The sequence below is a fragment of the Calypte anna genome, chromosome 10 (genome assembly GCF_003957555.1).
Source record: "Calypte anna isolate BGI_N300 chromosome 10, bCalAnn1_v1.p, whole genome shotgun sequence".
Lineage (NCBI taxonomy): Eukaryota > Metazoa > Chordata > Aves > Apodiformes > Trochilidae > Calypte > Calypte anna.
In genome coordinates, this window is record NC_044256.1 from 4,263,909 (window position 1) to 4,499,033 (window position 235,125).

At 38.4% G+C, this 235,125-nt stretch overlaps 2 protein-coding genes across 12 annotated transcripts; both read left to right on the forward strand.

Moving 5' to 3' along the window:
• Nucleotides 1–28,552: 28,552 nt before the first annotated feature.
• Nucleotides 28,553–33,239, forward strand: LOC115598879. The gene is made up of 3 exons (XM_030457296.1): nt 28,553–28,926; nt 32,191–32,290; nt 32,873–33,239. The coding sequence occupies exons 1-3, from the start codon at nt 28,553–28,555 to the stop codon at nt 33,050–33,052; spliced, it is 654 nt and encodes a 217-aa protein (XP_030313156.1). The 3' UTR covers nt 33,053–33,239.
• Nucleotides 33,240–33,619: 380 nt separating this feature from the next.
• TCF12 (transcription factor 12) lies at nt 33,620–202,492 on the forward strand. 11 transcript variants are annotated; one of them, XM_030457257.1, is made up of 22 exons: nt 33,620–33,790; nt 34,984–35,080; nt 35,853–35,925; nt 80,784–80,857; nt 84,289–84,357; nt 95,328–95,430; nt 129,017–129,081; nt 146,691–146,826; nt 149,962–150,014; nt 171,399–171,504; nt 172,637–172,776; nt 173,098–173,242; nt 174,777–174,841; nt 178,725–178,803; nt 183,491–183,564; nt 184,484–184,555; nt 185,505–185,711; nt 192,552–192,666; nt 193,484–193,655; nt 194,941–195,173; nt 197,868–198,021; nt 200,189–202,492. In XM_030457257.1, exons 2-21 carry the CDS (start codon nt 35,006–35,008, stop codon nt 198,008–198,010), a joined length of 2,199 nt encoding a protein of 732 aa, XP_030313117.1. In that variant the 5' UTR covers nt 33,620–33,790; nt 34,984–35,005; the 3' UTR covers nt 198,011–198,021; nt 200,189–202,492. The 11 variants fall into 11 exon arrangements, with proteins under 11 accessions (XP_030313117.1, XP_030313116.1, XP_030313115.1 ...); XM_030457256.1 differs by having other exon boundaries at nt 33,643–33,790; nt 194,944–195,173; XM_030457255.1 differs by having other exon boundaries at nt 33,646–33,790; nt 185,508–185,711.
• The last annotated feature ends 32,633 nt before the right edge of the window (nt 202,493–235,125 follow it).

The window sequence follows — 235,125 nt, forward strand, 5'->3', positions numbered from 1 at the left end:
TCAGAGATCATCTAGTCCAACCCTTGACCCACCGGAGCAGTTGCTAGACCATGGCACTGAGTGCCACATCCAGTCTTTTTTTAAATGTCTCCAGGGACGGAGAATCTACCACCTCACCGGGCAGTCCATTCCATAGCCTAATCACCCTCTCCGTGAAGAAATTCTTTCTAATATCTAACCTAAACCTCCCCTGGCACAACTTAAGACTGTGTCCTCTTGTCTTGTTGAAGGTTGTCTGTGAAAAGAGTCCAGTTCCCACCTCGCTACAGCCTCCTTTCAGGTAGTTGTAGGCAGCAATGAGGTCTCCCCTGAGCCTCCTCTTCTTCAGGCTGAACAGCCCCAGCTCTCTCAGCCTCTCCTCATAGGGCCTGTGCTCAAGTCCCTTCACCAGCCTGGTTGCCCTCCTTTGGACCTGTTCCAGGACCTCTACATCCTTCTTAAACTGAGGGGCCCAGAACTGGACACAGTACTCGAGGTGTGGCCTAACCAGCGCTGAGTACAGGGGCAGAATCACTTCCTTGGACCTGCTGGTGACGCTGTTTCTGATACAGGCCAGGATGCCATTGGCCTTCTTGGCCACCTGGGCACACTGCTGGCTCATGTTCAGTTTCTTGTCGATTCATCTCCAGATTCTTCATAATTTGGTCCTTGACTAAAATAATCAGTCTGTTGTTCCCTCACAAAATTACAAAGCTGAACACATGCTTCCTACCTCAAGTGTCTGTTAGCTTGCATATGTTTGTACATGAAAATGCAAAGTCCACCTGAATACCATGGTGATACATACTTCATTGCTGCTAATATTGACTTAGCTCAGCAGCAGACAAGGCAATCGTTTGCTTTGCAACATCTCAAGTGCTCTAAACAGCTGGACTGAAAATAATGTTTTTGTTGTGGAAATGTGGAGTAGAGATCAAAAATTTATATTGAGAATAAAGTTTCTAGCATATTCCTGCGTGTTTGAGTAGTAGTATTAACATGACATTAAAATTGGTAGGAACATCTCTTTAAGTTACAGATTAAAAAAAAAAAAAAAGTAATTTCTTAAAGATTAAGCTATCACTTGGCTTCTTGAAGTATTTAGCTTATTTACTAAGGAAAGGAGATTTGTGCAGTCACAGCACATACGTGCCCTGCTAATAGGTTTTGAGCACCTAGGCTGAATTGAGACAAGTTTGATAAGAGGGTAGATACACCTGCAAAGTAATCCAGAGCTTTTTTTTCTTTTTGTAAAAATATCTTCTGGGTAAGAGTAGCCATACTGAAAGTTCCAATGACAACATGTACATTCTAGCCAGGAGAGAGATCTGAGAATGCCACAGCTGTGGCTTCCATCAGTTTGCAAGCAAGAGCCAGGATTCACGTGTTGTGATTAAAAAAAGGGAAAGCATCACTATTACTGCAGTAACTCCTCAGCTCTGAGGGCAAGGCTGGCACTTGAGCAGCTGGAGTCTGAGTTGACTGCCGAAAGCACAACTAAGAGTCCAAGTAATAGTCTGGGTCACCTTGTCACCTCTTAACATCTATTAGCTGTTTATCACAAACAGAACGATTCTGCTCTGCTTTTCTGCATCCTACAAGTGTTCTTAAAATTGTAATAGTCTTACTGAAGTGTCAAACTACAACTTGGCTTTTTTTCCTTCGCATTACACAGTACATGGAAGAGGGAGAAAAAAATTTCTATGCTAACCTCACTTAAACTGATTATCTTTGTTCTCTTTTTATCAACACCCCATAGTTCTCCATTTCCTCTCAATATTATACCCTATTATTGTCCCAATTTCCAGTGTTGCTTAAGTGCATAAAACCTGTGAAAATATACTTTAATTTCTTTCAAAATTCTGTGTCTGGCAATATTACTTTTCATGCCAGCAACAGTAAATATGATCATTCTGTGTTGCAGAACCATGTAATAGGCTGGTGTCAAGGGAGCCCAACGTAGAATCAGATCCTCTAGCAATGCAGGACTGTAGAGCTAAACCTTAAACAACAGGGACAGTTATAGGAGAGGGAATCATAGAATCATAGAATTAGCCGGGTTGGAAGGGACCTCAGAGATCATCTAGTCCAACCCTTGACCCACCGGAGCAGTTGCTAGACCATGGCACTGAGTGCCACATCCATTTTGATAGGTGCTTGTTTGATCTTCGAGTGATTATTTACAGGGAGAAATTGGAACTTTCATGACATTGCAATATATAAATTACTGTATCAGTGCTAGCTGAAAATTCTTGTGGCCTAGGACAAGAAAATGCCATTCTGGTGCCACAACAGCTAAGACCTAACTTTTAATTATATGAACAAGATGTATTAAATTACAAGTAACAATGCTATGGCAAAAAAAAAATCTATCCTAACAATACAAGTAAGTAGAGGCTGCACAGAATCCTTAAATCTTGATCATAACATTCTGCAGCCCACAGATTTCTCTGGAAGTTTTTTATGTGCCAGCAGCAGATATTTGCAGGTTGATTTCCTAAATTGTGCTAGCATACTAGAACAAATCTATGTACAATAAAGAATTTTTCTAGACCCTAGATGTCTAGCAAAGCACTGAATCCCTAAACAATTTGTGGTTGGCAGTTGATTTCAGTGCCATAAAAGATGTCAGAATAGTTCTCTCTAGTGTCCCACTTCTATTATATAGTTTCACTGGGCACCATTACAATGAATCAGTCACAACTGCTCTGCTTTTATTTAGACAGGTGAAGTACAGATATTAAGCTTCTACAATAAAGAGATGCCTACCTGAGTTTGACAGAATATTTTTAAATGGCATTTTTTCATGTTTTCTTAGCTCATGTGAACACTCTGCATATCCTTTACTACAAGCTAGGATTACTCACTAGATCTGCCAATCCCCAAAATTAGTTTTTAAAAAGTTCATGTACAAGTCAGTAAAAACCAGCTCATCCCTTTGAAGGCTGGAGACAGGCTAATATTTTACTTTTCAGGAAAGATAAGGATGAAATATCAGGAAGCAGTGCTATGTATGGAGCAGTGATACTTGAATGCAGCCTTCTGGTGTGAATTATTATTATAGAGGGGACTTCCTCATAGTGCTGCCACGTAGGTTACCAGCATTAACAAAAAGTTAATTTTAAAATAAAATAATCTTCTGGAAATTACCCAACTGAAACTGACTTAGAAATTTAACAGCACACCTTGCTTCTATCAGCATATGCTGTGTGGACTAAAATGACAGATTTCAGTTTGACAAAATCTGAGTTAGCAATAAAATGCCAGTACTCTGACAAAATATGTTACAAATGCACCTGTGAAAAATTAGGCATTAATCATAATCAAATAATTAATTATGAACAGCCTCCAGCAGCTTATGCTACAGGACTGCACTTTTGGTTCAGCAGGAAAGCACTGACTTGGAAAACCTGTGGTATAATTCAGAGCAGTTTCTTTGATGAGTTCTCTGTTTTAAAAGCTAATTGAAAAAAATTTGCAAAAGCAGCCATATTCATTCACACTGTTAACCATTAATGATCTATAATAGGGGAAGAGATCCTGCCCCCAAGGAATCATATAATCAGCAAATTAATTGAAAATATTTTCAGTTTGATATTATTTTGGAGAGGAATAAAGGATATTCACCTCATAAACATATAAATAAATTATTTTAAATGTCAAAAATATTTAAAGCAATGTATTTCCAGAGTCCAAACCAGGTGTTTGTGTATCCATTAACATAACAAAGCTTCCTCACCAATAAGCCCAATATTGTGCTAATTTGATTTGAAAAACATTTACTTTTACAAATCCCTACAGTAGCATAGCAAAATAAAGTGTATTTAAGTTGGAAAGGTTTTTGCAGTGTCTTTTTCCCAGATATTTACACTTTTGGTTGCATTTCTACTCAAGAATTTTACTTCAGAAGTGGAAGCATGGAGTAGCTGGCTGACATTCTTGTAAAACCTTAATCTGGATCTGGTTGGCAGCTGCTCCAAGGGTAACCCCTCTGTGCGAGGCTTCTCCTTACCATACAAACCCTGACCCGAAGGTTGTCCGGGCAGAGAGAGAGAGACTTTTTGGCTAGGTCTCATTTCCTAATGATGAGTTAAGGAAATTACATTATGTTTCATGTCTGATTACTCTTGCTGTACTTTTTAAAAAAGGGTTTCTTGAAAAAGCATTGCTTAGGAGAATTTTCAGGAATGCTCTTTGAAATAAGTTTTTGTTTGTTTGTTTAGCGGGAGGCTTAAGATGCTGTCCTGGCTCTAAGGCTGGCAGGCAGACACAATCCCAAAATGAGGCTGCAGAAGGGCCTCAGTTAAATGAGGAAAAATGCTTTAAAAATGTCCTTGATGTGCTTTATATCTGCAGTGGTGAAGATACAGAAGAGATGGCTGAATGGAAGCTAGGGCACAACAAATAGCTGGGCTGTGACAGAGCCTAACAGAGGTGAGAGAAGATACCTATAAGACGAAGAGCAGCTTCTGCAGCAGCAGGTCTCAAATTGACCTTCATGATTTACAGAGCAAGCAAGGCACTTCACTGACCTAATTTTTGTCTCTAGTGGAGCAGAGAACAACTGGCATCAAAAAAGAAGGTGAGTAGTTTATAGCAATAGCAGTGCTATTGCTTTTCCTACATGAGATGAACCATAGACAACTCTCAAATAACTTCATGTTATTTTTGACCACTATATAACAAATTTCACTTATTCTTAATGCAGCTTACCTCTGTGGTTGCTGCTGATTTATTTCTGTGTCATGAGTCACTTTGTTGGTGTCACCAGTTGTTCCATATAGAAAATCTGACTTTGTCATCATCTTCCCCTTCCCACAGGTAGTTTAGCTTTTGTTGCGGGCTTTGCTACATCTGCCTATAAGCAGTGAATGTTTGAAGCCTCTGTTCTATTTTTTATATCTTGCTTTTATCTGCTAGGTTTTTGAAGTGGCCAATAAAATTTTAATTTCAAAAATAAAATATATTGACAGTCTAGAATTAGCTCTTTCAATGGGAAAAGCTTACCTTAGGAGCAACTGAAGTACTTGTTCTTTTCCTTCCATCAACTTGTAAACAGAAATCTGTTTTGCTTACATGGATTTCTCTTTTCAAAATCACCAGTGCCAAGTGAATAATCTAGAAGGCTTTCCACCCCTGTGCTCTTGCACTGACTACCATATACTGTCATCATTCAGTGGTTTAACACATTAACAGTAATTCTTTTTACATTATTCTCAAAGTGTTAAACAATTACATTTTGTAGTCTTCAGTTTCGAATGACAGTATTTCTCTGACTTTGGGAGAGACTGACATTTCTCTAAGAATATTAGAAAATAGTTTAAAATGGTGAGCTAAGAACCCAGAACACTTGGAGAGGTGATATAATCTGCAAGAAAGATATTCCATACAGAAAATCATTAAATCATAAACTTACTTGCAGTTGATGGACACCAACCTAAATGGTATTTTCAGTTTTAGGTTGTAATCACACTGGTAATTTTGTACCAGTACATCATTGAACAATACATCCACTTAATGTATTGAAGACAGAGTTTTTTCACTGGTGTCAGTGTATTAAGACTGTATTGAGGTCTTGAAAATAAGTCACACATCTGTGACTGCTTTAGGAATTAAATTCCATCTGTGTGTTCTTCTAAGGTCTCTGCTACAGGTACATTATATACATTATGATACTAAAGAGGATAACAACTCAGGGTGCAACAAGGACATAATAATCCCATTCCTGTAATAATAATCCCATTCCCATTAAATATTTAGAATTCTGTTATATTTTGTAATTGGAACACAAGTAACAAATTAGAACAACTCCATACTCATGAAAATGACTAATTAAGTATTAAAACTACGAGAGGAAGGCACTGCTTGATACCAAAATCCTCAAAAGGGGAAAAAATGCAGTTGCAATAATTTCTAAATGTTTTTGCCATTGATTTTTTTTTTCCTGTTGCAGTATTATGACAAGAGTAGGAATTCCAGAATGCTGGACTGTAATATAGAAATAAGTTGACCTCTCTGACATTCTCTCATCTCTATAAAATGGAAATAATACTGCTTCAACAGGCTCAGGGCAGTTCTCATGAGGAGTGGTAAACCTTAGTACTACTGCTTAGTTTACAGGATGGCCCTTAGGTTTTGCACTGAGTCAGAAATAAGAGCAGCTCTAATGCAGGAGGGCTCTGCAGAGGGACCTGGACAGATTAGAGAACTGGGCCGATTCCAACGGGATGAGGTTCAACAAGGCCAAGTGCCGGGTCCTGCACTTTGGCCACAACAACCCCATGCAGCGCTACAGGCTGGGGACAGAGTGGCTGGAGAGCAGCCAGGCAGAAAGGGACCTGGGAGTCTGGATTGACAGGAAGCTGAACATGAGCCAGCAGTGTGCCCAGGTGGCCAAGAAGGCCAATGGCATCCTGGCCTGTATCAAAAACAGTGTCACCAGCAGGTCCAGGGAGGTGATTCTTTCCCTGTACTCAGCCCTGGTGAGGCCACACCTCGAGTACTGTGTCCAGTTCTGGGCCCCTCAGTTTAAGAAGGATGTAGAGGTCCTGGAACAGGTCCAAAGGAGGGCAACCAGGCTGGTGAAGGGACTCGAGCACAGGCCCTATGAGGAGAGGCTGAGAGAGCTGGGGCTGTTCAGCCTGAAGAAGAGGAGGCTCAGGGGAGACCTCATTGCTGTCTACAACTACCTGAAAGGAGGCTGTAGCGAGGTGGGAACTGGACTCTTTTCACAGACGACCTTCAACAAGACAAGAGGACACAGTCTTAGTTGTGCCAGGGGAGGTTTAGGTTAGATATTAGAAAGAATTTCTTCACGGAGAGGGTGATCAGGCTATGGAATGGACTGCCCGGTGAGGTGGTAGATTCTCCATCCCTGGAGACATTTAAAAAAAGACTGGATGTGGCACTCAGTGCCATGGTCTAGCAACTGCTCCGGTGGGTCAAGGGTTGGACTAGATGATCTCTGAGGTCCCTTCCAACCCGGCTAATTCTATGATTCTATGATTCTATGATTCTATTCTGGTTGAAGCAGTGGGTACAAATTCCTGGCTCTTTTACCACATCTTGGCATTGGAATTCTTCCTAACAAATTGGGTAATACTAACAGTGAGAGCTACATGCTGCAACAAAAAATGTATTCAAGCTTCCCTCCACTCTCAGACAGTTTTTAAAGGTTTAGCCAGAAATCTTGACAAGGAACTCGGAGCCACAAAGCAATGTCCACTGTTCGGCAGCACCTACATGGGAGAAGGAGGAGCAGGATCTGAAAGACATGCAGGAATGCCAGTGAAATCTCCACTGCTTAATCCACCCAGATTTCTGTTCCCTCAGAGCAGTCAGATCAGAGGAAAGCAGACAGGCTAAGGCTAAGCTTCACAAATGCTGAATAATAACACTTAACAACTTTACATGGCACAACACTGTCCATTTTCCTTTTTTTTAAGGAAACATACAGAAGCATTACCAATTCCAAGTTATAATACTGTCTTGGGCATCTTTCTACTAGGAGATCAATTATCAGTAATAAAATTTTAACTGTTTCATTACAAATCCGTTGCATCAAAAATCTGTCACAACATAGATACCATTGTAGGATCTACAAAGTAGATAAAAGTAAAATACCCTCAAATATAGTATATTAGTAGATTTTAAATTTTGTAACAGAAAATGCCTAAGTATTTCCAAAATAACACAATTGTTATTATCAATGGATTTTATGGAGAAGTTGTGGACAGCTGACAATTATTCTATACTTTACCTCTTTTGCCTTCAAACTTTAGCTTTCTTCAGTCTGGAATACCAGTATTTTCAGAGCAGTATTTTTACCTGAACTGCAGCTAAAACAGTCAAGATCCTTTATATCAAATCAGAAATGATGCCCAGTGGTCATTTGATACAGTGCAGCACAGAGATGTCCACAAGTGACTGATTCAGTACTATCCATTTCTATTTAGAGTAGAAATGCAGTAGTTACATGGTTACTTGCTTTGCTTAATCTGAGGAACTACTTTCAAATTTAAGAGTTAGTCTTTAAATCTTCTATAGTATCAACCAAAAAAAGCCTATAGTCTTAGACACTTACAGCATGTTAAACAGCTATTAGATAATGGTCCCCAGGGACACTCTATGACAGCATCTCTTTAGCAATATGTTCTGTCCCATGTGCTTTTTGAGTTGTGTAAGAATTTCAAACACTCTCAGCATTTCATCTACTGGCTGGTCTGGTTATGCCTGTGAATATAGCTCAAATATAATGATGGATGATTTATAAATGCTTGTGTAACTTAACAAAAACATGCCCTAAAAAAACCCAGCATAAATCTCCAGGCCAGCATAGGCAAAACTCCAGTTATATGACCAACTGCCAGATAGTTGTAGTGACTCATCAGCTGTATGCTATTAGTTGTAGGTGCTAAAAACTGAATTCTTGCAAGAAAAATCTAGATGAGAAATAATAATGCAGCATAGACTCGTATTTTCAAACTATCTTGTGTGTTCCTTCATCACCTGCTCAATGCAAGAAAGAAACAGAGCGTTTCATGCTGCGTTTTATAATCTCTGGGGACTGTACTGAGGTATCAAAGATGAAGTCAGCTACCATCTGCTCCATTTTATGCAAAATAGATGTGGCCCTTGAACTTCTGGCAGTTTTCCAATTCAATCCTCCATGCAGATTTCTAACAGATTTCTAACACTCCTGCTTCACAGGATATTCTATTATTCAGCTCAGATATTAGATTTTACTATTCATGCTCAACTATTTGTTGACCATGTGGACTGTGTTAGAGTGGTAGGGCAGAAAAGTGTGTACTTTTCTTGGCTTATTGGCTTTTCTAAACCTTAAAAAAATGTTTTGCAACAGTGTATGTACTTTATATGTGCTTTCCATTGTAATGAAATCAATTCATTCTTTACCACTACATTTCTGCAAGTGATACAGAAGTGCTTAACTACTAGCTTTTATTCTTATACCTTGGATTTAATTTTTCTTTATATGCACAAATCCTGTTGCACTGTTAACTTCAAATCAAAGACTAAAGGCTTAAAAACATGTTTAATGTACAATTCAAGCAGGAAACCTAATGCAAACAAACATTTTAGTAGACACTGTCATATCATTGCAGTGAACTAATTTGATTTTATAGAGAACTTGCAGATTTTGAGCTCTTTTTGAAGATATTCAAGTTCATTCATGTAAAATTTTTTTGAATTGTCAGTACTTGGTCAAAATCTTAGGCAGTTATATTTTTCCATTTTTCTTCATGTTGGCATTTTATTTACTGAGGTTGAAGTAAGACTTTGTAGTTGCTGTTACAAAGAATCTTGTCACATATGTATAATCTCTTCAGAGATTCCACATGTGGTAGAATGCTGTGGCTCTCTTTCCAGAATGTACTGCAAATTAAAATTTTGTTTGCTACCTTTGAATTATGTGAAAAATGCTACTGACATTTGATTGCATATAAAAAATATGCTTGTGTTTGGTTTTGCATGTCTTAAAATGAGAAATAACTTATGTTTTCAAAAGTCATACCCAGGTCTGTCTGTAAAAACTTTTCTTTTTTTCAAATGTTGGAGCAGAACATGGAGTGTAACTCTAAAAAGCTATAAATTTTAAATTGTTTTCTAAATTTTACTGCTTATTATCAGGGGAGATAGGAATCAAGAATAGCAAGCAAAAAAAGGTGAAAGTAATTCACCTTTTGAACTCTCCAACATGCACGTATTTAGGATTTGATCCTCGTAGTCCTAAATAGTTTATCAAATCCAGGGACCCATTCGTATTTAGATAAAGTCTGTGATAGCAGAGGTTTCTTATCTTCAAAGAAGGAGAGAATTCAGAATCTCAACACAAAGAAAAATCCCATACTTCTGATAAGAGCTGTAAATCTTTCCTTTGAAGACTGACACTACGAAGGATTCCTGCTCAGAGAAGCCAGAGCAATATTTTTAAGTAGCTGTGTCTGGGCTTGGGTGTCATACCCTACAAAATGCAAATATTTTGATGAGAGAATATGCTGGAAGTGAAACTTAGGGAAAGTAAAGTGGTTACTATAGCAGACTAGACTGGAGCAGTAGCAATGCTGAAAGTGGCAGTCTAAACAGAACTCCCGTGGCTACTGACTTTTTCAGTTTGTTGTCATTTCACTCTCTCATCTTAGAGACCTTTATGTCACAGTGACTACTGATAAAGGAGCCCACAGCACTCCTGCAGTGGTGGCTCCTGGTTTGAAGGATGGATGGCTTTTCAAGACATTCACAGTTTAGCTCCTTGTGATGGATTTCAGCATGATGCCAAGATTTTAATTTTGCAGTGCATTAAATGAAAAAAACCAACCAAATAAAGAGAGCAAAGAATTAGCTATACTAAAGATAATACCCCTCTTCTCTATGCATTTCTTTTTGTAGAATTTTTACTTTTCACACTATTATCCTGACTAACAGCAGAAGTTCTAAGGCACAAGTAGGTCCAGGTCCATATTGACTATCATGTCTCTCAAATCTTGTCCCTTTGTTAAATGGTAGGTCAAGAAATCTGTAAATGCTTTGAGGAATAGAATGTGTGAAATTTGTCTGCAGGACAGGAGACTATGTGCTTCCTTTTCTACAGACTTGTTAGATCCTGGAACTGAAAGGGGTGCAACAGAAAGCATTTGGGAAGATTCCAAGGAAGCTGTATTTTTCCTTCTAATTTTATCCTCCTGCTATTCCATTCACTTCAAAATTTTTCAGGTTTTGTCCTTCAATTTTTTCCCCCAACCTCCTTCCAAGAAATGTTTGAGCCCACAGGAAAATTTTGAAAATGTTTATCTTCAAAAGCTACCAACTGAATTTACTTTAAAGGGAAACATGGCTGGCAAACACAACAGAGAAATTATTTTTCCCTTGTGATTTAGTCTTTGATGCATAGACAGATGGTCATGATCTCCTCCTCCTCCACCCATGGATTTTTCTAAAATGACACCCAAGTTTTTCTTGGCAGCAGATAGAAAGTCTGGCAAACAGCTCACTTCTGTTCCAATTATATTGACCACATTAATGCAAAAGATAAGCAAATGAAATGTTCCATATTCATTTGGAAGAGGTGAATTAAAATTTGCAATGAAATAAGATAAATACAAATTAGAAACAAATGCTAGCTACTTACATCCACCCTTATATCTAAGGATTTACTGTGGCCCATTTTTTTATTCACTGAGAACAAGTGTTTCTTGAAGGCATGGGAGGATGTTAACTCTCATAGTACTTAAGGCACTAGCACTCAAAAGAACTGGATTTGTGAGAATGTCTTTATAGGTAAAATAGTACCCATTTCCTTTGAGTGTTTTAATGAATACTAGAGAATAACTTGTTCTCTCCATGCTCCAGGGACACTATCTCTTTAGATTAACATTATCTCTGGATTTATTATCAAAGCTTTTCACACTTGTCTGTGCTTGCCACAAACTCACCTGGGCACAGGAAAAGCAACCAGCAATGTGACTACTTCCCTATTCAAGGGCTTCTAGATGAATACTTTTTTCCAGGGAAGTACCTACCATCCAATAGAAATTTCTTTTACAAAGCAAAAGTGAGGAAATCTTGCTGGCAAATATTTTTCCATGCATTTGCAGGCTAATTTTTGGTGGTACTGTGCAATGTGGCAACTTCATGCTGGCTTGTGTTTGCTAGTAGTGAGCTACTTAATCCTTCTCTACCAGTGTATGAGCCATTGCAAATGGCTTTACCTGTGGCACTAAACAGTGTCCTCTAGGGAAAGGTGTATGTTTAGACAGTGGTATTCAAATTATTTATTCACCATCTCTATAGAAGTGAGAGTAAGTAGAATGTGTTTAACATCTGCTGTGTATATATTTAAGTAAATATAAAAAAGTCCCATTTAAAAAATAATTTAAAAAAAAAGTTTAGATACCAACAACTTGGTATAGCATAAATACCAAGTCACATCACTGAAGATGTTCTATGCAAACCATTTTTCATTCTGAGTCTGATTCATTGCCATGAATAATACAAAATTAATTGTGCCCAAAGTGTTCACAGTTCTGAGCAATCCACAAGAGATTCCTAATTCTGAGATACTAAGCTAGCAAACTGAAGACTTCTGATTATTCTGCTTGGCAGAAAAATTCTGTTGTTGTATAACTATGTTTAGAGCAATGGGACTGGGCACCTTTATAGTATTGACTAACATTTGTGTTTATGCACACTACAACAAAGTTATAAATCAAATCTCTTATTTTAGATCTCTAAATTTTTTAAGGAAATGTTCAGCATTGAATCAGGCAACAGGGCTTGAAATGAGTTCTTAAACCTAAAGCATGTCCAGTCCTACCTTTTCATCAACTCCAATCTTTGTCATAAATAGCAGAACCTCATACAAAGGATATATTCATTACACAGCTGCAGCTTTTCCTCTAAGCTAGTGAACACAGCTGTAGGTCTAGAGTGCACACCAGACCACTGCTCAGAACCACATTTCCATTGTCTGCAAAACACAAATATTGCCAATAATCTCTGCTTCTGGGCCCGCACCTTGAGTGTTTTAACTAACACAACCATTCTTTCCTCAGAAACTAGCCTCTGTCACACATTCAACACAATTAATACTTTTTAAAGGACATTTTTTACTGTTCCATTAGCATCCTCAACTCATTTTTTCCTCTTTTTTCGTGGTAATAAATTTTACTTCTAGAATATAGTCTTTTTCACCTATTTTAGCCATAGTGTGCAAAGGAGTTCTGCTTTCATTAACTCCTAAAAAGCTGACTATTTTAGCAAAAGAGCAAAATAGAAAACAAAGCTTGTATTTTTACTCCATAGAATCATAGAATCATAGAATTAGCCGGGTTGGAAGGGACCTCAGAGATCATCTAGTCCAACCCTTGACCCCCGGAGCAGTTGCTAGACCATGGCACTGAGTGCCACATCCAGTCTTTTTTTAAATGTCTCCAGGGATGGAGAATCTACCACCTCACCGGGCAGTCCATTCCATACCCTGATCACCCTCTCCGTGAAGAAGTTCTTTCTAATATCTAACCTAAACCTCCCCTGGCACAACTTAAGACTGTGTCCTCTTGTCTTGTTGAAGGTCGTCTGTGAAAAGAGTCCAGTTCCCACCTCGCTACAGCCTCCTTTCAGGGAGTTGTAGACAGCAATGAGGTCTCCCCTGAGCCTCCTCTTCTTTAGGCTGAACAGCCCCAGCTCTCTCAGCCTCTCCTCATAGGGCCTGTGCTCGAGTCCCTTCACCAGCCTGGTTGCCCTCCTTTGGACCTGTTCCAGGACCAGTTCCAGTCTTTACAAAGGCATTTTTTCCACAATAGCTTATGTATAATGAAATGATACACATATTAGGATAAAATTCAGAAATTAGGAGTTCCAGATAGTAGTACAGTATGAAACAAGCCTGGCAGCTACTTTACAGTAGTCAGTGGAAATGTGGCCATTGATTCAGCTGTCAAGATTCATGAAAGGGAATAATGGCAACAGCAGGCTGTAAAAGAAATGGATAAAAGAGCTTGCTATACTGAAAAGGTAACAAAGAGGAACATGTTTCAGGTGGTTAAAGGAAGGAGGGTCTTGGTGTATTAATGCCTCATGTTACTTTATATTGAGAGGGATGGCTAAATACATGCTCTGATTTTATTAAGGCTCTAATGTTTGAAATAGGTAACATCTACTACTAGGAATAACATTAAAAATTACAGATCAGTTATTTGCTTAAGAATTGTGTGTTGGGTTTGTGTTCTTTTTGTTGGTTTTGTTTGTTTGTTTGTTTGCTTTTTTAAACTGCTATCCACTGAAAGGAATTTGAAAAGCATATTTAAGTTAAAATAGCCACATTCTGCTTACATTTGGAAGCAAACAAAAACTCTAGTTCTCTGCATCTAGCTTTGTAAGTTACCTCTTTTGTTTTCCAATTCTTTTAAGAGCACTTCTCCAAGGCAGTACAGCTGAGGCCCCAGCTGTACTGTTTAACTCCATGATCTGTGCAAATTTTATTGGTAATAATCTAATCACATTTTTATGGATCCAACCAGTCATACTGTAAACCTGACTTTCATCCCCTCTCTGCCGTACATTTTGTTCCATTTGTTCCATTTTCCAAGGTATAAACTGAGTCCCCTGGTCATTTTAAAGTATCAATTACTTTAAAGTGCAGCTGTTGCTAACTTCTACACTCAGTAGTTCTTTTTATACTGTTTAGATTGAAGACAAAACATTTCTGCATGGGTAGCTTTTGGAAAAGGGGGGAATATTCTAATACATCTTAATATTATTGATCTCTAACACTTAAAGGGAGAAAGAGTCTAAGGAAGCTGAATTCTAAACTTTTTTTTTTTTTTTGAATGTACAAATGCAAAGAATGTTTTCAACCAGAATTCTTGTGATATTTCTCATTCATTAAAACCACCATTTCATAAACCAGTAATGCCTGCAAATACTGTGCAGCAAGCAAAAGATAATCCTCAGAAAAACTGAAAGAATAAAACCACCATGCTAATTCCAGAAAGAGTGTTCTCAGCAACATTTCTCCCATTTGAAACTCCTGCATCTTTATAGACTATCTTTGAATTAAGACCATCTGCCTCTTCAAAACCACAGAGGAAGATGTGCCAGTGGGTAGATGCTGGTACCCAATTCTGCTTGTGGCAAGGCAGCTAGCTCAGTCATCTCTGCTGCTGACAGTGCAGAACAGAAAGGGAGAGATGTGGTCTTTCTTTCTGGGCAATTTCAGGGTGGTAACAACTCTTCCAGATTCCTTCTCAAACACACCAATTGAGGATAGATATTTATGATGATTTGTTTTATTTTAGATGTCTCATTTTCTGTAGTGGAACAGTGACCAGGTGCCTCTGATCATCAAGAAGTGGGTGTGAGCCGCTATCAACCCCACCTGTGCCCAGTCAGGGCAGGGCCCCTATGGAGCATGTGCAAGACCATGGGGCCAATAAATAGTGAGGCTCACACCCACCGAGGCAGCTCATTCTAGAGCTACCTGAGAGAGTGGCTGGTTGCTTCCATAGCAGCAGACCATCTCTGCTAGTTCCACACTGTGGGCAATAGACTCAGATCACATCCTATGAGTCTATATCAACGTGTCGATCCCGGACAAGAGACTCCTTTCCGGCTACATCTGGCTCTCTTCAGTGAGGATGGAGAAGCCCACAGCTCGAGGAGCCCCAGGAGCAGGCAAGAAGGGGTAGATCCCGAGGCCTCAGGATCAGCCCTAGGACATCGTCCAGGAATGGGCTAAACCCCGAGGCCTCAGGAGCAGCCCTAGGAGCAAGAAGGGCTCCTCCCGCTACAATTTTCACCACTAGGCTATGAATCTAACAGCTTCATACTCTCAGTGGTCATGAGGCTTTGCCCTGTTGAATTGCTTACAGTTATGCTTACAGGCATAAATCATGGGCTGGCTGTATAACAGAAGGTGTCTAATCACAAAATAGTTAAGTTTGGAAGACATTTCAGTTTTACACAGTCCAGTGCTCCTGCTCAAGCAGGGTCAGCTAGAGCAGGTTGCCTAGGGTCATGTCTCATATGTTCCTGATGCTTTTGGAATGGACTTAATAGCACCTGGAAATACAGTCTACCCCCAGAATGACATAAACATGGATAAGAAATTATGAGTCAACCTTCAGTTATGATTACAGGAAGAATCTTCATGCTGACCATTCTGAGTACAGCTCAGCAATGCCTATAATAAATCAACAACTGTTACAGAACAGCATCAAAGCCAGCATTCACCTCATACAGTAACCTTCCTTGTAGCCAGGACAAAGTGCTTAGTGCAAGAACTGCAAGAAATCTTGTTAAAATGGGTACATTATTCTTTTCTGTAGCAAATCTCTGCCACGTAAGGAGACAAGAAGAATTGAAAGAGCACTAGAAATTATTTGCTGTTGTAGTTATGCTTTGGCTATAACAGATGTCAGCAACCTGGGCAGTGCTCTAATCCTTCCTACTTTGCAGGGACCCAGAGAACTGGGGTCATCCTTACTGCCCTACCCTAGGGTGCTGTACTCACTTTCCCCATAAAGATTGGCAGCTATGGGTGGTGAGCTGATGCATCCTGTTTCACTCATTTTATGCTTGCTGTCAGCCCTGCTTCTGCTCTATCCTTACTGGCTGAGGAGCCCAAAGAACTCAGAAGCATAGAAAACACATATCTTTGAAATGGTTACCCATACTCATGAAATGCTATGAAGAGCTGTGTAATGCAGATAAGGTGGTATCTAGTGATCTTGCTCTGACTAGTCTCATTGAAAATGTCATTTTTTATTTCAAGAAGGTTTTATTATGCAACAAAGGTAAACTAAAACAGCTGCCAGGTGCTGTTAAATGGTGCAGAACTTAGACACCTGATGCCACCCATATTCCTGATACTGAAATTACAGCCATTTTAAAAAGGGACAGATTTTGCAACCAAAAATCTACTGGTCAAAACAGTTAAAAAAGACCTACAGTCTTACACTATCTCTTGTTTGCACCCATTTGACATAACTGTATGTTTCTGTCAGAAAGCCCAGCTATTTTTTTTTTAATGTGAAAAGGCCTGATTAGAACTGATTTTCTTTATAATTGATTTAAAAAATTGCTAGATACTAGCTTCATTGAAATAAAGATTGCCAACACTTGCTTAAATCAAACAGACTTCAGAAGATACTCTGGAAGAATGAGCCTCTCCTTCCATAGTGTTTTTATGACACAGCTAGGATCAGGTCCTCAGGTCCTATTTTCTAGAAAGCAGAACTTAGATTGATTCTCATGAGTCACAGCTGGGGAGGGCTGCAGAAGGGTGCATGAAAAAATGGTAGTTTGTTTTCAGTTGTCTGTTCTGATCTTTCAATATGATCTGGGCAGTGTGTAATTCCAAATTAAACCTGGAAAGTAATTTTTTATCACCATTTTTACAGACACTGCATACTTCAGAGCACGAAGGTCAAAACTAAGTATTATAACCACTTACATAAATTAGAGGCTACTTGTGTTCTTGTACTGCTTATTTAGGCTTTTTTCTAGATGAAAGAGTTTGAATTATACAGTGGGATCTTAATGATATACACAGCCTCATAGAGCCTTCTGAACAAAGTAACTGAAACCCAACATAGGTTATATCCATATTTTCATGTCCATGTTAGCTGCTGTGATTTTTTCCCAGTAACACTTCAATAAGTGACTAAGTCTGTGCCATGTAGCTGTGAGATGTAGCAGTCACTTGCCTAATGCAAAACCTATGTACCTGGAATAGGCTACACATTCAGGCAGGCAGCTAAACCTTTTAGCCTGTAGAAGAGAATGCAGATGTTTTAATGTACAGTAAATGACAAGACTGAGACTGTGTCCACTGGAGAAGGGCCAACAGTGTAGCAGCAGTGTCAAAGAAACTCCACAGTTGCTCAAGGCATAGTTGCAAACCAGCCTGCTAATACTTGTAGCATAGTTGAATGCTGTCACCATTGCTGCTCATAGCAGAGAATTGAGGTGGGGAAAGGATTCTTTTCTCCTGTTAACTGCATTAGAGAAGCTCATTTAATTTGGAGTTCAAGCTATATGAGATGCAGCAAACAATGATTTGAACAAAATGCCTTTGGCAAAGTTAATAACAAACCTTAGTAGGAATATGTTTGACATGTTCTTGCATTTGATACACTATAGAAAAATGGCACGTCATAAAATTATGGCTCGTTCCTGACACTTCACTGATAACTGACTCTGTGAAACTGACTTTCTATGGATGCAATAATTTAGTACTTCACTCTTTAAAATCTGTTTTAGTAGTTGAAATTGAGTAATGGATGGACAAGGTAAGCCTTCATCCCACTTAAAATCTCTGAAAAGTTGTACGGAGTGCATCATCTTTTACAAAAACACATTTGTCCCATTCTCTCACAATAAAATGGAAACATAATGGTCAAGACCTGGTTAATGACCAAGACAGGCATCATTCAACACATTTCTTGCAGTAATTGTTTTCCAGTGATTGTGCCAGTGCGTATATTCCAATACACTATAAAAGACATGTTTTTATTATAGCAGTTCTCAATTTATATACCTCATTGTTTATTACAAGAGTAACTACTTCTCATACTATCTCATACTATGTACTTTTGCACTGATCTGTGAAGACTCCAAAGTTATCAAAGTTCCTGATGAACTGGGTACAAACTGCAAGCCTAGAAAGGGCCCAACAGTCCAACTGCAGTGTAACCTTCCCATTGTAAGATGAGCAAAGGTTTCATTCAGTTACAGAACTGTAAAGCTTTCCACATTTCCAACACTACAGGAATTATTTTCACATCTCTCATAAGCACAGTGCCAGGGAACAGTAAGAGCAGGTTGTTCCCTAAGGGAAGTCGAGCTGGTAGCTGAGGAGTGGCCTTAGTAGTGGCCAGGCAAGGACTCACCATCAGGTCCCACAGCACCAGAGGCAGGAAAAGAGAGCAGGATGTCAACAGCAACAGGTTCTATCAGTGATCCAGTAACCATCAGGCAAGACAGGGTCCAAGACCCATTAAGGGATGCACTACAGCACTTGAGGAACAGGGTGAGTAGTAGGCCCACCTAAGACACAACCTAAGAGAGGTTAAGTGGCCCAACCTGAGTTTAAATGGAGTCCCTGGTCAAGAGTGTGAGAAGGCTGCAGGTGAGGCTGGTCAGAGCAATTGCCAAGACCTTAATACTGCACTTAGGGCCCTGACACAGAACATGCAGTGTCTCTGGTATGATTTTAAGCCAATGTCTTTTTATCATTAGCAACGTAAAGAGAACACACATGTAGGGAAAACAGGAAACTATTTGCACATGCTTTCCATTTCCCAGATAACTTGTTACTCTGCATCAGCCTTTGGACATAAATTACCATTCCCTAAGATACCCAGCATCATTCTTCTTCTCCCATAACATTTGGCAAGTTGTTTATGAACTCAAATTTCCTTTCTGATATGTGGTGTCCCAAATACTCCAAGTGCTTTTGAAGTCCCTTCATGAATGATAAATTGCATTGTAACTACTTCCAGAATGCAACTGAATCAGTTTTCCTGATTTCTCTTGCTTTTGTGTCTATGGGTGTTTTTAGGAAGCACATTTAACTACAACTATATCTATATTAAACATGCTTTATATTTAAATAAGTACTTGGAACATCTGCTAAAAACTGGTTTTATTTAATAATGATTTTTAACAGTTATTTTATAAGGTGATTTTTCAAACACCTTGTGCTGTAGTTAGCATGTATGCATATAAATATGTATGTAGAGATATATGTATATAAGTAATACACAAATGCAGTTACATTCTCATGCATTAGTGGTTTGCCATAAAAATTTGCATTTAATGATGAGGGCAAAACATTGCTAAAACCTGAGAATCTACCTTAAACACAACACACTACGAGACAGGAAATAAATAAAAAAAGGAATATAGAAGTATGAAAAGATGACAACAGTTATCTACGTACACACAAAAATAAATCAACCAATAATCCTCAAAATTAATGGCAGATTTTTTTTTTTTTTTTTCATTTGGAAGTAGATATTTGCTTTATGTATAAAGTAGAAGCATGGATTACTTTAATGTCTTCTATATTGCCTGGTTGTATCTGAAAAAGAGAGCACAGTTCAGAGTTGAGCTCTTCATCATGCATCTCAGCCATAGTCAACAGCCAAGTCTAGTCCTAGAGGATTTTAGCAAAAGAGAATTCTGACAGTCTTCCTGCACCTAGTGATTATTTTCCTGGACAGGAATGATTAAAAGTAGAAGGAGTCCTGCCTGCATCAGCCACTTGGTAAGAATACAGGTACTCGGGTGGAAACTTCATTACTACAGTCAGAACCAGGAAGGTAATCAGTGCAGGCTCTGGATGCCATTCATTTGATGCTTTCTGATGCTGAAAAAAATAGGCTGTGCACTTCTTGAAGCCTCTGTACTGCAGAAAAATACTCTGTTCTATTGTGATTATTACAGAAACTTCTGTAGTTAGTTGTCCTGTATCAAGTGTAGTGGGATCTTCAATGTGGATTATTACAGAGACACAAAACCCACTGTGAAGAATGTTTTTAAGATAATCATAGTCCTGCTCAATGTGGTTTGAAATTACAGATTCTTCTGAAACTGGTGCCTCTACAGGCAGACTTGACAGATTGGTAACTCTTAAAAAAAAACAAGTGGGCAACAGCAGGAACCTCTTTGAGAGTTCTTGGAGGGCTAGCAGATACAATTAAGAAAATTAAATCCTACAATATAGAAAATATATTCCTGACATTGCTTCAGAATTGGAAAATACTTTTGGTTATTGTCTCATTTCTTTAATTTCTAACTTTACTGGCTTTTAAAAATATATTTGGCCTTGTGAACTGCTCTATGATGGAATTTGTGTACAGTATTCATTATATAGGTCTGTTTTCAGTGATTGAAAACTTTTCTTTTATAAAATGAAACTATAACATTATGGTGATTCTTAATCTACTGTCTCTAAAGAAACAACTCCTTTTAATCTTCACAGAATACATACATAATGCCCATGGGAATAATTCATAAAAATAAATCACATTGAGACATTCCATGATATCCTGTAAGGCCCTGCAGGGTCGCAGTGGCAGCAGCCACTTTTATTTACCATGTGTCTGTTCCCCCAAAAGCTTTCTGTCCCAGTTTTAATTTGGCTTTGTATCATGCTAAACAAATCATTGCTAACCTTTCTGAAGGCTAACTCTAAGTCAGAGGCATCATCATTCTGTCCTCTGTGAGAAAGCTCTGGTTTTCATGTGCAATATTTTTGCTGCTATGAGGGCTCAAAAGAAATGTTTAACTAATACAAAGAATCGTAGGATCACAAGATCATAGGATAATTCACCATGGAAGGTAGATGAATCAAATTATGTCTGGGTATGGCCAGCTATCCCAGGTAGAACAGAACTAAATCAGGCCAAAAAGGTGTCACTGAGCCTGTCACAAGGCCAGTGTCATGAATATAATGATTTAAAGGTAACAGCTCTGTATTCTCATGTGTCATGTTAGTTAGGGTGGCTGCACACCAAAGTAGTTTATCATGACTGGTAATCTGGACAGCAATCTTACAGAAATATAGACTTCTTAAAACTGTTTTCATATCACACAAAATAAGGCCTCTCCTATGGAAAATAGAAGCTAGAGAGCCCTTTGTCAAAATTAAGCTTTAGCTATTCTATTCCAGTCTTTACAAAAATACCCAACCTCCCCCCAGCAATCAGCTCTCTCTTACCAGGTATTCTTAATAGATCCTCTTCCTTTACTTGATTTAGGGAGAGTTTGTAGCAGGAGGAGCCATTCTTGCTCCTGAAGCTCGACGAGCTGCTGGTCTCTTCCAGGACTCCAGCCACCACACAGCGCTTCCAGGGTAGAAGCGTAGCAGGAAGAGCCTCTCTTGCTCCAGAGGCTCGACGAGCTGCTGGCCTCTCCATGCCTCACACCAGAGTGAGCTGAGGTTCCCTCTGTGGGTGTGTGTCCCACCTTTATTGGCCCCCTGGCCTTGCTCATGCCAAATAGGGGCCTGTCCTAACCAGGCACAGGTGGACTCACACCCACTCACTGGCAATTCAAGGCACCTGGTTTATCTCGTTTCTCTACATTTCCCCCCCCCCTTTTTTTTTCTTAAAGCTTTCCCAGTTTGCCCTAGCTTACAGGATTTTTACACACACACATTTTTACAACACTGATTACAGGATTTTTACAAACATTTGAACATTTTACACTTATAGGTTACGGGATTTAACCCTAGCTTATAAGACTGACACAACACTGAACATTACACTTAAACATACAAACATACACCTCACAATGCTGCAGCCTAGGCAAACCGTTCAATGTCAGCCCAGGCACTTAGTTGTTCTTCTCCCTCCTGTATCTGCTCTTCTCTTGGCTTCCCTCTGCTCAGGGGCTTCCAAAGAGAGAATCCTTATCTTGGCTTCCCTTCACTCAGGGGTTTCCAAAGAGATCTCTGGTTCCTCATGGGTTTCTGGTTGCTCCGTGGGATTCCATACCATGGGATTCCATACCATGGGATTCCATCCTCCTGGCTTCCTTCCCTCTGCTCAGGGGTTTCCAAAGAGAGAATCCTTATCTTGGCTTCCCTCTGCTCAGGGGTTTCCAGTCCAAAGAGCTTGCTGGTGATACCTTTCAGGGAGAGTGTTAGCCCAGGCACTTTTTCAAATCAGGGAGAATGTTCCTGTTGCCAGCTCCTAGACGTCTGTATGGTGCCCGCATTCTCCACCAAATGTAGCGGGAGGAGCCATTCTTGCTCCAGAGGCTCGACGAGCTGCTGACCTCTCCATGCCTCGCACCCAAGTGAACTCCCCTCTGTGGGTGTGTGTCCCACCTTTATTGGCCCCCTGATCTTGCTCATGCCCAATAGGGGCCTGTCCTAACCAGGCACAGGTGGACTCACACCCACTCACTGGCAATTCGAGGCACCTGGTTTATCTCATTTCTCTACAAGAGTTTAAAGGTGATACTGAGTTACAACATATGTTTTACAGTGTTTTTATAATACCGGGTAGAAGATGTAGTCATAGAAACTGATTCCTATTGACATTAATACATATTTTAAAACATTAAAGAAATGGAGAAATTGAGTAAGTGGAATTTTACATAGAAAGTTAAATTGATGGTCTCTGCATACAAAAAAAAAAAAAATAATTAAAAATCTTTACTTGCATAGCTAATAGAACCTTAAGGTATTTTTAGGTATTCTACAGCTGTTAGAAAATGCAGGTCACATATACATTCCAGCAATACTTCTACAGGCAGTAATTTTAAAATATATTTCTCATGAAGTTTGAAATGATATTTAAAGGAGTTTAAGGACAGTGTCTTTTTAAATCTTTTGATATGAAACAGCAATAAAGTTTTTAGATGAACATTATTAGCTTTTTAAAATGAAAATAGTATATCTCTAGTGATAACTTGTATTAATCAGCTGCAGTTTTTTTCTATGTACATTTATCCTGTAATCCAAAATTTAAATACAGACATATAGGTATGCAGAATATTACCTACTTCTAGATTTAAATGTTAAATTGCCTAAGACTTTTGTTAAGTTTTAATTCCATATAGTTTCATTTCTCTTCACAACCTTTTAAAAGAGGTTATTGTCTTCTTTCTTTTTACATGTGAGACAATGGAGATAAAGAAAATTCAAACGAACTAAACAAAGTTACATGATTATTGGCAGAGTTGAAAGCCCAGAGAGAAAGTCGTAATTCCACTGAAGAGTAACCTAAAACTTTGAGGTGGTTCAGGAGGGCAAGATTCAGCTGCAAGTTTTCTATTTGTGCCACTAGAACGTTTTCCTTAATACTGAAAATAAGAACAGGGATTGTAATACTTAAAGCTATGAAGAGGAAGGCAGTATTCAAACATACTGATGCAACAGTAGCCTTTCAAAAACCTTAAACTGAGTCTGACACTGAAAAAAATTGCAAACTGTACTATAATTCTTGCCTCCCAGAGATAAAAGTATGTTCTGAACTTCAGCTTGGGCTCAGCAACCCCTTAATTTTCAGTTCTGAGCCAGGACCCTGATGGCAATGCAGCTGCTCAGGTCTCTAATAACCATCACTTCAATCACCATCAACAATGAATGTAAACTTTGGAAATGCCTTGAGCTACACAACTGATTTGAATTTTTTTGCAGTTTGAAAAACAGAAGATTAATACAAAATTACTTTAGAAAGAAAAATCTCTCAACTTTGAAATAACAACTTTTCTTACAGTACTTAATCAAAAATTTCCACATGTAATATGAATTATTTTGACAGGCTGTGATGTTTGTTCTGGAGTATTACTGAAGGGACATGAGACAGACTGTGCTTTGGTACTCCTTTGAAGCCAATACCTCCATGTCCACCAGCTTCACTCAGAAGAACATTATGGCAAGTACCTTTTATAACTGCTTTTATTCTGTTATTTCTTTATGGAAGATATGTTTGTGCAGTTATACTATCAGTTCATCTGTGTGTCTGTCTTTCCAATCACTTTTAATTCTATTTTCCAATTTTAATTAAATTTAACAGAGGGTACTTGACTCAACAATACTAAATCTTACAAGTTTTGTGAAAATTAAGAATCTAGGTGGAAGAACCTGAGCCCTACTAAAGAAAATGCAGAGAGAGAGTGACCTTTAACCATTCTGCTCAGTCTGCCCAGCAACCAGGAGGCAATAGCTTGCATATAGTAGCAAACTAACCATGAAGTCTTGGGCTAGTCACAGTATGTTCCATTTTGTTAAACCTTAATTTTACAACTAGAGATAAAGTGATGTAGGGAATATGACTTTCTAAGATCTCATTTATCAACAATCAAACTGGCCCTTCGACCTTTCAGTGGCAATATATTTATGCTGTATTCAATGGAGTCAAATAATGAAGTCTTCCTCCTCAAGAAGGAGGAATCTTTTTATTTACAGACTTTGAAAGAGTTACCCTCATGGAATATGTTTGCCCTATTGACAGTATTAAAAAATTTCATTATTAGCTGGCTTGTTTTTTATGATCTCTATAGGTACAATTGCTGAGTAGTTAAAACAGTTCATTATGAATCAAAGAAATTAATAAACTATAGGCCTTAAACAGCTTCTAAGAACAATAATCAAATGCAACTTCTTGTGTCAGAAATAGTTAAATTCCTTATTGGCAGAGGGAGGAATATGCCAGATATAGGATGACTCTGCTCATGTTTGGTTCTTACATACTCCCTTAAGTGTCTGTACTGATTACTGATTGTTCTTTCTCATTACTCTGCAAAAAATGCACTACCAGGAATGGGCACATCTTCACTCTCCAGAATTCTGCTGAATTGTCACTACTTTGAGAACATATGAGAGATTAAACTGAAAAGAATAGACACTGTACTGGGTTGTTATTTTGGAGATAGGTTACTGAACTAGGTGGAACATTGGTTTGAGCTGCACAGACAGTATTATATTCTCTGTTCTTACAAACTGTTGAAGCTTGATTAAAGGTCATATTTCATTCAGAAGCCTCTCTTTGACACATGCCAGCTCTCCAGACCGGCAGCAGTGGTAGGATTACCTGTGATTTATGATGGCTCTGGAAGTTATAACTAGTGCTGAATAAGCCCAGAAGAACTGTGCTTAATAAATATGCTGTTTAGAAAGAAAACATGTTCTCCCCCCCCCCAAAAAAAGGTAAATCTAAACCTAAAAGATTTACTTTTATTGAAGTTTATTTTAGCTGTGGACTCGAGACCTGTGTAGCACTACCTACTACGTGGTGTAACATGCATAATTTTCTGCAACATGTTATTTTCTAGTTTGAGTGCAAACTCATAAGATTACTGTTGGACACATTTTTTAATAGGCTGCTGTACTGTTCTATAGCATCTGGAAACTGTATATTTCCAGTAAGTATCTGCCTGTAACAATGTTAAAATCGTGTGAATGCATAAGATGTCTTCATCTGCATATGATAAAAGAGGGGATCAGATGCAAACTACTTCATTGAAAGGAAAGCATGGGTACAGTTGCTAGACCATGGCACTGAGTGCCACATCCAGTCTTTTTTTAAATGTCTCCAGGGATGGAGAATCTACCACCTCACCGGGCAGTCCATTCCATAGCCTGATCACCCTCTCCGTGAAGAAATTCTTTCTAATATCTAACCTAAACCTCCCCTGGCACAACTTAAGACTGTGTCCTCTTGTCTTGTTGAAGGTCGTCTGTGAAAAGAGTCCAGTTCCCACCTCGCTACAGCCTCCTTTCAGGTAGTTGTAGACAGCAATGAGGTCTCCCCTGAGCCTCCTCTTCTTCAGGCTGAACAGCCCCAGCTCTCTCAGCCTCTCCTCATAGGGCCTGTGCTCGAGTCCCTTCACCAGCCTGGTTGCCCTCCTTTGGACCTGTTCCAGGACCTCTACATCCTTCTTAAACTGAGGGGCCCAGAACTGGACACAGTACTCGAGGTGTGGCCTAACCAGCGCTGAGTACAGGGGCAGAATCACCTCCCTGGACCTGCTGGTGACGCTGTTTCTGATACAGGCCAGGATGCCATTGGCCTTCTTGGCCACCTGGGCACACTGCTGGCTCATGTTCAGTTTCTTGTCAATGCAGATTCCCAGCTCCCTTTCTGCCTGGCTGCTCTCCAGCCACTCTGTCCCCAGCCTGTAGCGCTGCATGGGGTTGTTGTGGCCAAATTCTATGATTCTATGATTCTATGAAGTCATCTGGCCCTGAGTGTATGTATGTCTGTCATGGAAATACTTTATAGTCAAAATAAAGATATGCTATGCAGAGGGATCCTATCACATTATTATTTCTGAAACTGGTTTTATTCCACTCTGAGACAGATACTCAGGATTTTCTGGATCTTAGATAATCAGGCCTCTTCAACATTTGTGTAAACTCCTCGAGATTCACTGATTTAAGCACTTTTTTCACTGTAATTCAAAGGGCAGTTCCATGTGCTAGGTATAAAGAGTTCTTAGTGTTCTTCAAAGCTGTGATTTTCCTCTGAATTTGGTCTTAGTCATCCCTTAGCTTCCCAGGATGGATAATGTGACAGTCCATTGGTTGTGTGAGGCAGAGAACCTGTTCCTTTCCTTGATGAGTAGGGAATTAGTGTTCAAGTGGGAATCCTGTGCATGTGAGGCCCATCTAGGCCTGGCTGTTGAATGGCTGTAGTCAGGCTGGTTCTTTCAAGCAGTTTTAGAGTAGAAAACATTACCTGTGGATTATGTGGCTTTTGATTATATTAAAGCAAATATTTCTTGGCCCCTGTGGAATTTTGGAGATAGGGAAATGTTCAAAAAGGTCTGTGTAAAACAGATTGCTGGTTTTAGCTCCTGGTGGCAGGCAGAATACCAGAAATTGTTCTGCCAGAAGGTAAATTACCTAATATCACCTTACACAGGCTCTACATCCTGTATTTGGGTTCTTTGGTTGCTGACAAGGGTCGACTTCAGCTTGTGTTTTCTTCAGTATGTGCATCAATGCAGCATCCTTTTTTTTTTGGTGTTAATGCCTCGCTTTCCTTGAAATTAGCAAGTAAGTTCTGCTTTATTAAGGTAACACATCCATCCTCATTAATACACTGCAGTTGCCACAAGTGATTTTCTCAGGAAACCAGGCTGAAAATTATATTTATGTTTTGTCTTCTCTGCAAATGAACTCCTGTCTGACTAGACAACATCTTTTCAGTGGGAGAGACCTTTTTGCTGACAGATGCTTTCCCCCAATAGTGTTCATCCTAGTGAGATATTAAAATGTCTCACATTGAACTATGTGATGCAATTGATCATAAAAATTTCTAGTGAAGGGCATATAGCTTACATAGGAAGTATACAATTTTGTATTAATTTCCTCACTGAAAAGATCTTAATTTTATAATCTCAGTTACATGGTTCTTTGTTTTAATCTCCAACAGCCCTTCATTGCTGTGGTGTTACCTCATACAAAGAATTGGTATGGCTGTGCTGACAGCTCCTGAACGAAAAGGTTGATACAACAAAGAGAGAAACTTTTTTCTCCAGGGATATAAATCTACTTTTGGTTTAATGAATACTTTGTTTAGGAATATTTTAAGGTGTTGTTTTAAACCAAGCTTTAGATCATACTGATTGTTTTTGTCACCTTTGAAGGCGGTGTAATTTTAGATTTTTATTAGGCTACTGTGTATCTCCTGTGACTACTTACTGAAGTAGCAAGGTCTGTAAAGGCAAGAAAACATGTTGCTTTTAGCTTTAAGTTGTTAGTTTTAGTTAATTTTAAAAAGGTTGGCTTAAACGAAGTAAGTACCCCAACACTTCCTGTGTGGATTTAACATCACTTTTTAAATTTTAACTGTTTCCCTTGCCACTGATGATGTTCAGTTTCACTTCTTGAACTACAAGCGGCAAAGTCAGAAGTTCTGCAGGGTGCATGCGGCCTGCGAGCTCCGCTCCGATGGAGGACGGAAGGACTGACGGACGGACTGACTGACTGACTGACTGACTGATGTCTGTGCGTGAGGCCGGAGCGGAGCCCGAGGGTAGCTGAGGGGGGATCAGGGCTCGCTTCTCCCGGCAGCGGCAGAAGGGCAGCAGGCAGTGGTGAGACTCCTTTCCTTCCCCCCGCACAGGGAGCAGCCGTTCCGCCTGCAGCCGCCCTGCCAGCCCCTCAGCGGGGGCCCGGCCGCCGCACTGCTCTGTCCCGCAAGGGCCCTCGGAGCGCCCCAGGACGGGGCGGTACAATCATTCCAGGCCTCGTCGGAGCCGGGTCCCCTCGGCTTTCATAAGCAGCCCCGCGGATGGGTCAGCCGCCCCGCCCCGGCAGCCTAAGGCGAGCAGCGGCCCCCGGCCCCTCCCGCCCGCTCGGCGCGGGCCCCACCACCCCCTCCGCAGCCGCTCCCCTCCCCCTGCCGGAACAGCCGGCCGGCGGAAGGACAAATAGTCCTCCCGCATTGTTCGGTTTTGCACAACTTTCAGCCGCAGCGGCGGGAAGCGGGACTGCTCTCCGTCTCTCGGTGGACGGTGCCGGTCCGTCATCGGCCCCGCCGAAGAGCGGTGGGGCCATGAAGCCGGACGGGGAAGGGGCCTAGCGGGTATGGGCAACTTCGTTGCCCCCGCTTTGCTCTCCCCGCGGCGTCCGGTCCCGGAGAAGGGAGGCTCGGCGCGGCCGGGGCGGTGCGGGGGGCGGGTCGTGTTCAGCGCGCCTCGAAGCGGGTGCCGCGTTGGACCCAGAGCTCCGCCGCGGGGCTGTGCGGCGCCGGGGCGGCTCCCCCGGAGGGACCGGCCAGCGGGGCGGGGGCGACCGCGATTTTCCACCCCGCTCGGTGGCCCTTGTCCCGCTGCCCGCGCTGAGCTGCCCGGCGGGCGGCTGCCCCGGGGCCCACTGAGCGGTGTTGCCACCTCCCCCGGTCTCTGGCTGCGGTCACGGACAGCGGGAGGCCCCGCTGTGCAGCGCCAGGCCCCGCTACGGTGAGCGGGGACGGGAGAAGCAGCCTCCCGTGGCGCCCTCCCGCCGCGATTTCTCCTTACTATAGCTTTTTTTCTCCCCCTTTTCCCCCCAGCCAACTTTCTGCTTTTGTAAGAATTCCTCCTGTGGAGATTGACCCTTACGGCGAGCTAAAGCTTTCACCTATCTGTTGCTTAGCCAGAAGTACTTGTCAGTGAGCATTTTGTCAGCAGCAGTAACAAATGAAGTGTAGCTGTCAAGTGATCCCACAGAGTAAGATTGTGACTTTACAGTAGCCAACCGGCGTGCATTCCCCAGTCTCCCTCTCAGTAAAACTGTTCGGTGACTGGTTTCACCATGATATTCTCCTGCAAATGTTCTAATCTTTCCTGTTGTAGAATATGTTACATAATATATATATGTTATATAATTTTAATTACGGCGAGGTAAATATAGCAGGCGGGGAGTGAGGCAGCAAATTCGGTTATCTATAAGATGGGCTGCAGTGATAACAGCAAGCATTGCGCAAGCATGACGCTTGGTCCTGGGAATATGGCTCTAAGCTCGTTTGCAGGATACTCTTTCAAAGTCTGCTTTGGAAGAAAGAGCTGCAGGAAGAACACAGTGCTTCCCCAAGAGCTTAATCCAAAAGTTTCATGCATGAGAAACTGGAATTGCTTTGTCCACGTTAGCTGCAAAGGGAACAGGGTCGTGTTCTCTGTATTGTTGACTCTAAGTGAGCATTGCTGTCTGTACTGGGGAGCCTATTAGAAGCAGTGGAAAGGGTTTGGTGGTTTAGGTGAGGGTGGGAATTTGTTGTTAAAAGAAACAAACTGGAGCGGGAGGGGAGGTTTGCTGACTTCTCTCCAGGGCTATGAATTTGCTGAGCAATAGCATTTATCATGGATAAAGTGCTGGCTGTGGATGCAGGCTGAGCACATACGTGTTGATTTAAAGGAGCCATTCCTCTGAAAATTTCATCCTGAGTCAAATGATCTGTTGGGGGACATCCTAGGAGCTCGTACAGTTTGGGTGGTGGCAGCAAATTAGTTCAGTATGGGTAAATTTACAAATAAATAAACCAAACGGAGGCATGCAACCTTAATGATTTTATTCACACGGGCATGATACATTCAATAGTAATACAGAATACATTTTCTCCCATCCCTGAATGCACAACAGCTGTCTGCTGTATCAAATATTTTTCCTCTAAGGAGTGGGTGGAAAGCGGTTCCTGCAGGCTGTGGAAACAGTGCATGAGGGTGATTATTTTCAGGAGTTTGTGCTCAAGTGATTTGGTTTTTATATTCCTCTTAATTTTTTAATATCCTGTATGTAATTTTTCATTTTCATGGTCATGTCAAAGCATGCAGAAGAGCATTGCCATCACCATCTGGCAGCTAGCAATTCCCTGATTGCTCTGGTTGGTAGTTGACCATATTGACGTTGGTAGATCAGCTGTCAGGGCTGTTACCATAAAGATTTGCAGTTGTGTGGGATGCTCTATCAGACTCTGGAGTTCGTGATGACTTTGTATGCATGGGTTTACTTGCCTGTTACTTGCAGAACTCTCTGTGACATACCCGAGACTTCTCTAAGGAAAGAATATTTATCCACAAGACTAATTTACCTTGATAGAAAATTCACCGACGATAATGTGATTGGGAAAGCATCTTCAGGAATTCAGCCCTGACTGCTGGAGTCCTTGCTCATGAAATCACTAACAAAATGGTTGGTGTTTATCATTGCTCTCATATTTCTGTGCTATCCTTCTGATCCATTGCTCCCTAGGTACTGAAGACCTATTTTTTTTTAAATCAGTGAAAGAAAAAAAGGGTGTAACGGTTGCAGCAGACAGCCTTCTATGTAATGTACCAAGAATGTGACACAGAAAAGCTGGAAGGTTTTAATTTCTAGATGGTTTGTGTAGTATGTTTGCCCCATTTGCACATTTGTAAGGAAAAAACGGTAATTAGGGATTGAACCAGGAATTAAACTGGAGGTATTTTCTTTGTTGCAAGTAGAAAACGTGTAGTTGTCTGAAACAGGTTTATTTCTTAAGATGTTTAAAAATCTTTTGAAGCCTTACTTGGGGAGTTTGTTTATCTCTCTATATAGAGAGAGATAAAAGAATACTCAGTAGCAGCTTGAGAAAAGGGTTGGAGATTCTGAGAATAGGTGAAAGACAATGATGCATGGACATAGAGTGATTCACCTCGAGGTTTAGAGTGTACATGTTAATTCTTACCAGTGTTGTGTGAGGAGGGCTTAAAACCCAAGCAGGCTAAGGATTCCAAGTCTCACCAATGTGGCAGATGATTTTAATTACCTGGGAAACATTAGGTAAATTTCTTTTTAGAGTTTTGCATGAGTTTCTTTTGAAATTTCTGAATTGGCCAATTCATTATGACTTTAGCTGGTAGAGCAATTTCACAGAAGCACAGAATGTTAGGGGTTGGAAGGGATCTCAAAAGATCATTGAGACCTTTAGGTTAGACCTACAGTATATTTTCTGCCAAAGCATACTTTCCCTTGCTGTGTTGTTGGGTATAATTTATGTTCTAGTCACTTTTCCACGGGTGCCTGGAAATGAAGTTTTTCCAAGAGGAAGGTCAAACCAGAGATGTAATGCAGAGGAATCACTGCTATGGTGTGACTTTAGGTAATGAGTGTGCTTACTGCCTGAATGAGAAAGTGACATCTCATTGTGGACCAGTTGCAATATCTTGTAGTATTTTGTTTCTCTTTAAATGCTGTGTCATGGATTATGGGGATGTATCATCTTCCAGTCAGCATTTCTAGCTGCAAATAAAAACCTGTCATTTTATACCCTAAAATCTTAGGTCAGAAAGCAAATAAAAGTATTTTAAATGAAGTTTTCATTTTAATACAATTACATGTCAGTACAAATAGTTGTAAGCATTATTGCCATCACTTATTTCAGATTTAGTCAGTTTTCTAATGAATGTTTAGCACTGTTGAAGCTTACTAACTGGTACTGACTACCGATACTGTTTAAAAAGCAGTGCTTCAAGAGAAACAATATTTTCAGTGTATATAAATAGGGGATCTTCCTTGTAACTAAAAGAAAAAATGTTAAAGGCCATAAAAGCACCTCTCTGTCACTGGGTGCTTTCCTCTGAAGTGGAGTATTATTTATACATGAAAGGGAAAAAAGGTATGTATTTATGTATCTCAGGGGCACAAAGAACAGAGGTCATTGTGTTGATATTTTAATACAAATTGCTTCCTGCATTTCTAAGTGACAAATACATGAATATTCATAGTATCATAAGGCCAGATGATCATCCAGTATGCTGCAATTACGGGAGAAAAATGGAGGAGAACATTTTAAAGCTCCAGAATCTCCAGTTTGTCGTTGGGGTGGTAAGTTTGGTATCACCCTCCTCTTCCTGCGGAAGATGTCGGAGTCAGGATCTGGGGGTGGGAAGCGCTGAGTTGGAAGGGACGGGCATGGGGCTGGAGATCCTTCTGCACAGCCTGTTGCTTTCCAAACCTGGGGGTCTGCCAAGCAGCAGCCTGTGAGGGATGAACATTCCCCTGCAGTGTGCCTTGCCTCGCTGCTCTTATTCTTTATCTCCCTGGAGCTTTTTAGGTTCTCCGGAATTTTAAATATCCTTTTGCATTGCCCTTGTGTTTTGCAAGCCCCCTCTTTCCAAAAGGTGAATACGCCAGTAGCTGCAGAGACTATTATTTTTTATTTCTCACTTTCAGAGGGGTGGGTTGGCAGCCCTCGGCAGCGAGGCTCGAGCCTCAGGTGGTGACAAGTCAGTGCCACCTGGGGGCTCTGCAGGCTCGGGAGACTGGCGGCGGGGTGGGGGGCGGCGTGGCCGGTCCCGGTGGGCTGCTTCCCGGCCCCGCGCCCCTCGGTCACGCCGCGGTCCTGGCTTAAGCTGTTGGGCGGGTGTATCCGAGCAGCTTAAACACATGAAATAAACTTCCCATCAGGACAGGCTGTGGTGCTGTTCACCAGGAGGAGATGCAGCACAGAAGTGGTTTGTCTGTAGCAGTGGCAGGACCCAAAGGAGGGCGCAGGTTCTTCGCACGCTGATTGCCACTCCCGCACGAAAACCCTCGGGCGGATTCGCCTTCAGCATCTCCCGTGTCGGAGAGGTGCAGTTTGTTTGAACGCGTGCTCTTGCATTAACATACCCAGCTTGATGCTTTGACTTGTTATGGTTTTAATTGTATGTATTTAAGAGGAAGCTGGTAATGGATGTTTAATGCTTGATGTAATTCATATGCAATTTTATTTTGCAAATTAAGAGTGTGTATTGCTGTATTAAAAGTACGTAAGGCATATTTTAGGCTATGTGGACTCTGTGATAAGGTATTTTGAGGCACGTGCGTAGCTACCAGCGCTGCACCCCGTGGCTTTTTGCAGGCGGCTTGGAGATGAGTTGGGGAGAGCTCCGAGCCCCAGCGGAACGTGTTGGTGGGCGCCCATTGCGGTACGTCCCGAGTGGGCCGGCGGCCGACGGGTCCCGCTACTCCCCGCGTCACAACACACACACCCTCCCCCCCGGCCAGCGGTGCGGGCGGCTCCCCGGGCCCCGCCGCTCTTCTCCGCTGCTGGGGCGTCCCGGGGGCGAGGCGGCTGCCCGCGGAGGCGTCTGCCGTCCGACAGCGGCGCGGCGCGTCAGGGGTTAAGGCCGCGGCGGCGCTCGGCGCGGAGGGATACGGACTCGGAGCCGTGAACGTGGTGCTGAGGCTCTGTAAGCAAAAAAATGTCTGCCTGAGGGAAACCCACAAGTTCCTTCCAGCGGGGGGGGGGAAGCGCTCGGCTCGTCACCTCCCACCCAGCTCCGCGGCCCGCCCGCCGCCGCCGGCCCGGCCCTCACCACCGGAGCGTACGGGGGGCAGCAGGTAAGTGCGGGAGGCGAGGAGCCGGGAGAAGTTGGAAGAGAGCGGGGAGGGGGTGTGTGTGTGTGTGTGTGTGTGTGGAGGGAAGCGGCGGCCGGGCGCTCGCAGAGGCGAGGGGCAGGGGGCCGCGGCCGGGCGGGAGCGGGGCTGCCCGGGGGACGCCGCGGGGGCGGCGGGAAGGCCGCGGAGGAGGTGGAGGCGCCGCCGGGCAGCCTGACGGGCGGCAGCCGGGGTCAGCCGCCAGGCTGGTGGCGCGGCGTGCTAGGGTCTTCGCCGGCGGCGGGGCGGGCCGCGGATCCCGAGCGGGTTACAGCGCCCGGCCCCGGGCAGGAGCGAGTCTCCGCGGGCGGCGTTCGGGGTGCGCGTTATCCGCCGCGCCGCTCCCAGTGCTCATAAAGGACCCGCGGCGGCTGCAGCCCCGGCCCCTGCTTGCCGGGTGGCTCCGAAACTTGGAGGGGAGCGGGGTTGCGGCCGCGCCCCCGCTGCTCCCCCGCGGCGCCCGCCGGGCACAAGGGAAGGCGCGGACCCGCCGCCCCTCCTGCACACCCCTCAGCCCCCACCCCCCCCTGCCGCGCGCGCGCATTCCACCCCACGGCTCCCCCCGCCCGGCGGCGCGCGCCCGGCCCCGCGCCGCGTGTGCGCGTGCGGTGCGCGGGTCCCGCCCCGCCGCGGTCCCGAGTGCGGAGCGAGGATCGCGGCCCGCGGGCTGAGGTGGAGAGGGGGGTGGGGGAAGGTGGGCGGCAATGCCGGGGCAGGGATGGCTCCGCTGAGGCACATCCAGCCCCGCTCGTCAGCCCCATTGTTGCGGAGACAGTGAGTCACTTAATCTCTCGCTAATTCTCCGGACTTCGGCGGGCCGCGGCTGTTTATTTGCTTTCGCTTTGCCTGAGGGGGGGGGGGGGGGGCGGGACGTAATTCCTGGCGGCGGCCCCGCTGCGGCGCGGCTGTGTCGCTGGAACTGGGGGAGAAGTGGAATGAGGGAGAAGAGGGAGCTTGAGGAAACTTGAGGAGAGTTGGTTAGTTGGGGGAAGCTGCTGCTGGTTCCGCCAGCCCGCCCGGTGAAGGGGGTGCCTGGGATCCCCCCCCGCCCCACCTCAGGGGGCCGGACACCCCCGGCCGTCTGCGCCAGGGGCCGGGGAAAGGCAGCAGCCCCGCGGTCAAGTCCTCTCCGTGCCTCTCTCCCTGTGCCCGCGAAGGTGATCGGAGGAGCGGAGGAAGATGAACTCCCAGCAGCAGAGGATGGCGGCGATAGGAACCGACAAGGAGCTGAGCGACTTGCTGGACTTCAGCGCGGTAGGGACATTCTGCTGGGGCTTCTCGCTGCTCTCTGTGGTAAAGCCAACTGAGGAGTAGGGGCAGCCCCCTGCAGGGCTCGGCTGGGTCCCTCTCAGCCAAGTTGGACACCTGAACTTTGATGTAATGTCTAGACTTCCAGATTTAATACTGTAATACCAGCTGGGTCAATTGGTTTAACTGGTTAAAATCAGGCTGACCCAGTGATGGCATAATCTAATAATTAACGTTTGTTAAGCTGGAGTGTGGCACTGGTACTTTGCCTTGTTTATTCTTCTCATTTTTTTAAACAACCAAAAGAAAATTTTATGTCCATTGTGACAGAGGTTAGACCCTGGTTGTTTCTGTAGTATTTTTGGCTAAGAAAATTACAGGTATTTTCAATGTGATACTCTTAACAGAATTCAAAGAGGTGCTTGATTAATGAATGTAATAGGAAACTACTCATTCTCAAAAGCTGCCTTTACACAATGGCTTTGAACTCTCAGATCACTAAGAAATAGTAGCAGTATTTAACATATATAGCTCTTTTAAAATTGGCATTGTAGCAGTAGGTCTAATTTTTTTTTAAGTTGTTCATGTGGGAAAGAGATTTTAGTGGTATAAATTTCAAGGAGTACTTAATGATTTATGGATCTAAACATGCGTCTTGCATTCTGTTTTCTAGCAGTTTCCTCTGTTTCCTCTTAGTTTTTTTAAGTTTTCATTACTAATTTAGCACTGAGTTTCAAAGACAATTTATAGACATTTTTTTCTTTTTCTTGTTTTACAGATGTTTTCCCCACCTGTTAATAGTGGGAAAACCAGACCAACTACACTAGGAAGCAGCCAGTTCAGTGGATCAGGTAGGATGCATCCGAGATATATAAAGTTCATGTAGCTAGGTCTTGGTGTAGATATTAGTCTTCATGTGCTCAAAATATGGTAATTTTGTTTGGACATATTCTCATTAGGCATGCAGATTAATTAGAGATGTGCTGTTTTGATCTGACTTAGAACACATTTTGTTAACTTTAACCACAGTTTTCCTCTTTATGTGCCTTAGGCTACCTATCTCAGTGCAGTTACGTGTTGAGTATCTCCAGTTGTACTTACATGCAAGTCATCTGTTTATCTGTTATGTTAAAACTGAATGGCTTCTTTGGTTTTGTTTGTTTAATGAAATCAAATTTGTCCATTCAATTGAAGCATTTCCCAGCCTATATATGAAAGGGGAAGACACTTCAGTAAAATGCCAAATAATGAAATACTGCTGACTCAAGGATAGCTTTTAAAATTCAGTTCTTAAAGAAAATGTAAGACTAGTACAATTTTCTAGTACTGTGCCCTTCTGGAAGTCTTGAGGAATACAATTCTGCTGTGTTGAAACATTTCCAGTTCATCTGGTAAACAAGTAACTGTCTTTACATGCTGCATTTATTTTGTCTTCAGCGTGTTTTACTTAAACTCCACCTAAGAGCTGTTCTCAGAGGCTGGTGAACTGAGCCTGTAATGTGGAATTTTTTAACAGATTCTTTGTTTCAATGTAAGAACAGTATATTTTATACTACTTACAAAAGAGAAACTAAAGTAACTTCTTGATGATGCATTTCCTTCTTTTTTATGTATGCTTATTTTTAGTGAACACAGTAAAGTGATATTTTTGATTTTATGAATAAACCAGGGATGTTTATATTTGAGATAATGTTAATGAAAATAAATTTTTAGAATGCCAGTAGAAGAGGGAAGTTGTTGCTTGAAGTTGTGCAGTACCATTGCCTGTTTGCTGCCTATGTTGTTAATTTGACAGCCTGAATGAAACCTTGGATTTTAGTGAGACTTTAGAATTTTTCTTTTTAAAAGCAGCATAAGAATCATTTAATTTTATAAACTCTTTGGAGACTACCTCCACATTTAATTACATCAAGTTATATAGCAAATTTTGTAAATGTAATATACCTGAAGCATTTTATGTTTTCTCTTGGTTTTGCCTGTTCTTTGAAAGCACATCAAGTATAAGGTAATGGCAATAGTAAGACAGCAAGTCCATATACAATATAGTTACATTTTTTATTTTTTAATACAGGTATTCATGACAGTTGTTGACATTCAGGCAGACACAACTTATTGTGGGGAGCATAACCTATGTATCTCATTGCTCTTTTCCCTCACTTTTTTGAAGGGGTAGAATATTAAAACTTTTATTTTTAGTTTAGCTCTTCCATCAGTCTTAGGTAATGTGGCTTTCCCTATTCCTGTGTAATGCTTCCCCTTCTTCCCTTGGATGGCTGAGAAAAAGGGAGAATTCTAAAATACTTAACTTTAAGTAATTACTTAATACTGGTAGAAACAGTATTACTGACTTTGTGGATTTCTTTGCCAATGTATCATCACATAAATACCAATCATGAGCAATCACTGCAGCTGTCAAACAAGCTACAACCTTAGCTGAATTCCTCTTGGAAAATATAATGGTAAATGCTTGTATGTTTTAATTCAAAATATTTGTAGTTGTAGAGACTTACTGGTTAGTGGGATTATATGCCTTAATTCTTGTAGTGCTGTGACCTAAGCCTTGACCTAGGGGGATTACTCTGCAGGAGTGAGAGGTGACAAACTTCTCTATGTTAACTGTGAGTCAGTGTTAAATGTTGTAGAAAGACTGTGTTAAAACAATAGACAAAATATAGACATCTAATGTCTAGCATTGTGATTTAGTTGTGATCTTGCTTTACTTTCAAGTGTTCTGTAACTTCTAGGACTAGCAGTGTGTGAAAACATTTTTTAATGCTAGAGAAACATGAAAGGAGGAGATATTTATTGCTTTGGGTTATCTAGCATGAAAAAGCACAGATTCCTAAAAATTACTTAAATCTATTCTTTGAATACTGATTGATGCTAAGTCTTGCAGAGACTTCCTGTGTTTTGGTGGCAATCAGAAAAGTGAAGCTTGCTTTGGTATCTTTCCCATTAAACTTAGTTGTTTTATGTTTCTGATGTCTTTATAAGCGTATTAAAGGAAAATGTTTCTCTTTTCCTGGTTGGAGTAAGAAGGCATTTTTTTGCTTGTTGTTATTCCACCCCCTTTTTATCATTTAAACTTAACATAAACAAATCTGAAAATGCCTTTCCTGTCCCCCCCCACACTTAGCAGTGGCTGGAGATGCAGCCTAATGACCCCTGATAAGTAGGTGAAAATCAGTTGCTTGACTTCTCATGGCTCTTAAAACTATATTTCTGCGAAATAGGAAGAAGGAATGCTCATCATGCATTTTCCTTGTCACCCTCCTAGGCTCCTAGTTTAAAAGAACAAATTAGTTGCTGTTCAAGGATGGTTAAATTCTATTTGTTTTTCAGGTGTGGCTTTGGGAAGTGTTGGAAATACTAGGATGTTTGTTATTACTTCTGATGTAACAAGCTTACTCTGGAATATTTCTCTTGATTATGCTGTAAAACTATGTGTAACTGGGTTGCACAAATCAAAGACCGAATATCTTTAATTTTCAAGAAAATACTGTCTTGGATTAGCAAATTAAGATTATCTTTTAATTAAAAGATATATAAAGTCTGATAGGTAGGTTTGCTTTCTATAGGTCAATCAGCTATGAATGAAAGCTACAAATGAAGGAAGTGAACTAATCTGATATAGTATCTTATGACAGTAAGTCATGTAAGCTGCTGATAAAGTCAAATAGCTTGGTCAGACTACTGGTGAAAATAAACATATGTGAAAAGTAACCTGATAGGTAAGTAGGTGACTTAAGCTACAAAATACTCCTTGTTATACCTGTTGTAATTACGTCTTCCTTAAAACAGAACTCCCCATTCTTTTCTCCTCCAAAACTGACTTGTGAAGATAAAGCCATTTCTGTCTTTGAAATTGCAGAAGGAGAAGGCAGAAGTTAGGTTCTATTGGGCTTTCGAGTGAGGATTTTCTTTAGACTTTAAAAAAGATTCTGTGTTGCTGCTATGGTGCAGAACAGTTCATGATTTACAGTTAAATTTTGCTTTTTACATCTGTCAAAACCAGAAAATGCATGAAGTACAAACCTGTGTAGTTACCCATTTTGTCTGATGACCTTTATTTATTATAGCAAATCCATGAAAACACAGGCACAACATACAGGTGTCTGCTACAGGTAATAATAGTGCAATTTTCCTGTGGTTTCCAGCAGCTTTTATCTCAATTTCAATTTTTCCTGTGATTGAAACTTTTAAATCTCAGATGTGGCACTCTAAAATAAGCTCCTTTCTTTTTCTTTTGCAAATAAGTTCTTAGATGTTAAAGAATGCTGTCTCTGAGACAGCAGTTTTCTACGTGTCCTACTGCCTTCAGTTTTTGTAGCCTACTCATTGGACCAATAGCATTATTTTGGCATGTGGCTGTGCACATGCATTTGAGAGATACCAAGTCAAAACCAGAAAATGGTGTGGTGTTTAAAGAAAGAGGTACAGTTCCAGAGCCAAGTCATGCAAATAGGGCACTTATTTTACCTGTAGGATTCTTCTGAAGCTCATGAAAAACGAGTACATGTTTCTCTGCTGACAGCACTGGGCACAAATCTTGTTTGTACCCAGGCATCCCTCAGAGCAGACCTGCATGCAAAAAGCTCCAAACCCTCTGAATGTATCTGTTCAGACAGGTTAGATATGTTTGTATCAGGTTGGTACCTCTTCATGCAAATTCAAGAGGCTGCCCTATCCACTTTTGTCTTCTAATTTGGGGTTTGTAAGGACTGCATTGGGATAGACCACTAATTAGTAGGTTGATGCAAAGACCATGTAAGTTGATAGGGTGCCATTAACCTGAGTGTCCCTAAATTAGGACTGTGTGTCTTGAGACTGAACACAATGGCATTTCTTTAGTAGGTCTATTAAGCTACCTAACAGTGTTCCCAGTATGCGCAAAACCTGACTTGTATTTTAGTCCTTATTTGTAATTTCCTTTTTAGTTTTGCATTAGCAATTCCTTGTAAAAGAAATGCAATAAGCCAACATTGAGACCATTACCTGGATGGGCAAGGTTTTACATGCAGTGTTCATTAATCTACAGTAAGTGTAAGAGAAGAGGCACCCTTAATTCCAGTCTTGGAGAAAGCGGTAGAAAGTTGAGACTTTTTAATGTATGCAAATTAGTGCTCCTAACCTTTAAAAATACATTATTTTTTTTCTTCTTTTTATCAGAACTATTATTCCTAGGAATAATCAATTCTCTGATACCATTCTGTGTGGTTATGGTACAGTCTCCTACTAAGGTATTTTACTTGTTTATATAATCCCTAGTTCCTGCTCTTTCTCCCTGACTTAGGGAATTGATTGGTCTCATGCAGTCACAAAGTCTTGTCCTACAATGCATCAAGATTTGACAGACTATTTTTACTTAAAAAAAAAAAAAAAAAAGTGGAAGGCCTATAGTTTAGGAATCTGACTGTATTTGTTTTCTCATCCAAAATACATTACTAGCCTGTGTGTTTTTGTTTATTTTACAAAAGAAGATAAGCTTATTGTGTGTTAAATGCCAAAAATCTAGGGTGGCCTGTTAAAATAAACATTAGGTCATGCAGCTGTGTGGCTTTTTATTATTTTTAATATCTAGTTTGTACTCTAGTTCTATTAAAAGTGAACCAGCACACCTGGTAACCTGGTATTTGATCTGGGATCTGAGGGGTGCTAAATTCTGTGTTCTTCTGAAGAACCTGGGAAGAGCTGTAGTAACCTCATGCTTGGAAGCAGAAAGGTGTCTGTAGCTTCTTTCTCCTCTAGTTGTTTGTAGAGGATTATCTTTCAGATGGACCAAACAGAAGTGAAATGAAGATTTCAGTCTGGATTCCTCACCTATTGCGTTTACAAACCAGAAGGGTGAAACAGGGTTTGTAAATATGTGATTGCATCTTGCCTGTTGGCAACATTTTTCTCACTATTGCTGTGTCTTTTCCTCCTCTCCTTCACTTCCTCCATGAACAGTCTTAAGATGTACAGCATATAAAGAAAGGGCTAAGTAACTGCTTCCATATTGCTGCTTAAGAAAGAGGAGGAGAAAAAACATTGGACAAATGAAGGGAACCAATAACTCAACTGTAAAACAGACAGTCTCTTGCAACTTGTGGTCATGTGTAATGAGGTTTTTTGGAAAAAAGGAAAAGGAAGAAAAAAGGAAAAATTACTGGAGCAGCTAAGTGTTCCGAATCTAGCTTGGGCAGCAGACAAGTAGGTGTTCACCCATCATTTACTGCCATTTGTTATGGTTTTGAAATGTCTGTAAGGTGGTGGTATGAACCTTATGTCAGTTGATCAGAAATTTCTTGCTGTCTCCCAAACAGCTAACTAGAATTTTTAGTAGCATTTGGCCTGTCTTCTGTTTAGAGTTACACCTGACACTGTTAATAAGGGAAACCAACTTTTGCTGTATTGATATGTAGAGAGCATTCGTTCAAGAGGTTAGTCTTGTATTTCTAACAGTTGGTATTATCAGGGTGAGAGCAGCACTGTGTTTACAAGCACAGCCTCTAAGCTGCAGTCCCTGTTATAAACATTCCTGCTTCACAATGCAAGGAAGATCTTTGCAGTGTTATTTCTGGGAGGCTTCAGGTCACAATAGTGCCTTGTCCTTTCCTGGTGTGCATGGGGCACCTCCCACTATCACCCTCCACCCCAGCCAGTAGCTCTTTGATCTGCTGAATTTTTCTCCTTTATTGTAAGTGATGAGTTGCTTTGGAGGTGCTTTGGAGAGTGTTCTTAATGGCATATGGGAAGGAATATTATTTGAAATTGCCTGTTGCTGTACTCTTGGTTTTAATCAGAGAGCAGTGTTGATATAAATGCAAACATGAGGCCTAAAGGTTTGGGTACAGTAGAGGAAGGATTCTGCAAAGATACTGGGGGTATATATGTTGCTTGATGGGTTCCTTTGCTTTCAAGAGAAGTATAAATTAGGTTCTTACGTATTTGTGTGTCCTTTAAGGGCAGTTAAACTTGTACTCAGTCCCTTAATTACTGTAGAACTTTTATTATGGTTGTAGCTCTTTTGTTAAGGTTTTAGGCTTTTTGGTTATATTTGTTGTCTTGTTTTTGGCAAGGGAAATGTATGTTAAAAGCTTGTTATTTGTATATACCTACCAAAGTTCCCCTTCCCCCCACTTTTTTCCCAGCTGTCACACAAAGAGGACTGAACCTCTTAGTAATTTTGTATACCAAGCTGGTATGACAGCTGTTTGTCTCAGATAATTCTGTTTTATCCATAGTTGAGCCTATAGATACTTTTATATAGAGTTCTGTTAATCTACTATATGCTATCAACTTGCTAAACTGTATTTTCTTTAAGTTGCTAGAGGTGCAGTATAATCTTTCATGGTTGAAAATTATGTGTATTAATAATAGAAGGATGTTTAAGGCACTAATACAGTACCACACCACTTAGTAAAACTGGAGTTTGTGGAGACTTTTAAAAATTGAAACGTGCATAAACCTGAGTCATTTACTAGACCTCCTGAGCTGACTTTTCTTGCTTGCAGAGATGCAGTTCTTGTTTTTGGAACTCTGCTGTTGAAGGATTATGTTTTTGAGCAATGCCATTGAGCATTTTTAGAAGCATTATAAAATTTCAGAAATCTATAGATACAGATGTGATCTATGTACTACAGTAAATGTCTCTTATCTTGAATTTCCTTCCAAAATATTAGTTTACCACACTGTCAAATTCAGATTCAGTGAATAGCTTCACCAAACAAAGTATGCTCTCTAAAAAATGTTATTTAGAGATGTTGTCTAATGTAATGTGTTAGCACTTACTTCTTCAGAAGTATATAGCAAAGCTTGATTACTTCTGTGTGTCTTCCTGTGAGGAAGTCACTAGATTTAAATATAGAAATAAAAAAAGCACTATTTTCTTCTGCATGTGGGTTGTTTGATAGAGACTACTTTGAACACATAACTAGCTTTAAATTGTGTATACATAAATCATAAAAATAAGGCATTGTAAGAAAAGGGGGAAGAGTTGTTGCAATGGATAGTTATCAGTCTAAGGACAGGAAATGTGTTTTTAATCTCTGATTCTTTCTGTCTGAAGTAGTAAAGGGCACTCTTTCAATTTTCAAAAAAGTTTTTTATTAGTATGAAAGTCTACAACACTCCTAGTCTAGAACAGTTCTATTGTATACTTCAGCCTGATGATTTGGAAGTGCTTGTGGACTTCTTAAATACCACAAGCTGTTATTTACTAGTGGTTGTAGGGGCAAATTTGTGGGTTTTTGTGTGGGTTTTTCCTTTTTTCTTTTCCTTTTTTTTTTTTTTTTCTATTATGAGGCTAAGATGAGATAATGATAATTTTTTTTAATGTCTTGAATGAATGCCTTGTTTTTTTTTCATTTGTAAAACAAAGCTCTGTTTGTAAACACAACATCCAAAAACATAAAGGACATACTTTTTGGTGAAGATGTTAACTGAATACCAAGAATGATCAGAAAGAGCAGCTTTTGTTATATTTAATAATATCTCACTGTCTTCAGAGGATAGGACTTTAGGACTTTGTTAGATTCTTCTTGTATGCTAGGAGTGTAGTGTTTGTGGTTTTTTTCTGAAGAAGGAGCTGAAATTGCTTTAAATAAATAAACTATGTTCTTATGGATGTAATATAGAAAAATCTCACTTCATACAAAAATAATTGTTGCTGATGTTTCGAAATAGTACTTAAAATGGGGTGTGGAAGAGGAAGAAACTTGATAAAAGGATGTACTTTGCAGCCCTGTTTGTAGAATAATGATCCTTAGCATAAAAGTAAGTGAGGTTTGTCTTAGGGAAGTTGCACACTTCCATCTTAGTGCTATGAAAACTTCAGAAGCTGCTTGTACCATAGAACTGCATTTGTAAAAGGAGGTAAAAAGTGTTCACTTCTGGTACTACACACAATTTTGTTTTGTTGGTAAATGGAAAATAGGTAGATAATGTTTTACCTGCAGCTGACAGTTTTGAATTATTAGATTCTTTTTCTGAAGTTAGTCTTGTTTATGTCAGGGGACCTGATTTCTTGCTGCTGAAGTTCTGCAGAGATTGCCTATATTGTTTTTTGTAAGCACATGAGATTTATGTCAGGGTTTCCAAGTCTGCTTTTTTCTCAATATTGCAGACTAGTTTTTTCTGTACCGTTTGTAGCTGCAAGGATGGTGGTATCTCTGTGTCTTTATCAGGTTCTTAGTTACGTGGAGTTTTAGTAAGAAATGCAACCACCTGTTTTGCTGGTTTACTTTCCTTTGCATGAACAAAACTTAAGGAAGTATTTTGTGTGTTGGCTCTGGAAGAGTTCTTTGCTGACGAAGATGAAGCGGTGGGAAACTCAAGTTAGTCTGGCTTGGGTTTCTATATAGAAGCCTGTTCTGAGACTTGAGTTGTGGAAACTACATTTTAGATGATGTATTTTTCCCTTTTTAAAATGCAAAGGTGAGTGGGCAGAACTAATAGCTAGAAAACCATACCTAGTAAAAGAAAATCCAAATTTGGTCTTTTCTAGTTGTGTACATTTTTCAGGTAAAATACCAATGAATATCAGACCATGAATGTTCTGTGTGTTAAATGAAATAGAGTTCAAACCAAAGTTTACCTTTAATTCAATATAAACAAGAACTTTGTCTGTAGCATTATTTGATGTCTCTGTTCTTTTTAGAGTATGAGCAAAAGATTTTGCTAATTTTAATATGTATAAATTCATCTTTGAGTGTGAACTGATTCATAGTCCTCCCATCTTCTTACACATTCAGATTTTACACACAAAATCTTCAGTGTATTGAATGGTTCTAAGTCTTACCTAAAATAAAACCTGACTGTACATTGGTGGTTTCTGTATGTATTCTTTGCATTTTTAACATCTGTCTTAAAGTCCAAAATAAACAGTTTTTTGTTTTTGGGTTTTTTTTTTTTTCCTTGAATGAGGCAATAAGGAGGGAACCAGACAGAAGATGGGTGTATAATATTGGCATATAATGTATAGTGTGAGAAAAAAAATGTAAGGAGTTTACTTTGAAATAACATTGCTTGCAAACAGAATTAGAGACACTGTCTTTAAAGCCTAAAAGATGTAGATGAATCCATTACAAAGTAATTGATTTTCATATTTTGCATGCTGTAGGGGTGTCTTGTAACTAAATACCTCTTGAATTTTCTGCTGTGTTGCATTAGTGTTAGGATGCTGTTGGAGATAAATATACTTCTGAAAATCCTAGAGTATTTTTAGTCTTCTGTAGGAGAACGGAATTACCTGTTTGTATTTCTGGTTTTTGTTTCTTTGAGGGCAAGATACTATGGTCTTGGTGTTATCCCAAGAGCTATTATGGCTACTCTGTAAAGTGATTAAACAAGGCAGCTTTGATTGTGGGACAAACTTTTGTTATTTTGTGGTGTTTTTTGATGCGACACCTATCCTGTTCCAGTTTCTTTATGCAGCAACTTCATGAGTCATAATCCTTGCAAAAGATCACAGCTTAAAATAATCACTGATTGTTTCCTTGCAATTCTATTCACTGCCCACTGCAAATAAACAAGAGCAGAAATGACAATATCGTTTAATCCTTTAATGTTTGCTTTTGACGTGCAAAACATTCACTTGTAATAGAGAAGTAATCCATGAGGAGGGTAGCTGCTCTTTCATCTTCCTGAATGCTAAATGAAGCCAAGGCTTTTAGAAGGGATGGTGATTTAATGAAGATGACCGAGTTTTGGAGTAATGAAATGCTTTTGTGTATTTCTAAAAATGTTGCATAGTGCTTACTACTGCAGAGTTCAAATGGTTGTTCTGTAGTATGTCTCTGCAAGATAACTGCTTCTGATGCCTTGGTGCAAGGGGATTGCATCGTATGGTAAATCAGAAATTTTTCCCTTCATTTAATTTTATAAAAGAAATACACATCTCTGCCACTTTGTGTATCAATGCATGTAATGTCTGACATGTGTTCTCTGCTCTGTGTAATGCTTTTATTTTGGTAACCTTGAAAATATCTCTGATATCGTATTCCCTTGCCAGAGGACAGTAATAAGCCCACAAAAAAACAGAGCATAAATTTTGTCGATATTACTTATGACAGCAACATCTGAATTAGATAGTTTTCTTGCAAGTACTCATAAGATGCTGAATTGAAAAAGCTCCTCGGCAAAAAAAGAAAACTCTAAAACAAAAAAACCTACAACATACTGAAATACCCAACCAAACAAAAGCCTCCCCAGCCCCCAATAACAACTCAAACAAAAAAGCCCATCTTTGTTCCCTTTCAGTTTTTCATTTCATTAGTTTATTTAGAATATTAAAAAAAAAAGTATCTCTAATACTACTGCTTCCAAAGCAAGCTTATACTGTGCCTGATACAAAAGAATGGAGAAACTTTAAAGGATGGGAGACCATATCTCCTGAGCGTGCTTTCCCAGCATCTTTCAGACCTTCATGAATCAATGAAAAGACCTTTTATTTTTCACCTCAGTCCCTTGCAAGTGGGAAGTAATCAACTTCTGTCAAAGTTAATTTAATGGGGGTTTTTTTCCATTTATAATTTAAAGAACTTTGTGATTCTTTTTGCAAAAAGTCTGTTTGTTAGTCTTCAGTGTGAGTCCTGTAAAATACAACCAGAAGTCATCCTAAAGGTTGCTAAACTATTTTAGGGTTGCCAGGAACGTAAGGAATGTGACCGTGTTGTACTTTTCTCACTGGCTTACAGGGAAGTTATATCTGACCATCCAGGGTGAATGAACTTAGGTGAGCAACAGCAGGCTGGGTTTTGACTACTTTTTGAAAATTCTTATAATGGAAGTGCAGAAATGAATACATAACTTGAATTTCCTTATACTTTTTAATGGCTTGAGTTATTGGCTACTCCTTATGTAGTAGTATATGTGTCAGATTTTGTTACAAAATTGATCTTGTGAGTGATATATTTGGCATGGATGCTTAATAACTGTATGTTTGGTGAATAAATTTCAAGATATGACAAGGCTGTCTGTGTATACATGTCTGAATAGAAGGTGAAGCATTATAAGATAATATATTTTTTAGAGTGATGTTGTAAAACTAGAGCTTATACTTGTGTGTGTCCATTATATACATTAAATCTTCTTTATTTTCAAGGTACTTGTTGAGTACTGAATAATGGCTTCAGTCATCTGCTTATTTACTATGTACCAACACTTTCTGTTTTCCCCATCCTGTTAGGGGATATTGGGATCACAGAAAAGGTAAATGCCTGTGTATGGGAGATGCTGTGTAATGCAATGTATGTTCTGTGCTAATGGTTATAGTCCTTCTGGCCCTTGAGTAGTCTATATTTGTTTTAGAAAGTGAATGCCATTTCTTTCCCCAAATGCAACTGTTTATATGTAGGTAACCTGAGTGCCCTGGCAACCATCATCCGAAAAAATGTTTTGTACTTTATATTTCTGCAAGTGAAAGCTGGTGTGTACATGGCAATGTGACTTGTGCTTCAGAGAGGAATCAGTCAGAGTTTGGCCATCTCTCATGTGTGTGTCATAGGTTGCCTCCAAACTGGGTACTGAAGAACATGCTGTTGCCATAGCAATGAAAGTCCTTTTGAAGGCAGGATTCTTGGCAGAGCTGTTGCATCTCCTAAAGTGCTTGGTGCATTGATCTGAAAGTACCTTGTCAGTATTAGCACATAGCTGTAGTGAGAACAGCAGGAAGTATAGCTTTCTCTAAAATACATGATTTTATTTTTATCAAAACTGTTGGTTGAACTCCCTGTTTATTTAAAAATCTTACACTGTGAACAATTCTTATATTTAACTTTCTTAACAACTATATAGGTTGGGCTGTTTGTAACAGCTACCGAGTGTTTATTGCAAAAGTATCACTGTATTGCTGTCAGTTTCCTGCAGTAGTTGTCCCTTATAGGACTTTGAAATTATACTTCTGGAGTTTCCTGTCAGCGTAAAACCACGCTGCTTTATTTGTAATGCTTTTCAGCTTGGAGGTTTCCTTTTTTCTTAGTCAATGGTTGCCTTGTTCCCATATAATTTATTTTCCAGAACCGTAAATGTGACACTTGAAGGGGAGAATCACTTGTGGAGATGCATAGTTCTGTATTTATTTGGGAAGGATAGCTCATGTACAGTCCCTTTTTCAGGAAACCTGGATAGGTCTCTGTGTATAAATATATCCTCCTCAGAGTTCGATTTTGCTATCAAATTGAGAAAAAGCTGTGAATTGCTTGCATTCCATCAGCTCTACAATTTTTTGTGTTTATAACAGAAGTTTTCTTCCTCAAGATGAAGTGTCGGAGTGCAGAGGCAACTTGTATAGTGCAGATACTCTATAGACAGCATTAATATCCATTTCTACAAGTGCTGGGAGGATAGAGTTGGTAATGTTGTTTTCCTTATTTAAAAAGCTAGATCAATTTTTAAACAGGAATCTAAAGAAAAAGTGAACACTTTTCCAAGTCTCCAGGTGGCAACTAATGTGATTAATACTCTTCAGCATGTTCTTTCATCTGGACTGGGATTTCCATGCTTAAAGGTTCCTTTATTATTGAAGGAGCCTCTAGGAGAGAATTTTGAAGTTACCCATGTAGTTTGCTCCATCCTTTGCAGCTTTTTATGTGACACAGTCTTTAGCTTTTTCACTTTCTCTGAAATAGTAGCTATAGATGAGAATTAAGCACTTCATTCTTTCTCCTTCCAAGTGAAGGTAAGGAAGAATAAGTAACTAATACTTTATTTGTGTGTGATAATAACTTTCAGCCTGTTGTAGCAGATGTGTGCATGTGCCATGCCAGTGATCTTTAGCTCTTGTTTTTTAATTCCTGTGTTCTCAAAGTAGGAAAGAAGCATAGCTTCAGGTTGGCTTGGCCTTGGGAAGCATTTCAGAGCTGCTGCTCTCAGCAGTTCAGGCAGGACATGCTATGTAGTTCCTACACATTGGTCTAACCTGGAGAGACAAGTTGTGGTGTAAGTGACCTTGGCATGGTAACCAGATCCTGTGCCAAGGAGAGGGCAGCACTGATCACACAGAAAGTGTGAACCAAGTGTTTGGACTCAGCAAGGTATCTGCTTGTTGTTGTTTTTCCTTTTTAAGCAAATTTAATGCTGTGTCAGCAGATGTGTACTGAAGCTCTCACACTATCATTGGGAAAGAACACCACATTAATAACCCAAGTTTCCTCTAAATGTTTTTCCAGTTGGTCTCAAGTCACATTTTGGGGGAGGGGTGGGAGAAACAAGATCTTTCACAGCTCCAACAAAAGTTCTGTTTGTGTGTTCTTGTAGCCTTTGAGGCAATTAATACTGATTGAGTAGACACTGTTTTGGGGATTGTGACAAAGTTCACTGAAATATATTGAGATAAGCTCATTGTGTTCTGAATATGCAAATATGTATTAATACTGTCCTGATTTTGTCAGGCTTAGCAAAGATAACATTTGGCATTAGTTTAGTATGACAAGTTAGGTATTTATCTTTTAAAATTCTATTTCTGAAAGAATTTTTTACTTGGATGACTGATTCTAAAATAAAATTAATAGCTCGTGTAATTAATGTAACAAGCTTCTGCCCTGAGATATTCAATATTTTTCAGTATCCTCTCATTTTCTTTCCATCTATGCCACTGTTGTACAAGATGGATTAATTTCTGAGGTTATGGTATACTGAATTATCAGTAAAATACAAGTCTCAAAATGTGGTATTTTCCTTTGTCTTAATGAGTTTTTTCATAAAAATTCCTATTGAGAAATTCACTAGAAATAGTAAAAACCTAGGACATATTATTACTCACTTGATAGTAGTTCTGTTAATTTTGTAATTTAAATAAGCTAAACCAGACATGAATATCTCCCATCAAAAATTTCTGGTAAGATTTTCCTAAAAGGAAAGGTCTGTTCATATCTTGCTGCATGGTTCTAATGTCCCTTTGAGGAGCTGTTAGGGTTTTTTCTTTTTTCTTTTCCTTTTCTATTTCCCTCTTTCCTCAGCTCTAAAATGAGGGGCCGGTGTTCACACTGTAGAACAGACAGTGAGTGGTTTTTAACTTGCTTGGTTCAGGAAAATGGTGAACTTCAAATGGGTTAATAGGAATAACTTTGAGTGATCTAATAACCATTAATGTATTTACAGTGTTAATATCTCTTCCTTCCTCTTGTATGTAATTCCTATGTCTCTGCTTGTTTAATTCAATCTTTTAATGATGGTGATGAGGCTTTAGGTTTGGTTTTTTTGTTTTGTTTTCCCCCAGTTTGGTTCTCACTGGGTCTGCTATAGCAGCTCTGTTATTTAAAAATGTGGAAATGCAAATTTAAGTCTAGGACTCATAGCAGTGTTCTAGAAACTGTTTCAGCACACCTTCACAGATTACATACACTTCTCATTTCTGTAAATTTTATTTGAATGTAATCCAAAAAGAAAGCGTAGATAAATATATTTGCCTGCATTTCTTTGAGGAAGAAAATTACTAGTCTAAAAAATGTATTTCCTGATACATAAACAGAAAACAGCCCTGTCCATAGCTGTTCTTTGTATTTAATGGATTAAATTCATTTTGACAGCTGGATATATGTACCAGTGTCTAGCCTATGGCCATGATCTAATAATAATGGGTATGGTAACAAGTCGTCTAAAAAGATTCAGTAATCAAGTGTTTTTCTTGACAAAACCTACTCTGACTGAGGGAAGAAATAAGGCTGTCTTAAGTGTGACTGCATGTGCTATCGTGCCTGTATTCTGAATACTAAATAAATACCCTTCAGGATGTCTTCAAACCTGTGCTTTAACAGAGATGGAAAAGCTAATTGTGCTACAACAGCATGTGTTCTGAAGTTTTGAAACAAATTTGATCAAACCTAACGATCATGAAGAACTTAGTTTCAAAACATTAATTTCTTCTTCGCCTGAAGTGCTTTTTAACTTGTTTGTTTTTTCTGTCATAAAGAATAGTTGTATACCATTAAAAAAGCCTTTTGGGAAATGTATGATTCTTGTATCATAATTCTGGGATGCAAGGGCAAGATATAGAAGTACTGATGAGTAAATACATGTCAAAGAGAACTTGAAGCACTACAGGTATTTTGGAAAGAAATACTTTATTTCATGCTAAAGTGTGCTTTGCTCTCAGTTAGGTTTGACTAGGAAAACCTACATTGTATGTACATGTCCTTTAAGAGAAAAAGAATGCCTTGGTCCTCAAATAGTCCTTTGTCATACAAAATTAAACTTGTGTGTTTTGCCAAACTAGCTGTTAGACAATGTTTTGCATTGGATGCCATCTTTTTTTTTGGGGGGGGAAAAAACTGCTTTACATTTTATAAACATACATTAAAATCAACCAGGTTAGGATAAAATCAACAAGTGTTCCAAAAACTGTAATCTCTTTTGTTTTCTTTTAAATAGGATTTCCAGTATAGCAGACAGGAGCAATGTTTTAGAAATCACGGAAGGGGGAGAGACTGTGAACCAATTTAAGCAGTTAAACTTTCCTTTAGAAAGGGGAGTTACCTGTTTACCACAGTTTATAGGCTATATTGCAGCAAATTCTCAGCTGATACTTGTTGTGAGGCTTTTTAATTAATTTTTTTTTTAAATCATGTCTACTTTCTTATCTTTTGTAGCTGAAGTGAATTAAGGTGCTTTTCTTGAAACTTCACAGCTGCCTTCATGAGAAGTAGGACATTTGCACTGAGGCTTGTGTTTGGGGAGATGCAGAAAGCTGGGGAAATGAGGAGGTAGGAGGGGGCCAGGAGATTGATCCAGTTCAAACTGCTATCGTGGGAAGGTTATTTGCTTTTCCAAGGTACCAGATGTGCAAGAAACATTAGGGACTCTTACCACATTGTTAATGTGCAATGTATACATTGGATGCTTCACTGTTTTATTACTGTAGTTAGATGTCTTAGCTGAATTTACTTACTGAACTTAGTGAAGAATATTTGTCTGAGTTAAGTGGTAATGACACAGAATACAACTTCATGTTATTTGGGCAGGATTGTGTTTTCCAAAAACCTGGAACAGAGCTTAAGAGCATCAACATTTTTAAAGAATAGTTTTCAACTTTGAAGCTGAGAAATAAAGAACTGTTCTGCCCTGCCCATGGTGTTCTTTGTGTAGGTGGCATGGTTGTCTATTCCCATGTGCTTACTACTGTCCACTACCAAGTTTTTGTTACCTGTTTTGGTAGTTGTGGGTGTCTTTGTTCTGGCCTGTATGTGGAGTTCTCCTCAATTTTTGAATTAATTCTTCTCAATATGAATTTAGTTCTAAATTTCAAGGAAAAACAAAGATGAGTTTTTCAAGTATTATTTCCTTATTTAGTTTGTTAGTGGTGCTCTTTTTAGTATTAAAGTATTAATGTCATAATTATAACTTTCTTCATATAATGGGGTAGCAAGAAAAATAGTAAAGGTAACTTCTTTGTCATGGGGTAGGTTTGAATTTGGCTGTATGTTCAGCTGATGTATAATAGTTTTTAAATTTTATTTGGTCATTTGCATTGTCCTAGACTTGCTTTCATCCATGTCATTAGTACAGTTAACCACTTCTAGGAGCATGTGATTCCTCCTGGCATTTGTACAACATGAAGAAATGCATGGCAAGTCCTGAACACTGTTTTCTGTGTTGTGTTTTTCACCTTCAGTTAATCTTTCTAACATGTCTTGATAGACAAAATGCCTAAGGACAATTCAGTAACTCTCTTTCATTGCTGTTCTTAGTGCTGTAATTTTTTTTTTTCCTGTCTTGCAGAAGTGATATTTTTTGTATGTGTGTACAAGAATACGTGATACGTGGAATGGTGTGGATATAAATATTAAGAGTAACAACTGTGTTCTGAAATAGATTGTTCCAGAATGCCTCAAATGAAGATTTTCATAGTTACCTTTTAGCAATGTCAAGTATTCTTCCTTTTAAAAATCACGTAAAGTTTCTTCTCACATGCATATTTCTGGAAATGTACAACTGCAAATGTAATTGGGAAGCACAGCAGAGTCTGCAGTTGCCCCTGAACCACTGACAGGTTTGGTGCTTTGAGACTTGGCATCCTGGTGAGGCTAGAACTAGGCTTTTAAATGTTTTTGTAATGCTTATTCCTCTGAATTCTCCTCACTGATTGACTTGAAAAGCAGACAGATTTAAGAAAAAGATACTTCTTTGTTTCTAGCTGTTTCAGAAATCAGTTTTTAAATATACCCATTATAAAGAAATGATTTGCATGCATTCACAATGCTACTATAAGGATGATCTTATTTCTTCTTTGGAAGTTTGTTGAACTTCTTAATATAACATTTAACGAAATAGAGAATGAAGTAATTTCTCAGGAGTCTGATACCTTTCTTTGAAAGTCATGGGCACCTTTAAGGTGAAATGCAAATTAAATATCTGTATCTGTTAGGTTGGGACTGTGCCTTCTTTTTGTTTCCTTTAAAAAATAAAGTGGTTTGACGCAGGTTGCTGAATCTTTAATTCGGGTATAATCTCATTTCTCAGGAAAATTAATCTCTCCATTTCCTTCATCCAATATGTTTTTAGTCTTCATTTTAATTGTTATCTCTAAACACATCTAGTATGCAGTATTTGCTAATTCAGTGAAATTTGTTAACTTTTGTCAAGTTTGTCACTTTCCACTTATTTAATTTTTTGAGCTTTTGTATCTTTAAGTTCTGCCAGGTAATCTAGTATTAGTATCTCTGTTTCTACATGAATTTATTCCAATTTATCACAAGTTCTTAGAATAACTTCTTCTACTTAATCATTTTAGGAGCTTGCCTTTTTCTTGCTGGTCATTTTTATTTTTGTAGGCTTCCAGTATTCTTAAGTACTTGTAAAATTCTTTATTCTAGATTGATTTTTTTCTTCTTCTTTTTGCTGACCTTAAATGTATTGATAAAGTATGTTGAGTTAGTGTTTTCTTTGTTTGTTTTTCCAGGCTTTAGATCATTTTACATTTATCTCAGTTCAGTAGAAAGTGTAGCTTTTAGACCAGTGAGCTTGTCAGTGATATTATCTGAATGGGTAAAAGTCAAGCACTTATTTATATATCTGGAATAGCTGGAAAATATTCAATTTGAATTGTAAATAGACTGCAAAGGAAGTATTGATATTGTGAAGTTCCTATAAGACTAAAAATTATATACCTAATATAATACACTGAAAGTGATGACATTACATTTTTAAATTTTTATATTATATTTTTACATTTATTACTGTTGGAGTTTGTTTTAGATGCTGGATGAACAACCTCACGCTGTGTCTGTATTGAAGCCGTTTGCATGCTGGCAGTTTTTACACCTTACATACTTGTATCTAAACTCACATGGCCTCAGCCATTTTGTGACTATTGCTGTGTATTCCAAGTAATTATCTCTGTGCTGTAACTGCTTCCGTGGAGGGAAGGTAAGATGTGGATTTCTGTAAAGGGTGTCCGTGAACAGAAGTTATTGGCATAATGGCTCCAATTGTGCAAATAAACCTTCTGTTGCTGTCCCACAGTGAAGGAGCCTTTTCTGGAGTGCCTGTCTGCTTTTCTTCCTGCCTGGGACTGACAGGACCCGAGCTGGCCCAAAGCCATTTGCCTGCACAGCTAGCAGTGCACACACGATGGAGCTCGGTTCTGGTTTACTTTCTGCAGGAAACAAATTCATTCTGCTCTTACTGCCAGCCTGATTTAGATAGCAAAAAGAGGCTGTTAGGGTTCGGCTGTTGGAGGCGAAGGAGCTCCAATAGGATGCTGAGGTTTTCTGGGGTGTGGAAATGTAGGTTCGGAAACTTTGTCATCTGCTTGTCCATAAATCATTCTGCTGGCTTGGGACAGTGCCATTTATCTGGAAGTGGTTGCCCCTGACCTTTTTGTGTTTGTTCAGTACTCATACCCTCTCTTACAAGTTATTTGTAGGAAAACAGAGGTCCAAGGGAGGTGTTCTCATAGCCTGTAAACTGTTCTCTATTGCTTTTTGGGCATGCGTATGTCCTGATATTGGCAGTGCCTTGTAGATGCCTGTGTGTGAGCAGAGAGATGGCTCTGTTACTGAAGTACATTCTTCCCAGTATGATTTTAATGTACATCTTCAGGATGGAGCTCTGTTTTGTTGTGACTATTCAAATGTTCTTGTGCTGGATATAACACAGTTTGGACTTTCTCTTTTGTCTTTCTGTTTGGGAATCTTGATGACTTCCCTCTAGTGCTCCTTAGCGTTAGAATTAGTGAAACTAGTTCTAGGAAGGCTTTTGTGCTCATTTGTTTCAAATAAAATGTAATAATATTGCATGTCCATAAAAACATATTGCCTGTAAAACAGTGGCTGGAGCTGGGAATGGAAAACTTGAGAAGTCAGTGTCATGGTATCATGGGGTGCACTGCAGTGAGGGAAGTGTCTTGGTAAGTGTATATATTGTGAAGTAGGAGCTGGCTGAATGTGCCTAACTTCGTGTGAACGTGTGACCTCCTTTTGTGTTGCCAGGGATGACTGCGAGGGTACTTACATGCATTAAGTTGCCACATATTTAAAAACCAATGACAAAGTCTTTTTCCTGGTGCAGCTTCTGATAGAGCTGTGTATATATATATGCATGAATGTCTGTAGTTATATCTGGGCTTTTTGGGAGTGATAACTTGATTAAGAAGTTTGCCCTTTGGTTTAATATTGTGACCTGCAACAAGTTGCTATTGCTTAAGAAAAAAAAAATCCTTTCTCAGAAGGGGGCTATACTTAAAACTCTGCTTTTATTATGAGAATTATAAGAAATGGACACCTGGCTGTAGGATTATAATACTGACTGGCTTGCATGTGTTTTTTGGTTTGTTTTTTTTTTAGATTCAAGTTTTCGTTTCAATTGAACAAAGAGAAAAAAATTTACAAGTACTTCAGTTTATAGAAAGAATTTTTTAAAAAACATCTTTAGTAGATAGCAGCAATAATAGGTGACTGGCTTGTGTGCATGTCCTTATTGTAGTTGTAATACTCCTCAGCATGGTCCTGTAAATAAAATGGATTTTATCTGTATATCTATGCTTTGAGTTGTCATTTAGAGAAATGAAGACCTCAATTGGTTTTTACTTAAATGGTGTTTTGATTGGATGGCTGATGCTGGCTTTTATATTTTTTTACTTTTAATTCTTTTTCCCTAAGCTTGGAGATAAATCATGCTGAGATATTAAGGGATGCAGTGTTTATTGTATGCTGAAGTACAGCTCTGGAGTTATTTTAATGTGAATTTAAATACTGAATCTAGCTAAGAGTAATAACTAGGATGTTGGTAGAACAGTCTATATGATGTTTCTCCTTGCTACTTTCAAATCTGTTTTGGAAAATTAGTGTCATTATTAGTCTAGTTTATCTTCTGTAAGATGGTTTTCTTTTCTGGAGGGATCCAGATGATGATATAAGAATAGCTGTAAGTTTGTGGGGTTAAACATGCTCAAAATTGCAAAAGTTAGGAAACAAAACCAATACTCACTGCTGTGTGCTGGTAGACGGCATGTGAGATTGGAATGCTGAGGTGTTGGGTCTGAGTTTCCCCCCTGTTTTTCTGACATTTCTTAATTAATGAATACATAAATAAATAGATTTATTTAGTCAGCCAGTTTTCTTTTTCTGTAGAAGATCATTATGTCCCTTTTTCATTGGATTAGGGAAAAATTAACTCTTCTGTACTGAGTTTGTTGCATGTATTTTTACTGATTTCTTAAAGGGTACTTGACATGTGGCTTAAATTTTCCAGCCATATGCAATTGCACTATAAAAATGCTCTCATTTTGAGAAGTGAGATTTGCAGGAAGGAGATGATTATTTACGAGATAATCTCAGTACTAACTGCCTGTACCTATTCCATGGGTCATAGGAACTAGAACACTGCTACCTTAAAACTGGTTACTTGATCATGGATATTTTATAATGCGTGTACATCTTTTAGCTACATCAAAAATACACCATTCTATTGGTGTTGTAGGTACTAAGCTTTGTCACAATACCTTCATTATGAGCTTAGGTTGGTCTTCCGGATCATACGTAGTCATCAGGCTTTACATTTCATTTATAGAAAATGCTTATGAGCACCTTTTAATGTGCTGTAATCTTATTAAGCCAAGTTGCTGGTGTTTTGCTTTAGGTTTGTTCTTTGTATCCTTTCATGCTGAAGGATATAGTTGATCATAAGCTTAGTCTTGACTGTTCTTGATTTAAAAAAAAAAAAAAAAAAAATGTAAAGCAGCTTTACAAGCACCTTGAATGTATGCTGATATAGTTGTTTGTTTACAAAAAGTACTGCTCTGCTCCATGTTTACACTTCCTCAGCATCTGACTCTCAAGGTGTATTCATTTCTGAACTAATTATTTTGAGGAATGTTTCATTTCCATCAATAAAATGTTAAACATCAATGTCTGACTTCAAAGGTACAAATCAAGTAGTTTGATTTTCATTAGAATATTCTTCACTTACATCCTTGAGACTTTTCTGTACGTCCTTTTTTAACAGTTCCTGACATTGCTACCTCAAGGCGTTGAGCCAGCATGTGCAGTCTCAAGAGAGCAGATCCCAGTTTGAATCCCAGACTTCTTGCTCAAGGAGGCATTTTGCTCAAATCCTTAGGGGAATGTTGACCTTGTCTGTCTCTAAAAAAACTGGACACCTGCTGGCTAAGCAGGAGGGGCTCTAAGGGAATTTGGAAGAGGTTACTTTGTTCTTGGTAGACTGTGATATGAAACTCAAGATTGTGAGGGATGAAAGACTGGATGGCTAGAAAATGAGCAGGAATTAGGATCCCTGGGGGAGAAGCACTGCTCTGATCCATACCTGATGCTCTTGATTTAGGTCTTGGCACTCACAGTGTGGTTTTTCCATGGTGTTCCCTGTTTCTCATTTCTTCGGATTGTGCTGCAGAACGTTTGGACTACTTGTGTGCAGAAGTAGTGTCTCAAATAGATGATGTTAATTAAAACAAAACAATGTTAACTGGTTTATTTTGAAGTATATAATTAATTTCTTGCAAAGCAGACTAATGCAGAGGGATTACAGCAATTCTCGAAGTTGTTAATTTTCAGTTTGGTAGAATGAAAACAGACCAAGGAAATAACTCTGATTTCTATTTGCAGGGTCAGTCTATGAAATGCTATTTGCAGCTTTTTATCTCATTTTGTAGTTTTATGGTCTGTGTATCTAATGAAAAATAATGTATTTGGTAGGGAGCAATGAGATTTCATGCTGTTATTTCCAGAAGATTGCTAATGTGATACAAAACCAATGTTTGCCTTTTTTGTTAGATTTACATAGACTTAATCACAGCTATTGTGCAGTTTTGAGCCAAAAGTTAAAATGCACAGGATTGTGTTCAAGGACAAGAACAACCTTTCTCTTCATCCCTTCACTTAATAAAAAAAAAATTTTATTTTGAAAAAAACAAGCTTCAGATGCAGGAGAGGAGGTTGTATAGGAGGGACAAGAAACAAAATTTGAAATTTGTCTTTTATACAGACCCAAATCAGCATTTTTTAGAAATAAGCTATTGAGTTATTGAGTGTTAAATTCTAGACTGCATTTAGGAGGGTAAATTGCTTATAATTCTAGAAGCACTGATCCTGATAGGAAAGGGTGATAATTAGTTTCTAATATGGACAGAATTGCTGTTATTAGCTGTGCTCCACATGTTTGCTTCCCCTGTGGCATTCCTTGGGCTGCAGCAGATGGATGAACAAGGGGCAGAGGTAATGTGTGCCATGATCGGCTGCTGCTTTCCCCCAGGGAAACATCTAGAATGCTGATCTTTTTTCTTTCCCCCCCCCCCCTTATTCCTTTTTTCTTTCTCTTCTCCTTTTTAAGCAACTTTGCTGAAATGTATCAGAATTAATTTATGGTGTTGTTCCTTTGTAATCCATTAATCCAGCCATTTAATATCAATATGTTAATACCTTAATATCAATATATTTATATCTGGGCTGTTTCATGAGTGCTGGTATCTTAAAGATTTCCAAATGAATATTATGCTTAAATACATTTCTTGAGACTGTGGCATTAACAGTCTGATATTGCCTGTTACTGTTACCTGATCTTTCACAACATGGTTGAGTCCTTTTAAGTTGGAAAATGGATATTTTTGTGGCACCTATAGGACAGAATGAAGCTCACTGTTGAAAAAAATTGTTCTTTTTATTTAAATCTATCCAATTAATATCTGCCAAATCTGTCCAAGATAGCAACATAGACTACCTTTTTTGTTTGCCATCCCAAAAATGGTCTTGCTGAGGTTAGAACAAGAGGAGGCTGATGTTCCTGTATTGCAGCAAGGAGGAGGCACAGCACTGCTGCAGCAGCCGTGACTGGTGGCACAGCTGAAGGCTTGGAGCCAGCAGGGAGCCCTGGAGGCTGGGAGGTGTTCATGGGCCACCCAACTATGTGCTCCAAGGCAGGGGTGTTCAGCTGAGAGGTTTCCATGAAGTCCTTTCTGAAGTATCAGGAGGAGGAGGAAAGGGCAGAGACCTGTGTGTGCATGTGTGAGAAACTACAGGCCCATCAGCCTGACCTCAGTGCCTGGCAGGGTCATGGAACAGATCATCCTCAGTGCAATCACACAGCACCTGCAGGATGGGCAAGGGATCAGACCCAGCCAGCACGGGTTTAGGAAGGGCAGGTCCTGTCTGACCAACCTGATCTCCTTTTATGATCAGGTGACCTGACTGGTGGATGAGGGGAAGGCTGTGGATGTGGTCTACCTGGACTTCAGCAAAGCCTTTGACACCGTCTCCCACAGCATCCTCCTGAAAAAGCTGTCAGCCCACAGCTTGGACAGGAGCATCCTGTGCTGGGTTAGGAACTGGCTGGAGGGCCAGGCCCAGAGAGTGGTGCTGAATGGGGCTGCATCCAGTTGGCAGCCGGTCACTAGTGGTGTCCCCCAAGGATCAGTGTTGGGCCCGGTTCTGTTCAGTATCTTCATTGATGATCTAGATGAGGGGATTGAGTCCATCATCAGCAAATTTGTAGATGACACTAAGCTGGGGGAAATGTCGATCAACTGGAAGGCAGGAGGGCTCTGCAGAGGGACCTGGACAGACTGGAGAGTTGGGCTGATTCCAACGGGATGAGGTTTAACACGGCCAAGTGCCGGGTCCTGCACTTAGGCCACAACAACCCCAAGCAGCGCTACAGGCTGGGGACAGAGTGGCTGGAGAGCAGCCAGGCAGAAAGGGACCTGGGAGTCTGGATGGACAGGAAGCTGAACATGAGCCAGCAGTGGCCAAGAAGGCCAGTGGCATCCTGGCCTGTATCCGGAACAGCGTGGCCAGCAGGTCCAAGGAAGTGATTCTGCTCCTGTACTCAGCCCTGGTGAGGCCACACCTCGAGTACTGTGTCCAGTTCTGGGCCCCCTAGTTCAGGAAGGATATCGCGGTCCTGTAGCAGGTCCAAAGGAGGGCAACCAGGCTGGTGAAGGGACTCGAGCACAGACCCTATGAGGAGAGGCTGAGGGAGCTGGGGCTGTTCAGCCTGGAGAAGAGGAAGCTCAGGGGAGACCTCATCGCTGTCTACAACTACCTGAAAGGAGGCTGTAACCGGGTGGACGTTGGTCTCTTTTGCCAGACGACTTTCAACAAGACAAGAGGGCATGGTCTTAAGTTGTGCCAGGGGAAATTTAGGTTAGATATTAGAAAGAATTTCTTTCTGGAGAGGGTGATCAGACATTGGAATGGGCTGCCCTGGGAAGTAGTGGATTCTCCATCCCTGGAGATACTTAAAAAGAGACTGGATGTGGCACTCAGTGCCATGGTCTAGCAACCACAACGGTGGTAAAAGGGTTGGACTCGATGATCTCTGAGGTCCCTTCCAGCCCAGCCAATTCTATGATTCTTATGATTCTATGCTGATTATTAGTAAATATTTTCTTTGGTGCTTTTGAGATGTTTTCACAATGTTTATACCTGTCTGTTATTTTTCCTTGTGCTGTACTTTTTTTACCCTCCCTCTTAGCCCATCTTACTCCCTGATTCCCTGGAACTCTTCTTGCTTGTTTTGCTCCATCTCTTTTTTTTGCTTCTGCCCCTTTTTATTCTGATGTTTTCTGTGGCCAAACCTAGTTTGGACCTTTTTTATAAGAAAAATAAGTATCTGGTGAAGTAATTCTTTCTTTTTCCCATATTTGCTTCCAAAGACAGATCTATGAGATAGAAAAGAGAACCATGAACTTAAAATATCAATCAAAAATGTGTTCTGTGCAAATGCTGCATGCAGTATTTAAGGTTGTGCTACAGCAAGACTGATATAGCACAGATACTTCCTAGTTTCTGGGGACACTTATATCCAGTGAGATAGTCAAGACTGATTTTTACCAACTTGTTTATTTTATCAACTGTGTATATTTTTTTTTTTTTTCCTTAACCTGGATAAACTTGAATTTTATTGTGATTGCCAGACACCAAGTAATTTATAGTGCTGATCAGGAGAGAAGAGATTAATGGCAATGAAACACTGAATTGACACACTCCAATGCTGAGTGCATCATTAAGCTGAGAGAGGGAAAAAACAAACAAAACTCTGACCCAGAACTCCATCATGAATGGTGGCAGTAAATCCTTTCCAAGAGGCTGTTTCCAGACAAAGTATAGGTTTTCGTATCCATTTGATTTGAACTTTTTTTTTTTTCTAAATTTTCCTTTCTGATGTAGACAGTAACTGACTGAAGGCACTTAGCTGTGATAATGAAGTGTAGTGTTCAGCATGGAGAAGCAATCAGTTTGGATCTTCGTCTGGATCCTAGGTAGTACCAATGTTTTACATTGAAAAGTTTCTGCAATACATTTCAAATTCCTTGGTGTATGTGTCATCATAGGCACAAATAGGTCAAACTTGAAGGAAAAATGAATTTGCACTTTCCCTATGGCTCCTTTTAAAGATCTGAATGTTGATGCCAGGTATCTAATGTTGATTGAATGCCTCTCTTCTGGTTTACTTCCTTTATTTTTACATCTTTTTGACATTCTACCGTAGTATTTTGTGTACATATATTGTAATGATTTGTTTAGTAGAATATGCAGTATTGTGCTTAATTAAACCCTAATATACTGCTGTAGCAGGTAATGAAAATTTACAATTCTCTTTTGTAGTCATAAAATATGGATAGCTGTATTTATCTGGACAATCATTTTATGAACACTTATTTTTCTGATTCCAGTGCCTACATGCTAACATGGAGAGAATAATTTGAGGAGACATTGCAATGTCTGCCTCTCAAATCACTTACTGAAAAAGAACAGTCATGCTCCAGTGTTTGTTCTTACTTTCTTTTTACTTTAAGGTGTCTCTCCTTGTTTAACAAGTTTGCTAAAATCTCCTGACAGACAGAGCTAGTTTCTGACTTCTGCTGTGGTTAAATTGCTTCTGAAACTTTTTATGAAGAAGTCAGAAAAATTGCTCTTTGCAGTGATGCAACTATTGATCTCTCTGGTGAGTTGTTTTTTTTTTTTTTACCAGTATGGCAGATAATAATGTCCAAGTAAAAAATTTTACAGACACTTTGAGGTATGGGTATTTTTAAATATGTCTGGTTTTTTTTTTTTTTTTTTAGGTTCAGCTTTGGTCTGTATCTTAGGAAACTGCTTAAATGCTGAGATGCAGTCTTATAAGAAAGAGGAATGATACTTTTGTATTATAGTTCAGCCATTTGAAACTATTTCAAAGATTCTGTGACCTCTGTGATTAGTGGGCTTTTTAGAGCTGTAGATCATGTTGGTTTTAGTTTTAACTCCCTTCAGGTGTTATTTTTGTTTTGCTACAGCGGAGTCAGAAAAGCTTTTGCTCAGTTCTTCATATGCATTTGGGAACTTGAAAGAAAAGAGCATAATAGAAAATTTTACTATATTGGGAAGAGAGTTAAGTTTTCTAGAGGTTTTTCCAGAAAAGGGCACACCACATTTTTGAGAGATTTCTGCAAAATTTATCTTTTTTTTTTTCACTATATATCTGCTTAGCTTCTGTAAAGAAGCTGCTTGGTCAGGTTCACTCCTTTTGGGTGCTGAGACAGATTCAGCATTGAAGTTTCCTGTTTGCACTTGGTTGGAATCCACAGTTTGGATTCTGAGAAATTCTTAGAAATTAGTGAGTTCAAAATAGGATTAATCTCCATGGTTAACTTTGTGAGTTTGTCACTAGGGACATCAAATCTGCTGAAACTCTCCCTAGCTCGTATTTTTTGTACTTCTGATGTGTTATTCCAGTAGAAAAATATAAATATAGAGCTAAAATACAGTTTTAAAATGACTAGTCACTTTGAGAGGTTTTTTTCTTTATTATTTTAACCTGGTTTCTTGAACTGTAATGACTAAAGGAAGCAGATTCATTTAGATGACATTTAAAAATATATTTCTTATAAAAGAAAATAAAGTCTGTGTATTTTCTGTCTTGTGGAACCATTTCAGACTTTCATAGTTTCTTCCATAGGTATTTCTTGACTATTTTGGCTACCTACCATGTATTACAGCTGTAGGTTTGCAGTGGAAATCTGTTGACAAGGAAACTGAGCATTCTGTCAGAGGTTTGGAGTGTTTCAAGCACAGTGTCTGCAAGTATTTTTCAGTTGAGGACTTAGAGAAGACATCTTTTATGAAACAGAATTTCAAGTTAGGTTTGTGTTGGGTTTTTTTGTCGGTTTTGTTGTTTGTTTGTTTGTTTTCAAGAAATGCTATTCCATGTATGACTCTCACAAATGGCAGAACACTTAAGTGCCTCCTAAAATTAGGTGATAGTGAAGTTGGAGTGGGACAGCCTCTCTCACCACATACTTCTGGCTGTGATCCAAAAGGTCATGTTCATGTTTCCAGCTGTAACTGTTTTTTCCAAGTTATGATTGGCTCTTCAGAATAGGGTGTAGCTTGGCACAAAACTGGGGATGCTGCAGTAGTACCAATACCTGCAACAACAGGTTGTGCTCTAGAGCACAGGTTTGTGCTCTAAAGCAGTTACTGTGTTATTTGATAGCTTCACTGTTAATCTGGACAGTGTGAGATATTTAATATTCTGATCACACACTCAAGTAATTCCTTTGCACTCTGGTTGCTTAAACATCCTGAAGAGTGCAGAGCTCCTTGATGCTGGGAGCTCTGCTGGTCGGATTTCTCAAAGGTCATGTTATTCAAAGAACTTTTTGCTTGCTTTGTGTGCATAGTTGGATAACATGAGTATGCTGGATCTGCAGATGGATTCCTTGTTTTTAGTAGAAAAAAATTTGAAACAGCCAGGACTGATTTTGCACAAGCAGGTTCCTAGACAAATGCTTGGTCAGATCACCCCATTGCTGCTGAGCCTCAGCCTTGGAAGTGATTGTCTGGAGACTGAAGGTACCTGACAGCCAGATCCAAATGCAGGAGCTGGACATGTATTGGAGAGGATGGAAACTTGGAGAACTTTGGAGAAAATAATTTACCAAAGGGAAAGATTGGCGATCAGGAAATAAGTAATCATCTGTAGCAAGTCCTAAGGCCAAATACAATGGTAAATAAACATAAGAGAACTAGGTTAAAGTAGTTAAAACACAGCAAGTTAGTGCTCTAGGGTAAACCACAATTCTGTTTAAATCTAATCTGTTCTATTAACCCATTTCAGAGCAAAAATATGGTTTTTGTAGGTGTTTTAGGCATTTGTCCTGTTGGCTTGTCGGCTTTTTTTTTGTTTTTCTGGGTGGTGTTTTTTTTTTTTTTTTTTTTTTTTTTTTTTTCCTTTTTTTTTTTTTGCTTTTTTAATTTGCAACTAAGTGTTGTGGGGTTTCTTTGTTTGTTTTTGTGGGTAAGTCTGTACCTCTGAGCCTTCACAATTTGGTAATTTAAAATCAAGCTGCCCTTCTTCTGTCTCATGAAGGGGCAACTGTAGCTGAAATGCCTGGATTAGCAGAGAAAAATTGTAACTATGTAGGCAAAAGAAACAAATAAGAAATTTTATGTAGCAGTTGTTTTCTGTGCTAGTTTGCTGCTGAAATCAATAGGAAATTTTGATTTACCTGGTATTTCGCCTGGTGTGTGTCTCATATACTTTGAGAGAAAAGGGTTGAAATACTCATGATACTTTTAATTTATAGCATATTAATTATACATGCATCCTTTTGTATCTAACTTGGGCTTTATGGTCTAGTATAAGATACTTTAACTGTGCAGTGTTTCTCAGTCTTTCAGAAGGGCCTTTTACATTTTGTGATGTGAATTGAGCAAAGTTCTGTGGTCTAGGAAGGAATCTCACAATTTGTCTTAATATGGAAGACTTCAAATAAATTTCAAAGTAGACTGTGCCATCTATGTTCTCGTTTTCCTAAGCAAGTCTCTATAGAAGTTCTTGACATCTAAGTCATTAAACAGTTAATCACAGTGGTAGCTCTTTTCTGTCATGGGAAACTGGTTCTATTTAAGGATTACTCCTGTGATGAGCTAGTCCAGGAATTTTTTGTTTTCATCTGCCTCCACATTTTATTAATCAGAGCAAATTTTTTCCTGTGCTGTTTTTCAAAGGGACAGAGAAGAATAGATGCATGTGTATAGATGCATTAGATTATCATTGTTCAGCACACATATTATAATGTTCTCCTAAATAGGCAATTTGACATATTTTGTTTCAGTTTTGCTGATATGATTTTAGAATACTGACCTCTACAGGTCATTCATTCTTCCTCTTTAGATTCCTTGTGGCCTTGGATTATTTCTATTGCATTTGAAGAGTAAACAGAGATTTTCCCTTTCCAATGAAGCTGACAACAGCATAAAGGAATACAGTGAAAGACAGTAAAACCCCACCTATATAGCAGCTAGTTCTTATTTCCCCCTGTCTCTCATAAACTGCAGATTGCCTTCTGCCCCCCATAACTTTTTGTGTGCTATAACTATATTTGCAACTACTAAATTCAGAACAGTCACCTTAAGAGTATTCCATAATTAAACAGCATTCATGAAGTTGATTTCTAAGGTTGTTCTTAAATATTTCTTTTGTTGTTGAAATACATGCTGTCTGTGGAAATGTTGCATATTGTAGAGTTTTAGTTAACTCAGAAACCTCTAAGTTATCCATCCTTTTTTAATTTAAATAACCGTGATGCTTTGAAGATAAAGTACTTTTGCCTGTGCTTTGAGTTGCTTGATGTGATTTAGATTCAGTTTGGAGCTCTCAGCTGCTGTTAACAAGGTGCTGTGATTGAGCTAATCAGCCCGGCTGTGAACTGGCTGTGGTTTGGAAGCTTAACAGCCTTAAGATTGCTGCAGTTATAGACTTCTAATTTTGGAGCTGTTTTAAAAATGGCTTAGAGTGGATTTTCTTGTGTAAAAGGTGGCATGCACATAATAATGACACTGTGGTAATTGTAATCAGTTATTTTCTTAGGCCAAATGTTGAGGATGACAGATTTGTTTCAAACACAGATGTTCCCTTCTATAATTTTTAAATTTTCTGATCAGAGTGTTTTTTATTATCATTTAAGAAAATCCTGTAAATCTTGTGTTAGAATGAGGGATGTGGGTGTGAAGGAGATGTAATTGACTCTCAATGGAGAAGTGTTAAGTACAACACTAGATCAATACAGGTGCCACATCAGATTCTTCCATTACTTGCCTGTAACTAGAACTATAGATGGCATTACTCTGGATGTAACCAAGTGCAGCAGGTAAGGAATTTTGACTTCAAACATGCCTCAGTCTTAATGGAAAATAAGATGGAGCAGACTCATCTGTGTTTTTACAATCTTCTGTACAGTACTAAGCTTTGGTTTTGCAAGGACAGTGTAAAGAACATATATGAAATTGAAACGCTGTACAAATAGGGTGTATTAGGTTTTTAAGATGTCTTAAGACCCTAATTAGTCCTTTGGTAATTTGGAGGTTTCACAGATCTCAAGAGGTCACACTATATGTGAAGTTTTTGTTCCCTTTGAACCTTTCTTTGATAAGAGCAGCTACAGGTTGTTTCTCCAGGCTGTTTTTTGTCTGTTAGTCTGTCTTCTTTTTAGTGTAATATTTCATAGTTGGTTTTGGGGTTTTTTTAGAGCTGTTTTGGTTTGTTTTTAAAGTTTTCTTTGTTCCTCCCATAATAGATTCAGCAGTAAGGTAATGATAGACTCAGAGTCTTTAGAAAAATAAAAACTAGGCTAAAGAGATTTTAGGGGCTGAAGCATATACAGAGTTAGGTTTCTTGATAGTTGGTTAAGAATATATATCTAACTCAAGGCAAGTTATACCCCTTTATTTAACAGTGAACTTGAAAATGTAAAAGGATGGTGGCTTCAGATTTATTTCTTGCTTTTTTAAAAAGAAAAGCCAAGTAAGAAATAAAATCCTAACAACAATCCGTGTTGTCTAATGTGAAGTTTATCAGTGATGATTGCAGAAGTTCAAATAGCTTATATATACACCCAAGTGATCTACACATTTACTTCCTTTGTGAGACCTTTTAAATATAAGCTTAAAATCTTAAATTATGTGCAGGGAAGTAGAACAGAATTGTTTCTGGAACTCTTTGTACTTGAATTTTTACATTTAAGTGACGTATTGCCAGGTCCTTTAGTATGTAAGTGTTTAACTTGCTGGGCTTTCTTGTCACTTGTGAAAATTTCAGTAGTTTGTGTTGTATGGCTACAGTATGTGTGTTGGTTTGGCAGGCAGGGGAGCCACACATACACCTGTGGAATAGGCATAAAAGTTACCTAGTATTGCCCTTCAGTTATGTGAGAGTATTTGATTGTGAATTCATAGAATCATAGAATTAGCCGGGTTGGAAGGGACCTCAGAGATCATCTAGTCCAACCCTTGACCCCCGGAGCAGTTGCTAGACCATGGCACTGAGTGCCACATCCAGTCTTTTTTTAAATGTCTCCAGGGAGAATCTACCACCTCACCGGGCAGTCCATTCCATAGCCTAATCACCCTCTCCGTGAAGAAGTTCTTTCTAATATCTAACCTAAACCTCCCCTGGCACAACTTAAGACTGTGTCCTCTTGTCTTGTTGAAGGTCGTCTGTGAAAAGAGTCCAGTTCCCACCTCGCTACAGCCTCCTTTCAGGTAGTTGTAGACAGCGATGAGGTCTCCCCTGAGCCTCCTCTTCTTCAGGCTGAACAGCCCCAGCTCTCTCAGCCTCTCCTCATAGGGCCTGTGCTCGAGTCCCTTCACCAGCCTGGTTGCCCTCCTTTGGACCTGTTCCAGGACCTCTACATCCTTCTTAAACTGAGGGGCCCAGAACTGGACACAGTACTCGAGGTGTGGCCTAACCAGTGCTGAGTACAGGGGCAGAATCACCTCCCTGGACCTGCTGGTGACGCTGTTTCTGATACAGGCCAGGATGCCATTGGCCTTCTTGGCCACCTGGGCACACTGCTGGCTCATGTTCAGTTTCTTGTCAGTGCAGACTCCCAGGTCCCTTTCTGCCTGGCTGCTCTCAGCCACTCTGTCCCCAGCCTGTAGCGCTGCATGGGGTTGTTGTGGCCAAAGTGCAGGACCCGGCACTTGGCCTTGTTGAACCTCATCCCGTTGGAATCGGCCCAGCTCTCTAATTGACTCTGAACTCTCTGAATTGACTTCAATTTATGATTTAAAAAAAATTTTCTTAAAAGTATTTGGGCCAGCCTTTTTTAATGGAATACTCTCTGCATTTTCAGTCATTATGAACATGTGTGTGGAGCTGTATGTGATGTTTAGTCAGCATTGCTCTATTACTTGTGTGTCTTCAGAATGCTGTCTTACATCTGGGAGAGGAAGCCCATGTTTTTCTTCTGAACCAGTGTCAGTAATCCTTCACCTATATATTGGGGTGTGAAGAGACATTTGATGCCTTATTATCCTTTCACAAAGTGTGATCTGCAAAGCACCCAAGTGGTAATACATTGTAGGGTAATATTCTTTGTTGTTGGAATAAGAAATTCTTTGTCAAATACTAAGTCTTCAGAAAAGCAGAAGGGTCTGTCTTCTGTTAAAATTTGATAATCCATATAAACAGTAACATTCTCTTTTTGGTGGCTGAGCAAAGCTGGACACTTAAACAGAATTCACTGTTTTGGAGTGTTGGTGTATAAAAAAACTAAAGCACAAATTGAAACAAAGCCTGAAACCTGTTGTCAGAGCTAGAAACAGTAACACAAAAAGAACCAAATACAGGATCTGATGACAACAAAATTTAAATTTGAAGTCACCACCTTGAGTAGCTAAGTGCTGAAATTGGCTTCTTTTGGCAGTTCATAAATTGTAATGCAACAGAGAAAGTGGACTCTAGTAATTTATAGAAGCAACTTCTTTGGCACATGAAATTCAAGATTTGTGTTGGCTAAAATTCAAAATGTACTTACATTTTAAAATCAAGATTCTTATTTTTTTGTCTGTTTAGTTACAGAAGAAACAGAGGGAAGGGAAATCTGTTTTTTTTAAAATTTTATTTCATTTTTTTCCTTTTTTTGTTTTTTGCCATTTACTATTCCTCAAAATTTTGGCTAAAATTCTAGCAAGTTAATGGTAACGTTTGTGTGTATGTGTGTGTTCTGGTAATGTTGAACACCCTGGTAACCTCTTTCTACCCTAATACTGATCAGATTCAGTATTTTAAGGATTTTATGAAGCTTATTGGTGTCCAGTGTACTTCAGACATGCAGTAATTCAGTTATTTTTGTCCCCTGTGTTATAGTATCAGTGGTCCAGTTAAGCCAGTAAGTCCCAAAGTAGGCTGCAGGGTTTTCTGTATCACTACATTGTGGTTTCTTTCTCCCCTCTACCCCTGCCCCCCTCAAAAGGAATCGTGGTGTTTCTAACAAAGAGCCAATCTCAGAGCTGCTGAATGCTTGAAAAGAGCTGGGCTGCCTTTCCTGGCCCTTGTGCAACCCTGCCTTTGGCCTTCTCTGGTTCTTGTGTTTTTCTGGTCTGGCAATGGAGTACTTCTGTGAACTAATCTGGCTAGAAAACAACAAGGATTTTTTAAGCTTCTGTTTTCTCCTAGTTTGTTCCTGAACTCATTTAATGTAGGACCCTGCAAAACACAGGAGCTAGCTTGAGGGAGAAAATGGGGATGGGGAGGTGTTGAGGGGAGCAGGGTGACCTCCCCTGGGTGGCAGCCAGCCCTTGGGTGTTAGGCTCGTGTTTGCACACCTAAAATCTGACTCAGAAGCTGTTGTCTGGTAATGGTTCCTGCATCAAAAGCCTTTGTAAGGAGTTGGTAAATGTTCCTTGCCTGCTGGAATGCTTACTTTGCAGGAAGAGATCTTGGACAGCTAGTGCTGGATGTTGTGTTGTTTGACCAGCACTCTGCAGTGATAGGGAACTGAAGGCTTTTAGTATCCTACTTATTCTTACTCATCCAATTAAACTTTAATTATTTGTCCTGATTTTAATGTAAAATCATTACCTTCTTTGTTCTAATCAAGTATTCTAAAAATCTGTCCTTAATTTTAAGTTTTATAGGAAGGAAGTTGAGAGATGGTTTGATGCTCCTGAGGAGAGAGTTTTAAAACATCCTATTTTGTCAATGCAAGAATTTTTAAGAAGTAATCATTAGTTGTTGATTACTACTTGCTTTTTGTCTATAGACTATTCAAGTTAATGTTTGGAAGTGTTTAATACTGTATTATTATTGTAGGAAGGTTAATTATCCATTAAGGGTACTGTTCACCACAGAAAGACTCTCTACCACATTTTATTGGCTTTCAGCATTTTCTAGTTATAACTCACAGCACTGCTGTAACAGCATAATTTGAGAAGCAGCAGCATTTCTTTGTTTGTTTATTCTAAGTGCAACTTGTCCTCATTTTAAAAAAGGAAAAAAAAAAGGCATGACTGCACTTTGTTAACAGCAGCAGGTATGTCAGTTCCAGCTGTAATGTTGTTAGAGAATGAAGACAATTTAAGATGGGTTTAATAGAACATAAATTCCTGTTCTAACTTTTCCATTAATGTTCTGCTTCTGAAGTGTATATGGTTTCTAAGTGTGTTTTAGTAAGAGTGTTTTAGCTCACATAACACTTGTTACAAGAAAAGCATTGAAAATTCACATTTCTATAAAAAGTGTGATATTTAGGATTTAAGCCAAGGAGGAATGTTCTGCAGTCCAACCAGACTATGAAGTAGTAAATTAAAATCTTGCAGAAGAAATAAAAGGAAGAGCACAGGAGTCTTTGAACTGAAAGTATGTCTTCCTTTTGGTTAAGATTTAAAGTTGGAGAAATCCAACTATCTTTGATAGCAAATGTAGTTATTTCTGGACTCATATGCACTAGACCCAGATCTTGCCAGATTTAGTAATTATTTTCTGGAATAGAAAAATAAGTTATATTTTTACTTAATGTTGTACTGCTTTAAGTTCTTCTCAGAACAGTTGGATATTTCTGCTAAGTTAGCAATGTTATGCTGTTTGTATAATTTTTCAGCATTTAAATAACACAGTGCTGAGCAGGAAGTTCTGACTGCTCTAGAGTTGTTGCTTCTGTTATTGATCCTTTAAAGGCTTAATTTTGTTGTTGGAAGGTAATCTTTCCAGACATGTAACCTGTAACATCAGGGATAATACTAGCAGAAGAATGTTAAAATGCAGATGATCCTGAAGTGGCAGAGAAATTGGTGAGTCAGCTAGTACCTTTTAGTCATGAAGCAAGAAACCAGTGAATAAAAGTGTCAGGCAACTTATTCTAAAGTGAAGTGTGGTGAGAGATTTGGGTTCGAGAGGAGGAACAGCCTTTTTTTTTTGAATTAGGGGAAAGAGTAGAAACACCTAATGAGTAGAAACATTTCTTTTTGGGGATTGCAGGTAAGCTAGGCTCCCCCAGTCAGCTCAGTTGCTGCAGTAGTGCCACATGTTTGTGCAGAGCCTGTTACCATCAGGCAGCAATCTTCCTTCCGCCTCGTTTGTTGATGGTAGGAGACTGAACTGTATCATATCAGTTTTCCAGCATTGTGGGCACACCATCATTTACTGCCACTCACGCTAAGGGAGCTGTCAACACAAAGCCTGCCTGTCTGACTCAGCAGGCAGCTAACAGCCCAGGCAGCAAGGAGTTCCATTCAGCAAATGCTTGGGCAGATACAATGATATCTGGAAAATTTACAGACAGATTTCTCTCCTTTGACAGAGAATGTCACATTTTCTTACTTTGAGAAGGAGGCTCAAAAAATACCAATAAAATCTCTGCCAAAGTAGCGGTTAGAAGAAATGTCCTGGTGTAAATGAAAGCAGGGTTTCTAGGATTTCTTGTTTGATTGGGTTTGTTGGGTTATTTTAAGGTGTTTCAGAGTCCTACTGGCAGCACCGGCTGTGCCAGATCTCCATCATTTGTTCAGACTGGATTCTGGCTATGACATTTGGAAGTAATGGAATTATTGAGAACTGTTGGTCTTGGAGCACTGCAAAAGGAGAACATCTGTCAGGAACTTTACAGCATTCCAGCTAGCTTATGGAGAGGGAAGCACTAGTTTGTATAAAATGCATACTGGAAAAAGTGATCCTTGATACTGCAGCCTAATGCTACCTTCCATCAGCTCAATTGCATAAATGCAGGTTGAAACCTTGAAAAGTAATTTTAAACCTTTTTTTCTTCCTCCATGCCTGAAATAATAGAAGAAAACATGTTTTGCTCTAGGCAGCTTTTATACTGAGGGAAATGGATGTTATCTTTCCCTGGGACAAAGCAACAGGGCCTTGCTGTACTGCAGGGCTTCTTGCTTGGATGAAAATGAAGTATGGAGGGTTTATTCTTGATTTTTGGCGAAAGAGGAGAGAGATAAGTGAGCCAGGTTGTAAAAATTACCTAAGTCATCATTTGCTATATTTAGTCACCATTTGCCATATTTATTCTACTGGGTTTTTTTGCATGTAACTTAGAGCTAGCCTGCCACGTCTCTGGCTTAGATGAACAGATGTGCAATGCTTGCATTTATCCATTAGTCATTCTGCCCTGTTTAAATACTGACCAGATAAACCTTGTTTTAAGAGTTAAAATATGATGCTTAATGCTGACATGTTCATATAATAGACCCTTTTCTGAAGCTGAATCCTAATCCAGGATTCTTTTATGAAGAACCTAGGTTCATACAACCCCTGATGTGTAACTTCTGTTTTGTTCTGTAATGAGAATTTGAATCCTGTGGGTGAGTCTGTTAAATGTGCTCTTTAGAATGAGTAATAGTAGGAAATCTTTAGAGATATGCCTGTGTAGAGGTAAAAACCTTTAAACCTTCCAAACTTCTTTGTATGCTACATGCTTTTTTTATGTGAAAAATGCAAGAAGTATATTGTTTTAATTTGAGATGCCATGCTTCTGTTAATAGGTAGGCTTAGGATTTCATTAGTGTAGGGCAGCCAAATATCTGCTTCAGACATACTATGTACCTTAGCAAAGTGTAGACTTTCTTTTACTTGCTCCTAGGAAATGGCTTGATCTAGATCTTCTGAAGATCAGACTTAGACTTCTGTAATCTTGACCCACGATATCTGTAAATATCTTTTTTTTTCCAATCATGGAAGTGTAAACATGGGATTGGCATGGGCATTTTCTTGGCTATACAGTATGCCATACTTGCCTTTTTACGTAAAGCTCAAAATTCTGGCTCACTAAGATTCAGGGGTTTATTTGATACTTTGTTTCTCCCTTGGTTCACCTTCATGAATTCAAAAATTCAGAATATGTGCTGTTTCTCACAATTTTTTTTTCTTTCTTTTTTGCTTTTGAGCTACTTGGTATCTCAGAGGGTCTCTTTTTCCTTAAAAGATTTGAGTGTTAATTAATGCATCAATCATCATATCTAAATATCAGGCAGTATTTTTTACTTTAGTACAATTGGATCATTTTAATTGTATGTTTATGAAGATGAATGACAATCACCAATACCACGAAAGGAAACTGGCCTCAGGTTGATCTTAGAGTTTGTTTTCAAGAGTGTCAAAGTTTGTTGGACACCATGTGGTATAATAATTGAGTATGTGCTTTTTCTTAACATTTCTGGACACATTGTTAGAAAAGCTGTCACACTTGCAGTGTTTTCTTGGCTCATAAGGGCTGCTTGTAGTGTGTTCTAGTGCTTGAATTGTCAGTTTTCTGTACTGTTGTAATACAGCTGGTAACAGTAGCTGTTGACTGTGAAGCTAAATTTGAGTATTTTTGGCCTGGTGTGTACAGTCTTGTGACATTGACCTTGATTTGGTGTAAGTAGATATATATATATATATATAATATAAGCACATGGTTATATGAAGCAGTTGAGTCATAACTGAAGTAACCACAGAAAAATTTGCCAGTAGAGTGGATTATTATGGTAGTTAATATTGTAGGCCTGAGACTTGCTTGTCAGTGCTGTTCAATATGATACTTCATGGTTCAATACAGAGAGGAGAATAAGCAGCATGATGAAATTTAATAGCAGTTTAACTGTGTGTGTGTTTGCACGTGAATAAAAGCTCTGGGTTTTAACCCTGCTAAAGGCTTGATCTCCAAGTGGGATGGCTTAATTCACATTTCTAGCCAGGGAGGTTAGAAATATGCTTTGTGTGCACACATGTAAATATTATTTATCTACAGGATGTAGAAGATTATACATTAAGATTAGCATTTTAATTTTTCTTTCAGAATTTTAACTTCTAAGTGGATGGAAGAATAATGTTCATGCTTGTATTAATAAAGGGAAATATTACTTTCAGAGTCAAAGACTGGCTTTGCTCTGTAGTGCTCTGAGCACCTCTGTGGATTTGTAAGGAAATTAAGCATTGTTTATTTTTAAACTAGTTTAAATGTGAATTTTTATAGTTTTGTCATTATCTTGCACCTGAGCTGCCTGAATTAACATGCACAAATATCAAATGTCTTGTTTGCAGCATATTACATGTGGCATTGTAAATATTCTTTCCTCTTTGATCTCTGCCTCGTGCTTTTTCTGCAAGATGGGTGTAGCAATGAGCAGTTTTCTGGTGTAGTACAGTTTGTGTGGGAAGTGCTGTTTTCAATTATATTTTGAGCAGGTTGTGTTGTATTTAGAGTGTCCAGGTCATGCCAGGTCACTTGGTGTGTTCAGTAACATGATTTGGAATCAAGGAGCAGAGAATATGAGGAAAGAGAAGCAGGTAGCTTCTGACGTTGCTGTTAGAGCTCTGCTCTCACTGGAATTGAAAACCCAATACTGCTGTTTTTAGGGAACTTGTGGGCCTTATTACAAGAAATTAATAAGATTGCTTCTGAAATTAAGTTAAAAGAAGTAATTGCTTTTTTTTTTTTTAATAGCAAATTTTATTTAGGTAATGAGTGGAAGCCAATCTAAAATATATTGGATAGCTATACAGGAACTGTACTGCTGGTGCTGATGCTTGATGTTAGTAGATGCTGTTAAAACAAATCAAAGCTTTTCATCAGTTCTCCTGAACCAACATGATTTTTCCATTTTCTTCTGACTTTATACAATGTGTAACTATTTTTTGTTGTATTAGAAAAAGGTCTTCAAGTGTATACCCTAAAGTTGTATTGTGACCCAGGAAACACCTATCAATGATAATTTGGGGTTTTTTTTTGGTTATTGCCCTGGAAAGTTGTGTACTTGCTGTATGTTCTTTCCATTTGAATAATTTTGCTCTACTGAAGTTTTAATTGTGGATGCTTATTCTGGGAATAGAAATGAACTTTGTAGAGCATATCTTATTGCCTATTCTTAAAATAATTTCCACAGTAACTGGCATAGCTTATGTTTATTCTTTCCCAAGTCAGATAATCATGCCGTGGGTTTCGACAAGATAATGTTTCCAAAATGAAAATTAATTTATTCTCTGCTATTAATATTCACTGTTAATATTTCAAACGAAGTTTACAAACTGGTCTTTGTAAACAAAAACATTCAAATGGAAGCTGGGGTTTTCCGGGTAGGAACTGAGATAACCAACACCTCCTCAGGGCAGCTTTGAAGGTCTGTCATTATAGGCTGGTAGTTAACAACCTCAGCTCTGGGATTATAAACCTGAGTGGGCAGGTGGGGAAGGCTGCTGAAACTAACAGTTCAGCCCAGGAGAAATCCTGCTTTTAGACCCCACAACAGATGAAACATTCAGTCTGTGTGGGAGTGAGCAGCACTGTGCTCTTCAATAAGGTTTCCCACAGGAACTGTGGAGTCAAGAGCTTGTATCAGGTATCTCTGACTCAAGATGGTGTCTCTGTGACACAACCAGAGCACTTACATTAATCTTCTCTGGAGCAAATGTTAAAACCAGTAACTTTTAAAGTAACCCACTGGTGCCTCCAAAAAGCACTTTTGTGACTGGGCAGGAACTTTCCTTTATGATCCAGAGCCATGGGGTATCCATGTATTGGAAGGCAATTGGTGCATTTTCTAAGAAACAGTATGGACTGAGAGACTAAGATTTGAAAAGTTTCGTGTTGGTTGATTTTTATTGTTTTGGGGTTTTCTTTTTGGGGTTTTTTTTTTGTTTGTTTGTTTGTTTGGGGGTTTTTTTTGTGTGTTTTTTTTTTGTTGTTTGTTGGTTTGGTTTGGTTTTCCACACTGGAAGGACTTCCCATTGCCGTTCCTTTGGGGTCAGGTGGCTGGAGGAGAAGGCCATGTATTTTATATAGTTTGAAATGAAAGCAGCTTGTCTTTTACCTAATGATAACAATGTTTCTGAATTTATCCCAATGGCACTTCAGTGGTTAGACTGTTGATGGGCTGCCTGGGTTTCATTTCTCTTCACAATTTGATTAATGCCCTTAGCTTTGTGTATTTTAAGCCCACCACATGACATCTATTGTCAAAGTGGCTTTTGGTTTTGCATGTTCCTGCCTGCCCTGCCCCCCTGGTAATAAACGTGTGGAACTATAGCTTGTCTTTACTTGTTTATCTGAATTGCAAATTTCAGGTACTTTGTTAGAACATAAATGTTTTTATTACGTTATTAAAAATATGAAGTCTACTATAAAATGAGAAAAATTTTCTATTTGGAATCAATAAGAGGAGGCGAAGAACTAGTCTTAACTTACTGTTACTTAAGTTTTAATTGAGATATTATTTGTCTATCAAATAATATTTCTCTTTGCACTCTTTTACTAGGAAGCCTAGGCCCAAAATATGATTTTAGGTAATAATTTGTATCGTACTTCACAATAGACCTTTGCAGTATGGGCTCTAATGGTAGATTGATTTTTAATTTTTTTTGTGTGTCTAAGATGCAAAATACAATCAGCACTGCTATGGTTTGTGCTCTCTTTTTTTTGTTTGTTTGTTTGTTTGTTTTCAATTGATTTAAGTTGTTGAATCTTATCTGTAGGATCATTACTCTGAAACAAAATTGGATAAAGAAGCTATAAAAGATAAACTCATACCTTGAGTACCTAGTGTAACAATCTACAATGTGATTTTTTTTTTGTCAAATCATTTATTTGATCAACAATGTAACAGATGGTAACCCTATAAAGTATATTATCTTGTTTACACCAACATTAGAGCCTGTGTCTCTTGAAATAAGTTTTAAACATGGTCTTTGTCTTATACCAGCAAGAAAAACAACTTTCATTTCAGTTTTATTGTAAGATCCAATTTTTTTTTATTAGATGAATTCTTGGACCTGTTTCTTCAGAATGAATACATATGTTGAAGTAATGAGGCAACAGGTTTCTTCAGCTTTTCTTCTAGAAGAGCCTGAAATGTTCACAGCACTGTCTTGAAAGTGACATTAAAGCCAAGCTTTTTCAGATGTCATTGCATGAAGCCAGAGAGCATCCTCGTGACTGTTTGGCCCCATCTTCCTGAGGTGAGCATGGAGAGCTCTGCCTTTCCTGCAGCCTGGCCGGGGTCCTGGATTTGGGCTGTGCCCTGTCTGCACAGCTGGCCAAGAGCAATGTCCTGCCCATCCTCCCTGGGACAGTGGTGGTGCATTGCCTGAGCAGATTGAGGTTTTACAGCCTTGCCTTTTGCAGCAGTTTTTTTTCAGTGTTGTTCTGTCACAGCTTTCCTGTGCCCTTTAACATCCGTGGTGAATTAGTGGATACTGGAATTGGACACCCTGTTTCCTTGTGGAAGGGGTTATGTCAAGGTGGTGATCCCTGAGTTCCTCCACTCTGTTTTCTGTTTCCCAGGAAAATGCTTGAACCCTTTTGAAGACACTTTTGCTTTGAGAATCTATTGAATTTATTACCATAGATGATTTCTCTGTTCTTTCTCACCATGTGTTCCCTGCTGCAGGATCTCTTCCCATCTGCAAGAGGTGCTCCTGGCCCATTCTTGTAGAGCTGCCTTTGGCTGTATTAAAGTACAAGTTATTTGATTGTGCCCAGCCTGCCAGGGTTTGTCTGGATCTTTGGCAGCCTTTGGATGTGTTTTGGCTGGAACATTGGTGGAAAAATATTAGTGTACAAAAACCAATCCAGATTCCTTGAGCACCATCATAGACACATATCTGATTTCCCAGCCAAGCACTGTTGGCCACCTGGTTCTCTGCTCCTTTGGTGTGGGCCGTATTGATGGGGGCCCATGGTAGCAGGGGTGCTGCTCCAAGTCAAATCCCCATGTCAGGTGTCAGTAAGTCAGAGTGTCAGTCTGCTGTATGCATTGTGCAAAAGTTTTCTTGTAGCCTTCAAGGAGCTTCTCGAGTGTGAGTGCATCTTCCTCGTGTGTAAATTCTGATGTTCTAGATGCAAGCCTGTGTTGGGCCTTTAAGAACAGAAAAAATGCTGTATCAAAAGGAGGAAAAGGACACCTGGTAGAAAAAAGGAAGTGTGTTGGCACTCCTGACTATTCTAGCTAACCATAGTGGGCTTTTTTAGAAGAATGAGTTCTGGAAACTATTTAAAATTATCTTTCCATCTGAAGTTGTATTTTGTTTGAGTGGTTTCTTTAAACAATTTATTTGTGTAATTCAAATGGTAGGATTAAAATACAAAAATTTTTAGCTTTACATCTGCTGATGTAGCAGAATCTAACACAAGTCTTTATGTCCCATTGGCTCAAAGTGTTAAATGAGTAACACGTTTTCCTGATTAGGCATTATCTATGGACATGTTTCCTAAATGGGTTTATATCGTATACTGTGTCTCGGACTTTCTCAAAGAATTTGTCTTGCAGTAAGATATTTTGCCTTTTTCCCCCTCCTCCTCTTATATGTCTTTTGAAATTAAAGCAGTGAAGGACTTGTTATGATAATCACTGGATTACTTGGGCTGTTGTTTCTGGTAGAAAAGAGTCAGTTGTGCCAAAAGATTACTTTTGCTTTTGTCAGTGCCAGCCACGACTTCTTACTCAGCTCCTGGATCAGATACAATGAAATAACAACAATGCTGTCAGCTGCAAAATACAAGAGACTTCTCCAAACTGCTGGCTGAATATAGTGGTGGTTTTACATTTTCAAAGAAGGCTCTCCATCCTTGGGGATCTTTCCTGTAGTATATAAAAGGTGTCTATAGTTTCCTTTGGTTTTTTTCATGACTCTACTGTACTTTCACTTTAATATGCCTTCTGTAGGCTGTCATTGCCAAAATGGGGTTCTGTAGCTTTATAAAGCACATTTCTTAAGGAAATAATTGTTAGCATACTCTTAGTCCAGAGGTAGTGGTTTATAATACTTTGCATTTTATTTGTATAGTGTGTCCAGTCTGAGATACATGCATGAAAATTTTAGTTTCAATATAAAGTTAGAGTTTAGGGATGATTGTATGGAGTAACTTACACTTGGCTTTTACTTATAAATGGTGTCACTTGGTTCTAATTTGTGATTTATGACATTATATGTCTTCATAAATACTTTATACTATACATCACATAAAGAATTCATGCTCTGTACTAAAGCTCCTTATGAGAGAAGTTTGGGTGACAGGTAACCAATAAGTTGTGTTTTGTAGGCCAAAGTGTGTGGAAGTCTGTAATTTTAGATAGAAGTGTTCCACTCGTTAAAAAATATATCTTCTAATACAGATAATCAGGAATATAATCACTACAATAACCTTATCCTGTATGAATGAATTGGCTCTAGGAATTCAGGCACTTTTGCATTTAATTGTTTTGGAATGTTTAAAGATGATTTGACCAAGTCTGAGTAGAAAGTAAATGGACAAAGTGTTGGCAATGCTATTTCACATTGTTGGTTTAGGTAATAAGTGGGATTTATATTTTGATACAAAGTTTAAAGATTTCCCTCTTTTTTCCTCCCCCTTTCTCTTTTGAGCTGTAACCTGGATTTGCATAAGGGGAACTGATTCTAAAAGAACCGTTACAGAGCTAAAAAAGATTCCTCTTTTAGTAGGGCAGACACCATGAGTCTCTCTGGTTGGCTCCTTTGGTTTTTTTTAAGCCACTGAAATATAACCTGTCTGTTTTGTCTTTTTCCCCCTTGCTAAAGTATCTTGCATGTCATGTAAAGACCATGTAGGGGAAATAGTTTCACACATTTTGCAATACTTAAGAAGACACGAGAGCAAAGAGTAGATGACAAGTACACGTTTCACAGTATGTGCTGAAATATTCAATGCTTAAGATACAGGATAAATAAGGCTGTGCAAAAAGCCAGGATAACATTGTGCTTGTTTTGTTACTCATGCTAATTTCCTATGGATTGGGTAGGGCAAATGCTGCAGATTGGCAAATCTTGACTTTTCATGCTCCTGTTTTCAGCAGCTGCAGGTGTCCAAATGAGTAGGTTGCTTTGTAGCCAGCTTCATTTACAAGGAAACTGATCATCTTAAGTTTTGTTTTTAAAAATACTGCTTCAAGTATATGGAAGCAGATGAATTTGCTCTGTGTATGGAAGCGGAGAAATTTCAGGTTGTATCAGGAAAATGATGGTTTTGCTATTTTTCCTTATGGGTCTGTGTTTTTCCTTTTATTGCTAGGTATGGATGAGCGAACAGGTGCCACGTCCTGGGGAACAAGCGGCCAGCCAAGTCCTTCATATGAATCTTCAAGGGTAAGGTTCCCACATAGTAATTCATAAGGAAAGTTTATGGGAATATACAATAAAGATGAGCGGATGATTTGGCAAGATTTTTGAAGGGTAAGCTCCTTTAAAGACTTGGATTAATATCTTGTAAAGTCTTTAATACAACAGTGATTCAAATTTCTAGGGCTAAAAAATATATTTGTTACAAATTTATGGAAATAAGCTATACATTATATTTGTAAGACAAGCATGCATTTTGTTTACCTACAGTCAGAAAATGAAAAAAAGGGTCATGTTGCTTACTCAGGAGCAGATTTATTGGCAAGGAGTGGGGCACACTTGCCTCTCCATTAACATCAACCAGCTATGCTGTGTCCGATGTCATGATGTTGGAGAGAGGCTTCCCTTTTTCAATACCTTCCTCCTGTTCCCATTGTAGCTTTGTCCATCCTGTTTATTGAGCTAAAGTTTTTTGATAGTATCTAATATCCTAAAATAACATTGTCTTTATAAAACCTAGTAGAGTCAAAGGCAAGCTTTCCCCTTGGTAAATCACACTGCCTTTCATCTACTCAGTTCTCTTTTTATGAGTATGCACTCCCTAAAAAGCCAAGAAGATAAGTATTTAATGAATTAATTACTAGGAATGCACAGCATAACTAATGGGGGACTGGTTTAAATAATGTATTCTGATTTCAGTACCCTTGAGAGGAGGGAGACCTGAGTTAGCTGTTGCATGTCTGCAGCTTTTTCCTGCTGTAGAATCAAGTGGGTAGGCTGAAAGGTCTTGTCTAACTCACTGGATGTTGTTAAAGCCTCTGTCTGACTTTTGAAGAGAGCACTAGAAAGATTTATCATAAAGTCTTACTTTTTCTATTGATCTTTGGTAAATTATAATAAAAATATGGAAGAGCTTTATGGGTTGCAAAAGTATTTTTATGCAACATAGAAATTAGGCATTCTTTAAAAATATTCTGCATAATTTGAGGCATGAAACCCAGCCTTTGGATGCCTTTTCTAAATTTGAAATGGAATCTTCTGAGCCAGCCCTAAGTTACTCAGATTCTTACTGTGTTTGGTGTTTTGACACTCATTGATGGTGTTGCTGATCAGATCTAACTAATGATCATGAGTTAAATTCACCTCACTGGAATTTAAGTGAATGATTCGTTATCTGTGTGGCTATTTTAATCATATTAATCACATTTTTTTTTTAAGTTCGGAGATCAGTGAGTTAGGATCCTGCTAATGTAATGCCTGGTGTGTTGGTCTCCTTTTTTTTCTATGTTTTTGCTTTTTCTACAGTAATTGAAGATCATTGCTAAGAAACTTAAATGCTGGCCAAGAATCAATCCCTCCACAAATTACACTGTTATGCCCTAAATTTGGTAGTAAAGGTAGACTTAAAATAGTTTACTTTTAAAAAAACACCAATAAACCTACAAAGATTAATCCCCAGGAAACAATTCTTGCTGAATCATAATTTACATTAAGACAATTTCAGCTAAAGTGAGTTGGACTCTAGCCAAACTGAATATATTGTTAAGAGCTGATAGAATCTATCCCCAGAATGTTATTTCTGTATTTCTTCCTCTGCTGGCTAAGTGCAAAGGATTTTTCTTTTGCATGCTAGCAATTTGAAATGATACTGAGACTTTATTCTGAGACATCACCAACTATTTACAGGCTGTGATGGGTTTTTTTTGTTGTTGTTCTATTGGGTTTTTTGAAGAGAATGTGTTAATTTTTGTTTAAACTGGAGCATACTGTTTCATGCTATTAAATATATCTTTCTTATTTCAAGATTAATATGTTATAAAGTCTGTTTAATTTTGAAGAATTGGTAGTCAGTGCTATTTGTTTTTATCATAAAGTTGGAGACTTCAAAAATACTGATCTAGAGATTTATTTCCCTACTTGTATTTGTGACTGAATTTAATTATTTCATATTATGGTTTTGTGTGCATCAGTATAAAGTTTAGAACAAGAGAAGACTGATTACTTGCATACAAAGTTTCTTGATTTATAAACTAAAAATTAAATAATCAGGCTCACCTCTCCCCTCTGTCCCAAATCAATTTTTATGTGTTTTGCCTTTTTAAAAAATAATCCTTTTTTTTTCTGCAGTGGTGAAATTATCTTCACTTTGATAGGGGGGTTCTTTTTTTCTTTTTTTCTACAGGCAGCAAAAGTCATTGAGAGGGTAAAAACCACCCCAATAGTCCCAAATTCGGGTGAAAGATTATTATGTCCAATTTTTACAGATTTCTTCCTATATGAAGTTTGTTTTTGGAAAACCTGCTGAACAACATAAATTTAAGATCAAGTCTCATGTTAGCACAGAAGGTGACATTAGGCTGCCCATAACATTTCTCCATGAGGTCAGCTTAGCTGTGAACTGATGGCACCACATTCCTGAAGCATCAGCCTGGCAGCAGTTCCCAACAGGATCACTGTGGATGTCAGTAGGTTTAGGTTTTCCTGAGAGCTTGGCGTGGTTGGGTTGTTTTAGGAAGCACAAGCCCCTGGTTCTAGGCTTTGAAAGATTACAGGACATGTGCTCCTGGCTTTGTTGTAATGTGTCCTCTGCATGCACTGAGGCATCAGGAAGGGCTGTCCCACAGGGTGGGGATGGGCATTATGCAGGATCCATGTAGAGGGTTTGGCTGGTCAACACACCTACAGATTTGATAGTGGGAGGGGGAAGAGCCCAACTTTCTTCAGAGGCCCTGCATGAAGCCATAAAGATGGCTTGTCTGGGGCGGTATTTACATGCCAACAGTTTTCTATTAAACAAAACTGGAACTTTCTACAGGAAAACAACATTCCTGTGTTTTTCCCCCCCAAAAAAGTGATGAATACTAGAAATGTATGATGTTTATGTAGAACTGGTAAAGGTTATCCCATGGCTATATTTTTTGCAAAGAACTAGAACTAAAGCAAGTTCTCTTCTGAACTGAAATCACTGAAAAAGCAATGGACTTCACTTACCAGTATAAGTCAAATTTGAATGGATAAATTTTGGGTGAGATGTCTTTATTTTTTATATATGGTCTTTATATATTATTTTATTATATTATTATTTTTTATAGATGGTCTTTATTTTTTTTCTTTCAACTAATGAGATACATTACACCACTTGTTCAGAATTTTTGAATACAGATAAGCTCTGACTGCTACTTCATATGCTGCCAGATCAGATGACTGAGGAAGAGCCAACACAAGTGTGTGGGTCTATTGAAGGAATATAGATGAGAATTTCTTAGGAGGCATGCCAAATTATACACTTAGCCTTTTTCCTTTCCTGTGTTATTCCTTGTAGTGATTAACAGAGTTTAAATAAGTTCTTAGTATCTTACATGTTCATCTTTAACTTCAAAATTCACTGTTTCTTCCCATAATTTCAATATGGAATGTTACTTATGTCCTAATTGTTCTTACTACTTGCCTGTTTACAGGAAAATGGCAGTCTTCATGGAAAAAGCTCAGACCTCTCCACAGACATAGAAAAGTTGAAACCTCAAGAGGTACCAGTTACTCCTTTTGTCTTGTGTGTGATTTTATTTCCCCCCCCCCCTGCATGCATCTGACTACAGGAGTTTTCCTTTAAATGTCACAGTACAGTGACCAAATTATTTAAGAGTTTAAGTTGTTGGGCCAGTATTGGCTGGAATTTCCAAAGGACAAGCCATTTTCAAATAAAGAGAATTGGAATTTGTTGATAGTTGAGTACATAACTTTCAAAGGCTGTTTAAATAAGATGGTGGAAGACTGGCCAGAGGAGATCTTCATTTCCCATCCTTTCCCAGCTCCTGCCAAGGGTCAGTTCAAGCCATTCAAGGTGATCATACTGTATCCACCAGTGATGTTTAAGGAAGTACTCTAAGTATAAGGCTTATACTTTGCTACCTTTCCTGTCATGCTCTTCCTGCAAAGTGCAGCACTTAGGGGCTTAGAAGGTTTCATGGACAGCCAGCCTTTTGGACATGGTTCTTACAGTTACTGGTGGACTTGTTCTCTGCAAGTTGTGCATTTTCCTGACTTTAAGTACAGTTTTGACAATAATTACAAGCATTTTGTAGAAAAAGTATTGCTCACTTTGTCTTAAGTGTGCTGACCAGTGATTTAACTGATTTCCACCATGTGCCCATGTTCCAAAAAGTAATGATTGATTGCTACTCCTGTACTTCATACTTATTTTTTTCACAGACATCTTAATTTTACGTTATGCCACTTGTGTGTCTTTCCTCTCAACCAAACTAAAGAATGGTATTCTGCTGGTTTCTGCTTGCATGGTAACTTCTACCTTGTGGTTACCTCAAGGTGACCTCATCAATGTTTTCAAATATGTAAGGGGTGAGTGTCAGGGAGATGGAGTTAGGCTCTTCTCAGTAGTGACCAGTGATAGGACAAGGGGTAATGGGTGTAAATTGGAGCACAGGAGGTTCAAGTTGAATATCCGGAAAAATTTTTTTCCTGTAAGGGTGACAGAGCCCTGGAACAGGCTGCCCAGGGGGGTCGTGGAGTCTCCTTCACTGGAGACATTCAAAACCCGCCTGGACACGTTCCTATGCGAAGTGCTCTAGGTGGCCCTGCTCTGGCAGGGGGGGTTGGACTAGATGATCTTTCGAGGTCCCTTCTAACCCCTAGGATTCTATGATTCTGTGATTCTGTGTGGTTAGCTCTTGGTGCTGTTCTCTGAATATTTGGATTTTTTTCTGTATAAATTGAGATTTAGGGTGATTACAGCTGCATCCACTAGTGACAGTGAGAGTATCCCATCAATGGAATTACACAGTTATACTTCATTCTCTGTTCCTTTATTATTCTTTACTATGTCTTGCATTTTTTTAACTGTCATGGAGCTCTGAAATGACAGTTTCAGAAACTGTAGAGAGATATTTTTTCCTTACATTGCACAATAGTTATCACACTGTTATGACATGTTCTTGAACATGTTTTTGTATGTATTTACACCAAAGTTTTAACTGCTATTTTATTGCCATTTTTGTGGAGAACTTGCATTGCAACTCTGCACTAAAGCTTGGTTAAAATGATTTAAAACTTTTTGTTATTGGCAAACTACTATGTTTCTGTTCACCCACTCTCTTTGATATATTCATGAAATTGTTGAAGAACATTGGCCCAAAGACAGCTATTTGGGAAGGTGGGAAAACATGTGTGTAACTTTTTCACTATGAAAACTGGAGGTATATATTTGTGCTTGGGATAGGGTGTTTATTTTAATCTTTTGTTAAATAATTAATTCACAAAAGACCTTTCTTTTATATCTCATAGTTCAGCTTATTTTAAGAGTCTCTGGTAATACCTTACTAAAAGTGAAAATATTCTTATTTCAATAATGTTTTGAAGTAGCATTGAAAGCTGACAATCAGTGCAGGCTTGAGAAAACCTTCTATAAAAGATCCTTGTTTTTTCAATAATAATGTTAAATATTGTTCTAACACTGAAAGAGCAGTGGCTATGTGTGTTAGAATTGGCTGTAATCTTAATTTTGTCTAAATCTACAAGTTGAGATGTTAGTGACTTCTGTGTGCAGAATTTCTTTAGCACAGGCTAAATGTTCTATTAGTAAAATCAATCATTTGACAATATATTTGTTATGGGGGGAAAAAAAAGGAACAAAGTAGGAAAAGAATAATTCAGGAGTGGTCATTAGCAAGTCAGTGGAGTTTGACAAAGTTCTGATGCTCTACCTTATTCTTGAATGGTTATGCTGAGGTCATCATACAATCCTATGTCAGTTTTCTGTCTCTTCTGGTACTTTTTTTTTCCTTAAACCCTCCCATCTTGATTTTACTACTTTATGTGCAACAGTGGTGATTTTTTTTTAGTGAATCTCTTCTGGTTAATATATGCAAGGTCCTCCCTTATCTAAGTGATACAGAGCTAGAGATATTTTTGCATGTGTTCATAATCCCTTGTATTAGAGGGGTAGCTGGCTTTTAGTCTATGTTGTAGAGAACTGTAGAGCTGCTTTTTGCAAGCCTTGCTCTGCTGAGTTCTTAAAAGCAAATTCTGAGGTATTTGAACCAAGTTGTGTGTTTGCACAAGAATATATTGCCCTGTAGCACTTGAAAGTTTAGTCTTTTGGTTCTGAGATGCTTCTTTTTACCTTTCCTAATTTTTGGGGGGAGTTGTAATTTATACTCATAACTTAGCAACAAACTAGGTATAATAACTTTTTTGGGGAGATAAAGATTGTATTTTAATTAAATATCTTTCTACCATAGTTTTTATTGTGGTATAGCTAATGATTCTTTTATTTCATGAAGAATAATGCTCTGTGAGGTTGTGAGGTTTTCTTTCACTGATTTGATTTTGCTGTAGCATGTCTTTGCAAGAAAAGGAGCAGGTTAGATTATCATCTGTTTAGATTGCTGTCTCCCAATCAAGCAAATCTAAAAATACTTCTCATAAGACACTTCCTTGCTGGAAAGCCTCTTATATATATATATATACACACACACATAATAACTTGAATTGTTCAAAATATAAATTAGCTTAGGTATTTTTCATTCAAAATCTAAACTGTGGGTGTTTTAAATGTCTTCTAGCTTTGTGTATATAGCACTAAAAGCTTTGAGTACATTTTGAATTGATTTGACAGAGAATCTAGCTTCAGGACTCAGTATGCAGTTTGTCACCTTTTTAATTTACTGAACTCTGCTGTGTATCTACTTGAAGCCAGAGCTGAATTGAGCAGGACACTCAATGTGGCTAGATTTAGGTGGCTTTTGCAGCATCAGTCAACAGGTTACACTCCCTATTGTCTGTAAAATACTCAGGCATGAACTGGAACCCAAAATCTTACATGGCCGAACCATTTTTCCTACTGCTACCACCAGTAGTACCTTTCATTTGCAAAGAAGTCAAAAAATAGTAATGAGACAGCAGGTTTTGAGATAGTATTTCATACCTCTTAATGTCAGGTACATAACAAGAAAGGAAGCTGTTAAATAACAATATAAGACAAAAGGAACACAGAAATACAGTAAGTGTTATGGAATTTGCTGTTTTTGTGTCCTTTTTGTCTTTTTTCTTTTTTTTCTGTGTGGGAGGGAGTTTGGTTCACGGTTCTGCTGGTTATTTGCTTTTCCTGAGGTATTCTATAATTAAGCAGAAGATGTAGTGTGAAATCAAAGCCACAATTAAATACCAGTATTTAGTGCACAGGATGCTTTTCCAAATGCAGCTTACTTTGTAATTTGATTGTGGGCAGCACTGCTTTAGTTAGGTTTTTAAGTATTGTCTTTAAGCATTTACTGTTAGTGTGTTAGTGTTGGTTATAGTTGTATTATTTTATTTTGTGGTTTACAGCCTAGGTAAAAGCCACAAACATCTCAGTCATGTGAGCTACACTTGAGAAGCATTTTGTGTAACGTTTTTATTTATTTTTATTGCAACTACCTATCATATTGAAATTAGTGGTGGCATCTGTTCACAAATTAGTTTTCCATGTGGCCAGGGAATGGCCCCATCACATATCGTGTTCATATTTGTCTCACAAGAGCTGAGAGAGATGTAATTGGCCTTTGGGTTTAGCAGTTGGAAATCAGATTCATCATTCACTAAGTTAACTTCTTGGAAATGGATTTAGAACTGGAGACAAATGGTGATTATTTCAAAATAGATTCCTTGCTCAATGTGTTATGTCCCCTCTCTCCTTCCAAAGCTCTACGAGGTTAAAAATAAGTCATGTTTTCAGTTGTTCTCATGTTCCATTCCTGCACACATAGTTTTCATCCATTTCAACTTGATATGTGGAAATAAGCTAATGAATATTTTTAGAGCTCTTACAAACTATGTAGCTTAAGGTGACTCTTAGAGGGTACTTGTGAAAGCTGTCTTGAGTTTTCCCAGTAATGCCTGAAGTCTGGGGTAGTGATATCTCCTTTGCACGCACACACACACACACACACACACACACACACACAGTGTGTAGCAGGTGACCAAATAACATATAAAGCTGAATTTACATCTTCAGGATATCATAGTGTAAGGTTAAAACTTGCTAATAATGCAATGGAAGGAGAACTAAAACTGAAAAGTGTTAAGCTCCTTGTTTCTGGTGCATCTGGGTGAACTCCATCAGCTAACTGTATTAATTCTTCTGTTTAATAAGTATTATACAAGTTTCTTGCACAATAAAGTGAGATGGAGTTGAAATACTGCCTATTTTCAGCTGAGAATTGACTCAGAGAGGGCTTACGGAGTAGAGAGGTGTCTTTCTCCTGGGATATCAGAGACATCTTCAGCTGGATCTCTTAGCTTTTGGATTGTAGCAGGCAACTAATAATAATAATAGAGATTAAATAGTCTCAGGAGTATCAGGAGTCTCCCAGCATTGTCCATCTGCTCCCTTCCACACCTGGCTTTTTTCCTTGCTTAGAAAGTTAAGGTAATTCTTCTGTTTGACCTGTGACCGACCTGAGTATTGTCCTTATAGAGGATGTTGTTACTGTTTCACCAGAGAAAAGCATGTTGCTGACTTCCTTCTTATTTGGTTATGTTGGAAAAGATTTGTTTATTGAAGAAGCTGCTTTTCATTTTAGTTTTTTAATACCTGTTGGATTATTTTTGGTTGCATAGGAGGTTTATATGCTGATTAATTATGTTAATTCACAAACTGACTTGCCCCAAGTGCATAGTTCATAAAATCACTTTTGTTACTATTTGGAAATGTTTTTCCCAACCAGTAGTTTGCTACAAGACTGGTGATTCAAATGGAGTTGTGCCATGACCTGTCACAGTGGGATGTTTCTTGGTGTTAAGATAAGGGAATGTAACTCAGATGATCCTCAAGGCAAAAAGGAAGATTTCTCTGGATTTATTTTTAGGTTACGTTCATTTTCTGCAAGGTTCTTCCTGATCTGTTTGCTCAATAGACCCAGCCAGGTTTTTGTTCCGTGGTCTTTCCTCTAGGAGCCCATTGACAGATAGATTCAACAACTGAAAACACTCTTTCCAAAATGAAAAGGTTGTTTATTTCTGGAAACATACATGATCACATAATCCATAATCTTTTAAATTAGCTAGGACATCTTGGTATGGGTATTGCCCAGAGCCTCTTGGCTAATCTTCAGACAATGACTCACCACAATGTTCCTGGGTGTAGTCATTCTCCCTGGCTTTGTCCATTTGTCTCTTGCTGTGTCTGCATCTTGCTTTCTCTCCCCACCTCCCTCCCTCCCCTCTCCTTGTGTTGATTCCCTCATTTGTCTTTAGAATTTTCAGATTAGTTTGGAGAGGCAGATAATCCAAAATAAAGTGGATTTCAGTAGTAGATTCATTGTTGTTAGTTTGCATGTTAGTCATTTAGATGACTGATTCATATGGTCATAGACAAATTTAGCTTGGAAGAGACCTCTGTACTCTTAAGTTAGTTATTTGTTAGTCAAGGTCAGTCAAACTAAGCAATATTCATTAAATTTAATCTTTTGGTGTGTAGCCACATCAGACTGTGAAGTCAATCATTCATTTTAGTGGAATTTTAATGTTTTAAGTTTAAAGGCAACAACTGAGCTATACTTTAAGCTACTAAAATGCAAAACCCACTTATTGATTTGGCAGCTCCATTATGAGTGACAACTGAGCCTGATTTTGATATATTCCCAGGGACTTGAGAATAAGGGTGGAGAAACAAATTAAAAAACATGTTTTTCTTTAATGGACTTGAGCAAATAAAACACTGTGGCATAGTTAACCATAGTGGAAGAAGCTGTTCCATGAAGTCAGTAAGTGCATGGGAAAATCATGTGCCATGCAGTTTAAGTGTCTCCTTGATTTCTCAAACCTCAGGCTAAAATGAAAATTGGATGTTACTGTTATTTAAAAACAAAACAAAAAAACCCCCACAACTTGAGTTATGATCAGGAGTAGGTTTTGTTTATGCGTGGACAAATTCTGATGGGACTTCAGAGAATAATTACTGAGGGGCAATAGTTCCACATTTTGAAGAGGAAGCAAAATGGATATTAAGAATGGATAATTAATAGCACAGAAGCCCTGGAACCGGTGTGGTGAATGGAGGGTTGGAACAGTGAGCCAAGGAGGCTTTTTGGACATAATCTTAGGTGAGTTCTGTGATGGAATTCAATCCAATTTTCAGAACTTTGATGGTCATTGAAAGACACTGAGCATTAGTAGGTTAATTACCATTTTGTTTTGTAAAATGGGACATAAACTTATTGTGTCAGGCCTTCCCTTATGGTTTGGCTTTCTCTGTTTTATTCCATTTCCTCCTCTGGTTCTAGAATAATACATATTGTAAGATAATTTTAAGATATCCTCTATATAACCATTTATGATTTTGGAATTAGTCTCAGATGTTTAATTGATTTGGCTGTGTTTGCATATCTGTGCAAGGAAAAATCCTCCTGATACAGATAAAGCCTAAGTCACTTGGACACCTGGGGCATCTTGCACAGAAAATGTGGGAATGAAAGTTATGGTGGCATTTGTTGGTTTTTTAGAATTTTATTTAATGGACTTAATTACAATTATTAGGGACCATGACTCTAATCCAATGAAATACCTGAAAAGTAAATAAGAGCATTTGAAGTTGAGACTGCCTTTACTACTCAGTTAAACTGCAGTGCTACTGAGTGGTAGTCTTTCAGCTGCATTTCATGAGAGGTATTATTAGTAGATAGTACTTGTTGCTTTTATTTGTAGACATATCTGACTTCTGTCTTTCTGGTTACAACCATGCAGTAAGAATGAAATTCAGGGAGAGACCTGTTGTAAAATGAGTGGTGACAACATTACAAAATACTGTGAGTGAATCCATAGCCTCCATTAGACATTAATTGGACTCTAATAATACAGAAAGAGAAGGTTTGTCTTCCTTTAGGAAGGTTAAATCTTGGTTTTGCTGTAGCTGTGTGAGAGGCTGAAACAAACAAAATGGTTTTGAATACATCCATGACATCTAACCATATTCAAAATCAGTTTTCTTTTTCTGCAAACATAAAAATGCCCTGAGTTGGCTGCAGAACCTTCAGAACAGGAAAACAATTAGTCCCATAACTCCTGTTTTGCAGACTTTTGGTCCAATGAATGACACACAGTCCATTCCAGAAGAGTCCAGTCAGGATATTTATAATTCTATAGTTCTTCCTACAAGGGAGAAGAGCTTTTGGCATAATGATTTAGCTCCTGATTCTGCATGGAGCCTGTTTCAACCTGGTGATGATTGAGTTGGTCTCCTTTCAGAGAGTAGTCTTCGGAATTGCTGTGAACTGAAATTTCCTTCCTTTTTCAGAAAGAATGAAGTCTGGCAGGGCGTATTATGGCATCTTGTTTAAACCACAGATTTGAAAAGGAGCTCTGATAAAAATTTATATATATCCCTCCCATGAGCTTCTGTTGCTTTTACCTTGATAAATGAGTTCAGGTGCCAAGTGATGGTGTTTTCTCTTTGTTACTCAAGTCACACAGGTGGGATGTACCTTTTAATAAACTACTATCCTTTACTGCTGTTGCAGACAAACTTTTTAAGGGTCTCAACTGCATTCTTTAAGCAGCAAACATATATTGTCAAGTTGTACTATCATATTTGTTAGACACTTTTAAAGCCTTGAAGCTTCCAGAAGCTTTTGGAAGCTTTTAAGTTTTCATCTATGATTGATTACAGCTCTTCCCAGTAAAAATTCATGCTGTTTGTTATGTAAGTTAACAATACAGATGTAGAAGCAAGGAATGGTATCAAGAATGCAATTTTATTTGAAGTACAGCTTAAATGTGAAGAATGCTCTGGAATAACTCCATGTAATTTAAATCATTGTCCTTGAAGCTCTTCTGATTTTGCTTAATTTGCTTTTGTGAAGTGCAAAAGAAGTTTTTAAAATCAAAACTGTATGTGTTTGTGGTTATTTTATATTCATTTAGTGTTTGTGAGTTATATGTGGGAATCAGACCAGGGTTTCTAATCCCAAACAAAACTGCTGCTTGAACCATAACTCATTACTAAGACTCTGAATAACTGGTGTCAAAGATGGTGGCCAAGTTAAGATGTCTTTATCTAGGTTCATTGTAGATGAAAGCTGAAGAGAGGTTACACTTGGAGCAAATGTGAATTTGGTAATGTGTGACAAAGAATGAAATGCCTGAAACAATTTTATTTAGAAACTGAACTTAAGTTTAGAAAAAAACAAGTGCTTGCATATGCCCTACTACATTTCCCCCCCCCCCCTAATAGTTAATGTTCTGTTTTCTGTGGCTTTAGTGTTGTTCAAGGACTGACTTATTGGAGAATTTTCCAGGTGGATAAAGTAATTCATTTGTCTAGTGGTATAGAAATATAACTTTTTGATGCTGTAGTAATTAGATACAAGCGTGCTCTGGGAAACTGAGAGGGTATAAGCAAAGAACATGATGCAAAGCATTATTTGAAGGAATTCTTACCATAGAGAGAAGAACATTTCTTTGTGTAAACTTCCCACTCACTTCTACTACCAGTAGAAGTAAACTACCCAGTAAACTACCTACCTAGTCAGTCTATTTTGGGGGGAAGTATTCAATGTTAGCTTGGATTGAAGCATTATTAATCCTGTGCATTAGGTAGATTGTGTTGCCTGTTGTGTGACTGTGTATGAAACAAATTGTATTTGTTGTTTTTTCAATAGTTTTATTATTTACTTTGTAAGTAAAGATGTCTTGAAGATTTCAGTTTCTGGGGCTCATCTAGGCCTCGTGTATGAACATCTGAGATGCAGATTTTGTATCGTTGATAGTGTCCTTCCTAGTTTCTTTAAAAAAAAAAAAAAATAATTGAAGTATTGTCATAGAGAAAAAGGTTTTAAAGAAGACCATAACAAGAAGTGCAAGCAGAGAAACAACTAGGAAGCTACCTGATTGGGAGCTTTATTTTCTTTGGTCCTCAATTTGCAAATTTTGGTTTCTTTATTCAGCAGATTTAGGGTTTTTTTGTTTCATTTCAGCATAAAAATAAACCACATGTGGTGACCTTAGCTAGGAGCAACTCCATTTCCTTGGCAGCTGCTGCTACACGCTGCTTGTCTGACAGACAGGGCTAGGTCATGGTTACCAGAGGACACCCTTGTGGTCATAACCAAGTTTTAAATGTCACTAAGATTGTTTCTGGATGCCTATCACATGTGTATCACCGATTCTGAAGTAGATAAAGTCAGCCTAAGATTCATTTGGGAGCTGGGACTCCCAGAAGATTACTTGTAAAGCCGAGTAGCAGCAAGAGTTGTGACAAGCATCCATAAGCAGTGGTAGTGATGTGACACTTATTTACCCCTCAGTTACTGGCCCTTTGGTAGAACTGACAGCACGCCTGCAAAGATAGTGGGGCCTGTTTCAGCCCCATTAATGTTGTCTTGAATGTGAGCCTGCGGTCTGAAAAAATGATAAATGTTCAATGATTGATGATTTTATAGTCCCAAGGCACCTGGAATGGTTTCTAGGAGCTGTGAACAATTTTCCTCCCTCCCTTAATTAGGCCTGAGCTTTAGGTTTCTCTCTACCAGACTTAGAGAAGTGAGTGAGAGAGGGTTCTAAGATAAGGTTTACAAAATGTTTACCAAAACTTTGGCCACAAAGGAGGTGCAATTTTGGGTGTCAGGTCTGCCTTGTTTTGGTATAGAATAAGTGATTAAGTGCACAACTGATCTGAAAGCCTGGAAGGCACATACGATATTCATACCTTTGTATGGAAAAGCTGGAAGCACTTTTAAATTAAATAGTATGTACAACTTAGGCCTTCCGTGTTTTCTGTTTCTATACTTCAGTCCTGAGCTTTCAATGGGCTTTTGACTGATGCCTTACTATATGAAGGTCACTCCAAGCCTTCTAAGTTGGCTACACTAACACCAGAGAACTGCAAAAGAATATTTCAATTTGAGTGCTTTTTTGCAAATGGGTGACAAAGTTGTTTATTTAATCACTGTCTGGAAGCAGACCTTTTGTTATTGAGCTATGGTGTTTAGTAAAGTGCTAGTGTCAAAATGCCTATTGATGTGTAACAGTTAAAGCAAGGAGAAAAGGAATTTCTTCTTCTCCTTTTTACTAATATAGTTTCCTGATGTCAGTATCTCTCCTGACTCTTTTACTGTGTTGTTCTATTAATGCAAACAGAAACCTTAGGGGGGAAAAAGATCAGTTGAGTTCTTCAAACTAATTTTACTCTTTCAGTGGTTAGCAACCTAACACTAAAATGACTCAAATATCAGAATATCTCCGTACTATTTAGTTTTTAGAAATATCATCCATGGGGACACAGATTATTAAGAAATTCTGTGGTTTCTTTTTGACAGAGAAATAAAAGACCAGGAGAAAGAAAAACGTGGGCAGGGAGTAATTTCTGAGAGAGACACGAAAGCCAACTTTTGTGATTAATGACCAATTGTGACTCTGCACATTTAATTAGGAAAGTGTCATTACACTCAATTAGCAGGGCTGCCAAATAATCTGTTTAATACTCTGGTCTTTTTTTTTTTTTCTCCAGGGTTTTGCAGACAGTCCTCATTACAGTGATCACTTGAATGACAGTCGATTAGGGCCCCATGAAGGATTGTCCCCGACACCTTTCATGAACTCAAATCTGATGGGTAAGTAGGTAATTCTCTACGAGTATCCCCTCAAAGCCTCTTTGGTCAGAAAGAGACATTTTTCATTTCCTTGTCTAGGCCTGACATGTCAAGCATCTGGAAGTTGCTCTGTTTCTGCAGCAACACTGACTTTACTATTGAAATCTTTTTATGTTGGGCAGATCCCTCATAAAGGCCATTGTGCAGGCCCTTTTAGAAGGAGCCACATACATTTTCTTAACTTGATTCAGAGAACTGATATATTCTGATTTTAGAATTTAAAACAGAGGTGTCAAAATCAATTATTTTAAAAGCTGAATTTTCCTTAACTTCTGCTGAGGAGAGATATATAGGAATTTTTAATTTGTGCATTTAATTTTTTTTTCCCCTTACACTTGTTGATTCCTAAACTACATAACAATTTACATTAAACTTTCCTTCAGTTAGTCATTTGAGAACTTGCCTCTTATTTTTAATTTCATAGTTACTTTGATATTTGTTATATTAGAAATTTTGTAGCTTCTAAAAATAGATGCAAACTCTTTGCTCCACAAATGTTGTTACTACTTCAAGGCCTATGGGTGTTCAGTAGTTTCTGCTTTTGAAACTGGAAAAACAAAGAGGCAAAATGTGTATTATTTTGTAGGCTTAAGTATACAGAAAGCTTTTTCTTCATTGTCTGCACTATTGTACTATCTGAAACATGCTAATGTTTTGATGGCTTAAAAATGTTTTTAAAATATTTATTGCTTGACAATACATGCTTGGCACAATTTTCTCTTTCTTCCATCTTAAACTTAGGCTTGACTCTGGATGTTTGTTCATCTGTCATTGTTTCACTTAGATATTCTGAGTCTTGTAGACATGACCTATTTTGTCATCTCAGTATTGTCCTTTAAAGACATAGCCATGGTAATCTAAGTGGATTACCTAAATCCAAATCCTGGTGGTCTGCAATTTCTTTTGGAAATCTTTCTACTTTGCTCAGTCTTTGTTTACTACTCTAATTTTCTCCGAAATAGAGGCAGACAAAGCACAGCTATTGCTGAATGCAGAATTTTGCTTAAGCTTTCATATATGAACTTGAAAATACATAGTTTTAAAACTACTGTGTAGTTTGTGTTTAGAGAGTACATGTCAATTGGTGGATGATAATTAGATCTGAAGACAGTAAAGCTAAAATGTAATTTCTCTAAGATATTTTGATAAAGCAGAGTAGAGCTTCCCCCCAACATTGTTTAAAATATGTAGTCTTTTTTTAAATACAAGAGGCTGAAAAGACAAGGTACTTCAATTGCTTCTTTTGTATTTTGATCAGTAACGTGTATAGAATGGCTGTAGGCTTTGTAGGTGATGCTGGTTTTATATCACAAAAATATATTGCAGTGTTTGAAAATTTATTTTTCTATTTGTATTGCCAAAGGCAAACTGGGCATGTGCCTTTATGTTGAGCCATCAGGTTTCTAAATGGTATATGCCTTTTAATATATGAAGAAAATAATTGTGGCAACTCTGTCTTCTTAGTTTTTCAGTTTTATTTAAATGGCTTGGTGATTCCATCAAACATAGTAGAAATACATCATTAATCCAGTTTTTTGAGAGGAAGCCTCCACTGAGATTGTTCTGTAGAGAGAATGATACGTGTGTGTCAGTCACCCAAAGCAGCTATGAACTGAAATAGTTTTGTGATGCTTTATATCTAACAGCAGTTCTTACAGGTTTTACTTTGTGGGAGCAATAGCACTTAATTCTTTGGTGCATGTTATAAAAAGCTTTCAGTATGTATCTCTAAGAAATATGCAACTCAAAACTCTAAAAGTAATCTTTTAAAAGAGTTGCAATAACTAAAAAAAATTAAATAATTTGACTTCTGTAACAGTATGGAATGCAGCTTTGTATATTATAGTTTTATGTCATGAGCTTCTACAGTATATTCTAAGTTGATGTTGAGAGTTTGGAGAGAGATATGAAAAAAGCTACGTTAAAAAGCAGTTTTTTATGTAGTGCCACTGTGTTTGTTTATTGTTTTTTATTTGTCTGTTACTGACCAAAGAAAATTACACCCTTTGTTTATATCAAATTGTGGGCATATTCCTATGAATAGAATGAAAGTATCCATTTTATCAGTTACTGTATGTGATATAACTTAAATCTTTGTTCACAAAGCCAAGCCATGATATGATATATGATAGGTGGTATTTAATGTGTTTATTATTCTGTGATCTTCAGATGATGGAGGTTAAGAACATGAACTTGAGCTTATAGGAAGTATCTCCCTAGGCTAATAGGAGTGAAGTGTCTGGGATTCCATGCTGAAGATCTAAGAACCACATCCCTTCCCAACATTTTATCATGACTGAAATACATCTTGGAAATAGTTAAAGACTATTAAAAAAAAAAAAAAGTGACAACATATTTCAGCATTTCTGTCAACACTTAAGAGCACCATTAAAAGAAAGAATTGTGTGTCAAGGGGATGTTGTTATTTTGTGTATTATGTTCAGCCGTAAGCATATTTGCCTGAAGAGATAGGGGATTATAAAGTGCCACTGTCTTTCATGATGGAGCTCTCAAACATTTTAATGATCTTGTACGTTGCAAAAGAGAGAAATTTTGACTAACAAGAGTTGATAATGATTCAATAATGAACAATTTGCCGCAGAAAGATGCATTTCCATATTCATTTAGATATTTTCTGAAGTGTTTTGCAGAGGAAGTAAAGCTATTATGTTGGATTGGTTAGTGTTCTTCACTAATGAATTCCAGAATATCCTGTTGATTCGTTAGTACAAAAAAAGAAAGGCCGTTGCTTGTATTTTAAGTAAAATCACTGAATCCTCTTGGCACCAGCATAGTCTCTTGTTATCCATAGAGATATGGAGAAAATCAGGCTAAGATATATTGATGGTATTGTAGCTCCATTTAGACTTGATAATCTTTGCTTATTCAACACTTTCTGTTTTAATTACGTTCTAGGAAACTATTCACAAGAATACAAGATCCTTTTCTCTGTAATTGCACTGCCTTTTAGTACTATGCATTTGCAAGTCGAAATATTTTTTTCCTTGGCCCCCTCAAACTTGTGGTTTTGTATCTTCTGTTGTACTGGTCCCTGGACTGAGCTTTTCTGCTTCTGCTTACCAGGAAGCAAGCAAGAAGATCATTCTTGAATATAGCGTGAAGGGGGTTTTGTTGGTCTGTCTTGAATATTTGAAGTGTGTCTTCATTTCTTTTGGGTGTCTCTTTTCACAAGAGGTAGAAATGATAAAGGTCAAAACTTCTGTGCTCCATTTTCATCAGCAGCATACAGTTCCATAAGCTTGTACGTGACAAAATGTCATTAAAAAGTGTAATCAATAGTGAGTAAAAAGACAGCAGTTGAATATAAGCTTGCTATGTTGAAATTGGCCCCTTGAAGTAGAAAGAGATAATTCATCCAAATTTTCTACTACCAAACTTTCTCAAGTAGACTTCCTTACAATTAAACAGGGCTCATTTATTTCATATCATCTTGATGTTGTAATACTCACCTCTGTTGATGTCCTAGTGAGGTAGTGACTGTGCTCCTTTTCCTAAAACACTGTCTTGGTCATGCTGGATACGGCCTTATTTTCTTATGGGCAGCACTAAGTCAGTGCAGGGACGTCAAGATGTACAGCAGTTAGTATTGATGAGGGAGAGAACAGAAGGTTGTTACAGTAATTAGAGCTATAAACTATTCAGATTGTTAATAAAAATATAATTTCTTATACTCTATACTTTGGATATGAAGGGTAAATGTAATTCTTGTCGTGATTGACATAAATAGATGAAAGAACCAAACATGGTAATGGAAGCAGAGTAATACATTTTGAAGTTTTTTTGTAGTAGGTCTTTCTCTGATTTTCTTGATGGGTTGAGGTCAAATTCCATGAATTTTCAAAGGTAGTCTTTCAAGTTACTGTGAACTTACAGACTCATTTTGTGGATTAATCATACAAATGAGGAATCAATATCTGTATCGGATGCTTTCTGATTTTTCAGTTACTTTTCATGTACCTGACTTGATTGCCTGGTGCCGTAGGTTTGTAAGAATGGCTGTGCTTCTGCCAACAGTACTTTCAAGCTAGCAATCTTTCTGATCTGGGGTGTTTCTGAATCTGGCTGTGTCCTGGCTGTGGCGTGGTGTGTTGGGCAGAGCCATGCTCTCCTCAGTCCTTCCTGTAAACTTTGGATCTTACATGCAGGTTACTGATAGCTGCAGATCTGCAGACTGAAGCTTTATAGAGGAGTGATGTTTTGTATCTGTTGGTACAGTTTCAGATTTATCTTTCTTTTCTCTCCCAGGTATTATATTAAATAAATTCCACTCACACCGAAGAATTGCTCTCATCTGCTCTTCATTTTCCTTTTGTGAAAGCTAATGGGTTTCTGGGAAATTAAATTACACAGTCATTTAGTGACAGTGCTAAGTGCAGGGCATTCTTACCCTTGGGTTTTCGCTCTCGAGAGTTTGTGTTAAGCTTAGTTCTCCCTTCTGTTTACTGTAATGTTTCAATCAAATAGCTTTCCTAGCATTTCTTTAAACACAGTAATACCTCAAGGCTTTCTACCAATGCAGCAGGGAGCTCCTGTCCTTTGTAACGCTATGCTGGAGCAGGTGTCTGCTTGTGCTCTCTCCCCCGAGAGACTTCCATCTTCTTCCTAGTTAGCAGCTGTGCAGAGGGGCCCTCGCCATGCTCCTCAGGTGGTGCTCAGGTGTGGGTCTGCCAGGTAGGTGCACAGGAGGCCGCAGCTGCCTGCCTGCTTGTCCCCTGCCTGCCCATCCCTGCCTGTCCCCTGCCTCCCCGGTGCCTGCGGCAGCTCCCGGCACGGGAGGTGAGGGGTGAGCAGGTGCAGAGCGGCCGCGCTCCCCCCGCCCGGCATCCGCTGCTGCCAGGCTGTGCCCCAGTGCTGAGGCAGCTCATCCTGAACGAGCACGGGTGCTGCTGTGCTAGTTTAGAAGATTTTATAATCTCCATTCAGTGCTGGAGTTGCTTTCAGACTAAGTCTGCAGTCTTCTTTTTCAAGTGAAAAAAAAACCCAGGATGGTTTTCTTCCTGGCACATAAAGTGAAGAAATCTCTCCTTGAAAATCTTTCAAGCTATATGATTTCATGTCACACTAGGAAGAGCTGCTGATACTTTTCACTGGATACTGCTAGTGCCACAGGTACCTTCACAGGATCCACAGGAGTGTCCCATGAGCAGACCTTGCATTTCTGGTAGCCCCAGGCAGTAGCATTGCTTGCACTGGGAGAAAAAGTGGGACCTAGTGTTAATTTTGCTGGAGGAAGTATTGCCCCCTGCAAAAAGGTCTCATACTTAAACCCAAGAATTGGTATCATACTAAGTGCTTCTGAAATGCCAGTCTGGGAATTTAAACTTGCAATTCTGTAGCTTTTAAATTCTGAAATTTTTTAGTTCTGATAATTTCTTTTCTGTGAAGCTTGGTCTTTAGTTAATACTGTGTTTATTTATTCACAATGTACTCTGCCTCTGAAAAGGGGAATAAATAGTAATCTGATGAAACTTTTAAGTCTTGCCTTTTCTCTTTGTTATAACATGTCAGTTTAGCTGCTGTAGGGTATGTTTATGTTACAAGGCTCATCAGTGCATGAAATGCTGAAAGGGCATATTTCTCTCCTGTGGTTCCTGCCATCCCTGGGCACTTGTAGATGTGTTCCAGTGGATGGGATCAGCTGGGTGAAGCTGTAGGATTTCAGATTTCAGTTTGTCTGAAGGCACCAAGCCTTCTTTCTAGGGAGAAGAGAGGAGGGGGTGATTCTTTCCCATGCTGGTGATGTAAGTTCCCCATGAGGCAGTTGCTTAGGGATCTACATAATAACTATTATCCTGTTCAAATAGGAAACTGTAGAAAGCTCACTGGTGATTAAAAGATAATTTTGTAATTTTTCATGGCTTGTCTTTGTTTTGCAATAAAGATGTTTGCTTATCACCAGGTGCATAAAAATCATTTACTTAATCTCTATTTCATTCCATTAATTTTTTTTTTCTTTCTTGCATGCATGTAGCTGTAGCGTGTCATTTGCTAGCAGTCCAGTTTTTAATAATGCAGCAGCCTGTATGCAGTGATTAAATACTGAACTGATCAACCAAAATGTTGTCACTAGGCCACTTGTGCCAAAGCAAGTGACTTTTGTGATTTGGGGCATTATAGTATTTGCATTGGTATGACTTGAAGTTGTTAGTAGTTTTCTTTAGAGACTGGGTTTTAGTGAGTCAGATGTTTGTTGCTGCTAGAAACCTGACTTTGTTTAGATACACAGGCACCTCAGAGGGGAAAGCAAAACGGCTGAATGAGCGAGCCTATAAAAGAAGTAATTTCATTTTTTAGGTGGATGAAGATACTCGTGTCCTTGTGTGTTGCCTGAGTGGCTACTGCATTTTCCCTAGATTTGTAAGCAGCCCTGGGTGTGCAATGTGTCAGCTACATATAGTGGACTTGGGGTACAAGTATCACCGAAAGAAAACATTTTTTTCATTTGATTTTGAAAATAAGATCTGGACAGATTGTCCAACATTGCATCAAGGTTTTGTTTCTAAAAAGTGCCTGAGAGATTTTTACACAGAACAGACAGAAATGTGCAGAAGACCAGAGAAACTGCAGCTCGTTCTGTGAAGCAATGATGGTATCTTGCTTTATTTGCAAGGCTTTGTTAATTGCTGTCTTTTACAGTTTTCTGAAGCATAGCAGCACTGTGGCTTTCAGATGGGTGTTCAGCTTCTGTCACTCTCACATGTAGATGTATATTGGGAAGTCAGCTGAAAATTCCATGGAGTTATTTCTTAGGCATCCAGATGGAGGGTCATTTCGAGAAATAAAATCCTTGTTATCCTTTTGGAAGCTTCACTGGGATAGCTTTTGGTAGGGAAGGAACTCTTTGGTTAGGCTTTTTTTTGGGAGAAACTCACAGTGGTCCCCCATCTGAAGATGAAGTAGGAATAAAGCTGTGCCATCATTTTATGTGATGCTGTGTTACAGGCAGGATTAAAGAAACTGACAGTATTTGGGATTATTGTTACTGATGCCTTTAATGAAATCAGTAGCCTTAATTTCAGTGATAAAATAAGAGCTCGTTGAAATGGGAATGCAGAAGAAATGGAGCAATTACTCTTGAAGGAAGTTGAGACTCATTTTATAGTCTTTTCCTAAAACTGTTGAGGTCTGGCTATGAGCCTTAAAGGTGTTTGAGAGCTAAGTGTGCTAAAATACATATGTAAATGTAACACCTTAAATCCCATTGTACAGACCATGTGCAAAGCCAGAACTATTCTCACAATAAAAAAATTTTAGTTTGCTTTCCAGTATAAAAGGGGCCTCTAAAATAATCCATTAGGCACAGATGCAATACAAGTAAGGATCTTGCAAATTCTTCCTCTTATACATTGGGACATAGAAAGCAGTAGTCTTGAGAGTAATGTGTGACTTGCTAACAATCTTGTAAACTTCAAGACAAATCCCTGGGGTCTAAGTTGAGTATCTAAGTGCATGACTGTGTCGTCTAAAAAAATTGTATGATGCTTAAAATAAGTTCTGCTGAGATAGGAAAGAGTGGACTTGTACACCTTTTACCAGGGTACTGCAGTTTTAAATACATTTTCTGCTTCATAGGAGCAGAGTGGAATTTGCCTTACTATTTTGCTAAGATAAATCTTGTTTTGACTGTATTCCATTCTTATGACATTTTTCTTTCACATATTGCTAGTCCATTAAGAGATGCCACCTCAGATTCAATTTGTCTATATATTTATTTGCAATCTTGAGGTACTTTCAACTTAAACTCAGGCAGATTGTCCTGCTTGCATAGAGGTTTATGAAAAGTAATTCATTACAGAAGCATGGTTCTTAAATATGCTTTATGTATCTCAAGTCACGTTGCCTTATGAGGTATCGGAGAGAATCTGATCATGTCACCCTTTACTTCAGAGGAGTATGCAGAAGCTTATATGTGTGTTATATCACAGAAAGTATTTAGCACACCTTAATATTCTACCTATCAGTCAAAATAGATTTTTTGCATATTTATAAGTTAGTTTTTCTATAGTGCTAGAGGAGATTTTGTTTCCAAATAGATACATGGGGTTATTATACAGCTTCAAGCTTGAGATCAGTACAGATGTGCAAGATCAGAAACTGAGTTCTTGATTATTTTTAAGGATACAATTCTAAGTTTGTACATTAGATAAATGTCATCCTTTCACCTGATGTGAATTAAATCTTTCTGCTCAATGGTGGGTGAGGGGGTATTTTTTCAGCACTGCTATGTTCAGTGGCAAAAGACCTCCTAGAATATTTTTACCATCACTGAAACAGTTTTTCTTTACATCTTCTGAGACTGATCTTTTCAAGCTTAAGATAAATGTCACAAGCATTACTAGCATTTAAAATACTACTTTATAAATAAAAAAGCTGATAAATATACATGCCATTCTTTTTCAAGTGGCTGAATCTATCACATTTCTGGGTGCTTTGCACTGAGCCATGAAAGCAGAGTCTGAAGTCACTTGCTCCTGCAATGCTCAGTTTATCCACACTATGTTGTTGTTGCCCAGCATACTGGGGGCTCAGGGGTTATTTTATTTTGTTGGAATACTGAGAGTGGTGGGAGGAGGAGCAATGATTGGCTTGTCGTTCTGGTGCTTGGCTGCATTTCCTTTAATTTTTTTGTTCACTGCTTTATTCATCAATGACAATTTATAAACAGTGCATGTTTCACAATGATTTCAGCATTGAGTGCCAAACAACTGTATGATTTTGTTCCTTTGTTTGACAGCTATCTGGCACCGGGCCCTGTGCACAATTGTAATGGATATTTTTGTCTGGTATATGTGTATATTCTTTCTTATTTCATTTATATTTTTGTTATTCTATTAGAAATGTATCTTCTAGAAATGTGGTTCAAGATGTACATAGTAAAAAAACCCAGTAACTTTGTGAAGCTGTTAAAATAATTGACTATGAACATGTTTCTTCAGCATTTTGGAGCAGAGGAATAAAGGGAGAGGGCTGAGAAGAGAAATTCTGCTGGTTTTGATTGGTTCAGTGGCACAGTTGCAAACTATGAGAAGGAATATGGTTTGGCAGAAAGAAGAAGTCCATTTGGCTCCCAGTGACCATTTTATGTAGGATAGTTTGCTTATGTATATACAATAAGCAGTGGGCTTTCAGCAATATATTTGGAACAGAGTAAAGATGAAGAATGATTTTTAAAAATACAGTGGATTGTCTTTATTGATTTATCTCTTTACCTGCATGGAAGACAATTTGGAACACAAATGCCTTGAGCTCAAGATACTGAGTTTTAACTACCTCTTCAGTGCTTGCTTGACATTCTGCAATATGGAGGCAAACTTCCTACTTGGTTGTACTTTCAGTACTGGTTTGAGTGCCTCTCCCTCCTCCCCCAGCCTGGTCTCGTGAAAGAGACATAGTGCAAATGCCAGTAAACCAATGTAGAATAAAATACTAAATTGGGAGACAGTGATTCATTTGGAGAAAATGTTAGCCAGGCCTCAGTAACTATTTTTCTTCTTTTAACCTGTGCTCTAAAGCATTGCTATTCCCATGATAATCAGTTTCAGCACTGCTATTGAACTGCAAGCTGTGTTTCTAAAGTTGTCACTGCCCTTCTATCTGATCTTCCTTATTTTCCTTATTGGTGATACTTTTATGCTGCTTTCTTGGTTGTTAATATAACACAATTAGTTATCAGTAGTCCAATTTCCTTCCAAGAATGCCAAAACATTGGAGGTAGAAAATAATGTAAACTTCAATAGGCACTGAAATAATCAACAGGATAATCTGTCCTCAAATATATAGAATATAATTTTACTCTAGTTTTATTGTGCTGCTAAACCTGTATTCTTGTCCCTTGAATTCACCCATCTGGATCAATTCACTGTTCCACCTGAGCACTTCCATCAGGCTTGCACTCAGCTGCACTTGGGGTTTTTTCCTGGCTTTACCTGGCTTGTCTGTCTTCTGTGGTCTGTTGACTTTTCTGGCTGTTTTAAGAAAGGCCATTTTTTGTGGGTTTGTGCAGATAAGTTGGTATTTGTAGGTATATATTGTCTTTATGATTCCTTAATCTTAAATATAAAGAAAATAAAGTTTTAAACCTGAGGATGCTCTGCTATTACTTAAAGTAAGGTCCTGATTTTGGTCCAGCACCTGACTGTTGAAACTGAAAGCATAACAATCTTCACATTTGCTCTAGTTTTTTTCTGGTTCTTTCTCTCCTCACCTATTACTGGTCTTTGTAGTTGGTAGAATTCCATGGTAGAGGAGTCTGTCTTCTGTTCCAGTGTGGGTCTTTCTGCTTGGTTGTGAGACACAGGTACATTCAAAACTGGTATCTTCTGAGAGGCCTTTTAAATGCAATTTCTGAACAGGGCTGCTGTGTCAATACAGTAAACGTTTGCTTCCTCAGGAGAGATTGTTGTCTACTCAGTTTGGTAGACCAAAATATTGCAATGGAAGTTTAATAGCATACTTTCTGATACTCCGTTAGAAGATTTTGTGGTGAATGGACAAAAGGATAATAAAAGCCAGTATAAAAACATATGTTTTATAGTGGAAAAATAATTTATTAATGGCCAACTTTTAAACAAACATGCAAGGCTACATTGGAGGAAGGAATATGAGTCATTAAAAAACCCTTTTGTTAGACTCTGAAAGAGAGAGCTTGAATGTGAAATTAGTAAAAATCTGCTTATTTCTGTGTTAGGGGAACTTCATAGTCTTCCACTGCAAAAACCAAATTCACATAAACATTTTTAGTGTCTAGTATTTTGTTGCTATAAACATGTCCTTTTTCCTGAAGCTTCTGAGATGTGCGTGGATCCTTTTCAGAATGCTTGATCCCTTGTAGCATGTACCATGCTGCTCAAGGCAACAATCTTTAGATGTCACAGTTATCTTGCCACACATGATGAATCACTTTGCCTAAAGATTTTCTGCTCCCAAGGCCTCTGGCGTGGCTCTGTCTCCCTGAGGATGTTCTGTTTGAGCCATCTGAGCTTTTTCTGCTATGACCAGAAAGTACTGAACCCAAACTTGTTCATTATTTTGTTTCTGCATGTAAATAGCAGAAGGGGTCACATTGTATAAATATGTATACAGAGGAGAATGCTGACCAATATCAGAAAAAAGGCACAAAGTACTAGACATTTATAAAAGACAGTATCAATAAAAATTTTGTTTTAAGTTTTTTTTTTTTAAATTATTTAATACAAGAATTATGTCAGGTGATTGCAGGATTCTGTCAAAAATGTGTTTTCATGTTTGTTGGGTTTTTTTCCTTTTTATGTCTTGACTGCTAATAAACCTATGTGTAGTTCTCCTGCTAGTGTCTCTCTTTGGATACATTCTTTAGTTGTATTGGCTGTGACATAGGGTTAGTGGCAACTGGTAATAAAACCTGAAGGCTCAAGGTACTGAACAGATATCTGGTCAGCTGGCTTCTCTTAGGGGTCCACAAATTTGTGATGGGGAGCCTTGGGGACCATCCTATGAAGAGTATGTTAAAAATGCATCATGTTTTTAAGGTTTAAAGCAATTTGTGCTTTTTAAATAGTTCAAAATTTGTAGCAAGTAAGCTGAAATCATATCAAGTTGTTCAGTTTTCATATTCAGTAGTCTTATATGCATTGGCTATTTTTTTTGTGTCAAGGTATATCTTGGCCATGTTTTTCTCATTTATAGAAAGCAGTATGTCAGCAGTAAGACATGGAAAGTGATAAACTACAGAAAGTAAATTGTTGAGCTTTCTTTTTGGTTTGATTTTAGGGTTTTTTGTTTGTTTTCTTCTTAATTATTTATATTCTTGCCCTTTCCTGCCTTTTTGCTCTCGACTGCCTGTTTGGCAATGTGTATTCCTGTGTTCTTCCCTTCCTATGTGGTCAGCAGAGTCCCTGAATCCCTTTTTTAGCCTGGTCAGGGTCTGTTGTCATGAGGAAGAGAAGGCCATTTGCCTTCTCTACTCCCTCCCCCTGAGAAACTCCACTGTTCTTCATGAGCAGACTTCTGCAGTGATATAAAAAGGGGATGGAAAAAAAGCCCTGAGAAGTACAAGATGGCCAAATTTCATATTTTACATTTTTTACACAAAACCACCTTTTTCACTGTATGCTGCCTTTCTCCCTTCTGTCCTGTTGACCCTTTTCACATATTTGCTTAAATAATCACAGCTGGCAGAACTGCTCATTTATTTTTCAGTTTTGGAAGACAAATCTAAATAAAAAAAAATTTCACAGGCTTCCCTTTTTTTTCTCTTAATTTTCTTTTTTTAAGAATAACTATCCATCTTGTGGAAAATATTTTCGTTACATAGAGCAGCCTTTAAATATAAAATATCTCTAGGCAATGTAGGCATCCTCTCTACTATAACTTAAAAATCCTTGGTTTTGTTTAGAATGTAAGAGAGAAGTCCTTAAGAACCAAATCAGTAAATACTGTAAAAAGAAACCACAAGACATTCCACATACTATAAAAAAAAAATAATAAAAACTTCCTCAATGTAATTCACACTCTTTGCAATGAGACTTTTACTGAGAGAAGCAAATAAGCAAATTCTTGGTTCTTTTCCTGATTTTTTCATTCCTCATTAAAAAGAATGGTTTTGTTAGCTTTTTACATTTGCAAACTTGGACAGCTGCTGGAAATTTTTTAAGATATTCAGTTGGTGTGGTGTAAAATCTGACAGAATTTTATTGGAATTAAAACTTTATTTAATACCTGAATGTACAGCATGCTTATTTTGAAGTCAAAGCGGGTTATGCCTGCCTAAGGTTTAATATTCTTTTTATAATGAATCCAGCTGTGAAGTCTGAATGGAAATCACACAGCTCAATGCTAACAGCTGATCATAAGGAATCCAGTTAGGCAAAACATTAAATGAATAGTTTCTGTTGACCCTGGATAAAGCTGAGTAACACCAGTACAGATGATAAGATAAGAGGGACCAGTTAAGCAGCAGCTTGTATCTGAAGCTCAGATCATTCAATTTGGCTGGGTTTGTATGTCCCTATAGTAAAGATGTTGAATATTCTTAATAGTGTTACAGATTTTCTTTGGATTTGAATGCATGTACTCTAAGGGAAGCATATACCTAATTTTAGCTGTGTTTTCTGTTGTCAGCTCTACTCAAATTACTTTTGTAAAGCTTTTTTTTTTTAGTATCAATCAAATGTACATCTTTGGCTTGTTAGGGTAATATTTGCATTGACTGTGTCTTATTTAAGTGTTTTCAACTGTCATAAGATCTGACACATTTTCACCTCTTTTATTGCAAATACTGATTTTTCTATATTTGTAATACTGTACCTCTTTCTGAAATCCATTCCAAGTTAACCTTGTAACCACTTACAAGATGAGTTAACTTTTTGTAAGTGTTCTGGTCATCAACTTGCATCTTGCTTTTGAACAATGGTGGTGTCTCATTTTAATCAATGAGTAATTCAAAGCTGCTGCTTATAAATTTTTAGTTTAGACAAGATATACTTAGGAATTATGTGTTGATAACTTGGTATTGATAACTGTATTTTAGCAGTAAGAATATGTCGTAAAAGCAAATCTTCACTGAAGTCCTTTGCTGTAGGAAATCTCAGGAGTTATGTACTGTTTGTAGATTAAAATTCATGCTACTATTGTCAGGACTACTTCAGTGATTTCAAGAAGCTAATTAAAACCTGTTACTGTTCTCCTGATGACATTATAGTCTATATGACATATGTCTATATGACATAGTCTATATAGTCTATATGTTTAATACAACAACTGCATCCCTGATACCTGTGCCACGCACTTTTATAAAACTGTTTTCAGAAGTTAACCAAAATTTGTCTCTGAATTTCATGCTATCTTGGCAGAAATTCCCTTGCTTACAAGCAGTAACATCTTTTCCATCTTGGAACGTGCTTTCTTTTGAAGTTTCTCTGATAAATTTTGTTCTCTAGTTTCTGTGCATGGAGCTGAACCTTCACTTGCTATGTCTTAGCTTTTTTAGGAGTAATTAGGTCACGAGCAAACAAAATGCTACTCCTTTCCCACCTTGGCCAAAGAGGAGAGAGGCTCAGTTTTGTCTGAGTATCAGAAGAGGTTTAGTGCTTGGACATGACTTCTGTCTGAGCCTTGTGTGTAGCATGGCAGCAAAGGTGCTCAGGCTGGCCTGGACACTTGTGCTAGCTGTCCCCTTCTTCTCCTTCATGCTTAATATTTCCAGGTAAGGGTAAGATTTGCTGAAGCTTGTTCATTTGCAATGAGATTCTTTGTCAGGTTCCTCCCAGCCCTTCCCACTGTGAATGTTTCCAGCTGGTAGGTGTTTGCCTCTTCAGGGATGTCAAGTCTTGCATAGCCATCAACTTGCCCCATGTTGCATATGAAGTGTGACAACTATTAGTACTTAATTCATTATACAACATTTTTCATTTCTTTCCAAGGGCTTTCAAAATAAAAGAAGCTGAATTTAATCTAAAAACCTCAATCTTATTAAAGAAGATACTCTGATCTTAACACTGTAGGTTCCCTAGATACTACAGTAATTAGCATTCTGGAAGTGCCTAGAATAGAGCTGGTCATCAGGCCCTTAATTTAATGATTTATTGATTAATAGGTTTTTCATTCTAGTGAGGGAGAACACTTCCTGATCTGCTGCTGGTCAACATAATTCTGCAAAAAGATGTTGATACTGTTTTGATATTTTATTTACATTTGTTCTTCAACTCTTCTGTGCTTTTCTGTCTAACAACACCAAGTTTGCTACCTTTTTATTGTACCCAGTTTTTGGATTACAGAACTCAGATTTGGCCCTGTGGAAAGATTAATCAGACCAAGACTTAGAATTGAGCACAAAATGCAAATGCTTTTGTGCCTTTTTCTGATAGCTTTGAGATAGAAAAGGGCGGAAGCCAAGGAAAGAAGATAAAAGGACCTGCAGCAGTGTAAATCACCAAATGATGTGGATTCCAACTATTAAAGAATGTGCTTTCTCCTTCTGACATGATTTTTTTCCCTGTCCTTGTATTATTGAATTGAAGTGTGCTGTAGTCCCTTTGTGTACCCTCCTCAGATGGGAAAGGAGGAATTGTTATTGACCTAAAGCAACTTTTAGTGCTGTAGAGTGCAACCCAACAAGCATCCTCTTATCACACCTACTAAATGTATTTCTCCAAATAGTTCTCAGCAAATTTTTATCCAAAAGTGAAGCTGAGGGACTTCATTAGATGCTAGATTTGGCTAATGTAACTGTATAATTCAGAGGTGTCAGCTCTTTATATAAATAATTTGAGAAAAACAGAAGTAAAAATAATGTCTTTGATACCAGATGATAGAGTCCTGTCTACCTGGGCACTTACAGCATTCTATACCATGAGAAGTGCATCTTAATAGTTTGTTTAGACTTTTACATTCCAGCTGTAATTAATTTGACTTTTAGCCCCAAGGTATAATGTATTTTCAAAGATGTGCTCCTTGTCTCATTTGTTTTCTGAGTATCTTTTGAACAGTGCGAAGACTTAACAGTATAGTGTGATAAGCTCTGGCCCAAGTATCTCTGTATCCTTATGTCTCTAATGTTTATACTCCTCCTAAGTCATTCATGACACAAATATCAATTTGTCCTTTTTTGCAAACTGGAGTCAAAAGCTGTTAGTACTCTGGTTGAAGTAGTGTGGCATGATCACATCATGTGTAATTTTTTATCTGCTTGTATTAAAACTGATATGTGATACTTGCTTTAAAAGAAATAGAATTTCTTTAACTGATAGCATTGCCAAGCACATAGAATTTTTTTTAATAGTTTTAACTTTTTTTTTGTTACCAGTGGTCCTGTTTGTTTCAGAATTTTGCCACAGAGTACATAAGCACATCCTGCCATTGATTTTTTTCCCACTTTGTCCTTTATCTCTGCTTGCTTGCTCGCTATTGTTCAAGGGTTGCTTTGTGAAAGGTGTGAGCATCGTGCACAGCTTATTTTGGCAAAATGAATAATGTTGCCATTGATCCGGGTGTGAGCTGACAATCCTTCCTGGGGCAGAAGTTCTTAGCTTCAGGTTGTTTCCTTCTTGTAGGCTCTGCTCAGATTGCAGCATGGAGCCGGTGGTTCAGCTCTACCCAGCACTCTATTAATATGCACGACATGACCGGTTTCGGGGGAAGGTTATTAGAATGCTGGTTTGTATCCTCCAGTGAATGAAATGATGTGTGATTATGAAGTCATCAGGCATGGACCAGTAAGGCTCGAGAGAGCCTCCCCCCCAGGTCCTGGGGGTGCCATTGATTGGTGACCATGTGTTTGTGCCCGATAGACTGTGAAATGGTGTGTTGCTACACGGCTGTGTTGCACCTGCGCCCCACCGAGGTGATTGATTGGTTTGGTCATGTGGAATGTTCCCATCTGGTCTGCAGTAATGTGGGTTTTTTTTTTTTTGGTGATGTGTTGTGGGTTTTGTTTTTTTTTTTTTCTTTCCCTTCCTTCCTCTTCTCTCCCGTTTCCCTTCATCTGCACAGAGCGAGCACTGGCGGGGTAGTGAGAGCCAGCGGTTGTATAAGGCAGCACCAGTCTGCCTTGAGAATAAAGTGAGGCTGCTACAAGAGCTGTTTTCATTTCTGCTGAAAGATCAGATAGTCTGTGATGTGCTCATGAGCAGCTCTGGGACGTTTATAACTTTTTTTTTTTTTTTTAAAGTGGGGGAGGAACAGGATACAACAACCAAAGCCCCAAACCTATGCGTCACCCTGCAGATTTCTTACTGGTTTTACAAAAGCTCTGCTGTTGTAATTAGATTACCCAAGTAGCAGTGCACGTGGAAGATCTTATTTAACCTCCGAAAAGTAGTAGTTTATTTATTGAAAACTACTGATGTTGCACTTTAACTGCCAAGAAATTATTTTAGTTCCTTTAAAAAAAATTCTATAGTTACATTGGGCGGTCTTGTTTGATATTTCTTAATCTCACTCCTTTTCCATAATTGATCTATTCATTCCACTTAATGACTAATTACATATCAGAGCACATCATCAGCAGCATTCATCATTGTAGAATGTAATAATCAATGACATTTCAACAAAGGAAAAAATAAATATGCAAATAAGGACTCATTAACATTTGCATGAGCTGTTTGAATAATCACGTTGCTGACAAGGCTGTAATTAACAGAAATTGATGCTGAGTTCAGTATTTGATAGTGTGTTTTCTCAGCGTTTTATTGTTGTCACTGCGGGGGCTGGAATGAAGTTCTGCTCTACTTGTACCTTGACTTAGGCTTGATGTGATGGGTTGTGCCAGGTAGCAGAGGCTTCTGGGAGTTCTTAATTCATCTGTGACCTACCCTTAATGCACAGAAAGATATTTTACTTAAATTACTGCATTGTTAATGAAGGACTGTTAAATTCTTGGTAATTATACAATAACTGAAAGCAAACCTCTACTAAGTCAGGGAAACTAAAAATTATATGTTGTTCTTTTTTTTAAATTGAGGATCTTTGAAAATAGAGGATTTCTTATGTGAAATGAAAATGAGGCATCGCTGTGGGGTTTTTTAGTGGATTTTTTTTTTTTTCTTTGTTAATCTGGCAGGGTGTATCAGTGTCAGGAGGCTTGAGCTTTATTGTAATTGAAAATCACTTGCTAAGGAAAATGTTGTGTAATTATGAAATGTACAGTCTTGCTCTCTCTGTCTCCCCCCCTCCCTTTTTATTATCGCAAGTTTACTCCCTCCCCCTTTTTTTTTTCCCCTGAAGCTTCCTCTTTTTGTCATGGACATCAACTGAAACGCACAAAACACAATAAAGCTGTTTATGTCAGTTTTTTTGGATGACTGTAAGTGCTGATTATAACAAGTTTAAGGAATTTCCTTTGTTGAGTGTGTACCCATGCCATATGGCTCAACATGGAACATTAACTTGACAGGGATAATGGATTGTGGTATATGGAGACAATTTTGCCTGCAGCTTCACTATAACTCATTCTGGTTGGGGATCACAAGTTTATAATATAGGATGCAGCAAACATCCAGATGGATTTACTTTACATAAAAGAGTTGCATTTCTTTTTATTTCCTGCCTGTAATTGGAAAAAAAAAAGACTTTTAAAAAAAGAATTAAAAAGTAGTAAACAAAGAATGGGTCTTATTCAGGGAAGAAAATTCTTAGTGGAACCGTGCATGTATGTGGCTGATGAGCTGTTTTGGATACGCTGAAACGTAAGGGAAGTGTTATTACTTATATACACATACAAGATTTTATTTCAAATAATATCTCAATTGGTTTCACTTTTCACAATATTTGAGTGTAACTGCAGTTATAAAAATACATCATACCCTAGGATAGTGCAAAAAAAGGCTATTTGAAACAAATCTCTGATTGTTACTTAATTTTAATGGCCTGGTTTTGCCATAAGCAAAATGACCACTTAATTAGCATTCTGGTGGCTTGGTAATGCTTTGATGGTACCCTGTTTTCTTTTAGGGAAAAAAAACCCTACCTTAAAAGCTTTATGTAATAAAAGGAAGGAAAATAGTGCCCAAATAGTTTAGTTTGTTTACTTCTGTTGTTGCTTGATACGAAGTATCCATATGTCTTAGAGTGCAACAAAAGTCAGCATAAATCTATTGCCTGCTACTGAACGATCTGCGTGCCCAAGGTAAGTCCTAATTTTACAAATACTTCTACATCTAAGAGACTTTAAGCACGCATAATCCTGTTAAGCACATATGTAGCTGTTTGAAGGATCAGGGCCATAAATCCATATTTAGGATTTCAAATAGAGCTTCATGAGATGGCTTCAGCGTTCCTGTGCACTTGTGATTGAGTTATACTCCAAATAAAATCAGGTGCTTTGCTATCTGAAAAACAGATAACTTTCAGATAGCTGTTTAGGAGAGTCTTTTTAAAACATTTCTTTTTTGAGACTAGGGAAATCTTAACCTTTGTTGTCCAAATTATTTTTTTCTTTGAACCACTCTCACATGGATATGAATTGGTTAGTTTTTTAGAATTAGCTCTTGAAGTACCCAAGCATATGTAAATTATGTGGTTCATGGTTGGAGAAGAGGGATACTGGTTGTGATTGTAATAGATACTGTTTGTCTGTCCAGTCTACCTTCCCCATTGCTGACTTCATAGGCTGATGTCCCAATTCAGTATCTCTAATCATAATCCAAAGTTTCAGAAAACAAACATTTAAAAAGAATCTGCTTTTGTGAAGGGAGTAATAAAAAGGTTCACTGGCTATTGACCTATGAAGAATTTGTGTTAGCACAAGATACAGGGTTTCCTTTAGGTTTTCATGCTGCACATTACACTTTTAAAAGTTTCTCCGGGTTCATTCATCTTCCCCCTGCATACCAAACTGTAGGTGTGATAATCACAGCCAGGTGGGAATTTACTATGGACTTGAGGACACTGTTGCTTGTATTCCTGTTGTGAAGTCCCTTATTTCCTCCTGCCACTGCAGCTGCAAAAAGACAGTCACAGGAAGAGACATGATTATATCTAAGATTTTAAATAAAGCTTGCTCTGTATTTGAAGTAGAGGAAGAAAGCATCATATCTAGTATGCCAATCAGCTGGTGGATCTCTTCAATCCAGTGTTTGGGAAACATTAGGATAGGGAAATGTGCACCACTGTGGCAATAAACTTGAAGAATTTAAACCTGCAGATAAGAAAATTCTTTCCAAGAACTGTAAAGAGATTTAACTATTTCTACAAGCTTCTGGGTTTCTTGTCTCCTTTTTTGGCTTCGGAAAGGAAACAGGAGTCAAAACCTCAACAAACACTTAATAAAACAGAACTTTTGAAGATTGCCTTTATGTCCTGTGCTGGCATTTACTGCTCCACCAAGGAACTTCTGCAAGGCAGTGTTTGCAGATTATATGGATGTTCTTCCTAGGTTACAGTGGGGACTGCCTGCACCACAGATTACACTTCAGTTAATAGTATTCTGTGAATATGTAAGTGCTGCATTGGCACTAAGTGTGTGTGTTTTTTATCAGCTCCTGGAAAAGCTACAAAAGCAGGCTTTACTTTTTTTCTGATCTTGTAATCTGTAGTGGCCTGTGGGGAGCACACTGATGATCCAGTCTTGTTAATGGCTTAGTGTAAGGGTGTTATAAAAGTCCAGTAGGCTGTCAGTAGAAAGGCCATCAATAGAAATTTATTGAGTAATGCTTGAAAGAGAATTCCACTGGCCTCTTGATAGTAAGCTGCTGTAACACACTTTGATCCTGACTGGTCTGCTGATTCTCAATTTAAGTCAGTGGTTTGGATGTAAAAAGCAATGATTTAAATTTTTTATTTTGCTAGTTTAATAATAAATATTTCGACAGTCTTTGAATTAATGTTTTTTCTTGAGCTGTATTTTAAAGGGACTTGGTTGGAAGAGGAGTCTTGTTCCATTTTGGTAAAAGGAAATGCAATTAGGGTGTTTTTCGCATGTGATTATTTTTGTCATGGTGGAGACGTTTCTTACAAGGCCAGATACATTGATTGCTGGATATGTGGGCAGCTCAGGCTTCAGCGTGGTTGGAGTGCTGTGAAACAGGAGAGGGAGCTCTCGGCACAGCAGCAGCTGGCAGCAGAGCAGGGCTTGGTGGCAGCAGAGGCAGGAGAGGCTGCAATAGCTACAGAGCAAGAGGAATTCCTGAGAGAGGTGAAGATGTGCCACCAGCTCTCCTCCATTTCAGACTTCCCTTAGAAAGCTGTTTTCAGAATACTTCAGCAGTTGAACATGGATGTGTTTCCCTTCTTGTGCTTAAACACGTGCATGTTGTGAGTCAAGACTTTGCTGCTTTACCTGGAGAAGGGTGTATAGCTGCTCCATTTTATGGTAACAGCAGAAATGGATTTCAGTCTGTATGATTTAAAGACAGTAGTTTCTAGCTTAAAATAGCCCTTAAGTTGCAAATTGATCATTATTGACATTTTCAATATTTGCAGATATTTTTACTGAATTTCTTAAAAATTACATTAAAAGTAGACTGAGGTGATGCACCCTTCTAGATCTGATATCTCTGTAATCAGTCAGCAGGCCAGCAATATTCTAAGCATATAGTTTATATGAGCAGTCTTAGTTCATTCGTATGCTTGTAAGTACATGTGTGTTCAGTTGCTTTACTGAATTGGTACCTAAAACATGTCTAATCAGTGCAGAGTGGTGTTTAGGTCCTGTTTTCAATGTAGCTTTTAGGATGAGGCTGATGTGATTAAGTCAAGGTGTATGTAACAGTGCTGTGCTGACCAGTGCGAGAAGGTGAGAGACTGTGTACTTAAACTGAATCTCAAACAGATGAAAAGCTGGCTAATATGTGGCAGGATTTAATTATTAGCTAATAGGAGACTTGCATCTTCTCCTAAAGCAGACCACCATCTTTGATGATTTCTTTCATCCTAAGAAGAGGTACACACCTTCATGATCCTCTTGGGGAGAGAAGCAGCACTGAAAGCCGAGAGCTGTTCCCTGTCTCTGAAGTGCTGTATGACTTTCTTCAGTTTTAAAATGGTCCCTGTAATATTTTTCTTCAACAGCTCACTTACAACAAGCTGGTTGGAATTGTAACAGGGAGCAAAGTTTGGAATTCTTTGGCCTAAAATTTCTTCAAATGCTACTGTTACCAAAGCCTTGCTTCTGGATATGTACTTTGTTCTGTCATTTGGAAGACTTCACATTAGCATCATTAGTTGCAGGATTGAATAACTTCATTTCAAGACAGAACACCAGCAGGGTATGAAATGTTTGAGTTTGGCAAGAAAGGGCTTGTCTGTAAAACAATGAAATTGCGTTGGGGAAATACAGCGCCTGTATTCAGCCGAGGCCGAGGTACACTGTGAGTTTGTGAGCTGCAGCTGCATTTACCATCAAACACTGAGTTGCTGCCCGTGAATGTTTTGTTTTTAGTGTCATGGAAACTGTGAGCCGAAGAATGGATATTCTATTCATCTGGGAAAATAGCAGTTCACTGCATAAAACATCAGTTGCTTCCAAAGTAGTTCTTAAAATAGACTTTGTGAATATAACCCTAAAAGTAAGAGTGTAGCAATTTAAATCACCTCAGTACTACTTTGTTTTTCTATTAGAGTGAACGTGTGAATTGAATTAAATTAGCATGGAAGTAGTGAGAGTTTTCAGATACAACAGTAACTCAGAACTCGTACATTGACTCAGTGCTTTACTGTGAAATTTTTAATCTAAAAATGTAGAGATCCAGGCATTTCAGTAGCAGTCTTAATACTTGTTATTACCTTTCTTCAAATGTCTTGTTTAAAACAGAACAGTTTTGGTCATCGTGCAGTATCATTTACAGTTTCATGTGACACAGGGAAAATCATAGAACTCATTGCAGTGAGGAGGTATCCAAGATAATGCTCTCACAGGCATGATATGGAGTAGTGCAGGAGTTTTTTCTAAATGCATGAACATTTGTACAAAGACAGGATGTAAAGAATAAGAAGGGAGTTAATTCAGTTGAACTGTAAAGCTTAAATTTGTTTGTGCCACTGTAATTTTGATATTGCAGGGAAAAATAAGTATGAGATCTGAGTGGAAGAGGCAGAGAAAGACCAATGCACCAGTAGATATATCAAGTCATTGTGCCACTATGGAAAAAAAAGGAAGCTGAGAAAAGAAATTGGAGGAGCACAAGTGATTTTTCATGAGTGATGGGATACTGGAGGGGGAAATTGCTAATTGCAGAATCCAGGATTCTGTAATGAATGAGGTACTAGTTAAAAAGAAGGGATCCATCAGACTGAGGTCTCCTTCCGTGTCCAATGCAAGCGGTGGGAATCTTCCTGTAGGCTGTATTACTTAGCTTAGTGTTGGTTAGTTTTTGTTTGGGGCTGTGTAGCTTGTTTCAGTTTTGGGGTTTTTTGCTTTTTTTTTTTTTTTAAAACTGGATTCTAAATTGTATGTGCTATTTTACCTATGGTGAAATGAGTGCTGAGTAAATCTGGATAATCAGTCTCTTCCACCTGCTGTCTCACCTGCAGCTTGCCTGTCAAGACCACAGGTCCTTCTCAGTGGACTTGGTCCCCAACCTGCACCATTGGAAGGGGTTAGTCAGTCTCAGGTGCAGGTCTTCACATGGATTATGGGTCAATTTTATAAGGTTCCTGTTAGCCCGGTCCTCTGGATTGTCTGCACTCATTTGGATTATGGTCATGTCTTCAAGTGTGCTAACTGCACCTCCCAAGCTCCCATACAAGTTTTTTTAAGGTGCTCATTGTCTTGCCCCCCAGGCTATCACTTGCAGACATTTGGCAGGACAGGTTCCATACACACTGGATAGTTCTTCATGACAAAATTATAGATGCAGGGAGATTGAGGAAAACATGTATTTTGTTAAAATGCAACTGCATGAGAAGTAAAATAGGTGCTTGAGATGCTGACAGATGAGTAACTCAAGAGAGCAGGATCAAGAAAGGCCTTTTTTATAAGTGTTTATGACTGATATCAAGGAGTAAAGTGTAGCTGAGAGCTTACAGCAGAGATAAGGGCTAGATATGAAATGGGAAAGTGTCTTTGAAATTAATCCTAGTTTGTATATGAAAGGCCTCTATAATAATAAGCATGCTCCAGAGTTCCCCTTCTGTAGTGCAGGGAAATGAAGTACAAGCAGGTAAAACAGATAAAAAGATACAAAACTCATGTGGTTTTTACTTTCACTCTTTAATACTATTCAGGCTTAGAATGAAGATTTTCACTTTACAGCGCCTTTGAGTACCATCATCACATGTCCCTTACCCAGAGCAGACGCTTGGGCTCTACTGTTCAATTCCAAGGGATATTCCCTGTGGGATTTGTGAAAGCTGGTGTGCCTCTTGCAGAGGCAGGTCAGCAGGAAGGATAATAGTGGACCACATAATGTTTCCATAGCTGCCTCTCTCCCACCCAGGATAAATCCAGTTCAAGAACAGGAGGCCGTAAGGGTCTTCTCTCAGTCCTGCAGGAATCTTTTTGCACTTCACTGGATCAAAAGGTATCTTGGCTTCCTTACATGCAGCTCAGCACTCCAGATCAGTGCCCTGTCTTCAGTTGTTTCAATATGCCACCAAGCTCTGAATTTCCAGTAACATATTTAGATTATCTGGGTGATGATTCACAAAAATAAAAAGTAAATATAGGAGTGAGGTTTGAGACATGTTTGGGTCATGTTGATATCACTGAAAAATATTCAGTGATGATCCCCTGTTTAGAGTTGAATTTTAAAACCTTGTCTGGTGCCCGGCTTTTGCTCCCTTAATGCATTATTATTATTATTATTATTATTATTATTATTATTATTATTATTATTATTATTATTTCTTTGTTTTCTTTTAAAAAGTAACATGTTTTTTGTCAAAATTTTATTGTATCAAGCGTATACCTTACAAAATTCAACTACTTTGATAGTGTACTTTGCCAGTTTACAGTGTAAAAAGACACCTACCCCACAAGTGCAGGCTGACTAGCATTATCATTAACCTATCTAATCCTGTATTAATAAAATTCCATTTTGATTATTTCATTATCTATGATTTGCTATCAGAGGAATAAATTGTTTGGGTAACCCTATTTATGTATTTTAAATATTTTAGAAAATAAATTTCTTCCAGAGATCTTGTGGTTCCTGAGAAGTCCAAACCTAAGTGAAAATTGGTGTTAATATTTGAGAATCTCTTGGTTTATATATAATTTGAAAAAAATGTTTTAAATACTTTTGGAGTCAGGTTATCTTTACCTGTTGGTACATCAGTGTTAGCACATTCTCCTTGCTGTTGAAATAGCAAATAATTTAATCATCCTTATTCATGTTTTCTTTTACATAAAATAATTATTGATATTGCCATGAGTATTCCTTTTGTTCTCAACATGCTGAGGAAAATTGTTTTCCTTATCTGCCTTATGTCATTTAAAGCAGCCTGGTGATATCTCTGGGTAGCCAAGCAGAAAGGTAGTATTTTTGTTTTATCCCTTAGTTGATTGAACAGCACACCATGTTCCTTGGTGGTTTTAAATTTGAGACTTATGTTCACTTTGACTAAGTCTGGACCTGGGATGTTACTGTTAACATTTCTTCAGTCACTTTCCCACAACTGTTATGATTTTTCTCTATCAAGGATGCCACTTGTCTCACCTCCCAAAATAAACAGCCAACGCAAGTTTTCCTTCGCAACTGTGGTGTGGGCTTTTGGGGTTTTTTTGGAAATTACTTAAAAAAACCCACTGTTCATCCTTCAGCTGCCTTGGAAGTAAATTACCCATGCTTTCATAAATGTATAGGGATGTGGGGTGACTACAGATGAGGAGAGTTCTATGTTTTTTTCATTTGCTTTTTAGTGGATAGTTAGAAGTTCATTCTCTGTGTAGCTCCAGTCCCAGTTTGCCTTTCTGCCACCCAGGGATGGTCCCCTGTGCAGTTTCCTCCAGTGCTGCAGGGCAGGACTGGGTTCCATTTCTGGACTTACTGTAAATACTGGTTTTATACTGAAATAAGAGCACCTGCTTTAAGCTCACAGCATTTTGGGTGCTTGGTATGAATCTAGACTATCTGACTATTCTTTTTGGGGTTTTGTTTCACCTTCTTTTGGCTTGGTGGTCTTGAATATAGTGCATAACAATAGTTAGGGAGAGGGTTTCAGGCCCCAAGCAGAAGATTGCTGCTTTCAGTCATTGTATAGTGAGGGTTAACAAATAATCTGATAACTCTGCAGTGCCTGTTGAAATTGTTCTCTTGAAGCAGCAATACTGGGAAAAGACTTAACATATTACTCTCTTTTCTTCTGAAATCTGTTTTAGCATCTGATGGGTGTTCAGTGTTAGGCTTTCTTTGTTTGTGGTTCTTGTTTGGGTTTTTTTGGTTGGTTTTGTTGTTTATTTCTCTGGTTTTTTGTTTGTTTTTTGGTAGTTTTTTGTGTGTTTGGTTTTTTTTTGTGTGTTTGGGTTTTTTGTTTGTTTGGTTGGTTTTTGTTTTGGTTTTTTTTTTTTCCTCTCCAAACTAGCAGCTTCTGATATGCTGGAGGTCACAGTTTGGGAACACTTGTTATGTAAACTTTTCTGTGCAATTGGGATGGCTGCATTGCCTTTGAAAGGAGGAGCTTGGATAAACCAGTAATCCGAATTAAGAATGGTCAGAACTTTTGTACAAGAGTAATGTTGTGTGTTTGCCAGTTGCCTTAAGGAAGGTGGTCATGTTTGCACCTGTGTTTATATAGAGAATGGGGAGAAATCTTTGTAGACAAAGCTGACTTGAAGTTTTATGAGAATTACTAAATCTGACATGGTGAGCAGAGATGTAGATGCCTACAGAAGTGACTTTTAAGAATTTTTATATTTTATATATATATATATAAAGTAATTCAGCAATTTGTATTAAGTAGTGTTGCCAAAATAATAATTTAATTGGAAGCAGGTGTAGCACTTTGTTGTAAAATGTGGATTCTCTATTCATTTCTAATTATAAAATCTTCTTGACTTCAGACTTAAGAACGTACTTGATGTTCAAAGTCACTGATAGAAGCTGAGTAATTTTTATCCTTCAATCTGGGAAAAATTCCACACCAGGAGAGCAAGGAATGTTTTTCAAGTTAGTTGTAAGTAGCAACTTTGTTAGTTGCTTGAAAAATTTAACTGAATCCCTTGCAAATGAGATGAGGAAGGTTGCAAAGGGAGAAATCTTTTAATAGACAAAGTGAAGACACTTGGATACTCTAGAAATATTTAGGGTGGGTAGGTGAGGTGGATAAGTGCACGTGATAAAATGCCTTCTTGTTACCAGTGTGGAACGTGTGTGTCCATGTGCATATTTGATTTTATCATTATCTTCTGGATATTGTACAGCTCTGATTTTTTTAGTGTTTAGTATATTTTTTGTACAGTAATTTCTAGTGTGTTTCTCCTGCTGATGTTTTATCTGTGCATGTCACACATGAACAGGTTAATAGAGAGCAACATTATTTATGGTAAGGTTAGCCTAGGATAGACACAGCAGTAGAGAACTGAAACTAAATACACCAAACAGCTATTCAAGAATTATTTGGTTTGCAGAGACTTGCCAAAATATGTTTGGGTGCAGGGAGGAAAAGAAAGTTCTTTCTTCATTTAGGAGGTTTGTGCTTCCTCTTTTCCCCTTGCCTTCAGTTACTTATGTGCATCTTCCTGTCAAAGACTTTAGTCCCTCTTAGCCTTGCAAATATTTTATTTGTTAGTTAGCACAATAAATGCCTGGTAAATGGAGAAATAGGGATAGGTCTGAGGAAGGAGACTTCATGGATCAGCCACTGAAGGAATAGAAATGTTCTCAGTTTGTCATGGGCATATAAATTACAAGTTCATAGGGTCAATCCAAATATAATGTGGAATTTAGTCCACCCTTACCTTCTGTGTATTTGTAGTACATAAGAGCATGAATAAATTGTTTTTATAGCACAAGATCTGTGCAGTGCTCTGCAAGCTGACAAAATATTCCATCTTTTCTTAGAAGCACTTACAAATCAATGGGATGAAAGTGTCAAAGACATGTCTTTGAGAAGCACGTTCTTTAGTGCCACTTCACACACTGACATTATTTCCTTTTAAAATATTGGGTTAAAGTCCCTTGACTTCTATGTTTAATGTCTTAATAAATGTACTCTGAGATTCATAGCTTGGTCAGTTAGATCAATAGAATTCTTACAGTGAAAGACATCTGCAAATGCCCCCACAGCTGTAAGTATAAAAGAGGTTCTGAACTTTTCTAATCTTTGGAAGGCACAATGGAAAAAAAAAATTCTAGATGATCTATCCAAGTGTCATTGAAAGCAGTAATTTAGGATTTGGTGTCTAAAGCTTTGTTTTTAAATTGCAAGAGTTATAATGGAAAATAGATTCCAGGTAATTCCATCTTCAGAATTCCCACATGTTCAATCATTTATATATGACAAACAGTTCTTGCTCCAAATAAGTAATAGAACTAGATAACAGGAATATAATACTATGTTACAAATGAGAATTTATGGCATAGACAATCCTAGGAGATTTCTGGCAGACCTGAGACTGGACAACAGAATCCCATAAACATCATTCACAATCCTAAACATTTGCTTCTTGCAGATTATTATGAGTGTTTCTGTAGGATCACTGTCTTTCAAAATGTTGATCAAAGAAAGGAGTAGAGGGTAAATCTGTAGTATCATAACCAAGCTTTGCTAAATGTTTTCTTCTCCCATCTGGGAAAATGGGTTTTAGAAAATGTCACCATTTGAGGGGAAAAAAATTAAAATAATGTACTTTTTCCACCAGCCACAGTCTGTGCATACCATTTCCTTATTTATTCTTCAAGAACACATAGACCAATGTTCTTATGATTACTTGTATAGACTGGTCATCACTTGGGCATGGCATGCCTGGTTAAATATGATTGGTTTTTAATTTCTGTTACTTTATTACAAAACTCTCCAGTAATGTGATTTTTATGTATGAATTACTTATTAACCTAAAGTCTTAAAATTTGTATTAGGAGTTCACTTACAGTTCATACTATATAGCTTTGAGTGCTTTATTAAAAGGTAAACCAGTGTGCAAGAGTTTGCAGGACTTGGAGAGTTATTGATTGTGGAGCTGCATGCAGTCAGAAGAGGACTGAGCTAAGATGGAGGTGTGATGAGATAAAGGCTAGGTTAGGAAAGTGATTAGGACTGGAGACCTGCTAATCATTGACCTCTGTAAGAATCCAGTAGTTTATCACTAATCTCACTAGCACTTGGCATTCTCCTTGGTTGCTGCTTCGTTGTTCATAGCCGAGTGAGTAATTTGGCTTGGGATGAGCAGGAGGAGGGAGCTGCAAGTCCAGCAGCTGCACTTGTTGGCACTGGCTTGTCAAACACCCTCAGTGTAGTCAGCAGCTTGCTTGGCACCCGTTAGCCAATAACACTTAAATTGTTGTGAAGAGAATAGGAGGTCATTTTTTAAAGCAGTTTCTTCAAATTGTGTTGCTTTAGATCTCATTACATTTCTGTGAGTTTGGGTCACGAGTATTATAATGAAAAATGTGTGTAATATATTTATGTATCCACAATGTATGCATGTGTGTATTATGTACCTTTAAAATATTAGAGATAAAATTGTAGGTACAAGATGGAGATTAAAACTGTGATGGTCCCTATTAATGAGAAGGCTTATATAGCAGTAGAAGAGGAGATTCCTTCAGTGCTGTGGGAAATGTCTAGATAAGCAGTAAAACTTTTATGGCTGAATGTGTCAGTCAGTCTTGCCTCTAAGAAAGCAGCAGCACACCGTATCCTAGGAGCAGAGCTGATCTTGTGCTTTTAAAAAAAAAAAAAAAAAAAAATTCTTACTATATAGAATAATTGCTCAATTAGAATTTCTAACACCAACAACGTCTAGAAAGAACAAAGAATGGGCCTGTACTGGAGGCAACAAGGATGTTATTTTATAAAATTTACATGTTTTCTTCCTACTTTGTGGTCAGTTGGAAAGTGATAAAAAGAGTTGTAGAAAAACCTTTACTTTATGTGCATGTTGTTCTTCCATCATCTGTATGCACTTGTCAGTAAGCTCTGGCAGCTTGTTCCTTCTTGTACTAGATCAGCATATGAAAAATGGTTTGAATGTATTAATTTTGTGGGTAACAGACATGACCTTTTTTGCTGTATACTTTGTTACTGGATGTGGAGTATAAAAACTGATTTGTACCCAAATCTGACAACACCAGCTTAATAACCTTTTTTAAAAATGCTCAAAGGTATCAATGATGTTCTGTTACAAACTGACTTTTGTGAAGGCTATTTGCTGTGACCAGTTTACAGTATTATCAGTGATGAAATGGTGATTAGGTACTGTAGAAACATGCTTCAAGAGTTGCTGAAAGATGATTCTCTGTACAAATGGGGCAGACATACTTCATGTCTGACAAACAGAGCAGCTGCCAGCTGTGGTCACTGTGGTGTTCATACTGGATGATAAATGTTGCTTCATTAAAAAATGTTGCTGCTTTCCACCTTACCAACCAATTAAATTCTTAGCAATGCATAGAAAGATCTTTAGTCTGCAAAAGGTTAATTTGGTGGGAATTGAAGTCATTTTTTGGAGGGGTGTGTTCTGTTATCCGTTCATAAAGCAAACAATATCTTGAAGCAGTGGGGAAAGGTGGCTTCACTACTGGCAGGCATTTATAGCACAGTCACTGAATTAGTCCTCAACTGAGGTACTGCAGTGCTGCTTTCAGCTCACTATCACTTTGCATCTTGCTGTTTCAGTTCATTCTGTGGTAAGAGTATTTAGGCTGCACAGCTGTTATACAGATAGATTTATTATGGAACACAATTCCTTGTGTGGGATTCAAAAGCTATATTAAGTTGTGAGCATATTGCATTTAGACAAGCGACTGCAAGAGAAAAATGATTATTTACTAAATGCTTATTAGTATTTGAATTGGTGTGGAAAGTGTCAAGATTTTAATTTTATGAAGTTAGAAAATACTTGTCAAAATGCTTAGTGGGATTTTCTTAGTTGTTATTGTTTTGTTTTGTTTTTTTAACTCCATGGGCTTTAAGCCTGTTAGGTAGGGATTAGATCGCTGAAGTTTTTGTTGATATAAACAAGTAAAATTTACAGAAAAAACCAAAACAAAAACCCCAAAAAACCAAAGCAAACTCATTCCAATTTATTCAAATGCCTTGTGAGTTGATCTGTGCAGATTTACTATTCCTGTATGTTAGCAACTCAGTTATTTTTAGATGTCCATTGCTTTAGTTCAAATCTGTTTGGAGAACAAAAGCCTGGGATATAGATCCATCAATAGGTGACCTGGAGAGAAGTTTACCATGATGTAAGCAAGGTAGATTTTACTTCTAAATTGACAAATGTAATTTTGAAGCATGTGAGTTAGGAGGTTGTTTGAACTGCACTGGATGGCAGGGACTGCCCATGCATTGATCAGAGGTTATGTATGGGACCTGCCTCTTGGTTAAGCCAATGAGGAACACATCTTCTCGAACCTGCCATTACTTACATTTCAAGTAGTTGACTTACTACGTGGAGTAGTTGCTATGCGTTTTCTCTTATCTTATGGTAAATCAGTATTACCTGTGATGTTGAGCTTACAAGGCTTTAGGTAGTGAGAATAGCAACGTGCCCAGTCTGGGGCAGCTGAGCTGTGCTGGAATGACCACTGGCAATTTGTAGTCAATATTCTTCAGCTCTTCCATTGCCTGTAGAGTAAACCCATTCTGTGATAGTGCCAGACAGCAAGATGCTGGGAAACCTTTTTGATGCAGTAACAGTGAAGCTGCAGGTACTGTTGATGGAGTCCTTCCTCTTCTCTCTTGAACATAAGCAGGGCTTTGCCCCAGACAGCTCAACTTCTCTTTCCTATCCTGCTTTATCAGTGTGGTGCTCCAGTCCTGCATAAGGGACAACAGGTTGCACAGTGCAAGGCAAAACCAACAATAGGAAAACGTGTTCTTGTAGGGTGTGCCTCTTTGTTGGTGTTGTTTAAAATTGTGTACCTTTAACACTGTGACACAACTGCAGGTTTAAGAGTCATGTCTAAGTACTTGCACTGGGAATATGTTTGGGAGGACCTCTCTGGGAAAGGTGCTTGATCCTAGATCACTTTCCAAACCCTTTGTTGAAAATCTTAGCCATCTGAACGTGGGTTAAGTGGTAATGTGCTCCAGCTCTAATTCTTGATAAATGTTTAGGCAGTGCATCATCAGGCAGCCTTTACTTTTCTTGATCATTTCTTAGAACCAAATTTAGTATAGACTGGGCTATGCTATTCTAGTCAGCTTTTTCCTTTAGTATGAACCCACCAAACTTTTAAAGTGATAACATTTAAATAACATGATTATATGCATTCTTATCTAACAATTCCTTGCTTGCTACACAAACAATAATTTAAGTCATAATTTTTCCACTCTCTGTAATTGGCTTTCAGACAAACATTTGTTTTAAAGCCTGCCTGGAATACTGCATACTTCAGTTGAAGTTGTTTATCATGTGGTACAAGATTCTCATTTTCTGGAAAGAAAATGCTGACTCTGGTTTAATATGAACAGCATGATTCATCCTACTACATATAATTTTGCATGCTAGGTATTTTATTTGCTCAGTGCCCAGTAGTTGTTAGAGGCAAATTGCTTCAGCAGAAAAATGCTAACTTTTTTCCTTCCTTTGTTACAGCAGAGCTGCCATTTTCCCACTAAACTATTGTTTACCAGAATACCTGGAGTTACCAAGATTGTAATCTTGCAGAGATGTTGTTCAAAAAAATTGAAACTTTCTCTTCCTCTCTGCTTACCTAAGCTGCACTTTTAAAGTGAACAATAGAGCATATTTTAATTTTTCCTCATTTATGATCACATTTATGGATTTTTTGGTAGTAAGAGAGAAGATCAGGAAAAGCAACGGGGAGCCCTGGTGTAGGGAGTGTGATTGCAATAGCTTGGAGCTATTTATCACTGAAATGGAAATGTGTAAGGAAGGCTACTTTTTCTTCTCATAAGGATTGGATGACACACACATTGTTTAGAAAAGTGAATGCCTAGTTGGGCAAAAGGATTTTTCACATAGATAGCTATTGAGGTTTCGTTTCTTAGTGTTCTGAGTGATGTTATGGGATGTTTCTTACTCCTAACTGTCCTAATTAGGTCAGGCAGATGCACTGGGTGTCTTCTGTTACACACTTTCCTGACAGCTGTCTGATTCTTGATATTCATTGTTCAGCAGAGTCTTCTGTTCAAGATTTTTAAAGAAGTCTTGATGGATAAATGTCTGAACTGAGCTTTAATATACACACATGCCAGTTTGGTGGCATAGCCAACAAATTAAGCACTAAGTAGTTTTCCTGGAATTAACAAACATCTGCCAATGTCTTGTGACTTCAGATAGCAACATCAGAGAGCAGCCACTCGGCACAAGGAGCTATATTGAGTCTTTTCTTCCTACAGCAAAATATTGCATATATGGCAGAGGAGTCTGTTCTGCTGTCTGGACCAGTTAAATTGCTTGAGTTTTGTACCTGACTGGGATGTACGTGAAACAAAAGGATTTTTAAGGATTTAAGGGATGAGTGTCAAGAGCTGAATCATTCACTGTGATCATTCACTGTTTGATGTAGGTTTTCATGTTGTTTTGAGCTGAAGTTTTTGTTCAATTTTCATGTGTTTTTTCTGGGTTTATTTCACTGTTTAGTATATTCAGCACCTAAGATAATACCAGTTATGTGTTAGGTTAATGTAGGAAGGAGAAATGTCAGAAAGTGTCTCTGCCTTTGGTCACTGGTAACTGAAATGAAGCTGGACCTTTGCTCTTTCTATTTAAACATAATGGTAGTGATATTTTATAACAGTAAAAACCAATTATTTTTACTGATGGTACATAAGAACTGGCACTAGATGAAGTGTCATCTCTTAGAGAGTGCTCTGTTTGAGAGTGCTAAATGTAAAAAGCCAACTTTTATTCATGCAATGTAATTTTTATAAATTTACTGTGATGTCAACAGATTTTCTGAATTGCATATATAAGGATAATTGATGCAGATGTGTAGCTGATTTCAAAATGAACCTAATTTCAAATGTGTTTCTTTCACAGGAAAAACCTCTGATAGAGGTCCATTTCCATTGTATGGCAGAGATACGGGGATACCAGGCTGTCAAGTAAGTATAATGATGATTCAAAGCAAATGGAATAATCTAAACTAGAATGTAGCTTAAGTTACTCGAATGTACCAGGCTGCCAAACATAATAAAATAGAATGTGTTCCAGAATTTGCAGAATACATTTTCTGGCTTATGCATGGTCAAATCACCCTGCAGTTAAAGGAGACACTTGCTATGTGCAAGTGGACCTGGTTCTGTAGATCATGAAGGTGAAATCCTGTGTTAATAGAAGGGAGAATGTTAGTAGTCTGAATATACTGAGCAATGTATTTTCAGTCTTGTGTATTGCATGTTTCCTAAAGATCACTGTGAATTGAGTTTTCTTACCCTTTGCAGCTATTTGTTCCTCTCTGAGTCTACAAAAAGAATTGCAGACCAGTACTCATTATGTATCACTATTAGTCTGTGACATAATTTGGCAAAATGACCCACAAACAAACAGTAATTGCAGAATGTAGTTCATTAGTTAGCTATTACTCCTAGTGGAGAAGTTCACGTGGATTTTAAAGGAATCCAGTGTACTAAACCTTCAATTTTTTACTATTAGGTTATCCTGTGTAATACTGTATTGTTTTGTGGTTTTGATTATGTGCTTTTCAACTAAGAAGACTTTGTTTCTATGTCTTTAAATCTTCATTTTTAGACTTAAGATTTCTTCCATGTTATTTCTAATGAACCACATTAAGAATGTTCTGATTATTGTTTAAAAGTCTGTTTTGACTGTACAGGAAGTTTGAATGTTTAAAAAGTATAATTACCCGTTGATTACACCCAGTATTTGTTTACAAAAAATTAAATGACTAATATATTATGTTTTAATTCTGAGAAATTGATTTGTCATGCTTGAATATTTTTAAGTTTTACTTCAAGTAGACTATTTGCTCTGGGCTGATATTTTCAGAGTCTTTTAACTAGAAGGTTGTGAAGTATGAATGGGCAGCACCATGTGGCAATGCAGTCCTAATACGACTTCCCCTTACTAGTTCTCTGCAACACAGATGTTACAAACAAAGGTCTATTTGTAACTAAAGCTGAGCTTTCAGTAACATTCTCACAGCAAACCTCCTGAAGTTCAAGCTATGGGCTTCACATTCTTGCCAGTCTAGACAGGCAAACATTGTATTACTGTTGTTACTATTGTTCAAATAACTCCATGTGTACTGTATTTAAATATCCATATTTTAAGCTTTACATTAGTTTGGAAGCAAATTAATTTCCATGTTACTCTTTCATTAAGTTAATGTTCTATATCAGAAAATGGGTTTCTATTAACTTTGCATAAAATTCTGTTTTGCTTTGTGGTAATGAGTGAAATTTCTGCTGCTTGGCTTCTCACTGAGAAAAATATTTTTATATCTCCTAATTGTTTATGTCTAGAGCCATTTAATATTTTTACATGTAGCTACTTTAAAGCCATAATCTTAATTGTTTCTGTTAACATCTAATTCTATTTATTCTTTTGATATGCTTCCTACTATTTCCCCTCCTACAGTTTCATTCTCAACCATTTATAGGATATGGGAAAAAAGGTTATTTTAGGTAAATATCTTTTGGGTTTGTATTCAGGGTAATAGAAAACAATGGTTTTGGTTTCCATTACTTAAATGTACTTTTTCTTAAAAATATTCTCTGATGCTGTATCTAAGTAATCTTTGTAATTAAAGCATCTAACTTTTGTCTTACAGTCAGTGGACAGAGAAAAGATCCTATATTCTTTTAAGCCTATAGAGGCTGGAAATCCAGTAGGTGATTAAGATAAGTCCTTAGAAAAGATAAATGGAGTTAATTTTACAGTGGTGTGTATAGTGCAGGTATATTTTTGATAGCAGGTATGTAGCAGCGTCACTCTTGGGTTGAAATTGTGGTAGAAAAGCTTATGTTTTGACCTAGGTGTTCTCCAGTAGTTTCACAACCCTGGGAAATTCCAGGGATTTAATTTGGGTAAAGGACCTCACCTCAGGCCTTAATGTTATGTCAAAGATAAATTTCCTGGATTCACCCCATGCAGCGCTACAGGCTGGGGACAGAGTGGCTGAGAGCAGCCAGGCAGAAAGGGACCTGGGAGTCTGGATTGACAGGAAGCTGAACAGGAGCCAGCAGTGTGCCCAGGTGGCCAAGAAGGCCAATGGCATCCTGGCCTGTATCAGAAACAGCGTCACCAGCAGGTCCAGGGAGGTGATTCTGCCCCTGTACTCAGCCCTGGTGAGGCCACACCTTGAGTACTGTGTCCAGTTCTGGGCCCCTCAGTTTAAGAAGGATGTAGAGGTCCTGGAACAGGTCCAAAGGAGGGCAACCAGTCTGGTGAAGGGACTCGAGCACAGGCCCTATGAGGAGAGGCTGAGAGAGCTGGGGCTGTTCAGCCTGAAGAAGAGGAGGCTCAGGGGAGACCTCATTGCTCTCTACAACTACCTGAAAGGAGGCTGTAGCGAGGTGGGAACTGGACTCTTTTCACAGACGACCTTCAACAAGACAAGAGGGCATGGTCTTAAGTTGTGCCAGGGGAGGTTTAGGTTAGATATTAGAAAGAATTTCTTCACGGAGAGGGTGATCAGGCTATGGAATGGACTGCCCGGTGAGGTGGTAGATTCTCCGTCCCTGGAAACATTTAAAAAAAGACTGGATGTGGCACTCAGTGCCATGGTCTAGCAACTGCTCCGGTGGGTCAAGGGTTGGACTAGATGATCTCTGAGGTCCCTTCCAACCCGGCTAATTCTATGATTCTGACAATGTTGGTATTTTGTCATGCAGTATTTGCCTTTTTTATAACAAATATCCAATCTTTGATACTTGTTCAATTGGTGGTGGTTCCAATAGCTTCTTATGGCAATGCTGGCCAACTTGCCATTCTTCAGCCTGTATTTTAAGTTTACATGTTCCGTGTGTAAAATGTATTTACTTTTTAACACATGGCTTCTACCCTCTCTAAAGTTGTCAGTGCAGTTTCCAGTTCCAATTGCACTGCAGTTGCAGATCCTTCTGCATTATTTGCTTTTTGAATTTTGTAAACGTGGTCTTCATTTTTCATCCAAGTCACTAATTATGAGGTGGAATGATGCCCAAAACAGATGCCTGCATAGCTTCAGTTAATATATTTACCCAGTGTTGGTCATGAACTCCTGGCTACTGTTTTTTAAAAAGCTATTCTGTGTATTCAGCAGCAGTTATAGATGTCCATGGCTCTTTAGTTCACCTGTGAAATGTAAATGTAGTTAAAGCCTTGTTAAAACACCTCTTGTGCTGTCAGAGGAATAAGTAAGATGGGTTTTGCATATTTTATTCCAGCTGAATCCGTATCACTTCTTCATTATCTTCTGTTTTGCACTCTGTTTCTTCCAGTACTTGAAAAAAACCCACAGAAAATCAAACCAAAGCACAAAAAAAAAAAAGTGTGGAGGAATTATAGGCCACTGCTTTTGTTCCTCCTGGAAACAAACCTATCAACCTCTTTCCTTATTAGTCTCTGCACTCTCTGATCAATGAGTTTTCAAAGACTATGTGAGGTTTCTGAAATTACAAGAATGGCAGAAGCCACTTGTAGGGGGTCTTACTGGATACACATGAACTGAAAATCTCTGTCTTCTCCAAATGCTCTCTTACTCTCTCTGTTCTTCTTAAAGCAAAGTTCTTTTCATGTGTCAGTGCTGTAAATGGTATTAATAACCTGGTGTGGGTGGGTGATGAGGTTTGATTTTTACTTCCTGTTAAGTTTAGAGGACTGGAATGATACTTCTCAAGACTGTTCTAAATTGCAATGCTTAGCACACTTACTATCTATCACTTCCATCCTTTACTGAAAATGATCTAAACAGGGATTTGAAGGGACTGAGCTACCTGCAGGCTTTATATTTAGGCTGTAAGAGTTTAAGTGTGATTGATTTTCAATGTAGCTTGAAATCTAAGTGACTTTGGTAAAGAAAGGTGATTCTTATATTCAGTCACAAGACTATAAATATGGCTAATTTATGACTATTTTAGCAAAGAACAAGGGCAGGGTTTGAGTTTGTGTCCATCAGGTTTATTAAGCAAGCCAAAAAGGATCACCCTAGGGTTTACCATTTTCCACTGGGACTGTTACAGGCAAATAACAATTTTGAATATGGTAGTTGCATTGTCTTAAGCTGTGTTTCTAGATAATTTTTAGAGCTAATATTAATAAGGTTAATGGTGTATGTTTGTCTGCTACATTAGAACCTGTGTTTGTCTTGTACTTCGCAATCAAGTTCTGAATAATCTCCCTGTTTTTCTCTTAATTTGTATTTAGTGTGTATTCTTTCTCCTTGTGTCTTCACTTCATTCTGCACCTTTCCCTTACTATTTTTTCCCCCCTCTCTAATGTTTGGTAGAGTATATAGACTAAGTTGATGGGTAAGATAATAAATTGAGGCTCATGAAGAGTTGATTAAAATCTGTATTTTGCTATCAATGAAATGTATTGCTACATGGCTTGACACAATGTCTGTATTTGTGACCTTGAATTGGAGGGAGGAGAGTCCTTTGTGAGTTTTGTGGGGGCTCCCCCATTCCTGTTGAGTGTGTAGCTGCAGATTTGGGAAGGGCATCTTTTCACAAATCTTAAATCTGATATAAATGAAGTTTTCAGAAAGCTGCTTGTTAATAAAAAGAGTTTTCTTCACATTTGTGTAATCCAATACTGAAAACTGTAGCTTATGTAAAAGAAATGAGATCAGACTTCATATATTGGATGCATGACTCCCATTTCCAGTGTCATCAAGACGGTACCCAGCTGTCGCTGCACATTGCTTTGACAGGTCTGAGCTCTGAGAAAGACAGGAATCTGCACTGTTTTCAAAGTGAAATTGAGATAAATGTGCAATACATGTGTAGCTGTTAGCCTAATTCTTCTAATTGTTTCTGTGGGTCTCCACAGAAGCTAACTTCATCCCCAGGAGCCTTTAAGTGCCCCAGCTGATTGGCAGAGAGAGGGGGGATTCTTCTTTAGCCTAACAGTGTCTGTTCTTCTGTGCCTGGCGAAGCCTCTCCCTCCCCACTGGCATCAGTAGGCTGAAGATACTAAATTATCTGTGGCTGTCCCCTTAATTTCTGTTTTGATTCTGAATTATCTTGCATGAAAGATAGATGTTATGGCTTTTTTGATATGTGGAGATAACACAGGTACCCTCCTTTCATAATTTCATGTCTGCTTACTATCCCATGTGTGAGAAAGGAGCTAAAATCAAGTGCCAAATGTAAAGGATGTTAGACTAGAGCTTTAAGAGGCATTCACCACACTCAGTTTAAAGTGTAACCTTTCTATAAAGAGATGTATCTTAATTTATTTTTCTCTCTAACCTATATATTCTATATGATGATGGGACACTAAATATAAAACTGATTTAGAAGAAAAATGAATTAATGGCGTATCTGTAGAGTACATGAATGCTGGAAGGAGCTATGGATTATATCTACTAAAAAATAAGTCTATGTAAAACTATGTATAATACTGGATAAAATATTTACTAAAATATATACATATGCTACTATTTATTTGATATGAACTGTAGGTGTATGAATCAAATGAACAATTCATAAGATACTATGTATATGATATATATTTAGTAGCAGCACATGGATTTTTAACTTGTTTCTGCTGCTATTATTATCTACTGCTTTGTGCATATTGTTAGTAAATAAGGTTTCTTTAGAATCTTTATTTTTCAGATAGAGGAAAAAGCCACTAGAAAGCCAGTCTCATCAGTGTTTCCAGTAATACTGCTAACACCATTTTCCCTTCAATAGCCATCAGCTCTGCTATTGCTGTGAAGCTAATGTGACTTACTTAACAGCATATTATTGCATCATGATGTAAGGTGCATCAGGCATTATTAAATTACCCAGAATTTTGCAGTATGACCGTAGCATTTTATGCATGTTAGAACCATATTTAGTGCTCCTTATGGGAATATATTTTAAGTAAACATATTAAGACATGATTCACACCTTGAGTACTGTGTTCAGTTCTGGGCCCCTCAGTTCAAGAAGGATATTGAGGTCCTGGAACAGGTCCAAAGGAGGGCAGCCAGGCTGGTGAAGGGACTCGAACACAGATCCTATGAGGAGAGGCTGAGGGAGCTGGGGCTGTTCAGCCTGAAGAAGAGGAGGCTCAGGGGAGACCTCATTGCTCTCTACAACTCCCTGAAAGGAGGATGGAGCCAGGCGGGGGTTGGGCTCTTTTCCCAGGCAACTCTCAGTAAGACAAGAGGGCAGGGTCTTAAATTGTGCCGGGGGAAGTTCAGATTGGATATTAGAAAGAATTTTTTTCACGGAAAGGGTGATCAGACATTGGAACGGGCTGCCTGGGGTGGTGGTGGACTCTTCGTCCCTGGAGGCATTTAAAAAGCGACTCGATATGGCACTCAGTGCCATGGTCTAGTGACTGTGGCGGTAGTTGATCAAGGGTTGGACTCGATGATCTCTGAGGTCCCTTCCAACCCAGCCTATTCTATGATTTTATGATTCTATGATTTCAGACAACTTTTTTCCAGGATTTACCAATTTCTTCTTTATCAGGAAAAATATATACCCTCCACTAGAATACTAAGACAGATGTAGTGGTGTCTGTACATCTTCAGAATGTGTTTTGTGTTTCTTAAATTACTTTATATGTGTTATGTTACTTGGGTGGTACCTTGGAGAAGAAAATGAGTTGACTTGTGTCTTATTGTTAAAGTTGGAAGAAACTCATCCACCTTTAACCTTTGCTATGATTCAACATAAAAACCTTTTCCTCATCTGGGTGCCAGTCAGAGAAAGTTAGATTTGTATTTACCTGACTCAGTGGCATTGAAAAGTACTGCAGAATTTAATACACTATAGGTATTGAGGAACCAGAATTCTTCTGTTGGCTTTTTAGCAAAAATTTGTCAACTTTGTTTATTGACTTATGGACAGCTTTCTTCACAATTCAATGTGAAACTTTAAAGGTTTGCATCTTGCTGTCTGCAAATATGTAAGGGGTGAGTGTCAGGGAGATGGAGTTAGGCTCTTCTCAGTGGTGACCAGTGATAGGACAAGGGGTAATGGGTGTAAATTGGAGCACAGGAGGTTCAAGTTGAATATTCGAAAAAAATTTTTTACTGTAAGGGTGACAGAGCCCTGGAACAGGCTGCCCAGGGGGGTCGTGGAGTCTCCTTCACTGGAGACATTCAAAACCCGCCTGGACACGTTCCTATGCGAAGTGCTCTAGGTGGCCCTGCTCTGGCAGGGGGGGTTGGACTAGATGATCTTTCGAGGTCCCTTCCAACCCCAAGGATTCTATGATTCTATGATAAATTGACAAGCATGAAAACCTTTTAGCTGTTAACATCCTTCACAGAATAAAAAGTTTGGGTTTGTGCAAAAAAATTTCAAGTCTCCTCTTAACAAACATGCTGTAAGAGCTCTGAAATAAACCCAAAAATTGCCTTTAGCACCAATTTCTTGGGCAATTTAACAGATGAGCACTTTGGCAACAGAAATGGTTGCAAGTGTCTGTAACATAGTCAGTAATTTGCCTCTTTCAAATTTACAAAGACTCTAAAGCAGTTTGAGCAGAATGCAAATCTAAAGAACAATCCTGCAGTGCTGGGGAAAGTAGCATCTCAGCACATGCTCTTAACAGCTATCACCCAGGTTGAAGAATTGCAGTGAGAGTAGAACTCCAGAATTGTGAGCTGGCTGGGGAGAACATAAAAACTCACTTAGATTGTGCATGGGCAAAAATGGCAACTTTTTTGTTACTGGTAAGACAGTGAGGAATATGCAAGCAGGAGTGAAAAAAAAAGTTGTAAGGTGTGTATTGTATAATGGGGAAGATTACCTTGGTTTATTTTAGTAATATATCAGGTAACATTAAACAGCTGGAGGAATAAGCATACAGACAAAAATGTGAATGTGAGGAGGTAAGGGTAAATAAAAATGTATGTGGGAAGCAGAAAAGAAATTCATTGACAAAAATGGAAAGTCAAACAGCAGTATCAAAAATCTAATTTGAAATACATGGGTTTTTTTATCAGAACAAAAAAACCTCACCAACTTGGAAGTGGCAAGAGTGAAAGAAATAAGGAATTGAGAGCAGTGGGTTAGAGCTGTGGTGCAGTGGTGTCTGACAGCTGAGACTTTGCTTAAAATGTTTGAGTCAAAGAAAATGGTGTTTGTAGCACACTGCATTTTGAAAAGTGGTTGCTTCCAAACAAGTCTTTCTCGATCTGCAGGTGTAGCCCCCAAACAGCAGCATGGCAGCACATCTCTGCAGTTGCTGCTGGGATGCTTTGCCAAGATGTTAACAATTCATGCTTTAGTACAAGTGCCACTGTACTCCTATGCTTTACTCTGGCATTATGTGTCAAAGGATAGTAAGTGCTGGATGTCTTGCTGGAAGATGAGAGAGGTAATGTGAAGTTTGCATAAGCAAACCCTCTCACACTTTCAGAGTTCTGTGGGTTTTGTTTCTTCTGTAGAAATTCTGTTTATATCCTGAAACTTTTTTTTTTTTTTTGTTACTCATCTCTAAGATTTCTATCCCTGCTTGGCTTCTTTGAAATAAATAATTCGGAAGTTACTGTGTTGAGGATGTGCCATCTGCTCCTGTGATGCTGTGGTGTTATTGAAAAGATTTTAAAAAAGAACAAGCTAACTAATGGAGGGATTTTAGTTAATAGAAAAATATAACTAGCTTGTCAATGTTTGGAAATAGATGTGTTTAGACCACACTTCAATGGCAGGCATTAGAAGAAGTAATATAGTGGCATAAGGGGTGCTAGGGGCTAAACCTTGTAGTTAGTGTCTCTTGGATCCCTTTGGGATTTTTTTGGTTGGTTGGTTGGTTTTTAAATAAAAAAAAAATTTAAAAGCAATACCGACAAACCAGATAACTTCCAGATTTTGAAATCCAACCTTGGAACAAAACCACCACCAACAAAAAAACAAAAAACAAAGAAAATACACACTTCATTGTACTTGTTTACAATAAAAAGAAGTATGCATGTTTTAAACATGCTAATTATAAAAAAGCATAGGTGCTTCTAGAGGGACCACCATTGTGCAGTTAAAAAAAATAAGCTAGAACTTTGGTGCCAATAAATGATAGATTGCATCACCTATGGACACACAAGTTGGGTTTTGTTTTGTTTTGAAACTAGTGTATCTATTAAACAGTAATGGAAAGCTCTTCCTACCCTATGCTGGCAGTACGTTTGAAGATTCTTTTAGATGAATGTTCTCATTAAGGCAGAAAAATACATTATGTTCTGGGCTTTTTTATGTCTGCAGTGGCACTGGTAGCTTTATTTCTTCACGTAGTTTTAGAAACAGCATGAAGAACAAAGCATCTGTTTAAATCCAAGTAATACTGAATTATCAAAGTATAAAAAAATAGAAGGCTTGTACCTGTGTGGGGTTTCTAATGTCAATGTAACTGAAAAGCTGACAAACTGATTTTATTTTGTAAATTTTCTCTTTTTTTTATCTCATCTTCTCTGACACTTTTGGTATCGGTGTCTCTCCAGATCAGACTTTTACAGTTGAGCTATGAATCTCTACAAACAGTTTCTGTAGGAAAGGCTCACACAGTGTTAACTGGGTTCTGATGGCTGGTAGTGTTTTAAAAGGCTGAGCTGAGAACAGGGATATAAGGTTTAAGGGCAGACAGAATGTCCAAACTTAAGTTCGTTTTGCTTCATTTTACTTCTCAAGAAAATCAGTCAATATTAGCTTTCTCTTGATTATGATTTATTAGAAGTTAATTACTTCCTGTGCTTTTGGGAAAATATCATCTACCTCTCAGCAGATAAGAAGCCTTAGATAAGATTCCTTTTTTCGAGAGCTGGAGGTGACCACCTGAAGTTAATCAGGGAAGACATCCCCCCAGAATGAAGCGGGTAGCAGGTGCTAGGAATTAGTTCTAGTTGTGGGGGATGCTATTTATAAAATGGAAGCAGTTCTGCAAGGAATCATTTTGAATGTCTTAACCAGACAAACTGTTACCTGTTTTTGCCCATCTTTTTCTTATACTACTTAGAGTTGGCATTCTTTAGGTTTTTTAATTTTCTTGACTTCTTTTAAGTTTAGTTTTTGTGCTTGATTGTATTTCAGTTAATTAATATCCTATAAATCAATATATATTAAGCATCTTACACACTGCTGCATGAGAAATTCAAAAGCATGTCACACCATGGAGTGCAGATAAAATTTCTTTGGCTAATTGTTTTTTGTTTCTAACTAATCTTACTGCATTAGAGCTGGGTGCTTCTAAATTAGAGATTTGTGATATTAATGGAGAATGGAGGGGGGCAAAAAAAAAGCCCAATTCTTTTTTCCCAGCCATACCTGTCTGTCTCAATGAGCTGCATTACCCTTTAGATTTTCTTGACTTGTTTTCTCTTTTTGTCTATAAGTAGTTTAATATGTTGAGACCCCACTTACCTTCTGTTTTCATTTCACAGGGAGATAAAGTCCTTTCCCAAACTTTGCATCTGCACAGTTTACTTCCCTCATGATGAATACAGGCACTGAGTAGACCTAGGAAGGGGGAGGAAAAATGTGGTTTAAATGCTGTTACTCAACATCTGCTGGCTGGGGTGGTAGTTTCTGTGGAACTAGACCATTCACAAGACAATAGTGCTCCTGGTGGCACAGATTTCTAAAAAGCCAGGAGGGAAGGAGAACATTCATTAGGAGATAGTCAAAGATACTTACTGGGCTTGGCTATCCATTTATTAGCATCCTAGTACTGGACTTAGCTTTCCCTGGACTGTATGTGGAAACATGAGTCCTCTGTGTTAAGGCCTAACAATGATATGATATCTATACTAATGACAGCTTTTGAACTCTCATTATGTTAGACATTTTCTGAGCTGGTGCTTTGAGCAAGTGAGATTTTTCTCTTGGTGGTGTGGGAGTGATGCACGGCTTCCATACCATAAACATGAAACATTCTACTAATGGTCTGAAATCTTTTGAAATCATTTTGCTGAAGATGCAGAGGGAGAAACAGATGGAAGGATAGTTGGAGATTTATAATATCCTTTACAGTCTGATTTCTGTAAATAAGATTCAGCATAAAATCTTTTATTATAATGTTGACTTCTCATGCTTGTATCTTGTAATCATAGAGAAAAGCAGGAAGGCTGGTACCAAAAAATGAAAAAGTAGATGAATAACCCCTCAGCTGCTTCTCTTCTGACATTTTGCAGTTCTCCACAAACCTTCTGCTATTGTATAATCACAGTAAGGAAGCTGTTCAAATTACTGTTTTCGTAATGTAGCGAAAAGATTCAAAGGCAAAGGGAGGGGATTTTGACCTGTAATCACAATGCTTAGTAATGCCTTCCTAGGATTCAGTCAGCAACGCAAAAATACCTTGCCTGGGGGGATGAGTGAAGACAAGCTGAGCCAGCATAACCTTGGGGATTGGACACCGACATCAGCAGGGTGCTGCTTTTAGAAGCCTAAGAGAGAATTTGTAGTCTTGCCAATATGCAGTATCAGTGCAGGGGAAGCCACTACTGCAAAAGAGAGAAGGGACACATTCAGAAGATTTGTCTTAATTGGATGCTTTGAAGACGTTTAAATGCAGAAGGAAGAGAAAATGTTTCCTTCCCTTCACATTTAATCTTTGCTCCACCCACTGCTTACAAAAACATATCTGGAATACCAAATAAACTTCTTCCTTTTCCCACCTCTGTCCCTGTACTCGGTCTGAGTGTATTTACACATAAACAGATTATCTGTGGTTGCAGATTGTGCTTAGGTATACAGCACTGAATAAGCAGCCCATGCTGATCCAGAAAAGCTCTGGTATAAAAAGAACAAAAATAATAATAGATTTGATACCTTGGTACTTACTTTACAGTGTTAACATTAATTGGGAAGACAGTAAAACTAAATATCTGTTATTTTGTTTATGATGTTGCATCACTTGAGTATTTAGTACCCTAGGTAGCAGTTTTTTACTCCAGTGAGCTAGATTAGCCTGATTACACTGGCAGGATGCTGTTGATGGATGACTGTCATTATCTTCTCAAACCTGCATGATACTTTAGGTATAGGAGATTATAATTAAATTTTTAAGAGACTACACTGAGATTGTAAGATCTGAGTATTTTTTTAAACGAGGAATATGTTTGCAATTATCAGCACGTTGTTAGAGGATCCTCTCCTGAGATGTTTTATTAGCACTGATTTTCTTTAAATTGATCAAGAAAAAATGCTCAAGTTATCATATAACACTCTAGATGTTGTTTTGGTTATTTAATTCTGATATGTTCCTCCTCCTGAAGCAGACCAAAAATGTATCTGATCAAATTTATTGGTAATGGTTTGAAGATGTACAGGTTAGCACAATATATTTAATGAAACCTTGTTTGAGACAAAACACTAGAGAGGAGCATAATTAATCCCTCATTTTCTGCCAGTTGCTATTGATTACTCATTCAGGGTCCCTTTGTTCTCAAAATGGTAACACTGTATTTCACATTACTATTTGATGATATTCTCAGGATGAGATTCTTTAACAACATGCTGATAATTGCAAACATATCTCTAGAATTTAAATTTTAAATGAATTTACATCATATGTCTGTTTTTCCAAATTCAGTTCCTATTTTGGAGTGCATATTCATTACAGTTTCTCCAATACTGGAGACTCGAATAAAGTGAAGTTCACCTCTCTGTATCTTGGTTATATTTTTTGCTTTAACTGCAGGATGTGGAGGTGAGGTGAACAGTCTGTTTTTGCAATGCAAACCTCTGTAGTGTTCTAGTATCTCATAGTGTAATTACTTGGTGAAGTTTTAAATATGTGCTAGGTTTTCCTTTGGAATCAGAGTAATAAAAGGCCCATGACTTAGCTGGGAGATTTTGCAAGTTTAGCAGAGCTTGACTTCTCCACTTTCTTACATTCTTTTAAAGTAGTGCATGCAAATTGTCAGGTTTATCTGTAAGGCAAGATGTGCAAAATATTAAGACACATTATATACATACTTTAGGTTATCCAAATGGCTCACTGAATAGAAGGACGTGTATATAAAACTTCTGATCTATCCAGTGCAGAATTTCAAATTTATAGTAATACAAGGAATGCACTTACTGTCTGCTCTACATAATTTGAAGAAATAGAGAAATGCCAAGTGTGTTTGTCTATGACAACATGACAGGTGAATGGAAGGATCTGATTGAGCCTCTTGTTACTTTGACAAAATAGTGTATTTAAGCTCCCAGTTTCAACTAAACATTGAAATACTTTTTTCTTTTTTAAAAACTTAAACAGTTGTCCTGCCTTAAATAGGAATAGGCAGCCTGATTACTGGGTCTCAAAGCAAAAAATTATTTGAAGAAAAAGCTGATGAATAAAAACCTAGGAAAAATAAACTCTATTTGACTAGTTGATTTGGGGGAAGGGCAGTTTCAAGACATAGTTTGCAGTTGGTGGGTTGCAGCTCTCATTTCACTGCTAAAGCAGCCTTCCTTATTATGCCAGCACAATGGCCCTGTCATAATCAGTTGCATATAATGGGCTAATGCTTTTATTCTCAACTATATTATTCTTTTGATAGAAAATAATGAATAATGTAAAGGCACACGGTTGAATCTTGATGGTTCTATTGGATAGTTTGGCTATGGCTACACTAGGATATTCTGACTTCTTAAAGTGTTTGCTAATGAGTTGCAGTTAAAAAAAAGAACTTGAATTAGATTTAGTGCAGGGAGCACAAGGCTAACAAATTTTTTAAAAGGAAAAACCTTAATATACAACAGTAGTATAGTGAATGGACTATGTTAGTTAAAAATGTTTGTGTATTTTGCAGGGTAGCTTGGCTTTTCTAGTTCCATATAGGCTAAATGCTGGTGAACTGCAAGGAATATTATATAAGGACATCTGTAGGCCTTTAGTTTTCCACATTTCTTCTTTTATATCTAAGTAAGAAAATCAAAGAAGTGTTTGCCAACATATTAGAATTCTGCTGGCCCGTGTCCTAGAAGTTCATCGAAGGCAGAGCAACATTTTGGCATCAAATTCTGTCTTTGGGATTCTAAAGATTCATAGAGTTGATCTGGAAAAGAAATCTGACATAGTCAAACCCTCTCTTACTTTGCTGTGCTCAGAATCTTAGGAAGACTTGATTCAAAGTGTTTTAAAAAATGTTGAAAAAGGAGCTTTTTTGATCTCAGGCATACAATTTTGATACAAGACTGTGGTTCATTAGCTTGTTAGTTTGAGAAGAAGCAAACTTTGCCTGCACAAAGTGACTTGCTTTCTGTGACAAAGGTACATAAATACATGTTCACCCATATGTTGATATGTTTCTCTTCTCTCTCTCTCACCTTTGCAATGTTGGGATAGATGACACCCCTGCATTTCACTTTTATGAGAATACTTTTTAGGAGGTGGACCCCTTTAAAGCATTTTGCTGGATAGTGGCCTATGTAAAAGTCTTTCTTTTTTGGGTCAGGCCATGGGATTTCCCCCAAGGCTGCCAAAACCCTTTCTTACTGAAAGGGCCACGTTTGGAAAGTAAAGCAGTCATGCTTACCTCTTTTTCTCTGTTCTCTTTAGTATCAGGTTTGCTGTGTTCTTAGTTGATTGCAATAAAAGTCTCTCTTAATTTTATTTTATTTTATTAGATTGGTTATTGATCACACATTCTTGGGGAAAACGTTGCCTTAAATCTTGTTTATTTTGGAGCTGAAAATCTGCCTTATAAAATTGAACGAGGCCAATTTTTCAGGGTGCTGCCTGTTTATTTATAAGGGTAATGCAGACAGGACTCAGCAGCGTTCAGGAGAATAACCACTCATTGATTATTCTTTAATAATTGGATCTGTGCTTGGCAGATGAGGTTCGGCACGAGCAGGAACGTTCTCTGTGGAGAATGCAGCAAAGTGTGGATGTAAGCGATCTGCCTCTGTGCAGGGACCTCGGGCACTTAGCTAGGAGAAGCTTGGTGCTGATAATACAAAGCTTTTTTGCTATCCTCAGTGGTATTTTTGTATTCCTTTCTTTATCAGATGCCCTTAGGAAAGGATCAGTCCTAATCAATATTGCCTCTCAATTGGTTCAGACAGGCAGAAAAATCAATAAGTTGAACTAATGACATCTATTTTTATTTTCTCTTGGACAACTGAGGAACAATTATAAAATTTTAAACAGATGCTTCATATAATTGTGGAAGTGGTAGGAGAGAGTTGTGGGTTTTGGTTCTGTGGTGGTTTGGTTTGGTTTGGTTTTGTGTTAGTGTTTGGGGTTGTTGGTTTTTTTTACTTGTTTTTAAATAAAAAATATTACCCAAACAATGTAGATTAGGAAAGTTCTTTAGAGTGTGCTGCATACCTTGAGATTTACTGGGTGTGTGTTAAATTACTTGTACACGTATTTGTGTTGCTTTAGTAGCCATGCTGCTTTGAAACTCAGGGTCTGATGAAAGTGTCAAGAACTGGAATGGTCAGGACAAAAACAAAGGGAAGGAAATGTCATGAGCTGAAGGTTGGAGGTTAAGTCTGGAAAAGATACACAGACATGCCATTTGGAATAGCTTGGCAGAAGTGAATTTTGGAGGTTTTACTGGGGTTTTTCTAGGGTGTTTTTTTGTTTGGTGTTGGGGGGGGGTTGTTTTTTTTGGTGTTGGTTTTTTTGTTGTTGTTGTTAATTTGTTTCAGTCTCACACACACACTACATCTCAATCAATAGAGGAAAAGAGTATCTATATGGATCTCATTGCATTTCCAAAATAAGTGCCTGTGATCAGAAGGGATTGCTGGGGGCAAGCAGAAGGGATGGTCTTTAAGGTGAATGGGACTTGGCTTCGAGCAGGGGCTGCAGGAGACAACCTCCAGAGGTTCCCTGCCAGCCTTTCCTGCTCTGGGATTCTCTTCATGGGACCTTGCTTTTTGGCTACTGGAAATGATAACTACCATGATACTTTATCCTCCTCCTCACAGTCAATGTAAAGAAGTTTTCTTTCAGTCCTGAGTATTCTTGGGCTGAAAGTCAGGTTTTGAGCTAAATGCAGAACAGGTTTCATTTCCTCTTTTGGACAGTTTTGGTTTGTAGGAATGGCTTTTCACAAAAGGACCACTAAGCCCCAAATAAAGGTTTAGAATAGCAACCTTGCTGAGAGCCATATGAGTTATGCTCATCTTTCACAAGTCATTGCACCAAAATAACCATCTTGAATGATGTGATATAATCTGAAAAATACATTTGTTTATGAATGAAGGTACTTAAGCCTCAGAAGGGAAGGTGAAGAGAGCTGGGCATGAGAGCACGTATTCTGCTGGGCTGCTGGAGCCCTGGAGGGCAGCAGAGCTGGAGAAGTTCCTGCCACCACCCAGGGTGCTTGTCTGGCAGCCTTTGGGACCCGTGGGGACATGTGGCCTTGGTCCTTGAGAGTGGCTTGAGGGGAGGAGGAAAGTTGGCTTGTGAGAGGTGGGGCTGAAGCATAAACTTTCAACTAGGTGGCATCTCAGGTTTCTTTTTGTATAGAAGTTAACCTACCTGTCAGCTTCTGTCTTAGCATCCTCCAATGATGGAGATGTTAGAGAGGTTTAATGAAGGCAAAGCACAACCTTTGTCCTGCCATTGGACAGCCTTGCTTCACCTCCTTTGTAATGGGGAGGCCACGCTACCCTGTGACCCAGTATGAAGACATCAAATGACTTGTGTCTGAAGGCTCTTGTTTCCACAGTGACCTTAAAACACCGATATTGTACATATTAAAAGCAAAGTGTCTTCAGACACTCTGTAACACAGAATGGATATTGCTGCATGCAACAGCCAGGAGTGAAGCAGCAGTGGATTTTTCCTGTCTGATAGTATTATTTTTTCTGTCCATACAGTTCTGTGGGTTTCACCCCAAGTCTGGGGATTTGTAGCCTAAAATAAGGCTGAGCATAGCAACAACCATGGAAAAACTGTTTTCTCATAAATCACCAACATTCATTTCAGTTTCCTAGAAGAAATCCAAGTAACATTAGACCAAGCTATATATAATGCACTCATTAAATGTTAAGAATGTTTTTTTATTTACTGCATGAAAAGGGTAGGGCTCAAGTACATTGTTGGTTTGAAGTTTTTAAAATGTCAATTTTTTATGTCCTGTGCATTAATCTAATCTTTTATCTTTTGTGTTTGATATTTTTTGACAATTATTCCATGGTTTTATGAATGTAATATAAGTCTGGATTTCCAAGTATGTGCTAAAACCTAATGTCACACTATAAACTCTTAGCAGTTTTTATCAGTTATGTTTATATTGTGTAATAGAGGAGGTGTTACATTGCAAACTAAATAAAGTATTATGATTCATACTTGAATTCTAAACATCCATAATTCTAATTCAGCCTCCTGTTATTTTTTCAGATGTTTTAAACTGAAATGGTTAAGGTTTTTTGGAGGCTTACAACCAAATTTGCTCTGCCTAGCTGAATTATCCTATAGTATGTTCTCTGAATATTAACTTTAGAAAATCAACATTTTTTGCAACTCTTAAGACCTTGACTGGAAGTCTGAATTCTGATGAATGCCAAGAGCAGTATATGCTGTTAATGGTTTGTTAGCGTGGTATATGAATAACTGAATTATTATAGAGCTTAATTTTACTTCTATTTTGCAGTCTAGTCTGCTTCGGTCAGATATGGGGCTTGGAAGTCCAGGTCAGCTGTCATCCTCAGGAAAACCTGGAACACCCTACTACCCATTTTCTGGCACAAACCAACGCCGAAGACCACTTCATGACTCACCAGCTCTTGGTGAGTAATATGAGTGGTTTAAAACCTCTGTTCATGGTGCATTTCTGCAGACTTTGTTATTTTCTTTGATGGTTCATTTTATATGCTGGAGGTTGGTCTAAACTGAGCAATTCAAATTACAGCAAACTGCTATATACGAGATAACTGGAACTATTAAGATTTCCTTTAAGACACTAGTTTGGATTCAGCACTGGTCAGTATAGCTTATAAAACAAACAAGAAACTCCAATAAAAGCCCTAATTGCAAAAGCAATAATGACAGATGGATAGGAGCTGATGACCAGCTGAGTGCCCTTAACCCATGCCATCATTAACTTCTGGAAATGCCTGACCTTGAGGTCATTACCATTATTTAGTAGGGGAAAGAGACAAAGGGGAAACAATTATCCTTTTATATGCTAAAAGTAACTTTATTCAAGGCAATATATAGTTCATTGTAATTGGTTCAACATGTCTTTAAAGTTCTTAGCAAGTGGAAACTAGTATTTTATCCTAAAATCAAATTACCTCGCAAAAAAAATGCAGGCAGGAACTTGCTTAAAATTGTTATAATCTTAAGGCAGTATTAATATTTTATTCTGGAGATACTTAGAGATAAACAGAATTTTCCTGCTTGGTCTCAGTGGTAATATTTCATAACTTTAAAGACTTTCTATTGAATTAGGGAATCAAGAATGAGACAGCTGTTCTATCTTTTCTTTTGTAAGACTATTTTGTGTGCATGTTTTACAAAATAATTTTTTGTACAAAAAGAGAGACAGTAGCCTGATATTATAAGTTTAAAAGCTACTGTATTCAGTGTTAGCATGTTAATGTCATTAGGACTACTTTAGTAACATGCATGGTTTTTAATGTTCCTCATTCTGTATAGCACTTTGTGATAGTAAAAATCTGTTTGTTGGAACCATGTAACTTAAACCATACTTTAGACAAAATAAAATTTCATCAAATGCAAGTTGCTTCTTGAAGTAACTTCACTATTAACTGCAAACTTGCTGGGCATTAAAATAGTCATGAATATGCCCGAAGTAGTTTTTTAATTAATTATAAAAGTATGATTTTGGAACTTTACCTATATATTTGTGTGTGTCTGTATTTATGTATTTATTTTAAAATAACTTTTTAAGCAGTTGCCAAACCCAGCTGCCTTTTATCTGGGGTTGTCTGTCTTTACAATATTATTTCCTCATAAGATGAGAATCAAACATAGAAGTTTTCCAGATCTGTTTCAGAAGAGGAACAGCCTGAGGAAAGTTGAGCGAAATTGTATGCTGCTGGAAAAGTGTTTGAACTTTAATAGAAAAAACTTGGGTTTTGTTGTTGTTATTATTACTAATTTCTATTATTATTATAATTTTAAAGTTTTAGCCCCCATTGAATGTGTTTTGGTGAGATACTACTGTAATAGTAACCTGCTATTGTTTTGAGTAACTGGGAGGCTGTTAGATCGTGGCTGGACAGAGGGTGATAACCAGTGTGGGCAGTCAGGTTATGGTATGAAGCACTCATTGAGTTAGATGTAGACTATAAACTATATAGAGTTTGGAAAGTTCCATTATTAAATTAAACAAAATGGAGCTAAGTATGGTGCTTTGTGAGTAGTATCCCTATTTTTTTATTTTATTTTATTTCTGAGAGGCTTAAACAGTTTAAACCTGTTGCAACTGGTAACAGGATGGTATTCCTCTTTCTGTCATGGCTAAATCTGGGGGACTTTAACCTGGGGAACATGGCAGGTGGTGGTTACAAAGTTATGGAAAATATTTTGCAAAAATGCCAGGAAAAGGAAGTGTACATCTTTCAACTCCTATTTCCAATGGCTTGAGGAAGTAAGCCTGAAATTTGATTTTTTAGTTATGTGTTACAAAACTGCTGCCTCAGAATTTAAAGCAAAGTAGAATCATGGCCATTTCATCCCTGAGAAGGAGTTGCCTGACTGGGATTTTAACAAACTCCCTCTAAAATTGCTACTAAAATTCACTGAAACCAACCAGTGTTCCCTTCTTGGTGGCTCTTTGTGAGCAGTGTAAATACCTCTTCCAGAAGTCCTTTTGTTCTTTTTGAGCATGCCCTATGGTGAATGATCAGCATAAAGATACCCAGCAGATATTCCCATCTTATCTCACCCTTATCTTGTCATATCACATAAAATAATTGTGATAAAATGTTCTCAACAAAAATTTAAAAAATAGGAATTTTGTATTTTAATTGAAGACTCAATCAGTCAATTGCAGAACTGATGATCTTGCCAGATACTTGTCTTCAGAACAGCAGTTAACTTGTAATTTGCAGGCATACTATTCATATTAATTTTATTAGCAGCTGACTAGCCTGGCTTAGATTCTTGGTGGTAAAATTGTTCAGTACTTTTATGATGTTGAAATAAAATTATTAAATTATTGATAGAAGGAAGCAGGAATCATGCTTCCAACCATACTGTTACATCCAAATATGAGTTGCATTGCCAGTATTACTTGAGACAGTAAGTTAGGTCATTAGATATGCTGTTTATTTACAACCTTTATTTACAAACCTATACTTGGAAAGTTACAGAAATTTATATCATGTTAGCATTTTTGAAGTGTAAAATATACTTTCACTTTTTTTTTTTGGGGGGGGTGGTGGTGGGAGTGACAGTTGGATGCAGTGATCTTAGAGGTCTTCTCCAATCACAACAATTCTGTGTTGTCATAAATTCCTTTTTGATAGTTCTATTTTTATTCTGAAGTGCAGAAAGGGAAAGCATTTCTTTCACTAAAGCAGCCCCATTTTCCTCTTTACATAGCTCAAAATCTCACTTTGTTTCTTCACATTGTAGAAGAGCATCAGTGTACCCTTCAGTGTTCATTCTTAGAAATAGCTGCTTTCCTTATGGAAATAATTGGAATTAACTATTTTGCAAAGCCTTATTTTAGAGACAGACATTGATATGTTACATATTTAAGCACATTCTTGTATTGATGTGAAAGACAAATTCCATTGGCACAGAATAAAAAAATGCATGAAATTGGAAAATAAGAAATCCATTGTAGAAAGAAAAAAACCAAAACAACTGTATAGCATAGCTATGTCTTTTTTTTTTTTTTTCCATCTGTAATGTAGATACTTAATGGAATGTTGTTTTCCTGTGTACAGATCCTCTGCAGACAAAGAAAGTACGAAAGGTGCCCCCTGGTTTGCCTTCTTCTGTAAGTACTACATTTTATACTTCCAGTAAACTAAAAGTTCAAATTGTGCTCTCTTTACCTGACATACTTACAAATTCCTAAACCTTAGCATTAGGAAGGCTATCTGCTGGACATGAACAGTTAGGTTAGGTAATTGGGAGTGGTTCTGGAGGACTAAATACACAATTGATGTGAAATTTTTAGATTTCATAGCAGTCATTTTGTAGCTTGCTCATATGCTCCTACCCACTTGTCCCTGTCATTTGAATTCCTCTCTTGGGAAGAGAGCTGGGCCAGGAGCTGTCAAAGAAGATCTCCTGTACAGGTCTTTTGATGTTTAATTAGTCATTATGTTGCTGAACAGGAGGACAGACAGAGATTAATAGCTGAGAATCTTAGAAATTTACATTTGTAATAATCCCAGTGGAGCTGAAGACATTAAGATTCGGAGGACATGTACAGCTCAGCTTGCCTCAGTAGGACTGAGGTTATTAATATGCATAAATCACCGAGTCAGATGTTCATTGTGAAGCCCTGGTGGATTTTAAAGCCTTCATTAAGCCTTTCCTAACTTCAGCCTAGCATCAGGAAAGCTTTCAAGCAACTAGTTTGTTGATCCCTCTTTGCTTGAAAATTTATCCTTCGAGAATAAAGGGCTTTGATGAAAAAGGTTGGAAGGGTTTTGGTGGAAAAATCATTAATGGCTGTGATAATCTAATGCTATAGGGGTGTTTTGTGGTATTAAATATGCTTTATTCTTAAAAGGAAGAAAATTGTTTATAAATGAATCCGCATTTTAAAATCCACGTGAAGTGAAAAATCCCCAGTGAAGTGAAGGACAGAATTATTTCTTCCCCTGCTCAGAACAAACAGGCGGGGAGGGGGAAGCTCGGCTGCCTTGCGGGGTACATCTCTTTGTTGTGTAAATGGATGTTGGGCTTTTATTTGGCAGTGCTTAACACATGGGCGCAGGTGCACTCGGATGAGTCATAACTCAAAGCCGGAGCGGCTGAATAGAACACACTGCACAGGCAGCAGTAATATTGTGCAGCAAAATGGGTCTGATCTTTCTATTTTGTATTAACTCTGAAGTAGTAGGGATGGTGCCTTCCAGCCTTTGCATCTCCCCGCTTCTCTCCTCCCTCTCTTCCCCGTCTCCCTCCCCCTGGTTGCGGGGAGACCTACAGAAACCGGGATCTGAAAATCCTATTTTATCCGCACTTCCAGATGGAGCTGCGATAGTGCAGCTAGCCTGGGGCAGCTGTGCTCTGAACCTGCAGCCTACCTGGAAGCCAGGATTGCAGCTGCAGGCACTCTTAAAAGCTTTTGCTTGCATAAGCACTTGGACCCCACTAGAGGCTGAATAGCTGCTTGATAAACAAAATGAACACAATGCCTCAAATCATTATTCCCGAGGCCAGGAATATTCTTCTTCTTCCTTCCCCCACTTCCCCCAGGCCCTTTTCCCCCTCCTCCCCTCCTCCCCCAGTTCTTTTTCCCCTCTTCAGCAGCAGCTAAAAATAGTTTGGCAATTTACATTTTAACAGTTGCGTGTTATGTAGGGTGGCTTTACAGTCTAGCAGATGATTTCTGCTAGATTAACAAAAATATATTTAAAATGTCAGAGAAGCTGAAGCACATAGTGCAATTTTTATGTAATTTATTACTGTAATTCTAGGCGAGTAATAAAGCTTACGTTACATATTTAATATTTAGTAGTGTCAGCCAGGTAAAGAGATCACTTTAGTGAATGAAAAATTTCTCTCATTTTTCTTACCAGGCTTTAAGAAGCAGTATTTTTCAAATGATTTTCATTTAATTATTTTTTTTATGGGAATAGATGATAAAATGCTGATAAATTTTATTCGTGTTTACAATATACCAATCTGCACAATAAAGTGCAGTTACTGTGAATAATCAGTGATTGCAATGCTGCAGTTTTTAAGTACTGTTTCTCTGTATTTCAGTGCAGAATAAAGCCTTAAAGTAAAATTACATTGAAAAAAAAAAAAGTTATATGAGATACTATGTGTTTGGAAAATCACACAAAACTCAGTTTCACTGAGCATCATAGGAAATCTGAATTTAGTAGATAATTTTGTGTTATTCTTATTTTAAATATATCTTGGTAAGAAGTCAGGACGTGTTCTGGGAAAGATAAAAAATTATTTACCTAATGGGCAGTGCAGAGAAGTTTAATTACATTATGGAAAGGCACAAGAAAGATGACTCTAAATGTTACTGTGCAAATCTGTATTTTATTAATTTTGCTGTTTCTAAAAGATTAGTTTCTGCAATGTTTTTGTGTTAATACAGGGCTACCATATCAGCAGATACCCAACAGTAATTTAATTTCCTGGATAAGTGTAATTGAGCAATAATCTTTTAAGAAATAATGATGTGGGGTTTTTTTCAAATCTTCCTCTTTTTTTTTTTTTTTTATTTATTTTGAATTTGCTTGCTATGTTTTTGCAATTACTTGCTTTGAGGCTTGTCTATCATTAATGTGTTCTTATCAGGGCCTAAAGTAAAAATAGTTACAGAGAAAAGTGCTAATCAATTCTTCAGTTATTTTCTAAAACACAGGTCAGCCCGAGCTTGTCCTTTTACTGTAAAAATCATGCAGAAGGCAGTTGCATTTTTAAGTTTCCCTGTGGTTAGCTGCTAAGTGGTGAGTCATTGCCCAGAACATTCTAAATGTTGACATGCAAACATTTATGTGAACCTACTACTCGATTTAAAGCCTTGTTGGGGAGAAGAGGGTAGTAGAGACTTTAAAATCAGTAGCTTATTTTTTGTGATGTGCTGTCTGTGTTATAGGAGAAGGGGGAAATACTGTTCGGCGAGTTACATTATCTTCAGAGATTCAAAACTCTTGTATTTCTGAGAATTTTTCTGACTGGAGGAGTTACTTTAAGTCAAGCAACCAACAACATCATGTGACTTGAAACAAGTCCTAACGGAGCTGGGAAGAGCAGAGTGCCAGGGTTTTCAGAGAGCATTTCAGTCCGCAGGAGGAAGGGAAAAGTGAGGCTCACTTGGAAATGCAGAGGGAGATTGCCATCTCATTATGGATGGGCTATGAGCAGAAACACACTATTTACATGTGTAGTCAGAAAATCTTTCAGACTAATATTTATGATCAGTACCCCAGTCAGTAGCTATCATGAGGGCATTATTCTAAGAAAAATAGCATGAATATCTGCCATCATTCTTGTGCCATTTAATTAGTTTTGCATCAGAGAAATAACGTGAATTGCATCTTGTCTGTTGATTTTTTTTGTTGTTGCAGAATATCAGCTGTGACAAAAAGGGACAAATACCTGATTGTTTTCTGTGTAGAGCCATTTCTAATCACTATTTTGAATGGTTTAGATTTGCCACAGTACTGAGACTAGCATTTTAATCTTAAACTTTAGATTACCCCCAGTTTAATAAGATATTGTCAAATGAATATTTTCTAATGCTAGAGATGTCTAAATTCAAACTCATGTTTTAAATACATTTAAGACAATTTATAGCTTGATTATAGGTGGTTTTCATACATCACCCCAACAGTATGCATGTAGTCCGTGGGTGCTAATATATGGCAAAAATTCTGAGCAAAGCTAGAGAAAACCTGGTTTGCATGCATAGAGGTACCTCTCAAATATTTAGAGCACTTCTCCTTTTGGTATCATGCTAGTCTTTTAAGACCCAGCTTGAGAAATACATTTCAAGAGATGTCTCAAAAAGGTACCAATGATACCAGAAGGAAAATAATAGATCTTTCTGTGCTTGCTCTTTCCTCCAACTTTTCCAAAGGGTCAAAGGAGATAATTTTAAAATTCTGGAGTGGAAAGGATCTAGCCTGGTGAAGCCTAATTCTTGAGATTGTATTAATAATATAACATTCACCACACTGAGTGGCCTTTCTTTAGAGAATTATCCTCAGTATTAAGAAATTCAATGTGTATTGAAGTAGCCTGGTGTAAAGAAGCACCTGGTTTTTTTGAAGGTATCATCTTCATCTTTTTATGAAGTCCGTGGCTCTGGTTAAAAACTTTGGAGCATCCTGGATAGGTCCTTTGTGTGATGTTTAAATGACTGTGTTGTTGTGTTTAACTGACTTTCTAGTGGGACTTTTTTAGTAAAATTTCTTCCCACTGGTCAGAAATGGTGTGAAATTGCAGAAAGCAACATTTAGTTTGTTCAGAGCTATTGTGAATTGCCTTGCACACTCAAATGATACATTAAGATTCCATCCTCCTCTTTGGTATCTGGCACTCAAAGCCAGCAGTGACTTACCTGATCCTTGCTTTTCATGCTGTGCTGTGTTTTAGAAGGGAATTTTACGTGATGAAACTGAACAAATAAACCCTTATGTATAATGCAACAGACAACTTTTATTTTCTTCGTGGGCCTCAGTCCTCCATCTTCATCTTTATGCTTGTTCTTTGGTCATCAAATTTAAAGGATAAAGATTTTAGGGACTTGCTCTATATTCCCTTTTAAGTGCCATTTTCATCTATGTGCTTGAAGAAAAAGCAAGAATATAAACCAGCCTGAATTGTGTTACAAATCAAGTGAAGGTGTTTCTTTGAAATGTTATATTTATTAAGAAGACGACCTGCTTTTCTGGCTAGATTATTGCAGTTTTTTCCAACATGGCCTTTATTTGAAACCTATCTGAAACAGCAGTAACCTCACATTTCAGCATCCTGCCCGCTCTTTGCTATAGGAGAAGATTTAGCTGTCATTAAAGAACTGAGCAGTCCACAGCAACGTCCTGCTGGGAGAGTTCAGATGGAGTTCTCACTGGGTTAGGGTGAAGGTACTTGCCTAACCCTTACTTAATAGCATTTTCTTTAATTGCAGTCTAACTGTTCAGTCATATAACTCTGAACTACTGTGAGGTGGCTTAATTGAAGGATCTTCTCTGTGGAAATGTTGCATATACATATATGAGGGATATATAATAACATTGTCCAATTATTTGTGTTTATATTTACTGGATTTCCTTGACTTTTCAAAGTTTTCCCAACATATCAAAATGAGCATTTAGATGCTCTTAAATTGGAGCGTAGCTCTGCATAAAAGAACCTTAAATCTGTAGATAGTTCTGAAGCTGTTATCTGGAAAAACAACTGAAAAATGACTGAATTACAGCTTGTGTAATTTAGGGAGAAGTTACGTGGAATTGCTATGACTTCTGCTTTACCTCAGAGATTAGTGTGTATTATTATAAATTAGTATGGTGTTCTATAATAAAGATAAGGATAAAAGCTTTTTTTAAGACTACTTCTGAATGTCTTTTGCTTGATAATACTTGTGGGAAGGCTTTTAGACCCCTTGAAGTCAGTGAGCAATGTTGGTCGTTGGTTGCTAGACTTTACTTGCTGATGAACTGAGATGTTTCACTTGCTCAGCCCAAATGTTGGGCTGGTTGCTTTGCCTGGGACTGTGCCATCAGAAATGGGCTATACAAAAATGCATGCTTTTTAAAAATAATGGTACTGAAATTAATGCACTGCATAATCTTTAAGTGAAATGTCGTGTGAAGATGTGTATTTACACTCTGAAGTGAAGAAACTGAATTAAATTATTTCTTGCCCTAGTGCCACAGAATTTCTTGTGATGTCAGGACTTAGAAGGAAAGCAAGTTCTGCAGTCTGAGATTTAGTTATGGGATTGAATACCACTTGCACTGATAGCTAGGATGAGTTGTTAGTGTTTTTTTCTTTCTGTAGGGAAATAGTAGGCAGGTTCCTAATTGTGGGTGACAGAAGGACTATTTGGCTTTTGCTCACTCACTCAGCTTCCATTGCAAAAGACTTTTCCAAGCAGTGAGTTGGATACAGAGGAAAAGGAGCAATGCAAGGAAATGCATGCTGAGGCACCACTGACTTTGTGCATTTTGACATACATCGTTCTAAAGCTTCTCTGACACTGAGCTCTAATAATAAATTTAAAAGTGTGTGTGTGTTCTGTTGATATTTTAGGCTGAGCTCATGTTTTGACTATGGAGCCACCTACAGGGAGATCACACAAGTGCAGATGGAGCTGCAAGGTTTTGGAAGGGGAGAAAGTGAAAAATGTGCTGTACTTCAGTAATGAAATAAAAGTTAAATGCTGCTAAGTCTGGACCAGCAGAGGGACCCCTTAATCACCTTTTTTTTAATTTTTCCAATAAATCCTCTTGGCTATATTGAGTTGATATGAAAAGATTTGTAGTTTTTGTTAGTCTACGGCAAGTTTTAGTAACACAAACTTGCTAATTCATTTCAGATTTTACCATTATTTTTAAGTCTACACACATTTTTAGATTGGGTGGGGTTTGAGACATTTGGGAATGTTGATCATCTGGCTTCTGATGGGATAATTTATTGCCTCAGGATAATAAACATTTGCTTTTTTATGCAGATAGGGGTAGTCAAGACCTTCATATAGAGGCTTTCAAACATTAAGTGCTTAATATTTTAAGCAAAATAATAAAACTTTCTGAATTTGAACAATATGCTATCAAAGCTCTATTTTAAATATTCTGAAATAAGTTTTAAAACCTTTTAAAATTGTTTTGTGTTTGATTCTGAAGAATGTGAAATCCAGCACGTTTTTCCTCATCCTTTCCATTCCAGTGAATTATTTCTGTAGGACTTAAACATCTGAAATTCAATATTATTTGGAAAACTACTGAAAGTGAAACTTTCTAGCTGTAGTTCCCAGCTTTTTTTTTATTATTATTAAAAATATTCATTATTTTTTATCCATGTAGTCATAGTCATGAGTTTTTTGCAAACAAACAAAAAGAACCCTAAAAGCCAACCACCAACAAAAAACCCCAACTACCACCCCTTATCCCACAAAAACCTTGTAATATTCCTAGGTAAAAGTAATGGTTAGTAATCAGTATGAATTTCATTATTGTTTTTTGTCTGTTCTCTATTCCTTCAGACAGTTCCTTCTTTTCTGGTTAGATTAATATCAATGTTAAATGTGAAGTTAAAGACAAACCTTTTGAACTGGAAAACTACCAAACTGTTTTAGCTCCTTCACAGACGAGGAAACGAGTTTGCTAAAAACACCTTTCTTTGAGTACAGGGGGAGTTTTGGTGAAGTTTGGTGCACTGGGTTATTTTAAACTGTCTTCCATGCATTTGGTCTGCTCTGTCTCCACTGAACAGCATACTCAGTGGGTGGTTAACAACAGGCAGCTATAATTTCAGGATTTTAAAGTACATTAATATTTATTTAAACAATTAAATAGAAGATGGTAGAATAAGAAATGAGCTTTCCCCATAAAGCAGGCAAGTTTGTTTCTTGTGTGAAATTCTGTCTGTTCTAACAGCTACATTCCGTGTGATGTTCCATGCCTCCTTTAGCAGTGATCCTAACTCAGGCCTTGCCTTAAATGTTTGGCATTAAATTAAGTTATAAGAAGTTCTAAGATGCCCAGGATCTTTTTTTTTACTGAATTATTGCAAGAGAATCGCATCAAAGTTACCATATGTGTTTTAATTAGCAACAATTTGTTAACTATTGAAATAATTGTCTATGCATTTGTTGTTTATCCTCTGTTTCCCATTCCTTGCCATTATTTCAATGGGGCATCATTTGCATCTGTATCTCCCGTTCAGGTTCCAGTTTTCTTAGAAGTGGACTTAATCACTTGTGAAACTTCTGCTCATCTGTTGAATGTGGTTAAAATAGATAAGTTTCAACCTTGGACAGGGTGGGGAGGAGAAACTTCTAGGGAGGTTGCCTTTGCCTTGTTCCCAAAGATAGTGGGTTAACTTAGCCCCTAAGAAATTAAATGAAAATTATTAAGCACAATAGAATTGGTATGCCTATCATAAGCAGGTTTGGGCTTTTACCAAGTCACCGTTTTCTCAGCAGGACTGAAGCCAAACCTCCACATGGAAATTTGTGATACTTAGGTTTATGCACCACAGTTTTTTTTATTGAGAAAAGGAAATTTAATTTCTAGTTGCATGTATTTCATTGTAGAAATTTTTTACTACTTGTTGTGTTTGGATAGACCCACTAAAAATAATAGAGCTGTGGTAAAAAGCAATAACCTTTTAAAAGTAGTATTTTGATATTTCAGTCTTGAGGAATACATTTCAGAAGAGAATGGCTCCCATCCACTGGGACACTTACATGATTATCTTTCCTACTGTATAATTTTAGTTTATCTGGGATGATAAATTGTTTTTCTTTTTTATAAATTCAAATGCTATTTTATGTACACTCATTTTATATTTGCTTTGCAGATCTGACAAGTTGGACAAAAATGTATTTCACATAAAAGTTTGTTCTCAGGCAGAAAATGTTGTTAATTCACAAAATCTTTTAGTGCTAATTCTCCTGCAGGTAGCTTGGTTTATTATTAGGTCAGTGTTTCACTCTGCATCAGCTTTCATAATCTTTTTACATACTTCAGAAACAGGCAGTTTATTGTTTTTGACACACAGCACAGGGTCATGAGTGGAAACAATTCAGGCTACAAAGTGCATGTCAGTTCAGTGCTCCTCTGCTGACGGCATGTCTGTCTGAAATCAAGTTTAAAAAATTGGCCCCGTCTCCAGCTGACTTGTTTTGTCAGGCTGAGTCATAAGATTAACCCTTGACTTGTCACCAAGGAAAAATGTAGTAAACAACTGTACCCAGTACAGTATCACTGATCCATCTATGATTCATTTCACTGTAACATGATTCTCTTAAGAAAACAAATTTCAGAGCAGCTGTTGCATGTCTTAAAAGGGGATTAGAAAAACTGCAACCACAAAATAACAAGTTCCTTTGGACTTCAGGAGCTTTTGGAATAGTTGTCTGGTTCCTGCAAATACAGTTACTGGTAACAACATCTCAACTTCTTGTGCAGTCTTTCCAGTTCTTCTATTTTAAGCTTATTTTTCATCTGTTCTGGTGAACGTAAACTTCTGTGGGTTAAAGTTTGATATGCTTGATGGAATTATGGTTTGGTCCTACAATATGAATCAACTTAGCAAATGCCCTGTAAGAAACAATGCTTTCATACAGTAAATGTAAAGCACTTACAGTGATAAATTTCCAGTATTGTGCATGAAGATTTTATTCCCATGAAGGTATCTGAGCACAGGACAACTAATCTCCTTTTGGTAAAATGAAATTGTTAGCCTTTTGATTTGTGAGGAAGTAACTCAGGATCAAATTAATGTATTGACTCACTATGTCACCAGTCTGTGAACTAGTTTGTCTATAAACAGCGTTTGTGCGGGCATTACTCAGTTTTATTTATCATATTGGTAAGGTTGTTTTAGCTGTCTGATGGCAAGCATCAATTATTTCCTTGTAATGATAAATGTTAATGGTGTTAGTAAGTACTACTGTTTAATATTACCTGTATGTTTTTCATTACAATAGCTCTGTACAAGTATAGGGCAGTTGTAAGGCAGAGAAGCTTCCTTTCCAACGTTGGGTAGAAAAGTTGTCTTTTCTGCTGTGTTTTTCAACAGTTTTCCAATAGCTTGTAACACGAGTAGATAATGCTTATTATTTGAGAGGGGGCTTGGTTGTGCTCATCATCTCAAATACAACTATTTTGAAAATAGAGCATGTGTGCATGGAGAGTAGCAATTGCAGCTATGTTGATGATAGTCTTTACTTCAAAGAACTGACTCCAGTTACCCTGCAAGTGTTTTTCCTACCTAACTTAAAAGTTACTAAAGGTATTTCAGGCAAGCTATTTCAGGGAAAGAAAAGGGTTCTCTTACTTTTTCGACTTTTGCCCACCTGAAAACACCTTTTCCAAGTGTCCAGGTTTTCCTCTAAGTTGTACATTAAAATTAGTGATTTTAAACTAGTGCACTGTGAGAAGTAGCACATGCAGAGATCTGAGGATCTTTTAGCGTATCTTATCTGTAGATTCCTGAACATCATTGAGAAGCTTTAAGGAATGATGTTGTTAGCTGTAAATCAAAGCTTCTTACAGACACTCTGGGGGCTGAAATGGGTCTTTGTGGTCCCTGGGAGAAGAAGGAAGCCACAAGTCACTCTGTAGGCCTGGCAGTTTAACAGTTTGAAGTACAGCGATGTTCTTTTTTGCAGCTGCTGCTGCTGCTACCCCTTTTGTATCAGAGAAGAGTTCAGTTCAGATAACATTAGCTTTACTGCAGAGTTAAATAGTTCTGGATGTGCAGTTTGACTTGCAGTAAAAATGCAAGTGTTCTGCTGGTGTTAATTTCAGGATGTATTTGCCAGCATACTCTGAGCTCAGTAGTTTCCAAAATTATTGAAAGAATTCACTGAAAAACCATTTTCTGCTGGAGATGTGAATATTTTTTTTGTCAGTTTGGGTATATTCTGCATAGTTAGAGACACTACAGTAGTTATCTTCTGAGATAACAGATATTATACAGAAGACCCACTGAAGATTTTTATCTCACTATCATGTTATTACAGTAAGTTTGTGACCCTTGGGGATCTTTTTAGTTGGTAAGATTTTGCTGGCACGCAAGGTGCTTGGGAGAATGAACCAAAGTTCTGCAACTTTCTTTCTCCTTGTAAGTTTCTGAACTGAATTTTGGCCATTTTTTCCCCTATCCTGAGTATTGTCCTGCTTTTGTCAGGAGGGAGGTAGGGAGAGTTCACAGCATTGGCAGTTGACACAGTTAAGAGGTGGAGAAATGTGGATTTTGCTTTAACCTGTTTTTTCCTAGATTGCAATCTTTATCTGACTTACTAGGAGCTAGAGTTAACAGCCAACTGCATTCATATGTAAAGAAAAAAAATTAGAAGTATAACTTACTATGAGTGTTAATTAATACCAGTGTTCATTGAAGAAAACAAAGAGATAAGGCATGGATAATATGGAAATATTGAGGGATTTTTGTGCTGGAAGTTATAATCTGTTTGCTGTGTAAATCACACTTTAGTGACATGCCGAAGTGTCCTCCCCCCCATCTCTTTTCTTTCCTTTCTTATATGGGCAAAGAACTGTGGGTTTGGGGTTGTTTTTTCCTTGTCCATACTAAAAGGTACTCTAGAGTATAAAGGGAGTTTGGGCTCATGTTTCCAAAGGACCATCATACTTTGTATACTGTATCTTAGAGATGGGTTGTGGATGATTCCACAACTTGGGAATATTTCTATGGTTTTGTTTGTTGTTTTTCAACCCATGCATCCCTTCTACGCGTTGCCTGTGTCGGGCCCGGCCATGGCGCGGGGTTCCCGCGGGGCGGGTTGGGATCCCCGGAGCGCTGGTTCCCCGAGGGCTCCCGGCTCGGGGTTCCCGCCGGCCCATGGGACTCTGCCAGCGGCTCCCCGAAGCTTTGGGAGGCGTTTGCCTGAGTTGGAGTAACTTCAGGCAGGGGCAGATGGCCGTGCGGCTGGGGCCGCGCCAGGCAGGGTCGGCGCTGCCACAAGTGTTGTGATTGAACTCACACACAAAGCGCGAGGTGAACTCGCTCAGGACGCATCCATTCGCTGCTCCGCTGCCGCTCGCGGTGTCCCGGGATGCGCAGGCTGCCCCGGTGCGTGTGTATATGTACGTTTGTGCGTGTGTGCATGTGTAATGTGTGTGTGTGTAATGTGTGTGTGCGCCGGCCCCTCCCCGCGCTGTTGGGCCCGGCCTGGGCCGCGGGCAGAGGCGGAGGAGCTTCGGGCGCGGCGCCGGCCCTACCCCCGCGCCCGGCGCAGATGGTTCAGTCCTGCTTTGCATAAGTCGCCTCTGAGGCGCTCCATGTGCGCGGAGCGGCGCGCGGCCGGGCGGGCGGATGTGGTGGAGGGAGGCGGCGCACCTCAGCCCGGCCCGCCGCCAGCCCCGCCATGTACTGCGCGTATCCCGTCCCCGGGGTGGGCAGCAACTCGCTCATGTACTACTACAACGGGAAGACGGTAAGGGAGGGCGGCCGGCGGGCAGCCGCCTTTGTTCGGGAACTGTCGCGAAGCCGGGCTGGGCTTCGGGCAAATATAAGTTGGAAGCGCGGCGGTCCCGGTTCCCTGTTCTGAGGAGAGCCCTCAGAGGGCTCTCCTGAGGGCAGCCCCTTCCCGTGCCGCCCGTACCGGGGCAGGCGGGGGCTGAGGGGACTTTGGAACAAACTGCGGTGGTTTGGTGAGCTGCTTTGTGTGACGGGGCGGGAGGAGAGTCTCCCCGGTGTCGTACGGAAACGCCAGGCCCGGCCCGGCCCGGTGGGAGAGCGGGGTGCAGCCCCGCGCTCAGGGGGTGCTCCCTGAGGGGCCGAGGCCGCCCCGGTTCTGCTCCTGCAGGCAGCGCGGCGCAGGGCGAAGTGAAGTTGGTTCTGCTGCGTGCCCGCCGCTTGTCCTTGCGCTGTGTCGTGGGGTTTCGTTCCTTATTCCCTCTGCTCTCCCGAAGCACCGCGGAGCCGCCTTGCAGTGCGCTCGGAAGCTGCCGCTCCGGCGGGCGGGAGAGCGCGGAGCCGTCCGAGCCACCCGGCCCAGCCTGCCCGTCCGTAACGGCGGCTTGCCCAGAGCCGGCCCTTGCACTTTCTTGACTTTTGAAAGAACTCAAAATATTGTTATAATCATGGGAGGGAAAAAAAAATGCACTCTGAAAAAAAAATTAAATCTCCTCTCTGTATTTTAACTTTCTGGAAGTTGAACGGGATATTTCTGTTTCTTGCTTGATATTTATAATTTTAAAGTATGTTCCTATGGCAACAGTTCTGATTTTTTAATGTGAAAATTAGCATACAATGGTAATTTTACCACAGTATGTTTTTTCTTGTCTGTTTATTTATATGTGGTTTTGGCTTCTGTTATAAAAATAACATTAAGTAGGAAAAAGAGAGGTGCTAATATAGTTGAGGGGTTTTTTCTGCTCTCAGGGTGATGTGAGCTTTGCCTTCATTAGTAAACTTTTTGCTAGATTTTTTTGTTAAGTGATTGAAGATTTATATTCATTAAATATATGTGCACATACACTGTGTATGAGCTTCTTGAATAACAGAAAATACACTGGAGGGGAAGTTAGGGGAATGAGTAAAATAGCTTGATCTCTTTCATTTCCTTTGGTATAAATGCCAGCTGTCTTTCAAATATGAAATTATTTTTCTTTCATGTCTGTTCCTCTGCTAAAACAATCTGTTTGAAGTTTTATGTGAAGATATATATAAGACTTAAGTAACATTAACTATACAATACCCCTGAAGCAAAGGGAATATAACTTGCATGGAGTTTTGATTTTATTCTTTCTAGAGCGCAGATCACTCTATTACAACATTTCTCTTTGTTCTTGTAGCAGGAAAAAAGGCTTTGATCTTATTAAGTATTTCCAGGCATATAGTAGATGGAAGTGCTGGTACTGTAGGAGACCATAGCTTGAAAATTGATAGCATGTGCCTGTTATGGGTCAGAGGTGACCTTTATGAGCCCGAAGAGTTAGTAAATAGATGACAAATCATATGATGATCCTGTATCATGTTGCCCAGGTTTTTGGTTCTTTTTTTTTTTTTTTTTTTTTTTTTTTTTTTTACATCTCACTAGCTTTTAACATTTTCTCCCGTAGAAATTCTGCAAGTTGGACTAAATTACTAATTTAAATATACGGAAGGGAGAATATGTGAAGTTGGAGGGCTTGAGGGGTTTGTGTTATTTTTCCGAGCACACGTCTTGGTGTGTATGCCCTATCTTTGTAGAACCTTTTCATAATGAGAGAACAGAAAATACCCTAGTTTTGATGTCTTGGCTCTTGGGTTTGTATTGTTCAATCAGTTAATAGTTGATAGTGTGTACCTCGTTGTCTTAGATTCTTGTTTAGATTATTGTGTTAGATTTTGGATTTTAACATTTCCTTGATACCTGCTGTATTTAAAAAAAACAACACAACAAAACAAAAATACCTGATCTATTTACAAACAAAGCAAGTAGGAAATGATAGGTAGGAAATGTACTACTTTTTAACTTTCAACTTGTTAAATTTGTAAGTTAGGGGAAAGCTTAATATTAAGCTAAAAAACCCCCCTAGGTATTTGAATACCCAAATAGATGCTCATGTGTGCACTGGCACTTAAGTCACAAGTTAAAAAAATTAAGTTGGGTGTTTTACTATTAGAAAATACTCAGTTTTTGTAATTCCTGTTTCTTCTAGGGGGACAGGTGAAAGGAAAAATTACTCCTTTGCTAGGGAGTAAAATTTTCCTGTTAAATAGGGTAAGTGTTATATATACTTTGAGAATGCTTACCAAATTAAAAAGAAAAAACACCTTAACCTGTGTCATAAAGAGAATAAAGCACTTGCACTGGAATTAGAAGATTTAGCCTTTTTTCTTCATTTTTGCCCTTCACCTGTTGATATATGTATAAAAATATAAAATAAAAACACTTAATCCTATTTAAAAAAGAAAAACTGTAAATATGTTTAGGTGTATACAGAGCAGCACAAATTTATACTATGCTTTTAAAACATTTTGATTTTTTTCTTTTTTAAATAATAAATAATTAAGCAAATCTCTTCAATCACTGAGACCTTTTCATTTAAATTTTATGTGATGGCACCAAAATGATCTTTAATTAATAGAAGTTTTATATCTTCTCTGTGCACTAAGAATAAAATATCAACTGGAAAATTTCCACTTTTTGTCCATTTGCCTGCAAGTTTAGAAATAAATGGCTTATTTTCTAAATCTACAGTAGTAATAATTTTTAAAAATTGTAATCAAGTATTTTGTCAGTTATTACCATAATTAAGCATTTTAAGGAACAATATTGAATATTTATCACCCATGACTACTATTTCATAAGAGCATATTTGTGACCATATTATACATTATTGTTTCATTCTGTGCACTGTACAGCTAATTTGATATACCAGCTGTGTAGGAGCATTTTTTATTATTGAACAAATATTTTTTTTTCTCAGCATAGGCTGAGATTTTGAGACCTTTTCCAAAATGCAATTACTGCGTCTTTCACAGTACATTTCTGCTGTGTCTGTTTAAAAAGGGAAAAAAAAGCATTTTTTTTTTCCTTGCACGTATGTAAGGCTTTGTGATGTCTTTCTGGACTTGCTTATATTAGAATTTTTTGAGAAAATGTCGGGGTTTTTTCTTTGCTAATTTTGTGAGTTCAAAAGGCTATTTATGAACATGCCTCTGTGTGTGCATATGTTTATGTGTATGCACGAGCACATATGTAGAGACGAGTAAATACATGCAGGTGTGACTATATACATGCGAATATATCTGGGTATTTTTTTACTATAGAGAATGCCTGTCTTGTGGCCGTCTCTTGAAGTTCTAGCAGAGAGAAACATTTTAATTGTATTGCATGTTTAGATGATATTACAACACACTTTTCTGTAGCTGTTATGCAGAAGGGTTGGACTAGATGATCTCTGAGGTCCCTTCCAACCCGGCTAATTCTATGATTCTATGAAATAATGTATTAGGTATTTTAGCAACAATGTAAAATGTTTTCAGTTCGTAAATTTTGGAGCAACCAGGTGCTAAGAAGAAGAATTCAATTCTGCTTTTATTAGTGTTGGGCCAGCTAGTATACAGGGACAAAACTACAATTAAGGCTGTTCTGTACCATATGCTGCCCACAGCAACTTAGACAAGGTCAAAGCTAACATTTGTAAGTCAGGACAAATATAAGATCATCTGGAAAATCTCTAGGGGCACACAGCTCTGGACATTGAATAAAGAGAGGCAGTAAACACTGATCAGCTGGAATATTTTTTTTTTTTTTCTGTTTCTCTCGCCCTTCTCCTCCTCCCATCCCACTGAAAAATGATGAGTTACGATGCATCAGCCCAAGAGAGTTTTCCCTGATCCACTCCATTGCATAGAACTGCCAATCTACTGAGCAGTGGTCCCCTGCCAGAATGGTGTCTTGTCTGCAACAAGCTTTATTGATGCTTTAAAGTGAAGGTTATGTGCATTTCCTTGGGCAAATGAAAGCAGCAGGGATGGGATCAGGTGCTGTGTTGGACGGATCTATATTTCTCAAAATGTGAGCACCATAGAATAACACACCCCTGTTTGCTCAGTGCATTTGCTTTTATAATCATGTGCCTGTTGAAATCTGTAGAAATACCATAGTCTCTGTCAGAGCTGCAGAAACAAGAGAATAAGTGAGCTCAGAGAAGAGATAAACAATTGCAAAAAATAACGTTGTATCTGCTGCTGCATGTTGCTGCGGTCAGTAACGGTGATGGGGATTCCTACCACATCTAGAGTAGCCATCTGAAATACAGGGAACTAATTAGGAAAACAAGCTTCAACTTTTCCAGATCTTTTCCTTTAAATCTGAATTTAATCAAAACTTTTTGAAGACTGACTTGTAGCATCCTTTAGTAGCAGCATAGTGTGGGGAATAGTTTTTAATTAGAAAATTTAAGAAAATCTTCAAGCACTGCATTCTTAGATTTATTTCTGGTGTTGGTCTTGCTGTCTTACCTTCTTTTTCCTCCCCTCTCTGCCTCACAGTGCAATTTAAAAATTAAATACAAGCAAATAAGCAATCAAAAAAGGTTTCTATATGCTTAAATCTGGATTTTTAAGTTTGCCCATCGCTTTTTAACATGGCTTTAAAATTGTCATTTACCAGGGAAGAAGCTAGGAAGTATTTATGCTGTGTATCATTGGAGTGGAATTGTGCATTTCAAAAATATCCAAATAGGCATGTATAGCATGCTTAACCTGCATAAACATTTATTTAAGATGGAATTTGGTTTAGCTAGCTCAAGGAGTTTGAATTTTACACCATTGTTAAAAACTATGGTTGGATTTGCAGACAAGACTGATGCTCTGTTGTCTTAAGGGAGTGTTTTATTTTCATTCTGGGCAGTAAGAAAAAGTTTAAAATGTATGAACCTTTGCAAATGCTACTGGAAACAAAAGGTATGATTGAGGATATGGTGTAGTGGTCTTGTGTACAAGGGCTCTTAATTTTGTCATCTTGCTTAAATATCGTCTACATGAGAATTCAGGGTGGGTTTCTTATTTTGGTAGCTTCTGTCTTGCTGGAAAGAATAGTGTGGAAGACTCTAGTTACTATTCTACATCCCTGAAGTTTTAGCACATGATTTTGTCAGAAACACAATAAATATGAAAACAAGTTTTCTTTTCCCACAGCTGCCGTTCAGCAGAATTAGCTTTTCCCACAAAACCTGCAGATAATACACTGTAAAATTTTGCCACATGTACAAATCATTCATCAGCATGCACTTGCTTAGTGCATGACTGCTGCAGATGGAATGTAGATAGGTTACTTAGCAGAGTTTACAAGCTACAGAATAGGTTATCCGTCTACTGTTTTCAGAAAATACTGTCACCAGCAGCTTGATAAATATTTTCTGAGCTTCCAAGAATTGTTAATAACTAGGGTTAAATTAGTAACATCATTCATAGTTTCATGAACAGTATGCTTGATGGAAGCCTCGGTCTTGAGATAGCATGAACTCATGGGAAGTAGGGTTTGGTTGCTTCCTTGCTTTTTTTAAAGTCTCCTTTTAGCATTAATATTAAACATTGATAAATATTTAAGAATTTGAAACAGATTACAGGAAAATTGCCTGGGAGGAAGTATGCCAACAGGAGGACTCTTAAATGTTGTATTTATTAGATGCATTTATAGAATGACACTTGGAAGTTTTACTTGGCATAAAATTTTGGAAACCCAGATCTTCAAATTAATGTTCATGTTGTGTTTAGTAAACAGAAGCACACTGATAATCCTTTGATGTGTTTTAGATATATAAGGTCTATGTAACTTTCATTATAGTGTTCATTATGTGTCTTAATCATCAGGGCAGATTTCAGAACTGGGTGATGTGTTTGTTTTGCTTAAATCTAATGTAGTACAGATAGTGCTCTGTTCTGAAGTCAGCTCCCACCGCAGCCCATCAGAAAACATCTCAGTTGTCATCCTGCTTTTCCCACTGGAGAAACAGAAACTGTTTCAGGGTGTGGAAAAGACCGACAGGATCTCTGACTCCATGTCCTTTGCAGCATACTTGTCCTGCCTTTCCTCTGTGGAGACTGTCTGCCCCTCAGCAGCACTGCAGCATTAGGATTGATGCATATTCTAGCACAGCTCCAAAGAAGTCGAGTCCTCCACTTGATAAGTCATGTAAAAAAACCTGGTTTTGGCGTGGGTTTATCAGAAGGGAATTTCCCATTCATAATCAGAGTATGTTTGGCCTGTCAGCATGGAGACACATCCGATGCCTTCGGGCACAGTGTCTTTAAGGGGAATTAGAAGATGGGCTCCTCTTCTACCTGCTGGAGACCCTCTTCAAGGCACCTTTGCAGACAAGCTGACCTTTTAAGTGTTTTTAAGTGTTCCTTGTCTTGATGGGAACGCCAGCCAGGAAATACTGGTTTGATGGCTCCTGTTATCAGTCACTGTTATCAGTTTAATAGCTAAAAGAGGCCGTCTTGAGCAGCCACATCATATTTATAACTGCCTTACCCAGATGTTGCAGAAGAGAAAGCCCTTTAACTGGGACACAACCATGCAAGCCTGCTGCAGGCCTGCAGCCTCAGAGTCTGTGCCTTGATGGGTAGCGGTCGTAGGGCATGAAGGGCTTTCAGAATAAACAAGCTGGTTGCCCTGATACATCACTTCCTGGCTTAAAAATAAAATTTCATCTTCTTTTAATCAACTTTTTTTTTCTTCTCTTTTAATTTAAAAGCTTTGTATTTTGCATCTCGTGGACTCCAGGTTAATCTTAGTAAATTTTCTCCTTTGCTTTTAAATTTTGTTTGTAGTAACACAACATAAAAATTATGATTAGGTCATTAACCAGAAAAAAACCTGGCACTCATCTGCAGGTGATCAGATGACATCAGAGGCCTGGTTTTAATTTGTGGGTAGTTCTGATTGTAACTAAAAGAGACTTGCTCCTTTTGTGGAAATGGCTGGCTATTTCCCCACATCTGGAGTTAATGAAGTCTTTGAGACCACATCAGTTGTGTTTTGCCGCAAGAACCCTTTGATCTGAAAAATCTAGACTGGCACAAGTGCAGCTTCATAACATTGCAGCTTTGTTTTTGCAGGCTATAGTTAAGATACCAAAACAAGCAGAAACTATATAAAGTTATGTGTCTGTGCTAGGACTTTCATGTAGCTGTTTGGAAGGGCCTCTTTTACATTAATATAATTCGTAACATTTTTATTATGCTAATGGCTTGTACATATGTATCTGTAAGTGGTACATTAGTAGAATTTTCTCAGTTTAGTTTCCCTTTTGAGGCAGTGTTTAATCATTTTTTATAAATCATCCAATTATGTAAAATGCTAAAATTTCAGCCTGAATCTTGTATTTACAAATCTCCCTGATAACATTGCAATTTAAAAGAAGTATAATTCGTCATTGTAGGTGATTTTGCATTAATCAGTGTATATCTTCATGGCGGGGCTAAATGTCATAAAGCTTTGTTTCCACTGCTGTCCAGTGACAGTGATAGATTATCCATCATCTATAGCATATGCTGCGTTATTCTGCACAACAGATAACTTGTAAATTAAGCCCAGTTTTGCCTAATATGTTTGCAGTCTTATGAGTGTGAATATTTACAAATTGACAGAGTGACATTTCTGTTAAAATATGTCTGAGGCATGGAATATACATGCATTCATCATATATAGTAAATACATATGTACTGCTAATGTTGCTTACAACGTATTGTCATTCTGTCACTCAGGTTTGGTAAGCATCTCTATTTTGCATTTATTCCATAAATGAAAATTTGCAAGTAAAATATTGATCAAAAGCTCCCTGTAAGGCCTTCTTTCCTAGAAAAAATTATTTGATTTTCATTTTTTTAAAACGTTACATAACTAAAAGTTGTAAGTTTTTCACTCGACTCCTCTCTATCTTTCTACCTGCTGCTGTTTTCACTACATGGCTTGTATCGACAGCCATGCCCTGCCTTAATTCCTTGTGCCCTTGTCCTGATTCCATCATACTGTAGTTTGATAGATTTTATTGAAATTCTGTTGATGTAAAACGAGTCTAAGAGAGTGGTAAATCAGCCCCTCTGATGTAAAAGAGTGCTGTCTGTAGGCACATGCCCAGCCATTTGGTCTGACAACAGCAGGCTAGAAAAGCACTTGGGGGAGTGGGGAGGAGGGGTATTGGTATGCAAATGGCAGCAGGACTTGCCCACTTCACTTTCTAAATATCCGTATCAGAACAGTCACCCTCCGGGAGAACAATGGTTCTCTTTTAGGGAACTTAGGCTTTTTTGTTGGCCGGCTTGGTTCTCCTGGCCCCTCTCCTGCTTGGTAAACAACGTAGCAGAAAGACAAGGGAGAGCGATGCGAATGTTGCAGAAACATGCGTTTGCCTGTGTTTGCACAGAAAGGGATAAAAATATTAGCTTCTGAATTTTAGGTCGTAGTATGCTTTGTAAGGTGCATTGTGTAAGCTTTGCAATTTAAAAGTATTCTTAATATATGCATTTATGAAGCTGCATGGATTTGTAAGGCGAAAGATTGAAACAAACCCACTTTTAGTTTAATTTGTAGCAAAAAGTGCTTTGGTTTCAATGTTTTCTTATTCTTTGCTGCTGTATTTGCTAATTTGCGAGCTTTTTAAAAAGATTTTTCTACTGACATACACTTGATATTTTGCAGTATTTGGGATATCAATCAAAATACTCATGAAAAAATGGCATTGCTTAGAACAGCTAATGTTATGGGTATGAGCCTGTGAATACTGGCTTTGTTGATTTGACTTTTTCCTGAATATGCTTTATATGTCTTCTTAGAGTCACTGTAGTGAAAGACTTCTAATCATGTTTTACAGTTTTTAACTTATAAGAAAATTTATTGTTCAGAAGTTGAGAATGTTGCTCCAGTGTGGCGTTACACTAAAAAAAGTATGATGCTGGTTTTCTTTAATGCTAGGCCAGTGTGAAAGTAATTTGCTCCATACTGCAGTTTTAAGATTATTCCTTAGGACTTACATGTATTTTTGAAGACTGTACAAAGGCATGAAGGTCTCTGAATGGATAATACAACAATCGCATTAAGATCTCTCCTTTTGTCACTGGATGTTCTTTTTCTTTCTGATTGTTAGGATGCCAGCTAATTAAATATGCAAAAAGGCATACGGTTGTTTTAAAATAAAGTTTGTTTGGGGCTCAGTTGTTTTATCTTGTTGTTTTTTTTTTTATCTTGAGCAACAAGTCTGTGCGAGTCATGCACTTAGAAAGCAAAATCAGCATTCAAGCTTTTATCAGGCCACCTGGCTGAGTTGGCACACCAGAAAGTGTGTTGTTAGGATCATTCTACTGTAGTTCCTCTGTACTGTGGCAACTTGCTAAAAAGCAAATAAAACAAGGGCAACAAATGCTGCAGCATGCTACACTGTTCTTTTTTTATTTTTGATTTCTATCTATATAGTGTTACAGGGTTTTTAATGCACAATGTTTATATACTACTAACATACTTTTATTGCTCTCCAATATTTAGGTGTACGCACCATCTCCAAGTTCTGATGATTTCAACAGAGAATCTCCAAGTTACCCGTCTCCTAAGCCACCAAGCAGTATGTTTGCTAGCACTTTCTTTATGCAAGGTGGGTAAAATGACTGCCAATTTACAGGTATATGTTACTTGTCCTTTAGGTAGAAAGCTGCAATCAGCCACTGTAGCAACAAATGAATGAGAAAGGGTGACATATTGTGCTAGAGCCTATCATTAAGTTTTATATACTTTTAAAACAGTTAGATCAAGGGAGCTGTCTGTTGATTTAGAAGTTTTTCTCATGACATTAATTGCTGACTGAAATTTAAGGGAATTATACACCAGGCCAGATGGACAGAATCCCCCATCCTTTGATTTGTAGGGGCTTCAGAGCAGCACGTTGGAGTGATAGAGAAAAATGAGGTGAGGGTTTCTTGACTGTTCTGGAATTTGACTGTACAATATCAGCTAACAGTCTTAAGTTCTCAAATGCTTATATATCCAGCATGTTAAAAAAAAAAAAAAAAAAAAAAAAAAAGAAGTTTTGCATTGAACAAAGCAAGAGCAGAATTCATTTCCTCAGCCTCACGTCATACGATTACCTCGTACTGTAGCCTGATGAGGTTTTGGAGCATATTGAAAGCATAGTCTCTCAGTACTGAAATTTACAGAATACTTCAGTTTGTGTTACAAAAGGAAAAAGGCATTGACACATGGGTTTAAGGCTTATGTAATGTAGTCATTTCAGCTAAATCTGCTGTTATGAAATGTTTTTATATTTTTAGGGTACTAAGGTATTTTAGACTATAAATTGCTTATTTTAGGTTAATAGATGTTTTGTGCTATATATTTATAACGTTAGTCAAACTTCTCTCTACTCCCTTTTTTATTATTTCTTTCACTCTGGAATTTTTATCAACCCTCTTGGTATAAATCTGGCCTTACTGAAGGTCTGTGTAATTAGCATAAGTGCTTGGTATTTTCTCAGCTGTGGTTGGATTGTATTTCAGCTATAAAGCCTCTGTTGGTTTTTTGGGTTTTTTATAAATATAGCAACAGTGTGGTGGCATGAAAATAGAAGACACAGTATAAACCAGTCACCATTTCCCTGCTAATGTTAGTCTGAGTAGCTGAATTCTGAATTCTTTTAAAATAATTCTGTAAAGGAAAGTAGAACTCAGGGCTCTTCTTCATTAAATGTATTTTTCTTGTTTTCTTTTTAAATGAAAAAAAAAAAAAAAAAGATGGGACCCACAATTCTTCTGACCTCTGGAGTTCATCCAATGGCATGAGCCAGCCTGGCTATGGTGGGATGCTGGGGGGCTCCTCTTCCCACATGTCCCAGTCTGGCAGTTACGGCAGCCTGCACACACACGACCGTTTGGTAAGAGACACAGCACAGATTAATGTCTTTGTACTTGTAAATGGAGATCCAACATACAATAATTCATTTCTTGTTTGCTGCTCACGAATGTCAGTTAAAAACCCAGTTCTCAGAAATCACAGACTTACTACGTTAGATTTATGTCCTTTTATTTATGTCTGTTGTACAAATAAAATCTGTGGCTTCACAGTGATATCTTCAGTGTATGGATGAATCCCTTTAATAAAGATCTGGGTGTTGTATATTTAGTATCTTTAAAAATTAACATTTATTTAAAGCAAAGACTGCTTGATGTCTGATGTCTGTTTCTCTTCTCTCTAGAGCTATCCCCCACATTCAGTCTCACCTACAGATATAAATGCCAGTCTTCCTCCAATGTCTAGCTTCCATCGTGGCAGCACCAGCAGTTCACCTTATGTAGCTGCCTCACACACTCCACCTGTCAATGGATCAGATAATATTCTGGGTAAAAATTCTTTCTGCTTTTCTGGTTTTTTCTCCCCCCACCCCCCTCAAGAAAATTAAGAGCTGCATGACACACAATTAGTAGGATTTAATTTGTGGGATAGAGGTAGGTCAGGGATACTGTAACACCATGACATTTCTGTCCTCACTATGGCTGAGGTAGGTGAGGCAAATTGTTTTGCAGTATGATTAAGACTTACTAGTTTATTTGCTCTCACATATAAGCCTACTCTCAGGAACTTGTGTTCATTTAACTTAACAGCAGTTGTCCTTCTGTAGGTTACTATGTGTAGACATTCATATCAGTAGTTCTGATGTTGCAGTTTTCTGCAGAGCTGCTGTTTCAACCAAGGTACTGTGCTGAAGAAAGGCAGAAGACTTTCTGTGAGGAGCTTGATAAACTGCATCGTAAATTCCTGTCTTTAGCTGATTTGGAGATTACTGAATAGCCAGTATGGTGGCTGGTTTAGTCTCTTCCATACTTACCTAGAAAGCAGAAAATACAGGAGGATCATCTATTCCTTGGATGTATTTGCACATCTTAAGATACTGCCCTACAAAGTAAATGCTTGCAGACACCCCTTTGTCAATTAAGTATGGTTTTCACCTAGTTTCATTTTAAGTAAGTGGAATTTAGTTGGAGTGACTGTTGGCTTTTATTTGGGAATGTGTCTTACACTCAGATCTTTAAACAGAACCCAGTTAATGAATCTGCATGGGAAGCTCAGGCTCAAAAATTCAGGTTTGTCAAAACAGCAAGTGTTATATGATGTAGATTTCTGATATGAGTGGCTTATTCACATTAAATCTTTTGACACTAGAAGTTGATAACTGGAGAAAGGAGACTGACTTCTAAAGGGTCTGTCTTCTACAGTAAAGCAGGTATTTCAGAGGATTCAAGTCCTTCCTGTGTTTCCAATTGGCAGGGCTTCAGACCTCCTCTTGGCTTGATGGTGTGTGTGGAGCAAAAGGGCACACAAAGCTGTTGACATGCAGCTAAGAGCAGGGGTGGCAGAAAGCTTGGTGGATGAGAGGTTTTCCAGGGATTTTGTAATATAAAGATGAGAGGACAACATGGAGAATTAGAGCAGGGGGAGCAAAGAAACAAAAGGAACTATTCAGTGTATTTGGCATTAAGAATTAATGACACGTTCAGCACTTCGGTGATAACAGCTTGGAAATAAGCTGCAATAATAAATTTTTCTGATTTTTATTTTCTTTTCACATTTCATTAAAATTAGCCTGTGATCCTAGAAAATAATTTCAGTCTTTTCTCCAACTGCTTTCACTTGTTGGTCCTTAAGTTATCATGGAGATACTGTGTTTGACTTTAAAGAGGAGAGCATTTATATTTAAATCTAATTGTTTTAATTAAATTTTTAAGTATAATGAGGACTGATTCTGTTGACACTGATTTCCTAAGAGTATCAGTTTAAAAAAGTGGTTTTTTCAGCTTTACATGATTAATAAAATAGTTACAAAATATACAATTTCAGCTTCAAAAATAAGTGTCGGGTTTGCTTCCCATATTACAGGAAACAGAGGAAATGGTGCTGGAAGCTCACAGACAGGTGATGCACTGGGAAAGGCTTTGGCATCTGTAAGTAGCAGTTAAAATACTCAAAGATGTGTTTCAATCTTTGTATCCATTATTGATGAGTTTATTAATTTTGTAATATCAAACCAGGAGTTTTTATTTATAAAGTTAAAATAATGTACCATGACACAATGCCATACTAGACAAAAATATGAAAAAATCAAGTGGAAAATGCTTTATTTGTAGAAGACTGCCTTTTCTTTTTTCAAGTGATGAAAAAATTTAGAGAAGAAAGTTTATAGAAAGTTGTTTAGAAAAATAAGATAATAAAAAGGGATTTTTTTTCTTTTGCATTAATAAAATCAGAAATAATTATTATAAAACAGAAACTGATAGAAAAGGTTTCAGAGTTGGCATGATGGCTGGAGGAGCACTTCGTGTTTCTTGTATGTAGCAAGAAGGGAGACTAAGCCTGATGTAAAAGTACTATTTTTTCACTGCAAAAGACTGATCTGGGTTGGATTCTGCATCCCTCACCTCATACCAGTGAATGCAGATGTGCATATTCTTGCAGATCTGTTGCCCTTCCATCCCTCAGAGGGTCATATATTAAAAGATTACCAGACCTGATAATGTCTGTAATGTCCAGATTGGGTAGGAGAACTCTGACCTACTGGCTTTGAGGAGAAAAATGTCCCTGTTGCTTTTGAGGATTCAGCAAGCAGATAACAACTTGTGAGTCCAGAGGGCAGCTAACACTCTCTTTTTGTCTGTTTGAGACCTGTCAGGAAAGAATTGGGATCATTTTGACTCCTAGAAATAGCAGAGCTTACATCCTTCAGGCTGTTCATTACTCAGCAGATGTATTAGGATGTCTGCTGTTCTGCAAACTGACCAGAATTTCTGATACAAGTCTGACGTGCTGGCTGGTTAGACCTGCAGGACTTCCTGACATTTTCCTTTTTAAAATTAATTTTCTTGTCCTTTTAGGTAATTTTTTCCCGAGTCATTAGCTGAGAAAACCAGGCTGATGTTTTGAGGAAAAACTCTAAATACCCTGAGATTGGAAGTCAGGGCAGAAATGTTTAATCTAACTGGTGGGTGGGCTCTGGTTGTCATAGAAACTTGTTTCTGTCATCCTGTGTTGTTGCTTGGCAGGAGCAGCCAGGTCATTCCATAAATCATTTCTGTCATAGCTGATGGTGATGCATTCCATCTGCTCTATCAGTGCATGCCATAGTCTGCACACTTCAAATCCCTCGCCTCATCCATCTGCTTCCCCTGCACCCCGCAACACGGGCGCTCCCAGCACCATTCCCGCGCTTGTTGGGCAGGGAGCACCCCTCAGGGCTGTGGAGAGGAGGGAGGTGGTCTGTCCTGCAGGTGAAGCTGCCACCGTGAATTTTAATGGCTGCTAAACTTTTTTGTGTGAATGAAGTTTCATTTAAATACTGCAGTTGGCTTGGCTTTTTTTTTTTTCCCCCCTCAGACAACACCGAACGCCTCTGTTAGGATTTTAAATGCTACTGCTGCAACTGTTGAGAGGAATTTCTGGTTCTAAAATTCTGTTGATGTACATCTCACAATAGGCCTTTCATGTGAGAAACATCAGAGGATAGGACATTTGTTCTTCAGTTTAGGTATTAAAGACCATACAGAATAGTATGTGATTAAACATGTAAGGCCAGATAATACATTTGCAAAGGTTCTTTTATTTTAGGTTTAAGCCTGGATAATTGTGGTCTTAATCTCAGGGTAGGCAAGAAAGAGAATTGTACATGAAAGTATTTACACAAAGTTCCCAAAGCCCTGTGGATTATGCATTAGTTTGGATAATGAACTAGTATAGATAGGAAGAAAAGAAAATCTGGGTATTCGTGCCATTTCTAATGTGTTTCCCTGAACATTTGCCAAACAATAACCCTTTAAGATTGTGCCCATGGAGGGTTATATGGCAGGAGAAACATCTGGTTTATTTCATTGCCTAATGCCAAATCAAAACACTTGGTCTTTAATTTAGAGTAGATCAAACACGAGGACTGTTTAACTTTGTTGATTATATCAGACCTCTTTGTGATAACTTATGTTTTGATTCCTACCTCAGAACTAGGGTAAAGGCCTTTGTACCGTCTCGTTAGTTAAATAGCCACTGGTCCCCTCACAAAAGAAAAGAAAATGTAGGGAAGTTGACTTCTAAAAGTAATTCATGAATTAAGTTTCTTTGTTGCTTTAGACTCAATAACATTAACATAACAAAGCCTAACTGAAATGTACACTGTAGTGTTTAAAAAATTGGACTAACAGCTCTGAGGTTTGGCTCTGCGGGCTCTCAATTGTGCAGCTTTTGTCTAAGAGCCTTTTCATTAGACCTTGGCATATTGGCACCCCGCTGATTGGAATGGACCATGACTGATAGGAGGAGGAGCCTCATTTGTTGCAGTAAAATGAGTCATGTTACCGTTTAAGCCTGGCAGAAGGTGTCAGGGTTGTTCATCATTGGTCATTTAGCAGCAGAGTGGCCAGGGACTGCATGCAGAATGAATTCTGACCTCGTGTTTTAGTTGTTTAGTTTAATGTAGGTTTCCTCTCTTATAAAGTATAGCAAAAATACAGAATTGGCAGGTGGAGTGGTGGAAAAACATCAGTTTCAAAAGAAACTTCATGGCCTTTGTTTTGATATAATTTTCTGTATTTTTTTTCTGTCTGGAACACTCTACAGTTCCCATACTGACACCCAAGATTTATTTTTATACTTCATGTACTTTGCATGAATTTCCTACAATGGTCTGAGGTAGTTTGTTCTTTTAAATGTATTTTCTTTCTAGCACTTATGAAAAGGAGGAGTTATTTTCCATTAGGGAACTGATGGTCTCCTCTAATTAAAAACTCTGATAGATCAGGAAAGGAGCATGTGGTCTGCTGGGTCCTGGTTTTGTCAGTTCAAAAAAACCCACAATGTGCAGCTTAACCAAGTCCCAGTTTATTATCAGCTAAATGCTGAAATGTCATGTTGTCTGTGTAAAGAGACATGAACCACAGTGCCAGGGAAGAGTTTTTTTAACTGCCATCTGATGACTTACAAATTCTGATGACTTAAAAATTCTGGTCTCTGCTCAAGTAAAACACATTTGAACTGATGATCTATAAAAATACGTTCAGAAATCCATACTCAGAATCTAAATCTATTCAATTCCCTTCACAAAATGAATTTTTCAATAATCTTGATATTTTAAGTTTTAATTGAAGCTTTAAGCATTGTGTATTATGTTTTTGTCAATTACATTTTACTAACAAAATTACATTTTATATTAACAGGAAGGAATTAATTGTTACAAGCTGAGTTTTAATATATGTTAGTAGTATATTAATATATCAGCTACTGAAATAGAAGTAAGAGAAAAATTCTATGTGCTGCAATACGTAGGAAGAGAGAAAAAATTCAAATGGTTTATTTTGGTAGGTACCAATAGTAACTAGAGTTAAATGCTTTCTTGGTATTTTCTCTTGTGAAGACGTAATCTATAGAAGACATGTGACTGCTGGATTCTTTTCTCTCTTCAAAGTTTGGGAAGTTATTATTCCTCTGTGTTTTCCTGAAGTTTTTTTACAGTTACTTGTGTTCTGTTAACACAGGCATCGCTCCTGAAAAGGCCTGTAATTGCTGCTGCTGTTAAAGTAGAAGGCAGCTCAGTTATACTTGTGTCACTATCAAATACAGCCTGTGCTTATTTTGACAACTGCTTGAAAATGAAAGTTCTCTGGACATTTTTAGAGCCTTGACTGTAACACAACAGAGCTGTGATCGAAGGATCAAACCAAGTTTTTTGATATAAATCCATCATTAAGAGTGATAATTAAAAGCATTTAAAGAAATCCAAGTAGCTATTTTTTTTTAACTGGGTATTATGACATCTATTGATATCCAAACTCTTTTGTCTGTCGTTAGATTTATTCTCCTGATCACACCAGCAGTAGCTTTCCATCGAATCCATCAACACCAGTTGGATCACCATCGCCTCTCACAGGTAGAAATTAACCATATGGTAGTAACTTGTGTGTTGTTCTGAAAACGTTTTGTTTGGAATCCCAGTGTTATCAGCAGTGACTCCTTATGTAAATACTCTGTATTTTCTATGTCTTTCCATTGTACTAAGCCCAGATTTATAAATCCAGATTTGAAAATACTTTTGTTATGAGCATTCATTTATTTAAATTCTGGCACCTGGTTGTGAAAATCAGCTTATTCAGGTAATCTTGGAAAAAAATTAAATAATCATATCCTGTGGCAGCTATGTAGGTGTCTGTACAGATCTGTACAATTGAAAAGGAATGAGTGGTTTGGTTGGGCTTTTTTTAAGCTATAATGATAAAACTTTACAGCAGCTTTCAGTGACAAACACAGCAGATGTGTGCTCCCTCTAATGAAAATATAGTAGACAATGAGACTATCCAATTTTTGCACAGGATAGCTTTTCATTCCTATCTTTCATGAATGCTTTCATTCTATGGGAGAAGAATTTCTGGCATTTTTCAAAATGAATGCTCTGTATTGCAGCCACCTCTGTCACCTGTGCTTTGTGTGTTTGTAGAGTGAATGTGGGAAGGAGCATTCCAGCGTGGAGATGAACTGTGGGCAGCTGCCTGCAGCTATTAGTGGGTAGTGCAGCTTTCACAGACACTGTGGCCTCAGCTGTCTAGTAAAAGTTGAACAGCTGTTCTCCATATAGAGAGGACTGTGAAAGCTCCATTGACTTAAATTTGTTGTTTAACAAAGAACTAGAATTACAAGCAAGATGATGTAACTTTAACCCTCTTCTTTCCTATAGCACAATTTGTTAAATTATTTAGCATTTATACAACAGTCTGTTTTCTCATTCTCTGTTTTCTAATATATCTCTGCAGACTCCTGGCTGTTACTCACTCTTTTTCAACAGTTTTGCTTTTTTTTTAAAAAAACAAACAAGCAAAAAAAAAACCCAACAATTACTGAAGAGTGCATAGAATGAGTTTAGCTGAACACTTTTGTAATCTAGATTAATAAATTTATAAAGCTCCTGCATACAAAATGCATTCATATAGATATATATGTGTGTGAATATGCGTGTCTATATATGCAGCATCACTCTGAAAACTTCCATCATTCGTACTTCACTCGTATTTAATGGATACTGTTCTGGTTTTCTGTGGACCTAATGGATTAATGAATGTCTGACATGCCATACCTGAGCAGATGCTTTGGGCATTTTGTTTCTACAACTGAAAAAAACATGTTCACTTGGGTAACAATGGGATTAATGGGATTTTTGGTTTAGTGATTGCAGTTGACAAAAAATGTTTTGTGTATCCTTGTTGTGCTGGAAAGGCAGATCAAACCAGAAAACTATTATATTCTAACAATATTTTCTTTTTAACATCAAAGCAAATATTGAAAAGAGCTTCATGGCTGGAAAAAAAGCTCTGGCATTTCATAGAATTTAGAAATTTTAAAGATCCCAATTGGAGTTCTCTGCTGTGATACAACACCTAGATTTGTAAGCATGGAAGCACTAGCTGATTTCTGGGTTTAGAATACAAATTTTGAGTTCCCTAAAATTTGTGGATTCCCTTTGCTGTTGATGCTGATGTCTCTTCAAACCTGCATCAGATGTAAAACTCCAAAATTCACACTTTGATTTGTGTTCTTGTTCTGAATTCTGATGACTGGGTGTAGATAGAAGCAAATAATATTGAAATCCTTCTCAGACACAAACTTAGCATCTGCTTTGCAGTTATATCCTCCTGCCCCACCCTGTTTTAATTCTACTGATAGAGTTTACCAAGCCTTTGGTAAGTTGCTTCAGTAGTTAATTACCTTCATTTATGAATCTGGACTTTCATTTTTAATTCCAGATGAGTCACTAAGAACACAGTGAAGCACAATGTAAAGTAATGACTTGCTATATTTATTGTTATTTATATTCCTGGTAGCCATTTTCTGTCCTGACCCAAAAAGTTATTGCAGATAAAACAAATGTTTTATGTATACTAAAATAACATATATTTGGAACATTTTAGCCTTCATCATGATTTTCATCTTTTGCAGGTAGTTTGTTGGTTATTTAGCATCCTTACTATTATAGATTTGGCTTAGTAATAATTTACCTATCCTTTAATTGTAAATTCCAGTAGCAGAACTCCTGTTTGCCATTTAAAGCATTAAGAGGTAGCAGCTTCATAAGACAAGTGTCTTATTTGGCTGTTACATTACTGAATAAGAACTAACAACTTTTATTTATTAATTTAAGAGCTTTGAGAACAACATGATGAAAACCCCCAAGTATACACATAATTCTATGTGTCCCATCTTGTCTGTCCTCATTTAATTTCTAATTTTACATAAACATGCCAGAGCTTAGCTTCTTGCATAGCTTTTGTGTTACATGGATGTGAAGTTTATAAACAGCTCTGAATGGTGGGAGCCTTGGTATTTAAAGAATCTTCTCCCAACATCAGAGATACTCCAAAGGGTTGGTGGGTTCTGAGGATGCAAAACCAGCCCTTCTGCAGTCTCCTTTGCCTGTGTGTGTGTGTGTGTGTGTGTGTGTGTGTGTGTGTGTGTGTGTGTGAAAAGGGAGCCAAGGGATTAGTGTTGGGGAGACTGAGAGTAAGAACAATGCTCCAGTGATTACTATCGATGACCCCTGTAAATCCTAACATTTGCCTGGCTTATTTGCTTTTTCATGCTGCTATGTTGGTGCTGCACTAAAAGCTGCAGTTGTTAATTGCAGAGCTTGTGGTGCCAGGATGCTTTTTAACATAATTGGTGGATTTCATGCACAAACTTCTAAGAAGGGGGAGTGGGAGGAGGAAAGCAGGAAATCAGTGCCATCTGGCAACCTGCGAAGACACGGAGTCAGGGAACGCCAGGCTCGGGAGGAGTGCGAGCGTTACTAGAGGTGTGATGAGAAACTGCAGGCTGCACTTGGGGCGTTCGAGTTGGGTATTCTCTCCTCTCTCTCCTTTTTGTTTCCTTTGTGATAAGTCCTGCTTGGAGTTTTGTTCTGGGCTTACAATAAAAAAATAGTACATTTTTCCATTTAAACCCACCCCCCCCAAACTCGTTAGGCTGGGAGTTGAGTATTTATTTCCTTAACTGGTTGCCTTTCTGCTTAAAATTGAGCTGATGCTTTATTGTAGGAAGTAGAGCCCTCAACCATATCAGTAGTTGAGCACTCATTAAAGCCTTGACTGTGGTCTTGTCTCTAAAAACAGAGTTTTGACCAGATGAAAATTTAAACGTTACCCTGAGCCAAAATACTTTAAAGTTGTTTCATTAATGCTTTGCAAAAGTAAGTGGGACTCCAAGCGTGATTCCTAAGTTCAGGAATGACAATAATGCAGACAGAGGGAGACTCCAGATCAAGACCCAGAGTAGCTGTGTGAAGTGAAAATTGGTAATTGTAAACTTACTTACTGGTGTCGTTACATTTTAAAAGAGAATTCCAGTACAGTTATAGCAGCTCTGGGCTTTTATGAAATTGGAGATGGTTTTGGTCAGTCTTTTTTTTTTTTTTAATTAGAAAGGGAACATTTAGGTATTTTAATAGCTATGCAAGCTGTACTCTTTTTGTTAAATAAAACCCTTTCTTTAAAAGGTAACTACTTGCAGCTCTCTGAACAAAGGAACTGTAATGTTATTAAACCTTTTACCAGTTTTCCAGACGTACAGCTCTGGCTGTTATTGGAAGAACAAGCCCACAAGCTCTTCCTTTAATGAGCTGCTTTGGATTGTATGTCCATAATTTATTAATGTAATTGCTTTATTATTACATTTGTATGGCTGAAAGGAAGCTGTCTATAATGGACGTAGAATTTCATGTAGTATCTTTATAAGTGATGCATTATTAGTTGGTGAGAAAAATACATGTTATACTACTCCAGACATTGCTTTAAAAGTACTGCTTTATTAGTTACTGCATTTCACATCTAGTTCTCTCTGAATTTGATATGGTAATCATGGTATATTTGTCAGATTAGAGTGGATGCAGATTTGAAATTGCAGTGTGTAAGTAATATGACTATGATTGTCAATTTGTTGTGCAGTCGACGATTCTATAGCTGCTAATTTACCTTAAATATATCTGAAATAACAAATGGAAATAACCTAGGTTTATTTTTACTCTTCTCAACTTGGAATCCATTCTAAACAACAGTGGTATAGTGTAGAATTTGGCAACATAAAGAAAGCTTTAGATCCAGTTTTAAGTTTTCTTATGCAGTAGAGAGGTGTCACAAAAGTTAATTTTCCAGTTATCCTTATTTCAGTGTCTGTTTGATTTCTTCAAATATTTGTGTTGTGTATTTTAACACTGTTCAAGATAAGTCTACATATACTGAACATAATGTGAAGAAGAAAGAATTCAGCAATCTTTTTGTGGTGACACTGGCAGAAGGCAGGTATTTCAGACACCGTGTGTATGTGTTTAGTCCACTTATTTCATGTTGAAGTTCTTGGGAGATGTCACTGTTTTGTCATGGATAAGGTGTCTGACTCTACAGATGCCAGGATATAAAAATGATCCCTCAGAAAGGCAGAATGAAGGGATTTGTCCTCCTTATGTTAGCTTACCTTTATTCAGGATTTATTGGGTTTAATTATGTCGAGAAATACTGTATTTCTGCTTCCCACTTATGCTGCATAAATCTGTGCATTAACCTAGACAATTTTGACAGGTGCCAGTCAGTGGTCTAGGAGTGGAGGACAAGCCCCCTCATCTCCAAACTATGAAAACTCTCTACACTCCTTGGTAAGAATCGCTGAAAGCACCACAGTACTTTTTTACTTAAGAGTTGAAGGCTTGGTTTTGTATAAATCCTGCATATCATTAAAGGAAACAGTAGGATAGCATTACAAATGAATTCTTTGCTAACAAATGGCCTGTTCAGTTGAACAATATAAGACGTGCAGGGTGTGTCTTTCACCATCTGTTCCTTGGGCATCAGGCTTCTGTGCTGAGGACAGCTGGTGCTAAAGCGCTGTTAGGAGATTCTGGTACCTTTTCACAAATCCATAGCTAATTCTTATCTAAAGTTCAGTCTGGAGAAAAGATAAAGACTTCATGCCTTTGCATTTACTTGTCCTTCCCCCTGTCTCCCTGAAATTGTGTTCTCTTGGGCTTGTTTTCATTGCACTGTCATTAAAGTATTAATAAGTCTTTATTTGTAATTATTATTTGGTTTTGGGAAATGTTCGTTTATTAATTAATGAAATATTTTACAAAAAACCACACAGGAAGTAATTCTGTACAGCATTGTTCATTTTCGTCTATTGAAGATCCAGCAGAGGATTTAAGTTACTGAGTTTTTGTAAAATTTCTAAAAAAAAGAAAGAAAGGGGAAAAATTGAGGGAAGGTTTTCATAACCTGTTAATATTTCTAGTTTCCACAGATGTAATTTTTTTTTCCTGTCTAACTAGAATACATTTAAGCTAAATCAGTTTTCTTTTCTTCAGTATTTTTGCAATTAAATATAATTGATGTTTACATCTTAGAATCCTAACTGCGGTGTTAAATATTAGCCTTTTCTTATCTTAATACAATCAGATCTCTGTTGCATTAACTTGACTAACAATTTATTGCTGACATGCACATCAGCTGTTTCCTCACCTCTTTTTTGAATTAATCTTAACCTGTGCTTTGCTTCCTGTTCTGTCTTGACTTTGCCAGAAAAATCGAGTTGAACAGCAACTTCACGAGCATTTGCAAGATGCAATGTCCTTCTTAAAGGATGTCTGTGAGGTACTATTTCACTTTAGATGGTGCCTTTTTGTGTTTTCAGTTAATGCTTCCTTTGGATTCCCCATTGAAAACTTAAATTAGTGTAGCATATGACCCATCTTTTGACTCCAACATTCTGCTATTTCAGTTTCTAGAGAGCTGCAATGTTAGAATTCGATTTGCTTTGGGGTTTTTTCCGTCTTTTTTTTAAAAAAAATAATTTTAACACAGACTTGAAGGGAGATTTAGGTTAGATGTTAGGAAGAAATTCTTTAATTTGAGGGTGGTGAGACACTGGAACAGGTTTCTCAAGGAAGCTGTGGCTGCCCCCTCCCTGGCAGTGTTCCAGGCCAGGTTGGATGGGGCCTTGAGCAACCTGGTCTAGGGGGAGGTGTCCCTGCCCAAGCAGGGGGGTTGGAACTGGATGATCTTTAAGGCCCCTTCCAACCTTCCCCGTTCTCTGACTTTGCTGCTGCAACATACAGAACTCACTCTTATTTCTGAAACACCTGATCTGTTTAAAGGTCCATTTTAGAAAACGATAACTTAAAGTTTTGTCCAGTTTTTTTATAATGCAGGTTCTCAAAAAGCTACTGCTGCCTCTCAATTGTTACCAATGTGGTGAGGCTGATTTTATGATCCTTCTTTCTCATCCTGTATTAGATAGCATTTTTTGTAGCACTTCCCTTTTTTCCTTGTTCATGCCATGTCATGGAAGCTGAGTAACATTAACCTTATAATAAGCTTCACTTTAAAAGCTGCCACCTATTTGTGGAATGAATGCTATCTCAAGCAAAATCTCCAGATCCCTTTTCTTTTTCCTGTTTGTTTGTAGTGCTGGTAGGTGCTTTCAAAGTCTTTTGATACTGCATTTCATCTTCTATCTTTAATATCTCTGAGGTAGAAACTGTCAGGGTGTAATGAGTCTGCAGATCTCTCCAGTGATGCCTCCTCCTGTCCCTCCCAACAGCAGTCTCGAATGGAGGATCGCTTGGACCGACTTGATGATGCCATTCATGTACTACGAAACCATGCTGTGGGGCCTTCAACAAGCCTGTCAGGTGGCCATGGAGATATCCATAGTTTATTGGGACCATCCCACAACGGGCCAATTGGAAGCCTGAACTCAAATTACGGAGCATCCAGCCTTGTAACAACCAACAGACAAGCATCAATGGTAATGATCTTTTAGAACCTGTATCTATTTAAGCAAAGCAATTACAGGTGGTGAATTTAAATGATCATAGGGCCTAGTGAGTTAAAACTGGACTGTAAGATTAATGTTCATCAAGAAGAAATGACTTGAGATTTTTGTGGAGGAAAAGATGGCAGACAAGTTGCACCTGCTATGGGTTTCCAATTAGAGGATTGGGGTGGGGGTGGGCAGAAACAAAGGGGAGGAGAAAGATGGGAAAACTTTGACTTTGGCCTGGTCAGCGGCCCATAAAATCCTACTGTGACCATATGCAGAAAGCTGAAACTTTCTGCTGAGAGCATTTCAGCTTATACATGCATTTTTTCCAGATGTGTAATAATTGGCAGAACAGTTTTCTCCTTGAAATGGTGAATAGGGAAATTGAATGGGAAAAGCAGTCAAGAAGGACTGAATTTCAAGTGTTCTGGTCTGGAAAAGCTGTTTATTGCAAATTGGAACTAGTCTTCAATAGCAGATGCTGGCAGAGGGCTGGGAGGAAGCTGTTGGAATGTGGAACCATAGTGTGCGCAAGCTCAAAATTTAAACCTTTTTTTCCTAAATGAAAAGGAGTTTGAGCACAGCTGTAGTGTAAGTAACAGCGAAGAGGAAACAACTTCTCTATTAATCCCCAAGAAGAGTGAAATAATTCAATCCATCTCTTTTAGTTTCTTTTAAAATGTGAACTGTTCTGAAAAAATGCAGTCGTGCTTTTCATAGATCAGAAATCTGTTAAAAGCATTATACAGAAAACGAAATCTATTTGTAGCATTGCTTACTTCCCTTTTTGTCCCTTTCCATTCCTCCCTTCTCAAAAATATTTAAAGGAAAAAAAGCTTTTAAAAACATTCTTATTTTAGTGGTGCCATGTGTTTGCATGTTTACAGCGTAATTTTAAAGACCAGTTACATGCTGTGAAATTTTCTGTTGTAAAACAGATTCACAGCTGGGTACTGTGTGATCAAGGCAAAATTTCACCTATCATCAAAATAATTAGGTACCCCGATTGCTGAAGGGTTTGTATTCTATAAAACAGAATTAGTTCCAGGCTCTCCCATTTGCACGTCACACATCCATTTATATTAATTTCAGAACCACTGCAGTAAACATCAAAAAGAACTGGTTACTTTCTATAAGCTGTGTGTGTCTGGGGGCTCTTGGGAGGGGGATGCTTTCCAAACACACATGCAGCTTGAGGTTTCTGTACGAGTTCATGGTTTCTTTTAGTAACAAAGGAAGTGGTGCATAAATACTTCAGAATTTTTTTAATACTGCCTCATATTTATTATTTTTAAATGTTGTTAAAAGTAAAATTTTACAGTGCTCTGAGGTAGACAGAAATTTAGTCATACCAAAGAAAACTTTTTCCCCTGCTTCTTGATGTGTTGTGAAGTGAGTGATTGAAACTGCAGTAACAAAATTACTCTTTATCTGACTTGAGAGACTTTCTGATAGTGCTAAGCCAGATGCAGTGAAGTGCAGATAGTGCTGAAATGTACATAAAAATCCCTTGTTTCTCTTTTAAGCTAAGTTATGATAAACATTTTATCAACTCCATTTTCACTAAAACAGATCACAGCAGAAAATGACTCCAAAGTGAATAAAAATTCCTTAGTCTGTTACAGTTTGGTGTAGTTGTGAAACTTCAGTGTTATACAGGCTAATTATCATCTAATGATTGATCTCCATTGAAGGATTCTTGCTGCCTATTAGAAATAAGCTTCAATTAGGAAAAAGAATAATATATTTGCTTTTTAAATTTCACCCTCACCGTGTGAAACAAGCTTGCAGACCAGATTTGGCTTGAAAAGTGAGGCAGCTGAAGAATTTCTTGGATTAGCCTTAATTTTGTTCCATCAGAATAATTGGCTCCAACAGAAGGCATCCTGTCATGGCCTTGCCCAGTCCCCAAAGAGTGCCCTTTGACATCATTTGCAGTTGCAGGGACTCAGCACGACTTGGGATGGAGTCTGCAGATAGTAGTGAGCAGAGGCTGGCATGTCTTGCTGAAGTGGAAACTGAGTGGTTTATTGGTGACAACTGCACTGAGGTGGAATCCTTGCAATATTTAACTATCACTAAGTTTCAGACTGTGCTTACTGTTTGTTTTTCTTGAAATAGTAAATATAAGAGGAGAGAATTTGACACACAGCTTAAACTATAAGATCTAGATGTTGTTCAGGAATGAAATGAAATGCTACTTTATTCTAGAGGACATCCAGTAAGTTTTAAGACAATAGTATTAGCTAACAGAGTGAGAAGTGTCAGCTTTGGTAAGAGTGTTTGCCTGGTTTTGTTGATGGCTTTTTGGTCAAGATATGTTCATTGGGAATCAGCATTAAATGAAACTTCCTTGTTGAAGGAGGGGGGGGGATCTTTACACAAAACATTTTCGTTCTTTAGGAAAAAATAGGGAAAAAAAATTAAATTGAATTTCCCTTGTAGAAGATGATCTTGGCAGAAGGAGCTAGGAAATGAGTAATTTAACTCCTTTTTATGTAATTAGTGTAACCAGACATGGTTTTATTTTAACATTTGCTTAATTTTTGAGCCAGATTTATTTTAAAACTTCAGTTGACTTCATTTCCTGCTCGCTCTGAATGGTCTTGTTTTCTTTCTAGCTGGGCTGGCCGTTAGACTTACTTAAATAGATTTTTAATATCTCAAACTCATCAAATGTTTGCTAAGTGGCCTTTGAAGTTGATTTGTATTTTATTTCAAGTATTACTGAAAAGTTAAGAAGGAATACTCTTTTTCTTATTCAAGCTGCTTTTTCTTTGTCATTGTAATAAAGTAGAAGAAGAACAGTCCGGATTGATTGAAAATAAATAAAAGGCCTGGAAACTCAGTTAAGGATGAAACTCAATCCTCAAGTCACAGGGTTTTTTTTCCAGGTATAACAGGAATCTGAGAAAATTGGAGATCTCCCTCTTTCTACCCTGCATCTGCTGCAGCATAAAAGCACGAAAGGGCAGCTGAAGCTGCTTTGCAAGGGCCAACCCCTGCTCTGGCTCAAAGCCCTTGGAGCTGTCTGTGTAAAAATTTTTCAAAGCCCTTTCCGTTGTCTTGATTATGTTAACCTTAATGAAAATGATGTTAATGACTATGGCCAAATTGACCAGCTAGTATGACTTCAGAAGTGCATGCATTTTTAAATTTGCTTAGGTAAGTCCCAAAGAAAATGTGAACAAAAACTTGGGTTTGTTTTTTTTTCCAGTTCTAAAAAGTATCGATCGCTGAGAGTTCAGAATTAATAATCAAAACTGAAGCACGAGATGCAGAACCAGTAACAGGACAGAGGATGTCCTCTCCCCAGATTTCGTTCTTGGTTCTCCATGCAGTGGTGTGTCAGCAGTTGCCATGTTTTGCCAAGTTCTTATTTAGCATTCAAAAATCCTTCACTGGTTTTCTGGTTTCGGATCCCAGGCGTTCCCATGTAAATCAACTGGAATAAATTCTGCACTCGTTTTTTTTAAGCTTACAGGTCAGAGTGTGTCTGCAGACTGCCCTACATGCAAGTCTGTCTTGAAAAGCACAAGAATAAATACAGTTCACCTGGTAGATTACAATTTACAGCACTGCTTTTTTTTTCTCAAAATGTGGTTTTACTGAGCTGTAACTTCTCTGCTTTTGAGCATCCCTGGCTGTGTGCTGGGTTGTCACTGTGTAGAGAGAAGTACACGAAGGTCAGCGGTGGGAATGCTTTTAACAGGTGCGGTGTCTGTGCTGGTTGCTTCTCCGATTTTTCTAAAATATTTTGCCATTGCGACTGTAAACCTGAAGTTTTGTTCCGTCTGTCTGAATCCCGTTTGTCCTCCCCGTTGTGTGCCGGGGCAGTGCGGAGTTCCCGGGCTGAGCTGGTGCAGGGATCGATTCTCTCCCACTTGGTTTGCGTTAAACGCCGCCGCCCTCACCAGCGGAAGGCCGGGATCATACCGGGCCGGTTTTTAACAAAGCCCACGATACCGGCGCGGCCGAGGTTCGGGTGTCGGACAGCTGTATGGTAATGCCAGCAGCGCAAACCCCCCCTCCCCTCCGCCCCGCCCCGCGCAGCTGGCGCGGCCCTGGCGGTAGCGGGAGGGGGAGGTTGGGGGGAGCATCTGCGGGAGGGATGGGGTTACAAAGGCGGGTCTGTACCCTCATGGGGATGAAACTGTCCAGACCGAGGCTGCCGGCTCCTGCCCTCGGTGGGGCTTTAGTGAGAGGCGACGGGGAGGAGTTTGGGGAAGGCTTCGGTACCGCTTCGGCGAATGTTCTGCAGAAAGTTTCCGAGTGCTTTGGTAACGGGGGTGTTCGTGGCACCAGGGCAGCCGGCAGTGTCCTGGTGCCAGAGCAGAGGCTGTGGAGCAGTGTGGAGGTGTCTGCTCCCGGAGCTGGACACACACTGTCCCAGCCACCCCTAGTGCCACGGCGTCATTTGACTGAGAATTATTTATGAATGATAGCGATAGAACACCAAAACCTTGGCACAAAATGCCTTTCAGAAGACTTACAGAAATCCCAGGGTTGTGTCCCATTGAAATGCAGATGGGAAGAGCCTCTTCCTGTGAAGTGGGAGTCGAGGGGAGAAAAAGCAAACTAAATTTTCTGCACTAGATGTTTAAGATGTTAAAGATGCAATCTGGTACCTTGATGCAGTCACTTGCTAAGTGGTGTTTATAGGAAACAGAGCTCTTGGCCTTCATATGCAATACAGTGACTCACAGCTGATCTTCTGGTTTGGAGTTGGTTTGTTTGCCTGTTTGGATTTTCTAGTACATCATAGATACAAAACTGACCACAACATGAATTTTTAACACTTTAGCCCTTAAAATTTCTGTATAAATCTTTTATCTAAATTGTATCCTTTGAATTTTTAGGCCTGTTCCAAGGACTGGAACGTGGACTTGAACTCAGTTTTTATTTCTGACCTATTTTCTGCCTTTATCAGAACAGATTTGCTAATCTGTCACTTGTAGATTGGCTCTAGATTTGAAAGTTGCCAGGGTGCTGGCAGCTGCTACGTTTGTACACAGCTTTAAGGAATTTTTGCCTTTTTTAAGAAGTAGGTTTTGGAACAAACCTGGCTCTGGTGTGATTAATAGCCTGTAGCTTGAGTAAAAGCACCCTCATGTGTTAGGACTAAGCATGACCAGAAGAATAAAATATAACATACAACTTGTGAGGCAGAACTGGGGAGAGACTCTGTTTTGGAGTTCAGGGTAGAGAAAGAGCTTCACATTCCCCCTGTAAAGAGTTTTTGTCTGAAAGCCTCGGTCTCTGCTTCTTACTCCCATTGAACTCCTGATGCTCACAAGAGCTGAGGTGACTGTATCCATAGTAGAACTTCTCACAAACAAAGCCTATTATGTACAAAGGAGGATAAAATATACTTGAAATAGCAACAGATACTCCACAGCACACAAAAGGAGATTTTCTGTAGAAGAACAGATACAAATAGCAGCCCAGAATGATATTAGTTGTGGGTTGCTGGTAGCTTACAGGAATGAGTGTATATTAAACAAAGGATAAACTTGCATAAGGGTATTTATCTCTCTCTGGGTAAAACCCATACTAAGACATGAAAGGTAAAAGCTGCATTAATTACTCAAGAGGGATTCAAAGCTCAGCAGTTTACTAGGATTGAAGGATTTATTGAAAAACAGTGGTTCTCATGTGTAACTCCAGGCAATAAACCTATTTAATTAAAGGCTTAATCTTCTAGTTGACATGTTTGCTACTGTTCCAATAAAAAGCTTCATCTGTAGCCAATTTTTTTTAACTATACAAATAATAGTAGAATCCCTCATCTTTGTTCAGTTTTTTCACTGTTTAATTGTATTATGTTGGTAATACTATAAATATTTAAAGGACTTCTGTGTCTCTAGGAATCAAAAGCTTTAAACAGTCCATGTTGCAAAGTATTTAAATGCAGGCAGTGTGTCTTTACCTCTTCCTTTTCAAAGAAAAGAATAGTATTTTTTATAGAGGTTTGCATAGCTAATAGTGTTCTGTATTGAGCAGCAGTTTACAAAGTTGCCCCTTCAAGCTAGGTTTGCACACTCGTGGCTGCCTTACATAAATATCATTAATGCAGGTTTACACAAAATTAGAATTTTTTTTTAAGACTCCATCTCAGTGCTTACTGCTTAGAAATCTGTGATGCTTTATGAAGGAGCAGATTAGAAAACACTGAGAGAGATGGTAAGAATAGTTAGATGCCTGGATTATTTTACTGTGATAAGATTCTGTAATGGGACTAAACCAAATGTATTTAGCTGAGAAAGGAGGAAAATGAGAAGTAATTATTGAGGTCAATAAAATATTTTTATATTAGATCCAGATTTTAATCCTGTTTCAGACAAAAAGAAATGAGGAGATGTTATTTATAAGTTCTATAAAAATCTGTGTATCTGTGTACATGAGCAGAGGGTGGAACACACACCTTTCACATGTGGTAAAGACCGTTGTCCTCATTGCTTTCTTTTGAGTATCAGAATGTTCTAAGTACTAAAGTTGACAGTTGTATTATCTACCCTTCAGGTATAAATAAAGGAGAAAATTCTTTAGTGTTCTGTGGGAAAATACTGAATGAAAATTTTCGCTGGGTCGCTTGGTTATTCCAAACAGGTGTTGGTCACTGCTTGATACACAGCTTAATCCAGTGTGCTGTCATCGAGTCCTTTAGTGGGACAGTAGCTTTCAACTAAATATTTCCTTTACTGAACTAGAACTTTAACTCAGGTCTCTAATCCAGCAAATACTTTAAGTCTTTTAAACTTCTGGTTTTGGACTATTTCTTTGAATCACATCTTTAATAGAAATTTTTGCTTTGCTTTGCTTTAGGTTGGGACTCATCGGGAAGAAAGTGTCAGCCTCAACAGCAGCCATTCAGTTCTTCCCAGTACAGTTTCTGCTCAGAGCACAGAACTAAATCATAAACCACAAGAAAGCTACAGAGGTAAATTTTCAGCACTATGAAATGCTGAACAGGGGTGTCTGCAATAATCCAGAGCCAGTGAGGCTGTAGATCTTGATAAGCTTGCATCAACACAGAGGATAGGGACATAGGTAATGTTGAGAAATAAAAAATAACTAAATGCTATAAATCACTGCTGTTAGGGGTTCCTGCAGCAGCTTCCCTCTCTGAGAAATGTCTCAGTGTAATTGCAGCAGAAGGTTCTGCATTACAGTCACATTCCAGCTGTGGAGCCAGACTGCCCTTTGCAGTGCTGCAGCCCTTTCTGGGTCAGCCAGGAGGGCTGCAGTGATCTGAGGCCAGATTTCAGTTTGGTTTGTAAAAGGAAGTTGTTCCACACAAGTGTTTACAGTTCCCTCAGTTTTTAACTAAGAACTAAGCTATAAAAACAAGAAATCAACTGATTTATTAGAGTGCATGCACCATTTAGGGATGTGTGTGTTGCACATTTGGCCTAAGGCCAAGTTTTAATGCCAGTGCAGCTCTGTCCTTTGCAGCACAGGTACGAGGTGCAAATTTCCTTATTTTGCTCAATGTCCTTTTGGCCTAACAGTGTCTTTCTTAGATTAAGCTATTACTGATCAAGCTGCTCTATGAATTATGATCCCTTCACAACCCATGGACATGTGTCCAAGCACAGCCTTGTTACCAGGATGTCTTTATATTGTGGCCAGAGCAACGTTCCTCCTGTTTACCCAGACTTTTGCTAGGCTCTGGCCTCCTGTCCACGAGAAATGCTTGACATGTTTTTAAACATTTCACTTCTGTGATGCTCACGCTGTTCTCTGGTTGCTTGCAGCATTGTCAGGTGGCTTACAGAGCCAGTCTGTGGCTATAGGTCCAACAGAAATAAAGTCTGAACATAAGGAGAAAGATGAAAATATACATGAACCCCCCTCATCGGATGACATGAAATCAGATGATGAGTCCTCCCAGAAGGATATCAAGGTCTCATCTAGAGGCAGAACAAGGTGGGTTGTGGCCCAGAGAGAAACTGTGTTTTGTCAGTGCTCTGTAGCATAATCTTCTGAAATTTGATAAATTTATATACCAAGGCCTTTATGTCACCTCAGTGGATATTAATAGGCAGCTGAAATGGAGCAACAGTTTACAGCATTTGTATCTGCTTAAATTTAAGATATCTGGGAAATCACCTGAGAAGTGTTCATTCCCTTATGTTAGTGCCTTGCCTAACAGCTGCCAGTTACAGGTAAGCAGTAGAAGATTCAGAGGGCCCTGGCCAGCACTGAGGATGGGAGAGTATGAGAAATCTGTGAGACTGTACCAGGGTCAGAGCTACATGTCTAATGTGAGGGAGTAGTGATGGAGAGTGGCAGCCTGATAACCCGGAGGCTGGGGGGGAATGATTGGTAAATACCATTTTTAAGTATTTTTCCCCTCCCAAGTCATGGACCAAAAACCTGAAGCTGATACTGGGTAAAATGCTTCTGGATCTGCTTGACAGTCCTGATGCAAGTGCTGAAATTTGAAATCACAGTAAAAAACTAGAATTTTGCAAGCATGGGCAGCAGAGTCTATACCATCACGTGTGGTTAATGGCATTTTAGTGTGTTTGCTTTACTAGAGCAGAGATAATGCATGGGTTTAGACTTAGTTGGACAGTCCTGTATTTAAAAAAAGGCTATACAACTTAATACAATAATTTGAAGTAATACCAGAATGGTAAATGTAACTGTTGAGCTCTGTGCTGGATATTAGAATTAAAAATAGTTCTAAAATTGTTCAAGGTCTTCAACAAAACTAAAACCTAAGCACATTAAATTGAAAAGTTCTTGAATACCTTTTATAAAAGATGCATATATAGAGATATATATGAAACTAGCAAAAAACATTTGTTGAAAATTATTTTTTCTTCAGCTGACAAGACATCTGAGTTATCTCTCAACTATCTGAACATTTTTCAGTAGTTGAGTGAAGTGGTTTGCTTCAAGGGGCAGCAAATTGCCACAGCTCTTCCTAGAGGTGTTTACCATCTGTAGACAATATTCTGTGCATATTCGTCTGCCAGAAACCATTTAGCATTTGTTTTCAGGAAAAGGCAGGAACAAGAATTACCTTGAATACTTAACCATTGTTGCCTAATACTCTCTTAGGTACGTGAATATACTTTCATATGAAATAGATTACGTGGGAAGAAGTTCAAGTTCATCAACTAAAAGCTTTGAACCAGCAGCAGGATCACTTGTTTGAAGTACAGTGGTATTTCACTATCCTTTGATTTGTACTTTCTTGCAGCAGCACTAATGAAGATGAGGATTTGAACCCTGAGCAGAAAATAGAGAGAGAAAAGGAGAGGAGAATGGCAAATAATGCTCGAGAACGTTTGCGTGTACGAGATATTAATGAGGCTTTCAAAGAACTTGGCCGCATGTGTCAGCTTCATCTGAAGAGTGAAAAACCACAGACAAAACTGCTTATTCTTCACCAGGCTGTGGCAGTCATCCTCAGTCTAGAGCAGCAAGTGAGAGGTTAGTAGCTGGTCACTGTGCTCTGGCAGTTTGGGGGCTTTGTTTATGGACCAGGGTCGGTCTCTTAAAATCTACAAGTTATTAAAAGTATGTTTGCTGCTCTGTAATGATGATGAACTTCTTTAGGAGGAGAAAAAAATTACCCTCCTTTTCCCCCATTTTTTAAAAAAGTATCAAGTGTTAATACTTTTGATTTTTCTGGCTTTTCCCTTGCATTGAGCCATTTCTTCACCTATGTTTTCCAGATGAATTGATTAAGATCCTGCTGTGTCTTGCTTTACATAACAATCACTTAGTAGTACAGAAGCTTTAGCTAAAATAAGAGATCAATTTTTACACGATCCTCACTGAACTGAAATATTAAAATGCAGTGAATTTAGCAGCATTTACTTAGACTTTTGCATTTAGCACACACTTAGGAAGGAAAGCTGTTTGTACTTTTAATTCAATTGGTGCTGTTTTTTCATGGATTTTCTTTCCCTGATTCCTTTAAATTTTTCCATGAAAGAAATAATAGGCATGTTGGTAGGTGCCAAAGGAAGAACTCTGAATGAAGTTCATTCTCTTAGGGATAGTTCTAGGAATCATATTTAGTGCTCTGTTCTCATGTGTTGGTAAAGCCACAGTTGACTTTAGTCTCCCTTTAAGCTGGTGGCAAAGACAAGTTCTGAGGCACCTTGGTGTGTCTGTTGGTCAGCCCTGAGCTGGTCAGGCAGCTGGAACAATTGATCATGGCAGGTCCCTTCCAGCTGTACAAGTCTGTTCTGTGCTGTGTAGCTGGTGCTCAAACATCCTCATGTTTTGCTGGCTGAGCCTCAAGCAATGAGCCTGTCCCTTGGTGTTGCTCTGGTGGAAGTGTGCATCAAGTGACTGGAACAGAGTCTCTGAGATATGTGTGGTATCAGCGGTCACATTTGCTTCACGTGCTACATCTCTGACTCACTGATGTCACTGAGTGATGTCAATATTTTATTTTTGTGTACCTTGGTTTTACTTCCCTTTTCTAATTTGTTACTTGTATTTTGCACATGAGATCAAAGCAGCTGCTAAAAGTTCATTGAAAGTGACAGCATGGAGAATTAGCAACAAGTTTATGTACTGTAGTTAGGATGCACTGCTGTGTGTTCAGGCAGTTTTACTGACCCTGTTTCTAATAACACCCCACACTGTCTCCCTCAGAGTTCTTCCAAGACATACAAACTGTTACTGCAGATCAGACACCATGGTAAAGGCTTAAAGCATCTCCCAGACTTTCATCTTGGGAATTGTTTTGTTCTGAAAATGTTTCCATAGTCTGGAAGATTGAATACTATGAAGAAATGAGAATAACATTAAACAAGAATGGGTTTCAATGTTTTAAAACCATTAAGGCCATCTCCCTGCTCTCAGAGATTTTGTAATCCACAGAAAGCTCTGTGTGAAAGTTAAGAAAATCACTTGCCTTGGTCAGAGGTTGCTTCTGAACATTGTTTCTAGTAGAAATTTTTTCTAAGTCTGCTTACAGTGACATTAGACCTGCTCTGCAGGCAGTGAAAATTGAGAGCTTCTCCTTCCTTGTGTTTACATCTCAACCTGTGCATGTGAGGAGGGCTGTCCCAGGTGCACTGTGCCTCTTGTCAGAGAGTCAGTGCTCCTCATTTTCCCTCACCTCTCTCTCTTTGCACCTGTTCCTGAAAGTGAGTGACCAGAGCTTTGTGTGGCACCCAGAGAAGCTTTTGGCACTGCATTGTATAATTATATGAACAGTTTCCTCTCTGCTGATAATGAAGCTTCTCATTTTGTGATTGGTGCTATTCAAAATGAAACAGTGCAGATTTTAAGCTCTAACTCTAGGCTAGGATTTTTATCTCCATTTCTGAAATCACTGTAAATTAACTTCCTTTCAAACTTTCCACATAATTAAATCTTCTTTAAAACTCTGAGGCAAGCCACATTTAAACCAAGAAAATTGTAATTAAGAGAAGTTGGCAGGTTGCTGTCTCTCCAGTAGACTCTTTGGGAGTGCTCATCCTTAGCAAGTGCAGTAGGAGGCTGTTGATAATGACTTGAGTGAAAGCAGAATTAGCAAGTTTGTCCAAAATTGCCTCTGACAGATTAGCTGGATTCTACCCCTTGTAAAATACACAGGGGTCAGCAAACTGCAGCTACTTAGAGGGTTCCTGTGTCAGTGTTTTGATTTAAGTGAGAGATGGGCACAAGATCATCTCACAGTCTTGAGGGTATGAACAGAACTACCAGCTCAGGACATTGCACCTCCCCTGTCCTAACAGCAGGCCAGTAGTTAAGGTGAAGAAGCAGTGCAGACCCCAGCACGATGTCAGTGGGGCTGGGATTACTTCAACATACCAGCAAAACACAGAGATCTCTATTTTATTACATTGTAAATTACACACAGTTCTCATTTTGCACTTCAGCAACTTCTGGTGACAAGGGAGGCACTTTTTAAAAATTGTTTGAAGGTGCATGTAGGCTGCTGGTAAAGTTTTTCTTGAGGCAAAAAAAAAAAATTAGTTTAGGAGATGCCTGGAGGATTTCCAGTAGTGCTTGTCTGCAGCTCTAGACACCTGCACCATAATGCAGGGAGGTAAGTAGACAGAAGAGGGAAGCTGTGTAGCTATTTTTACTTCAGTTAATGTATTGATATTCCCCTTGGTATCAATGTATGGGGTGTTAAGAGCAATGTTTCTGTTACAGAACGAAACCTAAACCCTAAAGCAGCCTGCCTTAAGAGAAGGGAAGAAGAAAAAGTTTCTGCCGTATCGGCAGAGCCACCAACACCACACCCAGGAAGCCACCCTGGCCTGAGTGAAACTACCAACCCTATGGGTCATATGTGAACACCAGCCAGGTATGTCTCATGTTGGGAGGGGAATTGCTCTTCTTGCTTGGAATTGGCTGGAAGTTGGGAGGTGTAGATGTGTTTATTCTGTTACTGCCACTGGCACCTAGCCTCATTGTGCTGCCAAGCACCTTCATATCTATAAGCAGGAGTATGCAGATTTGTTCAGTTTTATAATAAAACAAAACCCCAAGAAATTATTGCTAAAGTTTTCATTTCCATGCATTGTTGCCAGTGGCTACATCACTTGGCTCAGGTGGCCTTGGCATGACATCAGAGGAATAGTTAACAGCTTGCTAGATAAGATGAACATAATAGGGATGAATTACACATCTTTAAATGGCCCAAATACCACATTTGCTCATTTAAAAATCCATGTATTGTTTCCTAGTGCTGATACAGCTAGGGAGGCTTCTCATCTCAAAGAAATTTGCTGTCTGGCTTAAGGCCACTCATCCTAACTCCTATCATTTGCCCAACAGAGGTTGCTACACTATCTTAACTCACAATCTGTATTAGCAAAGATAGTTAAACAAGTCAATGTTTTGAGCTTTGCAAGATAAATCAGCCCTTCCAAAAGCCATGTGTAGTCCAGTATGGAAGAATTCCTTTAAAACATGCTGGGAGGGGGGGCCTTAAGGGAATATTAGTCTTTTGGTTATATTACATTTGGTTACATTCAGCCCTGGTGAGGCCACACCTCGAGTACTGTGTCCAGTTCTGGGCCCCCCAGTTTAGGAAGGATATCGAGGTCCTGGAGCAGGTCCAAAGGAGGGCAGCCAGGCTGGTGAAGAGACTCGAGCACAGATCCTATGAGGAGAGGCTGAGGGAGCTGGGGGTGTTGAGGCTGGAGAAGAGGAGGCTCAGGGGAGACCTCATCACTCTCTACAACTCCCTGAAAGGAGGTTGGAGCCAGGGGGGGTTGGGCTCTTTTGCCAGATGACTTTCAACAAGACAAGAGGGCATGGTCTTAAGTTGTGCCAGGGGAAATTTAGGTTAGATATTAGAAAGAATTTCTTTACGGAGAGAGTGATCAGGCATTGGAATGGGCTGCCCAGGGAAGTAGTGGATTCTCCGTCCCTGGAGCTATTTAAAAAGAGACTGGATGTGGCACTCAGTGCCATGGTCTAGCAACCGCAACGGTGGTTCAAGGGTTGGACTCGATGATCTCTGAGGTCCCTTCCAACCCAGCCAATTCTATGATTCTATTCTATACATGGTTGGTTTTTTTAAGTAATTGGGAATAACTTGAATTTGAGAAGGAAAAAACCCTGGATATTCCATGTCTTAAAAGAGCAGAACTGTTGCTACTTTCAAAAGGAGTAAGAGATTTGGTTCAATGCCCTTATTTTAATCCATAACTTCACTAGACTGTTTGTTTGGGGAGGTTTGTTGTTGTATATATAGACTGTTTAGCTTCTATTTTAACTTAAGAGAAAGGCATGCATCTTGCCAGAATATATCCCATGAAAGTTTATTATTCCCTGGGGTTCCTTAGGGAACAGCCAAATGCATTAAAATGAAACCTTATTCAAGTCAGTACTTTTTTCCCATCCCTTCTGGGTAGCTTCTTAATAGACAAAGTAGGTTTTATTTTTAGGAGAGCAAGGTGCTTTGAATTTCTTTAATTGGTTGTATTTCATCCCAGAGCAGTAGGTTACTTCTAAACTGTTAGGTAATACTTGATTTACTGCAGGCTTTATAGTCTGTTCTTGCCATATTAACACAGCCACTTTCAAAAGTTTACTTTATCTTTGCTTTTTTAATAGCAAGAACTTTCTCAGGTGACTGAAGTGTGAGGTTGATGTGAAGAGGCTGTACAGGCTCATGAGCTACAGGGCCATGTGTAACTGCAACAGTAGCAATTCAACTGGGTACTCTCTTGCTTATTTTAGAGAAAAAAAGTCAACTGCAAATCGAAGGTCTGTGATTCGTTATTTCAGATCCAGGGTATCCAGACAGAATGTTCCTGGGAGTAAACTGTTTAACAGATCATACTCGGTGTGGATACCTCTGGGAACAAGGATCTCAAGGCCCTCTTAAAGAGATTTTCCTTTGCACTTAACTGACTGAAAATGCTGTAAGATGCAGTTCAAATTAGTTCTCTAGTACTGATACTGTGCTTCTTACTGACTCTCTTCCTAACAGCCCTTTCTTGCCCCACATTTCTTTCTAGAATTCCAGAATTATTGGTAGGATACACAGAAGGTGACCTTTCTTCACAAGGACACAGACAACTAACATTATATGAAGACACAAACCTGACAGGAGAAAACACTTGAAGCAAGAAACCCAAATGCAATCTTATGATCAAAGCTACTGGTCAACACCTGCATCAGGATTGAAGATACAAGATCTTCAGATAGAATTTCAGCCCATGAAATACTCTGAACATATCATTCTGTTGCAAGCAGTGTGTCGCTTCTGCACAATCAGAGACTGTTGTGATCTCTCCACTCATTGTGGAAGTTGCCTTGTGCCTAAACTGAATTGACAAATGCATTGTAACTACAAATTTTATTTATTGTTATGGAACTGTAAAGGTCTACATATAAAGGGAAAAGTTAACATGTTAAAAGCTGATAAATTTTCAGCTGGATGCCAGCATTTACTAAAGCTGTTCACATTCAGAGAACAAAGCAGTGACAACCGTCGACCCGTAGCATTCCCAGCATACCTATTAGTGTCTTAAAAAAGGAAGGGAAAAGTCTTTTGTTGTCCTTTCCTCTCCTTTTGCCATATGACTAGTGTTTTCCATGCAATAGGAAACTATTCCTTGGTATAGCTTTTTTTATGTTATTTTTGGTCTCTGGTAATCTGAACAGTTATGGTCATAGTTACCCTTCCAGACTGAGCTCCATGCTTCAAGCCAGAAGAGGCCTTGTGAAGGCTGCAGGCAGGAGCAATACTGTGACCATAACATTTCTTGGATTTAAAAAGTGATTTTTATTTTCCCTCAGACTTTCCTCAAACATATTTTTGTTTTTCTAATTATAAACAAAACCTTTTTAGGCTTCTAGGCTTCATAGTAAAGCTTGTAACGTGAAGTGTAAATTGGGTGGGGAGAATCTACTTTGTTAGAGTTGCTTTGTTTTCCAAGCAGTAAGTACTACATATAGTACATGTAAAGTGTTAGCTGTATGTAAGCACAAAATGCATTAAAATACAAAGGAGATTTTTTTCAGGCTGTAATTTCGGTGAATGGTAAAATCCTAAATTCACCGTGGCAGGTAGTGTGATGATACAACCACCAGTGAGGTGGGCTTACTTACCTAATGGAATATAAGAGCAATGGTCACCAGTTTTTCCTTACTGTATATGTTAATTATCTTGTCATTTTTGTATGGCTTGTCAGTGGAGAAAAAAAAATCAGTGCAAATCAAATGCAAGCAAACGACCCCCCCCCCCCCCCCCAAGCCATATTAGCATCAAACCTTTAAATGTTTCTCCACCAGAACAGTGTCCATAAATATTCCTTTGTCACGGATGTGTTGAAATGGTTTAAATCCCTTTGAACTTCCATGGAAACTGTCTTCCACTGCAATGACCATGGGAGGAAATTTCCTAAGCCAAGGTTGTCTGAGCTATTGTTTATACAGGGCATCTTTCATCACTGGCAATTGGTTCACACGCAAACAGGAACAAACCAGTAATTTCTATGAAGTCATTTAATTTGAAAGAACAAAAGATGAATTGTTAAAGTAAACTAATGATTTTAAGCTCATGTTTTGGATGGTTCCTAACAAAACAGTTTGTGGAATTAGTAGACTCATTTCTATTACTTTAATTCGCATATATCATCAAGTAACACCTGATTATATCTGTGGCCTTGTTCTTCATTTCAGTGTTTATCAGCTAAAAAATTTGTTGCTTATGACGTGTGAAAGTGATCACGTGCCACTGCCTGGCCTTTTTCCTTCTAAGCTTGTTGTCTTTTTGGCTATATTAGACTTTGCAGTATGCCCAGAAGCTTTCCTTCATAAAATAGAAAGAAAAAAACATTTGGCTTATTTTTCACTGTAGCTAGTCTTTTATACAATAATCTTGTAAGAAAATTTCTTGAATTCTAAATATTACTCTTTCTAGATTTTTGAAATCGAAAAAGTTTTCAGTAAAAAGTTTCTTACTTTATTTTACTATATTAGGTAGTAAAAATGTAGGGTTATTTACCATAACCTGTTCATTAATATCAGAAATTTACAATAGCATTGTAAGACCATAGTAGGGTTCTAGCATACCGTGTAGTACCTATGGAGTATTGTAAGAGCTAATTGTCCGAGATGAATTGCTTCTCATCTTGTTCTCCAGTTTCCATTGTTGGTTTATTGCAGATTTGTACCCTGTGTCAAATTTCAAGGTATTGCTGATAAACCTTTCCAACCAGCAGCAAGAAGTTCAAAAAATTTCTGTCAATGTAACAGAAAACACTATGTATATAACATTTATGTAGCAATAAATGTGCCATCTTTTTTTAACATGGTAAATCAGTGAGTTTTTTTACATTTCTCTCTCTTCACAGGTCATGTGTTTCTTGAAAAGAAACAGGTAAAGCAGCTGCCACCTTTATCTGAGTAAAACCCAGCAGACATTCCCAAGGGACACAGCCTAAGCTGCAGGCACAGAAGTGGTGTTGCTGCTCCCTGTGAAGCCAGCACAGGAATTCCCAGTGAGCTGAGGAAGAGCAGGGCCCAACCTACATGTGCTGCTGTGCAGGAAGGGGATTGACTGCACAGGCAAAGAGCCAGCAGGGAGCAGAACCTGATCCCACAGGAGGCATATGCCTCATACTGCATCATTTTTCCTTTACTTTGCCTGTCTGTAAGAGAGATTTCATATTAATCTATGATCTAAGCCTCTTTTGTGCATTGAAGTTCAGTTCTGATTTACTTCCAAATTGATTGATGCATCTATGTAAGTTAAAAAAAAAAAAAAAGGGCAACAAAAGTCTGCAACTTAAGCCTGAAATTAAAATTTTCAGTTTTTCTATAATTATTTTTCCTGTGAGTGCAAGAGAAGTAAAATAGAAGCGTACAGTGTCCAAGGGCTACACAGAACAGTGGTAAAATCCTCATGCAATTCCTAGCCCACAACCTTTGAAGCCAGAACCTCAGGTAACGAGCAGACTTTGTAGAAAGTTTTCAACTTGTCTCTAAATAAATGCCCTTGTGAAAGCAGAAAGAAGAAAAGCAAATGGAGGTGGGATGGCTGCTCTGTGCTGCAGTGTCTTTGTAACCTCAGCAAATCAAATGGTGATGATAAGACCCGTGTTACTGATAGGCTTTTCAGCACCCACAGGCAGGCAAGTTTTTGTGATAATGCCAAAGCTTTTACCTTCCCTTAACGTGTGCTGCCCAAACATGGGAGCTGAGAGTCAGCCCTGTGAGTACAGCTCTGAGCATGTCTTCAGTAGTGGCTGTGGAAGAGCCTCTGAGCATCCATCATCACTCCTCTCCCCTTTCCTGAGTGACACCTACTACAGGTTTTTCCCTCCTTTCTGAGCAAGTAAACATGGCAAGTTTCCCCCTCCCTGCATCTTTCCTAATTTACTATACTCTTGGTTGCATATATTTTATATTTTCAGGTCATAAGTGCTTCATCCTTTTTTTTTTTTTTTTTTTCCTTTACATTTCTTTCCTTTTTTTCCATCACAGCCTGCACAGAGCAGGCCTTAGGCTCTGAAACTGCAAACTGTCTGGGCTTTAAAAACAATCCCTTTCAATTCTGACCTAACGTTGATTTTTTTTTTAAGAAAGTAAAGTCTTTTTAAAAAAATCTATACTAGATGAGCTAGAAAACTCAAAATGTTTGTCATAACTGATCCTGGAGAGCAAATATACTAGAAAGTCAGTGGCTGAGTATTTGGAATTGTGGTTATTTCAGGTAAAGTAGAGACAGAAGAATACCAATACTGTTGTATTTTCAGGATAGATCCACTGCCTTTTTAACAGTATCACTGAATGTATAGACTCAAAAGGAATTAAATATGAACTGCATCAGACAGAATGGTGACTGCTGCCAGCTGTGACTGAACAGATGAGAAAATAATTTACAATATAACTGAAAGTTCTGTCTATGTGAAATGTAACCCCCTGCTAGACCTGGACTTGAAAAGCACGAGAGCCTATGCAGATGTTATAGTTGGAGCTCTCTCTCTGTCAAAGCTCTGAATAACATACTAAGGTAGATTTGTTGTGAAAAACTCAACAATTTAGTTCTTAAAATTCATGAGGAAATTACTCAAAATAAATGGGTATGAAATTAAACTTGTACAAAAGGAGCTCATCAGTATTTTTAAGTTTGGTAATGTAGGGGTTTGGCCCTTCTGTCTTATTTTGATCCTGAGGCATTTTCTGTCTCCCTTCTCTGTATTTTGATGACTGAAGACTCTTGGAAATGCCAGCTCAGACCGATTTGCCAGTTTGCTTATATACAAGTCACTGAAGTGATTCCTTACGTTTAAGGAAGTTCTGCTGCACATTGTTGTGTTAAATGCAATTACTCTCTATCCAGGATGCAAAAAGGAGGAAAATGTACTTGTGGTGGAATTATAGAAGTTTAGTATTCCATATTCAAATATAACTAAAGAAATTTGATGAACATGAATGAATTTAGCAATCATTATAAAAAAATACAACCTTGTGTTTGGAGAACTTCAACTCTCCTGTAGAGTGAGATGCCTGAGGAGAATTGCTCTGCATTTTTCTTCCCTAGCACCCATACATGAGCAATTAACTGTATTGGAAGCTTTAGCTTATCACAGAAGCAGAATTAATCACTAGCACTAGTTTGGTGTTTGTTGGAAAACACCAAATAGCCAATAGTCAACCAGGTTGGGTGCTCTAGACTACTTCCAAATTATTTTCTCTGACCCCTGGAATAACTCCTTTCAAAATCAGATAAATTCTTTGGGGCATTTGTGGACTTGGTATTTACTGTATCAGCCTCATTCACTCAGAGTAGAACCTTGATGTTCTAGAAAAAAATCCCCATCTCAAAATACTGAAAACACTACAGGAGAGAAATCTCCTATTTAGAAATCTTAAACTATAAGGTAGAGGAAATTTTTTGGATATTGTTTTGAATCTTCATCAGAATGGTCACTTCACACCTGCAAAGCTCAAGGTATTTACAAGGTGAAAACACAAGTAAGTCCTGCAAACACACTCCAAGCTCTGTTTGTACAGTACCCAGCAGAACAGACCTCACATCTTAACTGATTTTGTGTATGCTACAAAGGTATAAATGTTACTGTCTGATTATGTATTCATAACAACTGAAGTACATTAATCCCTAACACTACCTGCACACGATAAATTCATTTTAAGTTGATGGGTTCTGCTTTCAGTTTACCCTTTTAAAAGAGTAACACTTAATTAAATGTCCATTTACTTTGTTTACATGGCTAATTAATAGCCGAAAGTGTAAATAAACATAAAGCTTCTAAAAATGCTCATTCCTTTTTCTAGCAGGCAAGAATAGTAAATGTGAGCATCATAAAATACAAGAGGGCAAGTAGGTTAAAAATGGAAAAAAAAATTACACCCTACAGAATATGAAGGTAGTAACCCAAAATAAATGAGTGCCTGTCAATACCTGCAGCCAGTTGGTCGTAATTATTCCATTATAGAGACATATAGCAAATAGGTCAATAAAGCTCTCATTATAAAGTTTTAAAATACAAATTGTGCCTTTATAGGCATATCAGAGAAAAGAGTGAATGAAACAAAAAATGACATGTGCCTGCTAAGCTTAGCCATGTGTTTTTCTGGTGTGTACATCCAGGATAACTGATGAAAAATAACCACAACCACACACTGGTTCATCCAACTGCTTCTATACCTGCTGATTTTTCAACTGGAAGGCTGTGTAAACAGAGCTGCCTGTGGGCACTTTCACAGGTCTTCTGTCTCTCCTTCCTCCCTTGTTCCATACCTACCCCACCTCCAGTTCCTGTTGTGTAGATTTCTCCAAATTGTATCTGTTATAAAGCTTAAAACTTAACTCCCAGGTACATGTCTCCAGTAATTAACTAACGAATGCTCAGTGTGGTGCATGTTTACTGCTCTAGCTTGAAGAGCAGCCATGGAATTCAGCACTGCCAGGTCCCTTCCACCCTCCATAGCTAAGTGCCATGACCACTTCTGTCCCCCTTACCTGGCCCCTGGACCATCCTTGAGGATTTGTTGCTTCAGGTCTGGGCTTTCTCCTCCCTCCCATCCTGGTGCCCACTGGCTGCTCTCCCTTCCAGGCCCAGTCTGGGAGCTGCCTCGTGTAGATGAAGCAGCAACTGACTCTTCCTCCTCAAGCATGTGGAGGTGCAGCAGGGACAGGCAAACGGAGAGCAGGTCCAGCTTGCAGCATTACATTTACCTGGAAGGCTGGAAGGAGTAATTACAAATCTGATAAGCCCACACTGAGCACATGCTTATTGAAATAGTAGCTTTTTAAGGTAATTTTCAGTGAAAAGGAACATTCCAGACACAAGGACCTATGAACACATCTCAGATTCTTCCACCATTCTAATTTGTGAGCAGTAAATTTATGGGCAGTAAAATTCCTCAGTAATAGTAAAAAGAAAAAAAAAAAATCCACAAAACAGGAGTTGTTCTTAAATTGTTGGAAAGGTTGGATTATTAAAGTCCTCAGCTCCAGTTCTCAGGATGGGAAACTTGTTCCCATGGGAGATGTAACCATCTCTAACAGTACAGACAAAGATGCCACTGCCAAAGCAGCAGTGAAATTGTTTGGGGTATTTGAGTTGTTTCACTGTTGAACTGTGGGAGTGCATGGCCACTGCCTGCTTGTGCTCACACTCAGTGAGCTCCATACACCTTGTCTTAAATCAGTTCCTAACCCTTTGAGGTATCTGCTTCCTTCCTTTTCCTAACTATGGTCTTAAGGAAGAAGATTTGCAATAATGTGTTGATTGGAAATAACAATTTAGCCCACATTTTTTTTAAATTTATTTGATATTATTCTGTAATATTTTAAGCTCCATATGGAATGTGAAGGACTTGTGAAGGATTTCTTATCTTGGATCTGAATTGCTGCATTGTAACCATATTTCATACTGAAGACATACTGTTTTTTCACAGGTCAGAAGTCTGATGCTTACAGATCTGTCTGGATTTTCTACAGTATCCAAGGTAGGAATATATGAAACAGAAAGGTCAAAATGTTAAGCCTGACAGCTTTTTTTTTTTTTTTAATTAGAGAACTGGAGACCAAAATACCAGTATAAAGTCTTCCCTTACTTCTCTGGAAGTAAAGCAAAAGCAGTGCTTGGGAGCAGGAGGCTGGGTGTGGGAATTTATGCACGTTGCATCTGTGACTTTCTGAAGTGATTTAGAGAAATCTATTTTGCAACAATTGGGAAGAAAGTGGGTGGGTGGTGTAGAGAAAGGGAACTGTGAAGAACAAATGTTTAGCTGTACTCAACTGTAAACATACTGATAGTCTGTAAACAGTGTCTCTGAAGAGAGTAATTAATAGGCACATGTGAAGAGATGGAGAAGAAGATGTATCCTCCTTCAGCAGACATCAAAGGGCAGGTGGGACAGTGAGAAATGAAGCATCCCCCAGGGAGGCCACACAGTTGAATGTACATTCAGCTAGAAAATGTAATGCAATGAAATCAGCTAGGGAAAGGAGGCGTGAGGGGGTAAGACAGGCAGGAGAAAAGGAGTCCTAAAGTAACAAAGGAAGGCTCTACAAGGGAAGGAGTGGAGTAGAGAAGCAGGGAAGCCTAAGCAGGTCAGCTCTTTCTGCAGAGGGGTCAAGTTGCAGAGAAGTTTTGCAGGATTAGAAGGAGTGATAAGATAGCACAGTATGTTGCCTCAAAAGATAAGGAAACAGAGGAGGAGCCACTGAAATGAATGGTTCTCCACAATGGTCCTCAAAGCAGAACCTTGTGGCAGTTGGCCAGTTTGACAGGGAGAAGTGATAAAAATAAATGATATCCTCTGTTTCCAATACAGACCAAGATGTTTCCAAAATAACGGGGAAGGGAATTTATCTGCAGGGAGGAAAGGTACTTAGGACATTCAGAACTCCTGGTCTGTTGTCCATAAAGTGGTGTCACAACTGACTCCATAACACACACACTTGGCTCCTAATGGGGTTTTGGAACATTCCACCTCTGGGACCAGCTGCTTGCATGAATGTTTGGCTGGAAGAGAAACCCACAGTCAAAAAAAGAGGAAATGTTCTGGTTTGTCTCTCAAAGAGCACGTGTGAAACTAAGAGGACAAAATCAGAGAACCTGAGGCCAAGCAGTTTGAGATTCCCAGTGTCATGGGTGGTCCTTGCTGTTAAATTCTATTAGTGTCATCTGTGGAGAATGTTCTCTTTCTACTAAAACCAGGCTAAGATAGATTTTCCCAACCAATTTGATTTAGAGTTTAGTGTAAGCAGAATACATGTGTGTTAGCAGTGTGTTTTTGGCCTATTGTTGCAGGTCAGATTTTCTACCCCCAGTTTAAATGGAATCTAAGGAATCCATCAGCCTTATCTGGTTTTTTTTTCCACAACTGGACATCTGATTATGCTGTAAAATCATCTTTAGCAAGGACAGTTAAACTCTCTCAGGGACAGCACTGGGTGACTGTTTTTCCAGAAAGCACAAGAAACCAATGAAAAGGCTGGAACCAGCAGTATCTAAGATGAAATGTTACTAGAGCTGGTTGTGATAGGATAAGGGGTAATAGTTTTAAGCTAAAAGAGGGTAGAATCAGTGTAGATATCAGAATTACATTTTTTACACTGAGGGAGCATGGGAACAGGTTGCCCAGAAAGGTGGTAGATGCCCCATCCCTGGAAACATTCAGGGTCAGGTTGGAAGGGTCTCTGAGCAACCTGATCTAGCTGAAGACAACAGGGGAATTGGACAAGATGACCTTTAAAGGTCTCTTCTAACCTAAATTATTCTATGATTCTGTGAAACACACCCTGTTCTCCTGCATGTGCTTTCCTCTTGGAGAGGAGAGCTCCCCATAAACTGGAAAGCAAAAGTAGAACTGTCCTTACAAATTCAGAACAAATATATTGCTATCTTACCTGGCTGAGTTCTCCCATATAGCTTGTGATTTTCCCAGAGAAAGATTCTGCATATGACTAACAGCATTTTTTGAGGGTTAGGCATGCCAAAGTTGTCCACTCAAGGGAAGAAATTTCATGTTTCAGCAACTTAGAAACATTGGCTTCAGTTACTGCAACGAATGGAATTGCAATTAGTTCTCTACTATCTTTATAGCCATGCCTGAAAAACAGAGATGTCAATATTGCAAGTCTGAGAGGTCAGTAAGGCAGTGTCCTTTGCTAACAGACAACAGACCATGCCTCAAAACTCCTACTTGCTGGGCTGGCAGAGATAACATGTAGTGCAAGGCAGAGCAGCTTCAGTTGTAGGGCAGAAGTGCTGCCTCTGTGCTGCTTTGGAATCCTCTTTGCTGGAAAACAACCCTGTATTATTCTCCAGAGATCAGCCAGGGCTGGTCTCCCATCTGTTCATGGATCTGCACCTGTTTTTCATTCCATCAGTAGTAGCCACATGGCCTGTGACTGGGGAGAATGCAGAGAAGAAAATGAATGTGTGGTTTAAGCACTGGGGCTGGATTCAGATGTTTTGTGTTTAAATCCTGACTGTGTGGCATAACCTTGGTGAGTTCTTTCATTTCTGTCTGCCTTTACCTCATCTGTAAAGGAGAGGGAGGAGCTGCTACTATTTTGAAGCCTTCTCCTTACCTTTTTTCATAAGGAATTCGGGAAATTTTGGTTTTTCCTCTTTGTAGTTCCCCCAGCACATAAATCTTTATGGGAGTGGATCCCCATAAACCACATCACTGATGATTAGGAACACCAAACATGTATCCTGCCCATTCCCTTAGCACTCTGAGAAACAGAAGGGAAATTCCCAAGAGCTGCTCATTTTCTGCCTGTGTAAATGACAAAGCTGCTTGGACATAGTTGCAGTAGGACAGAACTATTGAATGAGTAAAATTAAGTTTATCTGCAAGTGGTGCATGTGGTCATTCTGCTGAGCAGAGGCTGAATCATGTTCTAGCTGCAGCCAGCTTCAGACATACAGAGACAGCAGATGGATCCATTTCCTGCCTCTCATATCTTGCACTGGACCTGCCATAGATTTGACATTTTACACTTTGTAGTCCTTATACTTGCTCAGAAAACAAAGGCAAAGTTGTTGTCCCCCCCCTGCCTACTCCATTTAATTAATTCCTTCATCAGCCACACTGTGTGTTTACACTCCAGTACAACAGGTTGGCTGCAGCTCTTGTTGACAGCCCATAGATGGCTTTCAGCTAAATGAAGAGGGTAACTGCTGTAAGGTCCCATGGAAGTTTTCAGCTGGGCATGGTGATGCCATGCTAGCTGGGGACACACTGACCTTGCCAAATGTTGTCCCTTAAAGCGCTCAGAGTCAGAGATCCTGGCAACTTGCTCTGGGAACTCTCAACCCAGGCACCTCTTGTGAAGAGTCCTCTCACAATTCTTTCTGTCCTAGGTGGGGATTGAGTTAATTATAGCTGTTCACAGAGGTTTTCTTTGCCTTGAGCCTCACTCAACTTCTATTGAAAGCTGATGAAGTTTGTCATTGACTTCAATGAAATTAGGCCTTTATCAGAAAGTTTGCTGTTTACTGAAAGTTTGATTTCCCTGTGATGTATCTGGAAGCTTTCCATTATCACACTGCCTTTGAAATGGGGAATTGACAAACTGTTATCTCTGGGAGCTTGTTGGGTTCAGATTCGTTCTGTCAGATCACAGTTTGTGTCAGCAAGGTACTGAGTTCTTTATGTCTGATCCTCAAATTAAAATTTACGTGCCTGGTTTTCACTTGAGACTATCACTCCCTGTTCTGTCTGAAAACTGCAAAAATGGGAAGGGCAGGTATTTTGTATGACTCATGGATTAGAAATTTTGTATCAGCTGCAGAAAACTTTGAGAGGCTTGGGACCCACTGTTAGGCTGAATACCACAGATTTGCAGGTGCTGTTGCCAGGAGAGACAATTATGATCATTTGTTTTGACCTTTTGCAAACTCCTGTAGTTTCTATAGAGGTCCATACCTCTCAATTCAACCAACACACAGTCATTAGAATTCTAGGGTGATTTAATTACCTCCAATTATGGAAAATTTACTGCAATCTAGGGTTATTTTTCCTCAGTATTTAAAATATGCCCCTCATTTCTCATCTGAACTTGTTTAACTTTTGATTTATGTCACTGGATGTTGCTCTGCTTTTACCTGATCCTATTGTTGAACACAATAGTATCTCCATGTAGAGCCTTACACACTGCAGTCAATCAAGTTTTTGCTTTTTTTTTTTTTTTTCCTTAGTCATCTTCAGAGTCTGGTATGTGTTTCAGAACTCCATTTTAAGTCTGGTATTTATATGTTCAGACTTTGGATTATACTAACTTGTCTAGTTTCTGGTGATCTGAATTCAGAAGAATATGAATTTTTAAATGTTGGTGTCATATTAAATATTTCAGTTGAAATTCCTATGGTTCACTCTCACTCTAGAGCTTTGCAAGGCCTGCTTATAAAACCAGTTCTTTCACACTCAGATGTGTAACTCATATTGGACTCAATGGAAACACATATTTGACCCAGGAATGGCAAGATCAGACCTTAAACTGGCAGGCAGTGCCAATGTAGTGGTCACAATGAAGACACTGATCTCCAAAGAGCCAACTACTGAGACTTTTCCTCTACTTCATGACTTAGATTTCTTTCATGGCCTATTTTGTCAGTTCCATTAAATCAGTTTTTTCATATAAAGGGATTTGCTAAGAGGTAAGCTAAATCTGGAGCCACAGCTAAAGTGCGAGGGCCATCTGATGTGAGCCAAGCTGAGGTGTGAGGTTAGATCCAAATGTACTGGTCAATACAAGCATGACTATAGGAAAAGACTGGATGGTACCATATTCACCTTTTTTATTATGAATATTATGACAGATTATTGCAATAGGGGCATTGCTATTATGTTTTGCTATGTGAATTCTCACTGTGCATCCCTAACCTGTGTTTTGAAGCAAAACTCTATTAGTTTAAACATCAATATAAACTATCATGGAAGTATGCAAATTACTTTGAAGTCTTCTGTCTCATCAATGGCCCAGGATCTAACCTTTATGTTTAAGCACATAATGTGCAACAAGCTGACTCAAAACAATTTTTTTATTCATATGAATTTGTATTTTCATTGCATTTTGTCAAAACGAATCTGAAGGATTAGTCTTCCCAATTTTGGAATGACCTTAGTAAAATTAGACATGTGACAGAAATCTGCAAAGTTATTCTTTGGGGTTTTTTTGTATATAAAATGCAGTTGTAACATTTGCTCTTCTGGTCTTATTCTTTATTTACTACAGTTTTTTTGACATCTGTCCCTGTCTCTTTTAATAAAATATTTATCTGCAGCAGCTGAAAGAGCTTCATTTGTTTTAATTAAAAATAAGACCACCAAGCTGGGATGACTTCCTTAGCTCTTCCATGGCTTACACAGACAGACAGTAGATCTTGTGAGGTTTTCCTGAGGGTGGCCCATCGACAGGCTTCCCCTCCACCCCCCATATCCTTTTCTTTTGCACCATGTTTATTTTTGGATAGAGAAATGTAATCAGAGCCACATTCCGGACAAAGAAACTTTTTACAGTTGACACGCATGAGAAAGGAGGAAGATCATGTTGTGTATCCTTTGGTGTTTCATTGTAAGAAACCATTTTCTAATTTGTGGCTTCTGGAATGGAATTATTGCCACAGAAACAAGGAAATTATAGCAACAAGGCCTCTAGTTAGCTGCTGGTATACAGGCAGCAAGCACTTAATCAAAAATTGTAGATATTCAGCTGAGGAATATCCTACTGATTGAAAATATTTTTTTTTCATATTTCTTCACCAGCTAATAATCTGTCTAGGGTCCTGTTTCCCCCACTGTTGCCTTAAAAAGAGGAAAAAAACAAGAAACAACCTAAAATAACTCCCTTGTGCAAAGATAGTATTCTAAGGTCATGGTAGAAGTTGAAGCCTCTGGCTAATACAGCTGCTCCAGAGGGTGTCTGGGCCGTGCTGTTTTCAGTTTTACACGTCCTAGACAAATACATGTGGAGTACACAGACAGACTGCTCACAATTTCTAGAGACAGTGAGATGTGTTCTGTTCTTGGGATCCCAATTAAGCTGCATGCCACCACTGATCATTCTCAGCCATCTTGATTATATTAGTGAGATGTATTTTTAAATTAAGCTTTTATATCTATTTAAAATGAAGGAGATTAATAAGAGGGTTTTTTTCATGCCCTATTTTCACCTCATACTTCACCTTACATGAAAAGTAATATTTGTTAGTTTTAAAAGAAAAAAGATCTTTTTTCTTTGTAGATACAAGAAGTTTAAAACTTTACACTCTGGTAACTGGAGTTTTTTAAATTCTGAAAAAAACCTATCAGACAAAAAGCCTGACAGTAACTTGTGCATTTCTTAATTTAATTTGTAGGCAAAGCAGAAGATCTTACACATCAAAAACTACCTCATTACAGCATCTACGTAAGAAAATCAGTGCAGGTGAGTAAAGGATTTTTTTTTCCCTTTTTTTCCTTTTTACACACATAGCATGCTTCAGAACATCTATAGAAAAGTTGTTGACTTACCAAGAGGCCAAAGAAGATTTTTACCTCAGCATCTTTTCCAGTTCACCTCCAGTTCACCAGGTATTACCTCCTTTTCTGCAAGACACAACAATATGGCTGCATAACATCCATGTGTGGATTGGTTCTGTATTTAAGACATATGGGTAAAACTGACACAAAACTTTACAAGCAAAGTTTTCAAAAGAAATGCATGCATTAAGAACACAAATTCAAATGAAAACTTGACCCCTACGTTGTCCTACAGTGATACTTTTTATTTAAGTAACCTTTTCAGACATTAATTCACTATATTATCGTTACAATGTCATCCTATCACTATATTATAGTTACAATGTCGTCCTATAACTTTCTAAGATATTGATATTGGCATCATGGAAAACAATCAATTATGTAGCTCAGAATCAGAATTTAATCCTTTCTTTGCAAGATACTGAGACAGGAGACAGCACCATTGCTTAATCAATCAGACATTAGAAGGGCATTCAAGAGCCTAGATTTTCTTTCCAGATCTGCTACTGGATTGAGGGTGACCTTCATCAAATGCTGTTTCTACTCTGTAGAAAAGTAAGTGCAAATTCTCTTTTAAGAAACATTTTAATTGAGAAAGTACTGTGTAGTACCCTAGAGTTGATGCCAATTGCCTACAAGGGTAAGTGAAATCAGAATTAAACTATTTAAGGGAGTGACTAAATTAAATAGAAAGATTATGAGCTTGACAAAAATATATTAATTAAAGTCTGGGGACTGCTTTCCAGTGTCATTCTAAATTAATTGCTAATGGGTTACTCTTAAAAGTGGAGTGCAGCTGCAAGAATATCAGGCTCAAAGGAAACTTGATTTTGTTTATCATTCATTCTTACTTTGTTTAGCAAAAGATTTCTAAATACCAAAGAAACCTGAAACTATTTCTGGCTAGGATATTCTTGATTACAAAAAACTTTTTATAATCTAAATGGCAGGATTCACACACTTGTTGTAATCTCCTACCCTTTTCTGTCTGTAAATCTCCCAGAAAAACCTTTGGAACTGGATCTTTTATATCTTTTCAGATCCAGTAGCACACAGAAATCGATTGACATAAAGTTACCAATGGTTACACAGCCCCCCAAGCCATGTGTGGTTGGTACCATGCCCCTGGGGATAGTATTACCTGGGAGAGCAATTCAGAACAGGCCAGAGATTTCTCCTGATTTGAAGGCCTCTGGTTTATAGTTACACTTAAAGGCACAGGGTAGGTGTTGGAGGTGGAAGTGACTCCTATCTACCTCTGTCCCTGTTTACAGGCAACGTCTTGTAGGTTTTTGTATATGAGTTTTGCTGCACTGTCTCACAGTGATGCTTCAGGAGGACGTGCAGTTGAAGAAAGGCTGTACTCTGAAATAAATCGATGCATCTGGGGACTGTTCTTTGAAGACAGTATAGTTACACTGGTGTAAATGTGGGAAAATAGGACCTGGAGATTGCAATCGCTGCTGGCAGGTGGAGGGGCCATGCTGGCAAACAGCCTGCCCTACATTAGAGCTCTCTTTCTTGCCACAGAGACTCCCCTGCTCCTCATTCTTAGACAAGACTTGGTCAGGCTGCTTTTTCAGTCCAGGCATTCGTTCTGCGGGTACTTTCATCTCAGTTCAACAGTAGTGAGTGGGAACACACAGTAGAGAAAAAAATGTATCCCATCTGTTAAGCTATTTACTTCCTTATTTTGTGCTATCTGATACTATAACCATTTTCTATCAGTCTCTGTGTTAAAAAGAAACACAGATAAACATTTTAAAGGAAGTTGGAGAGTTCGGTGCTACCTTAGACAGAAATTCTTAAAATAGTGGGAATTTAGTGAAAAGATTTGTTTTGATAGAACTCTGTCACCAAAGGAAGAAGTGCTAAAGTCATCTTTTTTATTCCTATGGTTTCAATTTGAAACTCTGGAAGCTCGCACTACATATATTTCTGCTAATTCAGTTATGTTTTATCCTGACAAGACTGTCAGACTCAAAAAGTGTAGTTCTGGCCTGTGGAAATCAGTGACAAAAAAAGCCCAGTTGATTTTAAAAGATGCCGAAAGTGTTGGGTATTTTTAACTCCAGGAAATAAGAATATGATCTATATCTTCCTGTATTGATCCTGTGGTTCAGACAGTCATGGTCTTTATCACACTGGGCCACTTCAGTGTTCTGGCTTTTATTTTGAATGCTATCATCCCAGCAGTACAAATAACAAGTGATGTGGGAATATAAAATGGTGTTTTGAGGTGCTGACCACTGCTCTGTTAATAGCTAGCACAACTGTCTCCATATTGCTTGTGAACAGAATTCCTCTTCTGTTTGCTTCATAAAAACTTCATGACAGAGAATTAGTGACAACTTTTAAAACTCTTTAAGATATGAATTGAAAGTCATATTTCTAATACTTATGAAACTGTCTCAGGAAAGAGCAACACAGCAGTACTGTTACAGTAACTGTGTCCCACTCACAGCATCTGGTCTCTAAACCTGTAAGTTCAGAACCCCCAGCAGAATTTACCAGACATTTATGCTCAATACTGACATGAACAACTTCATAATATTCTTCTTAAGAGGGATAGAACCAGGGCCTAGAGTTTCCCTCTCTATTGTGTAGTATCATTGTGCCATTACTGCTCCACTCGTACTCACACATATAGACAGCACACAGACATCCTTCTTGTGGTTTTCATAGCTACGTGTGTGGTGTGTGACATGTTGGACTGAGCAGGGAGAGCACGAGCAGCTGGAGAAATCTTTATCACAGAAGCTTTTAGGAGTGAAGTACTAAGTCTGCCCTAGAAGTGAGATAAGCTACAATGACACAACAAGGTTCTGTGTGCCATGTGTGAGGATGCTGCACTTGCTCTGCTACTGCAATGAGAAAAAACAGGAGAGTTTGTAGCCCACCATATTCTTTGGGACTCAGAGACACTGTTTAACCAAAGCTTGGACAACAGAGCATGTCTTGTAAATGTAAGAATGCCATGAAAACTGTAGCTGTGCTTACCCATCATAATGGCATTAAATAATAAACATACACTGGAAGGTGAATGCCAGGCAAAGTCTGGTCAGTATCAGAATTCCTTTAATAAGATATGGGTAAGGAAGCTTAATGATTCACAGACCATGCTCAGAGTGACTACTGGACAAATGGCTATGTCAAAGTTGGCAATTGATTCTCATGGAGAAAAGCTAGTGAGTTCCTTAGAACTAAAAAAAGTGTTAGAAAATAAGGGAGGTCAGAGAAAACATTGTTATTATATTATTGTCCTAGCGTGAAAATGTCTTTGAACAATTACTACAGCAATTTGTAAAAACTGTGAGGTTTATAGATACACTATAACTCTGATTCATGAGAAGCCTTCCTTTTCTAGAAGCTCCAAATTAAGATTTCCAGGCACCCCATCTAATCTTCTAATCCAATAATCCTAAAATCCAGCAATTAAAGAATGTTTTGACAAAGGACCTGAGGCTCATTCCTCTAATTATGCTGCACAGTTTAAGCTCACTTACTTCAAATACATACTGCAGGTAAAATAAGCATGAAGTGCATCTGAATTTACTAGATTAATAGACACTTGTGCAGACTGCAGCCTATAAATCAAGATATCTTATTGCCAAAGAAGAAAACTTGAAAAATTTTGACTTAAGCAATTCTACTTCCTTGCTGAGAATGAGTACAATTATGCCTGTAACACAAGTAATATGTGAGAAGAACAATATTTAAAATAAAAATAATTTGATAAGCAGCTTTTAGAAAGTCCTCTCATTCTGTCATGTGGCTTGGATTTCTCTTTAAGAGCTGCCATTTTACTGTTTTTTTCCCGTCAGATGGTGCAGTCTGATGACTCAGAATGAGAGACACAAAATGTTCAAGTACTGAAGCCATGGAGAGACTGGAAACTTCAGTGATGCGGGAAAACCACATTATGTGTTGGTTAATTTAAGATGATACAAAAATATATTCTTCCTGTTGCAGCATTATGCTTTATCAGTTGTAATTAACACTCTTTCCTGCTCCATTCTTTGAAATTAAATAATTCCTTCCTTTATTGAGCTGATTTTCTGAGAAGTCTGAAAATTAATACCCAGAAAATTTCTCAGACATAAAGGACCTGGGACATTTCTTCTGAGACAGTTGTTCACCAGCTTGCCATTTGCAGTGTTGCCACTATTCACAAGATGTCTCCACTACTGAATCCAATCTGTAGATCACAACTTTCTTCACTGGACTTACTCTCCAGACAGAGGTCTCAATGACTCAGACCCACACAGAGTTTCCTCTTTGTGCTCAAACTTCATGATCCTGATCATGTTTGCTTTGTTTGTCTAAATGGCTCGCTGGGAGGATTTTTAGGGCTGCAGAAGGGAACAAACTGAAGAACAAAGTAGGAACTTGACTTCTCATCTCTGAACTGGCTGCTAACTGGTACTGGTGGATGGCTGCATTTCAGGCACCATACAAAAAAAAGAGCAGAATGAGGAAAAGTCAGGGTGAGAGGCAGCTTACCAGGGCACAAATGACACATTGCCTATTGTCTTTCCCTCAGCTGGAGCTGCAGCTTGATGAAGATGGAGACTGGTGAAATGCCAGGCTTTGGAATAGGGAAAAGAAGTTACACAGCAGGCCTGGGGGAAGCAAAAACACTTCTGAACTTCTGGAGAGGAATGCAAAAAGATTTGATAGCATGTGAGAGAAACTTGGAGTGTATAGGGTCTTCCTCAGACGCTGAAAGAAAAACTGAATGGTACATTGAACCTGTTGTAGCAGAAACCCATAACAGAATCATAGAATCATTTAATTTGGAAAAGATGATCAATCAACCTGTCATTTCAGAATTCTAAATTGGACTCAGGTTAAATATAAAGCCTGCACTTTCACAGTCTGATACAGTATTTATCTCAGTGAAGTACCAGTTTGCTGATGAAATAACTTTAGATATTTTCTTTGTGCATTCTCTTGACCTTCAACCTGCTAAGAGGATAAAATGTAAAAAGCACAGAAATATACAGGGACTCTTCTTACAAGTGGAACTCTGGTAATAACAAGACAAAGTATGACAGGAAGGCTTGGCTTGTTTGTTTTTTGTTTGGGGGATTTAGGAGGGTAATGAACAAAGCAATTACAAGAAACAAAGATGCACAGCTTTTGCCTTGTCCCAACAGTCTAGGGGAATTGAATCCACTGGCTGCCTGGAGCTCATTCTTGTAATCTCTTCATTAACCCTTCCATTCAGTGAGCCCTCAATTTTCCCCTGGAAGCCAGCATTTTCCTTTCATTTTTGTATTGGGCAGGAATCCTTCTCTGGAGTGTTTGGTTTCTTTTAGGTGCATCCATCTATTACTAGACCATATCTAGGCTTTCCAATGTTGATAGCATTATTATTAAAAATACAGACTACAGTGATATTATTTAGGTGCCTACAGTGAATCTTTCCTCTTCTAAGGATCTGCCATAACTTCACTGACTTTTAATTTTTTGTGTTGCTTTATATACACTTTTCACAATTCTTTGGCCGGAAGCTAAGGGGTTAATTGGGTTTTTTTGTCTTACAAGTATTGTAGGGCCTGAGATGAAAGCCTTTGCTCAGACAAGTCTTGACTAAACATGCTTATTAGCATCAAACCTCCTCATTCTAAAAAGGTGTTGCTATGCACCTGCTATTTTAATTCATGTTAGGTTATTAAAACAAAAACAAAATGTCAGACTATAAATAGAGCTGTGCTATGATCTGCTAGAAGACATCAAAAGTAGACACATGAAGTCTAATATGGCTACTGGAATAGCATTTACATTTAGACTATTCTTTCTTGTGAAATTTTTAGGTAATATCCTCAGCAGAGATGACTGGCACTGAAGCAAGCAACGCTGTTTGTTTATATCAGCAAGATCTAGATCCCTTTTATCTTGCATAAAACATGAATCACTGGCTTTTATGCAGTTGTCCCACCAACTGTGATTCTCTGAAGAGGTGTGGAGGTAATAATTTTTGCAAGGAATAGTTGAAAGGCATTTCCCTCTTGCAAGGCATCTGCTCATGGCCATTGCTCAAAATACAGCACTGATCCAGACAGGCTTTTTGGTTTGACCCAGTACAGGTGCTTTGAACTTCTTACATATTCACTCTGTTCACCTGGAACAGAACCTGTTGTTTCTCATTTGCTTCAATTCCTGGCCAGCCAGAACAAGGGAAGTAAACGACTGTGCTGTAGTAACTACTAAAACAATCTGCTGGGATCAAACCCCTTTTGTGGGAGGCACTGAAATGGATCTTTTCTGCCTGAATTTCCCCACTGGGAACCTGGTAGAAGTTGGTATGCTTTGATTCTTCTTTCTGCCAGCAGAAGTATCATGCATTTAATTAATTATAGAATGGGGACACTTTACACTCTGACCAGGAGTTATTCCAAGAGTCCTTGCTATAACTGACTCTTGCAATGCTGCTGACATCCTCCTCTGTGTCTCAGAATATGAAATAGCTGTATGTGTTACCTCAGCTAGGGAAGGTGAAAAAGAAGCCATGGCTTATCAATAGACATGGACCAAACTGTTTCTGAGAAATCAGGTGATCTGAAACTCTGCTATTGCAACTTTAAGTCCTGGGAAAGAAGTGTGCATTAATTTTCATAATTTGAACAGCACATAGAGAATTTTAAAAATTTAAGATGAGCAAAGGCATTTAAAAATAGAGAAATATCAAATAAGCCTTGGAATCCAACAGATGCTTAGCTGCAATGAAAAAAGAAATTAAATATAAATGTCAAAGTACAGACAGAAGAATACCCCAGGAGTATCTGTAACTACTTAGTGAAAGAACTGGATAGATTAGATCTTCTTTTCAAGACTAGAACATTTTTATTACACAGATGGCCAAAAATACAGTGGAAACAAAAGTATCACATCATAAGTTTAACACACTCTGCGTTCATATAAACTATGGGTAGACACAGCATTACTGTAATACCCTGGTTGAGAAATCAGGCACTCAGGGGTAAGAAAATGCAGCATGAGTCAAACCACAATCATAATTTTCCCATTTTCTTGCTTTTGCATGAAAATGTGAGATTGTATGTTCTACTGACTTACCACAGGGGGCTTGAGTGCACCAGTAGGATTTAATGTACCTGACCAGCCTCACCTGGGGCTTCCACCCACACCCTTGTTCATAGGCCCAGGGGCCTCAGTCCCTGCCTAAGCTGTTTAGGTGATAAGAATGTGATCTGGGCTGATTTCCTAGCTTCATCTCTGTTCTGCTTCTTGCTATGGTCCTGGCTGCTGATTCCTGGGGCTGACCATGTCCTGCAGATGGACTGCCTGCCCTCATGTCAGACCTGCCTTGCCACTGCAAACTTGCCTGGTGTTTGGACTTCTGCTTCAACTTCTGCTTCCTCCCCTGAGCCTTCCTTGCTCTCTTGTTCTGGTACTGTGGGATAGGGTCCTGGCTAGTGAGGCCTCTGATACATTGGCTGTCATATCATGTTTGGCCCCTCTGGCAGGAGCCAGCCCTGGCTGTACTCTGACCACTTGTACTTCATGTTATCATTTATATTTCTAAAGAGAGAGAGTGTGACTTTCCTATGGGGTCCTACTTCCCCAGCAAGACTTGGAAGCTAAGCTTTGTAGTTACAGATCACTAGTTGAGATGAAAATCAGTTATTAAAACCTTACAACTCCTGCAACAGTTTGATAACATGATACTAATTAATTATACATTAAAACAAATGTCTTTAGGTAAAAAGTAAGTTTCTCAAAACCATGTAGGATGTTTATAAGTGACATTTTGTATGAGACTTCACAAGACCATTTTTACTGGCCTCATAACATTTGGCTATCTCTTTTATTTTATTTTTTTTTAACTTCTAGATTTCAGTTATGAAAACTGAGATTTCTTTTAACATAAAGAAGATGAATTATTTGAAGGTTGTTTATAAATTTGTGTCAGAAATACATGAAGTCCTCCACCTCAGCTATTTAAGACCAACAGTTTCACACAAAATATAAAGAAGAGGCTGGAGCTTTTTCAAACTGAAAAAGCATTGCATGCTGCTAAGTTTTTTAAAGACAGGAGGTGAAAAGTTTTGGCATCTTAGAATTTGGTGGCTCTTGTTGATTTCAGGGGGACCAACACCTTACCCAACAGCTAAAACAGAGAGACTATTCTGCCAAAGGAAATGTTTCCAGAGATAAAAAATAAAACACCCAGTCAGGAGATGTCTCCTGGCAAGAATTACAATGCACAAGAGAAACCTAAGCAACAAAAGAGATACTGCTCAAATGCAGTCTCATGGACAAAATATGTGCTTACTTTGCACAGCCAAGGAAACTTCAAGTATTTAAGAGTGGGGAGATGTGGATATCTTAATGTGTTGTGTTAGTGAGGTATGGCTAGAAAGCAATCGGTGGCTTTGGCATTGGCTGGTTGAAGGCTAAAGGCCAGTATCTAAGCAGTCTCTAGTCTGTTAAATTTTGTTTGCTAGTTTCAAGATGAAAATATGATGACTGGAAAGATTTGAACTCAGAAGAGACTGAAAAAAAAAAAAAAAAGGCAGGCCTAAGAGGGAAAAAAATTGGTCTTTTGAAGTTTTCATATGTAAGGAAAGTCCTGGATTTGTACCTTTAAAGCAAACCTTCCCGACATTACAAATCCAAAAAAACTCACAATGGCAGAAAGCCACATTGCATGTACTTATCTTTGAGAGGAAGGGGGAGGGAGATCTGAGGAGAGCTGTTCACAAGCAGGAAATGGATTCCAGGTGTCTCCCTACTCCAATGCACAACTCAATCACTACAGTCCAGGGATGCCAGGCTTAGTAGTCCCAGCTGTCTTGCTTCTTCTCTGGGATTTGGACTACTCATGCATTATCACAGCCCTTCTTCTGGTGACAAAACTGGCTCTGGAGCTGTGTGTGAATGAAGTTCCAGGTAGTCCTTCTCAATTGAGTGGAAATGGAAGCATTTGGAAGTAAGCAGGGTACATGTGCACATGCCTATGTCTGTGTATGCACTCATGGTCGTATGCATAGAAATTCAAACCACATCTGTTTCTGGAGCTGGACAACAAAGTCAGCTACTCTGCTTCTCAGTGTGTTGTGGAAGGAAGTAACTGAATGTGGCACTCGTTCCATCCCAGCACCCTGTACAGCTGGTGAAGAGTGAGAAACAAAACTCTTTTGAACTAAATGCTTAAGGTATGCATTCAAGTGCAAATTTTTTAGTGACTTATTTTCTTTTTGAAAGCAGATGAAAGTATAGCAGTTCCTTACCGTGGAAAAAGCTGTACAAGATGATAGTTTTCTCAAGATGCAGCAGCAGCTTCCCTGTGCAAAAGGACAAACACATTGGTGAGTTTAACTTGTACATGTTAATTTAAAAATATAAAAAAGAAATCTGTCTTGGCAAAAAGCAGCCCAAACTGCAGGAGCTGGTATTTTCAAGTCAGTGCAAAAAGTGAGACTAATGGCATGTCATCAACCAGCACCACCCATACTCATATTATGTAAATTGTGGAATGGCAACTGTTACAATCATGTATTGTGGAACTTATAAACAATTCCTGATATGACATACTAGATCACATTATATGAGACATTTAAAGAGTCAAATAACCCTCTTTTTTGCTGTCATTATGTTTTCTGACAGTAACAAATACCCTGATGATAAAATGCTCCTACATCTTGGTATGCTGAGTACACTAGCACTCTAAATTCAGTTGAATTTCTGAAGTTCTAAGGTATTTCCATATTTCTGGAGGGTCATGGTTCTGTTTTTATTGTTCCATTAGAGCTTTTAATATAGTAACCTTTAATCTTTACTTCTCAGTGTGTAAGAAACCCTAAAAAGATTGAAGCTGCAGTCCACGAATTCTATTGTCGAAACAGGAAAACTACAGGACTCTTTAAATCCAGAGTTTTATTACCTACTTTTTTTGCCTAACTGCTTAGTTTCTTCCCAGACCTGACTGTTTCAAAATTAAGCATACTACCCCTGCACCATATGTTCAGATGCACCAAGGGAGAAGGGAGTTGCTTTTCAATTGGCTCACTGTCTTTAATGTGGCAGGGGACTTGTGACCTCAGTGAATTGTGGAGGATAAATGGTAGGATGTACCCACACATACTCACAGAAAACCTGCAAAAACAAATGAGTTGTGGGTAATCTCTAGCCTTTAGGAGGGAAAGGCAATCATGTAGGCAAACACTTAAGCAGAAAGCTATTGCTTAATAGTATGTGATTTTAAACTGCCAATGCACAAGCCTGTCAACATTTATTTCCAGGTTCTCTGATCCTCTTTATTAGTTTCCTGTCTTACTTTCATCTTAAGCAAATCATAGAAAGGTTTGAATTTCTTCTATTAACAAATATTTTTTTTTATTTCAAATCTCGTTGCATTTCTTAAGGATGTGAACAGGTTAAAAATGTTGTTTGTGCTTCTTAAGGTACAGTATGCTCTTAAACAAAAAGTTATATAACTTATACAGAACAATATCACATGCTAGACCATTATGCTAGGATCTGATCAGATAAGTAAGCTTTGCTTTCATTAAAGGCTTTAATCTTGATTATACTTGGAGCAGCCTCTAAACAGCAGCCCTGGAGTTTTCCTCTAAAGGATCTTTCATGCCCTGGTCTGGAGTTTTTCAAATAACTAATACTATTTTTTGAGAAATCAAAAGTAAAATAATTTACCCACTTTTTAAAAAAGTAACAGGGTGATGACAGAAAAACTTGCCCTTGGCTCTCAACTGGGAGTTACTAATACCCAAAAGCTAAATCCTAGTCCAAGTAAGTTTTGGTTTTTTTTTTTTTAATTTTATTGTATTTTATTTCTCCAAGATCTCTTTTCTGGAGATGTGTTTGAGCCTTAGATTTCTTGTTTGCATTGCAACAGAACTGATGAAAGTCTGAGATCTCAATCAAAGGCTTAGCAAAACAATAATCCTCTATTGCCCTAATTCTTCTCAGAAACATCTCTCTCTGACAAGAACAGTCCTTAAGCTTTTACATCTTTTTCTGCTTAAAATTACTTTCCTAATTAGAAGGAATTGTTTCCTTCTCAAGTCTTTGTGCCTGAAGAACACTGCCCTTATGGGAAAGCATCTCTCAAGCTCTTGTTTCCTGTTTTCAAATACTGTGACAGTACTAACACTCTAGTCTCTTAAAAATCACAACTTTCTTTTTAATCAAACAGAAGAATTTGGTAACATTCTTCACAATCAGCACAATTCCATTTGAAGCAAAAATCAGGAATAGCAGGAAAAATCATGAATCACACTGATTTAATGTTTAATGTAATCACTAACTCTCAGGAACAATATTAAAATTTAAGATTAATTTAAGAATTATCATTCCCAGACATATCTACTTTATATACTTCCATATTAATCCTGAGTTTTTAGATACCATATTTAAAACGCATAAGAGCGTGTGAATGCAGTATAGGTAGATTGGCTGAATAATAGACATTAAGTAGGAAATGTAAACCAGATTTCCATACCAGAGGATTTGTTTAAATTTTTTTCAACTCAGCAGCTGCTCATCCTTACAGGTGACAGAGACTGCATTTCAAGAAGGTACTTGTGCAGGAATAATTTCAAGTGTCTGTAATTCTGGCCACTAGAGCTGGACACAAGCTCAGATGCCATTGTGTCAACCAGAATAAATTTACCTGCCAGTAAATTTGATCATGCAAAGAGCTAACATGGACAATCCTGATGGAAAAAGTTCCTGACAAACTGCAATGAGTATTTGTGAAGGTCACAAAGAACCTATTAAAGCAGCTGAAATTAAATCAGGCTAAATATTTAAAAAATGTCATAATGAATGAGATGACTCTACTAACTAGTGTGTTCTTTTATTTTTTATTAAAAAATAAAATAATCTAACAAGGTCTTCTAAATGAAGGGTCACCCTAGTAGCCTGTACAGTTTCACAGTTACACAGCTAGAACAGAGAAGAAAGTAGAGGAAGGATTCTACTTTCTCATAAGCTGAGTCTGTTAGGGCCAGAAACTTGAGAAAAGAAACTTGTGCATCTGGACAATGCAAACAGAGAAGTGCTGAACTGACTTGAAACTAACAAAATCTGTGAAACAGTTCTCATCTTTTGAAGAGCCAGTGCAGAGCAGCAGAAATGACAGAGCAGAGAGGCCATGCTGAAAACTCCAAGTGCAAACTGACTGCATCAGCAGCAGTCATGGCAATGGGAAAACTCTCTGGATTGACAACAAATAATCCAGTCAGGCAAAATAAATTCATCTGCTTCACAGGTCGACATGCTAACTTGGAGGAAGCTGAAATGCTCAGCAGAACCAGCTGGCTGCTCTGAGGGTGGGCCTAGTGCCAGGCAGCTGAGACAGGGGAAGGCAGACTCAGTAGCCACCCCTTGATGACCTAGGCTACCCTGGGATTGACTGACATTCTTTACTGGGAGAGAGACGTTGAATACACTTGGTGCAAATGGCCAGAAATTCTTTTCATCATTAAAGATACCTTTCAGGCAGTGTCCCACAGTCTGCTGTTTGTATTCCACAAAAATCAAGAGCAGAACCTCCCAGAGCACAAGAAAAGGTTTAATTCACTTTTTCCCCAAAGGAAAGTTGGAAATGAAACTCGAAGCAAGAGCTTTGAGACATGGTTATGTTTCAAACAAGAATCACAGATATTGGGACTGATCCTCTTTGCAGCCAATTCAGATATTTAGGTTTTGAGCCTATATTGTGATTTTTTTACAGTTTTTTTTTCCTTTAATGTGATTGCTTATTTTCTATATAATTAATGCCTCCATTAAATCTCTAGCTTCACAAATGGAAAAGTGCATGGCTGGATCTGGCTGGTCTTACTTTAAGGACACTTGCAAAGGCAGGTTAACATTCTGACCACAAATGAAGGCTGTCAGACACTGCATAAGCACAGTTCAGCACATTTGCAAAATGAGGTATTTGTCTTTCTTCAGAGATTAGGGGTATCTCTTCAGTGAAGTGTTAGAAGATATATAAGTGCAAACACTCCCAGCTGCCCCTGCTATTGCAACAAAACTAAACAAATATTTTGATTGTGCTGTGAAAGAAAAGCATCACTGACCTCCCCTACCACTCTTATGTTTTGTTAATGGGTGTTAAAAGACAGGCAAGCACAAAACATATTTGGATGTGATCTCTCCTCTCATTCCTGGATTTCAGATAGGAAAAAATGAGTGTTTCCATATATTGGGTTTTTTTCACTCTAGTGAAAAGAATGAAAATAGTTTTCAATATCCAGAATGTCTGCACCTGGGGCCTAAATGAAGGGAAGTAGGTAAATAGTTCCAAGTAATTAATGTAATGGCTCAGAGAGGCCAGTGAAGGAAAGGGGAGTTCTTCACTTTAAATGTTTGCATTCATGCTTTGCCTAAAGCTAAACAAGCTATCTGTCTTCTGGTTTGCATTTTCCCAATGAAAACTTCCATTTGTCTTATTGTAATTCCAACATGTGCATCATTTACAGCTTTTGCTACTTGCAATATGCAAGTACTGTACAATGCAAAATATTTTGTTTTCTGAGCTTTTAATATTTTTCTAGAATTGTAGAGTTTGGAAAGTGAGCCAGTAAAGGCGGATTCAATTTAGAATGTGTTTGGTTATTGTTGTAAGTGGCTACAGGTTAGAGGCTTTGGTACTGGGATGCTCTGCTGCATAATGGAATCTCCAACTCAGACTGAAGTGCACTGCTTCTTTCCTCACTTGGGGGTAAGAGGGTCCACCACAGAAATGACCAAAATAGACATGTTACAAATTGGCCATTATTAAAGACTGAAGAATGGGTGTTGGGTCTCGAGTTCCATCTCTTTCTGACATCTGGTCCTGTAATGTTTGCTATAGAGATGGAAAAATCTTCAAAATATATTTCTGCTCTCCTAGAGTCAGAAATTTATGCCAACCTTTCCTTACAAAACAGATGGAGGAGAAGTATTATCTGTTTTATCTCATAGCTTGGTGAATAGAAGATTAGTGATCAGTGGAAGTCTGTTCAAGTCTTGACTCTTAATGAGAGTATTAAATTTGCATTTCTAACTTCCCATTTTAATAACCTCAGTATAAGGGATGTTTAGGTGAGACACTTATAGTGCCTCATATGGAAGTAAAAACTGCCCAACAGAAATACTGTGATAGAAATTAAATTAAGCATTATTGTTTATCTTAATACTTAGTGTATTCATCAAGGCTAGGGAAGGCCCAAGTTTCTGTTTGTTCAAATTACTACTTAATACTAAATCCTGAGGAAGGAAAGCCTTATGAGACTAAGTTCTTGTCTTTGGCCTGTTATTGCATTCCCCTGTTGTATATGACTCAAATCAGAAATATCTTCCACCATCAGACCTCAGACAGTATAATTTCTTCTATTGAAGAGACTTGCCTGATGCCTAGGGATAGTTAATTTTGCCAGCTCTCACAAAGACAGGATTTTATTTGACTAGTCACATGGCAAGCCTGCAGTCACAGTCCTAAGTAACATAAAATCCCCTCTGTATGACATAGTGTACAAACATGCAAATGGACATGCCCTAACCTGCAAGTAGATGAAGTGATGAATTTGATGTGGAAACTGGAGATTGGAACAGGCCAAGTTCATCCCATTAGAAGCCAGCAAACATCTACTAAGCTTGGTCTGTGCTTAAAAGGTTTCCTTATGTAGTGATCTTGGCAAATTCTCCTTAGAAGAGATGCTGCTGAAGTTAGCCAAAATGCTTACAGGGCTTCCCCAGACAAAACAAGCTGCACTGACTTCAGTGCTCTAAGCTGGGGCTATAGTAAGTAGAGGTGTTATAAAAGTTACAAAGAGTCACAGCTTTTGTGACACTCTAAAATATAATAAATATTTTCTGTAGATCTGGTATGAAATATGGTTAATACAATAGTAATGTCTGAGTCTCAGATGAGTGAGATGAAAGTCCATGACTGACAGAGCAGTGCTGGCAGAATCCTGTATTCCAGTCATGGTCTAACAGGAAAGGCCTGACCTCAGAAATGTTAAGTTGCCTCATGATATTCTAAATCAGGCTTACAGCAGCTCTGATTATTAAAATAAAATTCTTATCTTTCTGAGGTTTACAGACTCTACCCTCTCTGAAAAGAATTTCTCAAGGATACAGAATTAACTCACTTTCTTGGCTATACTGAGGGGAACACAATTTTATATTTATCATATATATATATATATAAAGTATAATTAAAGAAAAAACATAGCAGGACAAAGGTTTATTCAGTCTATTGTTTCAAAGTTTTTTCCCCTGCTAATTCAGTTAGAGAAGTATAAGAAACAGATATCTTGAGAGGATGGTGGAGCAATCAATAAAATAACAGCCAAACTGAAGTAAAACAAAATTAAAACCTTCCCAGAAGAATTTCAGATAGCGCAATGTGGGAGCATCAACTTCATGTAACTAAAGAATTTCTGTGAGTATTTAAATTACTTCTGTGGAACAACAAGCTCTTATCCAACTCTGAATGGCCTTGCAACTAAAATTGCACTCTATTTAGTATTTCTTTTGACTTGTTTTAGACAGCATCCACATTTTTCTCAGGAGCTACTATCACTGTTTGGCAGAAATATATATGCAAAAATAAACTAAATCCAGAAAAGTTTCCAGGGATGTATTTGAATGAAATACTCTTGCCCATGTCCAAAATAAAATACAATATCTGTACAGCAACTTTACTAAATATAAACAACCTAACATTAATAAGCTTTACAGAGAAACTGGTTGCCACACATCACCAGTACTTTAAGAGCACCCTCTACAGTCACAAAACGCTAACCAGGAAAAGCTCTTTTACCAAAAGAGAGCAGGATTAACTACAAACCAGAGTATCAGCTGTTAAATTAATTTGAACATATCCCTGTGAGTGTTTTAAGCCCTAGTGAAGATGAGCAGACATTACATGAGTGTCAATGATAGAACCAATTTCACCACTGAAGCCTTCATATTTGAGGACTTAAAATACTTTTAAGTATTCCAGGTCGATTCATGATTAGGCTGTAAAATGACAACTGATGTTTCTGCCATCTGAAATGGAAACCCATACAAGATGGTGTTCGTTGTTCTCAAAAATAAGCAAGGAATAAACAATGGTAAAGGCTGGATTGAACTAGCTTCCCTGAGTTCATTTGTTTCATCTTGGTTTTAGTTCTCTGGATACATTTTGTAAGTGATATGCAAAACAAGTACCTAGTCCACAAGTTAAACTGAAAAAATGTAAGAAAATTTAATTCTCCATAAAATGCTTATTATATGTATGTATGTGCTACTGTGCAAACACTTCTGTCTTGCTAGATTTTGGGTTTTGGTTAGCAGTTCCTATAAAGAACATGGCAATTCCTCCCTGGAGCCTTAAAGTGAAGAAAGACAGGGTAGTGTGCATCCAAGATCTTAAGGTTTTCAGCAACCTCTCAGTTCTATGCAGACTCTTCTACTATCTCCTGACACGGTGACTCTGAAAAGATGGTAGTATAATTTATTGTTTTTGCAGTGCACCTCTTTTTTATAGGTTAAAAGTATTCTGCTGAGGTTTTTTTGTTGTTTTTTTTTTAAGTGTATACAGAATGTATTTTTTTCAGTTAGGAATTGCCTTTATTCTGCTAAGGCTTCCACCCTTCCAAATGAGTTTTAAAAATTGCATGTCTGTTTGCTGCCTGTTTTTTTTTTCCCCCTTGAAAAAGACAAAGCCATGGATTTCTAAATCACTCATTCATTTTCCCTCACTTTTCCCTTCTTCGGTCTCCAGCTGGTATATCTGACTCTAATTATTCCTCCATGTGAAATTTTTAATAACTGTTTATGCCATACTGAAATGAGTAGAACTGAAGAAGGCATTTTAATTTAAGCACAGGTTTAAGCAGTTTTCTGCATCAGTCCTGAAAAAAAAAACTTATAAAGGTTGGAAATTCAAACCCTCTACAACATCATTCTTAACCTATCTTTGAGTCTTGCCTAGATTTGCAGAGATGCAGGTATTTTCTTGTCTTCAGTGCATCAATAGTTAAAATACTGCAAGTGAATCACAAGTGATGCTTTACTTTTAAAGCAGAAGGATCAGTATCTTTGTAAGCCAATCTTGAAGTTTCTTATACGGTACATTCCTGAAACATTTGTATCTCATCTAAAATATTGCCTCACAGAGCTACATAAATTTTATTACCTCTGCTGATTCCAGGAAGTGGCTAATGATAAAAACTATCTTACGAATACTAAAGACAATCCTTTCTTTTTTCCCCTGGTCTTTATTTTATTTTTCCTGGTTTTTCTTTTATTTAAATTGTATTTATTTTTGTTTATTTACTCGGATGTTCGTTAAAGGCTTCGAACAGAGCTGCCTGTTGCCACCAGGTGGTGCCATTGCACAACGTCAGAAACGTACTGCCCAAAATACCAGAATTAAATTGGGAGAAAGGCTTGGGCTACTGCTTTAGTCTTCTGTCTACTGCTTTAGACTTCTGTCTACTGCTTTAGACTTCTTGGAAATGTTTCCTTCTCTTTATCGAAAAGTAGAAAAAAATTAAACCCTAAACCAATACAATTGTTGATATAAATGGTAAACAAAGCTGGTTTCAGCAAAGACTGTTCTATCTTCTTTTTTTTTATGATTAAATCTTTCATAGAATCATAGAATCCTAGGGGTTGGAAGGGACCTCGAAAGATCATTTAGTCCAACCCCCCCCTGCCAGAGCAGGGCCACCTAGAGCACTTCGCATAGGAACGTGTCCAGGCGGGTTTTGAATGTCTCCAGTGAAGGAGACTCCACGACCCCCCTGGGCAGCCTGTTCCAGGGCTCTGTCACCCTTACATTTAAAAAAAATAATAATTTTTTGATCTATATCTGCATGGAGCTCTACAATGCCTAGGACAATGTCCTAATACTAAATGTCTTATAAAGAAGACTGATAGCTTCAAGAAATACATGCAAAAAGAATGTAGTAATTTAATTTACTATATTACTATTTCTGTGATAAAGTAATCAAAGTTTGTATTTGTATATGTGAAACATTACACCTTTTAAGTACTTAAATACACTGACAATGCAAATTAATTACTAACTTTACATATTTGTGCAAAATAGACATACAGTCTATGCTGTTCCCAAAAACCCAGTTTGTTCCTGGAGGATGGGCACAGCTGAATCCTAGCAGGCTGGACTTGACCAAGAGGTAGACGGTGGAGACTAGAAAAAAGACATTTTGAAGACTTTTTTGAAATAAGAGATAAAAGTCTCTTCAAAACCTTACTTAATACTGTAATAACAGGGTTAATTGTATTATTTCTTAAGCAACAGACATCCAGTATTTTTAACAATTTGAGAAAATGTGCAATATTTATTGTGAAAGATGAGTCAGAAACAATGTTTTAATTATATATTGTGAGGAAGACTTCTTTTTCCTTTCCACTGTGAATAAATCCTTTCCTGCAGGGAAATTAGAGGGCTATAAATGAAGTGTCAAAAGTCAGTTCAATGTGTAGCTGAGTAGGAAGAGACAGAGATGCATCTTGCTAGGACTCAAGCATACACTGATAAACCAAGCTTTCAGTGCCAAAAGAGCTGAATTTAGGGAGCTGCCATTCAGTACCCGAGGTATGCTGGAGTAGCTAGCAGCTGGAATTAATCTACAGCACAAGCTGCTAGGGCATTACTGTTTGTTTTTGCTCTGGCTGCATACTCCATTTTGGATTGTATTTCACAATTGTCTGATAATGTGCTGCTTGGACAGAGAGACATTAATCATGGTGACCAGCTAGATTTGTAAACAAGTACCAAAGCCTTCATTTAAAGGAGAGGAACGGAAAAGTAGCTGGATGAAGGGATGTGTTTGCAAGTATTCCTTCAAAAAATTCCTCTCTCACTGGACAACCTTGCACTTCTCCATTTTTCCAACTAGACCTTAGTGAACAAAGTCTTTTCTTTTTTTTTTTTTTTTCTTTTTTTTTGGGGGGGGGGGGTTTGGGTTTTTTTTTTGTTGTAGCATTATAACAAGTACTTCTATAACTCTTTAGATTTGTAAGAAATGGTTTGAGAAAATATTCAATTTTAACTACAGTTCTAATGAAAATGTAAAGGTTTGCACTAAACTTCCCTCAAAGACTCATAAAGTGTAGGATAGAACTTTGCATCAGAATCCAGTCAAAGCTCTCCTTTCCAGTTTGGACTGCTCATAGCCAATATCATACCTTTAATAACTGTGCTAGTCCCACCTTTTTTTCTCTTTGTGTTTTTTTTCTTTTTAAAATAAAAAAATTAAGTAAAAAAATAGCAATTGGGTTTCCTCTTCCGTTTCTACCTGATAGGTAGCTTTATGGGAAAAAAAATTTTTAAAAGACTGTATTGAAATGACTAGTAGTCATCATAGCCTGGTTATAGCTTGGTTGTATTTGGAAGAAATTAATCTTTTATGTTTGTGTTGATTTTTTTGTTTTGTTTTTTGGGTTTTTTTCTTCCACTGCTTTGCTTCTAGATGAAACAGGAAGTGTATTTGTGTATAACACCTATTTTAACTAACCTCTAACAATAGCCTGAAAATTATAGGTGTATACACCTCTTTAAGGAAGCATATTTTTTTCTGTTAAGTTCAATTCCTTTACACATTACAAAACTAAAATACAAGGCTGAAGAAACTGCCAGCATATTTCTTCACACTTTAATTTTAATAAAATACAGTATATATATTTATATATATATATATATATGTGTCTGTGAGTTCAAGCAGAAGTTTTGCCACATATCCCATGTAACTCCGAGGGGGAGAGGAAAGGGGTCAAAAAAAATTTTTACTTACTTTGTTTGTTTCTCATTCCTTATTTCTCAGTTTTACCAGTTAGAGGGTAGGTGTGGGAAGTAAACTTTATGTTTACTACAGTTTACTACAGTGGAAAGGGCTAAGCAAGCTATATAAATCTAGTTAAACAGCTCCAAGACTAGTCATGGCCTCTGGTTATGTGGAAAAATGTATAAGAAAAGCAAATGTTAAATGACAAAATATGTAAAAGATGGCAACACAAGTTTGGGCTGTTCTGTCTCCTGAGTGTTATCTTGACAAGATGACATAATAACAGTGGCAGAAAAATCCATGCATCTGTGACTTTCAGCCATTTTGAGGGAGAATTAATTTAAGTATACTATGTAGATTTGCATTTTTCCACAACAGAAATCTTTATAGCCTGTGTCACAGCTAATATTTCTATTCTCTCAGTGTTAGATGTCTGCAAACAGCTCCTGCTATTGCTTTAGAACTGTTCAGAATATGTCCAATTCTCATTAACCATCAGTGTTCTATCACAAGCTATTGCTACTTCTCTGTCTCCTTATTTTTCTTTCTACTGTTTTTTGCAGCTGTCAATAGAACCTTATTGAATACCAACTTGGAATACTACTGAAAGATGTGTTTTAAGATTCTCAGAATGCCCTTAATTTTCTAATGTATCATAGATTCACACAACCATTTTTTTCCCCAGCACAGAACCTAAAATTGGACCCAGTGCCTCATATTGATGTTGTATTGGGAACACTTACTTTTCTGAATGAGCCTCCTTTGTTTATACATCCTAATTAAGAGAGGGGCATCCTCTACAGGAAATCCATATTATTATACACGGTACCATTCTGTACACTAGTGTTTGCTGACTAGGCTTGTTTTGACAGCTAACAGGTAGCAGAGCAGCTTTGACGGAAATTTGGGCAGTAACCTCCAGCAAAGCTGGATTTGAGAAGAGGATGTGTGCTTATCCATACTGCTCCTGTAGAACAACTCTCTAAGAGGCTTTCAGGGATTAGAAACTGAACTTTTTCTTGTCATGTTCACTGCCCTGCATTTCTCTGTTGTAGAGACAGATCTATCGTTTTGTTGTGGGTTTTTTTTCCCCTCCCCTTTATATTGGCTATAATATTTTTTTTCTGACAAGAGTTCTTAGTTTAGATGGTTCAAATCTTGAAAACAAATTTCTGAGCATAGGAGAAATAAACTGAGGCTCAGTTTTTGTGAGATGCTTACAGTCACTGTGGGGTTTTTTGACACTTATAAACCACAAATGCTTGGGTCACACGTGGGCCAGGGGAGACATGAGTCAGGGTACGGCAGCACTTCAGTTCTCACTAGAGATGCAGAATACTCTGGAAACTGGCAAGCACCCTGTGGCGTGTTTCCAGTCTGGCTGAAGACCCTGTGAAAACCATCCAAAACGCTGCAGACAGCCCAGGTGTGCCCAGAGGTGCTCCTGGGGCTGTTCTCCCAGCAGCCCGGGCACGCTGCCCTGCTTGCTGCACACTGCGGGCCGCGGCCGGGCTCCTCATTCTTACCTCTACCACACGTCCAGAACCGCGCCCGCCCTGCCCCGTCCTTGTGCTGCCTCAGCTCTTACCCCGCCGCGGCGGGAGCCTCGTCAGCCGCCTCCGCACCCCGGCGAGGGAAAACAAACCCGA

What these genes read in the sequence shown, in the direction of transcription:
- LOC115598879 (XM_030457296.1), top strand. Translation starts at nt 28,553, where the DNA reads ATGGGCAACTTCGTTGCCCCCGCTTTGCTCTCCCCGCGGCGTCCGGTC. An exon ending in CAGCGCCAGGCCCCGCTACG is followed by an intron (nt 28,927 to 32,190) that starts GTGAGCGGGGAC and finishes GAATATTCATAG; the next exon opens with TATCATAAGGCCAGATGATC. An exon ending in TCCAGTTTGTCGTTGGGGTG is followed by an intron (nt 32,291 to 32,872) that starts GTAAGTTTGGTA and finishes ACTTCCCATCAG; the next exon opens with GACAGGCTGTGGTGCTGTTC.
- TCF12 (XM_030457257.1), top strand. Translation starts at nt 35,006, where the DNA reads ATGAACTCCCAGCAGCAGAGGATGGCGGCGATAGGAACCGACAAGGAG. An exon ending in CGGGGATACCAGGCTGTCAA is followed by an intron (nt 129,082 to 146,690) that starts GTAAGTATAATG and finishes TCTATTTTGCAG; the next exon opens with TCTAGTCTGCTTCGGTCAGA. An exon ending in TAGCACTTTCTTTATGCAAG is followed by an intron (nt 171,505 to 172,636) that starts GTGGGTAAAATG and finishes AAAAAAAAAAAG; the next exon opens with ATGGGACCCACAATTCTTCT.